At 40.5% G+C, this 243,793-nt stretch overlaps 4 protein-coding genes and 1 non-coding gene across 10 annotated transcripts; 4 read left to right on the forward strand and 1 right to left on the reverse strand.

The window, feature by feature from the left end:
- Nucleotides 1–45,320: 45,320 nt before the first annotated feature.
- On the forward strand, nucleotides 45,321–45,393 carry TRNAT-CGU (transfer RNA threonine (anticodon CGU)). Its single transcript has one exon. It is a non-coding gene; the product is annotated as a tRNA-Thr (tRNA).
- A 4,655-nt stretch (nucleotides 45,394–50,048) lies between these two features.
- PTGR1 (prostaglandin reductase 1) lies at nucleotides 50,049–74,975 on the forward strand. Of its 3 annotated transcripts, none has more exons than XM_015068641.3 (10): nucleotides 50,049–50,204; nucleotides 52,250–52,365; nucleotides 53,782–53,827; nucleotides 55,760–55,816; nucleotides 59,014–59,181; nucleotides 63,253–63,370; nucleotides 64,096–64,251; nucleotides 67,122–67,230; nucleotides 70,830–70,948; nucleotides 74,724–74,975. In XM_015068641.3, exons 2-10 carry the CDS (start codon nucleotides 52,260–52,262, stop codon nucleotides 74,832–74,834), a joined length of 990 nt encoding a protein of 329 aa, XP_014924127.1. In that variant the 5' UTR covers nucleotides 50,049–50,204; nucleotides 52,250–52,259; the 3' UTR covers nucleotides 74,835–74,975. The 3 variants fall into 3 exon arrangements, with proteins under 3 accessions (XP_014924127.1, XP_053060779.1, XP_053060780.1); XM_053204804.1 differs by lacking the exon at nucleotides 50,049–50,204 and adding an exon at nucleotides 50,357–50,625; XM_053204805.1 differs by lacking the exon at nucleotides 50,049–50,204 and adding an exon at nucleotides 50,699–50,844.
- A 6,844-nt stretch (nucleotides 74,976–81,819) lies between these two features.
- Nucleotides 81,820–103,515, reverse strand: ZNF483 (zinc finger protein 483). Its single transcript, XM_015068640.3, has 6 exons — nucleotides 103,396–103,515; nucleotides 101,019–101,560; nucleotides 99,012–99,100; nucleotides 97,958–98,084; nucleotides 97,482–97,577; nucleotides 81,820–93,706 (listed from the first exon to the last, which is right to left on the reverse strand). The coding sequence occupies exons 2-6, from the start codon at nucleotides 101,404–101,406 to the stop codon at nucleotides 92,157–92,159; spliced, it is 2,250 nt and encodes a 749-aa protein (XP_014924126.1). The 5' UTR covers nucleotides 101,407–101,560; nucleotides 103,396–103,515; the 3' UTR covers nucleotides 81,820–92,156.
- A 12,159-nt stretch (nucleotides 103,516–115,674) lies between these two features.
- On the forward strand, nucleotides 115,675–222,155 carry ECPAS (Ecm29 proteasome adaptor and scaffold). Of its 4 annotated transcripts, none has more exons than XM_027034818.2 (50): nucleotides 115,766–116,044; nucleotides 123,772–123,875; nucleotides 140,332–140,462; nucleotides 146,414–146,530; nucleotides 148,242–148,360; nucleotides 149,490–149,639; nucleotides 152,747–152,915; nucleotides 155,802–155,941; nucleotides 159,653–159,734; nucleotides 161,885–162,004; nucleotides 165,001–165,086; nucleotides 165,333–165,411; nucleotides 167,458–167,507; nucleotides 168,500–168,566; nucleotides 168,659–168,781; nucleotides 170,849–170,952; nucleotides 171,348–171,471; nucleotides 172,448–172,528; nucleotides 173,735–173,960; nucleotides 174,355–174,446; nucleotides 177,040–177,174; nucleotides 177,944–178,106; nucleotides 178,561–178,733; nucleotides 180,333–180,434; nucleotides 183,850–183,973; nucleotides 188,929–189,074; nucleotides 189,485–189,539; nucleotides 190,362–190,476; nucleotides 191,180–191,248; nucleotides 194,267–194,384; nucleotides 194,668–194,835; nucleotides 197,583–197,662; nucleotides 198,266–198,371; nucleotides 199,134–199,181; nucleotides 200,241–200,362; nucleotides 202,230–202,380; nucleotides 203,309–203,374; nucleotides 204,773–204,862; nucleotides 205,940–206,006; nucleotides 206,827–206,918; nucleotides 206,999–207,065; nucleotides 207,302–207,493; nucleotides 208,093–208,301; nucleotides 209,109–209,152; nucleotides 209,249–209,441; nucleotides 212,443–212,581; nucleotides 214,542–214,647; nucleotides 215,097–215,185; nucleotides 217,654–217,725; nucleotides 219,041–222,155. In XM_027034818.2, exons 2-50 carry the CDS (start codon nucleotides 123,854–123,856, stop codon nucleotides 219,178–219,180), a joined length of 5,523 nt encoding a protein of 1,840 aa, XP_026890619.1. In that variant the 5' UTR covers nucleotides 115,766–116,044; nucleotides 123,772–123,853; the 3' UTR covers nucleotides 219,181–222,155. The 4 variants fall into 4 exon arrangements, with proteins under 4 accessions (XP_026890620.1, XP_026890619.1, XP_026890618.1 ...); XM_027034817.2 differs by lacking the exon at nucleotides 115,766–116,044 and adding an exon at nucleotides 116,279–116,663; XM_027034819.2 differs by lacking the exon at nucleotides 123,772–123,875 and having other exon boundaries at nucleotides 115,675–116,044.
- Nucleotides 222,156–234,941: 12,786 nt separating this feature from the next.
- On the forward strand, nucleotides 234,942–237,457 carry LOC106971768 (olfactory receptor 2K2). The gene is made up of 2 exons (XM_015068628.3): nucleotides 234,942–235,428; nucleotides 236,332–237,457. Exon 2 carries the CDS (start codon nucleotides 236,337–236,339, stop codon nucleotides 237,294–237,296), a length of 960 nt encoding a protein of 319 aa, XP_014924114.2. The 5' UTR covers nucleotides 234,942–235,428; nucleotides 236,332–236,336; the 3' UTR covers nucleotides 237,297–237,457.
- Nucleotides 237,458–243,793: the final 6,336 nt, after the last annotated feature.

Consider the following 243,793-nt stretch of genomic DNA (forward strand, 5'->3'; position numbering starts at 1 on the left):
TACAGCTTCAAACCCATCTCCACCAGGACACGCTACACTCGTTCCCCGCCGCGCCCCACTCCTCATACATCAACGTATAACATCCATAAGATAAAACGCTCAGATTTGTCATCCTATATACAACGTTTGCATACCTGAATCCTCTAATCGTATCGCACCTACGATGTCACCCCCAACTTAACAAAACAGCATCTTTTTATCAAGTGTGAACACTTGTCCATTGTTTGTCAATCCGTCTCTTATTATGTGTTGTAACTGTACTATTCCCGCTTTCCTATCTCCTCTATTTAATATTATTCCTTAAAATTCATAACATCCACTCTGTCACCAACATGATACCATCCGGCAGTCACCTGTCTCTAACGTATGTCCAAAATTTACTTACATCCGTGCTCTCACAAGGTTAGTTTTTTTTGCGCATATATCTGTCCGTTTCTCTCAGATGACCCTGCTCCCATCTGTCCCGCCTGATTATCTCACTCAGTCTCACTAGTCAGTTCTCTCGCACCAGTGTGGCAATATGTGTGATCTACTCCAGTCGTCAACCTACCCCTCATCCTATCTGTGAATACAATATACTCCCACTATCAACACAATACCGTACACTGAAGTCTAACATTTGTGACACTGATCCTTGTCATCTATCCGCCGTGATCTACTGCCCCTGAGTGATCACGCACACATGATAGTACACCTTCATGTCCAATCCGATCCGTCCTATACAGACATCACTCTCATCTGTCCATGTCTACGAATTTGATCTCTCACTAGTCAGAATACCTCTGTGCTTCGCGCTCTCTGTCACGTGAAATCCATTCCATCGATGTCTCTAAAATACTAGTGCCACTCCTGTCCTATCTAGACCTCCTCACCTTATACACAAGTGTGAGTCATGTGTCCCTCAAATTGCTAGCGTCCTCATTGACCGCTGCCACCTATGTCAAGTGTATCCCCCAACCATATGTGTGTGGCTCATTATGACATTACTGTATTTTCAAGTATTCTTCCTTCTCTACTTGCTAGTACACTTCACACTGAGTCTTATCTAGTCTGTCTGAATTGTATATCCTATCAATGTGCTCACATCGTCCATCCCTCTCAGCATTTCTCATCGCAGATATGACTGTGTGCTCGTGACACCACATGTCTGGCAGTCTCTCTCATATGTCACTGTTAGCTAACTGAACAATACACACTTCCTTATCTGATACTATCCACTATCATGTTTTATCTTGTTGTCTCCTTCCTTTTCACGTCTGTTCCTATCCACTCGTCAATCGCACTAACCTACCGTGTAATAGCATCTATACTATAGAGATCACTACACTCTGAATACACTCTGGAGACACTCATGACTACTCCTGACGACTCTTTATTTAGTCACTCGTATATCTTCTATTGTCTGTGTGATATGTAATCTGTGTAGTACTGAACAACTCCTCATGTTCACCAGACAGATATACAATAACACCCCTCCACACATCACATAGACATATCAACTATACGCAAAAGTACACACTCTACTCATCCAACACTCATACACACACCACCTACGCTGTCATTAATCGATCACTCTCCACCATAACACAATTTCAAAATACACCCTGTGTGAAGACTCTGGTCCAGTGTGCAGTTGCCTATCGTGTGACACACACCGCCTATCTTGTTACTCACTGAAACATTATAGATATAGACTACCCAGCTTATCCTCAACCACACACCAGACTATCTCTCTCTCATAATGATGTATCCAAAGCCAACATGAAGTACTATATTAGACGTACAATGTATCCATGTCACTGATGACTATCCCCCCAGTGCTCACTACGAATGAACCTCTCTTACTCCATCTATACATGCAATACTGCTTTTACATACCACTTGACTATATCGTCCGTGTGATCAGATCTAAACTACATTGATAGATCAACCACACTCTACCCTGCAGCCTGGTTCGTAACAAAGTTCATCGACGAGAGATGAGAGAGAGATATATAGAACTCACTCCCTGTGACGCCATTGTACAGTGTGACCCCCACATGTCCGCCTTAGATGACCATTATCACGACTGTAACATCATATTGTACCCAGTGTAACCCTATCACAGTGTCTGATGATACATTGACCAAGTGCTATTTCATAGTGTGTATACTCTCTACCCTATGACTCTCAATATCCGTACAATGTGTACCTCTCCATCACCTCTCTAAACCAATGCTCATCTCTCTGAGTTGACTCACTTACTACTCTCTATAAAAGATGTATATACACACTCGCACGCATGTGTTCCAGCACACATCCTAGTGCATCACACCGTGATAGCTCTGTGACTCAGAATTGTCATCCAGTGTGATGTCACTGCCCTACCTCTAGTGTCTTGCTATCCTCTATTGATCGAGTCTCTGAACTGACACCCCTGTACATATTCCCTCTAGGCTAGTGTGTACAGTGCCAACACAACCTTCCACTTAATGTCACTATTCATCTATTGTCCTTAATGTCGCACTTAGAGTGTATGTCATCGTCTCCACCTATCGTCACTACACTCACCGTGTCTCAACAACGCAACTAGTCGTCCATAGTTATCGCTATCGTCACTCATGTGAAACGTTCGCAATACCCGAAGTGTGGCTAGGTGCGATAGATTTCACCACCTCTGTGTGTGCCTCTGTATAGATGTGCCCATGATCACACCACATGCTCGCAATACCGTCCCGTCATAGTAACCGTCTTCCATTACGTCTATCACAACACGTGTTGTCATATGTCAGAGTCTCTAGTATAATGCTAAATGTCTCTATTCAAACTGAGTATGCATTTACGCTATATTCTGGCCGAGAAGTTACTGTCTACTTCTTCTCCCATCAATGCTCCTGTCGCCGCCTACTCCCCTATAGTGTCTGTGCACACATCACCTCACTACCACATAGTGACGTCCGCGATGCTCTATGTTGCTGACACACATCCATCTCACTGCGACCCACACATCACATGTGCCATGCACATCCAACATTGACTCCACCTTGCATCTCTCACACACAGTGCTCTTCTCTAACGTCGTCCCCCCACTGTATCATGTCATAACTTCAATCACCACTCTCCACACCTCTAGTGTTGAAGGTTCATCCATGAGTCACCCCAATAATCCGACACTCTATCCGCTATACGCCCCCCTCCGCTCACGTGTCAGCTGATCCTAATGATTGTCTGTCTCGTCAACCAGCTCATTATCCAGTCCCTATGAACACCTATAACTTCCATATCACTCTATACACTCACCACCATACCTCACCTTCCCCGCATTCTCACACTTCCCGCCTCCCACACCCTCCCCTGCGTCGGTCTGTGCACCCCAACAATTCCAGTGAACATGTGTCTCCGCCCTCTGTCATAGTATACTCTAATGTCTCGCACCAATCATGTCCCAATATACCGATTGCCAGTTCTGATCTACACGATTTAGCTATACCCACCTCGCATCCGCATGTCGTGTCCAATGTGCACTGTGCCATATCACCCTGCCGTCACAATTATGTTCTCCATGTGCAATCCTGTGCTTCCTGGCATACACGTACCTGAACATCGTCAACACCAATAGTCTTGAACACCACAAACCTTGATGTGTGTGTGTCCTGAGATCCCACACACCTGTCCATAGCACCCCCCCCCCCCTCTCTCCTCCCCCCCCACTCTCACAACACACCTCTTCCCCATCCTTAATCATTCTTTTCTTATCTATCTTTCATGTGATCATCTACTGTTGTGCTTCCCCCATGTGTGTAGTTTCTACTGTAGGACCAGTCAGATGGCAAACTGCCACATATGTCTCTTACCATGTGTGTGAGATCACCCAGACACATATAATTACATTCTCGTGTCTACTTCCACCCCTCTGTGTGACTCATGTGTAAGAAAGACCTTCTCCTCAGATCTACTAACACTCTCTCTATAGTTTCACTACATCACCTCTTTGAAATCAACCGTGTACCGTCATCCTCAATGTACACACTGAATCGTTTGATCACAGATCTGCGATATTCTTGCATGACCCCCGGACCCATACTTTCGCTCTTACAGACATAGATTCTGCTATTCTGACATTGTCTGTGTGCATGTGCTATCCCCCTATTCACAGTCCGCTCGTATGCATAGAGTGTGCATTGTGTGTGACAACCCCCCCACTCCCACCCCAATATATATATACTACAACAAACTTCAGTGTGTCCAGAATATCCGCTCTCTCTGATCTCTACTCACACGTGTCTAACATCAAGCAGAGAAACACTAGTCTCTCGGTGTCACTTGCATCATTCTCCCCAGTGTCATGTAGTCAACATACACTACCACTAACTTGAAGAATTTTCGATACTCCATTATCCTCTATAGTATATCATTTATTAATCACCCACCCATATACCTATACCTCTATCATATATACAATATACACGAGTACTCGTTGTAATATGCAGTCATCACCTCTACATAGAGATCCAATGTGCCGCTTAGCAATGTACCTTGGTGTGTGCCTGTATGTCCTACTATGTACTATACATCACATGTCTCGTCCTGTGCAAGTACAGGTGTGAGCTCAACTTCACACAGTAAACTTGTGACCACTACCTTCTCTCTCCGTGTCTATTGACGTATATATATATTTGCGCCCACTCACATGAGAATAATATACACCTCTGTTCTCTGTGAGCACACTGACATAGATGTGTCCATCCTTAGATCTTCCACCACAATGAGTCCATGTGTCACCGATAACCCAATCCAGCAATAATTGCCCCCCTCGTCCTGACTTGTGTGTCGTACACTCTGTCAGCCCCTTCCCCCAATAATATTACCCCCACTGATATCTCCAGGTTCCACATTTTGTGTCACACTCTCCCTATACTACTTATATAGTCAACCGTGTCACACATAATGCACTATAACTCCAGCGTAGTATCCATGTGTCCTACCTGTCTCTTGTCCAAGTAGTTGAATCGTTAGTAACTATGTCTGTCTATCCCCTCTACATACAACCCCCAAACCCCTTAAAATACACAAAAACATCCCCCCCCAAACATATCATCAGCTGTAGTCATGATTTCGTGAATGACTCTTTTAAGCCTATTCTGATGTGTGTCTATTGTGTCTACTCACAACCCCTCCCAACGTAGTCAGACACCTCCAATGATGTCTAAGTGTCTCTCAATCTTCTCGCCTATGTCCACATTGTCGCTCACTACCTGTGTGTGGCGAGAGCGGTGAGTGTAGCTTTATGTGTGTGTGTGATGCTATCATGATACCCCAATGAATACTGTGTGACAACTCACTAACATTCACTAGTCCCACCACACCTAACACTCACTACACCATGCTCACTGGTGTCACCAGACAATCCCTCTGCTCCACCTTAGCGTTGCCTCTTTTACTAAAACATCAAGTCTGAGTATATAGTACATGTCCCTTCCATACCCCTGATCCCAACCTTTCCCAATAGCCACTGTACTCCCAGTTCAATTGTCACCTACCGTGGTCACTGTGACCCAGTCTGATCCGCGTTCCTTTACCAACAACATTTCACTCCACCTCCCCCTGCTCTCACTCACTGACACAATATATCTGTCTACACTCAGTCTCGCCCCTTGTCATATGTCCACATTGATGACTACAATATAAACATTGGTCTATCTATGTTCCTAACCGTCTTACCCACATACATCAACTCAGTTATGGCAATCTCTTACAATATACTCCTGCATGTGATGAATATAATCACCTGCTAATGATTACATTACCTCCTATTCTCTCCCAGCAGCACTCCACAACACCAAAGTGATGCTATAATCTAGTATACACCTCTCACCCTACTCTCGTCAATACTCGACACTCTACTTCGACCAGCGTCTGAGACTCTGTTCCTTGCTTTACCATATACCACCTGCGCCCTTACCACCTTCCACTCCAGTGTGCCTTACCCTTAACTACGACTGAACACGGTGACATCTCTACGCAGTCTCGACTTTATAACCTACTCGTGTGCACTCTCATCGGTCATACATCTACTCACTGTTGTATCAAGCCGTAGTCACGTATCCATGCGTCTCACATAATGATTTATATATGATGATATACATAGATATATCATAATATCTCATTATGTGAGTGCCTCACCATTGTGCTACGAGATCATCTCTGATATATGTCATTATCGTTGTCCACCCATAACTCAACCACTATACTCCGATAAATTCACTCACACTCACCATGTAACTCAAACAGATATAATCAGGTATCACCCCCATCATCTCACCCCCCCCACACTCGTGTCTTCAACTTGTCAACTCCCACTATCCGCCACATGCCATACAATTCCTACAGACTATACTCTCTGTTGTGTCAAGAGATATAGATCCACAACCATGTGAGTAGTTACAACCTGTCTACAACATACTATATCATCCTGTGACCCAATATCATGTGTGAGTACCTACTTAAACCTCGACTCTCTTCTCCACTAGATCTGTCCTCTATCAACCTCATGAATTATACATCTACTCTAAAGTTGTCTCCCCTCCTATCCACAGATCATCTCTATACTCTCACCCCTTCTACTATCTCACAATGTACATACCTACACTCCCACTCGCGTCCTGTTCTAACACAAGTACACATCATTGTCAAGCTGTATACTACACATTGCTCAACTCCACACCCATCTGTCTGTAATCAAGTCATATGTCGAACACCTCATATCCACCCCACCCCCTAGTCACCTCCCTGTTATACCATCGTATATGTGAGACAATCACACTCCTCGCACAATATCTTCCTTAACTCCAAATGTGTCATCTCCTCCTGTTACACAACTATACATCTGACACATGTATCCTATCTGTGTGTACCTTAACTGCTCCCATCCCCCTCCCATTATATCGCAGTCTCAACTCTCACTACCCACTCCTGCCCGCTGTATCCCATTACCCCCCTCCCACCCAAGACCCCCCCCCCTGTAACACTGCAGACTCTATACCCCTCATGTGCCTTAGACTAACCTTCGCACCAATGTGTGAGGAAGAGATAAAAGTGCATGAGACGAGAGTCACCCCCACTCATTCTAGTTTGATCTCAGTCTGCTCAGATCCTCTGACCCCCCAGTCTGTCTGTTGACGGCGCCCACTCACTCTTGTAAACTTTAATATTAGTCGAGTGTCTCTACTACGCACGCACCGTTAGTGTTGAGTCATGTGTGTGTTTAACTCAGTAACCATTTTTCACTCTCCCCTGCTTGTCCTTTGCCACTTTCTGTCATCCAATAGTTCTCGCTGTATGAGTCAAGATATGTGTATTAACAACTGTCCTCACCCTCCTCATGGTCACTTACCACCTAATCCTCCCTCCTCATATAAGTATTACAGCTCTATCACCATATGTACACATAGTGTCGTTACACACTCTGTTGTGTATCTGCCCCTCTCTCATCGTCCAGTGTCATCCATCGCTATCTATCGTGGTACCATCATCCCAATCTCCTCAGTCACCACTCATCTGAGAGAGACTATCTGTATCCCATGTCACTAATATTGTCACTCCTGTCACTCACCAACCACACCTCCATCACAGAGTACTATTACTCAAACATCACTCAGTCCAGATCATCATCTATATCCATCCCTTGATGTCTCGCGTTCGCGCAATCTCTCTGAAGAAACTGTAACAAATCCCCCACATCCACCTCCATCGTAAGTCACATGTGCTCATGTCATGTACAGTCTGTCAGATAGTCATATCATCGTCCCGTATTATCTCATCCACCCTACACATCCTCCTTTCTTCCTTCCCCATCATCAACCATACCTTTTCTCTAACATTTACCTCATTCCACCGGCCATCCTCCAACTCAACACTAGGATACTTGAATAAGATAATCCACTAGTATACTGTCACAGCTCTCACGCATACATCCCATTACCATTAACACATTGTAATCTCAAAAGTCATAATCTCTCTTATGATGCCCCCATCCCTACCAAAACTTCCTCACACAACCACTACTCAACCCCACAACAACCCCCCACCCCTCAACCCCCTCCCTCCCACTATATCACACACCATAACCCCCATTACAATACATATACCTCTGTACGTGAACAATCCCTGCAAATAGTACGATCATGTGAAGACACGTCCTACCCATATCACTCAAACCCCCACTGTTACCGTGACTGAGTGACAACATGACGTTACATTGCCATACACATATATCCACCTCCTCTCCTCCCTAACCCGCTGTATCCCGACGTACCCTCTGCACCTCCTTCCCCCACACGTACATCCGCTATTAGTATCACCCATGATAAGTCGTGTGTCATACGTATATATCTGTCTAATCTCATATATGATCCTGTGTGCTCGTGTATGTACACTCCTAGTGCCTAGTATGTACACAGATCAGTAAAATGTGTTGAGTTGTGATACACACACGACTCCTTTTACAATAACCCAAATTCACATCTACTGTACACCATGATTCATGTCACTTAAACCCCCACCCATCCCCCACACTCCATCTCTCTATCCAACCATCCTCTTCTTCCTACCCACACACCTCTATGTCACCCACAAGGTCGTAAATCACAGTGTATCACTTATGTGCCAAGTCTCATCAGCTAGGTATATTCCAGACCTACCCACCCTAAAACAGTCTCACTTATGTCAGTGTGTTCACCACTCATTCGATGATCTAGACTGTATCCTTATCACTTCTACCACAACATTACTCTTATATCTCACAAACAGAACTCTGACAAAACCTAATCTAGCTCGCTAGAGTGCTCCACTCCATACCACACATAACTAGAAGTCCTATCCTACTTCATTGTGCAAAAACTCATCAGCTGTGCCAATATGACTTTATAGAATGTCAATCTTTACACAGCCAGTCTCGCTACATCATCATCTCAACATGGCAGCACAACAATCAATGAAGGTATCTGCGTCACATCACCTCCTCTTAGATCTATCTATGTCTAGTACACTTGTATCTTTGCCCTGCGTATACATCTATTATGTGCCTCTGTTACTGTCGATGCAAGTGCATAACACTAGCCTCAGTCATATACTCGTTAGCTATCGAGATCTGCACTGAGATACTAACATGTTGTAGTGCTATAGCACATAGTACGACAAAGATTGTGAAGTCTTGGTAGCCCGTCGCGTAATCAAGCGCGCGTCTCCCCCCATACTGATACCCCTCTACACGCGCCATGTGTACTCTATTTCCATCTAGCTAGTCACTGTCACATTAGTCAGTTCTTAGACCACTAGCAGTCCTTGTCTCACTATTCTTTTTCGTAACTCACTGTTCCCACGTCTGTATCCCTGTTGCATAACTCTATGACTAACTTGTACCATCGCTCTCCGCGTTTCCAATTCATCCATTCCGTTGCTACTTCTGTGTGTGCCACTAGATGTAATGTCACTAGTACACTGATATTTTCTCTGTGATTTCTGCTCGTGTGTTTTGTGTTTTTCGGCGAGTCACCCCCCCATCATAGATATCTCCCTACTGTCTACCTCCTCAATAGTGTGCACAAACTCTCCATCTCCTGATCATAATAAAGCTCCTAGTACTGATCAGTGCGGTGTCCCACACACCGTCTTACTCGTCTCTTTCAGACCAAATCCTTATACTGTACATTGTGATGTGCTCTCTGGTCTATTCATCCACTTACCACTCACAAATCAACCCCTCCCCATCCAAAATTTCGCTCTCAACTACATCACACCTCACTATTCCAAGTCCGTGTCTCCAGAGTCACCTGTCTATCCTCCCACACTCTTCCAAGTCAACCTCACTCTAAAGAGATATGTAGATCTCTTGTGTATTCTCGCATCTTGACCCACTTGTCCTGCCTACTCTCTCACTCACCTCAGACTTAAATAGATCCTCTCCAAACACCGTAGCAAGTGTGACGCAATACGGTGTCGCATGATATCTGCTACTACTGTGCATACTATCAGTGCACGTGCTGTCCCCATGTGACAATTCTTTTGTTCTGTACCTTCCCACACTCTACGGTGACTCTCACTCTCAGTTGTTGTACAACCCAGTCTAGACATTTATCCCTTGCTCACTTGGTTACCACACTTACGTATCTCACCACGCCTGTCCATGATGATGGTGTAAACTGTGATCTTGCCCTATCGTCCTACTTCCATCACTTCACCCACCCAACTCACACACTGCTCTCACAACCAGAATCCCACAAGGTATACAATATCTCTCTTTTGTGTGAGTCGCGTGTGACAAAAGTGTGCGTGTGACCTCTAGACATCATGTCCAGCTCAGGTATTCACCTATACCCACCGTGAGTATCCATCACACATACTATCCTCTGTCATATCATCACCACCGTGTCTCTACATCCATGTCAAATCGTGTCTGATAATCACTATCCATACTACTCTAGTCATGTTGTCAAGAGTCTAGTTGATATTTCTCACCCTGTTGACTACCTCCTGTATCGTACACAGTCTCCTGTACTATTTCAATATTGTCACTGACCCACCCTACTCTTAGTACTATACAATCACTTGTCCTATATAAGTAAACTCGTTTCACAGACACTGAGATCAACATCATCGTGTAACATAAGTAATACTCGTGTGTGTGTGTCGTAGACTTCCTCTACTCTGTGATCAATTGTGTGTCATCTCCCCACATCTGTATACGAGATCGTCTCCATTAGTGAGTCACACCACACACACCCTACCATCACACACAACCCTTACCCACTTCTCATAGATAGTACTACATAAACTCACTCTTAACTAAAATGTCCTCTCCAGTGTGCACTCTACACACTCCACTCTGCAAATACACCGCTCGGCCACAACATCATCAACCCTAACACTCACATCCTGTTCGTACACACCTCACACTTACTGACAATGTTCCCTCTGTCGCCTAATTGTAGATTTACCACCACACCACGTTGTGTAACATCTCTCACTCCCAAAGAGTCCTACCTTATCTCGTCACCCTAGAGTTCACCTCTAGTACAGTATGTTTGATGTCTCTCACACCCCTACAAACCTGACAATCTGAAAACACTCTCGAGAGTATACTAAGTCATACCACTGAATAGAGAAATACAATTCATCATACATGACTAATTATGTGTTACTGTCACACACATGGCTGTGTCGACACACATAACCCTCACAGAGTCGTAGAGTATGTAGGATCATCACCAATTTTTGCGTATGGTACTCGTACAGTCTCTACCAGTCTACACTACCAATCAAGTCTCCTCATACCCTGTGATAACAGTAACTCAATAAAATTGTTAGAGTCCCCAAAATCTGTCCATCCTGAAATAGCACTGATATCGTGTTTGCCATGATATACGACTTTGATTGTGACTGTACCACACTCCATCTCCACTCCTTCTACTAGTCTGTTCTAGTCCTCTATCCCACTACTATAGTCAACTATAGTTATCTTTGCATTTCACTACGCTCATCATACCACCACACTACTTCGCACCTCTATACGCTCTATCTCTGCCAGTCACGCCACTATGTATCTATCTCCTACGTCGACACAAATATAGTAATATCATGAATCCCATCCACTCTATGTGTCTCATCCCTAGTGAACAGTACACTCTCCAGTTCATCATCCATGTGGTGATATTGAGATGTGAATAGTGTCTAAGTGATAGATATTGTAAGTGTCTAGATAGTGTATGTGAGTCATGCTAACACTCAGTGTGAATCATATACTTCTGTATTTCACGAAGAATAATCATCTCAAAATACACCCAAGCATAAGTGCTCCACACGTCAAATCACCGACTAGGCTAGTGTGTGTGTATACTCTATAGTCACATACATGTTGATGATCTCATCCAATCAACCAAACACATCAGCACACCTCATCTCACTCAACACTCCTCCTCCTACCTATCTTGCATATCCAATGTGTGACCTCCAAGCATAAGATATCGTCACGCATACTCATCTGCCCTTAGATACCACACTACACTCACTCACACACGCTACCTAAGCCACACACATAGATCCAAGTGATCTAGTTATAACTCATATCCCAACATCACAGTGAGACACTCTCTCTGTCGCTTCAGCAGTCATCCCTGTGTCCCCCCCCAACCAACAAATGTGAACTACCTATCACTCTCGTCTGTGCTATGTGTTGATCACCTCTCCCACAACCAGAGTGTACCTCTAATATCTACACTGTGTGTCGTCATACCAATAATATGTTCTTGTCGCAATCGCTATCACATATAATGACATCACCCACAACAGTCAGACTACTCTCCTCAGCGCACTCTACATGATGTGCTCACCCACAACAAGATTTATGAATCAATATTCTGTACTCCAATCCCTCGATCATCTCGTGCCTCTCTCACACCCACTCGACGCCCACACACCCTCTATCTATTGTGTCGCTCACCACATCTCAGATCTTAGTAGACTCAGTCTATCTCTCTCACCTACGCGTGCTTGCTGCTAATCTGCTAGACCCAGTAGTTACTATGCCCATGTTGACTCTAATAAACGTAATAACATCACAATAGTCAAATCCTGTCAATTGTCGATCTATTGCTCTACCATGTAGCTAGAAGATCCGTTCCTATACCTATGTCCTGATGTATGCTTCATTATAGCTCTCAACCATTGATATTTGTTGTCAGAGACACCTATACTATGTGTCACAGTCCCAAGCTGTGATAACCCCCCCCCCCTCCCCACCCATTATCTACCCACAGACTCACATTGCTGTATGTCATACATTTCCCAACCTTCTCATACCAAATGCTATTGACTATCTATCTGTCAATGTCTGACATAATCGTGTGTCTATAAGTACACACCTATCTTCTTGATGTAGTGTTATGCATCATCCTAGTGAAGTCATGAATAAGTGATATAAATCTTGTATGTGTCCCACTAGGCTCGTGACAACAAGATCCTGCCCGTACGTCTGCTTAATCTCACTCATTGCAATCCACGTACTAACTCCCATGTGTAATATATATTATATATATATCCATAATGATCTACTATGATGTCACCCAATTATGTACTACTTATATCTTTCCTCTCGTGCAGAACATGCCAACACCACATATCTGTATCCAACCTCCCTAATCTGCTACAATTCGCTATCTTCATGTCAACAACACATTGTAATCAAAAATCGCTTACCAACTAAAACCCTTAACACTACTTTCAAACTGTCTTGCGTGCTACATTGTGTCAGTCTCCTAGCTCAGAGTTTACCTATAGACACACCGCGTCCCACCCACTGTGCATTGACGACCTCCTGATGTCTCGACAAGTGAGATCAACCACATGTGTGGTACCCTAACTCCATCAACGGTCCGCCCACCATAGAAATCCATCTGACCCTTCCTTGCTATCTCCTCTGCACTTGAATTGACCCCCCTGCGCTCAATCCACCCTACTCCCCTCTCCTTCTCACTTCTACATGTTCATGTACCCTCAGTCGCATGTCTCTACCATCTTGATCTCCCCTTGCTCACTCACAACCTTTTCTAACACATTAGTATCTCCACATATTATCTTCTCTGCACGTGTCCATATACTCTCTTAGAACACTATGTTCTCTGTGTCATGTCTCACTGTCACCTCCCCTTTCTCTCTGTTGCTAACAGTGTGCTCTATGATGCGCATATGTCTAGTGTGTTTACCACTCTACTCCGTAAACGTCATCTAATTGACGCCCTAAAGTGGTGATCGTGCCAGCTATAACACACTTACTACAGTGAGAATCCTCGTCTCTCAGCAATAGTGCTACATTAAAAGTTACTCTCAATCCTTGTCCCTATATGACATACTTCATCTCTGTCAGTCTCATATCACACATCCCCCCGATCACTCAGCGTGTTAGACATTCCAGAGTCTCATACCAATTTAGCCTCACACCACTCACGTCGACTCTCATCTCAATTCTCCCCAAATCTTACTCTATCGCTGAACACCGCCCTCCATGTATTCACTATATCAAACAAACCTCACTTAACACCACCCCTTATATCACCCTCATATAACTCAAAATCTAATTTGACACAAATCCACACTCCCCCTTCCCACTCCACCACATGGTAACTCAGACATAACACTATGCGCCATTGTCATTCCTGGAGTGTGTGCGATCACGGACTCTATGATGACATCACATCTGTTACCACGTTCACGCGTTCACCCCCTGACCTCATTATCCCCCATACTCTAGGCACCGACCACTCTCAGTTGACTAAAAAATAAATCCGTCCATCGCTCTCCACATACCTCACACCAGTGTACTGTCGAGTTGTGTCACTATAACCTCATCGCTCTCATCTACGGTCGTGTGTGTCGTCTACCCTCTATATAATTGTCGCATGATGGACAGACTTATTTGTAGTGACTTGTTGTCCCACTCTCTTCCCAGTGCCACTTCTGCTAACTATACTATCTACTTCCTCCTGTAAATCTTTCCGAGCAGTAGTACTATTTTCATCTACACCTATCTGAGTGTTACCCGCAATCTGTCAAGTCTCTGTCTCTGCAGTACTCTTAACCCGTGCTCCTGCTGTGTGCTGTCGATCTGTAAACCATCGTACTAGTTCACCTGCCTCTCACTCTCACTCCACTATCACCAGTCTACAAAGTGCTATCAGTTATCTAGTAAACTCTCTCGACCCTATAATCTCACATGCCGAGAATCTGACACCATGCGCCAGTAACAATATCATAGCCTCTACCAAACATCAATCTGTGCTGTGATCATAATCCTGCTCGTAAAAGATGTATCCAAAAAAGCAACCAACATCATAGTTACACTCTAAAAGTACCACCTGCACTCAAGAAAGACACTCTCCTGTGAAGTCATATTAAGATGTGTACATCATCCCTTCCCTGTGATACTCTTTTTGCTGACTCATATGCTGTATGTTGTCTTACTTAATCTCACATCCAACTTCACATACCATAACACCTTAATTATTTAACTCTCACACACTACCACATAATATCCCTACTTACTCTAGAGTGTCTCATTACATCCTACTTGATTGTACGCTCCTTATCTTTCAGTTATAAACATATCTCATCTCCTACGCTCCCACGCACTGTCGCAGTGTGTCTGTCATGTGATAAATATCATCTCACTCTCTCTCTGTTGTATCTTATACCTCGTACTAGCGCGAACACAGGCACGACCGCGACCCGCACATAACCCTGAACAGGCCACACTTCCCACCATAGTTCAGTTCTCTGTCATACACTTATTCACTTTCCTGTCTCTCTATTAGTCACAGTGCAACCATATCAATCCCTCATCTGTCTCTACATCTTGGTGTCATGTTGTTCACACTCGCATGAGTCTCTGTGTGAAATCTGTGCTTGTATACACGTTCTTCTTCTACCTAACAGTCCCCGTCAAAAGTCTCTGCCAGTAGCAAAACTACTTCACACTACTTTCAATGTATCAGTCATATCCACTAATACAGCTCTTCACGTGTGTGGACATCTAAATCAGTATGCCTCGTAATATATGTCCACAAAACAAGATGCACATCATCAATTCATACCGACTTTCCACTCGTGTTCCTAACTGTGTCGCCGTTCATGATGCCATTGATCTCTATTTTGATGTATCTACACGTACTTCGATATCTCTGTGTATATACTCTCTGAATCCTCTCTGTACATTTAGTGTGTGCTATGTTCTATATAACATACCCTATGTCTGATGCTTCTCACACCGTAATGCATGAGTACGCATACACGCCACCTTTCGCATCCTAACACCTACACTGTACATCACATCTCTGCACTTCTCTGTTAATAATAAAATGGTCATTAAGTGTGGCTTTCAACGTTACACCTTACCCTAGTGTCTCCTTATTACTCTACACCTCTGTATATTACTTAATTCACGCTCTCAACTCATCCCCCTACTACACGATGTCCAACACACATTACTGTACCCTCACTCCACACACTACTAACTCTACATATCGCTACTCAAAACCCATTATAAAGATTATCACTCCTGTCATCCAGTGATACTTTGTGTGTCACATTAACAACCCTATCATTAACATCTATCCTCATATATCCCTATTAAAAATCCCTCTATACCCTCTCCCTCTCAACAAACTCATCTTTTCTGGTCCATATCACTCTTCATATCTGCAAAAAATGCTATATGTGTCGTCCGCATGATCTCAAGTTGTCTAACACTAGAACCACTGAGTCCCAGAAGTCACATGTCATTAGATATTCAACCCTTAAACACTCAATCCTAAATGTGATCCCATTATTGTTTACCACACTGATAAAGACACTACACTACTCCTCTCCAGCAACCACTTGTCTACTTCACTACGTCACACTACATGACTTGTGTGTTCAATATTAAGACACTTCCTTTGTGACTCCAGTACACCTCCTGCAATCTCCCTGTCCTCACGCTCCCCAACTCTAAAATCAGTACTGATTCAACATAATCACCAAACCTCTCACTACCAAATCCAACCCAATATGTGTCATGTTTGTACCCTCATATCGGCTACCCACTAGTGTTTGATGGCAACTCGCAACACAAAACAATTGTCATCATAAATACTACACCTCTCTCCGCACTCCAACAAAATATGACTAAACCTTCTCTCATGTTGTGACATCTGCACTCAAATGCCATTATACAAGAGTCACCTATTAATCCCATTAATATACACACAGTGGCGTGTCTGCACATTATTGTACCTATAGAGTCCTCTCTTACTATGTTATAAGACCAGTCAAAGATCCAAGAAATGTTACTATCATCTAAGCTAACAACGTGTGTGTTGTGTCCACCACTTCATCTTGTTCAGTATAAGTCATAGAAAGTTGTGTCTTCTCTGACACTTGTCGCGAAACACTATTATACACAATTACTCAGTTATCTTACACCCATATCTCTCAAAACTCGAAGAACTCTGAGACGTGTGAAACTATTACGTAGTATAGAATATTGTGTGTGTTCACGATATCTCTGCCCACAAAGTACCGCTCCGCACACTACCCTCTATAAGTTCCACACCACTCATTGAAATTGAGTACAACCACGCTACATCTACAAGAACGTGTCGCTACTGCATCATACACCACCACACCTCTCTGCACTCTGATACACAACCTGCACCTCTCCACCCCATCTACAATGTTCTACACACTACTGTCTGACCTCTCATCGAGTGTGCCTCGTGCGTGTGTCTCCTCTCAGCTACAACTGATACACATCATGCACACACTCTGCTACCGTATACTACTCCCCCACTAGCACTGGTCTCGACATGAGTCAACGTCTTGTGTCCTCTAGTACACTGCAATATACACTTGTGCTATTTTGACATCTCGTTCATCCTCTCTTCTGTACACTCTTATAGTACAGAGCCATTCTGTGACTCGTCGCCTAATGACCATCTCGACACATGTGTCGATGTGTGAGTGTCACTAGATGATACTCTGTACTGTCTGAATCCACGCATCTAGTATGAAATGTAGATCTCACAATTGGTATGTATGTTGATCTCTTCTATTGTGATGTGGTCTCTCGTTAGCTTCTAACCGTGTAATACTGCAGTTGTGTGCCTCCCATCCACGCAAAATCCTGTCCACCAGCGCCTGTATCCTACTACTCTGAATAGGTGGATTCTCTTAGAGAGCAATAATAATCAATATCTACGCTCGTGATCTCTATCCACAATCAATATATTCATATGTAAATATGTCCAGTGACCGCACTCTATATGAAAAATATATAGAGAATATCGTCTTCATATGTCGTGTCCTGCTCTCTCTTAGTAGCATGATATACCTATGACTAAGTCCGCATGCATGTCTCCTGTGTGTCACCAAATGATACACGAGTTAGACCTCTCGCGCAACTATGGTAGCGTAGTGTAGTCTCTACATCTATACACCATGTCTCCGCTGTGAGTCCCTTCCTACCTTGTCTATTGTCCATGACAGCCTCACTGTATGCACTGGTGTCCTCCACTTCATCACCCCCCCCCAATATGCCTTGACGCTACGTCTCTACAATGCGACTCATCATGCTTCCCATCTCGACCTTTGTGACTGCAATATCTGTCTCCCTGTACCCACTGCTGTCACTCTCATCTAATATTAATATGTGTCAATAATCACCCACGTATACATATGAGAATAGTCGTGTCATAGACAGACTCCAATATATTAAAATGAATATAGAACTGTTTCTGATGCTCCACTGTCGTCTTATATACTCACAGAGTAGAGCCTAGTCTGCGCATTACAACCAGTTACAGTGTAAGTGACTATCCTAGACTATGCCGACACACTCACTCTCTCTGTGTTAACTAACTCTCCACATTCACTCATGTAGTCAGATTGAATCATGTGTGAATCATTCACACTTAGTACGAGTCTACATGATTATGTACACAAATCTTTTATCAATGTTATGTCTCTATCTTAATAATCAGAACTCTATCAATGTTAATTGAACACCCAATCCCATGAAATCCAACCATATTAATCTACATGTGTCTTGTCCATCTATCCAATGATCTAGTCACCATATAAATTAAAGTAGATTGACAGTACTCACCTCATCAGCCCTTAACTAAATGAGTTGCGCATTCACTGATGATGAATAGTGTCACTGAATCATAATTACATAGAAAATCTTCTGCGGTGTGTCAATCTCACTAGTATATATCCTCCTACATCAAATTGTACACTAACAATATTATCAGTGTCCATACTCAATCAACAAACATATCTTCATCAGTCGTTACAAACACGCCTCAGTATCATCAGTAAATATAGTTCGGTACACATACTCACCAAACAATATATCCAACTGACACAAGCTCTTACAAGTATAGAATAATAACACTCATAATGCTACCTGAGTTACAATTACATTTATACTGTCTGTGGATCATCCTGTAATCTCGGTATATACCAATACAGAGATATACCTCTCGTCTAAGTCATCTACACCAACTCTTCACCTCACGAATTCACACTAATACAGCATAGCCTAATTTAAGAACACACTCCCTCTAAATGTGTCTCTCGTGTGTGTCCAAATCACTATGCAGACTGATAATCCTCTATAAGAAGCTAATAATGATCTTTATAGATATGGCCTAATCCTGTCAAATCTACAGATACATGAGATTATCCTACACATATATACAAAATACCCCATTACATACATATCCCAACACCCAACCATCATAACTACAAATAGTATGACTTCTCATCACATGTCACTCCTTGTACTCCTAGTGCATGACCATTGTGCACGCCTATCACTGAATACTGTGTATGTACTGATCTCCAGTGATCCACTATGTAACTTCTTCACTCATGCTACTTGCACTGAATGTATCTATTACACAATCACCAACACACATCCTCCCATCTCGATATTGGTATCTACATTAGTTGAGCTCAGTGCGTGCATATACATACATCTGGACGTCGTTTTCACAGCGTCTGCGTCTGTCCTTGCTCCTTGTGTCAGTACCTGTGCGCTCGACGCACAATCACTGCAGATCACGTCCAATTCCACCCCTAATCAATGATGTCATCACAATCATTATCATAATCACACCAGACATACACACATGATCAATGTGTCCTGCTCTTCATCGTCACCAATTACTTGTGCTACCAAGACACCTCAATACTCCATCCCCTAGTTGCCCTCACACCTTTTGTGTGACCAGAGTGCATCCTATCCATCTCAATATCACATCTGTGCCTAGACATAGCCAGTTCCGTACTCCTCAACTCCCATTCTCGTGTATTATGTGTCACTATATCTCTCTACTGTCCAATCTCTCATCGTCACATAGTGTGTTCTCTCTAAAATAGAATAAATAATCTGATTCTCTCCTAACGTGCAACCCTCAACTGTTCAGTATACTTCTCTTCTGTCACATCGCTCACAACAATCTTCAGGATCCCCTTGCTCTAGATACCAATTTTAATAATCACACTGTTGTATATGAGATATGTGTAAAAATATATCTCTATTGAGGTCCCTCACTGCCATAGAGTAGATTCAAAGTAATAAACCCATCCCACACACCTCTGAGCACATCTCCTTCCTCTAGACCCGATGCGATCGCTCCAACACCTATCCCTTCCTCCACACTATGACACATTTCCCAACCTACATTATCGTGTACCCAACTCTTCTTCATCATCATCTCCACCAATACTTCCACCACCTCACTCTACCTATCCTCATTGACTCTGCCACCGACACGTCGCACTTAGTCGAACCCTGATTCACTAGTACTCCAATATCATACCATCAGAGTTTGTGACATATGAGTAATCTAAGTGAGGAGAGTCGATCCACCCACTCTTAAACATCTATCTGACTAGTGATTACAATCCCTCACGTTGCCCATCGTTATTCTGTATTCTTCTCATAGGTGGCTGCAGTTGATTATATGCATAAACACACATCTCAGTCGTCCGCACCTATTGTTCGTAATCATCTCGATCTCATATATCCCCCAGATATCATAGAACGATTACCATACCCCCCTCCATCAAGTTTGTCATCACTCATCACATACATATATCACTCGTCGACCATGATCACTTGAGATTCCTAAGAAGTGATCCGTCCAAATGTCACAGTAACAGCTCTTCTGATATCCAAGGAATCGAGAGACCAGCTCTCCTCATGCATGCCTCCTCGTTTTCCCACTTGTGCTCGTGGAATAGGACTAATCTTAGTCTGTATATAGTCTCACTTTCACTCTCCTCTATATAGAAATACACCACGCTAGAGAGACGCCTCATGAGACGACTGTCATTTCTCCAGGATGTGGAGCGGGGTGAGCCGCAGCAGAGGCAGGGTGTGGAGCTGCCAGAGAGTACGCACACGCAACGCGCAGGCGTGTGATCCTGGCGTGTCCGCTACACGAGTCACTGCTGTGACTCGCCAACGGCGGACGTCGTGAGAGCTACGCACAAGACGCTCTGAGTACAATATATGACTCCTCGCAGCCTCGAGATGTGACGTGAGCGACCCCCACGCGTGGACCTCACTCTCGACGAGAAGTCATGCAGCTGTCACCTCGAGAGACTCACCTCATTTGAATATCTGAGTCTGCAGCAGTGCGCTTATCTAGTGTGTGAATACTGTGCAGTTGTGTGTTGCCACGCCTCGGCCATTATGCCCTGCTTACGCTCCCGTCCCCTGTAAATGTAACGCGAGATCAAGTTGCATAGGAGAGCATGTCTAGCAAACAAAGATGGCTGAGAGAGAGCCGAAGCTGATCTCTTATGTCTATCTGGGTTCTGTGTGAGTCTGCATACTCGTAGGAGGAGGAGCTGTTGTGACTCCCCAATATAGTGACTCTGTCGCGCTAATTTGTCTTGTTGTTCTGTACTTTTGGTTCTGCAGCAGATGGCTAGTCGACTCTATATCTTTGTTGATAGAATGATCGTTGAGTAGAGTTATAGATCACTGCAATTATATCATCTCATTTCGGATCCAGGCGACATTATGAGATGTGGAAGTAGCGCTGTAATGGGTGTGTGGATCACTATCGCATGCTTTAATGGCTGATAGAAAAGTTTAGGAACTAGATCATGGTGATGGCTGCAGACACAATGGCTAAGATGGTAAAATTTTATTAAAAATGACAATAGTAACTTTAAGCGAGAGAACGCTCTGGGTGAGCCTCAGTCCTCGTTACGCATCTATATTCTCGGGCTATCATGTTCTATTGTCTCAGTGTTCTATGCGAAGAAGAGTCTTGCTCCATGAGTTGTCGTGACGTTTCCCTGTTACCTCGTTCTGAATCATGGATAGCTCTGAATGTGTCGGCCCTTCGCGTTGTGTTCGTGTTTCCTGAGAGTCATGTGTATGTATCAGATTCTGTCTCCCTCAGTTTAGTGGTCATGCTCTCTTGTCTCTATATGCACGCTGTCTCATGTGTCTCGCGGTGTGCGTTGATTGTGTTCGCGATAATGTCTCATACTACTGATATGTGCAGAGATCGAGAGTAGAGAGTAGAGAAAGTTTATTGATAGATTATGGAGTGAGACTGAGAGTGAGAGAAGAGCGGACAGACCGAGGGACAGAGAGAGAGTGTGAGAGTATGAGCTGATATAGTATCACTGAGTGTGTGCTAAGGGATCTGGATCTCACGAGGGAGAAGGCGGCTTCATAATTGCGCTCGCGTGAGAGCGCGAGTGTGAGACCTGCGCCGCGCTCCGCCTCTCAGGGCTTGGGTGTCACATTGTTGTGTGTGTGTGTGTGTGTGTGTGTGTGTGTTTTAATGACGAGCTCTCATCTACCTATCAGGTTGTCTTCTCCCTCGTAGCTCGAGATCACTATGGTTGGGTGTAGAGATACAGGATGTAGGCGTCCGTAGTGCAGGTATGTGCAGCTAAACTCGTTATGTTGTGGCACGCGCTCCGCTCTGTATGTGTGAGTGAGATGTAGGCTGTGGTCATACGAGATTCTTTGATCTCAGGGCCATGAGTTTGAACACCATGTTGAGTGTAGAGATTACTTAAAATGAATTAATTAAATTAAAAAATAAAATTAAAATAGGGCACCTGGGTGGCTCAGTTGGTTAAGCATCCGACTTTGGCTCATGTCATGATCTCACATTCGTGGGTTCAAGCCCAGCATCAGGCTCTGCACTGATAGCACAGAGCCTGCTTTGGATCCTCTGTCTCCATCTCTCTCTCTCTCTGTGCCTCCCCTGCTTGCTTACCTGCTCTCTATTTCAAAAATAAATAAACATTTTAAAATAAATAAATAAATAAAATGTACAATTCAATGGCATTAAGTACCTCAACAGTGGCCTACAGCCATTTCCATGATCTAGTTCCAGAACTTTTCATCACCCCAAAAAGAAATGCTGTATCTGTTAAAGCATGCAATGCATTTACTACTTCTTTTGCTCTGTACCCGTTAGAGCTCTCTTTAGCTCCCTTTAGTCACTATGGCTGGCACCATGAAGGAGTATCCCTAATCCAGGGTTAGAACTCCGAGGGAAGGTAAGGCAAACCAGAGGGCAGCCAAGGAGGGTCACAAAAAGCCAGGCCAGACAAGGGTCAGGGGGCTACATCCTGGTAAGAATTACCCTACTCAGAGAGGTGAAAAATGTGCTCAAAGTGTTGACCCACCTATGTCTCACTTCTTCTCTCTCACTATAGGAAACTCCATGAATCAGAATCTGGAATAAAATATCAGGAAAACTCCTATATGGGTAGTAAATTGGAAAATTTGGATGAGATGCAAAAGTTCCTAGAAATATATAAAACGCCAAGATTGGTGTTTATGTAAATATGAAGGAAACTGTAAAGTCATCAAATTTTGGGGGTTTGAGGCTGTTATTACCTGTGACTCAACTGCTTAGGTAAAAACATGTTCAATAAATCAGAAAAATCATCTGGGTAGGTTTGGTTGACCACTATAACCTATCTGAGTAATAATATCTTAAGCCAAAATATCCTTATTACTTAAACTCTGGCCTTTGGTTCCACTTATTATAGTCCAAAGTTCAATATTAGATGATCACAGATGGAATTTTGAGATGTAGTTTCTACAGACCAATTATCTGTACCTTGAATTTCTTCCTAAGGTATATGAAAGGAGAAATACTAAGCATGGTAAATAGTGATTTCTTCACAGATAACCCTTTGCCAAATGACTTCAATGAGTTAGTAGGTTCATAGGCTAACCAAGTTTGTGATTAGCAACTTGATGACAACTGTATTTAGGATTCTGGTAATTGAGATTGAACTCTACATCATTTCTAGGTTTTGATAAACCATAGTGGAAAGTCATATGGAACACAATTGATTTTATAGCGTCAGCATGGTCTTGAGACTTCCATAAACTTTATTTCACTTGATGTTAACTTGTTACATTTGGAATAAGCACACAAACTTGTTCCAAAATGTAAGTCTCTATTAAAAGTAACATTTGAGGGACGCCTTGGTGGCTCAGTTGGTTAAGCCTCCAACTCTTGATCTCAGCTCAGGTAATGATCTCACGGTTCATGGGTTTGAGCCCCACATTGGGCTCTGCACTTACAGCATGGAGCCTACTTGGAATTCTCTTTCCCTCTCTCTGCCCCTACCCCACTTGTGCTCTCACTCTCACTCTGTCTCTCAAAATAAATAAATTAACTTAAAAAAAAATAAAAGTAACATTTGAAATTTTATAAGTACAAGCATAATTAATTTACACACATAGCAGAAAGTCTCAAAATTTAAATCACTCCCTTCAAAGTGGAGGAAGAAATGCCTTAATTCACATATATTTAAAAGATGAAATTATGGTTTAAAAAGCTAAGTCAACTGGAGTATGGTGGTGACTTAAAAAATACGACACCAAAGATGCGATCCATGAAAGAGATAATTGATAAACTACACTTCATTAAAATTAAAAACTTATGCTCTGTGAAAGGCAAGCTCAAGAGAATGGATGAGCCACAAACTGAGAGAAAATATTTGCAAAAGACACATCTGATGAAGGACTGTTATCCAAAATATACAAAGAACTCTTAAAACTAAACAAAGAGAGGGGTGCCTGGCTGGCTCAGTCAGAGGAGCATGCAACTCTTGATCTCGGGGTTGTGAATTTGAGCCCCACATTGGGTGTAGAGATTGATTAAAAATAAAAATCTTAAAAAAATAAAACACTCAACAATGAGAGAACAGATAACCTGATTAAAAGGTGGGCCAAAGATCTTGACATTTCACCAAAGAAAGTATATCAATGTAAAATTAGTATATGAAAAGATGCTCTGCATCATATGTCCTCAAGGAAATACAAAACAAAACAACAATGAGATATCACTACATACCAATTAGAATGGCCAGAATCTGAAATACTGCCAACACCAAACGCTAGCAAGGATGTGGAGCAACAGGAGCTCTCATTGGATGCTGGTGGAAATGTAAAATGGTACAGATGCTTTGGAAGACAGTTTGATGTTTTCTTATAAAGCTAAACATACTCTGGGACACTGGCTGGTTCAGTTGGTAGGGCATGCCACCCTGGACCTCACGCTCATGAGTTTGAACCCCACATTGGGCATAGAGATTACTTTAAAAAAAAAAAAACAGGCACCTGGGTGGCTCAGTCAGCTAAGTGTCCAACTTGGGCTCAGGTCATGATCTCACTGCCCATGGGTTCAAGCCCCACTTTGGGCTCTGTGCTGACAGCTCAGAGCCTGGAACCTGCTTCAGATTCTGTGTCTCCCTCTCTCTCTGCCCTTCCCCCACTTGCGCTCTGTCTCTCTCTCTCTCTCTCTCTCTCTCTCTCAAAAATAAATAAACATTAAAAAAAAACACTGCACTAAGTATACTCTTACCATATAATCCAGCAATTGCACTCCTTGGTATTTACCCAAAGGAAGTGGAAATTTATGTCCACACAAAAACCTGCACATAGTTGTTTATAGAAGCCTTATTCATACTTGCCCAAACCTGGAAGTACCAAGCTGTCCTTCCGCAGGTGAAATGGATAAACTGAAGTACCTCCAGACAATGGAACATTATTTAGTATTACAAAGAAATGAGCTGTCAAGCCATGAAAAGTCATAGAGGAAGCTTAGATGCCTATCACTAAGTGAAAAAAGCCAATCTTAAAAGGCTACATATTGTATGATTCCAGCTATATGACATTCTGGAAAAGGCAAAACTATATATGGAGACAGTAAAAAGATCAGTGGTTGCCAGGCAAGAGGGAGGGATGAAAAGGCAGAACACAGAAAATTTTTAAGGCAGTGAAAATGTTCTGTATGACACTGTAATGATTATACATTTGTCCAAACAAATAGAATGTACAACACCAATAATGAACACTAGTATAAACTGCATTTGGGGCGATTATGATGTGTCAATGTAGGCTCCTTAATTGTAACCAATGTACCACTCTGGTAGAAGACGTTAATAATAAGGGAGGCTATGCATATGTGGGGGCAAGGGCCATATGGGAAATCTCTGTACCTTCTTCTCAGTCTTGCTGTGAACCTAAAATCGCTCTTTGAAAACGTCTATTAGGGGCGCCTGGGTGGCTCTGTCGGTTAAGAGTCCGACTTCAGCTCGGGTCATGATCTCGCGGTTTGTGAGTTTGAGCCCCGTGTCGGGCTCTGTGCTGACAGCTCAGAGCCTGGAGCCTGCTTCAGATTCTGTGTCTCTCCATCTCTCGGCCCCTCCCCTGCACATGCTCTGTGTCTCTCTGTCTCTCAATAATAAATAAATGTTAAAAAAAATTTTTTTAAGTCTATTAAAGGGGTGCCTGGGTGACTCAGTTGGTTAAGCATCCAACTTTGGCTCAGGTCATGATCTCATGGTTCATGAGTTCTAGCCCCACATCTGACTCTGTGCTGACAGCTCAAAGCCTGAACCCTGCTTCAGATTCTGTGTCACCCTCTCTGCCCCTCACCTGCTCACTCTCTGTCTTTCTCTCTCTCTCAAAAATCAACATTAAAAAAATTTTTTTAAGAACTAAAAAAATTCTATTAAAAAACACTAAGGGGACACACCTGGGTGACTCAGTCACTTAAGCGTCTGACTTTGGCTCAGGTCATGATCTCATGGTTCATGAGATCAGTCAGTGCAGAGCCTGCCTGGGATTCTTTCTCTCTCCCTCTCTCTCTGCCCCTCCCCTCCTCAAAATAAAAATTAACTTTAAAAAGAAGCCACCAAGGCCATGCCTTCTAATTCTTTGTATTCTTTTAGTGTCTTTATGTAATTAGCATTCAATAAATACATTTCAACTGATGCACAAATTGATTCATCTACCAGGTGAATAATCTGGGTAAAATAATTTAGAGTCGATTGGCTTTTTCTGTGTCTCCAATGGTGAAACAGTAAAGATAAGAAACTGCTCTAACCATGGATTTTAGCCTAGTGGATCTACACTGTCCAACTAGAGCAGTGGGGTGTTGTAATTCACACTCCCAGATAGATGACATTTGTACCACTATGCTAGATGACTACTGGTCAGTCTGGCCAAAAGTCACCTGAAGTGAGAGAAAACCTTGTTATAATTTCTGGTATAAGACTTTTAAAAGGTCTTCCCATTCAAATTGAGCATACTTTTTTTCACACTTACATTGAATTGCTTGGCCCAAAAGTTGACTTGAATTAAGTGAACAAAAGTTACACCTACATACCCCCAAATCAATAAATGGTTGAAAAACAACCATTCTATATACAACTTGGGATATTATAGTGTTTTAAAGTTCTCTATACTTCTAAGGCAAGGAATTGGTACTATAAGATCTTTTTAAAAGATTTTTAAGAATGTCCTAAAACTAGGAAGGCAAAAAAAAAAAAAAAAAAAAGGCTAACTCAAAACCAGCATTGCTCTTGAACTTCATTTTGGTCATATCTGTTAGCCCAGAGGTCTGGTCATGTGAGTGAGGTGATTTATGGAGTGAGAACACCACCAATTTCATTGCCAAACCCATTTTTAAATTTTGTCAGACTCGTGTGAATATACCCTCTCTCTTGTTTTCTTTACATATGCCTATCTTTTTAAAAATTAATATCTGTTTCTTCCTTATCTCTTCTACCAGCCACCCACTTGAAGAATGGGAGAGTGGTAGTATCTGACTGTATTAATTCTTGCTTTTTTAAACATCCATTTGCCTTTTAACTATTTAGCCCATTCAGTCACTAATGTGGAGAAACTCATTTTACAATTCTCCCCTCCTCTGTTATTCTTATTGAAGGCAAGGACAAAAATTACACAACACACACACCGCACTCTTACTGGGCTTATATCCTGGACCTGCTAGGTCATCAGGAAGACAGAAGCCAGTTGTGTATTTGCTGACCACCAGGAAACCACAGATAAAATCTCATTGAGCAGAAATTCTGGAGAGAACTCAACCTGGCCCTGTACCTCTAACTGGTTCCAAAGCACCCAACAGAGACTGATGCCAGTTCCAAATTGTCCACTAGAGGATGCTACCCATTCATGCACAGTCTGTTATAAATGTCTGATGGATAAACCCCATAATTTACAATGGTTTCTGTTTTTCTTAGCCTTCCCTCAGAATTCTTGAATGAAGCACTTTTTTAAAACCAAGCATCTAATAAGGGAAACGAAACCTGATTGGTTGCATAGACAAAAGGGGAAAGCTAAACACGGTTCCGGCACCCACTCCCTGGCATGCTTCATAACAGGATGGTGGTTACGAGGATTTTGCACCAAACGTATAATTTAAACACTGGCATTGGCTCTGTTTTTAAAGGGAGGAAAAACATTTCCGATGTACAAACATATATCTATTTACTTTTTGTCGAAATAATGTGTAAACTTAGGTAAACAGTCACTTCAGAAATATTCTCCATGGTAAGGTTTTACATGGGAAGTTTAAGGACATATGAATTTACTAATTAGCATAATACCCACTCAGATATGGATGGCTCCTGAGTGGAAGCAGGGGATATAAATATGAGAGCTTTTAGTCTACAAGGGGTTTTTGCCTTTTTATTTGTTGTCGAAAGTACTCTAGTTGATACAAGAGGTTGATTATGCAGGAGAAAAGAAATAACCTAAGTAGCCTAAGAAGTTAGAAGGGATGCAATCCAAGTTCATGAACCTTCAGTAGGAGGAGATGGCTTCCCCCATCATCAGAGGAAGAAAAGAGAAGATGTGTGCACATGCAGAGAAATTTGTAACTTTGACCATGAAAAGTCAAGGTCTCTGATCTAATGGTTTCTATTTTCTTAATGAAACTTAAGGTAAGATTATCTCTTAAGGGATAAGACTTGAGAATAGAAGTGAAAATATAAAATTGTTATCACACTGTGTGAGAAAGCAAATTTACTGGAGAATGACTGGGATTGTTGGGTGGGGTTGAGCCAAACCACTGGTTGTGTGGTTTTCTCCAGTAATGTTTAGCTGCTCATGAGCAGATGTGAAAAAGGCAATCATTTTTACTCAGGGTTAGTATTATGCCAAGGTGACTGATAAAGGAAGAGAAAAGCAAGGAAGCTGAAGGCATTTGCTAGGCAGTAATTATAGTGAAGAACCTTGGAATTTTACCTGAACTAAGTTGGACTAAAATTCATACCCACTATGATAATGGTAATTAAAAGTCAGAATGTCAAAACCAGGGAAAGAAAAGCACATAAATAAAAGAACCCATAGGTTATTAAATTTGAGCTTTATGCCCTGCCGACTCTGCCAACGCCTCATTCCTTGTTCCTTTCCTGTCAAGAGGCTTTTCACGGAGCCTGACAAGTGTAGTGAAGGCAGTAGCAAACACCAGCATTGCATTTCAGCCTCAGCCAAAACAAACATGCCCAGAAGTGTCTAGCCAGAGCCCTTAGCCTCTGCTATGGGACCCAGCCAAGAGATGTTTCTTCTCCCAAGCCTTCCAGAAAGATCAAAGACCATAGACTGTTTGTTTTTAATTTTAGAGAGTAAACACAAGCAGGAGAGAGGGGTAGAGGGAGGGAAGGAGAGAGAGAGAGAGAGAGAGAGAGAGAGAGAGAGAGAGAGAGAGATATTGAGTCCCAAGTAGGCTTCACACTCTAGCCTAATGTGGGGCTCAATCCCACGATCCTGGAATCATGACCTGAGCCGAAATCAAGAGTCAGATACTCAACTGACTGAGTTGCCAGGTGCTCCTATAGACCACTTTCTTACTGATTCACTTTTTCCTGGCCAAAGGCTTCTAGCTGGGCGTGTAGAACTCTAGCAGGGAGGTGGGTGTGTGTCATTAAACCCCACTCCCACACAAGCAGAATTTGGGAGGGCTAACATGGGGCTTGTGGGATGCAGGCAGGATGAGATTGTCCCATGGCCATGTGGAGGTGAGGATGAAAGGTGGAATTGGGTGAAGCAGACAGCTAAGCATCAGGGAGATGATACCCAGTACAAGATAAGGAGATAGCAATCAGAGACCCCAGAACAGATTACATGGCTTCAGAATTCCAGACAGGATTGGGAGACATTTCCTGGGATGATGGAGCAAAACCCACAATGATGTGTGAAGAGTATTAGGGGCTACAAGGCCATTTAGATTACACACACTCTGTCTCACACCCAGGTCATTATTAACAAAGCAGAACTTGTATTTCTGTGGGTTTCCCACATAGAAAACTTTAACGCAATACTTATCAGTCTGTAAAATATGCATCTGAATCATCCAAGAATCTTGTTGAAAATGTAGTTTCTGAATCAGTAAGTCTGAAGTGGGACCTGAAATTCTGCATTTCTAACAAGCTCACAGCTGGTGCTGATGCTGCTGATCAAGGGATCACATTTGGAGGGGCAAGGCTCTGGTGATCCATCCTCACAGCCATCCTCTGTGACTGGGACTTACCAGGAGTCCAGCCTCTCCAGAACAACATTCTCTTGTTATCTATTCTGTGCCCTCGTTAAACTTGGCGTGACAAAGAATGGTAAAAGACAGAGTAAATACACTGGGATCCAAAGGGCTTTGGTCTGACAACTTTCATCATTTAAAGAAAATGTTTATTCATTTTGAGATACAGAAAGAGAGTGCAAGCAGGGGAGGGGCAGAGAGGGAGGAAGGGAGAGAATCCCAAGCAGGCTCCGCACTGTCAGCACAGAGCCTGCCATGGGGCTGAATTTACCAACTGTGAGATCATGACCTGAGCCACAATCAAGAGTCAGACACTTAACTGACTGAGCCACCCAGGTGCCCCCAACTTCCATCATGTTGAGAGAACTCAAGTAACTGTGCTCCTCCTTCAGGCTTGAAGATATGTAAATCATGATGGAAGAACCAGGCAGTGTCCACCACTTAGGTTTTCTGTCTGGAGCTAGTACCACTAATCATTGTTCTAATAGACAATTAGAACACACACACACACACACACACACACACTCAGGGTTTCCTAGATGTCCTTCTTGGTGAGTTGTATTTCTTTTAGGCCTGGGTCAGCCATCAGGATGTCATTGGTACTGAGTGGACTGAGAAGCAACAGGGACAAAACTATATAGTTGCTCTGAAGTTGGGTGTTTGGGAAGAAGATACTAGGAATTGTGCATCACACACCAGAATCAATGAGGAAGGGGTCAGTCGAGATATTGGAGGGAGTTCAGAAATGCCAGTTCTCTTAAAACACTCTTTACTCTACCCCTTGGCCACCGATCAGTGATTTTGGATAATGGCCAGATAGATTTAGATTCCATGGGTCATTTGGAGTATCCTTCAAATCAGGAGATAAGATGGGGACCATAACTGTATGTGGAAGAAGCTGGATGGTGCCATGGTTGTACAGTAAGGTAATTATGAATTGAATCCTTTAAATATTCATTTAGAGATAGGAGTGAAAAATGAAATTACTTTTTATAATCACTTTTGTTTGCCAAATTGTGCTTCCTTATATATGAGTGCATGCTTTTGTACTTTGTAATTGTCAGGAACCGTGAAGGGGTTGAGATTTTTACCTTCCTTTGCAAGCTAGCAAGTTAGCCTGCCACAGTTTCATAGATGATGGCAGAAGACACAGACTCCTTGGTCAGAGAAAAAGGACTTTATTATTTATAGCCCAGCAAGCAGCATGAAGTTCATGTTCACATTGGCTCCCCACCTGCACCCCACCCTAGCCCACAGGGGCAACATAGGGGAGCCCAGGTGAATACTGCACGTGCAGTGGCTTGATATCACAGCAGAGGAACTCTGAGCTTAGGAAACCCAGCTCCGTGCTGAATGTGGAGACTGCTTGGGATTCTGTCTCCCTCTCTCTCTCTGCCCCTCCCATGCTCACTCTCTTTCTCAAAATAAATACATAAGAACTTTAAAAAGTTTTTTAAAAGACGGGGCACCTGGGTGGCTCAGTCGGCTAAGCTCGGGTCATGATCTTGTGGTTTGTGGGTTTGGGCCCTGCATCGGGCTGTGTGCTGACCACCTGGAGCCTGCTTCTGATTCTGTGTCTCCCTCTCTCTGCCCCTCCTCCACTCATGCTCTGTTTCTATCTCAAAAATAAATAAAACAAAACATTAAAAAAATTTTTTTTAAGTTTTTAAAAAGAAAATTATGCTACGTGAAATAAGCACATCACAAAAAGACAAAAGCTATATGACTTCACTCATAGAAGACATCTAAAGAGGTCAAATATGTAGACATAAAAAATAGACTTGTGGGTACCAAGGGCTAGGGGGAGATGGCAATGGGGTGTTGTCATTTGGAGGGTATGGAGTTTTAGTTTTCCAAAAATAGTTCTAGAGATCTGTTGCACAATAACGTGAATATAGTTAACACTATGGAAATGTACATTTAAAAATGACTTAGATGATAAACTTTATGTTTTGTGGTTCTTTTCCATAATTTTTAAAAATGTTAAAACCATTTTTTGCTTGCCAGCTATATAAAAATTGTAGGCCGGATTTGACCAGAGGGTCATACACAGTTTGCCAGCTCCTGTTCTAACCAATAGTACAATTCAGATCTCACCGGCTGTTTCTATCATGCAGTTAGAGCTGTCTTGCAATCCCCATTCCAACCCAGTTTCCAGTTTCCTGCACTGCATCTAAGTGTCATGTCTCTTAGTCTTCTTTGATCTAGAAAGTCAATCTTTCAGGCTTTCCTTGACTTCCATGACCTGGACACTTTTGAAGATCACAAGCGAATTATTTTGTAGAAGGTCTTCTTTCAATTTGAGTTTTCTGTTTCCTCATAATTAACTCCAGGTATGCATTTCTGTCAGGATACCACAGAACCGATGCAAGGTCCTTCTCAATGGATAATATCAGAAAGAACAAGATAACATCTGTCTCATTATTGTTAATGTTAACTTTGGCCACTTATCTGCCAGGTTTTTATACTGTAAAGTTACCTTTTCCCCTAATAAATAATGTGTGAAGAGAAACTTTTAGGTGTATTCTTTTCTGAAACAAACTTTCACCTATTTGTTTTAGCTTCCATGATTTTTGCCTGAACCAATGATTAATACGATGGTTGCAGAATGGTGACATTCTAATTTTGTCGTTCCAACCACATTTATTTTTAAAAATTTTTAATGTTATTTATTTTTGAGAGAGAGAGAGAGACAGACCATGAGTGGGAGAGGGGCAGAGAGAGAGAGAGGGAGACACAGAATCTGAAGCAGGCAGGCTCCAGGCTCTGAGCTGTGAGCACAGAGTCTGATGCAGGGCTCAAATCTGCAAGCAGTGAGATCATGACCTGAGCCAAAGTGGAACGCTCAACCAACTGAACCACCCAGGTGCCCCCCAACCACATTTACATTCTTACTATAAAGAAGATCTTTCTCTCTCTCTTTTTTTTAAGTTTATTTATTTATTTTGAGAGAGAGAGGGAGAGAAAGAATCCCGAGCAGGCTCCATGCCGTCAGCACAGAGCCCAAGCCAGGTCTCAATTCCACAAACCTCGAGATCATGACCTGAGTAGAAATCAAGAGTCAGATGCTTAACTGACTGAGCCACCCAGGTGCTCCAACGAAGATCTTTCTTTGCTTCTACATTTATAAACTCATGGAAACTTATTTTATGGGCAATAAAATATGTTAATTCCACTAATGTATTAATCGTTATTGTTAATCATATGGGTGCTAATCTGTCAATTTCATTACTTGTTTTGATGCTCAAATTGTCTTAGAATCGGCCAAGGGAAGTTCCTTTAAGATGGTTCTGTATCCTTTTAACATGTTCCATGTCCTTTTTTGTTCCCATCATATTTTATGTGTTTTCTTACTTACTGATACCAAAAGGTATTTCAGGTTCATTTTGTATTTTCTCTGTCCCAGTCCCAGCCACAGCCTTCATGCAACAGAAAGGAGCTCTGCCACGGAATTACATCAGACACCAGCCAAGTGGAGAGGAAGGTGGGAAGAGGGACTAAGAGAGGAAACCAAGATGAGAGAGTAACATTCCAAGACAAGTATATTTGTATGTACAAAATAACATTACTAATAGTTGTTTACAGAGATCCCATAAGTGTGATCTTTCCCACGTTTGTTCTTGCCTACAAGAGGAATCCATCTCACTTATATTGGTAGGTAACATGGAACAGTGAAAAGTGCAGGGCTTTGGAGCATGTTAACTCGGATTCAAATCTCAACCCTCCTACTGACTAGCTCTGTGAGCTTGTCTAACTGATTTCACCTCTTAGAACTTCAGGTTCTTTAGGCTTCTGAGGAAGATAATAATAATATTTGCTTCTCTGGACTGTTATGAGGATTATAAATACTAGATACTGGGGTGCCTCTGTGGCTCAGTCAGTTGAATATCTGACTCTTGATTTCAGCTCAGGTCAAGATCCCAGGGTTGTGGAAAATAAACTCAAAATGGATGAAAGATCTAAATGTGAGACAAGAAACCATCAAAACCCTAGAGGAGAAAACAGGCCATAACCTCTTGGACCTCAGCTGCAGCAACTTCTTACTTGACACATCTCCAAAGGCAAGGAAAATAAAAGCAAAAATGAACTATTGAGATCTCATCAAGATAAAAAGCTTCTGCACAGCAAAGGAAACAATCAACAAAACTAAAAGGCGACCGACAGAATAGGAGAAGATATTTTCAAATGACATATCGGATAAAGGGTTAGTATCCAAAATCTATAAAGAACTTAACAAATAATAAAATAAATAATAAAAACAAATAATTCAGTGAAGAAATGGGCAGAACACATGAATAGACACTTCTCCAAAGAAGACATCTAGATGGCCAACAGATACATGAAAAGATGCTCAACATTGCTCATCATCAGGGAAATACAAATGAAAACCACACTGAGATACCACCTCACTCCAGTCAAAGTGGCTAAAATGAACAACTCAGGAAACAAGAGCTCCTGACGAGGATGTGGAGAAATGGAAACCCTCTTGCACTGTTGGTGGGAATGCAAACTGGTGCAGCCACTCTGGAAAACAGTGTGGAGGTTCCACAAAAAATTAAAAATAGAAGACCAATGGAATAGAATATAGACTCCAGAATTGGACCCAAAGATTTATGGCCAACTAATCTTTGACAAAGCAGGAAAGAATATCCAATGGAAAAAAGATAGTCTCTTTAACAAATGGTGCTGGGAGAACTGGACAGCAACATGCAGAAGAATGAAACTAGACCACTTTCTTACACCATTCACAAAAATTAACTCAAAATGGACAAAGGACCTGAATGTGAAACCATCAAAATCCTAGAGGAGAAAGCAGGAAAAAAACCTCTCTGACCTCAGCCACAGCAATTTCTTACTTGACACATCCCCAAAGGCAAGGGAATTAAAAGCAAAAATGAACTATTGGTATCTCATGAAGATAAAAAGCTTCTGCACTGCAAAGGAAATAATCAACAAAACTAAAAAGCAACTGATGGAATGGGAAAAGATATTTGTAAATGACATATTGGATAAAGGGCTAGTATCCAAAATCTATGAAGAACTCACCAAACTCCACACCCGAAAAACAAATAATCCAGTGAAGAAATGGACAGAAGACATGAAAAGACACTTCTCTAAAGAAGACATCCAGATGGCCAACAGGCACATGAAAAGATGCTCAACATCGCTCCTCATCAGAGAAATACAAATCAAAACCATACAGAGATATCACCTCACGCCAGTCAGAGTGGCTAAAATGAACAAGTCAGGAGACTACAGATGCTGGAGAGGATGTGGAGAAACAGGAACCCTCTTGCACTGTTGGTGGGAATGCAAACTGGTGCAGCTGCTCTGGAAAACAGTGTGGAGGTTCCTCAAAAAATTAAAAATAGATCTACCCTATGACCCAGCAATAGCACTGCTAGGAATTTACCCAAGGGATACAGGAGGGCTGATGCATAGGGGCACTTGTACCCCAATGTTTATAGCAGCACTCTCAAGAATAGCCAAATTATGGAAAGAGCCTAAATGTCCATCAACTGATGAATGGATAAAGAAGTTGTGGTTTATATATACAATGGAATACTACTTGGCAATGAGAAAGAATGAAATATGGCCTTTTGTAGCAACGTGGATGGAACTGGAGAGTGTTATGCTAAGTGAAATAAGTCATACAGAGAAAGACAGCCACCATATGTTTTCACTCTTATGTGGATCCTGAGAAACTTAACAGAAGACCAAGGGGGAGGGGAGGGGGGAAAAAAGTTACAGAGAGGGAAGGAGGCAAACCATAAGAGACTCTTAAAAACTTAGAATAAACTGAGGGTTGATGGGGAGTGGGAGGGAGGGGAAAGTGTGTGATAGGCTTTGAGGAGGGCACCTGTTGAGATGAGCACTGGATGTTGTATGGAAACCAATTGGCCAATAAAGTTCATATTAAAAAATAAATATAAATAAATAAATAAACAAACAAACAAACATTAGGAGATACAGTAAAAAAAAAAAAATTAAAATAGCACTACTAAGAATTTATCCAAAGGATACAGGAGTGCTGATTCATAGGGGCACACATACCCCAATGTTCATAGCAGTGCTATCAACAATAGCCAAATGGGGCACCTGGGTGGCTTGGTCGGTTAAGCGTCTGACTTCACCTCAGGTCATGATCTCATGGCCCATGAGTTCGACCCCCGAGTCGGGGTCTGTGCTGACCGCTCAGAGCCTGCAGCCTGTTTCAGATTCTGTGTCTCCCTCTCTCTCTGACTCTCCCCTGTTTATGCTCTGTCTCTGTCTCAAAAATAAATAAACGTTAAAAAAAAAAAAACAGCCAAATTATGGAAAGAACCCAAATGTCCATCAACTGATGAATGGATAAAGATGATGTGGTTTTCCCGGTGCTGCAGGGCCCCTCCCGAAGTGGATCACCGAAGGATAAGCAAGCTGAGCCTGCCCCTCCTGCCCCTGTGCACCTTGCCGATCCATCCCAGCTAATACACCAGATCCCCAGCACCACAAGCCTGGCAATGTGCAAGTATCCCAGACGGGCCACACCACCCCACAGTGAATCCCGCCCCTAGGAGAGGTGAAGAGAAGGTACACACCAGTCTGACTGTGGCCCCAGCGGTGGGCTGGGGGCAGACATCAGGTCTGACTGCGGCCCCGCCCACCAATGCAAGTTATTCAAGACAGCACAGGGGAAGTGCCCCGCAGTTCCGCACCGCTCCAGGGACTATCCAAAATGACGAAATGTAAGAATTCCCCTCAAAAAAACCTCCAGGAAATAACGACAGCTAATGAACTGATCAAAAACTATTTAAACAATATAACAGAGAGTGAATTTAGAATAATAGTCATAAAATTAATCGCTGGGCTTGAAAACAGTATAAAGGACAGCAGAGAATCTATTGCTACAGAGATCAAGGGACTAAGGAACAGCCAGGAGGAGCTAAAAAATGCTATTAACGAGCTGCAAAATAAAATGGAGATGACCATGGCTCAGATTGAAGAGGCAGAGGACAGAATAGGTGAACTAGAAGATAAGGTTATGGAAAAAGAAGAAGCTGAGAAAAAGAGAGATAAAAAAATCCAGGAGTATGAGGGGAGAATTAGAGAACTAAGTGATGCACTAAAGAGAAATAATCTATGCATAATTGGTATTCCAGAGGAGGAAGAGAGAGGGAAAGGTGCTGAAGGTGTACTTGAAGAAATAAGAGCTGAGAACTTCCCTGATCTGGGGGAAGGAAAAAGGCATTGAAATCCAAGAGGCACAGAGAACTCCCTTCAGACATCACTTGAATCGATCTTCTGCACGACATATCATAGTGAAACTGGCAAAATACAAGGATAAAGAGAAAATTCTGAAAGCAGCTAGGGATAAACGTGCTCTAACATATAAATGGAGACCCATAAGACTCATGACGGATCTCTCTACTGAGACTTGGCAGGCCAGAAAGGAATGACAGGAAATCTTCAATGTGATGAACAGAAAAAATATGCAGCCGAGAATCCTTTATCCAGCAAGTCTGTCATTTAGAATAGAAGGAAAGATAAAGGTCTTCCCAAACAAACAAAAACTGAAGGAATTCGTCACCACTAAACCAGCCCTACAAGAGATCCTAAGGGGGATCCTGTGAGACAAAGTACCAGAGACATCACTATAAGCATGAAACCTGCAGACATCACAATGACTCTAAACCCATATCTGTCTATAATAACACTGAACGTAAATGGACTAAATGCGTCAACCAAAAGACATAGGGTATCAGAATGGATAAAAAAAACAAGACCCATCTATTTGCTGTCTACAAGAGACTCATTTTAGACGTGAGGACACCTTCGGATTGAAAGTGAGGGGATGGAGAACTATTTATCATGCTACTGGAAGTCAAAAGAAAGCTGGAGTAGCCATACTTATATCAGACAAACTAGACTTTAAATTAAAGGCTGTAATTGGGGCGCCTGGGTGGCTCAGTCAGTTGAGCCACTGACTTTGGCTCAGGTCATGATCTCACAGTTTGTGAGTTCAAGCCCCACATCAGGCTCTATGCTGACCGCTCAGAGCCTGGAGCCTGCTTCAGATTCTGTGTCTCCCTCTCTCTCTGCCCCTCCCCCACTCATGCTCTGTCTCTCTCTGTCTCAGAAATAAAACATTAAAAAAATTAATTAATTAATTAGTTAATTAATTAATTAAAGGCTGTAGCAAGAGATGAAGAAGGGCATTATATAATAATTACAGGGTCTATCCATCAAGAAGAAATAACAATTATAAATGTCTATGCACCGAATATGGGAGCCCCCAAATATATAAAACAATTACTCACAAACATAAGCAACCTTATTGATAAGAATGTGGTAATTGCAGGGGACTTGAACACCCCACTCACAGCAATGGATAGATCATCTAGACACATGGTCAATAAAGAAACAAGGTCCCTGAATGATATATTGGATCAGATGGACTTGACAGATATATTTAGAACTCTGCATCCCAAAGCAACAGAATATACTTTCTTCTCGAGTGCACATGGAATATTTTCCAAGATAGATCACATACTGGGTCACAAAACAGCCCTTCATAAGTATACAAGAATTGAGATCATACCATGCATACTTTCAGACCGCAATGCTATGAAACTTGAAATCAACCACAGGAAGAAGTCTGGAAAACCTCCAGAAGCATGGAGGTTAAAGAACACCCTACTAAAGAATGAATGGGTCAACCAGGCAATTAGAGAAGAAATTAAAAAATATATGGAAACAAACAAAAATGAAAATACAACAATCCAAACACTTTGGGATGCAGTGAAGGCAGTCCTGAGAGGAAAATATATTGCAATCCAGGCCTATCTCAAGAAACAAGAAAAATCCCAAATACAAAATCTAACAGCACACCTAAAGGAAATAGAAGCAGAACAGCAAAGACACCCCAAACCCAGCAGAAGAAGAGAAATAATAAAGATCAGAGCAGAAATAAACAATATAGAGTCTAAAAAAAACTGTAGAACAGATCAATGAAACCAAGAGTTGGCTTTTTGAAAAAATAAACAAAATTGATAAACCTTTAGTCATGCTTCTCAAAAAGAAAAGGGAGATGACCCAAATAGATAAAATCATGAATGAAAATGGAATTATTACAACCAATCCCTCAGAAACACAAGCAATTATCAGGGAATACTGTGAAAAATTATATGCCAACAAACTGACAACCTGGAAGAAATGAACAAATTCCTAAACACCCACACACTTCCAAAACTCAAACAGGAGGACATAGAAAGCTTGAACAGACCCATAACCAGCGAAGAAATTGAATCAGTCATCAAAAATCTCCCAACAAATAAGAGTCCAGGACCAGACAGCTTCCCTGGGGTATTCTACCAGACATTTAAAGCAGAGATAATACCTATCCTTCTCAAGCTATTCCAAAAAATAGAAAGGGAAGGAAAACTTCCAGACTCATTCTATGAAGCCAGTATTACTTTGATTCCTAAACCAGACAGAGACCCAGTAAAAAAAGAGAACTACAGGCCAATATCCCTGATTAATATGGATGCAAAAATTCTCAATAAGATACTAGCAAATCGAATTCAACAGCGTATAAAAAGAATTATTCACCATGATCAAGTGGGATTCATTCCTGGGATGCAGGGCTGGTTCAACATTCGCAAATCAATCAATGTGATACATCACATTAATGAAAGAAGAGATAAGAACCATATGATCCTGTCAATCGATGCAGAAAAAGCATTTGACAAAATTCAGCATCCTTTCTTAATAAAAACCCTCGAGAAAGTTGGGGTAGAAGGAACATACTTAAACATCATAAAAGCCATTTATGAAAAGCCCACAACTAATATCATCCTCAATGAGGAAAAACTGAGAGCTTTCCCCCTGAGATCAGGAACACGACAGGGATGTCCACTCTCACCGCTGTTGTTTAACATAGTGTTGGAAGTGCTAGCATCAGCAATGAGACAACAAAAGGAAATCAAAGGCATCAAAATTGGCAAAGATGAAGTCAAGCTTTCGCTTTTTGCAGATGACATGATATTATACATGGAAAATCTGATAGACTCCACCAAAAGTCTGCTAGAACTGATACATGAATTTAGCAAAGTCGCAGGATACAAAATCAATGTACAGAAATCAGTTGCATTCTTATACACTATTAATGAAGCAACAGAAAGACAAATAAAGAAACTGATCCTATTCACAATTGCACCAAGAAGCATAAAATACCTAGGAATAAATCTAACCAAAGATGTAAAAGATCTGTATGCTGAAAACTATAGAAAGCTTATGAGGGAAATTGAAGAAGATATAAAGAAATGGAAAAACATTCCGTGCTCATGGGTTGGAAGAATAAATATTGTTAAAATGTCAATACTACCCAAAGCTATCTACACATTCAATGCAATCCCAATCAAAACTGCACCAGCATTCTTCTTGAAGCTAGAACAAGCAATCCTAAAATTCATATGGAACCACAAAAAGCCCCGAATAGCCAAAGTAATTTTGAAGAAGAAGACCAAAGCAGGAGGCATCACAATCCCAGACTTTAGCCTCTACTACAAAGCTGTAATCATTAAGACAGCATGGTATTGACATAAAAACAGATATATAGACCAATGGAATAGAATAGAAATCCCAGAACTAGACCCACAAAAGTATGGCCAACTAATCTTTGACAAAGCAGGAAAGAATATCCAATGGAAAAAAGATAGTCTCTTTAACAAATGGTGCTGAGAGAACTGGACAGCAACATGCAGAAGAATGAAACTAGACCACTTTCTTACACCATTCACAAAAATTAACTCAAAATGGATAAAGGACTTGAATGTGAGACAGGAAACCATCAAAACACTAGAGGAGAAAGCAGGAAAAGACCTCTCTGACCTCAGCCACAGCAATTTCTTACTTGACACATCCCCAAAGGCAAGGGAATTAAAAGCAAAAATGAACTATTGGGATCTCATGAAGTTGAAAAGCTTCTGCACTGAAAAGGAAACAATCAACAAAACTAAAAGGCAACTGATGGAATGGGAAAAGATATTTGACATTTGGCAAATGACATATCGGACAAAGGGCTAGTATCCAAAATCTATAAAGAGCTCACCAAACTCCACACCCGAAAAACAAATAATCCAGTGAAGAAATGGGCAGAAAATATGAATAGACACTTCTCTAAAGAAGACATCCAGATGGCCAACAGGCACATGAAAAGATGCTCAACGTCGCTCCTCATCAGGAAAATACAAATCAAAACCACACTCAGATATCACCTCATGCCAGTCAGAGTGGCCAAAATGAACAAATCAGGAGACTATAGATGCTGGAGAGGATGTGGAGAAACAAGAACCCTCTTGCATTGTTGGTGGGAACGCAAACTGGTGCAGCCACTCTGGAAAACAGTGTGGAGGTTCCTCAAAAAATTAAAAATAGACCTACCCTATGACCCAGCAGTAGCACTGCTAGGAATTTACCCAAGGGATACAGGAGTACTGATGCATAGGGGCACTTGTACCCCAATGTTTATAGCAGCACTCTCAAGAATAGCCAAATTGTGGAAAAAGCCTAAACGTCCATCAACTGATGAATGGATAAAGAAATTGTGGTTTATATACACAATGGAGTACTATGTGGCAATGAGAAAGAATGAAATATGGCCCTTTGTAGCAAGGTGGATGGAACTGGGGAGTGTTATGCTAAGTGAAATAAGCCATACAGAGAAAGACAGATAGCATATGTTTTCACTCTTATGTGGATCCTGAGAAACTTAACAGAAATCCATGGGGGAGGGGAAGGAAAAAAAAAAGAAAAAAAAGAGGTTAGAGTGGGAGAGAGCCAAAGCATAAGGACTCTTAAAAACTGAGAACAAACTGAGGGTTGATGGGGGGTGGGAGGGAGGGGAGGGTAGGTGATGGGCATTGAAGAGGGCATCTTTTGGGATGAGCACTGGGTGTTGTATGGAAAGTAATTTGACAATAAATTTCATATAATAAAAAATAAAAAATAAAATAAAAAAGAAGATGTGGTTTATATATACAATGGAATACTACTCGGCAATGAGAAAGAATGAACTCTTGCCATTTGCAACAACGTATATGGAACTGGAGGGTATTATTTCTAAATGAAATGTCAGAGAAAAGACAGATATCCTATGTTTTACTCATATGTGGAATTTGAGAAACTTAACAGAAGACCGTGGGGGAAGGAAAGGGGAAGAAATAGTTTCAAACAGAGAGGCAAACTATAAGAGACTCTTAAATACAGAGAACAAGCTGGGGGCTAACTTTGGTTGGGGGGGGTGATAGGCATTGAAGAGGGCACTTGTTGGGATGAGCACTGGGTGTTTATTGTATGTAAGTGATGAATCGTGGAAATCTACTCCTGAAGCCAAGAGCACACTGTTTATGCTGTATGTTAGCTAACTTGAAAATAAGTTATATTAAAAAAAAAAAGATCCCAGGATTGTGTGATTGAACCCCACGTTGGGCTCCCCACTGAGTGTGGAGTCTGCTTAAGATTCTTTGTCTCTCTGCCCCTCTCCTCCTCTTGTGCTCTCAATCTATCTCTTTCTCTAAAATAATTTTTTTTAATTTAAAAAGAAGAAAGAAATACTAGATACCAAAGGCTCTTAGTTGGTGCTGCACCAGCCACATGTCATAGTTCTGTGTGGGAAGAGGCATAATTGTTATCTCTCCAAACATAGTGTCTTATGTTTATTAAGGGATTCTTTCACTTATGAGACTAATATTACTATCCAGTTTTCTAATAATTTCACAAGCCTTATCTCACTGGACCAATGCAATGGAAATTGTAGAAAAGAAAGGGAAGACAGGTCTGTCTGTTTTTAAAGTGCATTGCCATAGAAAGCCATCAAGTAATTTCCACGAAACAGATAACGACTTTGGTTTTTATGCTCTACACATCTGTATTATCTGAATTATTTGCCCAGATACATACTCTTATTATTTGTGTGATTGTATTGTTTTAAGTGGAGTGTTCCCTCAGCTCGCTAGATCAGAGCTCTTTGAAACCTAACATCAGAGCACTGAATTGAGTAAGATTTTGTCCTAAAGCAAAGTAAGGGAAAATCTTCCTTAATCCTTTAAGACATATTCTAACTCTGTGTGATGATGTAACAGCCTTGATTGAGCTTAATCATCATGACACTCACTTCATTCATAAGCCTGAGCCACAATGACTGACTGAGAAAGAGATTCTGGTTGGCCCAGAGTGGTCACATCTTATCCATACCTTCCATTTAATGTCAAGAAAGTAAGTGTTCAAGGCAGACTTTGTTCCTGGCACTTTCTTTCTATAACTCTTATTTGCTTTACAAAGACTTTTCATACCTGTGATTTTATCAGCTTTTCCAATATTCAATATCAGAGAGTGTCTTTCTCATTTTTGAACTCTGATGTACCTTACCTGAAACATGCTTTGTTCACAATAGGTACTCAAGAAGTAATTTTTTTTTTTAAATTTGAGTATACTTGACATACTGTGTTACATTGGTTTCATGTGTACAACTTAGTGATTTGACACACTTATACATTATGCTGTGTTCACTACAGGTATAGCTACCTCTGTCCCATTACATCACTATTACAATATGATTGACTCTATTCCTTATGCTGTGCTTTTTATTCCCATGACTTATTCATTCCATAACTGGAGGCTTATATCTCCCACTCTCCTTCACCCATTTTGCCCAATCCTCGCCTCCCTCCCTTCTAGCAACCATTGATTTGTTCTCTGTATTTATAGTTCTAATTCTGCTTTTTGTTTGTTTATTCAATTTTTTTAGATTCCATTTGTGAGTGGAAGGAATCATATGGTATTTGTCTTTCTCGGTCTGACTTATTTCACTTAGCATAATACCCTCTAGGTCTATCCTTGCTGTCTCAAATGACACAATCACATCCCTTTTTATGGCTGTGTAATATTCTGGTGTGTGTGTGTGTGTGTGTGTGTGCTGTTTTCCTTGTACATTCATCTATTGATGGACACTTAGGTTGCTTTTATGTCTTGGTTATAAATAATGCTGCAGTAATGTAGGGGTGCATCTGTCTTTTCAAGTTTGTGTTTTTATTTTCATTAATGCCCAATAGTGGAATCATTGGATCATATAATATTGCTATTTCTAATTTTTTGAGGAACCTCCATACTGTTTTCCACAGTGGCTGCACCAGTTTACATTCTTACCAACAGTGCATGAGGGTTCCTTTTTCTCCACGTCCTCATCAACACTTGTTGTTTCTTGTTTTTTTTTCCTTGTCTTTTATTTTATCCATTCTAAAAGGTGTCAATAAGTATTTTTTAATGGCTTAAAAAAAAACAAGATACAGAAGAGGGGAGGGAAATAAAGATGTTTTGGAGGCTTGCCACTTGCCGGTACTTTATGTCCCATGTCACAATCTTTTCAACAATCTTGTTTAATAATGTAGTGAGCACTGCAGATATTTCCCCAAAATCTAGTCCATGCATGCCGGGTAAGCTTTGGAAATTCTCACCCCACAGGCAGAAGGGGCTTCTTGACCAATAGTCATGATTGTCCTCTCTTTATCTAGAAGAAAGATAGCCTTGATAAATTCTCACGACAGGAGCATGGTGGTACAGGCTTATCTTGTTCCATTCCCCAGATGTAGGGCTGCATTCAGTGGTTCCAGAGACCAAAATCACAATGGCTTGAAAACCTTTTTATTTATTTATTTTTTTCATATAACAAGGAGTCCAAAGTAGAAAGTCCAGAGCTTCTGCAACTGCTCAGGAAAACAGACACCTTTTCTCTTCTTCTACTGCTGTCTGTAGTGAAAGGCTTTCTTCCATAGTCACAAAATGTTTGTTGTACCACTGGGCAGTATCTCCACATCCCAAGCAGGAAGAAAGACCAAGGACAAAAGATGCATATCTGGGGGCACCTGGCTGGCTCAGCTGGTAGAGCATGTGACTCGTGATCTCAGGGTTGTGAGTTCAAGCCCCACATTGGGCTTAGAGCTTACTTAAAAAAAAATCATGTCTATTAAGTTTGTCCCTTTTCATCTTAATCAGGAAAACAATAACTTTCCTAAAAGCCCTACCCATTAGGTATTAGAGTTCTGTTTCTATCTTACTGACTAGAACTGTGTCAAAACCCCAGCTGCAGGGGAATCTGGAAAGCAGAGTTCTTTAACTGGGCACACTGCTACCCTGAACAAAATTAGTATATGTTTGTAGGAAAAATGAGGGGTAAGTGGATATTGGACAGGCAATACCAAGCATGAAATATTTTTCTAAGTGTTTATATCTGGCTCTTTGCCATTAATTATACATGCTTGCCACTTTGGTTACTTTGCAATGTTTCCGTTGGATAATAGAGAAAACCATAAACTCTCTGCATCCCAAATCAGAAAGGATATGTTGCAATTGGATGTCACCATATGGGCCAAATATTTTAGAGGAAAAAGAGGGACATAGGTTGTCTTGTGTCTGTGGAGCTGGACTGTGGCAAAAGCTTTCTGTCACCCTGCTAAGAAGAGAGGTATCCTAATTTCTTCACTGTTCATATTTGATTTTGGACCTCAGGGCCAGAGGGTTGAGTTCTTCATACTCATCATAATTTACGGTGTATCATCATCACTGGTCTGTCCAAAATTCTCTCTCTCTCATTAATTTACGTACTTAAAAAAAGACCCGTCCTCTACTCTTCTCCTCCTTCTACTATAGACAATTAGAGTGGTGTGTTTAATGTATAGTTGTCTTTTTTTGTAAATGTTTTTGCATAATGCATATCGGAGGTTATACTTGTATTTATTTTTTATTTTTTTAAGATTTTGTTTTTAAGTAATCTCCACACTCAATGTGGGACTCAAATTCATAACCCCAAGATCAAGAGTTGCATGTTCCATAGACTGAGCCAACCAGGCACCCCTCTGGGCATATACTTTTAATTTGTAGAAATGATATTGAGTTATATGCCCCACTGTGTTGGGGCATATGATGTTCTTTTCTTAGGCAGCATTGGGTTTTTAGGATCCATCCAAGTTGCTTTATGTACATCTAACCCAGTGCTTCTGATTGCTGCATTATACCTCACAGTGTGCATCCATCTACTTTTCATACATACATTTTCTTATGAGCTGAACTGTGTTCCCCCAAAATTCATATATTGAAGCCCAACCCCAGTACCTGAGAATAAATCGTATTTGGAGATAGAACCTTTAAAGAGTTAATTACAGTTCAATGAAGTCATAAATGAGTGAGCTTTAATCTACATGATTGTATTTGGAGACAGGACCTTCAAAGAGATGAGTAAATTCAACTGAGACTCTTAGGTGGGGCTCTACTCCAATATGACCTGTGTTCTTAAAGAAGAGAGACACAGCAGGGATGTGTGTACACAGAGAAAAACTATGTGAGGACACAGAAAGAAGGTGGCCATCAGCAAGCCACGAAGCATGGGCTCAGGAGAAACCAAACTTGCCAACACTTTGATCTTGGACTTTCAGCCTCCATAACCATGAAAAACTAAATTTCTGTTGTTTGAGCCACCCAACGTATGGTATTTTGTTATGGCAGTTCTAGAAATCCAACATACTTTCTCAGAGACACCCAGATTTCTTTCAATTCTTCTGTTGAAAGCCTTCGAAGCCAACAAACCAGGTTTCCTACAAAACTGACAATACTGTACTGCTAACGTCTGATTATTACTTAATGCCATTTTATGTTGAAAACTGAGAAGTCTTTCTCTTGGAGTTCTGAATCTTTCAGTGCCTTGTTAATTGAAAGCCTGGCAAAAGGAAAAGAGGAATCCTATCCCTGATGACATATGATAGGTTTAGGTAACCCAGGCCCAAGCTTTTCAGTCTTTAATTGGCCAGAGATTGGTTTAGAGACATTTCAGTCAATGAGAGGTAGAGGACTCTGGCTAGGAATTTTGTGACATGGTATTTTTCTTTCCTTTAGGTTAGTGGAGCTGCTGCAGCCATTCTGTTACCATAAGGGAAGCAAGCTTTAGGATTATGCTGATGCCACATAAAGCTGTAGGTAAGGATGAAATATGCCAGGTCTTGATTCAGACCAACCCTGAAGCCCATTCTACTTCTGCACTTTTTAGTCGCATGAGCCATATTTTTTAAGCCAATGTGAGTCCTCTGTAACTTGGAAGAAAAAATATTCTAAATGATACTACAGGTAGGTACAAGGGTACAAATGTGAATAAAATCAGATCTCAGCCGTTTGTGGGCATAAATTCATTTGCACTGATCAGTTTGGCAAAAAGTGAATACAACAATAACACCAGTCCTGATTATTGGCTTTAGGTAACAGAAGCTCACATACATTGATGGTAGGAATGTAAATTGCTGGGGCATCTCGGTGGCAACTCTTGATTTTGGCTGAGGTCATGATCTCACAGTCATGAGATCAAAGTCTCATGATCTCACAGTCATGCAGATCAGCCCGAGTTGGGCTCTGCACTGAGGGCATGGGGCCTGCTTGGGATTTTCTCTCTCCTCGCTCTCTGCCCCTCCCCCAAGCTCATGCGCACATGCTCTCTCAAAAATAAATAAATAAACATTTTTTTTTAAAGAGAGGAATGTAAATTGCTATTTATTTTTGGAAAACAAGGTTATTAGGCTTAACCTTTTGAAATTGTGATTTCTTTAGGTCACAGTGGTTGAGTATCAATAGTTTCATGTGATTCAACTCAATATATTAAAAACACATATTCTTTGGAGTGCCTGGGTGGCTCAGTTGGTTGAGCTTCTGACTTCACCTCAGGTCATGATCTCATGGTTCATGAGTTCGAGCCCCGCATCTGGCTGTGTGCTGACAGCTCAGAGCCTGGAGCCTGCTTCAGATTCTGTCTCCCTCTCTCTCTGCCCCTCCTCTGCTTGTGCTCTGTCTCTCTCTCAAACATAAATAAAAACATTTTTAAAAAATTTAAAAACACATATTCTTTGACCTAACAATCTCAGTTTTGGGAAACTAGCCTATAAGAATACAATCATTATAATATAAAGCTCTTCCTACATAGGCATTTATTGCAACACTGTTGATAGTGACAAAGCAAAGCAAGATTAGAAACCATCTCAAAAAAAAAAAATCTCAACATTGAGGAATAAAGTATCATACACCCAAAGTATGAAATATTATCTAAGAACTATTTCAGTAATGAGTTATATCTGTATCTCTTTACTTGGAGACAGGTCCCTGATGTTAAATCAGAAAAAAAAAAAAGAAAAAAAGATGCAGAAGGAAAAAAAAGAAAAAGGAAAAAAGATACAGAGTACCATGTTGACAATGATCCCAGTGATGTCAAAACAGGGGAAAAAGTCTTCTCTATGTATATGTCTGCCTGGCTACAGAGAAGGGAGTGAAAGGTAAATACTGCACTGGTAACATGAGTTAGCTTAGTGAGAGGGTAATGGAGGAAATTAAGGGGTAGTTTTAAAATTCCTTAAACATCTTTGCATTGTTTCACTATTTACATGACATGGCTGGCAAGAATTGGGCTAGAAGATGGGGATACATGATTGAATCAGACACAATGTGGGGCTCCTGGGACTGACTTAGGGTCAACGGGGAAGTCCAAAGATTTTGTTACTGGGAGCTAGGTTTATTGCGTTTACCACACACCTGTGTGGTAATCTCTAAGCACTTGAGCTTTATGAACTCATTTTGTTCTTTAAAAAGACACGTAAGGGGTGCGTGGGTGGCTCCATCTGTTGAGCTCTGGACCCTTGATTTCCCCTTAGGTAAGATCCCAGGATCACGTGATCCAGCCCCTGCTCAGCACGGAGCCTGCTTGGGATCCTTTCCCCCACTGGTGAGCTCTCTCTCTAAAAGAAAAAAGAAACGGGGGAGAGAAGATATTTAATGTTCATAAAGCACTATTTTTCTTTTAATGTCTTATTTATTTTTTTAAACACCCAACATGGGCCTGGAACTCAGACCCAAGATCAAGAGTCGAAGGCTTTGCGGGGTGGGCAGCTAGGGGGAGCCCCCATAAAGCACTGTCTTATCCCCATTTTGCAGAGGGGTGAATTTAGGCAGGAAGAGGCTGAGGAACTCCCTCAAAGCTGCACCACTAGGAAAAGGGAGACACACCAGCTTCGAATCAGGGTAGCCCAAACCAGCACTTTGGCTTTGTGTACATTCCCTCCCTTAGACCACCTCTCCTCTCCTCCCCTCCCCGAGTCCCAGAAAGGCCCTGTGAAGGGCTAGATGTTCTGACTCGGAGGTCGCCTCAGTGAAGAGCACTCACTCCTGCCTGGGGGAATCTGACCACAGCTCACAGACGTTGGGACCTTTGTATCGACTTGTGAAAGGTAAACAGGTGTTCATTAGGGAGACTTGGGGACTGGGCACGGGGTGGAGGTGTGGACACCAGGCAAGCTGTGATCTGAGGAGGATCCTGCGGATCGAAAGCAGCACTCGGCCAGACCTGGGCTGCGGCCGCCGGGGGACCCTGCGTTTGGCTCTTTCCTTCCTGAACGGTGGACGCCAAGGCTCGTTCTTCTAAGCGGAGTCTTTCCACCGGATTGCCACTTAGGACGCTAGTGGAAGCACAGTTCCACCTGGGCAGGGCTCCAATAGAGGCCATTATCATTGGAATCACGCCCTACACACACACTTGTGGGTAATCCTGGCTTTCCCTTCCGAAGCCCTCTGCGGGCCCGGGCTCCACCACTTTTGCAGGAGCAGCTCCGCCCCTGCGGGAAGCCCCACCCTCTCCCGGGACCCGCCTGGATTTAAGGTGGAAGGTCCGCTGCACAACCTCAAACACGTTCTGTGTCTAGGTAGTGGAGCCCGCGTATTCTCGTAAGTAAACATCCTCACCGTTTTTTCCTGCTGATTTTCTAGAATTCCCTATTGTGGAGCGTTTGCGCGTTGCTCTCCCTCACCTCTTGCTGCATAACCTCTGAGTCTTGGGCTAGGAGGAAACTAGAAAGCCAGATGTCTGGATCGGTTCCTCCCAGTCCCAGCACGTTCTTGGAGAAATCAGAGACCTACTGGAGGGAAGGGCACGGCCTGTCTGCATTCCGGGTTCTCAGCATAGCTGCCCAACCCCGGCGGCGGCTGGCCAAGTAACTAGTGGAACCGCGGAACTGGGACAAGTGTGGAAGGACAATTAAGATAGGGGTCGGAATTCGGTTAGTGGGCACGGGTGTGTGCAGGCCGACGAGGTGGGAAGCTAGGAGCAAGCGCGCCTGCGGACTCTGCACCTGGACATCTCCCTCTGGTGGGTGGGACTCCGTGAACTCTGCGGCCTCTTCGGCTACGCTCTTTCCGGGGTGGGGGGGCTTCTGGACTGGCAGCGAGTTCAGAATTCGCTCTCAGCTGCCTTTTTGGGAAAAGAAGTAGAAGAGCAGGACTACGGATCCGCCCGCCGGGATCGCTCCCCTGGCAATGCAGAAATGTCCAGGGCCCTGCTGTTACCCTAAACTGGGGTCGCCTCTTGGTGGGTGTTCAGTGAAAAGACACAACCGAGCCAAAGAATAGGAAAAGTAGGGGGTATAGCTCAGGGGTAGAGCATTTGACTGCAAAGAATAGGAAAAGGAAGGATTTTATTTGCGAGTAAAGGAGAACACCAGGGATGTTTCCCAAAGTAGTGTCTCCCCGAACAAGAAAAGTGAGGAGGTTTTAAGCTAATGATACATGCATATTCATGAAGGGGCTCTGCAAAGGCAAATTCATTATGAATTGGGGCAAAGGTCATCCTGAGTCGACGGAGTCCAGGTCCTAGTTGATTGAAGTCTTGAGGGTCAGCAAGGGTGGGCATCGTCAGTTCTCTGGCTCCAATTAGCCCGGAATTTGAGTGCTCAAAGGGTTTCATTCTAGCAAAGAACAGCCCAACCATGTGCATGAGGTCAGTCTTTGCTTTTGAAACAGCGCTGGGAGCTTTGGCATTGATTTATTGTCTCTGATAAGGTTAGGCTATTCTCTGGCTCGGCAAAGACGATTTGTTTCCATAAAATCCTTAACTTCTGAGGTTTTTGCATTCCTTTGTAATTCTAACACCTCCTAGGAAATTCTGAAGGAGGTGCACTTGGGTAAGTAGTGTCAGGAGGGCCTAAAATGACTTCTGTGTCGGCAAAGCTCTATTTCAGCTTTTTATATCCGTCAACCCCTCTTTCTGCTTACATTGCTGGGGGACAGGCCTGTCAGCTGGCAGTACACACGTGAGGAAGGAGAGGCTCCCACATGATGCGGGGTAGATCGGTCCAAGCAAAATGTCCTGATCCCAAAGCTCAGGGCAGCCTGGATCATCTCTCTTGGTTCCCTGTGAAGGCAAGTTTAAACCCTGGATTTCCCTTTTGGTGCCAGAGTAAATTCACCACTGAGCAGAGCAGCAGCGCCACGCCGTGGTGTTCAGCAGGATGAGACTGTTTGCCTTAGAACGTTGCTTTATCCGGCTGAAAGATGTGAGTGTTCCTCCCTTCGGTTCTTTGTGTTTGACACTCTTTCTCAGGATTCGCTCTATGTGAGGTGAGAAACAGAATATTTGCACATGAGGTGGCTGTTGAGTGTCCTGGTGAAACCCTAGCGGTAGCTGAGAAGAATTTCTGTGTTGGTTTACATTTTCCCTTGCCTTGGAGAGTTCTGAGGAAGCCTCAGTTTCCTCATTGGTACTGGCAGTGACAATGCCTATCTAATAGGGAACTTAGGAGGATAAAATGAGGTAATGCATTTGAAGTGTTTTGCACAGCAATAGAAATATAATAAATAATAAATGTGGTTGGTATTAAATGATAATGAAGAGAAGTAGATGATGAGTAGACCCTCCTGTCTTCATTGCAATGGCTAGGAAGTCTTAATAATCCAGTCACTTCGTGGTAGCTGACTACCTCTTTACTGTGTTCCAGGAACTTCAGGATGGTTTATGCTAAGAGCTGGACCCTGAAGAAGCACTTCGAAGGCAGCCCCACTCATGGTAACTTTGAGTTGAAAACAGTTGAACTCCCACCCTTAAACAATGGAGGTAAGTCCTAAGATTTGAGTTGGAAAAGACTGTATCAGTTAGCCTTTGCTTCATAACAAAAGTACCTCAAAGTTTAGTGATGTCAAACAACAATCCTTATTTGCTCACAATTCTGTGAGTTGGCAATTTGGGCTGGGTTAAGTTGGTGGTAACTCTTCACTTCTCATCTGGGCTGACTGTTTAATGTAGGATGGGCCCTCCTCGTATGTCTGGTGGTTAGCAAGCTTTCTGCTGAGGTGTGTGTCTCAGTTCTTCTAGTAGGCTGACTTGAGCTCTTTGTTTTCACAGTGGCCTCATTGATCTAGAACAGTAGGAGTTGGCAGGCTCCAATGTGCAAGTACTTTCATGCCTCAAGTTATATCATGTTTGCTAATATGCAAAGCAAGTCACATTAGCCAAGTCCAGATTCAAGGATTGAGAAATAGACTTCTTGTTGGGAGGAGTGGCAAAGAGGCCCCACACAAAGAGATGGGAGGCATTTGTGACAATTTTGCAATCTGCCACAGAGACTTTTTCAGGGTGTTCTTGTGTGAAGCCTTCATGTCATGTGGGATCCCTCTGATTTCCTGAATAATTGAAACTCACGGTTGGGTACATTGTTCATGACTTTGACCAGACTCTGGGGAGGATTTCCTCTCTGTCCTGGCAAGCCTGATGATGGGGTGAGCAAGTGGGGAAAGCAATACCTAGCAGCTGTGTGCAAAGCTCAGATTATCCTATACACAGACAGGAGGGATAAACCCTCTTCCTTCATTGAAGAGTCTCCCATCCCCTTAGGGAAAGTGAAAGGACAAGGTAAACCTAAAGAAATCTAGGGGAGAGAAATGGCAGCACGTGCCATAACATGTTTGGAGATTAGCTTTGTAGAACAGACAATAAAAGGTGTTTACAGGTAGGTAGGCAGGCTTTGAGAAAAGGACATGCAATCAAATAGCATGGCAAAGTTCAGCCCCATCTAAATTGGGGTAGCCAGGACTCAGATTCAAAATTCCAGAGAATGTGTGCATGAGATCACTGCAACAAAATATAGATTCTTTAATACTGATGGGGGCTGTTAGTGAAACCTTATATGATCATTGTAACATAGTGATTACAAATGTGGCCCTGATCAAGTTCCTTAACCTAGGCCTAAATAAAATGAAAACAGTAATCTTTGAGAATATCATCTAGAATAATCCATGTAAAGCATGGAGTGCTGAGTAAATAACGTGATGATGATGATGATGATGATGATGATGATGATGATGATCTGGGCTGGACCAAATGTGAGAGCCCCTCTTGTCTCTTCCGTAGAAAGTACTGATGGAAGGGCAACCTTGAAGCAGAAAGGTTATCTGTGTTTATTTAGAGTGCCAAAATCAAGGAAGGCATCGAGTGTTGAGTATCTAATTGCCTATGGAATGCTTTATTTTGTAGAGGTCCTGCTGGAAGCTTTGTTCCTCACTGTGGATCCTTACATGAGGTATTATTTTCCTCCTAAAAATTCATGTATTGTGTTTGGGACCTTGTTTTGAAATAGTCCATCTTTTATTTAATTAGTTAATTGATTAATTTTTTTAATTTAAAAATTTATAATGTTTTTTTAATGTTTACTTATTTTTGAGAGAGAGAGAGAGAGAGAGAGAGAGAGAGAGAGTGTGAGCGGGGGAGGGGCAGAGAGAGAGGGAGACACAGAATCTGAAGCAGGCTGCAGGCTCCAAGCTGTCAGCACAGAGCCTGATGCGGGACTCGAACTCACAAATCATGAGATCATAACTTGAGCTGAAGTCAGATGTTCAACTGACTAAGCTACCCAGGCGCCCCTGAAATAGTCCATCTTTTCAAATATCCAACTGATTGTCATTTCCCCCTGTTGTCCCAGTATAATATCAGCGATAAGATTCATGGATGCTCATTCTGCCAGCAAAGGTGTGAGAAGGTTGACGAGGGATTACCCTGCCCCTGTATTTTACCATCATCTCCTATCTTAATGTACACAATTTGCCTCAAATTGCTTATCAGAATTGCTTCCCAAAAAATTAAGACAAATCCAATTTGTCCATTTTACTACTGGCACTTATTTGTGTAGAGGAAGATGGTAAGACTAAAATAAGGTTTTCTTGACTTCCATTTACCTGTATTCCTGTAATCAAATGTGTGTACTCAGGAAACAATTTGAGGGGGGGAGGGAATAAAAGGCCTTTATGGGGCACTAACTTCTCAGTGGTTTTTGCCTAGGTAAATAATGTAGTCATCATTCTTTAAAATGATATTCAGAGCTGATCAATAGAGATTCAAATTTAATGTAAAAAATGTTTCAAAATGTTAACTAGCATCCCTTTATGTGTGGCGAGTACGATTCTGCAATAATAATTCTAATTTGTAGGTTTTCCCCCCACAATACCAACCAATTCTCTGATAACCCCTGGGTGTCCTACAATTCGACTCAATTCTAACAGTATCTAGTTAGATAGTGTCAGATCCCACACGTGAAGGAGTCAGTCCTACAAGACTGCCCCCACACACTTCAGATGCCAGACTCAAGTCCACATTGTTACCTGTACTTTGGAGCTTCCAACGACACCTTCCTTGCTAGAGTGGCTCATAGAACTCATGAAGCTAGTTTACTCACTAGATTACTGGCTTATTATAAAAGGATATATAACTCAGGAAAAGTCCCATGGAAGAGATGCATAGGGCAAAGTATGTGGGGAGGGGTAAGGAGCATCCATGCCCTCTCCAAGGGCACTACTCTCCCCAGATCTCCTTGTGTTCACCAGCCCAGAAGCTCTCTGAACGTATTTTATGAAGGCTCATTACATAGGCACAGTTGATTAAATCATTAACCATTGGCAACTGATTTGACTTCTAGTCCCTCTCCCCTTCCTGAGATCTGGATAAGGGAAATGAAAGTTACAGCCCTCTAATCACACAGTTGGTTCTGGCAACCAGCTCCCATCCTTAGGTGCTTTCCAAAAGTCACTTCATTAACATAACAAAAGATACCTTTATCAGTCTCATTAATTAGGAAATCCCAGGGGTTTAGGTGCTCTGCCAGAAACAGGATATAGACAGAATATAATAATTCTAATTCTAAATCACAATATCACAGCTTGTGATTTGAGTAACAAGTACCCAGTGGTATCTTTGTCATCTTTTAAGTCATTGGTAGAAACTCAACCCCAGTGGAATATGATGGTAAGATTCTCATGTTCATTTCCCAGAAAAATACTATCAGATGCTTCTTTGGGGTCACAGAGCAGAACTACTTACTTCTAGCAGCTCTCCCGCATTTCACCCAGTTATATTACCTTCATGTATCAGCACACACTTTCCCACTGATTTTCCATTTGGCTTGAAACTCAAGATGGTTTTCCCTTGATGCTCTTATGTATTAAGAATTTTTTTTTTCCAGAGTGGCAGCCAAAAGATTGAAGGAGGGTGATACGATGATGGGGCAGCAAGTGGCCAGGTATTTCTATTTATCCCAGCGCTTGAAAAATACATCTCTCTTTTACCTTCTGTTGGGTCCTGAGTCTGTCCATCGCCCCTACAGTTTCTTCAGCCTGTATGGTTCACTCACTGACCTTGGAAGCAACTTGGGACATCTTGCCCCTTTCCTGTGGGGGAGGGACGACTGTGAGATTGTCATCACGGCAATTTCACTTTGCTAGTCTTGCTTTTAATTAGTTCAAAAATTGCATTTGTCCAGTTTATGACTATAGTAAAAATTCCAATGAACCACAATTTTTTATTTTGGAAACTGAAAGTTCCTCCATCATCTGAGCCTTAGAGATGACTATTGTTAATGTATTCTTATTTCAAAAATTGTTCAGTACACAAACCAATGTCTATAATTTTTCTTAACTAGCAGTATTATATGCCCCTCAGAAAATTTATTTTTCTCACTTAATATGGATATCTTTTGTTGATAGTATATAAATATACTACCTACCTTTTAATGGCTGCAAATTATTCCGCTGTTATCTGTCATTTAAGTAATCTATTCCTGATAGCAAATGTTTCCTATTTTTTCTATTACGAATAGTTCTGCAGGGAATATACATACATCTTTATGTGCATGTCTGTGTATTCTTTGCCTACTTGGATAAATATTACCTCACATTAAATTCCCAGAAGCATAAATTCTAGGTCAAAGGAGATGCACATTTTTAATTTGAGGACTTAATGTCAAATTGCTCTTCAAAAATATTGTATGAATATCCACTTCCACCGATAGTATTAAAGAACCTTTCTCATACCAAATAAATGCCCATTGCTTACCATCAATTTTGGCAATCTGAGGTGAATTCACGTTGATACTTCATGCTTAGTTTAATTTCCATTTCTTTCATATTAGTGATGTTGACATTCTTTTTGTAAATTAATTATCAATTTTTTTCTGTGAATTATGTTTATGTCCTTTCCTTTCCTCCTTTAGGTCTTTTTATCTTTTATTAGTGATTTGTACAAGCCTTTTTATATGTTAGGAATAGGAGTGTTGCAAATATCTGTGTCTTTATCTTTATCTTTCCCCTGTGTCCAGTCATAATTTAAAATTTTTATGTGATACAATTATTAATATTTGTAATTGTGGCTTCTGGGTTTCATTTCATCATTAGAAAGGCATCCTCCCCTCCAAAATAACTAAAATATTTATTCATGTTTTCTTCTGGTATTTTATTTTATTTTAAGTGGACTGGCACTGACAGCAAAGAGCCCAATTCCAGGCTCAAACTCATGAACCATGAGATCGTGACCTGAGCCAAAGTTGGATGCTTAACCAACTGGGCCACCCAGGTGCCTCTCTTCTGGCATTTTATATGCTAATTTTTTATAATTAAATCTTCAGATCCTTTAATTTTTATTTTGGAATATGGGTGAAGTATTTACTTTATGTCCAAGTGACAAGCCAGTTATAACACCATTTATTGAAATTATATTTGGATTTTTGGGATTTCAATGACTTTATAGATTCATTTAGAGGAAATGTGTTATCTTTAGTACATTTTTCTCCAGGCACAAAGTATACCTCTCCATTTATCCATCTTTGTCTTATGGCCCATTAACAGTTTTCTTCATATAGGTCGTATATGATGATCAAAGATATGAACAACATACTGTACTGTATATGAACAACAGACAGTACTGAGGGATGGAAATGTTGTTATGATACACTTATACCCTGAAGGTGGAAGCAAAAGTTGGCATAAGCTTCTGGAAAAGAATTTGGCAATATGCATGCAACAAGAGTTAACAAATGTTTTAATAGTCTCTGACCTAGTAATTCCATTTATAGAAATATTGCCTAGGAAAATTATGAATTCATATTTACGAATATTAATTGAAGTATAATTTAGAAAATACTGGAAATAACCTAAGTGTCTAATACTGGTATAATAAATTCATTTCAGGTTTTTTTTAGATTTTATTATTAAAATTTTTTCTTTTTAACGTTTATTTATTATTGAGAGACAGAGAGACACAGAGCGTGAGCAGGGGAGGGGTAGAGAGAGGGGGAGACACAGAATCCTAAGCAGGCTCCAGGCTCTGAGCTGTCAGCACAGAGCCCAACATGGGGCTGAAACTCACAAACTATGAGATCATGACCTGAGCCAAAGTTGGTCACCTAAGCAACTGAGCCACCCAGGCGCCCCTAGATTTTATTATTAAGTAATCTCTACACCTAGCGTGGCATTCCAACTCCCACCTCCAAGATCAAGAGTTGCTCACTCTGCTGACTGAGCCAGAAGGGCGCCCTGAAATTCATTTCAATTTTTAAAATTTTGAAATTCTATACTGCTGTCCACAGTGGCTGTACCAGTTTGCATTCTTATAATACACATTTTTAAATATATCATTAAGATTGCCATAACACATCCCAAAATATTAGCAGTTATCTTTGTATTATGGGATTAGAACTGATTTTTTATTTTATATATTATAACTTTTCTAAAATAAATGTGTTACATAATTTTATGATCAAGGGAAAGACAGTAAAAAAAAATGGTAACAGTGGGAGAAGATGGGAGAATAAGAATCAGCAAGAGACAGGAAAGGAGCAGCTTAGAGGGAGAGGCAAAAAGCCCAGTGAAGGCAGTATTGTGGAAACCAATGAAGAAGAGTTTGGGTAGCCCAGAGTGCTGAATACAGTTGAAAGGTGAAATCAGATGATGAGTGAAGAGTGTCCACTAGATTTTGCAATCAGAAATTGTGACTTTAGTGGAGTAACAGGGGTGGAGGCCATGTTGCATTGGGTTGTCAAGTGATTGGGCAGTGAAGAAGTTTGAATATAAAAGGGAAAGGGGGCAGTGGAGAGGACAATTTTAAATATTCAGGAGAGAGGAGGGGCTAGGAGATGAAGGGTGGCCCCTGAAGAACAGAACAGAACACCTTGAACCAGAGGATGTACACCTCTTGCTTAAAGAGAAGTGGGTGAGGACAGAGACAGATGTTGAACCAGTTCAGAGAGTTCCTCCCTAATGGCCCATATTTTTTTCTCAAGGAGGAGGAGAAACCAATGGCTAGGAATAAGATGGAGAGATGTGGTGGGGTATTCAATCATGGAATATTAACTTCCATGCCCTTTTAGGAATACTAACCATGCAGTATCCTAACTCCCTTGAAAGAAAAGAGGTTTCCCACATCTTAATGTGCTTTATCTTTCAGAGTTGTGGAAAGTAAAAACTCAGCCTTCCCAACAGGAACTATGGTAGTGGCTTCTTCAGGCTGGACAACTCACTCCATTTCTGATGGGAAAGATCTGGAAAAACTGCCTGCAGAGTGGCCAGACACATTACCAGTGTCTTTGGCTCTGGGAACAGTTGGCATGACAGGGTGAGTTTCATGGGTATGTTTCATTTATTTGAATATCTGACATTCTGGTTTTCCAAAATAGTTTGTCTAGAATGTGGTCAACAAGAAGAGACCCAAGACATTCTAGGCTCAGGGGCTGGTTAGAGTAAATGGTGGGACTGAGAAGGGAATAAGATGGGTTAGAGTTAGCCTTGGACTAAAGGAAAGAAAGGGAAAAATCCAGCCAGAGACCCTCAGAACCAGAGAGCGGCAGTGAGAAGCAGCATGGGGCATGATCCCTCTTTAGCAGCTGGCAAATGGTAACACAAAGGGACCAGCTCCTTTTGTCCCTGGAAGGGTCTTGGCTTCAGGGTCTCTGTCTCCATTTCAGAGTTTGAAAAGGGGAAGAGAATTCAATATACCTTGGCTTTTCTGTGCTGTCTCTCATTCCTCACCTTTCCCTATGCACATCTGAATCTCCTGAGGTATAAAGAGATCTGAAGTTTAAATGAGATGAATCACAAGTATGGTTGCACAGTCACTCAGCTGGCACAGACTTAAACTCCACAAGAGTCCTTTGGCCTTGTCCCTCAGGAAGACTCCTGGTCAGTTCATCCTATCTCAGCTGTACTTTAGGCTCCAAATTTCCTTTTGTGGCCTGGAGAAGCAAGGTCAATTGAATTCCTTTTGGAATCCCCCAAAACTTTTTTAGCCTGAAATTCATGTATTTCCTTTCTTTCTCTAAGTTATTTGATCTCTTCCTCCCTCCCTCCCTCCTTCTTTTTCATACTTTGAAAGACTTCTAAAGAATGAACTGGATATGTATACCTCAAATGATCAGCTTCTAGCAAAAACCAGTCCCATACACCCCAACTTCATATTGCACTCAGATTATGAACTCCTTAGTATTGCTGTGACCAAGAGGCAATGTTGAAATTAATGTGAAATTAGAGGGTGCTTAATACCTTTTTGCTTTTTTTTTTTAGTCTTCTTTTAAAGTTTATTTATTTTTTGAGAGAGAGAGAGAGAGCATGAGCAGAGGAGGGGCAGGGAGAGGGAGAGAGAGAATCCCAACACAGGGCTTGATCTCCCGAACCTTGAGATATGACCTGAGCCAAGATCAAGAGTGGGACACTTAACTGAGCCCCCCCAGGCACCCCCTTCTTACTTTCAAATAAGCACTAAATAGAATTATAGCACTTCCAGGTCCTGCCTACCTGCCCCATAACCTCTACGAGGGAGAGCTTCTCATCCCACCTTGTTATCCCACCTGTCGTTCTAAGTTGTGAGCCAGGTGTAGGAATGCAGGGGTGAAGGCAGACATGAGGAAACCTTGGAGCAAGTCTCCCATGACTTAGATGGGGAGAAAGTAATCTGTAAAATATTAGGAGATTTGAATCCTAAAACAGAGGATAACTTACTCATTTGTGTGTACTTCTCATTCACCCTGTTCCAAACCCCCAAGGAGTGCATTTTTACTCCATAAACAATCAACTTCATACCATTGGTTCTCACTGATTGAGGGAGAGGCATTATCCCATGCTTCTAACCTTCTCTAGTGACACACTGCCCATTCTTTGAGCAATTCCTGCCTTCTGGACTACTTACCAGTGGGATGGGTCGGCCCTTCAAGAGTGCTAGAACTTCTGCTATAGACCATAAAAGAAGTTGAACTTTAGGGTGCCTCGGTGGCTTAATGGGTTGAGCGTCCAACTCTTGATTTTGGCTCAGGTCGTGATCTCATAATTTGTGAGACTGTGGGGCTCTCTGCTGACAGTGTGGAGCCTGCTTGGGATTCTCTGCCTCTCTCCCTGTCTCTTCCCCACTCCTCCCCCTCTCGCTCGCTCTCTCAAAACAAATAAATAAACATTATAAAAAAAGAAGTTGTGGGGCGCCTGGGTGGCGCAGTCGGTTAAGCGTCCGACTTCAGCCAGGTCACGATCTCGCGGTCCGTGAGTTCGAGCCCCGCGTCAGGCTCTGGGCTGATGGCTCAGAGCCTGGAGCCTGTTTCCGATTCTGTGTCTCCCTCTCTCTCTGCCCCTCCCCGTTCATGCTCTGTCTCTCTCTGTCCCAAAAATAAATAAACGTTCAAAAAAAAAAAAAAAAGAAAGAAAATTAAAAAAAAAAAAAAAAAGAAGTTGAACTTTGAAACCTAGGGTGCCTTTCAGCTGTCCAGGCTCCAGAGATTTAGCATTCCCTCCAGGTTTGCATTATTTCCTTTAGTGGACCTCTGTTTTCTCAGTTAAGCTGGAGGAGTTCATGTGTTTTGCTCTCCAAACTGTTATATGTTAAGTCCCCCCTTAGTCCCAAGGGTACCTTTAATTTTTCCTCTAAGATTGCTTTACTGTTGGCTTCTCCATTTTACTTCTAAAAGGATATGATGTTTGGGAGAGGCCTTGTATCTTCTAGGGCAGTATGTCTAATTGAGAGGTGATTTTAGGGTTTCTAGAAGGGAGATCGGGGTTGGGGGGTGGTAACGATTGTCATGAGTGGAATGATATAATCAGAAAATGCACCTTCTGCTTCTCTTTTGAGGTTATGCTAGCTCACCCAGTGTGCTTTGGTTTCAGCATTCATTAAGGTGGTGGTTCTCAGTTGCTTAAATTCCTAAGAATCACCTACTCTTATGAAATTCAGATGTTCATGTCCCAGTATTTCTGGACCAGTGGGTCTGAGGTGGGGACTGGGAATCTAAATTTTTAATAAAACTCCAGGTGATTCTGAGGCAGATGGTGCTCCATTCATCTTTTGAAAATTACTGGGAATATTAGCTTTTGGGTCCTCAGAAAATGTGTAGATTTCTATGCCTTTCACTGCCTTGCCTTTAATGTCCAACTCTAATGGGTCCCCGGATATAGGCAAAGGCTAATGTATAGTTTGTTTCTTATAGAAACAACTTTACATGAATTTGTCTGAAATTTTGCAAGTGGCTTAGCAATTGCCACAGTGGATATAGATTTCTTTGACTCAGACTCAGGGGCATGATTATAAAACTCAAAATTTTTCTATTGCTGTACTTCATCTCTATCCCAAGCCTGCATCTTGGCTTGTGTAGTAAAACAGAGCCTCAGTTTAATTTAGTGATTTCTCACATTGTTCAGGTTCAAAACTCAGAATTTTCTTTTTCTTCTCCCCAAGATTGATGCAGAGCTTCCAGGGCTAACAGATTCCATGTCAGCAGGGGGGCGACAGCAACTTCTTGATCTTTTTTTTTTTTTTTAACTTATAAAAAATGTTTATTTTTGAGAGAGAGCAAGTGCAAGCGAGGGGCAGAGAGAGAGGGAGACAGAAGATTTGAAGTGGGCTCTGTGCTGACAGCAAAGAGCCCAACGTGGGGCTCGAACTCATGAGCTGTGAGATCATGACCTGAGCCGAAGTTGGACGCTTAACCAACTGAGCCACCCAGGTGCCCCAATAACTTCTTGGTCTTGATCTATCTTAGTCTTATGCTGTTCTCCTGCTTCAAAGTGTGACTTTTCCCACTGAGTCCTCAGTGACATCCCCTTCCAAGCTGGCCATCCAAGCTGGTGGTTTCTTCACTCAGTTCTTGTCAGTACTCTCTGAGCTGCATCTTTGTAGACCCCATAGTTTTTTCCCTGCAAGCTAACTTCAACATCTCACTTAGGATGAGATGGGGAAATTTCAGAAGCTCTTCCATACCACTTAGGAGCCATGGAAAACTCAAGGTGTTTCTCTTGGATCCTCTCATCTGCTCTATGGTTATGGCACCATGATGACATGGAGGCTTTCCCCATGAAGTTCACCATCTCCCCAGGGCGTATATAGGAATGAGGCACAAGCTGTCTATTCTAGGACCCCCAGAGTCCTAGAATCTTCTTTTGCTCTTGAGACTTGGCCTAGGGATAAACAGGGTGCAGCGCCTTTCCAACCAACTCTCCATTTCTTCTCTGGTTCCCATCATATTTATTCCTATCTAGGAGCGAGGAAGGAGGAGGTGGACCATTAGTGGCTGGTAATATTCAATTCCTATATTTTCTGTCTTTTATTGGACCCATGGCACTGGGCTGTTGAGAAGGCCTTCAGGATATATCTGAACAACTTATAAGAGAAAGCCACAAATCAACCCACATATCTTTAATTTTCTTCCCTCAGGCTAACAGCCTACTTTGGCCTACTTGACATCTGTGGTGTGAAGGGTGGAGAAACAGTGATGGTTAATGCAGCAGCAGGAGCAGTGGGCTCTGCTGTGGGCCAGATAGCTAAGCTCAAGGTAAGTGTCTTCTTCCATTACCCAACATTTACTCAATACCCACAGTGTACACTGAGAATACAACAGTGAACAGAGCAGACCTTCTCTGATCTCAGGGAGTTTTGTTTAGTGGGTCTTGCTTGGAAGTTGAAGATGTATTGAGAATGCAAGAGAGATTTCTGAAGTGCTACTCTTTGTGTACCAATACAATCTCTAGCTCATCCTGAAAGTGCTTTTCAGAATGCTCTCCAGTTCCTCTATGATTCTATGATTAGACAGGTTCTATCTAGTCCAATGCTTGAGCCCAAATCAAATAATAAAGGGGCAGTCACCAGGAGAAGTGACAAGATGGCTGAGAGTTCCAGAGCTGAGCCCAAATTATAGTCTAAAGCACCACTGTTCCAAAAGATAGCATGCAAGTCACTGCAAGAGAAGACCCAAAATAAAGAAATGAGAGTCAGATGAATAGGTTGTCAAGTCAGTAAGTTGAAACGAGCTGTAAACCACATAAACATAGACCAGAATCTGTTGGTTGGTCAGAGACAAGCTAAAGTTAACGTTGGGTTGTAGGCTGATTCAGGGACCAATTTCACCTATGGGTCTGTTGGCCCATTATGGTATCTTCATGTATGTGGTTCAGCACCTAAGAGGGTGTTCTTGGGGAACCTGACCATACTAGGCTAGGAAGGTGAGTTAGTCCATGCTTTTGGCTTATAAATGGTCTCCATTTTTTTCTCCCCATTTAGGGCTGCAAAGTTGTTGGAGCAGCAGGGTCTGATGAAAAAGTTGCCTACCTTAAAAAGCTTGGATATGATGTTGCCTTTAACTACAAAACAGTAGAGTCTTTGGAAGAAACTTTGAAAAAAGCCTCTCCTGATGGTTACGATTGTTATTTTGATAACGTAAGCACGAAATGGACTTAATATCTTATTTACTAACAAAGTACTATACAAGGGAATAGCCTTCTAGAGTTCCATCTAAAATATATAAAGTACATATGCCTTTAATAAACAGCTTTATTGAGATATAATTCACCCATTTTGAAGTGTTGAATTCAGTGGTTTTTAGCATATTCACAGAATTGTACAACCATCACCACAATGAATCACCACCCATTTCCCCCCCAAAGTGCCTTTTGTGACTGGCTTCTTACACTGTACATTAGCATGTTTTCAAGGTTCATCCATGTTGTAGTATGTATCAGTACTTCATTCCTTTTTTATGGCTGAAAAATAATATTCCATTGTATGGATATACCACATTTTATTTATCCATCAATCGATTGATGAGCATCTGAGTAATTTTCACCTTTTGGCTATTACGTATAATGCTGTGAACATTCATGATCTTGGGTATATGCCTATAAGTAGAATTGTTGTGTCATGTGATGACTCCATATTTAACATTTTGAGGAACTGACAAACTATTTTGCAAAATGGCTGCACTATTTTACATTCCCACCAGCAGCGTATGAGGGTTCCAATTTCCCTACATCCTCGCCAGCACTTACTAACTATCATTTTGATTATGGCTATACTAGTTGGTTTGAAGTCGTATTTCACTGTGGTTTTGATTTGCATTTCCCTAATTGCTAATGGTATTGGGCATCTTTTCATGTGCTTATGAGCCATTTATATATCTTCTTTAGAGAAATGTCTACTCAGATATTTTGCCCATTTTTCAATTTGTTGAGTTTTAAGAGTTTTTAAAATTTGTTTTAATGTTTATTTATTCTTAGAGACGGAGCATGAGTGGGGGAGGGGCAGAGAGCAAGGGAGACCTAGAATCCGAAGCAGGCTCCAGATTCTGAGCTGTCAGCACAGAGCCCGATGTGGGGCTTGAACTCATGGACCTTGAGATCATGACCTGAGCCGAAGTCGGTCACTCAACCAACTGAGCCACCCAGGCACCCCAGGAGTTCTTTTTTTTTTTTTTTTTAATATATGAAATTTATTGTCAAATTGGTTTCCATACAACACCCAGTGCTCATCCCAAAAGATGCCCTCTTCAATACCCATTACCCACTCTCCCCTCCCTCCCACCCCCCATCAACCCTCAGTTTGTTCTCAGTTTTTAAGAGTCTCTTATGCTTTGGCTCTCTCCCACCCAAGAGTTCTTTATAAGAGTTATGATAGGTCCCTCATCAGATACAGTCAATTCTCAGTATTCCTGGTAGTTATGTTCTATCAAGTCACCATGAACAACGAGCATTGCTTCTAGGGCAAGTATGTACATACATGTATATATTTTACCTCCATTGCAATCTTAAATCCTAGAAACAACTCTTCCTACAGCTTTTCTTTTCTTCATTTTTTAAAAGAGAAAAGGAGGTTCAGAAGTGTTAAGAAGTTTGCCTACGGCTGCCCCACAAACTGATCCTCCCAGAGTTGGGATTCAGACCCCATCCAACCAACCCCAGAGCTGGAGCTTTTTGAACTACTCTGTACTGTGCCCTTCTGCCTTCCCCCCTTGGTAATCTCTGGGAGAGGTGAAAAAAGGAGAGAGAACCTCAACTTTTTTTTTTACTTTAGCTGGGAACTTTGTGCATCTTTCACTGCTTTAGGCACGTCTGCAAATGAGCAGGAAAGCCCTGTGAGTGTTGATTTGAGGGATATAAATAAATGTTAGCAAGTAGTCTCTTTCTCAACTACGGAATATACCAATAATGAGGATTGACTGAATATGGTTTGCAATAATTTTCTCCTATTCTGTGAGTTGTCTTTCACCTTCTCTTTTCTTTTCTTTCACTTTCTTGATGGTGTCCTTTGAAGCACAAAAGTTTAAATTTTTTAAAAATGTTTATTTATTTTTGAGAGAGAGAGAGACAGACAGACAGCACAAGGAGGGGAGGGGCAGAGAGAGAGGGAGACACAGAGTTCAAAGCAGACTCCAGACGCGGAGCTGTCAGCACAGAGCCTGATGCAGGACTCGAACTCACAGACCACTAGATCATGATCTGAGCCAAAGTTGGGCATTTAACCAACTGAGCCACCCAGGAGCCCTGTAGAAGTTTTAAATTTTGATGAAGGCTGATTTATGTCTCCTTTTGTTGTTTGGGCTTTTGATGTCATGTCTAAGAAGGCTTTACCTTATCCAAGGTCACAAAGATTTACTCCTATGTTTTCTTGTAAGAGTTTTATGACTTTAGCTTATACATTTAGGCCCATGATACATTTTAAGTTAATTTTTATGTATTGTGTAAGGAGGGGTCCAATTTCATTCTTTACCATAGCCAGTAATTGTGCACCAGTTGTTGAAAAGACTGTTTTTTCCCCCTATTTCATTGTGTTGGGACTTTGTCAAAAATCAATTGACCATAAAGTAAGAGTTTATTTCGGGACTCACAACTTAGCTCTGTTGATCTATATTTCTGCTCCCATGCTGTCTTGATTGATACAGTTTTGTAGTAAGTTTTGAAATTGTCAAATATGAGTCTTCCAACTTTGTTCTTGATGTGTCTTCCGACTATTTTTTTCCATGGTTTTAGATAGGGGCAAAGAGATTATTGAACTGGTCAGAAAACCCCAAAATATAATAAAGTAAAATGTATAAGTTATATATGGTACGTTCCTACAGTAAAACAGAAATGTCCAACCTCACATGTCCCTTTCAAGTGCAATTTTCTGCACTGTTGTGCTAATTCAGTCTGATTTTTTTCCTTCTAAAATAAATGTTATGAAATGGTAATTGTGACTTAATGATTCTCCTGAATCTTCTAGTGTTTAGATTAAAGTGGATTGTTTTTTTGTTTTTTTTTTTTCATCCTGTTTAGGTAGGTGGAGAGTTTTCAAACATTGTTATCCCCCAGATGAAGAAGTTTGGAAGGATTGCTATTTGTGGGGCCATCTCTGTGTATAATACTACTCGCCCACTTCCCCCAGGTAATGAGCTCATGCACACGACCACAGATGTAGAAAGACTGGGCAAGGAGAAAATTCACGGATATGGTATATAGGCCAGTGACTATCAAAATATTAAAAAGACTTCCTGATAATAATTTTCTTTTTAAAAAATAATTAAAAAATAATTTTCTCCTTTTTCCTCTTTTTAAAAAATTTGTTTAATGTTTATTTGTTTTTGAGAGAGAAAGAGAGAGAGAGAGAGAGAGAGAGAGCGAGCGAGCAGGGGAGGGGCAGAGAGAAAGAGAAACACAAAATCCAAAGCAGGCTCCAGGCTCTGAGCTGTCAGCATAGAGCCCAACCTGGGGCTTGAACTCACGAACTGCAATATCATAACCTGAGCCAAAGTTGGACACTTAACTGGCTGAGCCACACAGGCTCCCCAGACTTCCTGATATTCTTGATGAAGTAGTGTTTATTAAACTAAAACTATGTATTTTTATATGTTTGTGCTAAATAACTTATGTTAGATTTTGATATAGAGAAAAAACAGAATCTGAAAATAGGGAAGAAATGTTGATAATTGTTAAAAGTTTTAATTGTTTACCTATTGTTTTGGGCAAAGTTGTGAAAAGACAGCCATGCTTTGATTTAGAGACAGAACACCTTGGCCTGGCTGGTGCAATATCAGGGTTCTTTAGGATATTCAGAACATTGCTGGAGGAATGGGGATTGGAGAGGATGACTCAATGTGGGTGAAGCAAATAACAGGCCGCCATTTCCTTCCGACAGTGGAGGGCAGTGCCTCCTAGAGCTTCGGGACACACTGGCTCCCCCAGACTGACAATTTCCATGGAAAGGGAGAGGAGCATGCATTTCCCCTCTGTTCCTGGACTGTCCTTATTTTGTTTCTTTTGTGCATCCATCTCCACTTCTCCACTCTTCCTATGCTGAGACTGCCCTCTGCCCTCTTTATACCCACAAAGGTCTAAAAGCAGTATCAACTAGAGAACTCTATTTGTGAAATCCTAACTCTCTGAGAGATGTTGTGCAGGCCTCTTGTTTTATGAATGGAGAGATGAATGGGCAAGAAGGCCAGAGGCTCTTTAAATCCTATTAGTAAGAGACTCAAAGACAGGCCTTCTGCACTCCTCGTACAGAGTCCTTTCCTACTACAACGATTTTGTGCTGTTGGTGAGATTATAGATTGACCTGTGGTCCAAAAAAAGAAAAAAAAAGAGCAAAAGGAATCTTAGAGATTATCATCAAGATCTGGGATGATAACCATAAATAAATTTGGCTTCTGTGATGGGCTTCACTCATGGGAATGAAACCCTACAGCCCTGCTAGTTAACAATCCCACAACTGCACTGAGACAGGTGAGCGAGAGTGGAAGGGACTGAGAAAGGACAGCTTGCAGACTCCCTCTTGGGCTGGGAAAAATCAAAGATACTACCATCTCCAAAAAGACTCCAGGTGTACGTGGCAGTCTTATTGCTATGGACTTTTCCCCCCTCTATTTTTCTAATTGAAGCTAAGCTAGAATCCTGGGAAATCTTCTGCCTGTCCGTTGAGCAAAGCACCAGGATGCATTTTCTTGACCATAGTCCAATAAGGTACAGCCAAATATTTGGGTCCAGTAACTTGATCTTGTCTTGTTAGCAATTAGATTGGAAGTTGAAGGTCTTTGAGACGTCAGCTGGCCTTGTCCATTCATTTTAGATGAGATCCTGCCCTGCCTCTGAGCTCCAGAAATTCTAACATATATCACTGTTAGGGTAGCTCAGAGGTAATTATTTGCCCCAGCATTAATGCCACGTTCAAATGCCACATTCTTCTTGCTCCCAATAAAGAAACTATATTCCCATCAGGGTGGATAAGCCCAAAAATGGTATTTCATCCTCTCCCAAGATGAGGAAATGAGGATTCCAGTTCTTAACCTAAAGAGAAATATGGTTGGTGTGCATCTCCTAAAGAAGCACCCTCTCTGCAAGGGCAACCTGACATTTGGATGTGCTGCTGTCTTGTGTCACCCTCATATCTCACTCCTCTTGCACTAGTTTCTTTTGGTTCAGGACAAGGCCTCATTTTTCTGACTGCTAATGTGACTTTCTCCAAAGTAGGGAGTAGGAACTTTCAGCTTGAGCGATGCCAGTTATCAAGGATGCCGCAAATAAATTCTGCCAGTCACCTCAGCTCATCTGGTGCTGAGGTTTCAGGGGCATGTTCACCTGACTTACTGAAACTTTTAAGACTATGTTCAGGTGTCATTCCCTCAGTTTCTGGTCACTCAGGATCCTTGGGAAAATAAGCCAGGCAACCAACACAACCTTTTCTCTCTCACACAGAAAAGTACTACCTTTTTTTTTTTTAATGTTTATTTACTTTTGAGAGAGAGAGAGAGAGCGCGCGCGTGTGAGTGGGGGAGGGGCAGAGAGAGAGGGAGACAGAATCCAAAGCAGGCTCCAGGCTCTGAGCTGTCAGCACAGAGCCCGACATGGGGCTCGAACCCATGAACCATGAGATCACGACCGGAGCCGAAGTTGGATGCCCAACTGACTGAGCAACCCAGGGGCCCTGAGTACTACCTTCTTGATAGGCTGCAGAGTAGGTTGGTACTTTTTCTAGGCTGGTGGTTCTCAAAGTGTGGGCCCAGGACTAACAGCATCACCATCTCCTGAGAATTTGTTAGAAATATAGATTCTTGGGACCCATTCCATATCCACAATCAGAAATTGGGGGAGGGGCCAGCAATCTCTTTTCATAAGCCTTCCATGTGATTCTGAAAAAGAACATTCTACATGTCGGGAATATCAGGGTATTTATGGTTGATTAGCACAGGAACATTTTCACGTTATCTTCAGGACCCACTTCTGTTCCATAGAACACTGTTCTATGGACTGCCATTGGGCAGTGTTTGGTGGGCCTTGCTTTTAGCATGTGCAGGCTGAACATTCCCTGGCTTCCTGGCCTGTGCAAGGACTGAGTGTGTATTAGTTTCCTATTGCTGCTGTAACAAATTACCACAAATTTAGTGGCTTAAAACAACACAGATTTATTGCCTTATAGTTCTGGAGGTCAAAAGTCTAACATGGATCAGCAGGGCTGAATTCTTTCTGAAGGCTCAAGAGGAGAGTCTGTTTCCTTGCCTCTTCCAGCTTCTAGAGGCTGCCTGTATTCTGTGGCTCATGGTCCCTACCTCCATCTTCAAAGCCAGCAGCACAGACTCTTCCAAAGTCTCTCTTTCTCTCTCTTTCACTCTAATCTGTACTTCCATCATCACATACTTTTTCCTGACTCTGACTTTTCTGCATCCCTTCCAAGGACCCTTGTGATTATATTGGGCCCACCTGTATAATACAGAATAATCTCTTCATCTAAAGGCCCTTAACTTAATCATGTCTGCCAAGTCCTTTTTGCCATGTAAGGAAGCACATTCATAGGTTCTGGGAGTTAAGATATGGCCACCTGTGGAGACCATTATTCTGTCTACCACAGAGGGCATGTTGATTTTTGGACAACCTCGTGGATCAGAAAAGAGTGGAGAAATCTAGAACAGTGATGTGACTTATCCTGCTTGTGTTTTCACCACGGCCACCTCCCTGGACCCTGTCACCTAAATGTGTCCACCTTTTTCACAGGCCCACCCCCAGAGAATATCATCTATCAGCAACTCCGCATGGAAGGGTTCATTGTCACCCGCTGGCAAGGAGATGTCCGTCAGAAGGCTCTGAAAGACTTGCTGACATGGGTCTTAGAGGTGAGGAGCTCCAGAGCTACTCCCCCAGTTGTACACTGGATCCCATTCTCTTCTGACATGACAGGCTTCATTTCCACTGCAAATACAGGTCCATCTCACTGTTCCCCCTTTTAGAACAAAATACCAGGAAGTGTTTGTTTTTTAATGTGGTTTTTTTTTTTTTTTTTTTTTTTTGAGAGAGAGAGAGAGACAGACAGACAGACAGAGTGTGAACAGGGGAGGGGCAGAGAGAAAGGGAGACACAGAATCTGAAGCAGGCTCCAGGCTCTGAGCTGTCAGCACAGAGCCCCATGCAGGTCTTAAACTCAGGAAGCATGAGATCATGACCTGAGCCCAAGTGGGACACTTAACCAGCTGAGCCCCCCAGATGCCCCAGGAAGTGTTGACACTCAATGTCTGCAGTTCCTCTCTTTCCATTCTCTTGTGAACCCACATATCAGGCTTTTGTACTCTTGCCGCTCCACCATAATTGCTTTGGTCAAGGTTGACGATGTCCTGATTGTGAACTGCAGTGGTCAGTTCTTAGTATCACTTGGCTCTGGGGGGTGTTTGACAGAGGTGATCACATTGTCCTTGGTACACTTTCTTCCCTTGCCTTCCCTTGGCTCTTGGTTTTCCTCACAGATTTGTCCTTCTCAGAGGACCTCCTCCTCTGCTAACTTCTTTTTTCCTCTGCAGATCAATAATAGAGTGTCCCAAGGTATGGTCACTGGACTTCTTTTCTTCTCTGCCCACAGTCTGTCTATCCCTTACTTAGCTCATCCAGGCTCTTGGCTTTAAATATCATTGGTATGCTGACAGCTCCTGAATGTCTGTCTCCAGCCTGGATCTCTCCCCAGGGCTCTGGGCTGCTCAACAGCTGCACTTAGATGTGTAATACACATCTTCGACTCAACACGTCAAAAACTAAATATGTCTTGATCTTTCCTGCCAAATCCATTCCATATATAGACCTCACCATTTCAGTGACGGCAATTCTATCCCCACCCCCACCCCCCCAGTTGCTCAATCCAAAAACCTTGAAATCATCTTTGATTCCTTTCTTTCTCTCAGACCCACATTTAATCTGTTGGGAAATTCTGGTGGCTCAGCCTTCAAAATATACACAGAATCTGTCCAGCTCTCCCACCTCTACTGCCACCACCCTGGTCCAGGCCACCTTCTTATCTAGCCTAGTAGCCTCTGTCTGGCCTCCCAACTTTGTGCCCCAACAGACAATTCCCAACACAGCTGCCAGTGTGATATTTTAAGGCATAAATCAAACCATGTCATTCTTATGCTCAAAACTCTGCAAAGCTCCCCGTTTCACTTACAATAAAACCTACGAGGGGCGCCCGGGTGGCTCAGTCGGTTGAGCGACCGACTTCGGCTCAGGTCTTGATCTCACGGTTTGTGAGTTCGGGCCCGCATTGGGCTCTATGCTGACAGCTCAGAGCCGGAGCCTGCTTCTGATTCTGTGTCTCCCTGTCTCTCTGCCCCTCCCCCACAGGCACTCTGATTCTCTCTGCCTCTCGAAAATAAACTAATAAAAAAAAAAAAACCTACGAGATTGTACATGGTCTGGCCTCCATTACCTAATTTCATTTCTTAGTGTTTACCCCTTGCTTTCTTTGCCCAGTCCCTCCCCACTTCCCTCTGCCCTCTGTAACTGCTTCCTTAATTCACTCATCTCCTTCAAGTCATAACTACATTCTGAATGAGGCAACTTTTAAAATGGCCCTATTTTATTTTATTTTTTTATTATTTTTTAAATATTTGTTTATTAAATATTAATAAGAGAAAGGGACAGAGTGTGAGCAGGTAAGAGGTTAGAGTGAGAGGGAGACACAGAATCTGAAGCTGGCCCCAGGCTCTGAGCTGTCAGCACAAAGCTGGATACAGGGCTCAAACTCATGAACCACCAGATCATGACCTGCGCCAAAGTTGGACGCTTAACTTGACTAAGCCACCCAGGTGCCCCATAATGCCCCTATTTTAAATTGCAGTCCCCCTCCATTCTTGATCCTCCTTATCTTACTTTTACCCATAGCAATTATTATCTTTTAACATGATGTATACTATAATTCATGTATATTTATTGCCCATCGCCCTCCTGTGAGAATGTAACCTCCATGAAGGCAGTAACATTCATGCGTTTTTTTCTGATGTATCCCCACCACCTAGAATAGTGTCTGAATCAATGTAAACTCTAGATGAATATTGTTGGATAAATGTTGGAGAGGCATATATTTGGGGCTGTGGCTCTTCCAGGTCCCAAATTGGCATCTTCCTATAGCCATGGCTTTCAATCCACAGGAAGAAGCCAATCCTGTCCTATGTTGTGATACTTTTCCCATCTTTCACAATTTGCAGTTTTAGTCAACAGAATTCTGAATAACCAAGGGGCGTTATTTTAGTTTTGGAGGGGAAAAGTGATCTCACACTTCTAAACTCTTGGCTTTATCATCCTTTCCCAATTCAAATAGATTGCTCCTCTGGCAGCCACTGGAGCTTGGTGTTTTTCCCAGTCCAACGCTTGGAGTGCTGAGCTGGGCTCTTTCCAGGAAGCTGGGAAGAGCTGAATGATTTTCAAGCTCCCAGTGTGGAGCCTCTTTGTCCCTGTTGGTGAAATCTGATCTAGCCCTCCCATGATGGCAACTGACAACAAGAAACCACTGTGCTGGTCTTCCTAATGCCTCCTTCTAACAGAGTGGACCTAATTACAGTTTTGTTTTCAGTAACTAGTGAATTGGCCTAATTTCTCTCTCAACTACTTATTTTTTTTTTCTCATCTCTTTTTCTTCTTGAAAATATACTTTTCTTTTAGAATAGTTTTAGATTTATAGAAAAATCACAAAGATGGTACAAAGGGTTTCAATATGCCCTGTATTCTGCACCTTAATTTACCATATTATTATCACCTATATATTAGTATTCATCCTCTACTTTTAACTTATAAACTTTTAATTACAGCATTTGCCCCTTTACAGGTTCTTTGCCTCCTTTAAGAACAGAAAAGAGCTGGGGCTTCCTAGTCAAGGCCTCCTCAAATCCCAGCCTCCGTACTTATCAATTAGTTGAGTGACCCCAAGCAAATTGTCCCTCCATAAATTCATAAAGGGTACTAAGCCATCACTGGAATATGTTAAGAAAATAAATGGTATCCGGTAACGCCAGTCTCCACAGAAGACCCTTTATAAAAACCTTGAAAATGTAAATTAGTTCCACTTAGTAGACTGCCTTGTAGCAGAGAAATGAAAAACCCTCACTAAATAAGCCCTTCCCTCCCACATTCCTAAGTGAATGTTCAACACATATTGAAAGAATCTGGGCTTGAAGGGAGGACGAATTATTAGATTGCCATGGTATTTACAATTCCTGAACAGGCTCTGCCGCTTCAGGGGTCAAAGAGAGGTAATGATGCTACATCATGAAGCTACTGGAAGGATTAAAGTGGTTAATACTCTGGAAGGGGGCCCCTTTTTCCATCTTCTTCCACCTCTTCTGAGATCATTACATTATTAAACTTTTCCATGTGATTTACTTATAAATTGCTTAATCACTTTCCTGTAGCATTTCTTCTATTGTTATACTGTGACCTAACACCTGTTACCAAACTTTTATGTGTACTTTGTGGCTCATGCCACTAGATTGACTATTCGCTCATGGTGGATTGGGCCTCCCTCTTAGATGTCCAAGATAATGATGTTCCTGATAAATTTGTTGCTATGATGAGAAAAGTATATCATTCAGAATATGAAATTAATCTGTTATATTTGTTGTCATTTTGATACAGGGTAAAATCCAGTACCGTGAATACATCACTGAAGGGTTTGAAAACATGCCAGCTGCATTTATGGGAATGCTGAAAGGTGAAAATTTGGGGAAAACAATAGTGAAAGCATGAAAAAAAAAAGACACATGGAATCTAGAATTCATTTGGATGATTACCACGTCTTTTTAACCATTTAGTAAAAATACATACTGCCTTCATTATCTAAAAATTGTAATGAGTTTGATCTATCTAATAAAACACATTTAAGTGGTATGTAATTAGCAACAGAGAGTGAAAATTTCATAGTGAACAATGGCCAGTCATGTCACTGCCTACTACAGCTCCTTCTAGGTTAAGGGAGAAAATAATGGCTTAGAGGCCAAAAGTTTACTGCCTCTGTGACTTTGGAGTTTTGGTTTTTTTTTTTTTTTTTTTTTTTTCCGATCTGTAAAGTGAGGATAGTAACATCTGCGTTATGTACATATTATAAATTTATTTAAAATACCAGCATAATGCCTGGCCTATATTAGGTACCCAGTAAGTGTTAGTTATCTCCCTGCAGAAATCAGTGAATTTGAAGTCATAAAATTATCACTCTTATTGCTTATGATTACATGAGCAGAAATAATCATTGCTCATGGGGGTCTCAGGGCAGCCCAAACTGGTTCTCTGCAGCTGAGTCTAATAATATGACAGACCAAGGAAGGGATTTATCATTCCCAACAGCTACAAAAAGATAGCACATGGGGATATAAGCCTCCAAAGTGATTGAGAGTTAAATGAAGACCACTTTCAAGTTCTTTTTTTTTTTTTTTAAATATACTCTCTACACCCAACGTGGGGCTTGAACGCATGACCCTGAGATCAGGAGTCAGAAGCTCTATTGACTGAACCAGCCAGGTGCGCACCCACGAACACTTTAGAGCTTTAAAGCATTACTGAGGAACACAAAGACTTAAAATTTGGAAAGGTACCATGCTTTTGGATAGGAAGATTCAGAATTATGAAGATGTCAATTCTGCCTCCAAATAGGGTAAGGGGTAAATTAGACCACAGTGAAAAATGGAAGGGAAAAAATGGAAGAAGAAAATGTGTGTGTGTGTGTGTGTGTGTGTGTGTGTGTGTGTGTGTGTGTGTGTGTGAGAGAGAGAGAGAGAGAGAGAGAGAGAGAGAAACCTCAAGAAGGATGTAATAAACAATTGATAATATGATTTGTCTCCAGAGAAGAGAACTGGGGAGTGCCTGAAGGCAAGAAACTTTACACTATATAACCTTTTGTACTTTTTGAATTCTAGGTCTTACAAATTATCCACTATTTAAAATACAATTAAAAAATAAAAATCTTCACCTTTCTGGGTCCCCCATACAGGGATGAGATAAAACTCAGGCAAGTGTGGGGGTATCCCCAAGATGGGCACCCCTGCTTTTTTTGTTTGTTTGTTTTTTTAACTCTCAAAGATATCCAGACTGAGCCTCCAATAATTCCTCAATTATAGTTTAAGTTTTCCTGCCATGGGACTACTGGTTCCCATGGAGATTTCTGCTCTTGGGCTTTGACTCCAATCACATGATTCTCTGTGTCTGTCTGACTTTCTAAATTTGGGGGCAGCAGTTTGTGACCTCAGTTCTCTGCTGTATCTAAAGAGAGTTGATTTTTCAGTTTCCTCAACTTCTTTCTTGTTAGGACAGAGTGATGACTTCCAAACCCAACATGGGCTGGCCCAGAAATTGGAAGCCAAGAGCATTTGTTTTTAATTTTGAAAATACTTATCTTTTTTTCCTTTATGGTTACTGATTTTATTTTTTTTATTTTATTTTAAAGATTATTTATTTTGAGAGAGACAGAGACAGGGTGAGTAGGGGAGGGGCGGAGAGAGAGAGGACCCCAACCAGCTCCACACTGCCAGCAGAGCAAAGCAGGGCTCGAACCCATGAACCATGAGATCATGACCTGACCTGAAACCAAGAGTTGGACGCTTAACAGACTGAGCCACCCAGGTGCCCTGATGGTTACTGATTTTAGTTTCTCACCTAAGAAATCTTTGCCTAGCTCAAGGTCATGAAATTTTTCTCCCATGTTTTATTCTGTAAGTTTTACAGTTTTAGCTGTTATGTTAGATCTGTGACAGCAGAGAATAGGGGATTGAGACTGACTGCAAAGAAGCAAGAGAGAATTATCTGGGGGTGATTTCAGTGTCCTGTTGGGGGTGGGTATTACATAAGGGGAGACATTTGTCAAAACTCATGAAGTGGTACATTTAAATGTGCATCTTATTGTATGTAAATTATACCTTACTACAGTTAATTTTTAAAAGGAAGAAAATATGTCCAGTACGAAAGGTAGGCTGCAAGACAGGAGCTTGCTTGCTACCAAACCGCTCCAGACTCCTGACTTATGTGCAGAGAGAAAGAAATATGATAAACAGCCAGCATAAGGCCAAAGTCTGTAAGATCTACAACCACAAGGTATGTACTTTGTGGAAAAGCCTCCTAAATGGGAATTAATATTTTCAACTTGAGACAGGATGAACACAGGTCTTCATGTTTCCCCCACTCCCATCTACTTCTCTGTCTGGAATTTATCTTGGTCCCCACTGTAAGATACATATCCCTCTTTATTTTTTCCAAGTTAGGAGCCAGTTTTTCCTACATCATTTATGGAATACTCCCATCTACCCTTCACTGATTTCAAACACATCTTTTACTGTGTTTTCTATTCATAGGTACTTGGTTCATAGCTAGACTAACCCGCTCAACTGATCTTTGTGTTTCATTATTTTGTCACTACTGGGAATAGGACTTTTTCCTATTACACTTTTTATTAGTTATTCCTATAGCTTGGGAAAGTTTTTCTTTTTTTAATGTTTATTAATTTTGAGAGAGAGTGTGTGCACATGCACAGGCAGTGGAGGGAGAGAGAGGGGGGGAGAGAGAATCCCCAATAATGTGGGGCTCAGTCTCACCGTGAGATCATGACCTGAGCCAAAATCAAGAATCGGACGCTTAATCGACTGAGCCATTCAGATGCCCCAGGGCTTGGGAAAGTTTTTAAATAATCTGTCAATCTATGCACAATTACGCATTTTTGTAATAGGGTATTACAAGAGTGCTCCTTTTTAAAATATTTTTTAAAATTTATTCATTTATTTGAGAGAGACAGAGACATGGTGAGCAGGGAAGGGGCAGAGAGAGAGGGTGAGAGAATCCCAAGCAGACTCCACGCTGCCAGTGCAGAGCCCGATGCAGGGCTCGAACCCACAAAACCATGAGATCATGACTTGAGCTGAAACCAAGAGTCAGATGCTTAACCAACTGAGCCACCAGGTGTCCCGAAAAGAGTGCTCTTTTAAATACAGTATTTCGGATTAACTCATTTAAAATCATCACTGCAGTGTTTTAGCCTGATGCTAACAGCATAATCCAGAACTGCTTCCAGGTAGCTAATTGGACTTGATATGATACAACTGATTGCACCAAAAATGTGCTTTTTTCCAGCATGTAATATGTTCTGTGAACTTGTGCATATCCCAGGAATATAATTTTTTTCAGTGAAATTTCAATAGTAAAGTGACAGACATTTCCAGATGAAGAACCAGGCAGGACATTACCACTGACAGCATATTATTAGCCCAACTGAAAAATTTTAAGATCTATAGGGCTTCTGGTTTTAAGGGAGTAAAGAATTCTGCTTTGTCCTCCGGAAAATCATCCAAAATAACATAAGGCATAACAAAAATACAAACTCCAGTGGCACCCGGGTGGCTCATTTGGTTAAGCATTCAATTCTTGATCTCAGCTCAGGCCTTGATCTCTGAGTTTTGAGTTCAGGCCCCACATTGGGCACTGCACTGGGCATGAAGCCTACTTAAAAAAAAAAAATGCAAACTCCATTTGAGAAAAATAAAGAGGAACCAGTAGGATTTTTGTAACCAATTGTTACAAAAAAGGTTAATAACAAGTGATGGCAAAGAGGTAAAAAATTGATTCTAGCAGTACTCATACATTGCTGGTAGGGATGTAAAATGGGGTGGCTGCTTTGGGAAATAGTTGAGCAGTTCTTCAAAATGCTAAACAGAATTGCCCCATGAACCATCAATGTGACTCCCAGGTATGCACCAAAGAGAACTGAAAACATATGTCAACACAAAAACTTGTACACAAATGTTCATAGCAGCATTATTCATAACAGCCCGAAGAAGAAACAAGCCAATGTCCAATATGCTATAATGTGGCATATTTATAATGGAATATTATTCAGCCATAAAAAGGAATGAAGTACTGATACATGTTACAACAGAAGATCTTGAAAACCTTAGGCTAAAGTGAAAGAAGACAGAAACAAAAGGCCATTCATTGTAGGATTCTGTTTATATGAAATGTCCAGAACAAACGGGCACATTTAGAGACAGAAAGTAGATTTAGTAGTTGTACAGATGGGACCGGGAGGAGTAGAAAGTGATGACTAATAGGTATGGAATTTATTTGGGGGGAAATAAAAATATTCTTGAATTATATAGTGGTGATAGTTGCACATCTTTGTGACTATACTAAAAACCCCTAAATTGTACACTTCAAAGAAATGAATTTTTGCAGCATTATTCACGATAGCCAAGGTATGCAAACAACCTAAGTGTTTGTATCCATATGAACAGATAAACACACACACACGCACACTAATATCCTTCAGCCATAGAAAAGGAAATTCTGTCATTTGCAACAGTATGCATGAACTGGAGGGCATTATACTAAGTGAAATAAGCCAGTCAGAACAAGACAAAATACTGTGTGGCATTACTTATATGTGAGGTCTAAAAAAAAGAAAAAAGTCAAACAATTTTAAGTTTATTTATTTATTTTAATAGAGAAAGCACAAGTCAGGGAGGGGCAAAGAGAGAGGGAGAGAGAATCCCAAGCAGCTTCTACACTGTCAGCACAGAGCCTGATGCGGGGCTTGAAGTCACAAACCATGAGATCATGACCTGAGCCAAAGTCGGACATTTAACTGACTCAGCCCCCCAGGCGCCCCGTAAGTTCTGAGAACCCAGTGTATAACATGATGAATATAGTTAATAACACTGTTATTATATAATTGAAATTTGCTAGGAGAGTACAACCTAAATGTTCCCATCAAAAACTGGTAAATATGTAAAGTGATGGATGTGCTAATTAACTCGGTGGTGGTGGGAGGAATAACTTCACAATGTATATGTACACCAAATCATCACTTTGTATGCTTTAAATATCTTACAATTACAATTTTGCTGATTTTTACTTCTATAAAGCTGAAAAAGTGAAATTTTGATGTGAATTATATCTCATTAGAGCTGTTGTAAAAAATTACACACATGTAACTGCAAACAATATTACATGAAGACACATGTTGTTTACAGGAACTTTTGTTGTCAGCACAGAAAATAAGGCACACCTGCATTTTTTTAAAAATGTTTTTATTAAAAATTTTTTTAATGTTTATTTTTGAGAGATAGTGTGAATGGGTAAGGGGCAGAGAGAGAGGGAGACACAGAATCTGAAGCAGGCTCCAGGCTCTGAGCTGTCAGCACAGAGCCTGATGCAGGGCCCGAACTGATGAACTGTGAGATCATGCTGGGGAGGGGCAGAGAGAGGAAGAGAATCCCAAGCAGGCTCCATGCTGTCAGCACAGAGCCCAATGTGGGGTGGATCTCACCAGCTGTAAATGACCTGAGCTGAAATCAAGAGTCTGATGCTTAACTGACTGAGCCACCCAGGCGCCCCAATGCCTGCATTCTTTCAAAGGGTACTGATGAGACCTATAAAGATTTGGGAAGCGAAGGCATCAGGTTCTCTGGAAGTGAGGAGGCAACTGGGGGCTAAAATGAAAGCTAGTGCTTAAAAATATGTGTAAGGAGCAGTTCAAGCTCACAATGCCACTCCTACCTTACATGGTAAATGATTATCCATCCCTCCATAAACCCCCCAGAAAACCAGTATGATCTCTCACCAAGTGGAACTTGAGAGGCTCTTCAGTTGGATCCCCTGGCCCTGGAGGAAGGTGGAAATGAAATGTCAGGCTGCAAACAGATTAAGTGGAAGTCTATATAAGGGGGGTGAACTCTCAACTCCCATCCCACAATGCAGCATTTCTTCTGCCTATTCCACAATAGCCAGGTGTGTAGCCCCTGGCAGAATAGCTCCTTCTCTGGAAAAACTAGGTCCTTCTGGAGAAATTACACTGCTCCAAGGATGACTAACAGACACTGACATTTGGGCAATTTCCCCGAGGCGAAACCTAAGTGAACACCCAATCATCTTTCTGTGAAGCCCACAAATTGACCTGCTGCTCCCAGGTACTCAGTTTGTAACCCAGAGACCCTGGACTTCAAGGTGTGAACACTCATCAACAGACTTTGGATTATCTCCCTGGGGGAAAGAAGGTATGTACTGGGCGGGGGTGGGGGGGGGAGCAGGAGGGTGGGCGGGGAGAATGAAAGGGTATAGTGATCAGGACAAATAGTGGCAGAAGCAATCTATGTGCTCACAATGAGGGCAAGACAATTTCCCAGCCTCCTTTGCAGTTAGTGTCATGTGACTGATTTCTGGCCAATGGGAGAGCAAGGAAGTGATTTCTAAGCTACATGTGCCCAAAGTTTCTTGGTTAGAGCATTCTTAGCACCACAATCGTCTTTTCACAAGAAAAGAAATACCAAACTGTCCCATGTGCTAAATAAGTTCCAAATAATAAGACAGTAGTATCTGGTACTATGCCCAATAGTTGTATCTGTGTTTCTCTAAAATTTAAAATATCCTGGAATCCCCTAAGAATTCTCTACAGTGACCTGGGACACGGTGGCACCCATTTGGGACCCATGTATATAATGCTCCCCATTCTGGCTTTCTCTGCTTCTGGGACCTCCAGATGGTACAGCTACAAAACACTGGAATGCAACACAATGTAGGATGCCTGCCTGGGAAATGAACGGTTATCAGTTAAGCACTTTGATCTGCTGGGCTCTCTGTGGCTAGTGCTGCTTACTCTGACTCTGTACTGTCCAATATGGTAGCTGCTGAAGGCTTCTTAGGACTCCAAGTACAGACAGTGCCACATTCTGAGGCTTAAAAAACTGAAGCAGAGTCAATGTTTTTCCATTAAACACAACTTTATTGTTTTTGTAGAACTACAATTCACTTTAACTGTTGCATCGCATAGGATGTTGTACTGTAATGCTTGTAGAGGGACGTGCATTATTTCTAGTATTACAGATAAACACTTCAATCTACACAGTTATCAACGGATTGTTTCAGTTCAGATGATTTTCTTCTATGCACTGAAAGAACATCACAATGTGTTTACTTGGGCATGTTATGTAGCTAGCACAAGTTAAAGCATACCTATGCAGACAGCACAGTTACAGTGACATCTATGCAAATCCTAACCACCAACTGAGATACTATTTTAATTATAACTTTTTTCTAGATAAAAAAATAAGGGAAAATATTTAAATTTCAAAATGAAGGCATGTTACTGAGGCAGAATTCAGTGCAATACAGAAGCTAGTACTACAACTAGTACAGGAAAGACAAAAGGGGGAGAGGGTATAGTGCACAATCGATGAATGGCCATTGCAACTTACTGCAGGCACAGCAAAATGAAGAAGCTGTTTGTTGTATACAAATGTGTTAGATACAGTAGACAATATTTAAGACAATAGCTAATATTTGTCACTTTCAGCAACAATCTAGTGAGTTTAAGTATTCTAACAGCAAAAAAAAAAAAAATTCCACAAAATTAGTTATATGAAATGAGCAATTTCCATCAAAAAAATTTAAACAGTTTTTAACAGGATTTTGAACTTGTCAACTTGGCCAGCTATGCAATAGTTGAATTCTTTAACACATACACAAGAAATCTTACATGGAGAGACGATAAAAAGAAATTATGTTAGTTATGGTAATTTAGAAATTATGAAAGACTTAAAAAGACATTTACAAAAATTGAAATTTTCAATTAACTCTCTAAACAAAGTTGTTCATAGAATACAAGAAGTTTCTAATACTATCAAAGATCAATTGATTTAAAATTCAGAAAGTTCCAAGTATTTACTTTTAGCTTTGGATGAGTCATGTACTAAGACAGTGCCCATTGAAAATCTGGTACATTCTGTCTCAAAGAACATCCAAATTTACAAAGAAATGTCAATTCATTGCCTAAAAACTCAAACTCATGACAGGTATTTTTGACATTTTTCCATCTGTCAAAGAAGAATTTCAGCTAGAGACAGAAAAACGAGTTTCTATCATAAGAATGAGACTCCAGCTATGTTAAGTCAAAAGACCAGCTGTATTAGAATTTTAAAGCAAGAGAATGATGTTTCCCTCATTGCTTTGTTCCAGTGTCTGATAACTCTTGAAAATATTTGTGTTCAGTTTTCTCAAGGAGACTCTTAAAGAGAGTCAAGAATACAGATGTTAAAATTCTTCAGTATATAATGTGCAAATGCTACAAAATTATCATTGCCAGGTTATGGAACTGGTGAGGATAATGTTTTTAATGATCTTGTGTTCTCTACCAATGTTCCTTGGTTGAGTTAGAAAAGAATTTTTACAAAGATTTCCTGTACTAGGAATTTCAATTTAAGGTTTTCTTAAAATGAAAGGAATGCTTGCCATATATTCAATAATCATGGACAAAAAGTGGCAGTGTGATTCATATTTCTCCTTAACTGAACGCTGCATGTGAATGAGCTAAATATGAAACTCCTAAGAACAGGAAAAACTTGTACCTATTTAGGTAAAATAATTTAGTTAAAATTGAAACACTTCATAATACAAATAAAAAATGACAATTGTACACATTTTTCTAACATTGGTCAATATGTAAATTTTAAATGTAATCAATAGTATTCTGTGTAAGTTGGATGCCAAAAAAGAAAAAAGCAAATGTGAAGAATGGTTTGTTGATTGGATAAAACTTAGTTTTATTTCCATTTCATGCAATTATTTTGCCAAATTTGATGTTCACAATACTGAGTGGACACAAGAGTTAGTGAATTTACTTAAATAATTTTCAAAATGATTGCTTTTGCTTCAAAATCAAATCAATTCTTCCAATAAAACAATGAGCAGTTTTGTCAATGTGGATGCAAATATCAAAGTAATGTTTTTGATATTTGATCCAGTTATTGGAAAACTTTAAGTACATTTACATTAACATCAAGATATGTTTGGAAGAACTAGGTGAATCTACTTTTCAATGCTAAGTTTTATAAATCTAAATATAGATCAAGTACTTCAAAGGAAAAATTTAGTGTATGAATTAAGATGTGCTGCAACTTTTATACAATATACAACTGGGTTTTGGAGACAATGCAAAAAATATGTCTAGTCAATTTTTACACTGGTTGTATGTTGAAATAATATGTCTCTAAAATATATTGTTCACCTCATCTGCTTTGCTTTTTAAAAGCAGCTACTATAAAATTTGAAATTACATGTGTGGCTCACATTATGCTATCGGACAGTGCTGCATGCACTAAATGAAATACCTTCCATTCAGCTCTTTAGAGCCCTCTTCTTAAATGCGAATAGTCAAAGCTCTCCAGACATTTGAGGAAAGCCTCCAATGTGAAAGAGAGAAAACAGATTAAAAGCAACTCAGAGCAAAGACAGATAATGCAGGGAGCAGAAGAACATGGAATAAAGACACTATATTAGCATCCTCAGAGAAAAGAAATTCACCCATGAAACAAAAAAGGAAAAGAGAATCAGAAAATGCACTTAGAATTATAAATGCGACAACACAAATAAAACATTCAAAACATTTAGTAGTAGAGTTGCAAGATAAAGCTAAAGAAAATTTCCAGAAAGCAAGATAAAGATCAAAGACATGAAGGAAGTGATGACAGGGAAGATGGCGGAGAAGGAAGAGCCAGGAACCCATCTGTCCACGTAGACAACAACTGTACTGGAAAAAGGTAGCTAGTGATAATTCTGGAATAGAGGAAGTCTATTTTAAAACTTACAGCTCCCAGGGGAACTCCTGACTGGTACACTGCAATGATTAGTGGTGGATTCTAGCCTTCAGGACAGTAGGAGCCACTCATTCTCTACTGACCAGCCCAGGGGGAGGCAGCTGTGGAGACGAAACCCACATCTGTAGTTGGGCTTGCTGGTGCCAGAGGAAGTAATAAAAACCTCTGTCTCTAAATGTCGGAGTTCTGGGTTCGGACTGTGGGTGGCCGCTTCTGATCATGAAGGAAGAGCACAGAAGCCAACTACCATTCTTCCAACCCCCACTGGCTCAAGTAGCTTCCAGAGGATTAAGGGACAGGACCTGGGTTTTTTTTAGACATTGAGAAAAAATTTGATATATGGGAGAATTTAGAATACCATGGACTCCTCCCAGGGAAATACAGAGTCAGAAGAGAGCTGAGAAAAGTTTAAGCATTCACAGACTGATCCCCAGCACAGAGACATGCTAAAACAATAAAAAAGACAACTCTGAAAAGAGGGAAAGCCTGATTTCCAGAGCTAACCGTACTGTAAGATTCAAATGCTGAGTTTTCGACAACAACCAAAAAATCACAAGGCATACAAAGAGACAAAAAAGTATGACCCATTCAAAGGAATAAAATAAATCAACAGAAAATGTACCTTGGAAAGCCCAGAGGTCACACTTGCCAGACAAGACCTTTAAAACAATGGTCTTAAAGATGCTTTGAGAGCTAAAGGAAGGTTCTGATGAGGTTGGCAAATCCAGTGAGAAAAATGAAGATTCTTCAAAGAGAAAAAACTAGGGATTATGCATCCATTAATTACTACTTTAGAGGAATGCTCTCCTTGGTCTCATTTTATATGGGACATCTTGACAAACATCTTGAATACCAATGGCAAAAAAACCCCAGAAAAGCTGCAGATATTTAGCAAGGCTTGTAGATTATCAGAACCACTCTGTAGGGGTAGAGACCTGAAGACTCTAACCTGGAAGGACCTCTCAACCTTAGAACCTATGAGAGAAAGAGCCCAGCAGAGAGATCTCACCAATGTTCTCAGGGTAGGAAATATTTTGCTAGTAATTTGCAACTTACTAAGCATCAGATTAACTCAGGAGAGACATTTCACAAGTGCCCTGGTTTGGGGAAAAGATCCCTTACATCAGATCATAGAGACATCCATATTTCCACAGAAAGGAGAGACCCTATGAACGTGCTATCCTGTATAGACAATAATTTGACAGTGTATTTCCAGAATCTTAAAATTTTTGTCTCTCTTTGCATCAAGCTGTTCCACAACGGAAAAACAATTCTGAGGAAAACACAAAACAAAAAAAACAGCAAAAACAGAAGTTCTCTATCAGCAAACACATGCACACATGAAGAACCTCTACTGGTTCCCCACTGCCCTGGTAACAAAACACAAACTCCTCACCAGGGCTGGAAAGAAAGGTCTTTACAATGCAGGGCCTGCACCGTGGCAGCAAGGAACACAATGGACTCCTATCCCCAAGCATCAGAGCCACCTTTCCTGGGTGTTCCCACGTGCTATGTTTACATTTCATTTTTAGCAATGAACACAGTTCATTTTCGCTGTTAAATGCAACCATACTGTGACCTGCATCCTACCTGCCCTCCAACACACATCAGTCTTACACATAAGACTGGATTTCTGCAGGAATATTCTGGGGAATATTCATTCATCTCATCTCTTAAAGTGCACTGTATATATGAAGCCTTAATAAACGTAGCATTTGTGAAAACGAACCTAGGCATATCTCACTTAATTGTGCTTCACAGATTGTGGTGTTTTTTGTTTTCACAGACTGAATGATGATCTGTGGCAACCTGTGTTGAGCACGTCTACCAGCACCATTTTTCAAACAGCATTTGCTCGTTTTAGGTGTCTCATTTTGGGAATTCTCACAAAATTTTAAACCTTCCCATTATTATTATAGCTGTTATGGTAAACTATGATCAGTGATCTTCAATGTTACTCATGTAATTGTCTTGGGGTGCCAAGAACCACACCCACGTAAGACAACGAACACCAACGATAAACGCTGTGCATGTTTCTGACTGCTCCATCGACCCTCTGTCCCCATCTCCCTGTCTTCTGGCCTCATTATTCCCTGAGACATGATACTCAAATTAGGCCAATTAATAACCCTCCAGTGGCCTCGAAGTGCTCAAGTGAAAGAGTCACACATTTCTCACTTTCCATCAAAAGCTAGAAATGATTAAGCTTAATAAGGCAGGCATGTTGAAAGCTGATAGGCCAAAAGCTAGGCCTCTTGCCCCAGTTAGCCAAGTTATGAACGCAAAGGAAACGTTTTTTGAAGGAAATTAAAAGCAGCGCTCCCATAAGTACATGAATAAGAAAGCAAGGCAGCCTTACTGCTGATATGAAGATCAAACCAATAACATTCCTTTAAGCCAAAGCCTAATCCAGAGCAAGACTCTAACTCCCCTCAATTCTCTGAAAGCTGAGAGAAGCGAGGAAGCTGCAGAAAGAAAAGTCTGAAGCTAGCAGGGACTGGTTCATGAGGTTTAAGGAAAGAAGCTGTCTCCTTAACAGCAAGCGAAGCAGCACATGCTGATGGGGAACCTGCAGGAAGTTATCCAGGAGATCTAGCAAGACAATTTAATGAAGGCGGCTACATTAAACAAACGATTTTCAATACAGACCAAACAGTCTTATAAGAAAACGCCACCTAGGATTTTCATAACTAGAGAGAAGTCAGTGCCTGGCTCAAGGGAAAGGCTAACTCTCATTTGGTGACTAATGCAGCTGGTGACTGCAAGTTGAAACCAATGCTCATTTACCATTCCAAAAATCCTAGGGCCCTTAAGAATCACACTAAATCTTCTCTGCCTGTGCTCTATACATGAAACAACAAAACCTGGATTGCAACACAACTGTTTACAAGATGGTTTTGTTTTGTTTTTTTTGTGAGCGAGACAGCATGCGCGTGCAAGCGGGGGCAGGGCCATGGGAGAGGGAGAGAGAATTCCAAACAGGCTCCCTACTGTCTGCACAGAGCCCCATGTGAGGCTCAATCCCATAACCTTGAGATCATGACCTGAGCTGAAATCAAGAGTCGGATGCTTAACCGACTGAGCCACCCAGGCACCCCTACCACATGGTTTTTACTCAATTTTCTAAGTCCACTATTGAGATCTGCTCACAACTTCAAAGTATTACTGCTCAAAGACAATTTACCTGGTCACCCAAGAGCTCTCACGAAGATGTATAAGACTTGTTTTTATCACTGCTAACAGTATTACTCTGCAGCCCCTGGATCAAGGACTAATTTCAACTTCCAGGTCTTATTATTTATTTAACAAACACGTTTTGTAAGGCTATAGCTGCCACAGATAGTGATTCCTCTGATGGACCTTGGCAAAGTAAATGGAAAACCTTCTGGAATGGATCACCATTCTAGATGCCATTAAGAACATCTGCTTAGAACTAGGGACTCTATTTTATACCACTAACAATAGCCAAAATGGTGGAAACAACCCAAATGTCCGTGGATGGATGAATGAACAAAATATGGTACATCCGTACAATGGAACATCATTCAGCCTTGAGAAGTAATGGAATTTTGACACATGCTGTATCATGAACCTTAAAAACATTATGCTAAGTGTAAGAAATCAGACACAAAAAGACAAATATTCAAATTCAGAGAGACAGCAAGTAAAACAGTGGTCACCAGGGGCTGTGGGCAGGACAGAATGAGGAGTAACTATAATAAGTGTCCATTTAGGATGACAGAAAAGTTCTGGAGATAGACAGTCATGAAGATTACACAACAATGCAAATGTACTTCATGCCACCGAATCGTACTCCCAACAAGGGCTAAAAGGCTCAACTTTATGTTCTGTGTATTTTACCACACTAAAAACTAATTCAAAAATAAGTAAATAAAAGTAGACTCACTGACAGGAGAAGCTTTTATCTTGTCCTGTGAGCTGAAAAAAGTTTCTTCAACAGAAACTCCGTAAGAAGAAACATTTTTAAAAGCAAGATCTGCATTTTAAATTAGAATGTGTTAAAGGGCTGATTTTAATACCCATCAATGTATATAAAAAGCATAAAGTCAAATACTGGTTAATAAAAACAAATCTATAAGGAATCAAAAAAAGTTTAAAATCTCTTGATGAGCTGATAGGGCATAAAAATGAATTTAAGAACTTGGATGATGGCCCAGATCAAATATCCTTTAGGCAATTACACAGAAGTAGTTACTGAAAGCAAGCTTTTGATAAATACCATGCAGCAGGGTTTGAGGTTACTCTCTGTGGCTAGTACCTGGTATTTAGAGAGTTCATACTGGAGAGAAGACTTTTACGTAGACTAAAAACCATGACAACTCAATAAGGCAATTTTTTAAATGGAAAAAAAAAACACTTGAATAAATATTTTCCCAAAGATTTATAAATAGTTAAAGAGCGCATGACAAGACTCTCACCATCATTAGCCACCAGGGAAATGCAAATTAAAACCACAAAGAGATACCATTTCAAATACCTAGGAGGGCTCTCATAAAAACAGATAATATAACCAGGGTTAGTGAGGATGTAGAGACACCTGACAGACTCAAGGCTTCAGCTGCCTCATCAGTTAGAAATTATTATTCAGACTCTGTCAATGAAATTCTTAAGAAATAATCCACTAATATCTACACACTCTATTCCTTTGAGGTGTAATTTTACAATGAAAACTTAACTGAAGAGTCACTCTGTATGATTTTTACATTCTTTTCCTGAATTTTTCTGTCAATGGAATCTCTTTAGATTTTAGGATCTGTATTTCCCAGATTGTATGGGACCATACAGTGCTGCTCAGAAAGCAACATGATGTACTCGCTTGAGAAGACAATTTGGCAATTTCTTAAAAAGTTAAACAAAAATTTACCAGATGAGTCAGCCACTCAGGCATCTACCTAAGAAAAATGAAGACATGTCTACACAAAGACTTATACATCAATGTTCAAAGCAGCATTCTTTTTAACAGCCAAAAATTGTAAACAACCCAAATGTCCTTCAACTGGTGAATGGACAAAATAGGGTATACCCATAAAATAGGGTATTATTTAACAATAAAAATAACGGACTGATACACTATAATATGAAATTAGGAACACGTTAATGAAAAACAAAAGACCACATATGACCCCATTTGTATAAAATGTCCAGAAAAGGCAACTCTACGGACAGCGTAAACTGATTAGTGGTTGCCTGGGACTAAGAGTAGGCATAGGGATTAACTGTAAACAGGCACGAGGGATCTGAGGTTATAAAATGTTCTAAAAATGGATTACGGTGATGACTGCACAACTCAGTGAATCTGCCAAAACTCAATTATACCCTTGAAATGACTTTTATATGTAACTTACACCCCAAAAAACTTGTTAAAAAAAACTATGTTCCAGATTCCCAACAATGGTATAAAACATCCTCTTATGAATGTTGGAGAATGTTGGTAAACATCCTGGAACAAGCCTCTTCTCAAGAATTTTAAATACTTCCCTTCACATACTCTATCTTTTCAGAAAAAAAAACCAAACCAGGGTTTATATATGTTCACAAAAAACACTGAGACCAGATTGAATGATTCTCATAAACCATATTCCTTTCATGGCTAGAATGTCTCTGGTTGGTCCACTGAGCAATTAACTATGCAGATCAATTGACCACTCAGCAGTATCTGAACTACAAGCTTTGGGGTGGGGAGAGTTGGGGTACAAGGAAGAAACCAACAGTATAATCCAGAGGTAGCACTGCAAACCCACACCTATTAAATCACAGCAAATATTGCTGAGTCTCCAGTAAGCATGAAAGTTCTTCTTCCATAAGCCAAAAGTTTTCTGGTTTCATTCTCTTTCATATAACAGCTGCCTCAAACTTCAACTTGAGGAACTTTTTAGTACCACTGTTGAATCAGTAGGGCACCTCCAGAACCCTATCACCTGAGACGTAACCCAAATGGACTCAGGGCTCTAGTTCCTTTTTCAGTTAGAAATTGTTATTCACACTCCACCAATGAGATTTCTAAGTAACAATCCACTAGTATCTGCACACTCTATTCCTTTCAGGTCCAGTTTCAACAAGAAAATGTAACTGAAAAGTTTTTTTTTTTTGATTTCTACATTCTTTTCCTGAATATCCGTATCAATAGAGTCTCTTTAGATTTTAGGATCTGCATTCTCCAGATGGCAGAGGATCATAGTATCAAGTTCCTATAGTGGGTAAGTCAGGTCCTATAAACGAGAGAACTTGGCAAGTAGAAGAGTGGATTCCCCATGTAAAGGCAGCAGGCACCACACCAAACCAGCTGACTACTCCACTGAAATATGGGCCAGTGTGGTCACCCCTTGCAATTTTTCAAGGCAAGCCTTTATTTTTTTAAATATGAAATCTAATTTTTAAATGGTGACAACTCCACCAACACACATACACACACCCCTTATCGTGCAGACTAACGAAACCATATCAAATGGCCCATTCTTAGCTTGTGACCTTTGCCATACACAATGTTTGCACTCCAATTACAAGGAGCTATACTTACTATAAGCAAACTTTTAAAAAAATATAATTCTATTTTGCAAAAGACAATCCATCCAGAATAGCTCTGCTTTCAGCACCCATTTCTTCCCCTACCACCCCCCTCCCCAGCCCCCAACCTATTTTCCGAGGACTGGTACTCTCATGGCTGAGATGGCTCCCACGCATGCCCTCTAGATTCCTAAGCCCCTTACTCAAAGTCCAGAGGAAAAAACAGGTTGGGATACTTTGTCCAATTAAAATGCTCCCTGAAAACACACCTGCGTGAGCTTCACTGACTTGTTCCTGCTGACAGTCTAGGGATTTGGCATCAAGTATTCCAAGAGTATACTTCGTTCTCACTATGCTAGAAGCTCAGGCTCTTGAGTAATTTCCTACCACAGAAACTTGAAAATTCCAACGAGCCAAGTGTTTAGCTTATTCCCACAGCTTCAGAGAGGATCAGAGGTAAACTCAGAAATCATGAGCCTCAGCCACTTCATTGTACCAGTAAAGAAACTCAAATTTAGAAAGGGCAAATGACATGCCCCAAGGTGATATAGCGAGGTGGTTGGCAAACTGGAACAGAATTCTACCAGTTCTTGCTAGAAGCTAAGAGAAACCTCTTGAAGAGAAATGGTTAAGTGGGTCTTGTGCACCGCTTCTTGCTTTTTAAATCTGCGTTTGGCCTTTTAGAATCATTGCCCATCTCGCCTGCGTTCTTCACTTTCAATGTGACTTTGCCAACCCAAATTAGGATTTGCCAAAGAAGCGTGCATGGGAGAAAGTGTTTTTCCTAGCTGCCAACCCATCAAAGTTGTGGCTGCAGATCAAGGCTGTGGTAGTTTACACCCCAGGTTTTTAATAAGGGACAATTTGGTGAGATTCCACCACCCCCACCCCCCACCCACACCCCCTTACAGTATTTCAAGAACTACTCTCCAGAGTGAAATCCCCGATGTCTGATGAGGCCTGAGTTACTCTTAAATGTCTTTTCACATTCGTTACATTCATATTCTCTCCTTCCGGTATGAATTTTTAGGTGTTCTACCAGGATTGAGCTGCGGCTGAAGGTTGCTCCACAGTAGTTACATTCATAGGGCTTCTCTCCAGTATGAATTCGATGATGTTCATTGAGAGATGAACTCTGACTGAACGATTTTCCACACTCTTTACATTTATAAGGTTTTACACCAGTATGAATTCTCTGATGACGACTGAGGAGCGAATGGGTAGGGAAGGCTTTCTCACACTGGGTACACTTGTAGGGTTTTTCTCCCGAATGAAGCCTCTGGTGATAAATGACAGATGTAAAATGGCTGAAAGTCATCCCACAGTCATTACACAAATAGGGTTTTTCTCCAGTGTGGATTCTCTGATGTCGAGTAAGGCAAGAATTCTGTCTAAAGGCTTTTCCACATTCACCACATTTATAGGGTTTCTCTCCAGTATGAATCCTCTGATGTTTGGAAAGGGATGAGCTGTGACTGAAGGACTTTCCACAATTGTTACACGTGTAGGGTTTTTCTCCAGTATGAATTCGCTGATGTTGAATAAGAGATGAACTGTCACTGAAGGGTCTCCCACATTCTTTACATTTGTAGGGTTTTTCTCCAGTATGAACTCTCTGATGTTTAATGAGGTGGGCACTCAGGGTGAAAGCTTTTCCACAATCATCACATTTGTAGGGTTTCTCTCCACTATGAGTTCTGTGATGTGGCGTGAGGGATGAACTGTCACTGAAAGCTTTTCCGCATTCATTGCACATATAGGGTTTTTCCCCTGTGTGAATTCTCCTATGTTTGGTCAGGGAGGCACTATAGCCGAAGGCTTTTCCACATTTGCTACATTTGTGGGTCTTCTCTCCCATCTCAGCTCCCTCATCTTTATCTGAGGATGCATCTTGATGTAGATTTTTCCAACATTTTTCACATATAGTGCAGTTTCTTCTCTTAGTAAGGGACAAGCTTCGTGTAAAGGCTATCCCACAGTTACTGCATTTCTGGGCCTTCCTCCCCAAATTCCTCCCCATTTTCTGATGTTTCTGATGTTCAGTAAGAGATGAAGAGTGACCTAGGGCTTTCCTGCCTTCGTTACATTTCCGTGGCTTTTCTCCAGTGTGTTCTTTGCGGTTCATAAGGTCTGAATGAAAACTGAAGGGTTTCTTGCATTCATTATACTTCCGAGATTTCTTCCTTAAGTAGACTCTCAGATGTTTAATTATGTCCGAGGTTTGTTTGAAATTACTTCCAAAGGGGCTCTTATCTGGGTCAAATTCCTCACCCTTACTGCCTCTCCCATGAGTTTTCTTTTGTGTGACTGCGCCTTGTGAATATTCCTTACTACTACGCTTCCGGGATTCTCCCATTAAGCCATGATCCCCACCCATTAGGCATCTTTCTATTATTTTATTTAAAGTTGATTCATCCAGGAGAGCATCTTGATTTCGAAAGGATTCCTTCAATTCACCTCTAGGTTCACACTCTAAAAGACATAATAAATAGGGTATGTCCTGTTGCAGTAAAGGGAGCTATCATATTTGGGACTGAAACAGGAATACAGATAAATAGTAAGGACTATGAACAGTAGGTACGTGGCTTGGACAGTTCTCAGAATCTTACAAAACAGAGAAGAGAAAAGTAATATAGGAAAACTAGGTAAATATAGGGATTAGGAAAAATATTGAGGAAAATGAAGAATTTATGCTTTATAGTTAAAATAAAGATGCATGTTCTCACCCTCATTTCAAATTTCTGTAATATGTTCAAACTCACTCTCTCTACAATCTACCCTTTTTCCAAATAATGACGACAGTGCAAACATTTATTGAATACTTAGTAAATGCCAGGTCCCACATCCGGCACTTGTATTTCACTTAATCTACACAGCAACCCTATAAAGTAGGTCCTGTCATTATCCCTATTTTGTGGATGTGACAGCCTGGGCACATGGACTGTAAGGAGCTTACCCAAAGTCACATGTAAGTGGCAGATTTTAATCTAGTCTGGCACCAAAGCCCATAATTTATTTTTAACCATTTTATTTATTTTTTAATGTTTATCAAAGCCTATATTTTTGATCCCTATACTACACTGCTTCTCAAAGCAGCCAAATAGCACTAAGTTTATAGAAAATGTTAATCACATCACAGACATGTAACATCAACTACACTAGACTTTCACACGTTACCCCAGTCTGGCCCTATCAATCTTATGGATACACTCTACTCAGGCATCCATTCTCTGTCCCTACACACTATGGTGGTGTTCTCAATCCTATTCTCTCAGTCTTTGTACTACCTGAAATGCAATCCCAAGCATTCACTATTCACTATTCAACTATTCACTATTACAAACACATAAATTTGACAGGGCCTAGGGTTCAAGTCCCACAATCTCCACAGCCTTCTCTAATACTATATTCTATTTACACCCTTCTCAGAACTTTGAATTCATTTACTAGCCATCATCATTCAACTTGGCTCTTAATCATAAGATCACACTGTCACTTTCGTAAAACTATTATTATTTTAATGTTTATTTATTTTGAGAGAGAGGGTGAGCACGAGTGGGAGAGGGGCAGAGAGAGCGAGAGAGAGAGAGAGAGAGAGAGAGAGAGAGAGAGAGAGAGGGAGGATTCCCAAGCCGGGCACAGGGCTCAAATTCAAAAACCATGAGATCACGACCTAAGCCAAAACCAAGTCAGACACTTAACCAATGGAGCCACCCACATACCCCTCATGAAACTATTTTTCAAAGCACTAACTATAAAATACAAAAATTCTATTACCCAGAAGCTAACCATTGTTAAAAATTCTGTGTATTTTTTAAAGACACTTTTCTCTATATTTTAGAATAAATCTTTTGTATACATTTAAAAGTAAAACCATGTATAACATGGCGTTACTTTTTTCATTCATAATTCCTTCCCATCTCATGGATAATGCTTCGTAAGAATAATTTGAATCAGTAGTAATTCATCGTTTAGATGCATTATAGTTGAGACATTCCCATACTGAATGTTTATCAAATGATTAATATATATTCAGAAAACAGTCATAAAAGTGGAGTTATGGAACCAAGGGTAGAAAAGTTTTACCACCATATGAAAGATGATGAACACAAGTATTTGAGTCCTCCTCTCTGGTCAAATGATCTTTCTTTAAATCTTTACAAATTTGATGGATAATAAGTAGATCTGCTGCTTTAAATGTATATTTCATTGTTGACCAGTGACTGGGAAAATTTTTTCAAATTTGCAGGTATTTAAATTTTAGTTTTGTCAGTTATTTTTAATTTTGTCAGCTATCTGCTCAAGTTCTTCACCCATTTTTCGAACAAATTCAGCATTAGAAAAATCAGTTCCTTGCTGATTTACTTAAGTATTTTATGAATTATAACTACTGACTCTGCTTTGTCCGTCATCTCCAGTCTGTTGTAAATAACTTTTTAAACAAGGTGTACATCTACATGATGGTTCTGGGGTGGAGAGGTACATATTTATATCATTTATATTAAACATAATATTCTTTATTTGTGTATCTATACTGAAAAGAGCCAACAGGTTGACTTTGGTTAAGATGGAATAGAGATGGGGCGCCTGGGTGATTTAGTTGGTTAAGCGTAGGACTTCGGCTCAGGTCATGATCTCATAGTTCGTGGGTTTGAGCCCCGTGTCAGGCTCTGTGCTAACAGCTTGGAGCCTGGAGCCTCCTTTGGATTCTGTGTCTCCCTCTCTCTCTGTCCCTCCCATGCTCACGCTCTGTCTCTCTCAAAATTAAATAAAAATATTAAAAATAAAATAAAATTTAAGAAGATGGAATAGAGCTAAGGGGCACCTGGGTAGCTCAGTCAGTTAAGCATCCAATTCTTGATTTTGGCTCAGGTCACTATCTCATGGTTTTGTGAGTCCAAGCCTGTCAGGCTCTGTGCTGACCCTGCAGAGCCTCCTTGGAATTCTCTCTCTCTCTGCCCCTCCCCACCTTTCTCTGTCTCTCTCAAAATAAATAAACTTAAATTATATAAAATAAAAGGTGGAACAGAGCTAAGTGAAATTATTTAATATAAAAAAGTATTGTAATAAATTATTTTTAAATGTAAATTTAATACATTTATTGTTAAATATAAAGGAAGGATAAAGAAAAAAAATGTAATCCCTCAAAGATAACCAGGGTGAACATGAAAGCTCTCCACACATTAAAAAAATCTATCTATAGCTATATATTTAATACCTGTACATGTAACATTTTTTTGCTTTTAACAAAGATGAGATTATACTCTACATATTGTCCATTGGATGAATTCCTACTTTTCCTTCTAGATTCAACTTAAACGTGAAAAAAGCTGTCGCTCCTGTATTTCCCACTGTTCCTTACACATGCATTATTATAGTACACATCCCATTACTAACACCTTTTGTTCTGATACCCATATTATAGCATCCACACAGATGCACTTCGCAGATCTCCAACTCTGGGACACTTACTTACCAGTCCCTGCAGCTGCCCTGAATATCCACCACCACATTCATGCCAAGGCCACTTTCCCATAAGCTGCTCCCAGTCCATGGCAAGTACAGCAGGGACACTTGGGCAAGTCCATTTCTTGTGAGACTCAGGAATCTGACGGGCAGGTGATTCCAGTTTTTGGCCTTGCCAGAGCTTTTTTAAGTTTATTTGTTTGTTTATTAATTTATTTATTTTGAGGGAGAGCACAAGTGGGGCAAGAGCAGAGAGAGAGAGGGAAAGAGAGTCCCAAGCAGGCTCCGTGCTGTCAGCACAGAGTCCAATGCGGGACTCGAAATCACAAACAGTGAAATCAGGACCTGCGCCAAAATCAAGAGGTGGACGCTCAACTAAGTGAGCCACCCAGGCGCCCCCTTGCCAAAACTTTCTTAAGCAGCACTGCAGTCTAAGATACTTCCTACCCAACCTTTCTCCCTTCCCTCTCTCACTCACAGACGTTACAGTCACACTATGCTCTTGAAAGCTCCTCTAGCCTCTTCCAATAATCCCCATTTTCCTTCACTGAAATTCTCCCCAGTAAGTCTCTGGCATAGCTGATCGTGTCTTGGCATCCACTTCTCAGAGGACCTACACCAACAGTCTCCTCACTAAAATGAATATTCCAGGAAGGCAAGGGGTATATTCTAATCACCTTTCCATTTTAGCATCCAGCCCACCCAACATTTCAAAAGCTCTTCACAAATGACTTGGCTAAACAACCGTTTTAATTTCTTTATCTGCTTTTCACCAACTCACCTGGTCTGGAGCCTTTTGAGACTTCTTTTTCCAGCAGCCATGGCAGTTCAACCCACTTAAGCTGGGAAATCAAATCTAATTTGGAAACTGCAAAGCCTGCTCATAGAGAAAAGAATACCAAATGACTGTTTTCTGCATAGAACAAAAATGTTCCAACATTCACACACAGCCTCTGGTTCTCTAGGGAAGAGAAGCTTTCACATACAGACATCAACACTGGAATATGAGGAGGAAACCAAGGAAGGTATGCCCCTTGATGACAGCACAGTGATACTCAACATTTCCAGTTCAATAAAGCAGAACTCTTTTTTTTGGAGAAAACATTGCAGAAAAGTACATTTTCAGAACACACTTTTAGGATCAGTCATGGTCAACCCTGCATGCCCAGCCAAAACAGTTAATAGCATTTACCTTTCAATAATAGTGAACAAAAAGATACACAGCTTGTATGTTAGATCATGAAGAGATATCTTTACCCAAAAATTCTAGGTTCCTAAAGTTCTCCAGTAGCACTTCCTTAAAGAGCTCCTTTTGAAAAGGCTCCAGTTTTCTCCACTCTCCTCTGGAAAAGTTCACAGCCACATCCTTGAATGTTATGGACTCCTAATGAACACACAAAACACAGTCTTTTTGCATCGGCTTAACATTCACAGGTCCTAGGGATTAAGAACTGGGTATACTTTTGGGAGCTATTATGAGTCTATTTTAGCGGTATTATTTACTATTGTGAATAAGAATTTTTTTCTAACCAGTAATTATTGGTCTATAGAAAGCTTATCGACTTGTAACCAGCCACTTTTCTCAACTCTTACGAGTTTTAGTACTTATTCAGTTGATACTCAGAGGTTTACAAATAGACCCTGTCATCTGCAAATAACACGTTTGTCTCTTTCACACCAATACTTACCTCATTTCCTTTTTACCTTACTGCATTGGCTAGAATATTCAAGAAATACTCATTAACAGCAGCATGATTAGACAGCCATATCTTTTTACAGGAGAGTTGCTTTTTGTTTTCCAACACTGTTCAGCTAGAGTTTTACTGTGTTAAGAAAATATAACCCTATTTCCACTTGACTAATTTTACCAAGAATAATTGAAGAATTTTAGTAAAAATATTTTGTTGGTTTTTTTTATAATTTTTTTAAATGTTTACTTATTTTTGAGAGAGATAGAGTGCGAGCAGGGATGGGCAGAGAGAGACACACACAGAATCTGAAGCAGGCTCTAGGCTCTGAGCTGTCAGCACAGAGCCCAAGGCGGGGCTCAGACTCATGAACCATGAGATCATGACCTGAGCTGAGGTCCAATGCTTAACCGAATGAGCCACCCAGGAGCTCCACAGAGCTGTTATTTTCATTAGAGTCAGACTTGTGACAAATTCTGGTAACTGAAATAAAATAGCATCTGAAGAATGAGCTCGAAGAATATGAAGAAAAGGGAGACTGTTTTCTTTAATATTTTTATACCACTCTGTAGGAGCTCAGTAAGTATTCACTAAAGAATGAAAACCAGTGAAGGGAAGCTTACCTGGGACTCAGCACTTGGAAGGACAGAAACCATTTTATTTTCTTCAGGGTTCTCCTCTTCAGAAATAACAGACTCTTGAGAGGCTGGATCTAAGAAGGGGAGAGAAGAACACTCTGGTCTTTCAAATGTGTTCCTCAGACTAGAATTTCTTACAGGTCTCTCTGGATAAAAACGTCAGAAGAAACAGTTTTTCCCTACTCTTTAAAACAGATAAAAGCCACAGATACACTCTTAAAATCCAAGCTCTTGGGGCGCCTGGGTGGCGCAGTCGGTTAAGCGTCCGGCTTCAGCCAGGTCATGATCTCGCGGTCCGTGAGTTCGAGCCCCGCGTCAGGCTCTGGGCTGATGGCTCGGAGCCTGGAGCCTGTTTCCGATTCTGTGTCTCCCTCTCTCTCTGCCCCTCCCCCGTTCATGCTCTGTCTCTCTCTGTCCAAAAAATAAATAAAAAAACGTTGAAAAAAAAAAATTAAAAAAAAAATAAATAAAATCCAAGCTCTTTCCCCTACTCCATAAAAAAGCCTTTCGATTCCTAAGCTCACAATAACTGATTTCATTCAATCCATACACCTACAGTTTTATGAATTTAAATGGTATACTAATTATTCTTTTAAAATATTCATAGGATGTTTTAAGGTAAAAAAGCATTTTGTTTTATGTGTTAATTTCTTTTCTTCACAGTCCTAGCACAATGCCTTGTAGAGTCATTTATTGAATGAGAGAACCAAGATGGTCTCAGGAACAGACCCTTCTTCTGGGGTCACCAGCAGATTCCTAAAGACTGAAATCAGGAAGCCAAACTATCAACTAAATATATTACATACCTGGCAATGTCAACAGCTCTTCTAATAAGAGAAAAGTATTTTTTAAATCATGCTTCACTTTCTTATGAAAAGAATTTTAGGCAGCTTATTGATTAGACAATCAACAGAAATTAAGAATCAGAATTATATAATCAAAGAGAAAGAAGGGACCATTTTAGGGAAACTGTTCTTACAGAAGGCTAAAGCAATCAATTCATGAACTTCTTTACTGCAGGGGCTTCCATATAGAGGCCCTAATTTTGGAGAAGCACCACACTGCAATGACAGACAAGTGAGAGGAAAGTCAGGAAACCCAAATGTTGAATATGCCTTTAGCTGTGCAAGCACAATTCAAGTCTGTGGTGGTAAATGCCACTTCTGTGGAACTCTGGGTAGAATACAAACTTGTACATATGTATTGAGAGTCTTATGGTAACTCATATGTTACACATATTTGGAACATTGTAGGATATTAGAGGAATTTTATAAAAGCTGAACCACATGCCTTCAAAGGGCTATTCACCCTAGAAGTCTTTTTATCCATATCTTACAATGATAAGTTATAATTCATAGTTTATACATTTATAAGAATGTAGGCATAAAAGTATAAGTCAGCTGTTCCTCCCTTAAGGCTGTGAACTGCATTATCCAATAGGGTAGCTGCTCACCACGTAAGGCTATTTAAATTTAAGATTCAATTCCTTATTTGCCTTCGCCACATTTCATATGTTCAATTTGAAGAGCAAAACCGTGCAGAACACATTTCCATCATTGCAGCTATCGGGCAGCCCCGTTCTGGAAACGTGCTCCTGCACCCGCTGGAGGCAGAAGTTGAGGCCTGGGCAGGATGATATGCTTGTGACTCCAAACACATTCAGATAATTTCCTTCTCTCCCATGTTCTAAGAGTCCCTCTTACTCAAGGGGAAGAGGAAAGAAATTAGTATTATGCCTTGACCTGTTTAACCCTCACAAAAGACTTAGAACAGACAGGAACCCCTTTTTTACAGATTAAAAAAAAAATGAAAGTTCAGAGAGGTTACATAGCTTGCCCAAGATTCTACAGTAAAAGGTGAGGCTGATCCAAACCGAGTCCCAACCCCAAACCTGGACTCCTATTTTAGCAATCAACTGCTTTCTTTGGAGGAGTTTACTTTCACACCTTGAGGAAATTACTCCCTCTTCCTTCCACCATCTATGATTCTCACCTTCCTTTTCTTCAAGTGTTTGGGTCAAATCCTCTATGAGGGTCACTACTTCCTCACTACTCTCAGGACGTTGTGACTTTACCCATATCCTGATCTCCCCAGGCAAAATGGTCAGGAATTGCTCAAACACCAAAAGCTCTAAAATCTGTTCTTTCGTGTGGATGTCTGGTCTCAGCCACTGAATGCAGAGCTCCCAGAGCTGATTCAGGGCTTTTCTGGGTCCAGCCACTTCTGAGTAACAAAACCACCTGAACCTCTGTCTAAAAGTCTCTGGGTCAGTCGCATCTCCTCTCCGGATAGCTTCTTGATCCCCAGGAGTATCCATTCTTAGGACCTTGTTTGGTTCACTTGAGGCCAGAGTTTGAGGGTCCGGGGAGATGGCTGTCATCTCGTCCAAGGTACTACAGTGTGCAAAACGTATCACCAGCAGGAATACAGTCCCCTTCAGACTCTAGGTGAATTAACAGTACAGTCCACCGACAGGCACTAGGGACAGCAAAATATCAAGGGTTCCAGGCATTCAGCTTATGGTCTTGCAGAAACTGTCAAGAAATAAAAGATATTAAACAGGTAAAACAATTACTTCTAAAAACATTGTTCTTGGTATCGTTCACAGACATAAACATACACAGAGGCCAGCAACAGCCCTGCCCAACTGCTACATTAAAGAGCAATTTTCTTTGTGGGGGAAAGGCTGGGGAGTTAATTTAAGGGTAATTAAAGATACCCACCAAGAAAACGGTTTCTTCAGACTAAAGACTCTTCATAAGCAAAACACATCAGAAAAGGCACACTGCTAGAAGAGAATCCAGTCACAAATTTATTCTATTCCTCCTGTCCTGTTGCAGTGAATGGCCACATATTCCCAACAGGTGTTCAACTCAGAAGCCCGATTTCGTATTTGCCTCTCAAACTTCTCACGTAATCAACAACCAAGTTCTGGCAGTTTTATTTCTTAAAAACCTCCCCATTCTACCTTTTTTTTTTTTTAATGTTTATTTATTGTTGAGACAGAACATGAATGCGGGAAGAGCAGAGAGAGAGAGGGAGACACAGAATCTGAAGCAGGCTCCAGGCTTCAGCTGTCAGCACAGAGCCTGATGTGGGGCTGGAACTCACCAACAGCAAGATCATGACTGGAGCAGAAGTCGGACCCTTAACCGACTGAGCCACCCAGGTGCCCCGATCCTACTTAAACTACAAATGTACAGGTACCTTCAATCCAGTCTCATGCTGCAGCCTAAGGATCCCTTCTAATTTGCAAAATAGGGACCTATCACTCCCCAGCTGTCTCAGGGTGAAATTCAAATGCAGAGGCCATGTATTGATGATCTAGAGACCCTGCCCTGAGAACCTCACCTCTTGAGCTCTAGCTGCCCCTGATGGATGCTGCAGCCACAAAAAAAAACAAAAAACAAAAACTATATCCCCTTTCATCCTTTGCACTAGTGCTGTTCCCTCTCCTTGGAATGCTGTCTTCTTTCTCTCCTACCAAACTTTTACTCATCCTTCAAAACGACTCCTTTCAACTGTCACCTCTTGCACAAAGGTTTCTCTGATGCCCAAGTGCTCTTTTGCACAGAGCCTATCGTGTGTTACACGCATGCTTTCATTCTGCAAATAACTGGAGATCAGGAAACTATGACAAGCGTGGAGAGATCTGGTGGGGTCCTCACCCTCAGAGAGCACCCAGGAGATGAAAATACAGTCTGAGATGTACTACATTGCGGCAAGTGAAAGCCCTCTCCTCCTATTGCAAGTATACCAATAATTCCCCCACCTCTGAGCACAGAGCCCGGCACACACGAATGCATGACGTCATTTATTCCTTCGCCAAATATTAGGCACCTACCACGTACCTGACGCCGCTCTGAGCACCTGGGGCTCTGTGGTGACTAAGACACTCGTCTAGGTCTCCAGGGAGCCTACAATAGAAGCTCCGCGAAAATGTGACGCAGGCAGGCAGAAGTTCTCAAAGGGGGTGGGGGGCGGATGAAGACGTGGTTATCACGACTGGAGGAGGAGTGCTAGTGGTACCTACCTAGCGAGTAGACCTAGGGATGCTGCTAAACATCCTGCAGTCACCGCAATGCTCCCTTCCCCCACGCACACACATAAAGGAATTTTCCCGCCGAAAAAGTCCGCGTACCCAAGTTAAGGGAGAATGGAAGCAGGGAGGGGATGGAGGAAAGCTCCGTCATTCAGGACATTGCCCACCTCTCCCAGAAGCTGCAGCATCGGGAGTGCACTGGGAGATCGCTCGGCTCCCCACCCACCCACCCACCCACCCCACCAAGGATGCACCCAACCCGGGTGCATCCTTGCAGCCGGCGACCTGGCCGCGGCCGCCAAATCAGGGGCCCGGGACAACCACTACCTGCATTAGCACCCGCAGTCAGGACCAACGCCACCGCAATGAGCTTCTAGAAGCTGGTCCTGCAGGAGCTGCGCGCGCAAGCCCGCGAAGAGCCACTGCGCCTGCGCAAGGGCGCAGAACTACGATTCCCGGAATGCGTTTGTCCTGCTTTGCGAAAGTCCTGTGTTTTCCATAGGCTCCCACCTGGCCTGTTGCGCATGGTCATTGGGAAACGGCTGGTGGGCTCGGCCACAGAATTATTGCTGCGCCAGAGGCCTGAAGGCCTAGAACCATCTCAGGTTTTCAGATTTATGATGCTCGGTCTCCTAGGTAACCTCAAACCATCCCTCTTCCTTCCTCTCCCTACCCTTCCCTTAAATCCAGGCTGGAAAAACCCACTGCAGAATGCATATTAGTGATGCATTCTATGTAAGCCATAATTAATGCCGCAACTCGAATTTAACAAATATTAATTTTATGACTTTCACACCTGCCACCATGGTGCAAACCACCATCATGCCTCCCCTGGATTATTGCAATAGCCGATTGAATGCACTTTTCTTCCCTTGTCTATTCTTTACACGGCAGCGGGAGAGATGGTTTAAAAACGTGAAACAGATTATGTCCCTCCTCTGCTTAAAACCCTGAAAAGGTTTCCCATTTCACTCAGAGTAAAAACCCAAATTTTAACACTGGCCTACAAAGCTGGATAGAATCTGATCGATCACCCATAACCTCCCTGACCTCTTCCTGGACTTCCCTGCTCCAGTCACAATGACCTCCTTGCTCTCTCCTTCCAACCTGCCTGGCATTTCTGGCTGCATGCTCTTGCTGTAGGCAGCTATATGGCTCACTCTCCTACCCTTTCGTATCATGTCTTCTTGGTGAAGCTCTCCCACCACCACAATGCTTAAATTGGAACCCATCCATCTCCACTCCTGTTTCCCTTCCTAACATATAACGTTCTAATTTGTTTACTACTTACTGTCTTGTTTTGTTTTTTGTCTGCCTTCTTCACTAGAATACCAATTCCACAAGAGTAAGGATTTTTATCTTTTATCTTGTTCCATGAGAAACAATCTCCAGGCCTTATAAAACAGTACCTGGTGCTTAGTAGGTGGTCAGTAGATTTGTTGAATTTAGAAATGGGCGCTTGCACAGATTACTGGGGACCTTGCAAAAAGGGCTGAGGAACTCAGGAAGGATTGTTTGGAAGGTTCTAATAACTAGATGGCTTTTGGAAGGGTGGAGTGAGTTAGGAGAGAAAAACATTCTAGACTGAGAGAGCAGGGTGAGTCAGGGCCCTGAGACTTTAAAAGGACAGAGCAGGCTCAACTAATTGAACCACTGGGTTCATCTCACAGGCAGCAAGGCAAGCTGAAGAAACTGCCCACAGTCAAAACGAAGCTATCCCAGTCCCAGGTCTGAGTACATACTCTTCTCCTCTACCCACCTCTCCTTGTCAGGCTGAAAATGGGACATCAAGGAGAAGCTTGAGAAAACAGAGGGACATGATATAAAATTGGCTTGCAGGTTTAACTGGGCAAGTCAGAGGAACTTTAATTAGTGGTTCTCAAACAATGTGTACCTTAGACACACATGATATTCTTCATTTGAGTACAAATTTTGGGACCTTCCCCTCCACAACTATTGTAGGTGATCCTTGGACTATACTTTGAGAAACACTACACAAGTTGAAATGTTCTGTAATTAAGTGACATGCTGCATATGAATAAATTACCAGGAAAAAATGATTCCTTGGAACTGGTGACCAAACTAACTTTTGATTAAAAGCAACCATCGCGGTAAAGAGTGATGGGTTGTGCATCAGTAAAGAAAGAGAAAAACCACATATCAATGAGTTTCACTTATAAGCAATCTGGTGGGATCTCTAGTCAGGATAAGCACACAAGGGAACACTTAACCAAATAAGTGGGCTTTTTTGTTTGCCTGTTTTTTAGCTGTTTTAGCTTCAGGATGGAGAAGAGATTGGAAAGAGGTAAAGCTGGAGGCAAAAAGCCTAGTTTTGTCAGGACGTTGTGCAATAATCCAGGTGGGACGATGAAGGTGGTCTAATTTGTGGTGAACTAAAAAAGACCCAGGACATAGTAGTAATAGGATTTGGTGATTTATTGCAAGTGTGGATAGGTAGGAACAAAGAAATGATCAAAATGATGCACTAAATGGTAGATAATATTTTGTAAAGATGGTTGCAATGATATCTAGCCCATCTAGAAATATATTATTACAATGTGATGTTGATGTTGAAAGGAAATACCTGTTTCTGTCCCTTCAGCCTTGAGTGTTGCAACAAGCTGACAAAATAGTTGCCTTCCTTTTGGCAATTCCTTCACATGTATTCACTTTTAATAAACGTCAGAGGATACAAATGAATATGGAATGAGAGCTGAATGCAATTGGATAATAACGGTCAGGACAAAAAATGGATCACAGTGGGTTACTTAATGCTTATCGTCTCATAAAAGACAGCATGGAAGTTTCCCTCAGAGTCAAACATTTTTCTGGTACTAAATTCCAGGAAAAGGTATTCCTTGGGTATAGGAAATTGGAAAACATAATGGTCAATTTCTTCAAATGGATTTTTAGAAATGTGAAAAATGTTACTAATGAAGTAAAATAGCTCTGTTAGCCTGAGTAAAATCTTAAGGGAAAGCATTACCTCTGAAGGCCAGTGGAGCTAGCTGAGCTGAAGGAAACGCATTGTGGAAGGTAGAAAAAAATTGAACAGTACCTTTGAAATTATGAGGAGCGGTTTTTCCAACCTGGAATTCTATTCTAGCCATCCTGAGTATTTAAGTTGGAGATTAGAGACATTTTTAGACATGCAAGTCCCCAACATTCATTTCCTAGTCTCCCTTTCTCAAGAGGCTCCTAAATGAGACATCAGCAAACTACGGTCCCTAATCCAAATCAGCCATTTTTGTAAGTCAAGTTTTGTTGGAACATGGGCAAGCTCTTTTATTTATTTAGTGTTTATGACTGCTCTCATGTTATAATGGCAGAGTTGAGTAGTTGTGAAGGAAACTCTATGGCGCACATAGCCTAAACTATGTATTAGCAAGCGCTTTACAGGAAAAGTTTGCCAATAAGGTGTATTTAAAGGAGTAGGAAGGGGAAATGATGGAAACAAACAAACTTTAGACAGATGGAAGAAAAATGAATCAAGGGTGACAAGAAAGGGTGGAATTGCAAGAAATGTTTAATGTTTGATGTTTGAGAGATGTTAATGAGGCTAAGCTGTCTTGAAAAACCACTAAATATACTATAAGATGGAGGAGTATGCAAAGTGGGTGAATATGGCCAAAAGGTGCAAACTTCCAGTTACAAATTAATAAAGTCCTAGGGATATAATATACAGCATGGTGACTATAGTTAAACTGTAGGGGCGCCTGGGTGGCTCAGTCAGTTAAGCATCCGACTTCGGCTCAGTTCATGATCTCATGGCTCTTGAGTTCCAGCCCTGTGTTGGGCTCTCTGCTAACAGCTCAGAGCCTGGAGCCTGCTTCCGATTCTCTGTCTCCCTCTTTCTCTGACCCTCCCCTGCTCTGTCTCTCTTCCCTTCAAAAATAAATGAACATTTAAAAACCCCAAAACTGTATGGTATGTTTGAAAGTTGCTAAGAGAGTAGATCTTAAATATTCTCATCACAAGAAAACTTTTAAACTATGTGTGGTGATGGATGTTAACTGAACTTATTATGGTGATTATATAGTAATACACATATATTAAATTATGTTGTACACCTAGAAGGAATATGATCTTATATGTCAATTATATCTAAGTTATAAAATATATATGCATTAATAAATTCTTTGTATTTATAATAAAATACATACAATATAAAAATATATGTATAAAGCATATGTGTATATACATATTAAATTTTAAGAATTAAAACATAGAGGGGCGCCTGGGTGGCTCAGTCGGTTAAGCGGCCGACTTCGGCTCAGGTCATGATCTCGCAGTCTGTGGGTTCGAGCCCCGCATCGGGCTCTGTGCTGACGGCTTAGATCCTGGACCCTGTTTCAGATTCTGTGTCTCCCTCTTTCTCTGACCCTCCCCTGTTCATGCTCTCTCTCTCTCTGTCTCAAAAATAAATAAACATTAAAAAAATTAAAAAAAAGAATTAAAACATAGAGAAGGGACGCCTGGGTGGCTCAGTCAGTTAAGCAGCAGACTCTTGGTTTTGGCTCAGATTTTGATCTCATGTTTCATAGGATTGAGCCCCATGTCAGGCTCTGCACTGACAGCACAGAGCCTGCTTGAGATTCTGTCTTTCTTCTCTCACTGCCTCTCCCCCTACTTGAACGTGCACGCATGCACTCTCTCTCAAAATAAGTAAACATTAAAAAAATTAACGGGTGCCTGGGTCGCTCAGTCAGTTAAGCATTTGACTTGGGCTGGGATCATGATATCACAGTGAGTGTGAGCCCCTCCTCGATCCTCTGGCCCGTCTGCCCCTGTCCTGCCCATCACATGCACGTGTGTGCATGTCCACTAGCTCGTGCATGCGCTCTCTCTCTCTCTCAAAAATAAATAAAACATTTTTTAAAAATTAAAAAAAAAACCTTAGAGAAATCATGGTAAACCTCCAGAGTAACAGTGATCTTCATTAGGGTAAAGTGAAGAAGACACAAGCTGGAATGCAAAGGATTAAAGGCTGAAGACTTTTTTACCAAGAGATGCCTTGGAGAAAGTAGACTAAAGCAAGTAATAGAGAGGAAGTGGCAGATTAGAACCATTTTAAGGAGAGTGAATATTTGCTATTTAGATTAGTGGGAGGTGGTTACTATTGTTTGTCTTATTGTTCAACTTTCCCTTTCTCCTATTAATAGTCCCAGGGGCACCTGGGTGGCTCGATCTGTTAAGTGTCCGGTTCAGGTCATGATCTCACGGTTCATGGGCTTGATCCCCTCTTTGGGCTCTGTGCTGACAGCTCAGAGCCTGGACCCTGCTTCGGATTCCATGTCTTCCCCTTTCTCTGCTCCTCCCTGGCTGGCACTCTGTCTCTGTCTCTGTCTCTCTCTCTCAAAAATAAATAAACATTAAAAAAAATTTTTTTTCAATAGTCCCAAGTCTCCATCAGTGGGGACAAGTGATCCAAACTAAATCAATCAACTCTCCCATCCCAGGATTTTAAACTTGACACTGTCAAAGGAATCAGACTTTTTTGTGTTTGGATCAGCTATATCTTACTTTCTCCAGGTATGAGAGAGAGTCATTCGAAATACTCTTGATTTGACAAAAGAACCCACACAATATATATAGTACGCCTAAGATTAGTTAACTCATTTATAGCATGAATGAGATAATTCGATTACATAAGATGGTAGTCTCTTGTTTTTTATGAAATATTAAAGAAGCAATAATCATAAAAACAAGAAACAGAGCAGATCTAGATCTGAAACCTAAACATGACCTCTGCCACTCACGAGTTGGTCTCTTATTTAGTATCTCCTCTAGGCATCAGAATGTGTGTGTGTGTGTGTGTGTGTGTGTGTGTGTGTGTGTGTGTGTGTTAATCATCTCTTTTGTTGTTGAGAAACAACAACAGAATAGACCAACAGAATACTTTGGGTTCCCAAAGAATTTATGTCAATAAAGTTATTTACCTTTCATCTACTATCATTTGCCCCTATGGTTTCTTTTATTTTTAATCAAGGTTGAATCAAAGTTTGGAGCTTATAATTCTTATTCCACAACATCCAGAAATGAAAGGCTGTTCTGTTGCTGAATCATCTGGTTGCAATTCCCTGAGGGATGATCTTCAAGTTCCTGGTCCAGAGATCCTGGTTGCTGCCCAGTTCTTATCCTTTTGGAACATATTTGTTTCATTATTTCTTGTTTCTGTGAACTACTCCAGTACTCTTCTTCAAATATTGTTCTACTTACATGAGTTGGGTTCTGTGCTGGGAACCAGAGAAACCCTAACTGATACTACTCAGTGACAATCTGCAGATAGTGAATAAAAGTGAAGGAGAAAGTAGAATTATGGGTTACTCTCACGTCTCTGTTTTGGTCAACTGAATGCTGGTTTCACACACTTTGAGGGATACAAGAAGTTGGTTTGAGAAGGAAAATATGTTCAGTTGCGGATATATTGAGTTTGAAGTGCATGTAGCACATTTAGGTGGACATGTCCAAGAGAACTTAACTGGAGAGAGAAAGTAGTTATTTAGTAATTGAAGATGAGGGAGTGGGGAATGCAAAGAAAGAGCGGGTAGAATGTCAAATGGTCTGAGATTAAAACTGAAGTGAAGTGCCAACTTCAAAGGGGTGGCAGAGAATGAGAGGACAATGAAGGCAACTGATAAGTGGAAAAGAATCAGGAGGAAATTGTGTAGGGAAAACCTAGCAGAGGGGAGTTTTGAAAGGGAGGATGAGTCCATAGTTCAAACAAGATCAGGATGAAAGTGTCCATCAGAGTTTGCTATTGATTAGTTTCAGGGAGGTCCAGTGGGTTGAGGACAGAATACAGGAGCGGCTTGAATATGAGAATGGATAGAGAAGGGTGGGGTAGGTTATTTTTCTAAGGAGAAACTAGGGACAGAGTAGGATAAGAAGAAAGAACACTCAAGATGAACTATGCTGAAGCTATGGTCCCCTGGGAATAGGGAGGGACATCTTGGAATACAAGGACATGGATAGTGTTAAGAGAATCAATCTGTAGATCATATACATTTTTCATTTAGTTTGTTTTGCCTAAGAATGCTGTAAAGTCAAGGTGTCCATAGGGTGCCTAACTGGCCCAGTCAGGAGAGCATGTGACTTTTGATCTTAGGGTCATGAGTTTGAGTCCCACACTGGACATAGAGATTACTTAAAAATAAAATCTTAAAAAAAAAATAGAGTCAAGGTGTCCTATTTCACAATGGCCCTTCTCTGACTTTCCAAAACAAGCCACACCTCTCAGCTACCTCCAGTCTAAGTATGGTTGATTACCCCCAGGGAAGAGCTTCAAGTGACATCAAAGGGACAATTTGATATACTAAATTAGGTAATGAGGAAGTGAATAACTATACCTAGATATTTTTTTCTTTCCAAAAGCCCCTACCCCTACAACTCTCAGAAGTTGTAACATAAAAATATGCCAATCACTAAGAGTTGAAACCTCTAAAAAATTGTAATATATTTATGTTGTTTTGACAAGTTGTGTACTACTATTAATTATGGTTATTCAATCATCATAATTCTTTAGATGGCCACAGAAAAAATTTAAATACTTTTAAGTTATATATCATTTTTGTTGAAGAAAAGGGTACTTTCAAGGACTTTCAAGGTTAAAACTATATTGCATTAGTATAAATTATCATGGGAGGTGTACCTCAGTGGCTCAGTTGGTAAAGCATCTGACTCTTGATTTTGGTTCAAGTCATGATCTCAGGGTTTGTGAGATGGAGCCCCACATCCGGCTCTGTACTGAGCATGGAGCCTGCTTGGGATTCTCTCTCTGTCTCTCTCACTCTCTCCCTTTCTCTGCCTCTGTTCCTCCCCTGCTCGTGTGCGTGCCTGTGCGCACACACACTCTCTCTCTCTCTCTCTCTCTGAAAATAAATACATAAACTTAAAAAAAATAAATTATTGTGTGGGAAGAAACGTGTTGGTGTAGAAGTTCAAGGAGCAAATGTAATTATGTAAAATTTCTGATTATTAAGAGCTTGTTCATGTATTTTTTAAATGTATGTTTATTTTTGAGAGAGAGCGAGTGCACAAGCAGGGGAAGGGCAAAGAGAGAGGGAGACACAGAATCCGAAGCAGGCTCCAAGCTGTTAGCACAGAGCCTGATTCAGGACTTGAACCCACGAACCTTGAGATCGTGACCTGAAGTCAGAGGTTTAACTGAGCCACCCAGGCACCCTATTCATGTATTTTTAAATAGAGGATAGTAGGCATCAAATCAATATCTTAATTAGATCCTATATATATGTACTTTTAAATAACGGAAGGGTTTTTATTTTAAAATGCTAATATTGGGGTGCCTGGGTGGCTTAGGCAGTTGAGCCTCAGAATCTTGATTTCAGCTCAGGTCATGATCTCAGGGTCATGGGATGGAGCCCCACTCAGCGTGGAGCCTGCTTAAGATTCTATCTCTCACCTTCTGCCCCTCTGCCTCTCTCCCCCTGTTCTTGAGTGTGCTCTCTCTTAAAAAAACAAAACAAAACTAATATTTACAATAGAATTTGTTGTCAAAGTTTCTCCTTTTCAACTATTTATAAGGGAAAATTTGAGATGTCAATCTGAAAATGTGTAAATGGATTACCCAAATTTCAAAAATTTGGGGCAGGAGGAAGAATGTGAACCAAAAGGTTTGAAACCACCATCTAAAGAAAATCAGAGGATCTTCTGGTATAGGGATAAGTTTTATCCGTAGAGAAAATGTTGCCTTATCTTCTAAGATGCAAGGTGTAGTACTGTATTGAACCAGGTCAGGTTTTTGCCTTTTTCCAGAGATATTTGGGAGGGAAAAATAAAGTGAATGATAAGATTTGCCAAAGGTTGGGGATTGATTGGCACTGTATTTTTAAGATAGAAACCAAGGGAAGAAAGACTTGAATTCATTACCATCTTTGGGGTTCGGACTGAGAGTGGAGCACATGATACTTAGAGGAAACACAGACCAGAGAGTAGTGGAAATGTTTGAGGCGATGGGGAGGATCCAAAATGTACTTTAAATCCACAGGAAGTGGGGAGTACAACAGTGGAAGGATTCTACATGGCGGTTAGGACTGATGTTTTGGAGTTTGATTTTTAGAAAACAGAATTTTTTGAGCCATGACATGGTTTTATGTGTAGTGAAACATGTTTTTAATAACTGAAAAGAGCAGAGATGAAGATCATTAGCGTTGTGGATTCTGTTGGCAGACTGGACCCAGTACCCGACTTCTTCGGCAACCAAAATGAATACTGTATGAGACACATCTCTGCAGAACTTTGGCTTCTCTAGAGATCCTTGGGAATGGATCATTGAATCATTTGGGATAACTAGATTTTCTAGATAGTTTAGAATCAATCCTTTTAGGCATCTAAAATTGCTTATTAGAATCATTTTGGATGAACAGCTTTTTAAGATATACTCTGTACTTCCTTGATTTTTGATGCTGATATAGTAGACATCATTTTACTGTTTCTTGATGTCAGGATGATCACCATGAACATCAGTTATTCAGGTGAAATGACGTCAGGGCCTCTTGGGGGTGGTGCTTTTTGTACTTAACAAATAACACCAGCATGTTTTGCTTTTTGAGCTCTTATAGCTTCTATTTATAGTTTTCCTCCTTTTTCTCTTGTTTTTAGGGTGTCTAGTAGCTCTTCTGTCTTCCTAGTACTTGCCCAGAAGAATGCTCTCTAATACTCTGTTTCTAATTTGCTTTGACTACGGAAACAAGACTATTTACTTTGTTAGAACTATGCTTGCATTTAGTGTGATTAGGGCCTAACAGAGGGAGAGGGGACTTCTAAATCTAAAAGATGTAAGTTTTTAGTTCTTGGATTTTGTGATACATTATTTTGGCTTCCCAGTGGCCTCTTCTCTGTCCCCCCCCCCCCCCCCGTTCACCCCCTTCCACAATTCCTTCTTGTCTGTTTTGGAAATTGAAGTAAATTCTAGATAGGAAGTACCTCAAGGCCACTATTCAAAACCAAAGTGTGTAGTAAGAATATGAAGCTATTTAGTGGGGAAAATAAACTACAACTAGTATGAAGGGGGAAAGCAACTATGAAAAAGCTTAGAGACTATTTATTTATTTATTTATTTATTTATTTATTTATGGGAAAAGCTTATAGCTTTAAACTCTAGCGATTAGAAGCAGCATTGTAAATTGCTATAAAGTACTGTATATAATGAGATGTTAAAGGTGTCTTTTTTTGCCTAACCTATCTCTACATATTTCTGTCTCTCTATATAACATGTGACTTCGCTGATATATGTATAAGAATTTTTTATGGTAGTATTTGCTTGCAATAGTAACAAAAATTGTTGACAACCTAAATGCTCGTCAGTAGGGGAATGATTAAATATTGTCATGTACTCATCATGCAGCCATTTAAAAGAATGAAGTAGGGGCACCTGGGTGGCTCAGTCGGTTAAGCATCTGACTTCACTCAGGTCGTGGTCTCACAGTTTGTGAGTTTGAGCCCTGCATCTGGCTCCCACTGCTTGGGATTCTCTCTCTCTCCCTCTCTCTCTCTTCCACTCCCCTACTTGCACTCTTTCTCTCTCAAAATAAATAAATAAACTTAAAAAAATAAAAGAATGAGGTAGTTCTTTTTTAAAAAATTGTTTTAACATTTATTTTCAAGAGACAGGGAAAGACAGAGTGCAAGTGAGGGAGGGGTAGAGAGAGGGGGAGACACAGAGTCCTAAGCAGGCTCCAGGCTCAGAGCCCGATGTGGGGCTCAAACCCACCAACCATGAGATCATGACCTGAGCTGAAGTCAGACGCCCAACCAACTGAGCTATCCAGGCACCCCAAGAAGAAGGTAGTTCTGAACAGACCATAGTGGTGAAGAATGATTCACACTGCCTAGGTTCAAATTCCCACTCTACCCCTTTCTAGTTTGTGGCATTTTAGATTTGTTCCTCCATGATCTGGTGTCATTAAAAATCCCTACTTCATAAGATTGTTGTGAGAACTAAGGGAATTCAACCATGTAACCCCCCCATGTTTATTATTGAGAGAGTGAGGGGGGAAAGCAGGCTCCATACTGACAGCAGTGAGCCCCATGCAGGGCTCAAACTCACAAACCGTGAGATCGTGACCTGAGCTGAAGTTGGTTGCTCAACTGAATGAGCCATCCAGGCACCCCAACCATGTAAAACACTTTAAAACAGTGCCTGGCACAATTAGTATTAGCTATTATTGTCATTACTGGTATGGAAAAATACCTGTGATATCTTGTTTGGTGAAAAGAAAGTTACATAATAGTGTATGTAGTAGGATTCCATTTTTGTTAAAATAAACATAAATCTGTGATTTGCACGTGTGGACTCTAAAAATTTCTACATAGAACTTATGAGATGCTAGTTTTGTCTATAAGTTAAAATTGCCTAGCAAACTTTTTTTTAAAACTTATATTCTATGGTTTTTTTGTTGGTTTTAGAAGAATCTATTTGAAGTTATGAGACGTCAACATTTCTCCAAACCAATCCTTAGTGCAGCTACTTTATATATTCATAGTTGGAAAGTTTGGGTGCATCAAACAGGATTCTTTCCAGGGAGCAGGATGAGGGGATGGTGGACAGTGAGATGGGGGACAGCCTTTATTTTATACACTTCCATATTGTAGTCTTGGCAAATAGTTTGTTATGCAGTGACTTTGTGCCAACATCGAACTAAAGAGCCAAAATGTCCTCAAAAAAGGAATTGGCTAATTTAACGTGCTATGAGGTCATTAATAAAACAAGAGTAGTGATGTAGACCTTTTTGAATTAACATGGAAGATTGTGTGTGGGGGGGGGAAACTGATGCAGAACTTCATTGTTGAGTATGAGCCTATCTCTATCCTAGTCGCTTTTGAGGGTGTAGATATGTGGCCCCAGAGCACTCGCGCCCAACTGTACCTGTTAACCACATTTTTCTCTGGGGAGAAAATGGTGGCAGAGGAAGGGATGTGCAAGAGGAAGGCCCTTCACTTTTAATTTTGTGACATTCTGAATCATTTGAAATGTTCCCAAAGATCATATATAATTTCCTTATTAAAGCAATAAAGGAAATAGATGTCTTTAATGTCGTATAAGTACCTTGTACTTGCCTCAGTACAAGGCAAGTACAAGATGTACTTGCCCACATCTGGAATGACATATAGTCATTTTTCAAGACAGTAACCAGGGCTTTATAGATTTCTTTTAGGAATAGACGCAATTTCAATCTATTTAGGGTCTTGATTTCTTCCTTTTATACAAAAAAAAAAAAAAAGGGATCTGATCTTGTACCTAATTTGTTGTGACAGTGCCACCACTTAAAGTACAGCAATTATGCAACCCCTTAATTTGAATTGCATTTTGCGAGTGTTTTTCACGTACACGACCTCACGGACCAACTTAAGCCGTCAAGTTAAAATCGGCATATTGAAAATAAATCACTCGGGCTACCTAAAAGAACGTAGGTATTACAAATAAAAAAAAAGTTCATGTAAGCATATATACTTGAATTTGAACTTTAAACATATAGGTTCATGTAACTTTTGGTAGGGTTTCGCGGCTTTCCTTCACTCGGCGGTCCTAGTTCTGAGAGGATCGAAAAAGTACACTTTCTCACTGCCTTTTAGTGAGAAGTGGAGCCGGGGGAGCCGGGTCCCGGGCGCTCCACGCGCCGGGGCCGAGAAGTTCGCGGGAGGCGCAGGGCGGGGCTTCCTCCCGCCGACTCGCAGCCCGGCTCTACTTCTCCGAGTCCACGTCTCTTCCTCTGGACAGACGTGTTTCTTCAGGTCGGGACCGGCCAACGTGACAGCCGCAGACCTTTCAAAAGGGAGCTTGGGCCCCGCCTCGAGGATCTCCCCCGGCCCCGGCAGCGCGGGCCAGCCGGTCAGGCCCCTCCCGGACTGCGGCGCGCGGCCCCTCGGGCCCGAGCCCGCCGCCGCCTCGCCTCCGGGCGCCCACCTCGCGGCGCCGCGCGCAGCATCCCCGGCATGGAGACCGGCTCGGATTCAGGTCAGAGGCCCGCGCGTCCGTGCCGAGCCACGGCCGCCGCAGGCTGCTACGGCGCGGCGGGGCGGCTAGGCCGGGCCGCCCGCGCAGGCCGCCGCGTGCCGGGTCCGCGCGGGGAGCGCTCGCGGGGCGGGCGGCGGCAGGTGGGCAGGACGAGCCGCGAGCGAGCGAGCGCGGGCGGGCGGGCGGGCGCGCGAGGGGCCCGGCGGGGGGGCCGCTGGGAGGATGGCTCAGCTCTTTCTAAATATAAAACCGGCGTGAGTTGGGCGAGCGCGGCGCGGAGCCGCAGAGCCGCCGGGCGGGCCGGGCGCACCGGGACTCGGCCGACAGACGGCGGCGGCTCCGCAGAGGCGCGAGGCGGTGGGAGCGCCCGAGTCGCGAGCTCGCGGGGGACCGCGAGATCGACGCGTGCTGCGAGGAGGACGCAGGAGGCGGCGGCAGGCGGGCCTCGTGGGCGCAGCGCGGCCCGCGCCGAGCGACCGGAGGCGGCTCCCGGCCCCTGCAGCACCGCGAGCGGCGAGCCCCCCGCGCCTCGCGTCCGCGCCCTCCCGCTCCGGCCCCTCCCTCCCTCCCTGGCGCAACATGGCTGCGGCCGCCGCCTCCGCCTCCCAGGACGAGCTGAGTAAGTGCCACCGCGAGCCCGCGGCCGCGAGTCGGAGCCGGCGCTGCGCAGGGCCGGGGGCGGCGGCCGGGGCCGGGCGGGCAGGCCGGGGCGCGCTGCCTCCCGCCGGGTGCCGGGTTGGGTGGGCGGGCGGCGGCCGCGGGGGGCTGGGGCGCTCGGGCCTGGCGGGCGGGCGGGGCGCCGGCCGCCGGTGCTTGTAGGCCTCAGGTTTGCACCGTCACGTTGCGAAATTGAAACCGGAGCCCCGGGCGGAGCCACCTCTGCCCGCGATCCGCCCCGGCCCGGGGGTGGGGGCCGCCCAGCCCCCTGCTCGCGACGCTCGGGCGGGCGGACCGGCTGGGGGCCCAGGGTGGCGGGCAGTGTCGGCCCGTCCCGTCTGACCCCACCGTGGCCCCGAGTCCCAACTGTTTGGGGAGTTCTAGAAATGTAGATTTGGCGGGGAGGAAGGGAAGAAGGTGCCTTTCCTGTGACACCACAGAAATCAGCGGAAAGGTCAAGAATAGGCGGTGACCCTCAGGTGGAGCAGGAAGGACGGGAGGGCGGAGAGAGGGTCGCCGTGCTAGACGCAGGAGGAACCGCGGGGTGACAGCGGTTTCAGAAAGGAGAGCCAGCGCACACTCGACCGTAAACGGTGCAATTTTTCAGGGGCCGGCGATCTAGGTTCGGGGAGAGCTGTGGCCACCCTGAATCCCAGGCCGCCCCGCCCGCCGCCCGGGTTCACCTCGATGCTTTGTGGGAAGTGTAGTTCCAAGGCGCCGCAGGCCCACGCTGGGGTCATAAAAATTGAATTTTCCTAGAACATGTAAGATGATTTCTGATTGCGTTTGGAGGTGGTTAGATGAAATGCTTACGTTGAGCGTTTGTTTGTTTCCTCAGCACTACCCTTCAGTTCATGACAAAAACAAGAACGGTGTTACTTAGGGATGATGCGAGTTTTAAATGGAATGTACCATGGGCGAGGTGTCGCAAGCCTTGTGAAGTTTTTGTTACAGTCCCTTCGGAATTTCCATCCGAAAGTAGTTATAAACATAATAATTTCTGTTTCTTTGGTGCTTGGCAGTTTGAAGCTACTTTTATATGTACGTGATCTCACTCTTGCCCTCATAACAACCTTGTGAAGTAGGTAGGTAGGAATTATCCTTGTTTTAAAGAGGAGGCAGGTTTAGAGAGATTAAGTTGCTGCTTTGACATAAAACTGGTGTAGGCGGAGTAATGTTTGTTCATTTTGAAGTTGAAATACACAGTTGGTGTGACCCTGGGCGTGATGGAGAGTCTGAGTGGACAAGGTCTCCTGGTGTGTTCAGAGATAGACGTGGTTTGAGAGCCAGAGTTGATTGTTCCTCTGTCAATTCCAAGCTGGAGCACCCTTCCAGGCCTCCTGGGGAGATCAGGTTCCTGATATTTTTCTTCCATTTTTGTTGTTGTTGTTGTTATTGTGGTAAAATACATATAACATAAAGTTTACCATCATAACCACTTTTAAGTGTGCAGTTCAGTGGTGTTAAATACATTCATATTGTGCAACCATCACCACCATCCATTTCCAGAATTCTTCTCAACTTGCATTACTGAAACTTTGTACCCACGGAACCTTAACTCCCTATCCCACCCCACCTTCCTCCAGCCCCTGGCAACCACCATCCTGCTGACTGTCTCTGTGATTTTGACCTCTCTAGGTATCTCATATAAGTGGAATCATACATGGTTTGTCTTTCTGTGACTGCCTTATTTCACTTGGCATAATGTTCTCAAAGTTCATCCATGTTGTAGTATGTGACAGTATTTTCTTCATTTTTAAGTTGAATGATACTCCATTGTGTACATATATCACATTCTCTCGTCCATTCATCTGTTGTTGGACACTGGGGTTGCTTGTACATCTTATCTGTTGTGAATAATGCTGCTATGAACATGGGTGTACAAGTATTTCTTTGAGATTATGCTTCCAATTCTTTTGGGTATTATATGCAGAGGTGGGATTGTTTGATCCTATGGTAATTCAATTTTTAAGTCTTTGAGGGACCACCATACTGTTTTCCACTGTGGTTGTATCATTTTACGTTCCTACCAACAGTGCGCAAGGGTTCCAGTTCTTCCACATCCTCACCAACGCTTGTTATTTTCTTCTGTATTTTTGAAAGTAGCCATTGCAATGGGTGTGAGGTGGTCTGTTTAAATTGTTATACTGCACGGTATCTGGGTTCCTGATGTACCACTAAACACTTAAAATCTGAATTACCATTTGGAATGGAGGACACAACTAGAAGAAGAATTGGGTATCATTCTGTATGGCTGATGTACATGTGTAGATGCACTGTGCTTCTGTATATTAGGTACCTGTTAAGGTGCTAGTAGTCCTTCTGGTTAAGGAACTTATGGTTTTAGCAGCTACTGGAAAAGTTAGGAGCAAATAATTCCAGTCCTTGCTTTTCCATTTTTTTGTTTGGTCACATCATCAATCATCATCCACAAATGTCTGTTGACTTGGTTTCTGTACTTCAGAAGAGATTAAATGCTTGGCAGCTGGTACCTTAGAATAATTTAACTTGAAATTAAATACATAAGTAAGTGGCTAAGAAGTTTCAAATAAGCCACTTTTAGTTTTAGAATGGCTATAATAAAAGAGATGGCTGATGGACAGATGCTTTATAAGTTTTTTTAAAAAGGAGCCAATATTCTGAATATTTGCTGGTTATTATTTTTCAGTAGTAGATGAAAATAAAAGTGAACTATTGGATGTCTGCATTATTTTTTCCCCTAATATTTTATTGTAAAAATCTTCAAAAATACAGAAAAGTTGAAAATAAGCATTTATATATTCACTACCTGGGTTCTGCATTTGATATTTTATTAGCTTTATCATGTATCTGTCCATCTTTCAATCCACCTTTACAATTTAACTTTATTTTATTTTTTATTAAAAAATTGTGGTAAAATACACATAACAAAACTTAATCATCTTTATACAGTTGAGTTGCATTAAGTACTCAATCCATCCTTTTTAGATGCATTTCAGAGTAAATTGGAGCTATTTGTAAACATCCCATTCAGTATTTCAGGACTAGCATTAAGTGCTTTATGTATATTCTTTTATTTGTCAAAGTAATCCTAAGGGGTAGGCAAAATTATTATTGCTGTTTTATGTAATGGAAAACAGACTTTTTAGGTTCCCCAGGTCCTGCAGCAAATGAGTTGGAATTGAATCCCAGGTGTCTCAGACTCCAGTGTGCACTCAACCAGGCTTTAGGCTGTATTACCTCTGTGCACCATAGAGTGTTCATGTGGACAAAAAGATCTAGTCAGATGGGCTGCTAAAAATCTTAGCTGGATGTTACTATTACAATTATTTGACTACTGTTTAGCGTTGCTGTGGGGTGCAAAAGAAACACCACAGTCCACGAGTGGAATTATAATACTGCTGAGAAGAAGGAAGAATAATTGTAAACAACTATGTTAAGGACCAAAATGTATGCTTACATAATATAGATAATGCTAAAATAATGCTATCTGTGGTTCCTATGTCTGCTATTTAGAGATGTATGGCTGGTAACAGTGGGTTTCTATAGATTTCAAATCAGTATTTTCTATTTTTGTATTTGAGGTGACATGCGTGCCATAAATTTAAATTAAATCTACAGGTGCTTTCAGTTGTATCTGCCACCGCACTTTGCAGGAGCTCCTGAGAAGCAGAACTGTTAGGTTTCTCTTTTATTTCATTTTTATTGATTGATTGGTTGATGAGTATCATTGACACATGAAAGGTAAGCAGGACAGTCTTGGGCTGGGATATCTTAGAATCTGTTATCCTTTCACAAATATCATGTAATTGTCACTATGAGTCAGGTGATTGTAAAGCTTCATGTTTACCAAAAGCTTACCATGTGTTCTAGTCACTTTGTACATATTAAATGAATCCTTGCAGCAACCCTGTGAGTTTAGTCCTATTATTGTCTCAGTGGTGGAACTTCCTTCATGTTACAGTTAGGACTTCAATTCAGATTCTCTGATTCCTGTTTATATGTTAATTCCGACTGACTGCTGTATTACCATCTCTGAAAGGGAGAATATACAGTTTATAACAAGAGCAACATGTTCCCCCCCCCCCCCCATCTTAATAGCCTCTGGAAGAAATCTGCTGTAGTGTATAAAATGTGGTAGTATTCTGATGTTTATTGAATAGAAATAGTAGATTTTTGGGTGAGATGCAACCACGGAGAACAGTTAGTTCTGATTGTTAAAGAGAGTTCTGAAATCTAGATTGTAAATTACTTGAGATCATAGTCTGTAATTTTTTTCTTTATATTCAGGGTGCTATAACTGTTTGGAATGAAATTAAATTCAGTGCAGAGCATGTGGGCTAGTTTTTCTTCTAATATCCTCTGTCAGTTCATGGAAAAGTTGACACTGTAGTTATATTGCAGGAGTGGATAGGGAGACTTCTGATAGAAGGAAGGAAGCATTTGTGACTTTTCACCTGGTCAGCAGTTGAGGGGTTTCATATTCTGGGCTTCATAATTATAGGGCATCCTTAGAATCTGATCTTCATTGGGATAAAGACAACTCAAGGAGTAATGGCCTGTAATCTTAAGGCACACTGACACTATTCAATTTGACCATTTGACATAACCATGGGGCACTTCACTTGCAAAAGTTGGCCAGATAATCAACATGTCAGATACCTTCTGAGAGAGGCTCTGCCAGTGCCAGGAATCCTAGTGGCTTTTAGAGGATGAGATGTGGGAAGCTGTCTGTGTAGGTGAACGTGATTCTGTGGTCATACTGAAATAGCCCTAGAGACAGCCATCCATGCAGCTGAGCTGATCTTTGTAAATCAAACCTGTATGGTTTAAATTTTGGTTACTTAGTCACATATGAAAAGTTAAAGTGAAAATAATGATATTTTTATTTTTTATCAACTTCTAATTCTTAATTTTCACCCCATTCTGTTTTGAATTAAGCTTTCAATAAACTAATATTTAATAAAGGCCAGTGTCAGTGAGAATAGTTGGCCCTGGGACATTCGAACTTGTTCAGAAGATAGATGTTAAAATTGTAGGCACTTCCAGGGTGCTCAGATGGTCTGATCCAAGTTTCTGGTCTCTGGTTTCAGGCCTGGCCAGTCTCTGCCTTGATGCTTGTCATCTTATGTGGCTTGTTTTCCCCACACATTTTCCAGTTAAATAAGACTTTAAAAATTGACCAACTTCTGGTCTTGTCCTCATAGGGCTTATAATTCAGTGTAGAGACAGGTTTATATATGAATATAAATAACTCATATGAGGCATAATATGAAAAATGCCTAACACAGTTCTTTGGAAATTTCAAGTGAGAATAGCATTCCAAGTTAAGAGAAAAATAGATTAAGCTAAGACACAGAGGTTAGAAAATGTTGTGCATTTTCAGAGAAAGTGTGAGTGAGTCTGATGTACTGGAGTAGGTGTGCTATGGCTGTGAGGTGCTGGGAAAGGAGATAAAATTTGTAGTTTGATACTTGGCCCTTTTTACCTTTTATGTTCTTCTTACAATTTGGGATCTTGGACAAATAATTTTACCTTTCTAGGTCTCAGTTTCCTTCTCATAAAGTTGGGATAATAAAAAATACTCATAGTGTTGTTATGATTAACATATGTGAAAATGCACTGTCTAAACAATTAAGCTATATATAAATTATTATTATTATTCAGGGGGGGTTCAGTAGGAGATGGAGCTGGGAAGATAGGTTGGGACCAGCTTGTGTGGGAATGCCAACATAACTAGTTTGGACTTTGTTCTGTAGACAGAAGAGGACCATCAAAGGCTTTTAAGCTGGAGTGTAACATGAGTAGATCTGTTTTATAAGGATAACAGGTGGCAGTGGCGTAACATTGATTGTAAGAATCCAGAGACCAAGAGCGCAAGACTGATTAGGAGGGTATCACCATGGCCAAGTGAAGGAAACATAGGGTCTGAAGTGGGAGAGTGAAAGTGGATTTGGCAAGAAGGTGATATATCCTACAGTCCCTAACGTAGGCAGAAATTATTGGCCAAGTAGATGAGCATTATTTAAGAGAGGGAGGAGTTAGAGATGATTCTAAGAATCTACTGGAGAGATTGCGGTGGAGTGGAGATTGTAGTATTTAGACAGATGTAGGGAGGTGGAAGTGGAGAAAAGAGAACAGGTTTGTGTTCAACAGAGTATTTGTTGAGTGAGTAAGTTGAGTTACTGGGGCGCCCATGTTATGTTGTTTGGGGAGACAGTTTTCAACAGTAACAAAAACATCTGGTGTTGGAGTCAGAGATGGTTTTGAATCCTGGCTCTCCTGCATTCGATTAATGTCCTTGAACAGAGGACCTAAATTCTGGCCTTTGGTTTTCTCATCTGTAAAATGGGTTAATAACAAAATCTATTTCACAGAGTTGTTATAAGAGGGGGAAGAGATAATACATGTTAAGAACTGGGCATAGTGCTAGGCTTGTGGATTCCTGTGTATAGGAACTTAGGTTCTGAAGCTTGGTAGAGTGTGGGGGTGATGGTAGAGTCATGGGAATGGACACATTGTCCTGAGGACAGCTGTCTGGTGCTATATGTAGGGGTGAGAAGAAGACAAAGAAGAACCAGGGAAGGGGATCAGGAGTGCTGAGAGAGGGCAGAGGTTCCCAGGGTTATGAATATTAACCACTTACATCCTCAGTTGTAATGTACTAATAATGTGTACCTACTAATACTCATCTTGTAAAAATGTTATATAATTACACTTTCTTCTAATTTTAATGTAAGGCTTTGTATGCTGATGATTTATATGTATATGTACACATATACATATATGATAAAATAAATGTTGTATTGGTATTCCAGTTTTTTTAGTCTTCTGTGAATAATTACCAGTGTATTTTTTTTTAAGTATTCGCCTATTACTTCTATACAATAAATTTTGTTGGTGGACATATTCCTTACTCCTTCTCCAATTTGATAATCACTGTAATTTTTTTCCTCCTCATTTTGAATTTACAAAGCAGGGCATCAAATTAGATCTTAGCATAGAAATGAAAAGTGCTTTTTTGTTTTCTTAATGGTAGCTGTGAGTATAAATCTTTTAATTGTTTTCTTTCCTGGTGTTCTAAATAATAGATTCTTTATACAATTGCATGTGTACGAGTGGATGAACGTACCACTGGTGATCCAGAGGATTTTTGTCAAGACTGGATAAACCATGTATCACATTGATTGTAGAGGTTAGTAGTTCCTTAGTTCCTTAGGATGTGTGCATTTTTTTGTAGTAGCATTTAAAAATGCATAGGTTATCAAGTAGCATTTTCCTGCCAAGATCTTCATGGGTTTTTCTCCTTTTCTAGCTATCTTAAGAGAGTTGGTGAAGTTCATGTTAGTTTATATATTCCTGAAGCCTCTATTCTCTGTCATTGCACAAACATAAATTTAAAAAATCAGCAAGAGAGAGAAAAAAGATAAAACTTGAAGACATTGCTTAGCTGTGTGCACAAGGAAAAATCTATATGAGTGTTCGTTTACAAGTGGTATTGTCTGCCACAGCCACAAAAGATGATTTTACACGCTGCAGGAATATTATCCTGGAGTTAATTGTTTTGTTTGTAAAAAAAAAAAAAGGCGTTAAAAATGGCATCATGATAGTAATTGGATATTCCTAATTCTGCCTTTTTGACATCTACTGTGATAGAAAAGCCACTTAATTCTACTTCATTCTGAGGCTGAATATGTATGGTGTCAGTGTCCTTCTTGGATGATATTGGATAGTCCTTTGATTGAAACTCTATATGTTCACATTGCAACTCTCTGATCTCATGAGCTCAATATCCAGTGAGTACCTGGGATTTTGTGGCTTCAACTCAAAGTTCATTTTGTTGCTGTCTTCTATTGCATTCCCCTTCCCCCAGTGCATTCTGTTTTTCAGTATGTATATTGCTGATGATGTGTATGATGCCTGAATTCATTTAGGTGGAATTTTGAGGGATAGAATGAATGGAATATTTTATAAATCAAAGTTCAACTTCAGAGTAAACTTTGGTTTATTTTTGCTATCTTGGTTCCATTTTAGAGAAATGGAAAATTGGGAGGTTGGAGGAATTGTAGAAGAGAAATGGGGACATTGTTCATTTGCTTCTAGATTCTTTCTCTGTCAGTGTTTTTGGGCCTGTGACAGATGTGTTAATGAAATTAATGATCTACTGAAGGCAAGCAGTATACCACAAATGCTGGAATTTAAATAGTGACTTAAATAAGGAATATTCTAGTGTTTACACATCCAAATGAGCATTATCCTAAGTAATTAGCTGCTTTGGGTGGATCTTCACTGTCACATATTTGACTTTTATGTAGTTTGACCTCTTGCATAGTATATTGTCTCCTCTAAGCTGGCTTTCATAAGCTGAACTAATCTTTCTGTTCATCAGTTTACTAACACTGATTTCTAAGTGGACACCTGCCAGCTGCTGTTTCTGGGGGAAAGGACTTCCTTGGGAGGTGGGAGTGGTTGTGGAACTTAGTGCATCTAGAATCTGACACTTATTCATTAAATCTAGGTAATAGATGAGGGCTTCTGTCTCATCACTTGGCCCAACCCTGCCAAGCTAACCTAGTCACTTCTTCCTTCCCTCCCTCTGTGTGTGTGTGTGTGTGTGTGTGTGTGTGTGTGTGTGTGGAGGGGGTAGTAGAATGTGTATGTGAGAGCAAGAGGGGGTAGCCTTGCTTTGGGCTATGCTGGGTTAAAGTAGCCTGACGTCATATGCAGGTGGCTAGGACTTCTGAAGTGGCAGGAGAAGGAAGACTCCTTTTCCCTTTCCTGCTCAGAATGTAGTCCATAGTGCATCCTGGTGCAAGGCTTTCAATATTGCACTATCTGCCTGGGCCCTGGGGGGTAAGACTGGTGGGCTAGGGGACAGGAAGATGGTCTGTCTGATTGCCTTAGTTTGGGGGTAAGGGGTACCAGCAGGGACTGTGTCAGCAGGAACCTTTTTCTCTGAACCTTGTTGCTTGCAGAGATGTACATCTGTCACCCCTTGGGGCTGCCCTGGCTGGAAGGAGGCAACTCTTGCAGCAGCCATGATGGAATGGGTCCTCTCCCCACCACCCGACCTTTATTGGTGTTTACTACTGGACTTCCTGACGTTCTCCTTTAAATTTAAAAAATTTTTAAGTTTATTTATTTATTTTGAGGCGGGGAGGGGCAGAGAGAGTTACAGAGAGGAATCCCAAGCAGGCTCCACACTGCCCAACATGGAACTTGGACTCACCAACCATGAGAGCATGACCTGAGCCCAAATCAAGAGTCGGACACTTAACGGACTGAGTCACCCAGGTGCTCCCTGACATTCTCCTTTTAAGTACGTTTGCATTTAATATGTTTTTTTAAAGGTAGAGAATGAGGGCAAACATATTTTTAAAAACCTAGGAGTAGAGATCAAAATTGAAAGCATTACTTCTTGCTGGCCTCATTTGGATTTGGTCAAGTATTAGAGTGGCATTTAGTGAATCAAAATGGCATATAGAAATTAATAGATGATGTGGACTTTATCAGTTAGTATTTGGTTAGATTTATACTTCACAGGATTGATCTACCTGAAAAGATTATTACATATAAAATCTAGATGGCAGTTAGGCTTTCCTTCCTCATCATAGTTTTATTTTTTTATTTTTTATTTTTTTATTTTTTTCAATATATGAAGTTTATTGTCAAATTGGTTTCCATACAACACCCAGTGCTCATCCCAAAAGGTGCCCTCCTCAATACCCATCACCCACCCTCCCCTCCCTCCCACCCCCCATCAACCCTCAGTTTGTTCTCAGTTTTTAAGAGTCTCTTATGCTTTGACTCTCTCCCACTCTAACCTCCTTTTTTTTCTCCCCCTCCCCCATGGGTTTCTGTTAAGTTTCTCAGGATCCACATAAGAGTGAAAACATATGGTATCTGTCTTTCTCTGTATGGCTTATTTCACTTAGCATCACACTTTCCAGTTCCATCCATGTTGCTACAAAGGGCCGTATTTCATTCTTTCTCATTGCCACGTAGTACTCCATTGTGTATATAAACCACAATTTCTTTTTTTTTTTTTTTAATTGTTTTTAACGTTTTATTTATTTTTGAGACAGGGAGAGACAGAGCATGAACAAGGGAGGGTCAGAGAGAGGGAGACACAGAATCTGAAACAGGCTCCAGGCTCTGAGCTGTCAGCACAGAGCCTGATGCGGGGCTCGAACTCACGGACTGTGAGATCATGACCTGAGCTGAAGTCGGCCGCTTAACCCACTGAGCCACCCAGGCGCCCCAAACCACAATTTCTTTATCCATTCATCAGTTGATGGACATTTAGGCTCTTTCCATAATTTGGCTATTGTTGAGAGTGCTGCTATAAACATTGGGGTACAAGTGCCCCTATGCATCAGTACTCCTGTATCCCTTGGGTAAATTCCTAGCAGTGCTATTGCTGGGTCATAGGGTAGGTCTATTTTTAATTTTCTGAGGAACCTCCACACTGCTTTCCAGAGCGGCTGCACCAATTTGCATTCCCACCAACAGGGCAAGAGGGTTCCCGTTTCTCCACATCCTCTCCAGCATCTATAGTCTCCTGATTTGTTCATTTTGGCCACTCTGACTGGCGTGAGGTGATATCTGAGTGTGGCTTTGATTTGTATTTCCCTGTCCTCATCGTAGTTTTAGTCTCAGACTCCTATCTGCAGAAGTCGTCAAAGTCCAGAGGTGGTCATCCTTCCTTCACTACCGCATCCCCCTGCCCCATCACATCCTATTTTTGTACATGTCCTATACTTACGCTTTTCTTAGCTGTTAGGGTCCCATTTCTGAAAATGATTATTTTGGTTCCACTCATGTAAGCTTGGACATGAAAAATACCTGTTTTCATTGGTGTATATACACGCATGTGTGTGCACACGTACACACACACACACACACACACCACACAATCCACTTTCGCAAGCATTTCAGTAATTTAAGTTAACTCTAGAAGATGTGAGTCATGGGGAAAGGCCTTGCTGTAGAGTGCTGGACTTCCTGTTCTTTCACTGGTCATTCCTCCCTCTCCATCTTTTTCTCTTTTCCTCTCCTCTCTGTAGTAACTACTACATCATTCCTGATTTGGAGCAGACCAGTGCTGCCACACAATCAGACCTTCTGGAATTTACCCCACCTTTCTTTTTTTTCTTTTTTCTTTTTTTTGGTAATCTTAAGCACTTGTCGTTGTATTAAAATACATATAGTCCCCTTTTCCGGAAATTCTGATGTCAGATACTATAAATTGCTGCCAATCCCCTCCTTTCTCTTGCTAGACATTAAATGTATAAACTTCTAAATGACTTTTTTAATGCATGAGGAATTAATATTTCATGCATTCAACAGGTATTTGAGCAATTACTCTCTGCAAGGGCCTGAATTAAGTGCCAGTACACCAAGAAAGTTAGGTCACAGTTTCTCAACCTGAGGAGTTCTATAGAAGGACAGAGTGTATGAGTGGGTAGTCAGGTGGAATCAGATTGAAATCACACCTAGAAGAACTGCTTTGGTTTAGGGAAGAGAAGATTGGGCAGTTACATAATGCATAGCAAAAGACAGTGAGTGCCAGGAGAGATGTAGAAGAGGCCTGTGAGAGCTTGTAGGGCCCAAATGGTACGTACAAGTTGTGGAGCATGGACTATTTGAGCTGGACCTTGAATGGGAGGATTTGGCTGTGTGGAGATGGAGAGATAGGAGAGGTTGGGAGCGTATTCCTGATTGGGGGACTTGGTTGACCAAATAATTGGGCAGGAAAACATGGCGCACTTAAACGATTGCAATTTGGGTGGCTGTTGGGGAGTAATGGGGTACATGGTTGAGAAGGTTCTTTTGGGGCTAGATTGGCCCACTCTTAGAAAGGACTCCCTCTCTGATCTAATTATTCACACTAGGCTTGTGCTAGCTGCTTTTTCTTTTAATGTGCTTTTATGAAGGAAGTACTTCTTCCTTGCCCCCCATTGCCCCTTTGACAAAGACCTTCCATTTGTATTTGGACCCAGTTGTAAGCTGGCTTAAGCAAAAACAGGGTTCTTACTATAAGGAATCAGGGAGTTTTATGGAAGTGAGAGGAGCCTTCAAGAACTAGAAATCATCCACTTCTTCCAGCTGCTGTCTGTGCCTCTGTGACCATTCTTTCTTCAGACCAGACTTCTGATTTTGTGTTCCAAAGGATAGGCTAAAGATGCCCATGCCATATCCACTGGCTTATTCTCATAGGTCCAAGCACTCAAGGGTGGCTTGACTTTCTGGTGCCAATTCTGAATTGCTGCGGAAGGTATGAATTGAGCCAGACCCATGTCTAGTAAGCCTTTGTATCATTTCCATCCACTTTCTCTGCTTCATCAGTGCTGCAATTTAACATGCAGGCATGAGCATTGTGTTTGGAGTTGGACTGGCTTGGAGTTTGAGCCCTAGCCCTGCCACTTACTACAGTTCTGATCAACATTCTCTCTCTTTTTTTTTTTTTTTGTAAATATTTTAAAATATTTTTAAAAAAATTTATGTGTTTATTTTGAGAGAGAAAGAGAGCGTGTGCATGCAAGGGGGGGGAGGGGGAGGGAGTGGGCAGAGAGAGAGAGGGAGAACTTGAGAATCCCAGGCAGACTTTGTGCTGAGCGTTGAGCTGGATGTGGGGCTCAAACTCACTGTGAGATCATGACCTGATCCAAAATCAAGAGTTGGACACTTAACTGACTGAGCGACCCAGGTGCTGCGATCGACATTCTTAATAAATATTAGACTGTTTCTTCATTTGTAAGTTGGAACTAATACTCCCTTCACTAAATGGTATTTTAGAGGGAGGTACTGCATTCTAGTGTGTTCTTGGAGGGTAAAGATCTCTTGAGGTTCAGCTTACGATTCTTCGTCTTATTAGATTGATGATGATGACCTTTGGCAAATCAGATCCAGAGCCTGTTTTTTTAATTATAAATGCAGACAACAGTTGTCCACCTCACAGTGTTTTTTGAGGCTCAAAAGGCCATGTGAAACTGCTTTGTGACTGTGCGGATATATATGTATTAATCAGAAGAAAATAAATATTATTAGGAAGGATATTTCCTTGTGATATTATTCCATTATAGTTTAGTATATTTCTGTGGTAACTTGACAGCTCTTTCTCAAAATATCTTGTAGCTGTAGAGTATTAATTGATTTTTGGTGCAGTAGGCAGTGGTCTAGGTATTTTCAGATTTTCATTTCAGTCACAGCTTCCGCTAACCCAATTTATGATTTATAATTTAAAATTTACTTTCACATTCAGAAAAAATAATGTTCTTTATAGAAAACTTAAGCAACTTTAAAAACATTCCTAAACCTGTTACCCTGAAATAACTGTTTTCTCTTTCTGGTTCATACAATTAATTCATGCTCATGAAGTAAGATAGTAATGACATAAAATTAAGCCAAAAAAGAATCCTCTGAAATTCCACCACATGGAGATAACCATTACCTTAAATTTAGTAACTTTTCCTATTCTTTTTGATGGTATATGCTTGCTTTGCATACTTTGTAAGGAATGTTTTGACGTTCAAGTTGTTATGAAAAGATGATACATCTGAGGAAACAGATGTATTGCTGGTTTTTTTTTTTTTTTTTTTTTTTTTTTTACTTTTTTTCTCTAACTGATGATGTAAGTGACAAACCAGTATTTACCTTTTCTAATCCAATGGAAAAGTTGCCTTTCTTCCTTAACCCAGAAGTCAAAGTTGCATTTTTTGGCGTAATCCAGAGAATGAGTGATTTGTGTAGATAGATTTGTCAGGAAAAATTAACACGTTTTCAGAAATATCAGTGGCTACTGGTGGATAGCATTGAAGTGAAGTCCTTGAACCTTTACTGGTTATTTCTGTTTTGGGTGGGGGTAGAAGGAAGGAAGGGCCCTTTTCTTTGTCTTTACATAGAGAAATGAAAGGCAGGTGAATAATATGGATTAAAGAATTATTTAATGAAGAGTAAATCAGTATATTTATTTTTTCCTATGTGAATGGAATAGTAGACATAAACTAAGCTGGAAATTGTTTTTTGTTTTGGGATTGAAGAATTTCAGTGTTTTTGAAATTATTTTTTCAAAATAAGTTTTTTTTAGAAAGACTTTTTTTTATTTTTATTTTTAGCAGATTTAGGTTTAGGTTTCTCCTCCTCTGAGAAGAAAGCACAGAGATTTCCCACATAAGCCCTTGGCTCCCATCCCTCCCCCACAATTACGCAAATTACACGGCCTCCCCCATCACCATCACTCACCAGCATGGTGCATTTTTGAACCAAGGATAAACTACATTGATACATAATCACTTGAAGTCCATGGTTTATATTACAGTTCACTCTTGGTGTCCTATATTCTGTGTGTTTGGACATATAGCCATGATTTTAATACCATTTCTTTTTGGCACTGAAAAATATTGTTTGTATCAGTTTACTTATCCACTCACCTACTGAAGGACATCTTGGTTGGGGCTACTCACCTACTGAAGAGCTTTTAAGTGTTAGCAGTTATGAATAAAGCTGCTGTAAACATCCCTGTCCAGGTCTTTGTATGGACATAAGTTTGCAGCTCCTTTGGGTAAATACCAAGGAGTGCAATTGCTGGATCATATGGTAAGACTATGTTTAGTTTTTGTTGTTTATTTATTTATTTTGAGAGAGAATGCATGCATGCAGGTGGGGGAGGGGCAGAGAGAGAATCGTTAAGTGTGGAGCCTCACACCGGGCTCAATCTCACAACCTCTAGATTATGACCTGAGCTGATATCAAGAGTTAGATGCTTAACTAACTGAGCCACCAGCCACCCGGGACTGTTAGTTAGTTAGTTAGTTAGTTAGTTAGTTAGTTAGTTAGTTAAGTTACTTAAAAAAATTTTTTTTTAAGGTTTATTCATTTTTCAAAGACAGAGACAGAGTGTGAGCAGGGGAGGGGCAGAGAGAGAGGGAGACACAGAATCCGAAGCAAGCTCCAGGCTCTGAGCTGTCAGCACAGAGCTTGATGCAAGTCTTGAACTCATGGACGACGAGATCAGGACTTGAGCTGAAGTCGACCTTTAACTGATTGAGTCACCCAGGCGCCCTGGACTGTTATTTTTATAAGGAGCCTCCAAACTGTCTTCCAAAGTGACTGAACCATTTTGCATTCCCACCAGTAAATGTTCTTATTTTCATTTTTCCATATTCTTTAAGGTGCATTTTAAGCTTTAAAATTCTGGTGTTCCTTGTGCTTATCTTTCCCTCGGAGAGTTTTTCTCCAGGGCGGTGATACACAAAGTATGGTCTGAGGGTGGGAGAATTATTTTTTGCAAATAGGGAACTGTGGAAGAATGTAAAGTAACTATCATTGTTATTTTACTTAACATTTCTTATCCTAGTAAGATAGGATGAAGGAAGAGTGTTCCTTATTTTTTTCTGACTGGTGACAGTTTGCAGCTGGCTTACTTTGAGCAGAACTTCCTTAGGGTTTGTTACCCTGGAGTAGAATTGCTAGAAATTTGTTTTCAGAGATTGTATGGGTGTACACCCCATCAACAGTGAACTCAAGTATCTCTTGGTTTGTTTCCAGGTTTTGCCAACAATTGGTAGTTAGATTGGTAGTTAGATTTGCAAGGTTTTCTGATGTGAAAAATACGATACTGTATCTTACTGTGTTAATTTTGCATACTTCTGACAAGTGTAATTGAACATCTTTATATGTGTTACTTAGTCTATGGGTCTCATCTCTGAATTGCTTGCTTATATCCTTTTTTATTTGAAAATTTTGGATTAATTTGCTTTTTCTTGATTTGCGTGTTTCATTCTGTATTCAAGTCCTTTTCATTTAAAAACATCATTATTTATAATGTATCTTTTTATTTTATGGTGTGTTTTCTGATATTTTAAAATCTTAACCGATTAGTCTTTTATGTTTTGTGTGTGAGTTTTAATTTTCCCTTCTCAGTTTTATTTTAAAATCTTTAAAATCCTGGGGCACCTGGGTGGCCCGGTCGGTTAAGTATCCGACGTTGGTTCAGGTCATGAGCTCATGGTTCAGGAGTTTGAGCCTCGAGTAGGGCTCTGTGCTGACAGCTCAGAGCCTGGAGCTTGCTTCGGATTCTGTGTCTCCCTGTCTCTCTGCCTCTCCCCCACTCATGCTCTGTCTGTCACTCTCTCACAAAAATAAACAAACATTAAAAAAAATTAAAAATCTTTAAGATCTTACTTTGTACATATGTCATTAATCTACCTGCAAGGGATTTTTAGGTTATTTCTTTTCTGTATGGGTAGACAATTTTTTTCCAGTTTTCATTGACTAGTTTGCTTTTTCTTTCCCTAGTTCTTTAGATGCAATACTCAGTTTTCTCCTTATTTTTATATACTGCCTATCATTTCCTTTTTTGGATTCTCTTTCCTTTATCCTTAAATGCTATTGTTTTTTAAAAAATCTTTTTGTTTAAGGTTTATTTATTTTGAGAGAGTGTGAGCGAGAGGGACATGGGCAGAGGGAGAGGGAGACAGAGAATCCCAAGCAGGCTCCATAAGCGGGCTCCACACTGTAGGTGCAGAGCCTGATGTGGGGCTTGAACTTGTGAACCGTGAGATCATGACCTGAACCAAAGTTGGACATTTAACAGACTGAGCCACTCAGGTGCCCCTAAATGCTGTTTTCTTGAGCAATCTGTCTCTGACCTTCTATTATGTTCTTTCAGCATGCAACTAGCATATCCAAGTGTGGTAATCCTGTGCTACATCCTTGCCTTTTCCTTCTTAACTCTGTTTTTCCATGGCCACTAAGCTCTGACACAGACTGAGGTTTCAGTAAATATTTGAAAGGGTGCATGACTGATCTAGCCAGAGTAGTTAGTGCTTCACAGTGGAAATAGGAGGGTACTGGGCCTTGAAAGAGGAGAGAATTTAGATGAGCTGGGAGAAAGAGGAAGGGTGAATTGCACCTTGACACATTTGGTATTAGCTTTTGATTTATAGTGTTGAGCTTTCTCTAGTGTTTTTTTTCTTTCTTTTTTTTTTTTTTAGAGAGAAACAGGGCTCGTGTGTGAGTGGGGGAGGGAAAGAGGGAGAGAGAATCTTAAGTAGGCTCCACACTTCCTGAGCATGGAGCCTGACGTGGAGCTTGACCCCATGACCTCAGGATTATGACCTGAGTTGAAATCAAGAGTTGGTTGCTCAACCAACTGAACCACTCAGGCGCCCCTTTCTCGTGTTGCTTTTTGACCTTTGAATTTGTACATTGTTCCATATTGTCTTGACTACCACTTGAATGAGACAAAGTCTCATGATCTTTTGGTGATGCTCTTAAACAGGGCTCCCTGTGTATGATGTAGTATATGTAGCATAGGTCCTTTTAGAAAATGGGACTATTGTTGCAGACAGTTGCACAGTGTAGGCAAGGTTTTTTCGACTGAAGGTCAGAAGACCTCATTCTAGTTCTTGTGCTGCTGCTAATTACCTCTGTGAACTTGGGTGAGTCCCTAAAACCTACTGTTTTTTATGCTAGTCTTTCAGTCCTCTCCAGCTGTGAATTCAGTAGAAATCTTTCTTTGTAGTACAGGTTTCAGGGTGATAGTTTCATGGGTGTTTATAATAATTCATTAAAGTGTACACTTACATTTTGTGCATTTTTGTAAGTGTTTAATTTACATTGAAAAAGATTTTAAAAACCCACAGAAAGGGGGCACCTGGGTGGCTCCGTTGGTTGAGCGTCCAACTTCGGCTCAGGTCATGATCTCACGGTTCCTGAGTCTGAGCTCCGCATCAGGCTTGCTGCTGTCAGCACAGAACCCACTTGGGATCCTCTGTCCCCTGCTCTCTCTGCCCCTCCTCTGACTGTTCTCTTTCTCTCTCTCAAACATAAAACTAAAACCTTAAAAAACACACACACAAAAAGACTAGGTTTCAAAAAAAAGAAAGACTAGATTTCTTACATCCATGTGCTGCCCCCCGCCCCCCAAAAATTCAAGCTCGATTAAAGACTTGAATGAAAAAAGCAAAATCATAAGGCCAGGAAGAAAACATAGATAAATATATGTGTCAGAGGTCTCCAAGGCCACCCCAGCTTCAGTGATTTGTTAGGAGAATTCACAGGACTCAGCATATATTTGTATTCATGTTTAAGATTTATTACAGTGAAAGGACACAAAGCAAAATCAGCAAAGGGAAAAGGCGCATGGAGCAAAGTCCAGAGGAAACCAGGTACAGGCTTCCAACAGCCTTTTCTGGGGAGCCCCAAAGGATGTGCTTAAATCCCTCTAGCAATGAGTTGTGACAACATGTGTGACATGTCCACCAGGGATGCTCTTTAGAGACTCTGTGCTGAGGGTTTGTATTTATTGTTTATGTATATATGTGTGTATGTAATGTATTTATGTATTTTTGTTTTATATAAACTCCTTGCTACACATGGGGCTCGAACTCACAACCCCGAGATCCAGAGTTGTATGTTCTACTGACAGGCATCTAGGCACCCCTCAGTGCCGAGAGCTTTTAATCAGTGCTGGGTCATGTTGGCATCTTCTGCCTAACACGTACCAAAATTCCAGATTTCAAGAAAGAAAGCAGGTGTTTGGTATAAACCATATTGTTTGTGTGAAGGGTTTAGGCACAGTGAGCCACTCTTATCCGTTCTAGGAATGGAGGGAACTGTCCTGAAACCCATTTCCAAATGCTCAGTCAAGGGCCAGCCTGGCAGGCAGGCATTTCTAAGGATAGCAGTCTCAGGCCTGCTAACACTTTTCTGCAGAATATACTATTTTTTATAATCTTGGAGTAAAAAAGGCATTTCTAAGTATGACTAGAAGCTCCAAAGCCATAAAAGAAAGGAAAGGTAAATTTATATTTAAGAACCTAGATATGAAAAGCAAGTGCTATAGAGTCACAGGCATACTAGGAGAAAAGTATTTATGATGTGTGGGAGAATGGAGGAGATTTTTTCCCCAATATATAAAAGCTTTTACAAGTCATCAACTCAAAAGAATAATGAGTAATTTGCTGAAGAAGATATTTCAAAAGACCAATAAATATTTGAAAAGATACTTTACCTTAGTGATAAAATAGTTATGAATTAAGACAACAGAGTGATCTTTTTTCATCTACCATATACAGCTAAGATTGACTACTTATAATCTTTGTAAAGTTGATTACTCAGTATAGGAGTGAGCATAGGGAAATTGCAACTTACATATGTTGCTGGTGGTATAAATTAGCACAAAATTTTCTTTTTAAATTGTTTTAAATTTTATTTCAACTATAGTTAATTTACAGTGTTATATTAATTTTAGGTGTACAATATAGCAATTCAACACTTCTTTTTGTTTAAATTTTTTTTAATGTTTATTTATTTTTGAGACAGAGAGAGAGACAGAGTATGAACGGAGGAGGGTCAGAGAGAGAGGGAGACACAGAATCTGAAACAGGCTCCAGTCTCTGAGCTGTCAGCTCAGAGCCCGACGCGGGGCTCGAACTCACTGGCCGCGAGATCATGACCTGAGCCGAAGTCGGACACTCAACCAACTGAGCCACTCAGGCGCCCCGCAATTCAACACTTCTATACATTAGTCAGTAGCACAGGGTATTTTTCCAAAATCTGTTAAACCTGACGACACTCCTACCCTTTGACTTAGCAGTTCTGTTGCTAATGTTTTAGCTTACCGAAACCTGTGCAAGTGCACAGATGTATGGGTAGGAATGTTCTCTGGAGTATTGTTTGTGGTACTATAAGGCTGGTAATCGCACAAATAGTGTTAGTTAATTACATTACTGTATCTATAGACATAGTTGCCATGTAGCCATTATCAATTAGATTTTTATTTAGTGCTACAGAAAGATAAAGTTTTATACATATCCAAACATTTTAGTGTTCTTTGGTATTTAAAACCTGACCTGAATGGATATACGGTTCCTTATAATCTTTGATTATCCCACTGAGTATGAGTGTGTGTTTTATTACAGAATATGAATGTATTTGGTTGTAGGTACTGCTCTAGAACCCACTGGATGGGTAGGGTTATTTGAAATACAGTATATACACTATGTCACTATATTATCATTCTAAAATCTGAAAAGTTCTGAGACATATATTGCTCCAAAGGTTTCTAGTAAAGGATTTGTGTTAATCAAAAGGAAAAAAAAGAGGGCAAACTGTAAAATACTGTATGCCATATTCCAGTTTTTAGGTTAAAGTAACACGAGTGTATGAACAGGAAATACTAGTGCATAAGCTGTTCTCCACATTTAACAGTGATTATCTGAGGTTATGGCAGTTCTTTAATTTCTTCATAAGTGAAAACAATTTGGATGAGTTTGTGTACAATATGTAATGTAACTGGAGAGGATGGAACTTGCTTCTGACTTGGAAGTAGTGTTTGTCTTACCTCAGATACTGTTGCGGTGACCTGAAGGATCTCATTTCCTGCAACTAAAAACTGAGTCTTTGTGAAAGATGAATTTAAGTTTTGGATTCCTTTTGAATTTTCAGAACTTTTGGTTACAATCCTTCTTGTTTCTGAATAGACACTTTTTGGGTCCCAGGCCTAATTTACTTTCTTGAGGTTGTTTCCAGGGTTGAGGGTAAGGGCACAGAGTTCACATTCTTTCTGTGCCTCTAAAAACAGGATTCAGGGACCATACTACTGCTAAACCTTTACTTTTTATTTTGTTAACTTTGACAGGTTGATAAATTTAGTTCTTGATTATATCAGCACTTATTTACATTTCTTTTCATAAAGCTTGAACATGATTAATTCCCTTTTATTTAAAGTGTGGTGTGTAGCTACAGATGACATACAGGTGTTAACACTGATCCCAAAGGCTGTAGGAGGCTGTTACTCTTCCTCGGGTGCACTTGGCCTGTTTTGGTGGGACCCCACATGATGTTTGGGGCTGTTTTTGGCATTCCCACGTTGCCATCACAAATAATTTTATTTCATTTAGGAAGCTCCATTTTCTATTCTAGTGAGGAAGAGAGAGAAGTTTAAGGCACTATACTGGGAATACATAGGAAGAAACCAAATGGTTATGTGAAAAATGAAGGAGACCAGATATCGCTTGGTTTTTTAAGCCTTTGGTCCAGATTCTCCAGGTCAGTTTATTAGGAAGAATTGAACTTTCTGCCTTCTTCCACAGAACAGTTTTTCCGCAGTTTCTGTAGCTAAACTCTGCGGGCAGTTTCTTCTGACCCTGGTCTGTAAGGTGCCAGGCAGAGCCTCCTGTAACTGGCACAAATATGCGGAGTGAGCTCCCTGTTCCTACGAACTCCTTTATAGAATCATCTGGTCTGCTTATATTTCACAGTCATCCTGCCTGCTTTTCCTTGCTTCCTTCTTCCTTATTCTTTTCTTCCTTTGTTAGTCATTTTAAAAGCTAAACTTGAGACTTATTTGGATTTCACCACTTTTCCCCATTAATGTCCTCTTTCTGTTCCAGGATCGTACCCAGGGACCACACTGTTTAGTTGTCCTGTCTCCCCAGTCTCCTCTGGTCTGTGACAGTTTCTTAGGCTTTCCTTGTTTTTCATGATCTTGAAAGTCTTGTGCAGTACTGGCCGGGTGTCCTATAGAAGGTTTTCCAACCTGGGTTTTTCTGTTGTTTTACTGATAATTAGATGGAGAGTTTGGGTTTTTGAAAGAACATCACAGAGGTGAAATGCCTTTCATGTCACATCATATCAGGGATTGTGATATCCATGTGACATCACTCATGTTGTTAACTTTCATCACTCAGTTAAGGTAATATTTATCAAGTGTTTCCACTGTAATTTTCCTCTTTCCTTATTCTGTTCTTTGGAAGCAAGTCACTAAATCTAGTCTACCTCTCAAAGAGGGTGGAGGCAGAAATTAAGCTGTACCTCCGGCAGGGGGAAGTATCTACACATAAATTGTTTGGAATTATTTTATAAGAAATTCATGTTTCTTTTCCTCAGTGAATTTAATCATTTAATCATTTGTATCATATGGATTCACGTACATTTAATTTATGCTTTGGGTTTAATACAATACTGTGTTATTTATTTTGTTCCTCAAATTATTCAGCCTTGGCCATATTGGAACTCTTTTGGGGTGGTTCCTATAGACCTTTGATATGTTCCAGGCCTCGTTTTCTTCCTAATGTTGCAAGATACTTCAGGTTCATCATGCTTTTTTTCACTGCTCCAGCCCTGGAATTAGCCATTTTTTCAAAGAGCCTGGTTCCTTTTTTTGAAGAATGGTGTTTAAAAACCCAAGATTTGGGTGCAAGGTGTGCTTGCTGCTGCCAGGGTGTCATTGCCTCTAGGTTCTCTTTGTGTGTGTGTGTGTGTGTGTGTGTGTGTGTGTGTGTGTGTGTTTAAAAAAATTATTATGGAAAATTTCAAACATATGCAAAAATATAAATTCTTAGTATCTATCATTCAGCTTGTACAGTTATCAGTTAGTGGCCGATCTTGGACAATCTTGGTTTCATTTATATGGCTTCTCCTCATTTTCCTCACCCCTCGGCCCCCAATTATTATTTTTTATGAGTACTAAAATGAGGCTGTTACTTTATTTATTTATTTTTGTATTAAGGTATACAACATGATTTGATATACATGTACATGTGAAATGATTATTGGAATTAACATATCTTCTCATGTAGTTACGTGTGTGTGTGTGTGTGTGTGTGTGTGTGGTGAGAACATCTGAAATTTCTTTCTTAGCCAATTTCCAGTATGTCCCTGGTTATTTCAAGTAAATCCTGTCAACTATGTTATTTTATCTGGATGTTTCAGTCTTGATCTCTGAAAAAATAAGGACTCTCTTAAATAAAAATTTTAAATTGAGGTATAATACAGTAGAAAGTATGAAATTGTAGAGCTTGGTGAATTTTTATCAATGTATATATTTCTGTAACCATCACCCGGAATGAGATGCAGGACATTTCTAGCCCCCTAGAAGTCCCCTTAATCACCACTGGTAATTTTTAGAAGAACCTTTAAAAACAAACATAAACCACATTCCCATTATTATACCTAAAAAATTAACAGTTAATTCCTTAAAATCAGATATCCAGTCGTTTGCAGTTGGTAGGTTTCCCTGTCACTATTCCTCCTCCACCTTGTACTGTACTGGTTACTTGTTCAGTACTTTGTCACAGCCTGGGTTTTTCTGAGAGCGTCCCCTTGGTATTTTTTTTTTTTTAACGTGTTTCTCTCACAGTGACTTTCATGGTTGCAAATGGTCTCTCACATTCTGGTTAGGTAATGCCAACACAATAATGGGCAGTGGTGCTGTCTTTGGAGAAACTGCATCATCAGTAAGATGGTTTCACCAAATATATATTATCCCTGGTATCTGATTAAAGTTCTCCTGTTTCCCTCTGCTGGCTAAATCTAGAACATTTCTTCAAAAATTTTATATTCTTTTCAGTATACAAATCCTTTAGAAAGAAGGAGTAACTTTGTATATAGGAGAGACTTTTGTTATTCTTGGCTTTGTTTTTCCTCCTTCTAGAGGTTAAATGACCGGGGACAGTTGTAAGAAAGTATAATTAGCTGGTAAACCTTTTTAGTGTTTCCCAGCTGGGTCAGAGTCATCTACCTACTAGTTGTGATTAATTATGACTGAAGGATCCTCCAGTACAGAAAAAGGATTAAGCTATGAAAATACTTAGTTTTGGTTGTGTTTGTTTTGTTAAGTTCTTCTTTTTTTCTTCTTATAGATCAGCTTGAACGGGTCTTTTTACGACTTGGCCATGCTGAAACAGATGAACAGTTACAGAATATTATATCTAAATTCCTTCCTCCTGTTTTGCTCAAGCTGTCCAGCACCCAAGAAGGAGTACGTAAAAAGGTATGCATGTTGGGACAGTGGTGGGAATTACATGATGGGTAAATGGTACATATAGGAAGTGAGTTTTCTGTTCCCATTATTGAAATCTAGGTTCATGATCCAAATCTGGCCTTTCAAGATGGAAAGTAAGTCTGGGACCAGCTTACGTGATTTAAAATAGCTTTTGTATGCTAAGCACAGCTGCATTTAGTTTCACCTGTACACTGGCATCAGTGCAGTGAAATAATTGAGATAATTATTCTAAAATATATGGGGGCTTGATCTAAAATCCATGCTCTTGATTCCAGTATGAAAGGGGGGAATGGGCCAAAATTGTTCTTTAATCAGTGGCTAACTGTGAATAAAACCTTCATTAAAACTAAGCAAAATAGTTGTTTTAAACACCAAGATATTGTTGTGTAGCTCCTGTTTTAGGATTCTGTAAAGTATTGTTACCAAAAGTTGGGTAGCCATCATAGCAAGATTTATTTTCTTTCTTTCTTTCTTTCTTTCTTTCTTTCTTTCTTTCTTTCTTTCTTTCTTTCTTTCTTTTTTTTAAATTTTAATTTTTAAGTAATCTGCGCACCCAGTGTGGGGCTTGAACTTACAATCCTGAGATCAAGAGTCATATGCTGTACTGACTGAGCCAGCCAGGCACCCCTCAAGATTTTTTTAACCTAAATGTTCTACAGGGAACATTTGCCCCCTTCATTTTTAAAATAGTTCAGTCTTCTGGTGTATGTATGCTAGACCTTCAGGTCTTTGAGCTGTCATCGGGTTTCATCCCTTGGGCCACTCTGATTGATTGGCAATGGGTTCTTGGAGGTCTGCCCTAAGAGGGATTCTGAGACCCAATTTGGGTTCATTGGAGAAAGAGTATCTTTAAGAATGTCTGTTATGTTTGCAGGAAGGAATAGGGCATTCTTGTCATGTATTTGACATGCCTGTTGTTAACACTGCCTTGCTGAGATAAATATGTATTTGGTCCTGTCACTGTCCTATTTAAAACTCTTCTGTGGCCTTCTGTTACCCTCAGCATAGCAAGGTATGATAAAAGGCACTTCATGAGTTGGTTTCTGCTTTCTTATTTAGCTCCATCAGTCTCGTTATTCATTTGGCAAATCCTTACCAGGTGCCTTCTACCGTATATACCAAGTATTAGGGACATAGTGAATGAAAGAAACACGTAGTTGGGAAGACCAGTTTTAAACAGGCAAGGGACGCCTGGGTGATGCATCTGAATTTGGCTCAGGTCATGATCTCACTGTTCATGGGTTTGAGTCCCATATCGGACTCTGTTGACAGCCTGGAGCCTGCTTCAGATTCTGTGTCTCCCTCTCTCTCTGCCCCTCCCTGCTCATGCTCTCTCTCTCTCTCTCTCTCTCTCTCTCGCTTTCAAAAATAAACATCAAAAAAAAAAAAAGTCAAAACAAAACAAAAACAGGCAAGTAGTAACTAGTTATAAATTGCAATAAATGCCAAGATAGAAAAGGGTTCTGGGGTGCCAGAGTAGCTTGGTTGAGCATCTGACTTCGGCTCAGGTCATTATCTCACGGTTCGTGGGTTTGAGCCCCACCTCAGGCTCTGTACTGACAGCTCAGAGCCTGAAGCCTGCTGTGTCTCCCTCTCTCTCTGCCCCTCCCCAACTCACGCTCTGTCTCTTTGTCTCTGTCTCTCTCTCTTAACATTAAAAAAATACTAAAAAAAAAAAGAAAAGCATTCTATGAAAGAATATGTTTGAGGACTTGATTTAAACAGAATATGGGGCATTAGGAAGGGCTGTGTGGTGTGTAGCCAGACAGAGAGATGGGGAGACCGTTGAAGACATGAAGGCCCTGTGCAGGCATTCTGAGTGGGAACAGAGTATGACGCCTTCAGGGAGCTGAGGACCACCCGCTGCATCTAATGTTAGGAGTGATAGGAGGTCAGGCACTGGGGAGAGGAAACAGTGATTCCAGTGGGCAGCGATTTGAAAGTTCATGTATAAATAATTTTAATATGTGAAATTTTGTGATTGATGAAAACTTGTATTGACTTTCAGTTGTGTAATTTTGGGATTCCTTTCTATGTTTTGTGATGCACATTCGATTCAACCAGGATATCCTGCAAGGTAGCTGGTAATTTGTGGATAAACTGAATGAAAGAGAAATTAAAGTTTTAGATTTCTAGTGACATGTCCTTAGAGTACATTTGCTATTTTAAGGAAAATGAGTTTTGTTATGTAGGTTCTACTTTATAGCCAAATTTATGTTTAAACTCATTGGAATAGCTAAAGATTAAAGACTGACCATACCAAGTCCTGACAAGGTTGTACTGGAACTCTGACAGATTGCTGGTAGGAGTGTAAATGAGTATAACCACTTTGGGAAACTGTTTGGAAATATTCTGAAGCCGATCATATGCATACTCCATGACCAAGCATGGTCATAACAAGCAAGTTATATATAAACTCAGTCCTAAGTTTATATATAACAGCACTATGTATATATGTGCACTAAAAGCATATCTAAGAATGTTCATAGCAGCATTATTCATACTAGGCCAAATTGGAAATTGTCTAATGTCTATCAGTAGGAGAGTAGATAAATTATGGTGTTTTCTTTCTTTTTAAAAAACATTTTTTTAAATGTTTATTTATTTTTGAGACAGAGACAGATCATGAGTGGGGGGAGGGGCAGGCAGAGAGGGAGAAACAGAATCCAAAGCAGGCTCCAGGCTCTGAGCTGTCGGCATAGAGCCCGACTCGGGGCTCAAACTCCCAGACCGTGAGATCATGACCTGAGCTGAAGTTGGATGCTCAACCCACTGAGCCACCCAGGCGCCGCTCTTTTTTTTTTTTTTTTTTTTTAAATTTTTTTTAATGTTTCTTTTTGAGAGAGACTGAGTGCGAGTGGGGGAGGGGTAGAGAAAGAGGGAGACACAGAATTCGAAGCTGGCTCCAGGCTCTGAGCTGTCAGCACTGAGCCCGATGTGGGGCTTGAACTCATGAACTGTGCAATCATGACCCGAGCTGAAGTCAGATGCTTAACTGACTGAGCTACCCGCGCACCCCTACTTGTGGTATTTTCTTACCAGAGCATTGAAGGTGAACTGCAGCTCTGAGCGACAACATGAGTGAATCTCATATATGGTATAGAATAAAGCATATTCAGACACATGGGTTCACCCTATGTGTTCCATTTACATAAATTTAAACATGGTGTTTGAAGTCAGGACAGTGGTTACTTTTGGGAAAGAGGGGTTGGTGAGTGGAGGGGCATGGGATACAGGGTTTTTATGCTTCTGGTGTGTTTAGTCTATGAAGTTGGGCCATGCCTACTCTTTGGGCCATGCCCTTTCAATTGTGCACTTTAGCCATATGTTATACTTCAGTTAAAAGTTATTAATGAATAAATGAATATAAATGAATGAGTAATAAGAATTGGTATGCACAGGACACTATATACCCAAGGCTAGTGATTCTGTAGGTTTACTGATAGGTTAACTGTTACCTAGTTGGCCTCGGGGAAGGACTGGCTCAGTTGGTTTTTTTTATTTTTATGGGTTTATAGACGATTTCAGATAGTGGATAACTAAACAGGAAATTAACCAATATTTAAGATGATATTGTTAGAAGAAAATTAGTCATTAATTCATTTAAAGTAAAAAGAAAAGATAAAAAAAGAAAGTGCAGGGTGCCTGGGTGGCTCAGTCAGTTAAGCGTCTGACGTTGGCTCGGGTCATGACCTCATGGTTGGTGGGTTTAAGCCCCACATCGGGCTCTCTGCTGTCAACTTGGAGCCTACCTCAGATTCTCTGTTTCCCTTTCTCTCTGTTGCTCCCTCTCTGTCTCTTTCTCTCAAAAATAAACATTAAAATTTTTTTGTAAAGAGTGCGTGATTGTGGACATGATTGTCTGTCACTAATAATGATTTCCCAAGAGTCCTTCTAGGAAACAGCCTAGATTAGATCGCCAGAAGAGGGCTATTGCTTTTAGGCTGCTTCCTCCTGTTTCTTTTCTTTGTTGGTTAGCTGTATCACAGGTCTGGACAGCTAGGAAGTTTGGATGAAATATGTGTGGTAATGCATGTTTCTAGGTCTCTGTAAGGTATCATTGGTCCCAAGGATGTCTCATGGAGACAGGCACTTTAGATGAATTGAGCTCAACTGGCAGTGTTGGGAGGGGTTAAACAGATGGGCTCTGGAGTCACATCCTGACTGTGCCACTTAGTGGCTCAGTATCTCCTTGGACAGGTTACTTCAGTTCCCTGCGCCTCGGCTTCCTCACCTGTGAAATGGGAATGACAATACCACTTCTCTGGTTGTTGTGAGAATCAGATGGGAAATGCAGAGTGCTGTGCACAAGTGTGTTCTGTGTAGAAACTGCTTGATGAATGTCTCGTATTTCATTATTGTCATTCATTAAACGGACATAGATTATAGATTTGTTGTCATTTTTTAAATATAATTTTTAAAAAATGTTTATTTTTGAGAGGAAGAGACAGACTGCGAGCAGGGGAGGGGCAGAGAGAGAGGGAGACAGAATTTGAAGCAGGCTCCAGGCTCAGAGCTGTCAGCACAGAGCCTGATGTGGGACTTCGACCCATGAACTGTGAGATCATGACCTGAGCCGAAACCAGATGCTTAACCAACTGAGTCACCCAGGTGCCCTGATTTGTTGTTTTTCTTAAAATTCATATTTCATTATTGCTCTAGATTCATTGGAACTTTTGTTGCTGCTGGGAGAAGTCCTACAACTCCCTTTAATACTTGCCTTGAGGCTGGAGCACAAATTTCAGAAATGATGGAGAGTAGTGTGGGCCTGGTCCTCCAGAATAGATACCTTAACTCTTTGAGTCTTTCTTAGGTGAGACTTTCTAAAAATGTTATTTTTCAGTGCTTAGTTTCTTACTTCTCTCTTAGCAAGATAATTTCGTTGTTAGAGTAAGATCGGGACCATTTGACACAAGCCTCTTTTTTTTTTTTTTTTTGCTTTCCACCCACAGGGACTCTTGACTTGCAGACTTCTCTTTCTGCTCTTTCCCCACTTGAAGGACAGAAAGCTTGTTATTACTTAAAGCTCTTTAGTAGAATCAGATGATCTTCAGAATAAAGTAAAAGTTCTCTATCTAGCATTTTACCTGAGTCGTTTTATAATCTAGGCCCTACTTTTATCCTCATCAATCTGCATGTCAGATTGTGTTACATTCTTTTGGACCTCTGTTCTTCTTGTAACTGATTCTCTTCTTGGAAATTCATCTGGTTGTCAGCATTTAATGTTCCTGTGACTTCCTCTCTAAGTCCTCCTTGATTTGGCAGAGTTTTTCTTTTCAGGAAACTCACAGTATCTTGTCTGTTTCTCTTTTTGTCATGTTCACAGTGTATGTCAGTCCATTTGACTGCTGTAACAGAATACCACAGACTGGGTGACTTAAACAGCACTTTATTTCTCCCAGTTCTGGAGGCTGTGAGTCTGAGGTCAGGGTGCCAGCAGGTCCGTCTCCTTGTGGAGGGACCTTCCTGGTTGACAGAGGCAGCCTCCTTGCTGCATGCTCAAGAGGGGAAGAAAGAGAGAGGACTCTAATCCCTTCATCCCCTTGTTAGGACACCAATCTCATTGGGGGGGACCCCACTCCCATGATGTTAGCTAACTCTAAGTACCTCCTAAAACCAGAAAACTGGGGATTAGGGCTTCAACAGATGAGTTTTGGGGAGACACAAATGTTCAGTCCGTGGTGTAGGGTGTTACAGTCATTTATTTGCAGGTCTTTTGGGGAATAGTGCCTCAGTATAGGCTCAGCTGGGATCCCAGCGTTGGGGGGCACAGCATTTTGGAACAGGACCTTGATATTGTAAATTCTCTTTCTGGAATGTTACATTTATGTCTTTTAAAAGAACAAAGTAGCTGCTATTCATCAAATTAAGTAATGTTGGAAAAATGAATTTGTTTCAAAGGTATCAATAATTTCAATTCATATCTTTCTGTATCTTAGGTAATGGAACTGTTGGTCCATCTGAATAAGCGTATAAAAAGCCGCCCCAAAATACAGCTCCCGGTAGAGACACTATTGGTTCAATACCAGGACCCGGCTGCAGTTTCCTTTGTCACAGTGAGTGTTCTTTTGGAATGTTGTCTGATGTAAGTTTTCTCTCCTAACACTTACTAGATGCCATCACTATATTGGCAAGTTTAGAACCTCACCTTAGACTAATTCTAAATGGAATATGCGATGTTTTCCTTTAGATGACACACTGTTTTTCCACTGAAATGGTAGGAATAGGATAAGGCATGGTCATTTCCATGGGGCAAAGGAAGGTTGGTGAAATGACTTGTCAGGTATGCTGGTATATAAAGGAATGATTGGATTCTTTTTTTTTTTTTTTTTTTTTTAACGTTTCTATTTATTTTTGAGACAGAGAGAGACAGAGCATGAACGGGGGAGGGTCACAGAGAGAGGGAGACACAGAATCTGAAACAGGCTCCGGGCTCTGAGCTGTCAGCACAGAGCCCGACGCGGGACTCGAACTCACGTACTGTGAGATCATGACCTGAGCTGAAGTCGGACACTCAACCGACCAAGCCACCCAGGCGCCCCAGGAATGATTGGATTCTTAGCAGAAGCTTGTGTGAGACCAGTCTGAATAGAGAGAAGAAAGGGTTATGTAGCATAGGCATGAATAAATGATAATAGAAGAAGGAAACGAAAGGGTAAATGGCAAGGATAGGAAGCTGAATTTTTAAAAATTCTGTTTCTGATGTGTTCAGAAAGGTATCCTTTTTAAAAGTGAAGTAAACTGAGCCTGGTAAGAAATACTCCTATTAAATTGTTGTCTTCATGAAAAGTAAATGTATAAGAGTGTGGATGCCATGTGATGTCAGATGATCTCTTCCTGGTCTTGTTGTTTCTAGCTTTGAGGCAGAATCTATTGGGTCTTATCTAACATCTGGATTCCAAACCTTGGGAGCCATGTACTGGTCCAGACATATTTCTGTGCCTGCTCTGTACATACTGCTTCATTACAGATGTCCCTTTCTTTAAGTAGATAGGAACATTAGGTACCAATAAAAGTGCCAAAGAGAATGTCTTCAAAGGAATAACCTTATGAAGCCTCCTTCATAAAGTGAAGACTCCTTCAGAAAAGCAAATCTTTAATTATGCGTGGATCCAGATATGCATTTATAAGTTTGCTTACAGTGAGGCATTCATACAGATTATAGCAATACAGACATACCCACAGCACTCAGTTTGCCTTGGTTCATCATTCATTGGTCAGTTGTCCGGATGAGGAACCAGAGCACTGCCGTGTACTGAGGAGGCTGTAGTAACTGACCAGTTGGGAAACAACAGCCTAGGATTTCACAGTTGGTCTCCTCTTAGCTTCAAAGGATTAATGCTAATGTGTAGCCTGTAGGTTCAGATTGGCCAAACGCTTACTTTTCCTTTTCAGCGAACATTGCATATTTGAGTGCTGTATTCCCCCCACCCCGCCAACTTTATTGAGGCATAATTGACAAATAAAATTTTATGTATTTAAGGTGAAAAAATGGAATGTTTGATAGATGTATGCTTGAGTACTTTTGATTAGGTCATGCTCCCTCACGTGAAGCCCATCTTAAAGCAAGCATTTTGACTAAATAGGGCTGGAATTCTTCCTGAAATGTACTAGTTGATCAAGCTGTAATAAACACGTGGTAAATGTATGGAGAGAGAATGTAATTTCTCTGTTACGACAGAACTCCCTAAGTTATCAACCGTGTGTTTTCTTTGAAATCCCAGAGTATTTCCTTCACACTCACCTGCTTTTCTCTCATTGCATTAGAATTTTACTATAATTTATGTTAAGATGGGCTATCCTCGCCTGCCAGTGGAAAAACAATGTGAACTGGCCCCCACGCTTCTTACTGCCATGGAAGGGAAGCCTCAGCCACAGCAGGATAGGTACGGTCTCCTCAGTTATCTTACCTCTCACCTGCATGAGTCTACAGCTACCTTTCAAAAAAATAAAGTCGCATGTTTTGTTTTACTTGGGCTAATGTGAAGGCTTGAGCTCTTTCAGGTGACAAATAATTGAATTTCCTGTGTTATTTAATTGTTACTGTTCTGGTAATTATAAAATTTCTTGATGTGAGCATATTGAAAATGTGCAGAACTAACAATTGTTTCTCAATCTAAATGCATTTATTTTGTTAATTATTTTGAAGAAGCTAATTTCATGTGATTGCACAAATTAGTTATAAAGTGCTTTTCATCAAAACATTTTGGAGGGTATGAAGTCTTAGAGCAGTTTTCTTAAGGAACAGATCACTTGTTTATATTAATATGGGAATTGGAGGGGTGAAAAGGTTTAGATAACACACTTAGTGTCCAGGTTTGGCTCAGAGTTCTGTAGGGTAGCCTGGTTGTAGTGAGCATCGTCAGGAAGAGCACAGAACTGTGGAGGAAAGATGGAGTTAAGTGGTGGTTTTACTTTACTTTTTAGAGTGTGTATATTTTTAAAAGAGAAACTGTAGTCCATGTATTTATAAATACAACTGATAAACAGTGCAAGCACTCTTTGAAGTTTTCATGTGTTTTTAAGAATAGCAAAAGGTGTAATGAAAGAATTACGGAAGGCGTGTTACATAAATTCATACAGTGGATGTTTATTCAAAATATTAAACCATTGCTTTTTATTTTTTTAGCTTTAAGATAACTTTAATTAACTATGGAAAAGAAAAAAAAATACTGAGGGAACATGTTGTAAGTTGAACTACCTAAAGTTTAATAGAAAACTCTTTTGGTAACTTCAGATACTAACACTGAGGTCATATTTTGTACATTTGTTTCTGGTGTTTTTGGTGATGAGCCAGGTTGGCTAAATGGCAGTCTTTGCTCAGTATACTGAGGTTTCAGTAGCAGAGCAAGCTAGGCTAGCCCCTGGGTTTAGGACTTTGTAAATTGGTGGTGTTGAAAATGCATGGCCCTTGCTACACTTGCCACTTTATATGATTTTTGTTTTGTCTGTTATTTGCATGTTATAAAAACCTTATTTTTAAAGTAGTTGCAATAAATGTAATTGTTTTTTCAGCTTAATGCATCTTTTAATACCAACCCTTTTTCACATGAAATACCCTGTTGAATCATCAAAATCAGCTTCTCCGTTTAATCTTGCTGAGAAACCAAAGACTGTGCAGCTGCTTTTGGACTTCATGCTAGATGTCCTTCTGATGCCTTACGGGTAGGTTAAGAAATCAAAACAAAGCAGCCTTATTAGTAACTGCTTTTACTGTGTGGAGTGAAGTACTCTTTTAAATGATTCAGCTTTTGCTTGAAATTGGATATGTCTCAGATTTTCATGTTTGCTGCAGCCCTGACCTCTGCTAAACCCCAGCTCCGCTGCTCATTGACCTCACAGGTGTGGACCTGCTGTAACCATTTCGGGCTCAACCTGTCCAAGCTGAAGTCAGTTTTTCCCCATAAAAATAGATCCTTTTCTTTAATTGCCATCAGTGCTGTGATGGTTCTCATAGCTGAGTCGGTATAGTTATAAATTGCCTCCAGCTTTCCTTTTCCTTTTAGCTAATACCAGTCCCATAATTCCCCCTCTGTGCTCCCTGATGCATCCTGGAACCGCTCTCACCGCTGCCCGCTGCCATCTACTTTCGTCTCTGTTCAGCTCTTGTCACGACTTTCTCACCAGCTGCTCTTCTTCAAAACTCTCTACACTGCCAGAAAGGTCCCTGATTTTTATGCGCGCCTCTTACCAGTCACACCTTAAAGTCCTTGGGCTATCGTTTTCCAGTCGTTACTACTCATGCATTTGATGCGCTCTTATGTGTCCTTGCCTTTCGTGTTTTAAGACAGTGCAGTTCTCTCTGCTTAGAATGCTTGCCCATCAAAAAAGCAGGGAAGAAAGAAAGAAAGAAAAAGAAAACAACAGCCAAAAAAACTGCTTTGAAAAAGCACCTCAAACTAGCTTAGACGTCAGCAGTGTGTGTCTCTGGCATGAATTTCTTTCCCTGGGCAGAGGATGCCATTTTCCGTGTCCTTAATGACACTCACATCCATCTGTATCACCACTTTGTGTATTTATCACACTGCTGACATGTCTGTCTTCCCTAATGGATTGGGACTTGTTAAAGCCAAGAGCTGTTTTACCTAGCTCTGGTCCCTGGCACAGTGGCCCAGGTTGTGATCAGCTTCTGGCCTAATTATTTTCTTGCTTCCAGAGATATTGATCTAAAATGCTGCTTTTCTTGTCTCTTCCCTGGTCCAGAGTAGAACATATACTATAAGCTTACCGTGCGGAGCCCCATATCAGCTGTCCCTCCATCCAGACACAAGGGGGTTCGTGCTGTACGATTTCCTTCCTTTCCAGTTTGCTTCCTTCCCACCCCTCTTGTTTGGTGGCTTTATTTTTCAGACCTTGAAACACTTCCACTACCTCTATCTAGTACCTGTCATACCATTTCTTATTTTTCGGTGGTTTCTTTGCCCTGTGATATCATGTCAAACGCTGTTATATGTGTTATTATCTCAGCTTGCTCCAGATGGCAGGGACTCAACCTCACACCTCTTGGTATGCTTCTGACTTGTGCTTAGGATGATGTTTTGCGTAATGTTAGCTGTTTGGTAATTATTGATTAATTTACTGACCACCACCAGTCTTGCTTATAACTTAGAAATAAATGAAAACCTCCTTTTTATAATTGTTAAACCAGGAGGCAGCCAGAATTGGCAGGTGATGATGGCTTTGGTAAATAAACTCTGAAATCCAAATTTAACTTAGGCACATGATGTACTCAATCCAGTTTTTCTTACCAAATCCAAATTTAACTTTGGCACATAATGTACTCAATCCAGTTTTTCTTACCAGTGAGAATTTGCCTTATTTTTATAAAAATATTAAAGTGGTTCCTTAACAGGTTTTTTTTGTTTTGTTTTGTTTTGTTTTTTATTTAAAAAAAAATTTTTTTTAACATTTATTTGTTTTTGAGACAGAGAGAGATAGAGCATGAACGGGGGAGGGTCAGAGAGAGGGAGACACAGAATCTGAAACAGGCTCCAGGCTCTGAGCTGTCAGCACAGAGCCCAACGCGGGGCTCGAACTCACAGACCGTGAGATCATGACCTGAGCCAAAGTCGGCCGCTCAACCGACTAAGCCACCCAGGCGCCCCTGTTTTTTTTTAGTAGATGGATTTAGGAATTGAATGGATATAGCAAGTAAATAATATAGAATAATTTACTATACCATCAGGATCCAAGTGTTTAATTTCTATTACAGCGAGTATTTCATTAAAAAAAATTTTTTTTTAAGTTTATTTATTTACTTTGAGAGAGACAGAGATAACACAAGTCAGGGAAGGGCAGCTAGAGAGGGAGAGAGAGAATCCCAAGCAGGCTTCGTGCTGCCAGCACAGAGCATGATGTGAGGCTCGAATCCACAAAGCCATGAGGCCATGTCCTGAGCCAAAACCAAGAGTTGGACATGCAACCTACTGAAGCCATCCAGGTGCCCCAACAGCGAGTATTTCATTTTAATGTTCAGTCATAATAAGTCAGCATAGAACTTTAGAGTTTGGAAGGGACTTGAATTAAATTTTTTTTTTCAAAATTTTCATTTCCTAGATGAGGACTACCAGTTTAACTGAATCAAAAATAATTTACCAGAAATCTTATGTTTAATCTATAGAAGCCAAAAATGGAAATAGGATGGTAAATTAATAAGTAGCTACAAAGGGCTTTGAACATACAATGGGAAAAGCTAATTGTTATGACTTTTCCTCTTTGGGTTCTTTTGAATTTTTTTTTTCCTTTTTGGGGTGTTATGTGTTTGGAGTGTATGTGTTGGAGGTTTCAGTGGGTTTTCTAATGCAGGGATATAAGGAGAATTGGAGGTGGATGGCAACTTAACAAAAATGGGACTGACTAAAAATGTTCTGTGCTTTGGATATAGAATAATAATTTTTTTTTTTTTTTTAGGCCCTTCTTGCAGTCAGCTAACCTTTCTCTGTTATTGTTCAACCAGAAACTCAAAATGCAGTGGGCCCATAGTGGCTCTTGAATAGTTGTATTTATAGATTGAGAGCAAAATATTTATACTCATTGTTGGTAACTGTAATAGTTCATTTGTAACAAAGTTGAACAGATGGACTCTTAACAGTTAATTTGTTAAAGATGTAAATAGGTTTTTTAGACACCTTTAGAATTTTTCTTTATGATGAAATTGTAATTTCAAGTATTCTAGAAAAATTCTCTGGGAGAAAAGTATATAACTGATTGTATTAAATATGCATGTGTGTGTATGTGTTTTAAGAAGGAGGTTAAATTTGTTTCCTTTTCAGATATGTGTTAAATGAATCCCAGAGTCGCCAAAATTCATCTTCAGGACAGAGTTCTTCTTCAAATAGTGGGGGAGGTTCTGGAATACCACAGCCTCCTCCAGGAATGAGTTTTTATGCAGCTAAGCGAGTTATTGGTGATAACCCGTGGACACCTGAACAGTTGGAACAGGTATCGTACACTGCTTGTTCATAATGGAACCTCCCCCTGTGTACCAGCCCCTATGAAGTCCATGGAAGCATGTGTAACATAATTCCCACGTATTCAGGCTCTCTAATGAAATATGTTTGCAAGGACCGATTGATGTAATGTGCTCTCTTCATGGTGTCAGTTATTTGTTAAAGCCCCAAGGGAAGGGAGGAGTGGGAAGCGCTCTTCAGTTTTTCTAACATTGTGTACATAGTTCAGGGGTAAAATACAGCCCCCTTAGAGACTATGTCTCACTTCTTTCATTTTAGCTTTTAATTATAGGTTTAATAATCATCTAGCTATTTTGGTGAAGTTAAAATACAATTTATCTCAGGTTATTCAGCTTTTTAGGGCTGTACCTTTTGTGTAAACTGAAGAACTCCTATACTCATATGTGACAATATGGGGGAAAAGCATGACTCCCTTTTATATTTCTTCCTGGGAATTTAAAAATTGGCATTAAGAATTTTATTCTGGATTTAAACAGGACACAGATGTTCTCTGAGCAGCTTTTAAAAAAGACTGGTGCTCTCCAGACAAGTTGCCTCACTGTGTCTGTGCCCTCAGGCACCTCAGGGAAGAACAGATGAGATCAGTATGTAATTATTTTGGAATTCAAGCAACATGGGTTAGTCTTCCAATCCTTCCTTTATCTCTCCATGGCAGTCTAAATGATTTGATCTTTTTCTTTGTGGGAATGTAACTGACCACTGATCAAAACAGTGTTCCCCAGGAGAGGGAAAAAGGCAAGCAGGGCATTCCTGCCACTCACAGATTTATAGAATGATTTGTTCAGTGAGGGTTATGTTTGAGTAGATTTACTTCTTCATGTGTTATAGATCTTTTTTTCCCTCCTCAAACCAGGGTGTAAGTAAGAAAGAAAGGTAAATAGTAGTAGAGGCTACTCTTTTTTGAGTGTGATCTATGTGACAGGCACTGTGCTGAGCACTTTGAATACATTGTCTCATTTAATCCTTACGGCGACCCAGAGAGGTAAAGAAATTGTTCCATTCTGTAAAAGGAACTGAGGTTTTGAGATGTACCATGGTCTCACTTCTAGCTCTAGGCTTTGACTCTAGGTCTTTCTGAGGGCTAAAGCTCTAAGTGCTGGCGAGTAGTTGTTACCATTAAATTGTAATATCGTCTCAGTAATTATTTGCTAATTTCTAAGTGCCTATGTTTTTTGTCAGTTTTATAGTTTGGTGTTGAAGTGAATCATTTCATTTCAAAGATGAAATAAAATTTTGTTTTTATTTCAATAAAAATGGTTTTTATTTTTTCTAATGATGAAGTCATGATAATGTAAAGATTCAAACAGTACAGAACATTATAAAGACAAATTACAAATTACCTGGAATCCTGCCACCCTAGTTTGTCATTTTTTTTTTTTAAACATTTATTCATGAGAGAGAGAGAAAGAGAGAGAGAGAGAGACAGAGCATGAGTTGGGGAGGGGCAGAGAGAGGAGGAGACACAGAATTCAAAGCAGGTTCCAGGCTCTCAGCTGTCAGCACAGAGCCCAATGCGGGGCTCGAACCCATGAACCGTGAGATCATGACCTGGTCTCAAGTCAGAAACTTAATCAACTGAGCCGCCCGGGCGTTCCCCCTAGTTTGTCATTCTTACAACCTACTGTGTGTGTGTGTGTTTGTGTGTGTGTGTATACACTATTACAGTTTTACACAATACATTTTTATATTACATTGTACATTTATATATAATATATGGTTTGTAGTTTACTTTTTTCATTTAACAGCATATCAGGTTTTTTAAAAAAGTCATCTTTTTAAATGTTTATGTAAAGTTTAGTTATGTGTAAACCACATAAGGTTTTAACTATAGTCTCCTATTGATGGGCATTAGTATTGTTTTCAGTTTTCTTTGCACATTTTTTTGTTTATATCTTTGTGTAGTTAATTTCCATAATTATTTTTCTATGGCTTAAGTGTTTGAGTGCTTTCTGTTGTAGCTCTTATTACAAGTAGGTTGTGTTGAACAAGGGGAAGGAAGGCAAGCGTTTTATGATCTGTTTATATATCTTTTTAAATTGAACCCATTGTCATTTAATAATTATAAACTCTATCAATCTTGATTCATATACATAATAACTATTATGTAACTGGCTTTTAGGTAAAGACAGTTTTACTCTTCAGGCACATGTGTCCTAAATAGAATTTTTATGAAATTCGTAGCTCCTTCACATTGCATGAAATTCAAATTAGAATCCCTCTTCAGTCTGTGTTTCATTTGAGCCATTCAATTACATTGAATAGTGTTTGGTTAGAATTTCACTTGCCTTCATTAGAGTGTGTTTGAAATCCTGTTGTTTTCAGTATGTAAGAATATTGAGGACAGAATGAATATGTTAACAATAGAGTGGAACTCTGTGGAATGTGGTTTAGTTCTTTTTGAAATGTCAAAACAATCCATGGAGCACTTTATTCATAATGTTCCACTCTCTTACCTGCAGGCTCCAAATTTGGACTTCAGTTCAAGGCTTTATCATTCTAGAGAGACTGTAACCTAAGTAGGAAGGCTGTGTATCATAATGGTCTTCGAGTTGGAGAGACTTGGGTTTGAATCTTGTTTTCATCACTTACTATGTGTCTAAATTCTTAAGCCTTGCCTCAGTTCCCTCATCAGAAAAATGGGTATAATATTGCTTATCTCATAGATTGTGAGGGTTAAATGAAATCGTGAATATATATCATATACAGTCCCTGACACGATGTAAGCCTAAACAGGAGCTGCTCCTGTTGTTACTGTTGATCCTTGGTATATGACCATACTGATCTGTTAAACAGTATTTTTGGTTGGGGGTCTTTGTTTCTTTGATCACTGTTTCTCCTTCCCTTCATTTATCTGCAGTGCAAATTGGGTATAGTGAAATTCATAGAAGCTGAGCAGGTGCCTGAACTTGAAGCTGTTCTCCACCTGGTGATTGCTTCTAGTGACACACGCCACAGTGTAGCGACAGCAGCGGACCTAGAATTGAAAAGCAAGCAAAGGTAAACTACATCTCTTTTCACCTTTAAAAGATGAAAAGAGGCTATATTTCTAAAAGCTCACTGAGCACAGATTTCTTCTTTCAGGATTCTGTAATGAGACCTTTGATTTAGGAGATTATGAAATGTACTTAATTTTTAATAAAGACAGTTTGCCCAAGAGCAGGATTCTGTATAAGACAAAGAAGAGAAGCTGTTTGGAGATGCAGTTTAAAACTGGAATGGATTAAAAATATTACCATAAGAAATGAGACCTTTGGCGGCTAGGTAAATTGACTTAAAATAATTAATGTTAAGAAAAATGCCCAAACCCAGAAATTACTCATTTTTGACTCTTCCTTTGTGTGAAACCAATTGAGATTGCTTTTAATAAAGGATATGTACATAGTAGGATTAATATGGTAAAAATCAGGTCCTGTGAAAAGTGGTGCTGAATAGATCTTAATTCACATGTGAAGAAATACAAATACTAAAAGGCTCATAGAAAATTAAAAAAAAATTTTTTTTAATGTTTATTTTTGAGAGAGAGAGATAGAGACAGAGTGTGAATGGCGGAGGGGCAGAGAGAGAGGGAGACACAGAATCTGAAGCAGGCTTCAGGCTTTGCGCTGCCAGCACAGAGCCCATTGTGGGGCTCGAACAGACTGTGAGATCATGACCCTAGCTGAAGTTGGACGCCCAACTGACTGAGCCACTCAGGTGCCCCTCATAGGAAATATTTTGTATGAGAAATCAAATCTGCAAAATAAAACACTGGTGCACCAATTTGTACCCATTGGTAAATAAAATTGTGTAATAGTTGAAACTCCATTTAGTTTCTGTTGAAACTGCTATTTTTATATTCTGTTGATTGGCATTATAAGCTAAAATAATTTTTGGAAAGCAGTTTGAAGTATGCAGTGAATCATAAAAATATTTATAATCTTTTATGTAAATCTTCTGGGAGTTTATCCTAAGAGAGTCATTCAAAAGAAGAAAAATATATTTAGAAAAATGTTATAGATTTGCTCATTATACCATTTCCTACAATTGTAAGAAAAATGGAAACAAATTATTTTCGCTATAGGGAAATAGTTAAGTAAATTAACTCTGTGTATCTGTATGGAATATTATATATCTGCCGAAATAATTATAAAAGTAATAAAGCAACATGGAAATTGCTCCCAAGGAATGGCAAATGAATAAAGCAGAATACAAAATAATGTGTGTACTGATTTAAAAAATGAGATGTGTGAAGACTGAAAAATGACATGAAAAATTGAAGTTACTTGGTTGAAAAAACCAAATTGTGGAATAATTATTAAATTTGTTTCAATGCTTAATGTAATAACATGCTAAAAGGCAGTGGAATGCATATTGTAGTTTTCCCTTTTTAAAGAAACCAATACAAATAGGTATTACAGAATCAGGAAGTTAACTTCTTTGTGTCTTTGATAATATGGTTCCATTTCAGTAAGTAAGCTGCATGTATGGTGATGGTTGGGAACAGCTCACTGCTACAGGGCAGGGGAGGTGGCATATAGGAGGAGCGGATTCTTATGCAGTTAGTTACTTCTGGTCATGCCTCTCACTGATTGAGTATGGAGGACTCTCATAACCTCGCCAGATCTTGGGCTCTGTAAATAAGAAAGTTGGACAGAACTGTACTTTGATATTCCCTCCCCAGGTCTGAAATTCCTTCATGCTGCTTGTAACTGCCTTTTCCTTTCAAAGACTTTTGGTTTTGAAGTATCAGAAAATCTTTCTTTAAAACTTCTCATTGTTTTTGAACTGGCCCCAATCTTTACACCATGTAGTGGATTGGATTGTTGGAAATAAAAATGTGGTCTAGAAGTATCCTAATTAGTTTTGGCTTTGTCTATTAAAACAAGTGTCCATTTTTTCAGAAAGAATAGTATGAGATTTTTAAGAGATAAAAAGTAAGTTGAGAACAATATATAGATATTTTCCCATTTTGTTAAAGAAAAATCCTGAAGTATCTCTCCATGTGATCCATCTATCTATTGATCTGTTTATTTCCCTACCTGCCTGCTGTACCCACCCACCCATTTTACATGCATAGAAAAGAAGTCTAGGAAAAGATACACCAAAATTAGTGGCTACTGAAAGGGAATAGAGAGGGATATGGTACCGATTATACATTTCTATACATTTTTGAATTTTCACATCAAACATGTGTTTATACATTTCTAAAACTATAAAGATGGCAAAAGGAAAATATAAGATACAGTAAAAATTATCCTTATTAAAGTGTTTAGTTTGTTTTACTGTTAAGTTTTACTTCATTTTACTAATGTGTGTGTTTTGTCAAAATATACCTGACGTATTTATAGAAGGGAAACAGGTAGAGCTTGAGGATTAGTTAGTAGCAATCGGCTGAGGAAAGATGGAGGTGAATAATAACTAAAATAGAATCATGGACCGTCTTCAAGGATAGTGGAAGAGGCAGATTGATAAACTATGAAAGAAGAGGCGGATAAGAAAAACCATCAAAGCAGCATCGTAAACTGTGTTTACACAGATACAGTATAGCTTGAAGCAGAACCAGTGTCAAAAGACAGAAGACAGTATTGTTAAATCTCACTGATACGTGAAATGCAGGATTGCAGTGTTGCTAGGTTTGTAAAATGACAGGGAGGGGCTGCTGCAGAGGGCAGGTGCCCACCACCAATCAACGCTATATTCTAATTCACCTGCTGGTGAAGCTCACTAAGGAACAAGTCTCAGTGACTAATGGCAGCATGACTGCTGTATAGAATTAGATGATAAAGCTGCAAATATGTGCTGATAGATAAGGAAGAGAGGGAGGCTAGGAATCACAGTGACACAATTTAAGAGAAATGGGAGGGGCTTCTTAGGGTGTGGGTTTAATGGATAAATTTTTTTGTCGCTTTCCTTGTCACTTTTGAATTTCCAAATGGTTAAACAGATGCTTGGCTCAGGGCTCTTTGAACAAGTGTAGTCTAGCTCTGCTCTGTTAGAACTGCTCCATGGCATTGGCCTTGAGAGTGAAATGCAATCCATTTTTTCTTGTGTGGTGTCAAATTGGACTGTGGATATAATGATTTTTTGAGTCAGGGTGGGATAAGTGACTTACTGTATTTTTTTAAAGTTTATTTATTTAATGTTTATTTTTGAGAGAGAGAGACAGTGCATGAGCAGGGGAGGGGCAGAGAGACAGGGAGACACAGAATCTGTAGCAGGCTCCAGGCTCTGAGCCATCAGCACAGAGCCTGACACAGGGCTCAAACTCATGAACTGCGAGATCATGACCTGAGCCAAAGTTGGATACTTAACTGACTGAGCCATCCAGGCGCCTCAGTTTATTTATTTATTTTTGAGAGGGGCGGGGGGGGCGGGGAGGCGCAGAGAGAAAGGGAGAAACAGAATCTCAAGCAGGTTCCACGCTCTCCGCACAAAGCCTGATGTGGAGCTCGATCCCACGAACTGTGGGATCTTGACCTGAGCTGGAATACAGAGCTGGACACTCAAGCGACTGAACCACCCAGGTGCCCATACTTAATGTATTTCTGTTTAAAAACTAATTTTGATCTAAATTAATCCCTTTCCTTTTCTTCTACAATGTCAGTTGCCCAGTTCATTTGTGTATTTCTAACATTTCCTTTGGTAACAAATATTGGGGCTGTGTGTTTTTTGAGATAATTGAAGTGGGAGAAAAATAATTTTAACAAGCTGTGTTGAAACCTTCTGTAGCTTGATTGACTGGAATAATCCTGCCATCGTTAATAAGATGTACAAGGTATACCTTGGAGATATACCACTGAAGACGAAAGAGGTAGGTTGTTTTGATTTATTCTCACATCATAATAAAAAACATTTGGTTGATAGGAGCTCCATATTTTTGAATTTTTTCTCCCTAGTTATTTTGATTTAAGCCGAACCTGTACTGTAGGAAATATAGGAGGAAATTTTAAGCCATGCTAGTCTGGGTGGATTAAAATTTTCTGGTAACTTAGTTTATTTGATCTGGTAGTTTCAATTCCTGTGCTTAAATAATGATGATACACTGTGTAGATTAGGGATCCACACCTGTTTTCTGTAAATTATTTAGGCTTTGCTGGCCATGTGGTTCTGAGGCAGCAACTATTTAACTTTGCCCTAACATGGAAGCAGCCATAGGCAGCACATAACAGAAGGAGCATGGCTGTGTGCCAGTATATCTTTATGGGTACTGAAGTTTAAATTTCATATAATATTCGTATATTATAAAATATTATTCTTTTGATTTTTAAAGAATCATTTGAAAACATAAACATATTCTTCACTCATATCAAGACAGATGGTGGGCCAGATTTGGCCATAGGCTCTAGTTTGTTGACCTCTGGTCTAGAATCTAGAACAATAGGTGGGTTCTTCTGAAGCCTCAAATTAAGGCGTTTGCTTAATGACCTAAGTTCTGTTTGGTTCACTGTGTTTAAAAGTGTTCTCAAGTCCATATTCAGACATACAAGGTTTATTGTTTGTTTGCTTGTCTGCTTTTTAAGCCATAAATAGTTATTTTAAAAGTCATACCATTTCCAGTTAGGTTAAATTGAGTGTCATGTAGCAGAAGGAACAATGAATTGGGAACTGGGAGCCTCCCTGTCACTCTGGGTTCTGGTCCTGAGTGGCTGCACATAAATGTTGTACTGGGGAGTAGGAATTTGGCTAATTACAGAGCTTTTCTTGGCTCATATTCTTCATGTGGAACATGAAAGGGTTGGATTAAATCTGTGGTGTTTAGAATGTGGTCCATGCACCCTTGTTGGGTCATAGGGAGACTTTTTTTTTTTTTAAACCATGTTGATATTTATACTGATGGTGCTAAAACAATGATGGGTGTCACTGCTGGGGTCTTAGCACAGACCAGAACTGTGTCACTAAATAGCGCTAGTAGTTATTCTGCTCTTTATCGTCAGCACTCATGGTTAAAAAAAAAGAATAAAACTCAGCTTTACTTAAGAATATCTTTGATGAAGCAGTAAAACTTATTTTACCTGTAGACAGGGCAACTATGGTTATTGAGATGGTATTTGGCAGATATGTTCTCCAAAATGAAGAAATGAGGCTTCAAGAACAGTTAATATAGTTTATTGCCAGTGGTAAAGTTGAACTTTCAAGCAAAAGTTAGAATTTAGGGAAACGAATCCCATCACAATGAGCCTGACTGCTTGTTAGTACCTACAGATTTTTCTGATGAGACTGGTGGTGATATTAACGTGTGATTTTTAAAAATGCTTTATAATGAGATGTTTGCTTAACTCAGTGAGCCACTATTTTCCAAATGACCGGTGATGTTATAGAAGTGTTAAAAGGTTATAGCTCAGTGGAATTTAGTATGACACAATATGCACAAGTTCAGTGATAATGGTTTCAAATCCAGATTTTAACCTTTAAGGTGCTGTTGTTTATTAAGTTTTGGCATAGTATCAAAGAATATCTACAATTACCTGAAAAGGCTAAAATCATCCCAAGTTTTCCAACCATGTATCTTTTTTGAAACTGGGGTTTTTTTTTTTAAATGTAATTTAACCAAAATAACATAACCACAATAGATTGAATGTAGAAGATAAAAGAATCCAACTCTCTTCTATTAAGGTGGACAGTCAAGATATTTATAGAAAAACATGAAACTATGTCAGTACAGTTTTTTGTCTGGGAAAATATAGTTAATTTTCTAAAAAATATGTTATTAAAATATATGATAGGTTTATTAATATAATTTTAAGTGAATATGTAAAAATTCTCAGTTTAGTTTTTAATGTAGCATATGGTGATAGGTGTTCCAATATAAGCAAAAACTCTTTGTGTTCAGTAGTTTGTAAGAGTGTAAAGTGATCTTGAAACAAAAGTTTGAGAGACTACTGATTTAGATGATCTCTCATGACTTTTTCAGCACACAGTAATTTTGAAATGCTGAGTTATAATTAAACATCTTTTGAACAGGGAGCAGTTCTGAAGCCAGAGCTGAAGAGGGACCCAGTCAGTACAAGGGTCAAGTTGAAGATTGTCCCCCATCTCCTTCGTTCTAGACAAGCTGCAGAAACGTTCCCTGCTAACATTCAGGTAATTTGTTCTTTCCAGAGAAAAATGGCCTGTTTACAACTTTTATGTCTGTTTAATTAGAGAAAGAAATGCATTAATGGATATTTAGGAGATGCATTGACGTATTAACAAGATTAATGAGAATCCATCTTTTTTTTCTATCTCAAGTGTAACTGCAGAAATGATTTAAAAAATTTTTGTTGTCGAGTGTGTACTATATATAGTTAACATCCAACTTAAATGTATGGTGACTGTCCTTTCAAACTAATGTTTTTCTGAGTTGCTCTTCTCCAAAAATGTGGGTTTTTTTTGTCTTCTTTTTCTGTCTTCTTTTCCCTTCCCTTCCCTTCCCTTCCCTTCCCTTCCCTTCCCTTCCCTTCCCTTCCCTTCCCTTCCCTTCCCTCTCCTTTTCTCCTTTTCTCCTTTTCTCCTTTTCTCCTTTTCTCCTTTTCTCCTTTTCTCTTTTCTTAAGCTTACCTATTTATTTTGAGAGAAAGAGAGAATCCCAAGCAGGCCGTGCGTTGTCAGCACAGAACCTGACATAGGGCTTGAACCCATGAACCGTGAGATCATGACCTGAGCCGAAATCAAGATTGAACACTTAACTGACTAAGCCACTCATGTGCTCCAAAAATGTTTTTAAGTGAACAAGTTTCTACCAGTCAGTTAAGTGGAAAAGAAGCCCATGTGATGACAATGGCCAAATCCTCTTGATTCTGCCTTCTTAATGTCTTTATCTCCCTATATTTAATGCTGGTATTAATTGAGACTCTCCTTTCTTATTTTGGTTATTCCAGTAATCTCCTATCTTGTCTCCCTTCCTCATGCCCACAGCCATTCTGTTTTCTCTGTTGCCACCAGGGCTTTTGCTGCATTGGAAATCCTTATACTCTCTTTTGATGTGGGATGAGTCCCTCTGCAAAAGCTCTTACCTTTTATCCAAATGGTGACCAGCAGAGCTCAGGAATAGAGAGATTTGGGTATAATTTTGTCATTAGTTATTTGCTTTTGAGCTTAAATCAGTGTCAGAGCTTTTCCTGTTTTTCTAAAAAAATTCTTTTTCCACCCTAATTCCACCCTAAATTTCCACCCGAAATTTTTTTCCCACTAGCAGTGACTAGTTCTCATTCAATTATCAGGTTCCTAGTAACCGCTGAAAAGTTAGCAGTTATTTATCTTCCGGTCTCCTCTCTTGCCCCCCACCCCCACCTTACCCTGTACCTTAAGCTCCAAAAAAATTGTTCCTCTTGAAATATACTGTTTTCATGGCTCTGTCTCTGCTCAGAATGTTCCCTTTACCTGGCAGAGCTCCTCTTCCCCCTTTAGCTTGGTAAACATCTACTCATGTTTCAGGATGCACTCCAGTGTGCTACCTCCCGTCTGAAAAATGTTCCCATTTCCTGCCACCCTTCTCTTTCAGTCCCAGAATGAGAACACTCTCCTTCGTGTTCACTGTATGGTGGACATAGACTTCTTAGCATCTCTCCCTCTTAAAGCCTATTTTGTATCAGTGGCTGCTTCCTCCTCTTAGATGATAAAACTTGTATTCTCCATATCTGGCACTCTAAGATTTGAGTAACTTTAAAGTATTGTTTTGTGTCTCCTTAAACATAAAATTATCATGGAGCTTCTTACATTTCTTTTTCATGATTGGTGTTTTATAATTGGTATTCCCAAGCACTGTTTCCCAGACAGTGTCTTGATAATTTTGGTTCAGAATATTTGGTTGTAGTAACACTATGTTACATAATAAGCAGCTAGAATTTTGTGACAGAGTATTCATAGATATCCTGTAGGCGTATAATTTATTTGTAGTTATTTAGTGTTTTCAAAATAAATCTAGCCGAAACTTTGTGTATTCAAAGACAAACTCCTTGTTCATCGCACACATTCTTTGTTATATTCCTGTTTTTAATGATTGCATATTACTGTTCTACATAATTGGCCCTGCCCACCCCCTCCACCTTTCAGTCATAGAATCCTTCAAGGTATCATTTAGATGAGCCTCTTCTTTCCTGATACCAGTGCCTTTAATTAGTCATCTTACCTCATCTTGATTTTGAACGTAGCATAATTCTTTGCATATAATGTAAGCACCATGAATTTTATTTTTCTGACAAAACATTAGTGTTGATTATTCCTTTTGCTTCTTTCATTTTACCATATTACTCTATATAATATAGCATTATCAGATAAATTTTCTAAAAGTCTTTTCCAAAAAAGTAGCATGTGATTATATATTGTCCTATATCATTTTTAATGTATGTACATTTTGACCCCTCAACACGATCGAGTGCCTCGGGAGCGATGCTGCCCTCTTTGTATCTCGCAACACCTTACATAGTGTCGGTTACCCATTAGAGGCTCAGTCCTGTTCTGTGTTCAGTCACATGTCGTTGTTAAGTAAGATCAGAATACTACTAGTAGTTTTAGGAACCAGTGTAAGGAGATTTTTTTTTTAAGTGTAAGACTATCCCATAAAAAGTAGAAATTTGGGAAATTTAGATTTCTTTGAGCCTTCTGGATGCTGCACAAAACTCATGTACTGTGTGCTCTTTTGCCACCTAGACATGACTACACAATACATGGAGCACCTATGTCCCGACTGTCCGCTTGTAGAATGCTTTAATCTTGGTGTTTTCTGTGAAGTTTTTATATAATCTGTTCAGAATGACTGCATGTAATTGAGGAACTTAATACACCCAAAGTGGTTTTATCTGATAGTGTCCCCTGTGTGGTACAGAGTGGCAGAGAGGGGGCCTGCTGTGAGTTGTTGCTTTCTGGTGGTAGAGCCACAAGTTTTGCAGACTTGTAAGGTCAACCTTTGTGTTTGTACTTCATGGACTACTGACTGGAGCCACTGATTGGCTGGCTTCCTACGGTGGTCAGCTAAAATGATTATAATCATTAATTTTGAAGAATGAGGGGTGGTGCACAAGATCTGCTGTTGAAGCCTAATATTTGAAAATAGTAAATTGCTGCTATTAATTGGTATTGTCATTGTCCCTTTCTTGTAGGTGGTGTATGACGGACTTTTTGGTACAAATACAAATTCAAAATTGAGAACGTTATCCTTGCAGTTTGTGCATCACATTTGTATAACGTAAGTTTTTTCAACTATTTGTAAGATTTCAAGCTTTGGAATGATCAGATGTTTCAAGTATTTCTTTCCTATCCAGAAAGAAATCCATGTTTGCTCATCTTAAAAAAAAAAAAAAAAATTGTAGGTTTCAATAGATTATTTTAATTTATTTCAGTTGTGTCTCATTATTTGAAGTAATCATCTGAAAAGATAAATAATAACGAGATTTTTATCTTGCTTTGTGTATGTGTGCTATTTTTTTTAAAGTTGTCCAGAAATCAAGATTAAGCCCCTAGGTCCAATGCTTTTGAATGGCCTGACCAAGCTAATCAATGAATATAAAGAAGTAAGTGACTTGTCTTTTACATATTGTTAACAGCTTCTATTTTAGAATGTTATCCACCTTTCTGGTCTACATGTTGGTTTAGTTAGTTACAGTTTGCTGTTCCATCATTTCTAGCATTTTTACTTGAAGTGGTACAAATTTCAGAAATTGCTGCCACCTTTTGCTTTTTTTTTTTTTTTTTTTTTTTTGGAACTAAGTGTTAAAAAAATTGATACGAATTTTGAGAGGTCTTATCTTTTTTAAAGCATTTGCACTTTATTCTGCTTTTAGGCACTATGCAAAAATGGAATGGAAAGAATTAAATTTTATTTTATGATTTGTTTTCATGTGAATGTTTATTTGGATTTGCTTAGATTCAGAAATAGTGTTAATTCTTAAGTGCTGAGCTTTTACCTATTCACAATTCTGTAACAACATGCATTCAGTAAGTTTTTGATTCCTTAACCTCAGTGAGATGAGGCTTCCTTGAAACCAAGTGTTTTGAATCCTGTTTGTCCTGGCTGTGTCCCTCGTGCCATGCCGTCTTCATTAGTTCGGGTGAATTTGCTAAATAAAGTAAGATTTAAGAACTCCAGTTAGCGTTATTTTCCTAAGTCTGAGCTACACACAAATGCATGTTTGCAGTGGTATAGTCACTAAGATCCTGGCATTTGGAGTTAGAATTGAGTTTGAATCCTAGTTTTGTCCTTTGATGAGTGGCTGAAAATCTTTGGAGCTCTGCTCTTGATTGGAAAAATAATACCTCTTCATTGGATTATTGTGAAGATTAAAGGAGATCACACACCATTATCGGCGCACTGAATGCACATTAACAGGTATTATTAGTGAAAAGCCATTCTTTGGTGTGCAGTTGTGTTTTGGGGGCTTGGCTCTCCTGTCTTTTATTGAATAGTATTTGTGTGGTTTTTGAGGCCTAAGGAACCTTCCAGGTTATTTTTATGGCATGGATAGTCAGATGCTTGGGATGGTCGGTAGAAATAAAAGTGCTTTTGGGTTTTTAGGGGAGAATTTGTATATTTAAAAGTAGATTAGAGGGGCGCCTAAGTGGCTCAGTCGGTTAAGCGTCCGACTTCAGCTCAGGTCACGATCTCGCGGTCTGTGAGTTCGAGCCCCGCGTCGGGCTCTGGGCTGATGGCTCAGAGCCTGGAGCCTGCTTCCGATTCTGTGTCTCCCTCTCTCTCTGCCCCTCCCCCGTTCACGCTCTGTCTCTCTCTGTCTCAAAAATAAATAAAACGTTAAAAAAAAAAAATGTAAAAAAAAAAAAAAAAAGTAGATTAGAGAGGCCAGGTAAAACCACAGGGCCCCGATCCCTGTACTTGGAGATGACACCTGCCTGTCTTCCCAACAGATGACTCCTTAAGAGTGTCCATTTAGGTGCAGAAGAGTGAGCCCTATGCTAATTGTATAAACTTCAGCTCACAGAGGGGTTACTTTGTTTTGAGGCATCAGACTATTGGCTTTCATAAAACGATGTAAAATTCTGTCTGTCTGAGGAGGGAACCTCACTCTCTTGATGACTGTGATCCCTTTAATTTTTTATAATGGAAGATATGAGAGGAAGCTGTTTGTTATCATGCCGACTTGTAGGTAATTGTTCTTCGCTTAGCTTATCACAGTTTTGGGTTAGAGATGGAGGACCCTAGTGTGTGACCAGTGGTGAATTTTCTGCTAAGTTCAGCTGTTTTCCCAGTGTGTTGAAGGTGAATTTTGGTGTTTGCAGGTTACATAGTGTTGCAAATACCCTGAACTTAGCACAACTAAGAGAACCCTTTCATTTATGACATCTGCATTTCCTTTTGGAGAGAGTTGGGGATGCAAAGTTTCATTTTTGTTTTCCCTTTTCCTTTTAGTAGTGTGATGATTCTGGGTTCGGATTTTTTTGTTGGTTTGTTTTGTTCAGATGTTAATATCTTGTAGTTAGGCAGAGTAAGACCAGGTTTAACAAGGAGTAAAATAATGCATGTAATTGCAGCAAAAATGTTTTGCTGTTTACTGTATTTTTTGTTTTGTCTGTTTTTTGTTCTTTTTTTTTTTCTTAATTTCAAGGACCCTAAGCTACTGTCAATGGCATATTCAGCTGTTGGAAAACTCTCCAGGTGAGTAAACTCTTCTTCAGTGAGAGATATCCTGTTGGTAAACTAAGAGAAATTATGTGGCATTTAATAATAGATGGAGAATAATTTTTTTTCTGATTTTGAAAGGAAATGTATTTAAGCCATAGGTTGTTTAGAAATGTTTTCCTTGTAGTAGGAAAATGATGTGAGATGTTTCAATTTACATTTGAAGGTATGTTTCCATATTAAATGGTAGTCTTGAAATGATATTTTGAACTGGATTGTGTCATGATGGGTTACTTTTTCTTGCACCCTGGAGACATTTGTTTGATCTTAAGTGTTCTTGTGGCTTCTTTATTACCAGTCTTTATAATCCCAGTCATCAAGGTTTATCTCTTTGACTCTCTTTTCTGATAGTGCTATATTAATGATTCTGGGTGGCCCTGTTTCCAAAGGTGGATTTTTTTTTTTTTTCCTGCTTAGTATGATTTCCTTTTTCTACTTCCTCCTGGTTTCCTCTTCCTTCACTATATTTCAAAGCAGGGAGATAGAGGTACAGCACCCTCAGTAGCACCATATGGTGCTTCTGTCCATGGTACAGGTTTTGTACTGGCCCGTGTAGATTGGGTCTTGCTCTTCTGTACTGTGCAGGGAAAGGATCTTTGGGGCTCAGAAAAAAGCCACCCTAGATCCCCCGATACCGCACTTGTCCAATAGCCTTTAGTTTAAATAGCAGTTTAGTCTTAATTGTGTTTTTTTCCTATTAAAATCAGAAATGCTAACTGAATGCGTGGAATATTGTAAAGGGAATATCTGGACAGTATGTATTTAAATCATGGTTACTTGGATTAGACAGCTGAAGAATTAAATATTCGCTTTAAAAAGTATTTGGCTCTTTGGGGGAGGTAATCTAATGATGCTGACATTGTGTTCAGAGATGAAAATGCAATTCAAGAAAATTTTCATTTAGTTGCATTTTCTTTCAACCTTGTGGAAATGTATGATCATAACAATGGTCTTATATTCTCTTACAGTCGAATGCCCCATTTATTCACTAAGGATATAGCTCTTGTGCAGCAGCTTTTTGAAGCCCTGTGTAAGGTAGGGAAACACCTGGCAAGTTTATGCTTTCCATTTGGATGCTGACCTGGACACCTGACAGGAGGGAAATGCTATTTTTATCATACTTATAGGAAGAGCCTGAGACTCGGCTTGCTATTCAAGAAGCGTTATCTATGATGGTTGGAGCTTATAGTACTTTGGAGGGAGCACAGCGAACTCTCATGGAGGCACTTGTGGCTTCATACTTAATAAAGGTAGGTCCAGCTATGTGAACTGGAGAGGTTGGCAATATAGACATTTTACATTTTTAAGAACAAAATTTGAATTGCTTTTCTCCTTAACTATCTTGACTAGTAAGAAGAATATTTGCTTTCATTTGGGCTGTGCTTTATGATTGATTTTTTTTATTAAAAAAATTTTTTTTAATGTCTATTTTATTTTTGAGAGAGAGAGAGAGAGAGAGACAGAGCGTGAGTGGGGTAGGGGTAGAGAGAGGAGACATAGGATGGGGAGCAGGCTCCAGGCTTTGAGCTGTCAGCACAGAGCCTGACATGGGGCTTAAACTCATGAACTGTGAGATCACAACCTGAGCCTAAGTTGGCGCTTGATTGACTGAGCTACCCAGGCGCCCCTATGGTTGATTTTTGATACTTTGTGATGGGAATATGATTTTAGGGAAGAGGGAGTGGTGATATTCACAGAGGCTTTATGTTTAAAGCCTTTCATGTTGGGAAACTGTTCTTAATGTTGTGTTTTCCCAAGTTGGAAGTCTTTTGTCTTACCTGGTAGTTGAACCCTACAGTCCACTGGCTAAGCAGGAGAGAAAGACAAATTTTATACATTATAATGAGTGTGTAGGAAGTAAGCCAGTACCATCACACATACTCTTCTTCCTTCTAGACTTTATTTGGCTGTCATGGTTGTTTGTAGAGAATTTTGAGTTATCTATATGTACTCAATATGTACATGCAATATGTATATGCAATATATATTATACAATAAAAAATAATATGTATTTGCTGTGGTCAGTTCTTTGTCCTCCATTTCTAGGAGTAGAAAGGGAGATTAGAAGAGGGAATGATGTCAAAAAGTCTTAGTGTGATTAATATGTTGTGTCCTAGTGAAATGTGGCTGGCATATTTAATATATTCATATCGAGGGAATTACTGAAGGTTCAGAAAGGTATCTGGTTTCTATTGAAATATGACAGGATTATTATATACACTTAAGAAAATTACTGTATTTATGTAGAGTTCCATTGTCAGATGCTCTTGTACATGGTTCATAGTCATATATTGTGGACAAAGAAGTGCAGGCTTTTTGGAAACTCATTAGAATACTTAAGACTTTCCCTAGGTAACCTTACAAGGATGCATGATGCTTGTATAATGCATGTGGGTGCTGGTTGTACCTACACGGATAAAATCATGTAACAGTATTACTACAGCAAAGCTAATTTATATTCTTAGACTACACTGAAAGCAACCAGACTGTAGGCTAAATCATACGAACTAGTCCTTAATATCATTGCTGTTTATTGTAGCTCAAGGAATGATAAAGAGCAAGATAGACCTGAATGTAGGACCGTATCTGTTTCTTACTATCGCTCTCCTCTCACGATGTTAGGTTTGTGACTAAGAGAAGGACCCGGGGGGGGGGGGGGGGGGGGGGGGGGAAGTGCATGAGAATAAGGCTTTTCAGAATAAAGATTCTTCAACTGCTTCTCCGGTTGAACTTTGCATTCATAGATACTTAATCTGTTTAAGTTCATTGAATATGTTTACGTAGTTGAAACTGCTTTGGAGTCTGTTTTAACTAGAGCTAATCTGAAAAATTTGGACATTTTTTGCTCCAAATTTGTAGAGATTCCAAGTAACCTCTGTTTGTGTTCGCTGCAGAATGTCTTAATTTCATTCATGTGACTAACAGTTTGAGAATTGGGGAAGCAGGGGTGATGGCCAGAAACTGCAGTGACCTTGGTCCCAAAGTTGGGCTGAGGATGTGCACGTACAGAGAGATTCTCTGGCTATGTATGGTCTTGGTGGGTCTTCCTGCTTTACTTGGAGGGTCCTTTTAGATCATAAAAGTACTTTTTAAGTGATGTCACTTTCCAAAGCTTCTAAACAACTTGATTAAAGATTTTCAACACATGATTTGTCTTTATTTATTTAGACATACTTCCTAAAATAGCAGTTTTAATTTTGATTGTTTACAATTAAGATGACTTATCTTGACTGGAATGAATTGTTGCTAATTGAGTTCTTCTTCTTTTTTTAAAATCCGTATGTGTTTGTGTGTACATGAATTCATGTGTCAAATAGCCTGAAGTTCAAGTTCGACAGGTGGCTGTGAAATTTGCTAGCACGGTGTTTCCCTCAGATCATATACCGTCCAGATATTTGCTCTTACTAGCTGCAGGAGATCCGTAAGTTTCAAAAGGTGTTAATTTGAATTTGGGTTCATTTAAAATTATTTGAAAATTACTAAAATTTATATTGTTTTTAATGTTGGTCTATGGAATTTAGAAGCAATTTATTAAAGAGTTAAAAATATGGCCCTTGATATGATAGAGACCTGTAGTTATACCCTATCTTGTTTATTTCTGGGCAAGCCACATAACTGTTCAAATCTCAAGATATTTCCAAAGAGAAGTAATTTCTTGCAGTGTATTTTATGACTTTTTTCTTAGATAGCCAAGAACGTATTTAAGACATTTTCTCAGAATCCCAGCTGTCAAATAAAATTGCTGTTCTTAATCATCAAACGATCATTTTGCCATTATTGCAATTAATTTTTTATTTTTATTTGTCTTTCTGAAAGACGAGAAGAAGTTCATGGAGAGGCACAGCGAGTATTAAGATGCCTTCCTGGTAGAAACAGAAAAGAAAATGCTTCTAAGCAGATGCCTTCTTTCCCAGAAATGGTGTATTATATTCAAGAAAAGGTATGGCATTTAACTTCAGAAAATTAGTGTGGGTCATATAATGAATGATAAAAATAAACGCATTTTTAGGTGACACATTTGAAATGTCATTGCTAAATGTTGAATAGTAGTAAGGTTTTTAACAATGTTAATATTTACAGTAGAGGTAGAGAATACAAAATGAAGAAAATGTAATTCTCAAAATTGATTTGTTTTGCCCCATTCTGAATTACTTATAATTCCTTATATGCTCTTTAACATTCTGGCTAGGTTTAAAAATTTTCCCCTTGGTATGACATTCTTAAACATAGGTCTCCTTTTTTATTTTTTGAGAGAATTATTTAGGAACCATAAGTTTAAGAATACTTCAGGAAATAGGTCAGATTTTTTCCACTCTGATCATAGGAGGGCATCACATCTGCTTTTGCAAACCTCCCACATGTGCGCAGTTCTCTCTGCTGGTGGATCAGACAGAGTGTTGGCTATCGTGACCCCCCAGTCCTGATCCTGTCCCTCTTTTTACATCAGTGTTTCTTTGAGTATGCTGGTAGTCCTAGCTTTCTGCTCAGACAGATATCTTAAGGGAGTTGGAGGTCAGGACTAGGTAGCCATAATTCTCTATAGCACAGTCACATTTGTGGTCAGAAGATGCTTTTGTGCACATATTTTCCTCTTGCTCCATTAGTAATGAAAATAACGGGCCTGCAGTGGCCCGAGGTGACTGTTAATAGATGCCTGGAGCAGTTTATTCTTTTTAAACAAGCAGTAAACACGCCAGGAGAAAAGGAGAGAAAAGCCAGGAAAAAAAGCACCACACCTGTCATTTAGGGTTTGAGGGACATGTGCAGTCAGCATGATTGATGGAAAAATGCTGTGACTAGAAAAAAACTGTAGCAAACAATAATGTAGTTAGAAATACAATTGTGTTTGAATTGAGGAGGGGCACATGTACTCCATTTTTTAGTAATAGTGTTTGTTTTTGGCTTATTTTTATCAGGCTTCCCATCGAATGAAAACTCCAGCCAAGTACATGACTGGGACCACTGTCCTTCCGTTTAACCCAGCGGCCTTTGGAGAGGTGGGACTGGGATAGGTTTCCATTTCTCTCTCTCTACACATTCTGAAAGATCATGTCACACCCAAAGAGATGTCTGAACTTTTTTGTGTTCTACATAAACCCATATTGTGATGTCATTGTTTTTCACCAGGTTGTTTATTAGAAAAAAAGCGTTTGGTAATTGGTATTATTTTATTATTTATTTATTTATTTAAGTTTTTAAAAAGTTTATTTATTTTGAGAGAGAGAGTGAGAACGGGGGAGGGGCAGAGAGAGGGGGAGAGAAAGAATCCCAGGCAGGCTCCGTGCTATCGGTACATAGAGCCTGATGTGGGGCTTGATCTCATAAACCGTGAGATCATGACCTGAACCAGAATCAAAAGAGTTACGATGCTTAACTGACTGAGCCACCCAGGTGCCCCTTGGTAATTGGTATTATTTTAATTCATGGTGGAGTCTTTAAGTATATTTAGCTCAGTGAGATTCTCTTTGTGGAGGAACTGGGTGCTCTGCATTGATTATTGTTATTTTCAGCAAATTATTACAGCAAATTAGATTTGAATTTAAAGCCAACAATATGCCGAGGTTGTTTGGGTTATCTATTTAGGTCATTGACTTGCACTAATTAAACAACAGGAGGTAATCTTGTTCAGAGTGAGTAAGAATACCCACCGTGGGATTGTCACCTGTCCTATTTTAGCTCTCAAGGGAAGAACTTCCAGAGGACTCCTTGTTACCCAGTTTGTATCACAAGTTTTTATGGTGTTGTCTCTACTCTTTGGTAGATGGTACGAACCCATATTCTCAAATTCTTACGTTGGTAGAGGTTAAATACAACTGGAGTTCTACAGGAATAGATGATTTGCCCCAGGTTTCTGCTCTCTCTCTCTCTCTCTCTCTCTCTCTCTCTCCCCCCCCACCTCTTTTAAAAAATAACGATTTTGTTGTAATTGTTTAGACTTTAAAAAAGTTGAGTTTGCATTTTAACTCCATTAAACTCCACTAAAAACACTCTTTGGATTTATAAAAGCTTGTTATGTAAACTGTGCTGCATTACTGTAATTTCAGTTAACTTACTGAGTCATGTTTTCCAGCTTTTGTGAGGATTGTCGAATAGCTTTATGAGGGAGGGTGGGGAAATGAAGCTAGGAAAGTGTCCTTTTGCAGCACACCCTCCCACACTGACTTCTTGAGGAGCTTGACTGCTTTTCCTCCTTCTGCTTTCAGATCGTCCTGTACTTGCGCACGTGCCTAGCGCACAGTGCGGGAGTGGTGCCCACCTCCCAGAGTTTGGCCGATATGCAAGATCACGCCCCGGCCATTGGACGCTACATACGGACTCTGATGTCAGGTAGCCAGGTGACATCCTCATCATCTTCTTCCAAGAGTGGAGAGACCAACCCTGTTCAGATCTACATTGGCCTGCTTCAGCAGCTGCTGGCAGGTGTTGGAGGTAGGTGGTTGTGTGGCTGAGGACAGATGGTAAAGCACTTAGGCAAAAATCTAATCTTAACTCTCTTCACTCCTGTACCTGAACATTAGTCTTTGTTTCTTTTCTAAACTTACTTGATTCATCCTGGATGCACTGTTACCCCTTCAGAAAGAAATGCTAACAATAGATAATGTTTTTTACTTTGGAAGTGGGTATGAAGAATGGTATATCTTTTTATAGGTATTTAGTCTGTAAACTTGCTGTATTGAATCACATACTGGATTTAAGTTGATTTTTGTTTTGTAGAACTGGGAGATGCCTTCCAAAGCAGGGGCCTTATACTTAAAAGGAATTTAGTGAACCCTGTGTGTTTACTACTTTTCTTGAAGCTAAAACGGAATTCTGTCTCAATTAGGTTTGCCAGTCATGTACTGTCTACTGGAAGCTGTCTCTGTGTATCCAGAAAAACTGGCTGCCAAATTTGTAGACAAAACAGAATGGATAAAGGTACATCCTATGCATGTACATTTCTCTTTGATTCTGTATATTTTTCACTGTAGTCTTAGGATTTCGTCTTCCTGCTAGTGTTGCTATGACCATTCCTACCTTTGGGCCATTTTGAAAACTCTCCTACCAAACACTTCCTGGGAAGCATGTTAGGTTAGTGTATCTCAATGATCCATCTAGATGAGAGTGAGAGATGAATTGAGAATCATATAGATAAAAAAAAATTATGTTTTTCTGTTTTAAAAGTTAAAAAAAATAGATTTGTAGTTTAAATAAAAAATATGTGGGGCACCTGGGTGGGTCAGTCGATTAAGTGTCTGACTCTTGATTTCAGCTTAGGTCATGATCTCAAGGTTCATGGGTTCAAGCCCTGCGTCAGGCTTCACGCTGACAGCACAGAGACTTCTTGGGATTCTCTCTCTTCCTCTCTCCCCCCACCCTCCCCTCTCTCTTTCGTTCTCACTCTCTCAAAATAAACTTAAAAAAAAAAAAAAACTGGTTGCCTTATGATAGTGGAATAATAGATCATTTAAAAAAATATGTAAACTGTCTCCTTTCTGTAACTGTCTCCTACTTACCCAAATCTCCCTACTTCCTGCCCCTTCCCCTCTCACCTGATATACATAGGTCATCACTTATTTATATATGGTGTACTTTCTCGAGTATACTTACACACATACACACAGATAAAAGTAAGCATTTTTAAGTTATTTCCTTCTTTTACACAAAAGGTGCATAGTTTTCACACTGTTTTATTGTTGTTTCACGTTTTTTTAAAATTTCACACCATGTTGTATCTTACTTCTTTTGCTTAAAGTTAAAATGTGTAGGTACTCCTGTAGAACTACAGAGAGGATATCGTCTTTAATGGCTTCATTTTTTCCATTATATAAATGTGCCATAATTTATTCTAGAGCCCCACTGATGGTCAGTTAGGGTGCTTCCAGTTTGCTGCAGTGAACAGTCTATCATTTTGAATATAAGGCAGTATATTTTTTAGATGGATTCCCTAGAAGTGGAATTGAGGACATAGGCTTAGCATTTTTGAGGGATACAAGCATCCTGCATATGAGCAGTACCAGTTTACACTCCCACCAGCCATGTAGGAGAGTGTTCTTGTCCCATGCTCACACCAAAAGCGTTGCCAGGTTTAACAAAGAAAAATTCAAGATGCTCAGTTAAATTTGAATTGCACTGCAAAGTGAAACATTGTTTTTAGTACAGGTATGGCTCATACAGTTTCATATACCTCTAGTGCCACCTAATGCAGTTCTTTTTGGAAAATGGAACTTGAGTTATGGTAAAATGTACAGATTATCTCTTAGTGTGAAAGCATGAATGTAATATACCAAGAGGTGTGAGTTTTGCACTTTTCTGGAAAATCTGGTCTCATGAAATCACTTCTGGCTTAAAAGGTTTTTTTTATTCCTTGTGAATATTTGCTGATTGTAAAATGATGTCAGAGTTTCTGACTTTTGATCATGTAGATCAGGGGTCATTAAGCTGTGGTTCATGTACCAGATCTGGCCTGCCTCCTGTTCTTGTATGGCCTGCAAGCTTAGAATGGTTTTCATATGTCAGTTTAAAAAAATTTTTTTTAAATTTTTAACGTTTATTTATCTTTGAGACAGCGAGAGACAGAGCATGAACAGGGGAGGGTCAGAGAGAGAGGGAGACACAGAATTTGAAACAGGCTCCAGGCTCTGAGCTGTCAGCACAGAGCCTGACGTGGGGCCCGAACCCATGGACCGTGAGATCATGACCTGAGTCGAAGTCGGACGCTCAACTGACTGAGCCACCCAGGCGTCCCTTCGTATTTTAATTTTTTAAAAATTATATTTTTAGAGAGAGAGAACGTGTATGAGCAAGCAGGGGAGGGGCAGAGAGAGATAATTTTAAGCAGGCTCTACACTCAGCATGGAGCCCAACACCGGGGCTCTATCTCATGACCCTGGGATCATGACCTGAGTCAAAATCAAGAGTGAGAGGCTCAACCGACTCAGCCACCCAGGCACCTCAGTTTTTAATTTTTAAATAGTTGAAAAAAAAAAGGTGAATAACATTTTCTGATACATGAGAATTATAGAGTCCATAAAGTTTTACTGGAACACATATATACCCTTTCATTTATCTGTTGCCTGTGGCTGCTTTTGTGCTACAGTGGCAGAATGGAGTTGTTGTAACACAGATCATATGTCCCACAAAGCCTAGTTGGTCCTTTACAGAAAACATTTGTTGATCTCTGCTTTAATTTTTTTTATTTAAGTAATCTCTACACTCATGACGTTTGAACTCATGACCTGGAGATCAAGAGTCGGATGCTCCTCTGGCTGAGCCAGCCAGGCACCCTGACCTCTGTTTTAGATCATCTGTGTATTAATTCTTTGTGTTTTATGTTTTATATTTTTGATGAAAAGGCATAGGACATTTTGATATATAATTCAGCTTTTACTTTTAAATAATAGCCTATTGTGTTATTTTCTTGCAGATACCAATAGATTGAATATATCGTGTTATTAATTTTAAATGTCAGATGTTGTCAGTAGGAAGATGATTGCATATGATGTATATATTTGTTTCTTACACCACTCAGAGTCTGATGAATAGCAGTAAAGAAGAGATGCGTGAACTGGCAGCATTGTTTTATTCTGTGGTGGTGTCTACAGTGTCTGGAAATGAGTTGAAGTCAATGATAGAACAGCTTATAAAGACTACAAAAGACAATCATGTATGTTACCAGTTTTGTCTTTATTCTTTTTTGGGGGAGATGGCAGAGCTTTCCAAAAGCATCTGTTTTTAGGTTTTGTCTTCTCATTTCTAAAAGGAACTTTTATGATTGTGAAGAGTAAGTGAGATAGATGATAGATAATACATTGATTAATTCATTCTGTGCAACAACTTTGAGTGCCTTGTGTCTGATTTAGGTGCTGAATTTTAGGTGCTGGGAATTCAGTAAATACATGAGGATCCCTAGTACTACAGGTGCTCAGAAATGTTAGTTCCTTTTTCTTTCCCCATCTACTGGTGCCTCTCATTGTGCCTTTTCTATCAGAAAGCTTGTGCTTGCAAACATTCAGACCTCAACTTTGTGTTTAGAGGTTTTAGCAGTTAGAAATAGTATCTGCTCATTGTATTTTGTTGGCGGTAGGGAGAAGTTAGGCTTAAAGATTGTGGTAATGTAGTTATGTAAGTGCTCTAAGCTAGAAGAATGTATGGGTGCTACAGGGGGCCTGCAGGAGAGCCCCTTCACACCGACATGGAGTGGGTGTAGGATTAGGGAATTACTTGAAGTGAGTCAAGACCCAGCTTGCCTTCTTAGAATTCTTGAGTGTTAGAAACCCCAGATTCATTAGTATTCGGTCGAATCTCAAATGATCACTTTGTTGTCTGGCCTTATGTTTTATTGGAGATGACTGTAAGAAACATAGTTATTTCGGTGCATTCTTGCATGTGTGAGAGAGTGACAGACACGTATGCTGTTGTGTGGTTAAATTCAGAGCCCAGAGATACAACACGGATCCTTGCTTGCATTGGGGTTCACAGTAGGAAGATATTTGGCTAAGAAGAAAATGAGAATGGCCGAACAACAAGACCTGGAGACAAATGCTGATTTCCTGCCTGACCAGGAGGAGCTCATTCAGAGCGCCACCGAAACGATAGGTAATGAATACGCTCATGCTGACTTGGATGTTGCAGTGTCTGAATTAGGTTAAAATTTAATACAGCATTTTAGTTTCTTTTTGCAGCATTGCACTTTAAAGGCACAAGCCTTTTCACAATACCTTACTTAGTGTTGGATAAATTCTGTGTTTTTAATAGCAATGAAAGTACTCTAGTTTTTCTGTATATTTTTTCCTATACATAGGTTTCAGTATGACGGAGGTGATATTTCCTCATGGGAAAAACCTTAAACATTTACCAGAGTACAGTGCTGTCTACCTAATTTCTATGTTGTTTTGTTACTGAGTAAATGCTAACAAATTATCAACTAGAGGGAAATGTAGACTTTGATTTGTTGTGCTCTCTTTAAAACAATCTCAAGTACCTTGCTGCTTGCCCTGGATCCCAAGAGCAAAAGTGTATTCTTCTCAGTTTTGTCTCAATGTGCTTTCAGGCTCGTTTTTGGACAGTACGTCGCCCCTCCTGGCAATTGCTGCCTGTACAGCTCTGGGTGAAATTGGCAGAAACGGTCCCCTCCCAATCCCCAGTGAGGGATCTGGCTTCACCAAGTTGCATCTTGTAGAAAGCTTATTGAATAGAATACCCTCCAGTAAAGAAACAAATAAGGCAAGTTTCTTTTTTTTCCCTTCCTTGCTGAAATTCTTTCTATTTGTAGATACATAAATGAGCAAAAACACAGTTGTAATGAGGATAGAGGGCCATGCAGCTGGAGGAAGGATTTAATATAAAAGAGAATGATACAGGAAGTCTAGGTGACTGTTTAATTTTGAGTTAAGGGTGATTTTGTTCAGCCTTTCTGCATGCACCATTTGGCCAAGCTGCTCCAGTGTAGGCCCATACCTGTTAGGATTTGGGTAAAGAATTAAGTGCATCAGGTAGTTCTTTTGTCCTGCAAACAATGGATAATAAAGTGTTAAATAGTTTGTAAAGTGTTAAATAGTTTTATCACGTTTGTAATTTTAGAACAACTCTAAATCTTAATCTCTGACAGCCGATTTGGTTTTAAGAAATCTGGGCATTAGTAAGAGGGGTGAGTAATATCTGAGGAGAGGGACTTTTATCATTTTTAAGTTTCAGATAAACATTTTCATAAAGTTAAAAACATTATATTTGTGATCAGAGTACCTCAGTGTTGAAGTATAATATGATTTAATGAGCAGGTAAATCAACTTGCTACAAATTTAATAGACACATAAGCTTATTCTTTTTAAGTTTATTTATTTTGAGAGAGAGAGAGAGAGAGAGAGAGAGAGAATGAGTCGGGGAGGGGCAGTGAGGGAAGGAGAGAGAGAATCCCAAGCAGGTTCTGCACTGTCAGCACAGAGCCTAATTCGGGGCTCGATCTCCCCAATTGTGAGATCAAGACCTGAGCTGAAATCAAGAGTCAGATGCTTAACTGACTGAGCCACCCAGGCACCCTTTTTATTCTTTTTTTTTAGAGAGAGTAAGCACAAACAGGAGAGAGAGAGAGAGAATGAATCTTAAGCAGGCGCCATGTTCAGCACAGAGCCTGATGCGGGGCTCAATCCTGTGGTCCTGGGATCATGACCTGAGCTGAAATCAAGAGTCAGATGCTCAACTGACTGAGCTACCCAGGCACTCCCATAATCTGATTCTTGATCTGGACACCGTTTAAAACTTCCTGAGAATGTCACAGTGTAGTTTTTGTTAGCTGTTATTAACTAATTAGTGATTATCAACCCTTGGTGAGCACTTACAATGTGCCAGGTGTGTGCTTGAGTGATTTGCATACATTAATTAATTGAATTCTCTGAAAGGTCTAGTGAAGTAGGTACAGTTGTCATCTCTGTTTTCCCAGATGAGGAAATAGAATCACAGAGAGGTGGAGTATCTTGCCTAAGGTTACATACCTGTAAAGGCTGCTAAAATGGTCAAGCTGTGAGTTGATCTTAGGTCACCCAGGCCCAGAAACCTACATTTATAGACAGTTTGAAGGATAATAAACCTACTTAAAGGCTTTCTTCTTTCTTCTTTTGCAGCCATGGACCCTTAACTCAGTTTTATGTCTTTCTACCTCGAGTGTCTTATAAACATAATTATGTAAAATTGGATACTTTTAAGAAGAAACTTCCATGTATAAGTGCTTTAGCCAGCCTACTCCTCCCTGTCCTCTCATTTTGGAAACACTGTTCTCTGATAAAGCTGTTACGTACTTTGTTTAAAAAAATTTTTCTGTTCTTTTAGATGAAAGAACGAGCAATCCAAACACTGGGATATTTTCCAGTTGGGGATGGAGATTTTCCTCACCAGAAGCTCCTCTTGCAAGGTCTGATGGACTCTGTGGAGGTATTTATATTGCTATCTGATTGTTATTCAGAAAAAGGCATTTTTTTTTTTTTTTTTTTTTTTTTTTTTTTTTTTTTAGCTGGAGTTTTGTATGCTATGAGATTTTAAATTAAACTTTTATTCATTTATTCACCAAGTACTTATTGAGTACAAACCAGCCTTGGGCTTACCACTTCGGTAGGCATAGCATTGACTAAATCACCTATGTGGGAAAATCCTCTCCTCATAATTATTGAGTAAAGCCCAGGGCATTGTGGGTAGAAGAGGACACTTAACCCAGTGAACTAGATGTGGGAATTGGATGCTGGTATTCCAGTTGCTCTTGAGTTGGATGGCCTAGCTTCTGTCTTCTGGATAAATTTCTAGGGTAGTTGGGAAGACCAACAAATGGGCAGCTGCTAGGCCTGTGTCATGAATCTTAACAAGACCTGATATGGACCCTCATCTAGGCTTGATTCTTGTCACTTACTCACATTTTTGTACACCAGACTCTTTGTCCTTCTTTGCTCTGAGCTTTTGAAAGACTAATACTTCCTTTCTTGGGTTACACTGAGCCCCTTGAAAGCCATCAAACTAGAGTAGATCCTTCAGTTATTGGGCTCTCATGATTCTCCAAACTTTGTCTTCACAGCATTTATCACAGTTTCTAATTGCCCACTAGACTGAGGCAAAGTCTATTTTGATCCCCATTATGAAACAAATGCCTGGCAGTGTGATTGGTAGTAGTAGGACCTCAATAAATGAACGAAGAGACATTTGCATAGAAGCCAGTAGACTCACAAAGGAGGGTGTGAGTACTTCTGTTTGGGAGACTTATGTTAGGGTTTTGGAGGTGAGGTTCCTTTTGGGCCTGGAAGGATGGCAGGTAGACAGGAAGCTGATTGGGGTGAGGACTAAGGCCACTGAGTGACAGAGCCAGTGTTAGGATCCAGGTCTCTGGAATCATAATCCGGTATTTTTTTTGAATTTTTTTAACGTTTATTTATTTCTGAGAGAGACAGAGCATGAGCGGGAATGGGGCAGAGAGAGAGGGAGACACAGAATCTGAAGTAGGCTCCAGGCTCTGAGCTATCAGCACAGAGCCCACTGCAGGGCTCAAACTCTGGAATGGCGAGATCATGACCTGAGCTGAATTTGGAGGCTTAGCTGCCTGAGCTACCCGGGTGCCCCAATAATTCAGTATTTTTAATGTGAATTTTTTTGAGTATGAATTATACCCACATTAGGTTCTCCCTGGTGTCATTGACATTGTAACCTCTTGGGGAAAAGCTTACAGTGTCTGCTTTCTTACCTTTTTTTCTTTTTAAAAAATTCATGGGAGAGATGGATTTCCTCTAGTTTGATTTTTGAGAGAAAGGGAGCATAAGTGTGGGAGAGGAGCAGAGAGAGAGGGAGAGAGAATCTTAAGCAGACTCCACGCTGTCATGGAGCCTGATGCAGGGTTTGATCTCATGATAGTGAGATCATGCATGACCTAAGCCGAAATCAAGAGTCGGATACTCAACTGACTGAGCCACCCAGGCGCCTCTCTTCTAGTTTTATTTAGATAAATGAAGGTTTGTTTGGATTATTAACTTGTTACTGAAGTTATTTTTTAAGAGTGTAGAAGGACAGAGATAATACGAAACGCTAGAAACATGATGGAGAGATTAAAGTTTAAGAATAGTGAGAAAGGGGTCGCTGTATGGCTCAGTGGGTTAAGCGTCCAACTCTTAATTTTGGCTCAGATAGTGATCTCATGGGTTGTGAAACTGAGCCCTGCATCAGGCTCTACACTGACGATGCAAAGCCTGCTTGGGATTCTCTCTCCCTCTTTCTGCCTCTCCCCAACTCACGCTCTGTCTGTCTCAAATATAAATAAACATTGAAAAATACATTTAAATATCCCAGAAATAAAGGATCATGAGATGAGATAAAAACAGGTACATGGGGATTCATTATATTAGTATTATCTTTACTTCTGTGAGAGACGGAGACAGAATCTGAAGCAGGCTCCAGGCTCTGTGCTGTCACCATAGAGTCCATAGTGGGGCTCAAACTCATAAACTGTGAGATCATGACCTGAGCCGAAGTTGGACACTTAACTGACTGAGCCAGCCAGGCACCCCTATTTCTGGAATATTTAAAGTAAAGTCTGGGTATCCTATCATTCATAAATGGAGTTAAGGAATTTTGTTTTTGTTTGTAATGCCAGTTATGTTGTTAGTAACAATGGGAAAAACGTGTGATAAAGGGTACATAAAATGAATCCTTACTATGGGATCCTCTGTGTTGAGATACCTTTTCTCTGCTTAGAATTGCCAAAGCAGCTTTTGACCAGGAAAGCTGTAGAACTGAAGTCCTGAAATTCTTTTTCCTCAGAGTCGGAAGCTCTCAGCACTTGACACCCCACAGAGACCAGAGCATTTAGTTGATTGAGCTTAGGAATGGCTACACTGGTCTGTGTGCCAAGTTCTCCCAAAGGTCGCTATTTCCATGCTCCTCACGGGGACCCTCTGTTCTTCATTCTCTTCTTAGTCCCCACATTCTTAGCTCTTTTCCAGTTTACAGTAAACAGAAAAATGCTGAAGGGAGCTAAGACAGGCCCAATTCCATGTTGTCAGTGCAGTGATTCATGCTTGTGAAATGTGTCAAAATTTCTAAACCAAATTAAAAAAATATGAGTATATACTGTATAGAATTTTTTTAATGTTTGATTTTTGAAACAATTTCAAACTTACAGTGCAGTGTAAGAATGATATAAAGAACTCCCATATACCCTTCATCTAGATGCACCAAAATTTCACATTTTATCGCATTTGCTTTATCATTCTTTTTTTTTTTCTGAACCACTGGAGAGTAACTTTTAGACACCATGTAATTCAGGAGTGCAAAGAGGGAGGTGCTAATGAATTAATACATTGTAATGGCTGCTGTTTGTAGTGCAGTTACCGCACATGAGGATCCTCTGGAAACCTTAAACATATTACCGTCATTCCCTCCTCGCAGCCTGATGAGGCAGGTGATGGTCTTATGCCCGCATTACACACAAAGTTGAGACTCAGAGTTTAAATATGCCTGTGTGGCTAGTGAGAGACAGATTAGAATTTGCCCCGAGATCTGTGTGGCTTCACAGTCCGTGCCCTTTTCCCCAAAGTTACTGGTATCACTCTTCCAGCAGTTAAAAATCCCTGCTTAGTGGTTCTCTGCTGAGGGTGAAGAGTGCAGTGTGGTGTTGAGGTCATTGTCTACATTCTCCGTTCCCTCCCCTCCCCACCCCTCCCCTGTGAGCCACCAGGTTAGGTGAGAGCAATCCAGTAAAAAGCGTAAAAACAAAGCACGTTGACAGGGTTGATACCAAACAGCCTTTGTGTGGAGATAGACGTCTTTGGGAAATGTTCTCGCCGATTTGCGGCTTTTGTTTCCTTCCATGCAGGCCAAGCAGATAGAGCTGCAGTTCACGATCGGGGAGGCCATCACCAGTGCTGCCGTAGGAACGAGCTCTGTGGCTGCCCGCGATGCCTGGCTGGTGACTGAAGAGGAGTATACTCCCCCTGCTGGTACGGTACCTGCAGTTCATCCCTTCAGAATCCAGTAACCCTTTCTGTTCTTGTTTGCACATTTGAAGCAAAAGAAAAAATGTATGCGTTCCATTTTAACTTTTTATAAAAATATTTATATCATTTTGGTTCAGTCAAGAAAAATAGTTGGTTAAAGGAGAGTGAACACAAAATGAACAAGAACTTCTTTGTTTAGTCCTTTGGCAAGCAAAGGAATTCGCTATGTTGTACCTTCAAGCTTAGGCTCTTTTCTGGAGGGTTGGGGTATTTAGCCAGTTTCAGAAGTCGCAACACAGTTACATTGCCAAGCTGTGTGTCCCTTAATCCTTTATCACATAATGAAACCTCAGGGTCTTCTGTTGGTGTTCCATGTACCTCTCTGCTCGGAAGGTCACTGGCTTTCAGTGACTATGCAGGAGAGGGAGGGTGTGGTTTCCGACTACGTGTCATAGATACTATGGTTTCATACGTCTTGTGGTTCGATTTCAGTTTGGAATTGAAAATGAATTCTGTTTCAGATACTGAAATATATTTTTAGTCATAAAAACAAAAGAAAAGTCACCTGATGTTTTATATGTTATCTTCTCGGTTAAGGAAATGGTAGTGTTTTCATGGTAATTGTTGCATTATGAATTGTATTTTATCATGAATACACTAGTTTTGCATTTTGCATTTTTGCATACTTCCGTGTTCACCTGTTTGTTAACCACCATAAAGAAATGTAAAGGGAATGGAAAGATATACTTTCACTTGCTATCTAATTAGGAGAGCTATAACTTGACAGAAGCTGATAGGGCTAATTCTCTGAGGCTTCTCTCAGTGGGTATGAGGCCAGGTAAGGAGGATTGTCTATAAAGGGGAGAAGATACTAAAGGAAGGGAAGTGACGGTTGTTAACAGGCAACCAGACTGGAAGTAGAAACTCGGAGTTTGCACATGAGGGGTGATGTTGGAGGCTTGATAGTAGTGAGGGCTCATGACGCGGAAGAGCAGATCTGCTGTAAAAGCCATGTTTCTGAGTCCGTGGATTTCTCTGTAGTGACTTAAGCAAATGAAGATTAATAGAGCGGTACCTATGCCCGTCTTCAGACTTACAAACTTCCTATGTCTCATGCTCTTCTTGGAAGAATTTGTTCTTTGGTTGGCTTGGCTCTTTGCTCATCCAAGAGTCTCAGTTAAATTGTCCATCAAGTGTTAAGGTTTGCTCCATCTTTGTGTGTTTAGGGAAAGGAGAGCATAAAATCCTGTGAAGTGGGTAATGATGACTTTTCGACCTGAATTTTGATCATGCATGTTTGTCATTCTCCTCTGAGTGCTACTCAGCTTTTTTGATGTCTTTTGTTATAGTGTACTGATCTTGCTTTGAATAGAAGATACAGTACTGGAGAAGCCACTTAGGGCCTAGGTCTTAGCCATCTTAGCATCTCAAGCATGTAACACAGTACCTGGCGCAGTGTGGGAATCTAATCAGAGCTTGTTTACTTGGTGATTGCAGCTGCTTAGGTGGCAGACCTACAGATAGCTGGAATTGTGGTTTTGGGAAGGTAAAGGAGAGATTGTATTTGCCTCTGAGACCTAGATTTATTTATTGAATGAGAGAGAGAATGCATGGGGAGGGGCAGAAGGAAGGGGAGAGAGTGGATTCCAAGCAGGCTCGACGTGCAGCACAGATCCCAATGCACAGTGGAGAGCCCGATGCAGGGCTCGATCTCATGACTGTGAGGTCATGGATGAGCTGAGCTGAAATTGCGAGTCAGACACTTAACCAACTGAGCCGCCATGCAGGCATCCCTGAGAACTAGATTTATGTGACCAGTGAGGAATTAATAGCACCTGCCTCTGTCTTTTTTTTTTTTTTATGTTTATTTATTTTTGAGAGAGAGAGAGACAGAGAGAGAGACAGAGTGCAAGGAGGGGAGGAGCAGAGAGAGGGGGAAACACAGAATCGGAAGCAGGCTCCAAGCTCTGAGCTGTCAGCACGGAGCCCAATGCAGGGCTCGAACCCATGAACCATGAGATCATGACCTAAACCTAAGTCGGACGCTCAACCGCCCGAGCCACTCAGGCGCCCCTGCACCTGCTTCTTTCTGTATCCGAATTCCTATGAAGAGGGGAATGTCCCCTAATAGAGCTCTACCTTTTTCAGGCCTTTTGTTGGCTTTGTGGGAGTCCTATTCTGGCTTTTTTTTTTTTTCCCCCTTAGGAATGTTATCATTCTAGGGTCTTCTTCTAACCATTTCCTTCTTTCTGAAATCTTGTCTTACCTGTATTCTCCTTTCTTTTTGGTCCGGTTGGTTTGCATTTTCACCCAGGCCTTTACCATATCCCCAGCACTTTCTTAGAACATTTTTCACCTAGGTTTTGCAAGACTGTGTTTGCCTGTGTTTCTTCCTTACCTCTGACCTCTTCTCGTTGTCCTTCACTGGTCTTGTTCCTGCATACTCCTCACTGTGCTGGGATGTCCAAGTTCACTCACTCCAGTATATGTTGATGGCCCCCAAATGGATATCTCATCCTAGAACCATTGTGTTGTACTCCAGAACTATATTTCCATTAGGTGTGTCCATACACAGGTCCCCTAGGCTCCACTGTAGCTAGATGCCTGACTCTGAAATCACCTCTTCCTCCTGTTGGTTTCCCAAACCGTTTGCCCTCTTTATTTCCCAAAACTATTCTCTCTTTAGTCTCTATCTCAATTAAAAGTAACACTGTTTCTATCCAGTTTCCTGGGTAGCTGAAAATCCTGCTCTTACAGAGCTTTATATTAAGTGGGGGAGTTAGCAAAAAGCAAATAAGAGAAACACACAACATGCTAAATGGTGACAAGTGCTATGGAGGGAAGTATAGCAGAGAAAGTGATAGATAAAATTTGGGTAGGAATTGAGAGTGCACGGGGCACCTGCTCTCAGGGAGGTGTCATTAAACTGAAGACCTGAAACAGAAGAGCATTGGAGGTAGAAGGAGTAGCAATTGCAAGCAAGGCCCTGAAGCATGAGTATGTTTGAGGTCAGTGGGACTGGAGTAGAGTGTATGAGGGAACGGGGAGTAAGAACATAGAGGGGCTTTGTAGGCTACCGTGGGGGTCTTAATAGGAAGTGGTTATAGGAGGGCCATGGTCTGACTACATTTTAAAAGGGTCATTTTGGGGCACCTGGGTGGCTCAAGTCGGTTAAGCATCCAAGTTCAGCTCAGGTCATAAAACTGCAGTTTGTGAGTTCAAGCCCCATGTCAGGCTCTGTGCTGGCAGCGCAGAGCCTGGATTCTGCTTTGGATTCTGTCTCCCGTCTCTCTCTCTCACTTTCTCCTCCCCTCCTCACACTCAGGCTCTCTCTCTCAAAAACAAACAAACATTAAAAGTAAATAAATAAATAAGTCAGTCAGTCACTCACGCACTCACTCAGTCACTCAGTCATTTGTATTTTGTTGAAAGTAGTCTGGAGCAGGGCCAGGGCAGAGCAAGGAGAATAGTTAGGAGGCTCTGGCAGTATTCCAGGTGAGAGAGGATGGGGACTTTACTGGGATGGATGTGAAGAGTGAGAGGAGTCAGGGATGGCCTCGGAGGTTTTGATGCGAGTAGCTGAAAGAATGGAATTGCCGTTTAACTAAGATGGGGGGCTGTGGGAGATACAGACGTGGTGGGTGCAGGGAGAAATCTGCTTTTCTGACTCTTCTTCTCACTCCTCCCTCTCAGTGTTGGAATGCCCCAACGCCCCCATAGGTGAGTTGTAACCAGTATCTTCATGGACATATCTGGAAGTCAGTTGGATATATGAGTATGGCATTTTGAGGAGTCACAGTTTGGAAAATATTTGGGAGTATCATGTAAAGATAGTTTTTAAAGCCATGTGTTATGTGTAATCGCTGAGGGGTAAGTAGAAAGGAGAAGAGATCCAACAGCCAAGCCCTGGGGTCCCCAGAGTTCCGAGTTTCAGTAGATGAGGAGAATTCAGGGAAGGACACTGAGAAGTGGCCTGAAGTAGGGGGCCCTGGAAGGGAAGTGAAGAAAATCTATGTAGAGGGGAGGGAAAGGACTGGGATGGGGATCAGCCAGGTCTCACACTGCTGAGAGATCAATTAAGATGAACACTGACAAGTGATCATTGAACTTAGCAACAGGATGGTAATTGGTGACTTTTATAAGTAATTTCTGTGGAGTGGAGAAGGTAAAAGCCTGATTTGGAGTGGGTTCAAAAAAAGAGGAGAGAAAAACTTAGACTATTGAGTATAGACAACTACTTGAAAGGTTTTAATGAAAAGCAGTGATTCTTGACTGTAAGAGGGAGATTTTACCCCGTGGGGGACATTTGGTAATGTCTGGACACTGGACAGGGCGGGTGCGGCTGGTCTCTAGAGAGGGGAGGCCAGCAAGCTGCTGAACATGCTGCAGTGCACAGAATGGGCCTGCAACACACTTGCTGGCCAGAAATGTCCAAGGACTCTGAAGTAATAAAGGAGAAGAAAAAAAGGCACGAGTAGCTAGAGGAAGAAAGTCAAGTCTGAAGAGTTTTGTTTGTGTGTCAGTTTTTAGATGGGAGATGGAAAAGATGTGGTAGAGAAGGAAAAATTGCTAAGACCAGAGAGAGTAGGGATAATTTTTGTTTAAATTGGCTTAATTTTTTAAGAGAAGGTTTAGATTCACAGCAAAATTAAGAGGAAGATACAGAAATTTTCCATATGCCCCCTGCCCCCTACACCTACATAGCCTCCCCCGTAGTAGGAATAAGTTTTCGTTCTAGGGAGCTAAAGTTACGAGAGTACCTTTGAAGGTTTATTTAGCTTATGTTGGGTTCTGAAGTAGATGATTACCAAAATTCTTTCAACAACTTAAACACCTTAGTCATTCAGATATTTATATGTTATAAGCTTCTTGTGTTGAATAAATATTAAAATTTAATTTTTCAGGAAACTCTACTTAATTATTTTAATTACTTCTATCATTCCTTTTTTTCCCCTCAGGAGCCAAAGTGAATGATGTGGTCCCCTGGGTGTTGGATGTGATCTTAAATAAACATATTGTCAGCCCCAACCCACACGTGAGGCAAGCGGCCTGCATCTGGCTCCTTTCCCTTGTGAGGAAGCTAAGTACCCATAAAGAAGTGAAGGTAAGCCATTCTATACATGTGCTCAGCACCTTTGGAAATTGTTTATGAAATATTTATAATTGAAAGGTGGTAGGAAGAAAAGTGTATGAAGGGGAGGGCCACAAACTGATAACAGATATTTTGAAATAAGCTGTACATGAAAGATGACAGCCTGATCTATATCAGCTAGAAGATGATTCTAAACTTGAAGGTATAAAGTCAAATGATAAGGATAGGGAGGCTGAGAAGTGGTCCAGCCTTCAGGTAATTTGGCTGCCTTCGGAGACCAGAGCATAACATAATAGGTAATGTGGCTGCCTGGGGTTGGAAGACTCTAACAAGGTGTTGTGTACGCTGAGAAAAGATTCTTACCCTCCCTTATCTACCAAGAGGTAGAGTTTGTGTTCTAAACTCCTTTCTTCTTCTTTCAGTCTCACCTGAAGGAAATTCAGAGTGCATTTGTTTCTGTTTTGTCAGAAAACGATGGTAGGTTATTGGTAAATATTTGATTGCCAAACTTCAGTAACCTTGTATTTTAAATTTTGAAAAAAATCTAGATTAACGAGCATAAAAGAGGGACAAAGGAAAGTCGATTCTTATTGACTGATTTGATTAATTAGATCATGTTCTTCAGTTTTGCATTTAAAAATGGAGCTGAGGCCTTGGGGCACCTGGCAGGCTCAGTCAGTAGAGCATGCAACTCTGGGTCTTGGGGTTGTGAGTTGATACCCTATGTGTGGCATAGAGTTTATTTAAAATAAAAAAAAATTAAAATAAAAATGGAGCTGAGGCCTCAATGATAGTACTTATAAACAATCACTTTCTTTTACTTCTGATTCCTTTCCACTTTGTGATGTAAGCCAGGGGAGGGTGAACGTGTTAGACATTGAAATAAGTAGCTCTGTTTTAGAAATTGTTTCAATATAATAGGGTCTCGTATTGACTTTTCATTTAAAAAACATTGGACGTGGATGTGTTGAAATCCCATGAGGCTGTTGTACTTCGCATGAGTATGCCTTGTAGCGCCCTGATCCTCTCTCACGGTGCCTGCATGCCCAGGCCCAGCAGTGTGGACTTGGCTTGTGAATTGAACTACCTGAATGTAGTTCTCCTTTACAGGGACTTTTTTGGGGCCATGTCCCCTGAGATGATTTAATATGTTTTAACAAAATAAGCAGATTGATGATGTTTTCATATCTTTACTTTGATATTATTTTGGATTTCTGTTACAGCTTTTTAAAAAATCTAGTGATGGCCAGAAGACAAATTTCTCTTAAAGTAATACTATTCTGTCTGACTTGTGTGCAGAACTTAGCCAAGATGTTGCCTCAAAAGGTCTTGGGTTGGTGTATGAACTGGGCAATGAACAAGATCAACAGGAATTGGTTTCAACACTTGTAGAGACACTCATGACTGGCAAAAGGTACAGTGAACTTGAACATTTCACATTTAAACATGTACAGCAAATTTTGCACATACTGAGAATATGCAGTGGAAGAAGGAAACGTCAGCTTTTGGTGTTCCTGTTTATTAAGCTCTTGTAGATTGCACGTCAGCGATTGTTCTGCAGTGGAGAGTAGTTTAATTACTCAGTGTATCCTGTTTAGACAGTAAAGTGAAAGAAACCAAACTACTGTTCAGAAACATGCCAGTAGGTTGGGCTTTGAAAGTTGAATGCTCTCGAACAATCAAAGCATTGGATTACAAAAATACCATAATTGCTGTTGACTAAATGAACATGAAGATGTGGAGAGGAAGCTTGCATGTCTTTCGTAGCTTGATCTGTGAAGAGGATGAGAGGGGCGATCATTCTTGTAATTGGTCACTGCTTTATGTCGCCTTCCTTACAGGGAGGATAGTTTTTAATGGGTGACCACATTTAATGCAGTTTAACTTGATGTGGGATGTCTTTTATGTCTCTTTGTTCATCCTAGAGTTCATTTTACAAAATTCTTAGGCTTATTGGAAAGGATTTAGGTGACTTTTACATCTTGCACATGGTAGATTCTTGCTGTGGAATTTGATGTTATCAGTTTATAAAGGAAATGAATCAGTTAGTTGAATGAAAAAATTTCATTGGTATGAAAAAATTGAGGCTAATTTCAAGTCTTATTGTTCTGCTTTAGAGCGAAACATGAAGTTTCTGGAGAGACAGTGGTATTTCAAGGGGGAAGCCTTGGCAAAACACCCGATGGGTAAGTGTGCCAAATGCATTGATTGCTCATCATAAACACCTTTAGTCTTGTCAATAGAGCGCTCACAACGCTGATTCCCACCTTCCTAGGAAATGTTGTATGTTAATGGAAGAAGAAAACGTCTGTGGAGAAAGTGTAGTGTCTCAGCTTGAGGTTCTTGGGAAACAGACTGTGAGGTGGAGGTTTGTCTGCTGGAACCTGAAATGAAGAGTGCCCCAGCCTTATCACCTGGGGGAGCAACGAGGCAGGAGAGAGGGTTGGTGGCCCAAGGAGGAGCTGACCTGCTGCTAATACTTAAGCAGATCCTGAGCTCTGGAGATGGGCGGGGCTGGCCCTTCAGAGCTGTCCTGCTTTGAGGGGCCAGGCCTTTACATCCTCTCATTAGACTTTAAATCCCCTCGGTGACTAGGCATCAGTGGTGGGCCTCTCTGGAGAAGGACCTGACCTTGTACTGAGGGCAGTTCTGTTAGCTCCCGGGCGGCTGAGTCCTGAGGAGGGGTCTGGCAGCACAGCTTGGCATCCACTGCATTTCGTTTTTTGGGGGGAGCAACTCTACTTGGTATTGTGGGGTCTACCAAGTTAGCATTTCAGATTAGTTCCTAGAGCTTTACCCTCTTTTTGTCTTATCATTATTTCATTGTGGTTACGCTGCTTGTTGCTTTTCCTCAGAAAACCCTCAGGTCAGACTGCTCAGCTGGCTGGGCCTTGCTGTGACATCACACAGAGCCCTGTTTCAGTGTTGTCTACAACACCAGAAACCAGTTGTTTGTTCTGTCCTTGACTTTCTCCCATAGCTCACTGTTTCCACATTGAAAGTAATTTGTTTTTTTTAAGTTTATTTATCTTGAGAGAGTGAGTGAGCACTATCAGGGGAGGGGCAGAGAGGGAGAGAGAGAATCCCAAGCAGGCTCTGCACTGTCAGCACAGAGCCTGACTTGGGACTCAGTCTCACAACCAGTGAGATCATGACCTGAGCCGAGATCAAGAGTCGGAAGCTAACCAAGGCACCCAGACACCCCTTGAAAGTTATTTTTGTTCCACTTACCCTCCCTGTAGACTTTTTCCTGAAAAAGTGCTCTTTTCACAGAGTAACACAAATAATCGGGTCTTTGAGTAAATATTACTTGTTCAGAGGAAAGTTAACAAGACTCAAAAGAAGTTATCAAGATTGGTGTGCTGCAGTACTACAATTTGTATGGAATCTCAGAAGACCCTGCATAGCCAAAGCAGTCTTGAAAAAGAAAAGCAAAGCTGGAGGCATCACAATTCTAGACTTCAAGTTATAGTATAAAGTTGTAGTCATCAAAACAGTACGGTACTGGCACGAAAATAGACACATAGATCAATGAAACAGAATAGAAAGTCCAGAAACCCATAATTATGTAGTCAGTTAATCTTTGACAAAGCAGGAAAACATATCCAGTGGAAAAAGACAATCTCTTCAACAAATGGTGTTAAGAAAACTGGACCACTTTCTTACACCAGACAAAAAAATAAAGTCAAAATGGGTTAAAGTCATAAATGTGAGACCTGAAACAATAAAAATCCTGGAAGAAAACACAGGCAGTGACCTTTTTGACATCAGCTGTAGCAATTTCTTTCTAGATATGTCTCCTGAGGCAAGAGAATCAAAAGCAAAAATAAACTATTGGGACTATATTGAAATAAACAATTTCTACACAGCAGAGGAAGCAATCAACAAAACTAAAAGGAACCCGTAGAATGGGAGAAGATACTTGGTAAATGACATATTTAATAAAGGGTTAGTATCCAACATGTATAAAGAACTGATAACACCCAAAAACCAAATAATCCAATTAAAAGATGTGAATAGACATTTCTCTGAAGAAGACATACACAGATGGTCAACAGACATGTGGAAGAGATGCTCAAACGCCTCTAATCATCAGGGAAATGCAAATCAGAACTAAAATGAGATACCATCTCATACCTGTCAAAATGGCTAAAATCAACAACACAAGAAACAGCAGTGCTGGCAAGGATGTGGAGAATAAGAAACCCTCGTGCACCATTGGTGGGAATGCAAAATAGTGCAGCCACTGGAGAACAGTATGGAGGTTCCTCAAAAAGTTAAAAATAGAATTATGGTCCAGCAATTACATTCCTAGGTATTTACCAAAGAATACAAAAATACTAATGCAAAGGGATGCATGCATTCCTATGTTTATAGCAGCACTATATACAATAGCCAAGATAGGGAAGCAGCCCAAGTGTCCGCTGAGGTAGATGAATGGATAAAGAAGATGTGGCATATATATACAATGGAATATTATTCAGCTGTAAAAAAGAATGAAATCTTGCCATTTGTAGTGAAATGGATGGAGCTAAAGAGTATAATGCTAAATGAAATAAGTTAGAGAAAGATACCATGTGATTTCATTTATATGTGGAATTTAAGAAACAAAGCAAAGATCATAGGGGGAAAAAGAGAGGAAAACCAAAAAACAGACTCTTAACTCTAGAGAGCAGACTGATGTTTACCAGAGGGGAGTTGGGTGGGGTGACGGGTGAAATAGGTGATGGGCTCAAGGGGCGCACTGGCTGTGATGAGTACAGGGTGTTGTATGGAACTGTTGACTCACTATATTATTGCACATAACACTCACTGTGTGTTAACTAACGGGAATTAAAAAAAAACTTTAAAAAAAGATGGGCTGCTGTAGCTTAGAAAAGGCTTAGGGATGATAGAAGTTGTCTTTAAGTGACTTTCATGATTCTGAGAGATTGGTGCACAATGTAACGAAGCGTTACCCGCCTCCTGAGGTGGTGAGGGCTCCGCCCCCATGGGAGTCACAGGGGTCTTCAGGTCATTTATCTGGCATTGTCGATAATTGAACCAGATGACTTGTATATTCCTCTCACCCTGGTTCTCTGCCTCAGTGGTGATGAGATTGAAAACAATTTTAAAATGTCCTACTGATATTGGTGAAGTAACTTTTACTGGGCTGAAGGCAGAGAAATACATTATCGTATGCTTTGTGTTTGTTTGTTTCCAAGCCAGGGCCTTTCTACTTACAAGGAGCTTTGTTCTCTGGCAAGTGATCTTAGTCAGCCAGATCTGGTGTATAAATTTATGAATTTAGCCAACCATCACGCAATGTGGAACTCTAGGAAGGTAAGTTCCTATCACTGGATGGTTTTTACTTTTTACTTCCAAAACCAAACCTGCTATGTTGGCAGGAAGTGGCAATTGATATGCAGTGTATTTTGTAAGAATCTGGGATGAGAGAGAGCCAGGCCACCACCCAGGCTCATTGGTAAAGCTGGGACACCAATAAATCAGGCTGTATTCAGGGACAAGTTTGGGAGGGGTAATTTTGTGATCTTTATATGTTTAATGTGTTAATATTTTACCACAGTAGATGTATCTGAGTCACTTCATCTTTTTATTTTTCTAGGGTGCTGCTTTTGGTTTTAATGTGATTGCCACCAGAGCTGGAGAGCAGCTGGCTCCTTTTCTGCCTCAGCTAGTTCCTCGTCTTTATCGTTATCAGTTTGATCCCAACCTGGGCATTCGACAGGCCATGACAAGTATTTGGAATGCATTGGTCACTGACAAATCAACGGCAAGTATCTGTGAACCCTTGTCTAAGATTGCCCAGCGTCATCTTTCTTTCTACTTCGTATGCTTGTTTATTTTTTTTATTTTTATTTTCTTTCAATATATGAAGTTTATTGTCAAATTGGTTTCCATACAACACCCAGTGCTCATCCCAAAAGATGCCCTCCTCAATACCCATCACCCACCCTCCCCTCCCTCCCACCCCCCATCAACCCTCAGTTTATTCTCAGTTTTTAAGAGTCTCTTATGCTTTGACTCTCTCCCACTCTAACCTCCTTTTGTTTTTTTTCCTTCCCCTCCCCCATGGGTTTCTGTTAAGTTTCTCAGGATCCACATAAGAGTGAACACATATGGTATCTGTCTTTCTCTGTATGGCTTATTTCACTTAGCATCACACTCTCCAGTTCCATCCATGTTGCTACAAAGGGCCATATTTCATTCTTTCTCATTGCCACGTAGTACTCCATTGTGTATATAAACCACAATTTCTTTATCCATTCATCAGTTGATGGATATTTGGGCTCTTTCCATAGTTTGGCTATTGTTGAGAGTGTTGCTATAAACATTGGGGTACAAGTGTCCCTATGTTTGTATGCTTGTTTAAACAAATGAGCTTTCTTTCATCTTTCAATGTATCAAAGATGCTTGTGGCAACATTTATTACAGTCTTAAAAATGGAAACAATCTAAATGTCCATGGGGTGGCTGGCGAAGGAAATGGCAGTGTATTCACACAAATAGAACAGTGTGTAGGTACTGGTGATGCAGTAGAGAACAGGTCATAATAGTTCCTGCCTTCAAGGAGTTCACTTCATTGAGAAGATAGACAAGGAAACAGGCAAATGCCAAGTATGGTTTTCTCTCTTGTATTTCTGTTATCTGGCTGCTTCTCATACTCAGTTTCACTTTTAATTTTTTTTTTAACGTTTATTTATTTTTGAGACAGAGAGAGACAGAGCATGAACGGGGGAGGGTCAGAGAAAGAGGGAAACACAGAATCTGAAACAGGTTCCAGGCTCTGAGCTGTCAGCACAGAGCCCGACGCGGGGCTCGAACTCACGGACCGCGAGATCATGACCTGAGCCGAAGTCGGACGCTTACTGACCAAACCACCCAGGCGCCCCACAATTTCACTTTTAGATATTAGGATTTATCAGGGCTTGCCTCTGAGTACCTTTTACTCTCAACTTTATCTTCCTAAATGAGCTCATCAGTTCCAGTGGATACAAATGTCATCTTTCTTGTGATGGTTCCCAATCTTATAATTTTGGCCCAGACACGACTTGCGTTTCTGACATGCACATCCAAATGCTTTCTTGACGTCATCACTTGGATATTGTTTCAAGATACCTTAGACTTAAGAAGTCCAGAACAAGACTTAAAAAAACAAACTTTCCCCTCTCTTGTCAGCATTTATCCATTTACCCATGCCAAGAAACTTGGTATCATCTTGGTTTTTTGTCTGTCTTGCCCCTACACACAGTTGAATCCAGTAGCAAATTCTGCTGATTCTGCATCCAAAGTATCCCTTGAATCCATTCTCTTCTTTCCCTAATTCTATCCTGATTAACAGGGTATCATCTTTCTCTTTTCTTTGCCTTCCTTCCTTTAATAAGCAACCAATTAAAAAAAAATTGGATTGTGCCATTTTGGGTTAAATCCTTTATTTAAAGTTAACTAAAGGAGTTAGTCCCTGCACATGTTGTGGCCTTTTCCTCTTCCTCAGTTTGGTATCAGGTTGAGTGTGCTCCTGTTCATGGTGATAGGCACTTGAGGATTCAGCTTTGAAGGCTCTAGGAGAGTATTTGGCATCCCTGGGTCAGTCAAGATCTAATAGGCCAGTTGGCTTTACAGATCTGAGTCCAAGGCACAGGCTGAGGCTCTTGAGATGTATCATCTCCTTATAAGCAAAAGGTGATATAGAATGTTTAGAGGTGGACATTGGAAGATGTCAGCTTGTTAAATCACAGGTGAGTTATTCACGTCTGTCTTGGATTTTTTATGGGTAAAGGAGGGTAACAAAACCTCTTCTACCTACAAGAGTAAAAGTGGAAAAGCCATAGTTTTGAGATTCTTTGGATCAGTATAAAAACTGAGTCTATCATCGGTTGGTTATTACCAAATATATCAAACAAAACAGGCATAAAAGATTGAACTCACCTTTCATTCTGAGCAGTCATAATCTGTCTTTATGTGCCAGACACTGTGCAAGTTACCAGGGAAGCGAAGACAAGTGAGACCCTGTCCCTGTCTTTGAGGTCTCAGTGTGATGAAGCAGCGTAGTTGTTTACAGTCTGATATGCCGTGCCTAACAAGGTGCTGTGGGAAGTCAGAGGAGAGTAGCCGGTCTTCTCTGCAAAGGTGATGCCTGATTTGAATCTTGAATGACAAGTAGGAATTAGCCAGGCAAGCAAGACATGGAAGGGGATTGTAGCGAGAGGTAGTATGTACTAAGGAATAAGGGCGAGATGGCACACGATACCTTTGGAGCTAGATCGGTCACAGAGGGCTTTGTATCCATGTCCCAGTGGCTGGACTTTATTCACGTACTAAGGAAAGCAAGAGAATCAAGTTTGCATTTTTGAATGATCGTTCTGGTAGCTGGCAACAAGCAGAGTGGGGAGAGACTTGTAGACTGAGAAGCCTAGAGACACTTAGGCTGTGACCTTCAGGGATGTGGTCAGTATGGTTGAGAGGTTAATAATCTGTGGATGAATTTCACATTTTAAATCTTACCTTTTTCTTTCATTAGGTGGATAAATATTTGAAGGAAATTCTTCAAGATCTGGTTAAGAACCTTACCAGCAATATGTGGCGAGTTCGAGAATCTAGGTACCATTTTTTGGAAATACAAGACTAGTCAAATAGAAGTGACTTTTTTTTTTTTCTTCAGGTTTCCAAGCTTTATACTTTTGCAAAAGGAATAAATTCATGTTACTAAAAAGCATATTTTTGGTTGGGTTAGACAATCTATGTTTAACTATTTAAAACTCAAAAAAAAACCTCTAGTTAGTGGTGTTTCTAACTTGTCTTAGTTTACAGAAGTATGACATTAAAGAAGATCACTTGTTAAATTGGCACTGTCAAGGCTTTGTAGGGCATCATTTATTTATGTATTTATATGATTTATTCAGTGCCTGCTGTGTCCTTTCACTTTGCTACCCACGTAGGGATACACTGGTAACTAAAAAGTGATGTATCCTCTCAAAGAGGCTGTATTAATAGTTGCGGGACACAGACATTTGATGAGTGCAAATGTCACATGCCTGTGGTGTGTGCGGAACTAGGGAGAGAATAGGTATTGCTGTCCAGCAGTGAGGGGGTAGGAACTGGAAATACAGGCACAATCCCTATTCTTGTTTGGTAGGACTGTTTCATAGTAGAAGATTGAACTACCTTGATCTTATATTTTAAAACCAAATTGTTTCTTTTCAGCTGTTTAGCTCTGAATGATTTATTGAGAGGAAGACCCCTAGATGACATCATTGATAAACTTCCAGAAATTTGGGAAACTCTTTTCCGGGTACAAGATGATATCAAGGTATTATAGAAATAGTCTGCATTTATTCATGGAATAGGTGTAAATGGATTGTTAAAGTACATATGTTAGGTGTTTCACAACTCACTCCAGACAGTTTTAAGAGACTACAATTTCTTCCCGAAGTTTCAGTCTTGATGTGTCTGTGAAGTTACGAGGGTGGATATCCTTAGATCTAAATTGAATTGACTTTAAAAAAAAAAAAAAAGTGGCTACAGTCTGACTTTCTTTCAATAGAGATTTAATGATGCTGTTGATTAGGATAAATAACAGTTTGGAAATAATCCAGACTACCTCTACTTGATCAGTTTTATAAATTGGATCAGTCACTCCCAAATAATGGGACTAATTCTGTTGAATTTTTCCTAAGTGATTCAAATTTTAAATACTTGGGATCTCACCATTAGAATTAGGTACTTCAGTTTTACCTTTCTTTTTGCTTTATTCATTACAGACTTTTAAAAGTCTTCCAGAATCCTCACATAGATATCTACATGTTTGTGTTAATAATACATTTAGCTTCTAAACTGTTATACTTATAATAGCCAGGTTTTTGCAAGGCACAATAGGTCCTTCCTAATTCAAGGAATATATGCTGTTATGTTCCTTGATGGACAGGGAGCCTAGTGAAACACTATTTTTACCTGGTATCGAAAGTAGGATTTTTCACTAATCTGTATAGAGTCGGGGGCAGTTAAGTACACATTGTGGGGTAGATGAGAATGAAACGAATCTGTATCATGCCATACTTTTCCTCATTTTTAGGAATCTGTACGGAAAGCTGCAGAACTAGCCCTGAAAACCCTAAGCAAGGTGAAAACTCCTATCTTATCTCGGGGATGAGGTGGGGCAGGGTTTTCTGAGACCAGGACAACAGTGACTTCTTTTTTGTCATATAAGTTGACATTGAGTTGCAGTGACATGAAGTAATTGGCTTCATGTTCTAGTTCACAGTTCTTAGAGTGAATGAGAAACTGGGTGCCATTATACTAGAATACTAGTAGTTGTGACAAAGTCTATGTCTGATCTCTTTCTGTGGTCAGCTTCTCTGGGCCTTTACACAAGATGTGACTTTCACTGGACCCTTGTAGATCAAGCAGCATCTATCTCGTCTCTTACTATTGCTATGGTTATGTGTTAATCTTCCTTGCATATTTACGAGGTTGCCAGGCTTTTGAAATAAGTTTCTTACTTGAACTTGATTTTGTGGTATTTCAGGGACTTCTACATTCTAGCTATGTAAACCTTGCCATAGGTTACATGTAAGTAGTAAGTAGTAAAACCAGGTTTTAAATCCAGATGTTTCTATTTATTTATTTAATTTAGAGAGCATATGTGTGACTGAGCGGGGGAGGGTTAGAGAGAAAGGGAGAGAGAGAGAATCCCAAGCAGTCTCTGTGCTGTGTGCTGAGAGCCCGGTGCGAGGCTCAATCTCACAAACCCATGAGCTCATGACCTGAGCCGAGATCAAGAGTCGGACACTTAACCAACTGAGCCACCCAGGCGCCCCTAAAACAGGTATTTCTTATTTCTCATTTGTGTTCCTGACCACTGTGTTATGCTGCCACCCAAAGTTATTGATGATGATGATAATACCTTAAGCCTTCTGCAAAGTGCTTTCTTACACATTTTCTCATTTTATTTTCGACTGTTTCCTGTTGGCCTGAGAAAGCCAAAGCTTAGAGAGTGGAAGCATTACCCAATTCCTTTTAGTTACTGGCAGACAGAGGACTCTTTCCTGTTTCTCCCCAAAGTATCATGGAAAGTTGATTAACTTACTCTTTTCTGTGGCTATGGGAAATATTTTGTTAGAGGAATGCTTTACTGGGTAAGAGGTCATTGTCACTAATTTCCACACTCTGTGTATGTGAGGTTTGTGTGAAAATGTGTGACCCTGCCAAAGGAGCGGCTGGCCAGAGAACCATCGCTGTCCTTCTGCCTTGCCTTCTGGACAAAGGAATGATGAGCCCTGTGACAGAAGTTCGAGCCCTCAGGTGTGAATCCGCTGATTAAATGAATATATTGGATTTACTTAGTTCCTAGCCATTCAGCAGAAATAGTGTGTCTCTGAATGTTAGATTCTTAGAGTATGGAGAAATGAGTTGAGGATAGCCTATTGAGGTGACCGAAGAGCATTTGTGAAAAGTTGTGAGGTAGACCATTTTTGCAGAAACAGACATTCTCATGGGGACCTTGCTTTGGACCGGCATTCTGCCGTTCTGCCTTGACCTTGAGTTAGGTATCTTACTGTGTTGCCATCAGCCTCAGCCCCCAGCAGGCACACATTTCTGTTATGTCACAGGTCCTTGGGAGTTATTGGTTATATCATTTAGTTAATATTTCGCAGATTACTAGCTTTAAAATAAACTGTACCACCTGCAACAATGAATTACTAAAAAAATGCACTCACATGTTTAGACATATATGGCTATTTTGTAAAATTCAATGGTGAACGATTCTAGTTTGTATTGTTTTTTTGTTTTTAAACTAGACTCCTATCTAGGAATTTTATCTGTCATTTTAGTTCAGTCTTAAAATTAGATCAAATTAATACTACTAGCATAGTACCATACTTATAATAACTGTTTCATACTACTAATAATAAAATAGCTGAAGGGAGTTTTTTTTTTTTTTAAAGATTTTGCATGACAAAGGCAAGGGAATTATAAAATTAAGATATTACCATTTTGCTATTCTCTGTAAGATAATCTGCGGTAATGATCATTAGTAGCTTCTAACTCCACTGGTGAAAGGCTGATGGGAAACTAACTGAATGGTTAGGTCAACCAAACTTGAATCCACTGATAACTCTTCACAAAAAAAGACAAGCAATGAGGAGGGCACTGGTTGGGATGAGCACTGGGTGTTGTATATAAACCAATTTGACAATAAATTATATTAAAAAAAAAGACAAGCAGACATTACATGCATCCTGATGTGATGGAATAGGACATGTACACCACCACCTGTGAAAGATTCGTATTAAAAAAAAAATTGAACCTGATGTAGCCTGCAGATCTGTACAGGGGACAGAGGAGCATGTTAAATGACACCATTGGAATACAATTGATGAGAACAGATTATAAAAAAAAGGGTAGGGACGATACTGTTAAAAAGGATTTGGGAAATGCAGTAAATTGCAATGGGTGGGTGGGCTCTGGATCCAATTCCAACAAACCAACTTTTTTTTTTTTTTTTAAGTTTAATTATTTTGAGAGAGCAAGGGAGAGGCAGAGAGAGGGAGAGAGAATCCTAAGCAGGCTTTGCGTTATTAATGCAGAGCCAGATGTGGGGCTTGATCTCACAAACAATGATATCATGACCTGAGCCAAGATCAAGAATTGGAACACTTAACTGACTGAGCCATTCAGGTACCCCAGCAACAAACCAACTCTTAAAGACACTTGTGAAACAGGGAAATTTGGATATCAGATTATGTGAAAAATATTATTAATATTTTCTAAGCTTGAAAATGGTATTTTGGTTGTGGTAAAGGATCCTTGTCTTTTAGGGACACATACTGAAGTTTAGTTAGGAGATACTTGAAAGTAATATGATGTCGGAGAGGGGAAGTGTGCTTGTGTGTATGGAGGAGGTATAAATGAAACAAAATTGGTCAAAAGTTGCTGGTTGTTGAACCAGGTAGAGAATATGTAGGATTTCATTTACGATTCTTTTCTTCTTTCACATATGCTCAAAAATTTCTATAATAAAAAGGAAAAAGGTAGTGTTAGGACCAGACTCTAACCAGGTGAATGTATTCCTGAATGCAATAAACTACAGAATGTCCCCATGATTAGATTTGTAGAGCTTCCTGCTTTTGTTAAAAGGACTTAGGAGTTGTGTTCTGTGTGTCTGCAGCATTAACACCCTTGTGAAGATTAGCAAAAGTGCAGGAGCCATGTTGAAACCACATGCACCAAAACTCATCCCAGCTCTGTTGGAATCCTTAAGTGTGTTGGAACCCCAAGTTCTCAATTATTTGAGCCTCCGGGCTACAGACCAAGAAAAGGTGAGTTGACAACAAGACATGTTGGTCATGGTCAAGGAGGAAAAGCCTTGTTAAGGTCCTGAGTTCTGTCTGAACAGTCTTTCTGGTGTTCCTAGACAACTCCATGACTCAAATGATACCTTCATCACTCTTGAAATAACTCCTGTGGCTACATGCAGTGTGTTTTTTGGAGGGGTGGGAGGGTGTATGAGGAGTGCTCATGTACTATTTTGTGAATTGGATGAAAGCTAGCACTTCCATTAAAAAATGGATTTATGTTTATATAACATAGTTTTTTGTACGTTTCGTTTTTTTTTTTAAGGGGTGGGTTCCACACCTTCAGAGTCCTTCTGTGGACCACTCCTGCCCTTATAAGAACAGAGGATTTGTATCTAGACTTGGGCATAGTCCAGAATTATTCTGCTCTTCAGATATACTGTAGGTGCCTAGACTGATCAAAGTTTTTTAAAAATTGTAGGTGAAACATTTGCTGTGAAAAAATAATGCAGAAGGGTAGACAGTAATCCCCTAGGAGCCCCCTCTCCCTTGCTGGTATAGTATCACTTCCTGAGGGTACCCACTCTCAGTGGTTTCCTGGGTCTGTTTTGAAATTCCTTTGTAGTCATAGCCTACAAACACAAACAAGCACACGAATTTGAAAATAGACGATGAATGTTTAGTTCTACAACTTTCTTTTTGTTATTGACAATACATCATATCTGTAGATAGAGCTACTTCGTTCTTTTTAATGTGTGTGTCATATTTTATAGTGAGGTGATTGCAGATTTTTGTCAAATTATGCAGCATCAAAGGTTGTGCCTGTTCCTTTATCTATATATTATTTTTTTGAAAATTTCCTCTAGAAACAAAGCCCTTTTATGGGTGTGTGTGTGTAGGGGTTCTTCTTAATTAATTGTATGTGCTGAGTGACTTGAATTTGTGTTCTCAGGCTGCGATGGATAGTGCTCGACTTAGTGCTGCCAAATCCTCTCCCATGATGGAAACAATCAACATGGTCAGTGCCTAATGTAATAGCAATGTTTGGCTACCTTAGAGTGTAATTTTTCAGTCTTCAGGGTCCATCAAGTGATGTAGAGATTTAAGGGGTGAGTCAAGCACCTATTGTGACTCTAGTTTTTTCTTAGTATAGTTTTTTCTTCTTCTTCTAGATTGCTAAGTGGAATAAATCATTTTCTAAATACCAACATCCATTAGTTCAGATTTGTGTTATATTAAAAGATCCCTCAAATGTGTATTTCTTTTGGCCTGCCTGTTTAGAAAGATTCAGATAGTTGTCTCTGCCTGAGCATTGTCCTTGGGAAGACCTAGGAAGGTGTAAGCTGGAGGTTCAATAAAGGTAGGCGGCATGAAAGAGAGGGAAAGAGAACTGAAGCAGTGCTGAAATGTTTTGGTCGTGGAAAGGGATTAGCAGAAAAGAGCTGCTTGGCACTGAGGTTCTAAATTCTAAAGATCCTAGAGTCTGGGATTAGGGGTCACTAAAGTCTAGAGCCAGCTCTGCTATGCAAACACTGGAGTGCTTAACTGACAAATTGTGAGCTACTGGAAGTTGTTTCGCTAAGCAGAGCGCAAGGCTGGACAAGAGAAGAAGATATTCTTTAGTGCTTATGGGGGGACTATCACCAAATTTTGGTCTAAGGATATTATGTCTTAATTGGATTATTGAGGGGAAAAGAAATCTTAAATAAATAGAAACGGTTAGCAAATACCTTACAGATACGCTCATTTATAATAGAATGTGTGTCATTGCATTTTTAAAACATAGTATTCACCTAAGAAGTTGACTTTAATAAGATGGTTTGGTTGGGCAGGCCCCCTGAAGCCAATTCATGTGTTTTATACTGAACATGAATTGGGAAAGAGGAAGATAGGCCCAGAGAAATCCTTTCTTTTTGGGTAATCATAATTCATTTTCTCCTGTAGTAAGTAAATGTTTTTTTTGTTATTTTTGTTTTGCTTTTATTTTTTTAAACATTTATTATTTTTTTTAAAGTTTATTTATTTTGAGAGAGCACCTGAGCCGGGGGAGGGGCAGAGAGAGGGAGAGAGAAAATCTCAAGCAGGCTCTGCCCTGTCAGTGCAGAGCCTGATGTGGGGGTCGATCTCACCAACAGCAAGATCATGACCTGAGCCGAGATCAAGAGCTGAACGCTCAACCGATGTAGCCACCTAGGTGCCTCTTGTTTTGTTTTTATTGTTGACCCACTGGTAAATGGTTTTTCTGCTTGTAGTACAGTGGTGGTTTTTACGTTGAAATCAGTGCAAAATCAAACCAGCAATTTTCAACTTCATGTCAAATCCAGCGGGTAACATATTTGACATGGCAGTTTTAATTGATGTGGTATTTACTTCATCATTTTCTGAGGTTAACTTTGTGTTTATTCTTTTCCCAAAGTGCCTGCAGTATCTTGATGTGTCGGTGCTGGGTGAGCTAGTTCCTAGATTATGTGAATTGATCAGAAGTGGTGTGGGTCTCGGAACTAAGGTAAGTAAGTGTATTTTTTCACAAGAGGAATTTTCATCTTCATTAGTTTGGGCCACAAAAATGTAACAGCTATCATACTGAAATTTATAGTTCTCTGTAACACTTAATAATATCTTATATTAACTATTTTGTTTCTATGGTTGCACTAATAAGTTAAAACCTGTAACTCAGAATATAAAACATGTGCCTTATCCAATAAATTGTATCTTGCTTTTTTTAGTGGAATCATTTCTGTTCCCTGATTGCCATGTACATGCTCTCTGGGTCCTCATCATGATCAGTTATTAATGGAAATGCTTCTAGATATCGAGGCACGGCGGTTTTAGGTGGTGATTAGTATTTTCACAGGGGCCAGCAGGTGTCTGGTTAGAAGAATGTCTTCCTGTTTAAGATCTTTCAAGGATCAGACCCAGTCCCCACACTTTCAAAACAAACAACTCAGATTTTTTTTTCTCCTGGCAAAAGTAATACTGCTTGCATTTAAAAATTTTACCATTTATAGATCAGGAGGAAGTTAAAGATTGTCCACTAAGTTTACATGCAGAGGTGATTGCTGTTAATGTTTCACAGTGTTTTCTTCCACTCTCTTTTCCGGGCCTGTGTCTTCTATAGCATCCTCTTTAATGACCATAGGGTACTCTGTTGTGTGGCTGTAGCATCATCTACTTCAGTCCCTCAAGGAACATCTGATTTCAGCCTTTTTGATATTAAACAAAGCACTGTGATGAATGTCTTTGGACACATCTGAAGCTATTTCCTTTGGTTAAATTCTTAGAACTGAAAATGTTAGAACCAGGGTGGCCAAGAGGACATGTTACCCTCCTGAAAGACTGTACCAGTTTTCTTTCTTTCTTGCAATGTATGTGAGAACACACATCTTCCTACTGAAAGCCTTGAAAAAGATCTTTGCATTGCTAATTTAAAATAAGGACCTTCCTCTTTCCAGATTGAATCCTGCAGGGGCTGTTAGGCTTCATATATTTCTCATCTTTAAATCATTGACAGCTAAGACAAAGGGTTTGAAAGAAAGAACATTGTGACCATCAAATTTAGACCTTTGCCTTTGTAACCCTGTAGGGAGGCTGTGCCAGTGTCATTGTGTCATTAACTACTCAGTGTCCCCAGGACCTAACACCTTACTCAGGTGAGTTTGTCAGAACCTTGTGTGGTGACATTTTGGTATGGCCATGTCTTGTGTGACAAGGTTTTTAAAAAAAATTATTCAGACACGCTTGTGATCTTCTGTATGGTTTTTCTCCCTTTGACCCCCCCCCTTTCTGCCTTTGTTTCTTTGTTTGCAACAAGGTGCAAGGATGATCAAGTTTAGTTAGTGTTCACTGTTTTATAAGTATTGGATCAATTCTTACTGGTATAAGGAGGTGAAAGTATCTGCCATTTTGTAGGATTTGTTTACCATTTATGTCTATTTTTTTTTTAAAGTTTGTTTATTTTGAGAGAAAGAGAGAGAGGGAGAGAACAGCAGGAGAGGAGCAGAGATAGAGGGAGAGAGAGAGACTCCTAAGCAGGCTCCACGTTGTCAGCATGGAGCCTGATGTGGGGCTGGAACTTATGAACCATGAGATCATGACCTGAGCTGAAATCAAGAGTCAGACGCTTAACTGACTAACCAAGGTGCCCCTTTTTATGCCTAATTTTATGTTAGCTTTTTTTCTCTTCTTAGATTGCCTTCTACATGGGGCAAATGAACTTTATAGTACCTAGCTCTCATTTTTGCAACGTTTCCTACAGTATTCTAGACACAGATTGTTTAATTTTGTATCAGGCAAAGCAAACAAGTGGATAGTACAAATGTAACATACTTGGGTTCCAAACTAGTGTGGAATAAATCAGATACTAATTACAGGATTAAGTTTGTTTTTGTCCTGGGAACAGAGCAGAACGTTTTTCCTTGTTGTTTCTGATAGGTAAATAAGTGTCATGTGTTTCTCCGTTACTTCTGATAGGTAAACTTATGAGTGCTTTGCTTAGTGGCCTGACGGATCGGAACAGTGTAATTCAGAAATCCTGTGCATTTGCCATGGGCCATTTAGTTCGGGTGAGTTGAATTTTGTATTTAATTAAGTAATTATACTTTGGTAATTATAAAGGAATAAATAGGGTTGCTTTCTCTCTCAGACTTCACGGGATAGCAGCACTGAGAAACTCCTACAGAAACTCAATGGCTGGTACATGGAGAAAGAAGGTACCTTTCTTTTCCTCTTCTCTACTATTTTTAACTTAGATGTTAGCAATCTAGGAACACAGTACAAATCAGGTCTTGCCCTCTGATATTATGCGCTTTGCTTAGGAACATTTCTGACTGGTTTTACGGATTTGTTTTGCCACGGTGCAAGCTGAGCTAGTAGTCTGTTGAGATCAGTCACCTTGACTGACAGCAGCAAGCATGATGAAGATTATGGTGTTTCTGCTCCTGTTTAGAACCCATCTACAAGACCTCTTGTGCTTTGACTGTTCATGCTATTGGACGATACAGCCCGGATGTATTGAAGAACCATGCCAAAGAAGTTCTGCCTTTGGCATTTTTGGGCATGCATGAAATTACTGATGAGGAGAAAGCAGAGAAGGAAGAGTGTAACTTATGGACTGAAGTGTGGCAGGAAAATGTACCTGGTTAGTAAACAGTGCCTGTGAATTAAACCTGTTTCTTAAAAACCACAGCTGGGGTTTTTACTCTTACTTTTCATCTATAAACTCTTGTAGTTACTTTCCCAGGACTTTAACATCATGTGTCCCATTTGGTTTTAAACCTGTCCAAATTGCTACGTTCTCAAGGTTGGCCCTCAGACCTCTTTGCTCTCTGCCCTCATTGCTGCCCACGTAACAGAACAGAACTCTGCCCAAGCAAAGTAGAGCTGTACCTATTTGAGTTGGGAGTGAATGGTGATTTTATGTTGCCTTAGTGTATTATTTCAGAGTAATGCTTCTTCATTCTGTACTTCACCTTCACGTGTGCAAATGAATGGTGACCATTTGCATGACACCCTCCTGTGGGCATATTCAGGTTTATAAAGTCTTACTGTTATAAAGGTGTATCACAACACTCCAACACTCCCCTCTTTCTCTCTCTTTCAGAGAGTGGTATGATGTAACTGTTGAGAACATTTATTGCTGATGGTCACTGCCTTTTTCTTTTTCAGACTTAGAAAAAAGTTGATTTTTTTTTTTTTTGTCATTTAAAAGTTGCTCTAATTTTGCTTTTCATAACCTAGGTTCCTTTGGTGGCATTCGGTTATACCTGCAGGAGTTGATTACCATTACCCAGAAGGCTTTGCAGTCCCAGTCCTGGAAAATGAAAGCCCAGGGTGCAATTGCCATGGCATCAATTGCAAAACAGACCAGCTCCCTAGTACCTCCATATCTGGGAATGATACTGGCCGCATTACTGCAAGGCCTGGCTGGAAGAACATGGGCAGGAAAGGTAAAGGAACCATTCATGCCCAGTTAAATTGAAGGTATCCTTAAAGGATTATGATTTCATCTTTCATTTTCCATAAAAATTAGAATCTGCTTTTGTGGGATGTCAGGTGGATTGTTTTATCTGAACCAGCTTTTCTAGCCAGTGGGAAGCTCTGTGTAAACTTGGCCTGATTAAATATGATGTTTCATGAAAGTGTAACCCACATGTTTTTGAATACTGCATAGTAATGCTGGAGATTGATTTTTATCTATCACGTTTAGCTTTCCAAGAGAAGTCTTAAATCACCTGGTTGGCTGTTTCATACCTGGTGACCTCGTGAACAGATCAGGATTTGGCACACGTGAAATTGAGTAGAAAGCAAGCTGTGCCTAAACCTGGAGCTGAGGGTGCCCATCGCCGAGGCCTGTGAATTAGTCACTTCATACACACGGGTGATAGTAGATTACTTAGAGTGAACACTCAGCGGGGAACATGACATGTGGCAGCATGTAACAATCTACTTGCTGTGGTCACAGTCAGTGGCGGCCAACACAGTACTGTAGAAGAAGTGCTGGACTGGGACTTCTGTGATTGACCTTGGACAAGTCAGGTCTCTAGGCTTTCTAAAGTGGAGATGAAGACACTTGTCCTCCCTCTGTGGTTTGTAGTAAAACTCTGTGGATGTGCTTGTTAAATAGTAAAGTGTGTTAAAGATACTATGACTCTGGCTAAGTTATTAAATACTCCTCAGGTAATGCAGTCATCGTATATAGAATGTCAGTAACACACATGTGCTTGACAGTATTCCCTCATCTTTCAACCCTTTAGGAAGAGCTGTTGAAAGCCATTGCCTGTGTGGTGACAGCATGCAGGTAAATGTTCTTCCAGTGACGATGCCATTTCTTAAATAGAACCCGAGAGCTGCATTCCTTACTAACTGTCCTGATTCTTTTGTGTGGATCCTCTAGTGCACAGCTGGAAAAGCCTGTGCCCAATCAGCCCAGCACAAATGAAATTCTCCAGGCTGTTCTGAAGGAGTGTTGCAAAGAGAATCTTAAATATAAGATCGTAGCAATCAACTGTGCGGCGGATGTCTTAAAGGCCACCAAAGAAGACAGATTCCAGGAGTTTTCGGACATTGTCATACCTCTCATCAAGAAGGTAACCACCACCTGTAAACCCTTCTGGTTTATTTTATTTTATTTTATTTTATTTTATTTTATTTTATTTATTATTTATTTATTATTTATTTTTAAATTTATTTTTTAACATTTATTTATTATTGAGATTAAGAATGTGACTAGCAGAGGGGCAGAGACAGAGAGAGAGACACAGAATCCAGAGCAGGCTCCAGGCTCTGAGCTGTCATCACAGAGCCTGATGTGGGGCTCAAACCCACGAACTACGAGATCATGACCTGAGCTGAAGTTGGATGCTTAACTGACTGGGCTACCCAGGTGCCCCCATTCTGGTCTAGTTTATAAAAACTAAATTTAAAAAGATTAAAAAGAAAACTTTTTAAAATTTTGAAACTTAAAAACTTAAAAAATTTAAAAAGAAGGGAAAGAAAGGAAGATTTTCCACGTACCCTGTTTACATATTTTATTAGGATTAGTGTAACTGCAAATAGCGGAAAACCCCGCAATAGCATGGCCTCAAACAAGATAGATGCTTTTCTGTCACCTAGGAGGCTAGGCATTCTGGCTGATTATGCTGTGAGCTCTGCCTTCCCTACAGTGTGCAGGTGTAACTGCCTTCCAGGCGGGTGGTGGCAGAGGAGATGAGGAAATGATGCAGGATCCAAGTAGGCATGGCCATTCTCTCTCAAGGAGAGTTCTTGGACACTCTGTGGCACTTTGACTTGTATTTCCTGGTACTTAGCTAGGTGGCCACACCTGGCTGCAACAGAGGCTAGGAAAGGTAGTCTTCTAGGCATCCATTTGCCCTTCATGGGAGAAGGGGAGAGTGTGTGTTTTGTTTTGTTTTTTAAACAGAGCAGAAAGAGCAGTTTATTGCAGGGATTTCAACCCGCAAGCTGAGAAACTCATGGCTATGGGAACAGTGAGTTGCAGGAGTGAATGTTGGAGCAAATGGACAGTCTCTAACATAGTGGTGATGTGCTTTTGCCTTTTAAGTGTGTGCAGAAGCCATCCTAGTCATCCTAGAATGAAGACAGGGAGGTCAGTGTGTCACTGTTTTGTTGTTTTAATTTTTTAATGTTTTTAAAAAAATTTTTTTAACGTTTATTCATTTTTGACAGAGACAAAGTGTGAACGGGAGAGGGGCAGAGAGAGTGGGGGGCACAGGATCTGAAGCAGGCTCCAGGCTCCGAGCTGTCAGCTCAGAGCCCAATGCAGGGCTCGAACTCACAAACCCCGAGATCATGACCTGAGCTGAAGTTGGACACTTACCTGACTGAGCCACCCAGGCGCCCCAGTGTTTGTTTATTTCTGAGAGAGAGACAGAGTGAGAATGGGGGAGGGGTGGAGAGAGAGGGAAACACAGGATCTGAAGCAGGCTGCAGGCTCCAAGCCGTCAGCACACAGCCTGACACAGGGCTGGAACCCACAAGCCGTGAGATCATGTCCTGAGCTGAAGTCAGACACTTAATTGACTGAGCCACCCAGGCGCCCCCTCAGGGTGTCTCTGTTATTTGTCTCTACTGTATATTGAGGGGACTTTGATGAAAAAGACTTAGGTGTCATTTGGAAAATGAAGTACTCATTTTTGGAGATTGGACACTGGTTCAGAGAGAAAAAACTTACGGCTTATCATTTTTTTAAGAAACATGAAATGTTTTAAATAGGATTTGTATTTCTTGTGTTGCTGCTCGTTGGTTTTCTTTTAACAAAAAGTAGTTTAGATAATTTCTGTTATATACTGATATATGGATATACACGGATTTAGGAGACTGTGTTTTAAATACATTATTTCACCAGCTAGCTGCATGAGTCACCTCTCAGCTTGTTTCCCTTTCTTATTAAGAAAGAGTTTGGATTTAGATGATTACCAGGTTCTTCCATTTTTAATCCCATGACTCAAATGCAAATCTTTTTGTATTATGCTTAAAATACTACATATACAGGGGTGCCTAGGTGGCTCAGTCAGTTAAGCATCTGAGTCTTTTTCTTTTTTCTTTTTTGTTTTTGAGAGAGAGAGGGTGCAAGTGAGCGAGAGGCAGAAAAAGAGAGAATCCTATGAGGGACAGAGAGAAGTGGGGTTCACCCGAAGTAAGGCTTGAGCTTACCTGAAGGTGGGGATCATGCTCACCCGAAGTGGGGCTTGAACTCACGAACCGTGACATCATGACCTGAGCCAGAGTCAGATGCTTAACTGACTGAGCCACCCAGGTGCCCTTTTTTGTTTGTTTGTTTGTTGTTTTTTTTTTTTTTTTTTTTTTTTTTTTTACAGTTTATTTGAGAGAGAGTATGTGAGCATGCGCACGCACGCAGGGGAGGGGCAGAGGGAGGGAGAGAGAGAATCCCAAGCAGGCTCCTTGCTGTCAGTGCAGAGCCCAGATAGGGAGCTTGATCTCATGACCGTGAGATCATGGCCTAACTGGAAATCAAGCGTTGGATGTTTAACTGACTGAGCCACCCAGGTGCCCCATGTGTCTCTCTCCTTTTTTTTTTAATCTTTTTTGTTTTTATGTTTCATATTATTTATTTTTGAGAGAGAGGGAGAGGGAGAGAGGGACAATGTGCGAGCAGGGGAGGGACAGAGAGAGAGGGAGACACAGAATCTGAGGCAGGCTCCAGGCTCTAAGCTGTCAGCACAGAGCCTGATGCAGGGCTTGAACTCATGAACCGTGAGATCATGAGCCAAAGTTGGAAGTCTGACTCTTGATCTCAGCTCAGGTCTTGATCTCAGGGTCGTGAGTTCAAGCCTGCATGCCCAGCATGAAGCCTACATAAAAACAAACAAAGCTACATATATAGCATATTTTTCACCTTTTGTTACAGATTGCTTTAAAGGATTTTCCAAATTTATTAGAGAGGTGTAGTATTTCTGTAACATTCTTTTTTCAAAAAGGAAGACTCATGATAGAGAATTTAGCATTTAATTCTCAGTTAACATTTCCTACTCTGGTACCCTGGTTGTTTTTGTAGTACACCTGTAACTCAGAAGGAAAAAAATTAAAATTTGCTTTCTTATATCCTAGAACTCACCCGAGAGCACTGGCATTCGGACAACCAAAAACGAAGATGAGAATGAGAAGGAGAAGGAGCTCCAGCTGGAATGTCTGCTGGGAGCCTTTGAGAGCCTGGGCAAAGCCTGGCCCCGGAACGTGGAGACCCAGCGTAAGCACTGGAATCTGCGTGTGAAGTGCTGTAACCAGAGGTTACTTGGTGGGAACGAGGATGTTCTGTGTGGCAGTTGGTAGTTGTTGTTGCTTGCGGAGCCTGATTCATAGTAGGGATTCACTGTAAACTGTCCTCCTACCTCCGCAAACAGTCTCGTGGACACCCGTGTAGGGTCTGCGAGGGCTCCCGCCACGACACAGTAAGACACACTGGGCGTACTAAACAACGGAAATTACTTTTTCCCAGTCCTGGAGGCTGGAAGGCTGAGCTCGAGGTGTTGGCAGTGTGGGCTCTTCTGTACCCTCTCTCCTTGGCTTGTAAATGACCATCCGTGTCTGTGTCCTAACCTCTTCTTATAAGGACACCAGTCAGACTGGATTGAGGCCCACCCTAATGGCCCCTTTGAAGATCCTGTCTTTCAATACAGTCACATTCTGAGGTACTTGGGGTTAGAACTTGAACTGATGAATTTGGGGGACACAATTCAGCCCATAACAATCATGATAAATTTTATGTATTTTGACCATAAAAAGAATTGTTACTCTTTATGGTGCTCTTTTCTGGGGAATCCATAGAATTTATTAGTGAGCTCTTTTCTTCAAAACTAACGGCCTTGTTACCAAATCTTCAATAAACAGGTGAAATCTGTATTTCACTGAGAAACTTGGAACTTTTTGAGAGATTTTTTAAATTGAATATATATTTCCAAAGGTTTAAGTAAAGAACTACTAAACCTTTGCTCTTGATTTAAGTTGCAGTTAGTTCAGAGGGCCTCTTGGGATGACACTGTGCTCCTGAGTTTGCCTTATGCTGGTTCCTGCAGAGCACCCTGCTGAACATGTTAATAATCTTGGATACTGTATAGAATATTGTTGATTATTCATGATTGCATATGTCTAAAATCAGACTTAAGATTGTCTTTGAGCCTTGGCTGTTCTTTGTGTGACCTTCATACAGCATATTTGCTATGTATTGGAAGAATTTTCCATAAGACAGAGATTTGTTAAGTAGTCTTATTTCTTCATCTTATGTTACGGGCTGCAGTGAAAATCCACTTCATTTGACACCATTTGGACTCCTAACTTTTGCTTGATAGATAGGAAAAATTAAAGTAGGGAATTCTATAAAAAAGATCCCACACAAAGCAGTACATTATAGTGTAGGGCAATGGAATGTACATTCATTTGCTAGTTATTGAGGAGACGGCCAAGGTCTGAGAATTTAATTGTTCCACATTGGCTTCTTATGTACATCTTACTCATAATGTAGCATCTACAATTTCTGGTTTATGTTTGTTTATGGTGGAGAAAGAAATTATAGTCTATTAGAAAACAAGTCAGGTGCAGAATTCTTTTAGATTTTTATCCCCATGCATCTTTACATTGGTGAATCGTACTAAATTCAACAGCATTTAAAAAATAACTACTTTGTTGAGTTTTATCCTCCTTTTCATCATTGAGTGTATTATTAATGATGTAATTATAACAAGTGCAGTTGGCATAACATGTTGGAATAAAGCATTGTTGTCTCTTGATAAGCCTATAATATGCAGGAGCTTGTGAGTGTCCAGAGAGGAGTTCCCTGCCTTCAGAGTTCTGCTTTCTTTGGCTGTGACTCAGGGTATTTTACAGGAAAAGGGAGTGTGGTTAAGATTCTCTGTTAGTTCCTTGGAGAAGGATATTGCCTTGAAAACGAACATTTATGAGCAGTTACATAGGACCCTGGATGGGGGGATGTCTCTGGTCTGGGAAATTTGGGAATTGGGCACAAAGTTACGCTGAAGTTTCTTGAGATTTCATGGCTTTAATTTAAAGGCATATGTTTTATTTTTTCCTCTTTCCTACCCTCCCTATCCTTCTGTGCTCCGGTTTCTGTCTGTCCCTCGTGTGTCCCTCTCTCACTGTGTGTCTTGTTCCTGCACTCTCTGTCTCGCTTTGTCTTGTTCTGTTTGCCCCAGGTTGTTACCGTCAGGAGCTGTGCAAGTTGATGTGTGAGCGGCTGAAACTCAGCACGTGGAAGGTGCAGCTTGGAGTCCTACAGTCGATGAATGCCTTTTTTCAGGGGTAATTCTGCTTCACACACAGTTTAGTCATTTATTTTGCCTCCCGCATCCACTCAGCGTTTTAGATCTAATCAAGGAATTCTTTCAAATTTCATTTTTTAAAATTTTTTTAACGTTTATTCATTTTTTGATAGAGACAGACAGAGTGTGAGTGGGGGAGGGGGCAGACAGAGAGGGAGACACAGAATCCGAAGCAGCCTCCAGGCTCTGAATTGACAGCACAGAGCCTGATGTGGGGCTCGAACTCACAGACCGTGAGATCATGACCTGAGCTGAAGTCGGACGCCTAACCGACTGAGCCATCCAGGGGCCCCTGAATTCTTTCAAATTTTAAAACCAAATAGCTGAAGTGACATTGTAAAGTGATAACATGCAGATAGAAATTGTGCCAGAGAAGTTTGGGGATGTTTCTTTAATAACTGGCACTTGTATCTTGCTTTTATTGTACAGATTAATGCTTTTGGAAGAAGAACATGCAGATCCTGAGGCTTTGGCTGAAATTCTTCTCGAAACTTGTAAATCAATCACATATTCTTTAGGTGAGTGTGGTGAGCTGATGTGGATATAAGGAGTCCTAACCTTAGAGCTCAGAGAGTGGAGCTTCAGATACTCCCTCCCTTGTGCAAGGAGCCTCATTCACAGAACAGCTGCTGTAATACTTCATGTACTCGACACGTGTCCCCAAACTGTGGCATGTTACTCCTGGAACTAACCCCTAGGTTAAGAGAACCTTTGTGATAAGTATTTTTATTTAACTTTTATTTGGAAAGAATTTCAAACTTATAGAAAAGTTGCAGAAATAGTGCATATAATACGTGTGTATCCTTTACGCAAGGTCACCTGTTAATATTTTGTCCTATTTACTTCATCATTTGTACTTCTGTGTACATATGTTTTTTCTTGAACCATTGATGGTATGTTGCTGACATCGTGCCCTTTTACTCCTTAGTTTGCCACGTGTGCTCTTTGATGTAACACGTGCAGTTACCAGCTGTAGGGAGTGTAACACTGATGCAGTAAGTTTAGTCAGATTTTTACCATTCATATTCAGGGTTTTCAGTTGACTTAACTATGCTCTTTTTTTTGTCTTAATGTTCTTATTTATTTATTTTGAGAGCGAGAGAGAGAGAGAGCATGCGTGCATGTGCGCAAATGGGGCAGGGGCAGAAGGAGAGGGAGAGAGAATCCCAAGCAGGCTCCATGCTGTTAGTGCAGAGATTGATCCCACGAACTGTGAGATCATGACCTGAGCCAAAACCGAGTCTGATGCTTAACTGACTGAGCCGCCCAGGTGCCCTCAACAAAGTTCTTTCTCCCCTCCCATTAGTAAGGAGTCCAGTCCAAGATCATTTACTGAACTTGGCTGTCATGTCTTTTTAGTTTCCTTGAATCTGGAACACTTCCTCAGCCTTTCTTTATCTTACATGACATTGATAATTTTGAAGAAAAGTCTTCCCCGTTCCCCACTCCACCCCCCCCCCCCCCGTTTTTAAAACTAGAATGTTTCTCACTTGGTGTTTCATGTTTACCGGTGACTAGATGCAGGTTATGAATTCCTGGCTGGGACACTCTGTGAGTGATGTATCCTCGCACTTCCAGAGGCACACAGTGTTCATCTGCCCTGATTGGTGATGTTAGTTTTGATCACCTCCTCAGGGTACTACTCACTTTTCTTTATTCTTTATTGTGTCATTACTCTTTTTCTCCCTTGTGTCTGATAAGCCCGTGGGAACACACTTTAAGACCATTCAAACAACCTGCTCCTCTTAACTATGTTTAACCAGCAGTCCCAGAGAAGGTACTTTAAGACCATGCAGATAAACCACCCCTCTTCAAAATATCCTCTTTGGACTTAGCATGCATCAAGGGTTTTTCCCTGAACCAGTGTTTACGAGGGTGATTTTCTACCTCGGGGCACTTCCTTCACGTTTACCATGTGGCCATCGGCATCCTCTTATAAACAAGATGCCACCTCTCCCTCTCTTTATTTATCTCATCAGTACGGATTTGTGGATTTCCTTTTCCCCCCATTGGTTTATAATTAATTATTTTCCTTAAGTAATTTTTTACTCAGATGGTTCCGCATTTGGCTGGTGGAGGCTTCTTTAAGCTGACTCCTGGGTCTTACTGACAGGTCGCTAGCATCCTTTCAGGTACCTCTGTACTTTGTAGCAAAAAAAGGATGTTATAAGCTCATCTTGTGCTTTCCTTGCCTCAGGCTTGGTTGTCTGTTAATTTTTTTGGTAGACGGTATCACCCTGAACTAGATGCTGTGTCTAAAATAGACACCAGGGAAGCGTGTTTCAGTTGCAGTTCATGGAGGTAGAATGCTTTTGAATAAGAACTGGCAGCCAAGGGGCGCCGGGATGGCACAGTCAGTTAAACGTCTGACTCTGGATACTGGCTGAGGTCATGATCTCATGGTTTGTTAGTTCAAGCCCTGAGTTGGGCTCTGCACTGATAGCATGGAGCCTGCTTAGGATTCTCTCTCCCTCTCTTTCTGCCCCTCCCCCGCTTGCACGCACACATGCTGTCTCTCTCTCTAAAATAAATAAATAAACATTAAAAAATGAAGGAAAAAAAAAAGGAACTGGCAGTGAAGACGCAGGTGTCCTTGATTGTCCTTAACCCTCTGGGTTACTAATGTTCTCTGATAAAATGAGGAACTCATCATGTAAACCTAAATACCTTTCTTAGGTGTCATGTGAAGACAACTCTGAGATAGTGTCGTTTGATTTCTCACTTCTAAAACGGGTCCTTCAAATACTGGCATTGGTATATTTGGCTGACATTTGCTTTTTTTTTTAAGTAAGAAATACGGACATGTAGCATATTTTAAGTATTTGATGATAATAAGCAAAAGGAAGCTTACTTAAGAACAGGTATATCTTTCTCTGAATTTATAATTTCTGAATATCTTTCTTCCAGTAACACTAATTTACTCTTGAAGGTTCTGTTTGTAAGGCATATAAAACAAATAACGTGAACTATCTGATTTTCTTCTTAGAAAATAAGACCTACTCATCTGTGAGAACGGAAGCTTTATCTGTGATAGAATTACTGCTTAAAAAACTTGAAGGTGAGCTCTTGATGGTTCTGATCAGAGGATCAGAAAGGCAGGATACTTTATGGCATATAGTTTAGGAATTTTTTTCTGTTTTTGTTTTTAATAAGTGTATAATCTAAAATACAAATTAATACATGTGCGTGTAAGTCAAATATACAAGCTAAAACCTTTAAATTTTATTAAGTGTTTAAATTTGGTACTCTTTTATTTTATATACTTTTAATATATTATGAAGCCATAGCTATCTTGAGGGCTCTCTGTACATACACAAAGAAACAGTGACGCACTAGGGAGTGGAGTTGGGAAAACACTTTAACAGTTGAGTCATCAAATTTGATAGCAGTTTTCTTAATCCTGTTTTTTCCCGTTTTTCTTTTTTTTTTCTTTTTTTTTAAACCTTTTATCAAGAAGCAGATGTCTTCTAAAGGTCTGTTGTATCAGTGGTAAAAGAAAACCACTAGCATTTTCTCCAGTGGGGTTTTTCAAAAGGAGGCCTCTTTTCTTTTTTCTCTTTTTTTTTTCATTTTTCTAACCCTGTAGGTTAAGAATGGAGAAGATGGAACAGTTTTCTCGAGAGTCTTAAATATTTTCTATTTCTCCTCTCTCTCTGCCTAGCAATTAAAGCACCCCTCCTAGGATTCCATGAAGCAGGCCTTTTAGACTCAGTAATGCTACACATCTCATAATCTTGTTTTTCCTTGTTGAAATAAAAGAGCTAGGAACTTAGTTACATTACTGAATTTTCACAGTCAGATGTGTAGAAATAAATTCTAGATGAGGAAAACGAGGCTAAACAGTGAAACAGCTTGTTTGAAACCACGTCACTAGAAAGTGGCAGAACCTGATAGACAAGATTGAGGATCTGGTATACTTTCTGAGTTTCTAAAATTTCCAGTATGTGTATAGGTCTCTGGTGCCTTCAAGAAAGTCAGTCTGTTCAGACTGACTTTGCAATTGTGAAGTTTATTCAAGATTTTTTTACGAGTGTGTTTTATAAAGAGGGCTTTTGTGTTAAGTGGCTTGTTACTGTGTGCTTTGCCTTGATTCTTCCTACTTCCCGCTTTCCTCCAGCATTCTTAGATCCTCTTTGTTCCACTAGTGTGGGGGAGGGGGGGGCAGGGGATGAAGTGCTCTGACATATTCTCGGGTTATTGTCAATAATTAGGTTTTGAGACTACTATTGAACCTGTTATCATATGTCAAACTGTCATCAGGGGGTTGCTTTGCATTTATTTGGGGGATACGCTCTGTGGAGGAAAAGCAGAAAGAACAGTTTGAGGGTTTTTTTGCTTGCTTGTTCTATAAAGATTCTTCTTTTTCCATTCAGAATCTAAACAGTGGGAAAGTTTGACATCAGAATGCAGAGTGCTCCTAATCGAGTCTTTAGCTACTATGGAGACGGACAGCAGACCTGAGCTGCAGGAGAAAGCATCATTACTGAAGAAAACACTTGAAAACCTGGAATAAATTAGAAGGGGAAGAAAGCAACAAGTGCCATGCTCATTGGGGGTTGAAATGGTGGTATTCTTTGAAAAACCAAGTGGGTAAAAGTAAAGATTAATCTGTAGCATGCATCATTCCTTGGCTGAAATAAAAAAAAAATGCCTTAAATTTTGTTCCTTATTAGCTTTATTTTACTTGATTTTTAAAAGTGTCTGGGCTGAGTGAGCTTAATGGGACCTTGGATGTTTGAGAGGTGGTCAGAGGTGAAACTGATGGAAATAGTTATGAAAAGAATTAAGGCTGTAATTAAAGGAATAGGCAGAGTTGCAGAGCAACCTGGATAAGAATCTTGGAACTGCATCCAAATTAAATAAGGTTATTTCAGGAAGGGACTCTGTAATTCACTTATTTTAGCCCTCTTGCTTTACACCTGAAGAAATAAGCTAGCAGATGACTTAGCTTCTGATCTGAAGCCTGTGCCAAGGCTGGGACCCAGGTGTTTGAAGACCTGCCCAGTATACTTCTTTTATAAGCTGCTGCCAATCAGTGCTACCCCTGGCCTGCCTAAGAAACTCCCAAGATGAGGTGTATACTATAGTCCTTGAACCAGAACTGAACCGACCCGTTATCTAAGTACTATTGGATTCTTGAATTCAGAGGCTGAACGTTGTCTTGTCACTTGTTTAGATGATCGGTTTTTAGAAAATGATTGGTTACCATCTTTACGGGCTGAGAGACTTTGCTCTCCATGTGATAATTCTGATCGCCCTTTTACAGGCATGTGAAAGGAGATTAGGACAGGATTGCTTGTTCTGTCTGTATCTGTAGTTTGCGTATTTTGCAAAAGCCAAAAACCAACAACCAACAACAATCGTGACTGCTCTGTTTTAGACCATTTATAATCTCAAAACTGTGAAGACAACTTAATAAATTGCCACCCATTCTTATACTAACAGTATGACTCTAGAAATAGAAGGCAAGCGTCTTCATTAACCATTTGGGAATAACCTATCACTGAAAGTAAGCAATTGCAGCTAGGGTTTCTTTTTTTGTTGTTGTTCTGCTCATACCCCTGCCATAGGGTATAGGGTAAGGGGAAGAACCAAGTCTAACACAAGTGTTTATGGTAAACTGAGAACTCTAGCTCACCTTGGATTCCAAGCACAAAATTGGTGTTACAGTCAATACTAACTGCTTACTGACATTAACACCAGGGTGGAAACTCCATGGTTGTTATTTTTGGTGGTCTCTATAGGCCATTGTATTGACTGTGACCCATAATAAAAGTAACTTCTTACATCTTGACCCAGAATTGTGTATGTGTGTATGAATCAATATAAAATCTTTAACTCAAATCAATGTTTTGTGAAGTAATACACATACTCTTAACTATGTGTGATCTACTTTGATCCCTCCTCCCCCCCCCCCACCATTTTAGATTCTTTTCAGACCCACTAAATTCATTTCCTATCTTACAAATGGGTTGCAATTCACAGTTTGAAAAACATAGCTGAAAATAGTACTTAGGCTTGGCTGGATGTACTGTTTCGGAGTTGCTTCCTATTTGGAAAGGGAGTCTACAAATGAAAATGTAGGTGTTTATTATTAAAACGTCCTCTTAGCTGATACTAAATATAATTGTGGGTTTTAGTAGCATTATGGATTGTAAGGAGCTTCTCATGGACTTCAACTTAAGAATGGCTTTTACTTGGCGGAAAATCAACTTTGGATATTTTTCAGAAGGCATATGGCCTCAGAATTTGGTGTTTTTCCAGACCAGTATTTCCCCCTCTGCTAAGTGCCCTCTTTCATTTACAGGACCTGGGACATGCCTCTAAGGCAAGAATGCAGTACAGGTCGGCTGTTTTCAGAGAGTGTAAGGGCAAGAATTGTGCTCTCGGCCCATGTGGAGTGTTATACCTCATCAAATTGTATGCTTTTTAAACCTTTTGTTATTTACCGTTGGGAATTTCCCATGGTGCTGAGAGAGTGGTGCTGACACTTGAGCCTTTGCGCTCAGCGCTGTTTAGTTCATTTATTGTCGCTTTCTATAAGCACAGTTCCAATTTACACTCTTAATGCCTTCATCTCAACCAGCCAAGTCATTTGCACAACTAGTAATGTGAAATCATGGTCTCCCAGTGCAGCTCGTGTTGGGTGTGCACGGGTGCACATATCTCCTAAAAGGGTTACTAACTTAGTCTGTAATTGTGGGATGGTTCTGGTGAACAAATGGCAAAAGGACCCATGCATGGTTATGTCTTTGGCCCTCATTTTCCAAAGCTGTCTGGAACTGATTTTTTATTATTTTTTTTTCCCTGAGAACACTCAGTGCTACCGATCATACAAGTGGCTGTTTTAGAGTCTAATTACTGAATTCCTTATTCCTGGAATTAGGGCACTAGCTAGAGTTTCACAACTCTGTTGATAACGTGAGAAGGAGGGACCTGAAGTTTGACCATTGGAAATCAAAACAATGAAAGTAGTATAAAATCGTGTTTTTGGTGATAAAGAGCGGCAGTTTCTTTAATGTTTGTGTCCAATTTGCAACTGCTGGCGTGTCTGCCTGTGGCAGTGTACCTGCCAGTAAAACTGCCACCAAATCCCCATTGCTTTCCCCTTCCACCTTTTCCTTGTGTATGCACTAACAAGAAAAAAGAAAAAAGATGTGACCTTGTTGATCTGTGCTCTCGTAGCGGTTGCACTGTGTGAATACTGTTTGCCCTTTGCGGGGCGTCTCCACCGGCTGCCGCCACAATATATTCATGCTGCTTGTTAAGTACAGGGAGTTCTTTTGACATTGGCACTCATTGTAATGTACAAATGTTGTTAAATGGATGTATATGTAATAGATTTTTGTATTTTATATGCAAAGTCTTCATAGAATCCTTTGCAATTTGTGCTGAACTAGTTAAGCATGTGATAGTCTTATTTGAAAGGAAAACTCTACCCATGCCCAAGAAGATAATACGTGGTAAATAAAAGCTGCATGATCAGTTCTTTTGAAGTAGTGCATTAATTTTTACTGGTTCTCGTGGAAAATAGTTCAACTTCCAGGGAATTGGCTAGTTACGTTTTAAAAACTGAAAAGGCTCCATTGCCTGCCATATCCTGAGGAACTTCTAAGCAGACATTTTTGGCTTAACTGGAAGTTCCAAGGCAAAGCAGAAACGCAGGCAGGATACCTGAAAAACTGCAGTCAAATACTTGGAGAAACATAATCACTGAAATAATTATTTTTTTGAGCAAGGTAATCTCAGATGAACACATAGAAGCAATAGACCGATCTTTTGACTAAGATTTTTTTTTTTAATTTTTTAATGTTTATTTTGAGAGAGAGAGAGAGAGAGGGAGGGAGACACAGAATCCAAAGCAGGCTGCAGGCTCTGAGCTGTCAGCACAGAGCCTGATGCAGGGCTTGAACTCATGAACCGCGAGATCATGAACTGAGCTGAGGTTGGACGCTTAAGCAACTGAGCTACCCAGGCGATCTTTGACCAAGATTAATGTACATAGTTGTGGACATAAAATGTCCAAAGTACAGGCACAGTCTACCCTAAACTGCCAAATAAATTTTTATGCTGTGGCAGACAGGCTTAAAAGGTGAGAGACCCTTATTTTATCTGTAGTAGCAGCCAACAAGCCTAAGTCATTCCCCTCTGTTTCCTTTTCCCCTAAGTGCAAGTCCCAGATTGACTGATTGTATTAACAATTTGTTTTTAAAAAGAGGAATTTAAATCATAATGTTACAAAAAACCTGGAAATAAGCAAACTTCCCAACAAGGCTTTTTTAAAGAAATGACATTTCTTTTATATTTAAGAACTGTTGATAAAGCTGCCTTAAAAAGTTTAAAGGACAGGGGGCTCCTTGGTAGCTCAGTCGGTTAAACATCCCACTCTTGATTTTAGCCCAGGTCATGATCTCATAGTTTGTGGGTCTGAGCCTTGTATTGGGCTCTGTGCTGACCATGTGGAACCTACTTGGGATTCTCACTCTCCCTCTCTCTCTGCCCTTCCCCTGTTTATACTCTAAGTCTCCTTCTCTCTCTCTCTAAATAAACATTAAAAAAAAAAAAGTGTAAAGGACAGGGAGAAAACAGGTAATGGTTGAAGGACACCTAGTTTTTGTTTGGATATTCCTGAAAAGAATATTTTAAAACCGATTTTGGGTGTTAGCAGTTAGATACGTTATTATGCTGCTTTTGACTTCAGAACTATCTTCAAACACAAAATCTTTTCTAAATAATCATTTGAAGCAAATGTTTTTTGAGTACTTATTTCAGAACTATAAAGATTTCTACTGTTTCTAGCCCCCAAGATCCCCAGTGTGATAACTGGTCATTCAAGCTGTTGTTTCCTTAGGTGCATCATTTTTTTTCTGGCTTCTTTCATGATTTTCTTTTTGGATTTCAGCACTTTGACTACGATGTGCCAAGGTGTACTCTTCTATGTATCCTGTTTAAGATTTGCTTAGATTTTTGAATTTCTAAGTTTTGTGCTTCACCAAATTTGGGATATTTTGGTCAGTTTACTCAAAAGTTCTGTTTTTGTTTTGTGCCATATGCTCACTCCTCTCCTCCTGGGACTCCAATGACAGCTATGTTAACTCATTTGATACTGATGTACAGACCTCTGAGGCATTTAAAAAAAATCTGTCCTGGGGCACCTGTGTGGCTCAGTTGATTGAGCTTGATTTCAGCTCAGGTCATGATCCCAGGGTCGTGGGATCGAGCCCCGCCTTGGGCTCTGCACTAAACGTGGAGCCTGTCTAGGATTCTCACTCTCCCCCTGCCCTTCTCCCCCACCCCCCTGCTCACGCTTTCTCTCTCTCAAGCAAACAGAAAACCCCACAAAAACCCTCAAACACTTCTGTCTTTAATTCACTCACTTTTTGTTTACTATATCCATTCTGATATTAAAGACCATCCTGTGAAGTTTTATTTCAGCTCTTGTTTTCACTTTTAAATTTTGACTTCTTTTTCTAATATTTCCAATCTTTTCATTCATGAAGAATTTTTTTAAAGTTCACAAAGCATACCTATAATAGCTGATTTTAAGTTCTTGTCTCATAGTGTCATATCTGGGTCACCTCAGGTTTAGTTTCTGTTCATTGTCCCCTTCCCACCCCTGCCACCCCACCTTTTCCTGGTTCTTCATATGCCCAATGTTCTGGGATTATAGCCTGGACGTTGTGAATGTGGTAGAAATTCTGGACTCTATTACATGTATTCCTCCCAACGAGATGCTTTTCTTTTAGCAGGCACTTAGCGGGCTTAGACTTAAAACTGCAAACTATCTTACCTTTGGTGGTGGCAGCCCAGATCTCAGTTCAGTTATTATTTATTGTTATGTTTCCTTCACAGCTGTCTGCAACCTGCCATGCAATGTGCGTGCTTTCAGAGGTCAGCCACAACTCGGGCAGAGCTTACACGTAGAATGGGGAACTTCCCCTGCTGCCTTGTTTTTTTCTTTTTCCGGAATTTCCCCTTCACTTTCTGTCTTGGGCTCTGCCTCCCTTAGGCCAGAAAGCAGTGTTTTTTAATGAGAACATCAGCCCTTCTTTGCTCTGTTTTGGCTGTGTTTCACTTTAGACAAAAGCCCAAAATCCAGGGAACTTACCCTGTGTTGATCCCTTCCATGTTTTAGCTCTTTTCTAAAGTCTGCCTTTGTTGACTCCAGAACCGGTTTTGTGTTTTGTCCAGAGTTTAGTTGTTATATTATGTGGAAAGGTCAGTCTTCTGGAAAGTTTATAAATTACATTAAACTAAATACACCCCGGGCGCCTGGGTGGCTCAGTTGGTTGAGCATCCGACTTTGGCTCAGGTCATGATCTCCTAGTTTGGTCTGTGAGTTCGAGCCCTGCTTCGGGCTCTGTGCTGACAGCTCAGAGCCTGGAGCCTGCTTCAGATTCTGTGTCTCCCTCTCTCTTTCTGTTCCTCCTCCGCTCACGGTCTGTCTCTCGCAAAAAATGAATAAATGTTAAAACAAAAATTAAAAAAAACAACAACAAAAAGTAAATATACCCCCACCATGTGATCCAGCAGTCAAACTCCTTGGTATTTACCCACATGAATTGAAAATTTAGGTCCACACAAAAACCTGCATGTGGATGTTTATATCAGCTTTATTCATAAAAAATTTCCAAGAAAGACTTGGAAGTAACGAAGATATCCTTCAGTAGGTGAATGGAAAATTAACTGGAATATCCAGACAATGGAATATTTATTATCTGGCACTAAAAAGAAATGAGATATCAAGCCATGAAGAGACTTGGAGGAACTTAAATGAGTATTACCAAGTTAAAGAGATCCGAAAAGGCTACATACTCTTATGATTCCAACTACATGACATCCTGGAAAAGGCAAAACTATGCAGACAGGAAAAAAGATCAGTGGTCGCCAGGGAGGAGTGTGGAAGAAAGGATGAATAAGACAGGATTTTTAGGGCGGTGAAACTATTCTGTATGATACTATGATGCTGGTGTAGGACGCCAGAGTGAATCCTAATGTACACCTGGAGTTTGGGTGATAACAATGTAGCTGAGGTTCATCGATTATAACAGATTATAACAAACGCGTTGGTGCCAAATGTTGACAGTGGGGGAGGTTGTGCGCGCTTGAGGGCAGACGACATACTGCGGCGAATCTTTGTACTTTCTGCTCAACTTTGCAGTGTGAACCTAACTAACATTGCTGTAAAAAATAAAGTTAAGAAATAAATTATTTTTTAGGTAAATCTAAAAAGATAGGATTTTATAGATTTGTTTTGGATTACAAAGGTAACAAATGCTTTTTGCACATATAACAAAACTAAAGATGAAAATAAAGATCACCTATCTGCAACTATTCAAAGATAGTATCTGTTAATATTTTAATGGCTACTCTTCTAGGAATAATAACAATGACATAATTATTAATAAACATAATAAAATGTTACTAATTTTTAACTTAATTTGTTTAATGTTCGGCTACTATTGACCTTCTGATGCTGCATTAGAAGGACGGTCCTCCGCTTCTGGACCTCGGTTGACTGTGGCCAACTGAAACAGTAAAAAAAAAAAAAAAACGTGGTATGGGGCGCCTGGGTGGCTCAGTCAGTTGAGTTGACCCCCTTCACTCAGGTCTTGATCTCACAGTTCTTGAGTACGGGCCCCGCATTGGGCTCTGTGCTGACAGCTCAGAGCCTGGAGCCTACTTCTGATTTTGTGTCTCCCTCTCTCTCTGTCTCTCCCCCACATGCGCTCTGTCTCTCTCTGCCTCTCAAAAATAAAACTAATAAAAAAAATTTTTTTTAAATAAAAAAAAAAAAGAAACATGGCTCAGGGGAGGTAGGGGGAACACAGCCTGTCACAAACTTTACCCTTAAATAGTCTGAATTCCTGACCCAGACATCCACGAGATAAAAGAAAATGGCTAAAGGCACTGTTTTTGTTACTTTGTTATGCAGTAAAAGGACTGATAGTTAAATTTTTATACCATGTTGGAAAATCATTTCACACCATCTACTAAAGGTGACTTAAAGCATGTTCTGTCACTCCTAAGTATATATCTATCCTAAGTGTGCATATCATGTACCAAAATACATACACATGCAGGGTTATAACAACATTAGTTGAAACAGCCAAAAAGTGGGGCCAATTCAAATATTTCACAATAGAACAAATAAAGTGTGTTGTGATTGTAAAATAGACTATTGAATACAGCAATGAAAATGGGCAAACTGTAGCCACACACATCAACATGGATCTTGTAAGCATATTGTGGAGGGAAGCCAATCATGCCATCTGGCACACTATATGATGGCACAAAATCAGCAGGTAATGTTCTGCGTGCACTTGAGAAGAATGTGTGCATGTGCGTGCGTGTGTGTGTGTGTGTGTGTGTGTGTGTGTGTGGTTGGGTAGGGAGTTCTATAAATGGTATTAAGTGTAATTGGCTCGTAGTGTTGTTCCAGTCTTCTCTCTCTTCTTGATAGGCTATCTAGTTGTTCTATCAATTGTTGAGAGCTGAGTGTATTAAAGTCTTCAACTATTATAGTTGAGTTGTCTACTTCTCCCTCTAATTCTGTCAGTTTCTGTTTCAAGTGTTTTGGGGGCTCTGTTTTTTAAGCGCATGTATCTGTATTTACTACTGTTAAGTCTTCTTGATGGATTGACCCCTCTATCATTATTAAATATAGGCTATCCTTTCCTGTTCCTTTGCATGTCTCATATCGATTCCCCTCATGCCAGACTTGTTGCTGTTTTCTTTCTTTCTTTTTTCTTTTTTTTAACGTTTATTTATTTTTGAGAGAGAGAATGAGACAGAGTGTGAGCGGGGGAGGGGTAGAGAGAAAGAGGGAAACCCAGAATCTGAAGCAGGCTCCAGGCTCTGAGCTGCCAGCACAGAGCCCGACATGGGGCTCGAACCCACAAACTGTGAGATCATGACCTGAGCTGAAGTCGGATGCTTAACCCAACTGAACCACCCAGGCGCCCCTCTGTTTTCTTTTTTAGTGACTTCCTGAACGATTCTGTAAAGCGTCAATTCTTTATTGTATGTGACCACGGAATGCTCTGCTCAGTTAGCTTAGCAATCAGCTATTAATTGGACAGAGATCTCTTCAGATGCCTTTCACCCAAAAGTTCTCTGTTCTGGTAGCTATTCCTGTTCCTCTGTTCCCCAAAGCTCCATTACTCAAGACTGTTGTGTTTATATGACTATAACTGAAATTTTGGGAGTCATAGAGGGAGTAGAGCATACCTAAGACCAGCCAACAATCTAAAGTTCAAAATGAAGGATCAGTATTTTAATAGATCCCTAGCCTTCCCTGCTACTAGATATTTTTCATTGGTTATTACTCTGCATTCCTTTTAGTCTTCAGGGTTTCCAGGCTTTCTTCCTAATACTCTCTCCACTCTCCTGTCTTCCAGTTTTCCAAACCCTTCTCAGGAGCCAGGACTGAACTGTGCAATCCCATAACTTCATTTTTAAATAGAATAATTCAGTTATCTTTATCATAGCCTTTTCCCATTGGCATGAGCCAGGGCCCTGCTTTCTCAACAAAACAGCCCCATGGAGGTGGTTTTCTAAATAAAAGAACCACATAACCAGGAGATGAGATAATGCCACTCTTCTGAAAGGTAAAGTGGCTGGAGTCAGTTTTGCTATTAAACAGCACTTTTTCTTTTGTTTGGTTTTGTGAGAAATGATTATGAAAGCCTCTTTCATGTCTACCATCTTTTGTAGAAACTCCTCCTGCTTCAATTTTGAAGGTATCACTCTGACACAGTGATTTTGTAGTTGCCAGCAAAGAATTATTTTTTGTTCACTGATCAAAATAACACAGGTGAACTCTAGATTTTGTATCAGGATTCATTTAGTTTACTGGTTATGGAACTACTGTTATAAACTTTTACTGTTTCCTTCATGTAAGTTCTGCACTGTTCTTGTTAGAGTCATCCTAAGATTTCTCACAATTTTAATATGATTGATAACGGCATCTTTTTCTGGTCAGTATATCTGCCAACTGGCCACAAGGAAATTACTGATTTTTCTTTATTTATCTGTTATTATGGCAGTTAAACTCTTTATTGATGGGGAACGGTTTTAATGGGTCCTCGTCTTTTTTCTTGCACTATATGCTAACTTGGATGTAAAATTTAAAAAACAAAAATTAATGTAATTTTTATAATTATATAATTTAATTATAAAAACATAATTTTAATAGAAATTAATAAAAATAAAAATTAAAAAATAAAAATTAATTAATAAAATTAAAATAAAAAATCACATAGTTTGGAAGTGATAATTTTATCTCCTTTCCTCCAATACCAGTGCCTGTTTTTTCTACTTAGTATCTAATTGTCAGTCTTCTAGCAAAATTATTGTTCCCTTGTTGCCTGCTGATGGAGAGACTTATTGTGAGCACTGACTTTTAGGAAAGTAAAGTTTCAAGCTGAATATTAAAACTGTGAAGTCACTAACTCTATGTTGTTTGCTGTTTTACAATCAAACAAGCCCATTGGGTGCAGAAGGTTTAACTATTGCAAGCTTATCATGAATGGGTCACTCCAGCCCATCATCCCCAAAATGTTATTCTACAACTTAATTAGCTCTATTGTTAATTCTTACATTAGTCTATTTGTTACTTCTTTTCCTAAGAAGGAAGAAAAAATCTGCTTATTCATGTGGTATGACCAAGTTTTCCTGATCATCCTTTATCTGGAGAGTCCATTCGCCCTTGGTGATCCAGAGTATGGGAACTGTCATAAGGACACAGGAAACTGTGTGGGAACTGCGTATCTTGCAAAAAGAATGTGGTAATACATGTACCTGCTCTCCACACACAACTAAAGTAAACTACTCCCCTCCCCCCAACAAGATCTGGTTTATTGTGCCTTGGGAAGGTGGTTCTGAGGGTGACAGGTGCCACCCTGTCCCAGGGGGAGGCCCCAAGGACCAGTTAAGGCTACTGGTGGGAGAAGTAGGGCAGGGAGGCAGCCCCTGGAATGTGGCGAGGCTAGGCTGAGGCCTGGCATTGGCCAGGACAAGGAAGGGCCCTTGCTGCCCAAGGTGGAAAGCACGGGGCTGGGCCCGGCTATGCCTACAGGAGGATGGGGCACCCCAGGAAGTGGAACACAGGGTCACATGACACACAACATGAAATACAGGCACATGACTCATGAGTAGGCATGGAGACAGCGTGCACAGACTCACAGGCCTGAGAGACGCCCAACCTTGCTGGACACATCGCACTATGGTGATACCATCCAGACTGCAGGGACACATGGAACACGCGGACTTGGTGGCCACAGGGGTAGTCCCAGGTCACAGAGTGTACTGGAGGAGAGGGGCGTCCGGGCCGGTCTGGAGGTGCCCGGGGGCAGGGCCCATGCAGCCTCACGGGGCTCGGTCTGCCGGCCATACCTTGTTGAGCAGCTTCCCCGTCTCCGCATAAATGATGAACGCGATGTCCACGTCCAGGCTGACCCGGCGCACGGGGTGGAGGTGGGGGCAGTTCCCTTGCAGAATGCCTCGAGCCCCTCATTCCTCAGGCTCTGCGAGCCACACCTCCACGGTTCCGGTGTCCCTGTGCCTCCAGGCCCTGCCCTGGGGCTTGCTCACACGCGCAGGTGTGGTCTGAAGCCATTACTTGCACCTGTGCGAGCGTGCGGGCTCAGCGGGTTCACGCCCCTCGGTACCAGCTGCGCTGGGAGGTCGTGAGGAAGAAGCCCGTGGCCTGATGGGGGTCCTGTTTTGGCATGGTGGCCGCGAAGCCCGCTGTGGCCCCTGCAGCCCTTGTTCCCCGCCCCCAGTCTCCCTGTCCCCGCGGCAGGCTCCTCTGTACTTGGCTTGGGAGAGGGCTTGATGGTGGACGCACTGCACTCTGATGGCCCCGCTGCGCCCGCACGTGGCTGCTGAGCCTCGGGGTGACGCCGCAGGTGGGGCCGGGGCCTGGAGACCGGACAGGCCCCGACGCCCAGGCTGCGCACTCCTGCCTCTCGCCGCCCAGGGCCCGGCTTGCCACCCCGCCCCCCCCCCACCCCGGCGCCTTCAGCCGCCACTGCGTCGCCGCCTCCTGGGTGGGGACTGTCACGCACCGCGGGATACCAGCCCGGCGGCCTGTGGGGCCAGTCCAGGTTCCCCAGACCCCGCCGGCCGCTGCCGCCCAGGACTTTGCTCTAGGAGCCGAGGGGCCACATGCAGCGCGAGACCCTCCAGAGCGAACTTTTGAAAAACGGATTTTTAATGGACTCTTTGAGGGTAAGTTTAAGATATTTTGCTCCTTGGACACTAACTACTAAAGTATTTTGGAACAAGGACGTTCTCTTACATAGCCACTATGCAGTTATGAAGATCAGGAAATTTAACTCTGATACAATACTGTTATCTAATCTACAGCCCATAATAAAATTTCGTCTACTGACCTAGTAATATCCCTTAGAGCTATTTTTTTCCTGGTCTAATACTTGGTGCTGGGTCATGCATTGCATTCAGTTGTCACGTTTCTTTAATCTCCCTGAACATTTCTTAGCGCTTTTCCTTTGTTTGTTTCCTGACCTTGACAGTTCTGATAAGTATAGACTGGTTATTTTCAGAATGTGCCTTAATTTAAATTTGTCTGGTGTTCCCTCATGGTTTGATTTAGGTTATGTATTTTTTAATGTTTATTTATTTTTGAGGGTGAGGGGAGGGCCAAGAGAGGCAGGGTGGAGGTGGGGAGAGAATCCCAAACAGGCTGCCAGCTATCAAACCAAGAGATCATGACCCGAGCCCAGATCAAAGAGTCTGTTGCTTAACTGAATGAGCCACGCAGGTGCCCCTGGGTTATGTATTTTTGAGAGCAAGCCCAGAAGTGATGCTATGTCCGTCCTATCAGAAGGCGTGTGGAGTCAGTTTGTCCGGTGGTTGGTGATGTTAAGGTGGCCATCCTCCAGGTCTCCCTGCTGTAAAGCTATTATTATCTTGTTTTTGAAATTAATAAGTGGGATACTTTGACACCATGTAAATATCCTGTTTCTCATCGAACTTTTACCTCTGATAACTATGATGCTTCCATTTATCTGCGATCAATTTAACCTGCTCTAATCTATTACTACAACAACCTTTAATGTCTTTCTAATGACATCATTTTTTTATATTCATTTTTTTGGCATCCTCCTGTAAGAAAGAGTTTTTCTTCCTTTCAGAAGAACTCATGCATTCTTATTTTATTCTATGGATTATAATGTATTTTAACCATTATTTATTTTGATGCTTGAAATAATCTGTCCCAGATTTGGCCAATGAAAGTCTTATCAAGTGGGATTCTATGGTCTTTTGAAATACTCCTGTAATTCTTTGCATACTTCCTTATATTCTAGTGCAGTACACTACTCCAGGCCAATTTTGTCCTTTTCTGGCTCCAGCCTTGGAAAGAGGAACTACATTTCCTTTTAGATGAGAACTGTATTTAGAAACCAAGATCTGAAAACTGGAGGCATCACAATTCCTGACTTCAAGCTGTATTACAAAGCTGTAATCATCAGGATAGTATGTTACTGGCACAAAAACATGTATGCAGATCAATGGAATAGAATAGAGAGCCCAGAAATGGACCCACAAATATATGGCCAACTGATCTTCAATAAAGCAGGAAAGAATATCCAAAAAAGACAGTCTCTTCATCAAATGGTGTTGGAAAAACTGGACAGCACCATGAAGAAGAATGAAACTGAACCACTTTCTTACTCCCTACAGAAAAATAAAATGGATGAAAGGCCTAAATATAAGGCAGGAAACCATCAAAATCCTAGAGGAGAAAACAGGCAAACTCTTTGTGGCAGCAGCAACTTCTTACTAGTCGTGTCTCTGGAGGCAAAGGAAATGAAAGCAAAAATGAATTATTGGAACCTCATCAAGATAAAAAGGAAGGAAACAATCAGCAAAACTAAAAGGCAACTGACAGAATGGGTGAAGATATTTGCAAATGACATATCAGATAAAGGGTTAGTATCTAAAATCTGTAAAGAACTTATCAAACTCAACACCCTAAAAACAAATAATCCATTGAAGAAATGGGTGAAAGACATGACCAGACACTTTTCCAAAGAAATCATCCAGATGGCTAACAGATAAATGAAAAGATGCTCAACACCACTCATCATCAGGGTAATACAAATCAAAACCACAATGCGATACCACCTCACACCTCTCAGAATGGCTAAAATTAACAACTCAGGAAATAACAGTTGTTGGTGAGGATGCAGAGAAAGGGGAACACTTTTGCACCACTGGTGGGAATGCAAACTCGTGCAGCCACTCTGGAGAACAGTATGGAGTTTCCTCAAAAAACTTAAAAATAGAATTGCCCTGTGACCCAGCAATTGCACTACTAGGTATATATCCAAAGCATACAAAAATGCTGATTTGAAAGAGCACATGCACCCTAATGTTTATAGTGGTGCTATCAACAATAGCCAAAGTATGGAAAGACCCAAAATGTCCATCAACAGATGAATGGGTAAAGAAGATTATATATATATATATATATATATATATATATATATATATATATATATGGAATGGAATATTACTTGGTGATCAAAAAGAATGAAATCTTTCCATTCACAACAATGTGGATGGAACGATAGTATATTATGCTAAGTGAAATAAGTCAGTCAGAGAAAGACAAGTATTTCATTCATTCATATGTGGAATTTAAGAAACACAACAGATGAACATAGGGGAAGGGAAGAAAAAATAAGATAAAAACAGAGAGGGAGGCAAACCGTAAGAGACTCTTAAATACAGAGAACCAACAGGATTGCTGGAGGGGTGTGGGGTGGGGGTATGGGCTAAATGGGTGACGGGCATTAAGTAGGGCACTTGCTGGGATGAGCACTGGGTGTTATATGGACATGATGAATCACTAAATTCTATTCCTGAAACCATTATTATGCTATATGTTAACTAATTTGGATTAATTAAAATAAAAAAATAAAATTCGCTGGATGTAGAAATAAAATAGATTTATAAAAAATAATAAGATTTATTAAAAAAAATAAAAAGAAACTAAGATCTGGGTGCTAGGTGTGTCCATTGCTGCTGAGAGTTCATTGCTTGAAGGCCCTCTTCAATATGTATGCATTGAATAAAATTTGAAATTTCTGATCCCTTGTTGGGACAACTGTCTTAAAAGAGTAAACTTTGAAAACTAGGAGTAATTCCACAAATGAAAAAATGTGTATCTTAGAATTCTAGAGAGAACTTTTCTCTGTAGACTGTTAAATATTCTACACTGTAATCATTCAAGAAAAAAAAGATGTAGCAAGGATAGACAGAGAGGAATAGAAGACTTTGTTTTTATGAGAGTTCTTTGAAATTATTTTGGGAGAACTGTGGGTTACTCTTGGTTTTTCAAAGTTTGATATAATTGGATCATTGGGACATTATCCCTCAAGGACCTGAAGTTTTAAATCTCTGTATATTATGGCTGCTGAACTTTAAATTGTTCAGGGACAACAGGTATTCCCCCAAAACAACAGATGATTTAAATTTATGTAGTATGTCACTTGCTATCCTTTGGCACTTTTAGCTATGGAGGTGACAGTCAATACTTTTGAAAGAAATGAACTGCAGTGTTGATTTTCATATAATATGTTTAACATTTTTAACATGGATACATTCATTCTTTTCTTGCACATAGCTAACCTCACATAGTACATCATAAAACAATATTTGGAGTTGGTGACAGGGAATTCAGATGCGAGGACCAATTTTTCCTGGCTACTATTTTCTAAAATTTTTTTTAATTTTTATTTTTAAGTGATTTCTGCAGTCAGTGTGGGGTTCAGACTCACAAGCCCAAGATCAAGAGTCACATGCTCCACTGACTGAGCCAGCTAGGCACCCCCCCTGACTACAATTTTTAAACGGTAGAAAAATATCAAGTTCCAGGCAACCGGGCTGATTTTTCATTCTAAAAAATAATTGTCTTTTTTGCCAGTCTTAAGAGTAATACACACTCACACACAAAATTAAGTTTCTTTAAAATAATCTCTTACAATAATAAGATAAAATGTTTGTACCGAATTTGTTAAATATAAAACCTGGCAGAGAAGTTCCTAAGAAATAATCTGTTAACTAACAAACGGATAAGAACTATCTCTTGTGATGTAGGAAAAATGAAGCTCTTAAAAGGAAAAGCAAAAACTCTGCACGCTCAACAAGTCTCCGCAGAGGAAAGCCATACTGGTAGGCTTTCCCTAGAATGCTAACAGCATATTGAGCGTTAACTGATAATGTTTGAACCTACAATGCAACTACTTTGGGGACAGATGAGGAAAACAGAAAACAACGGCAGGCTTGATAATAGGCTAAGAATGAGATACAGTGAAGCAGAAGTCACAGAGAATAATGTAATATAATGAAAACTATTTGAAAAACATTGCGCTCCTGTTCTAGGGGCATGGTATAAGCTGTTGTCCCCAACATGATTATTTCCACCATCCCCCTGCATGCCAGTTTTTGAAACGTGGAGAACTGGGGGGCAAATGATAACATTGACGGAAACTGGGAAACCGAGAAGGAACACCAGTGATAAGAAAGGGAACAGTGAAACATTGTAAAGTGAGCCACATCATTGAGGAATTTGCCTATGAAAGAAAGAGCAAAGCCTATGGCAGTGCAAGGGAAACAGGACAAGGGAGGGAAGTTTTCAGAACAAGGATATCTGAAAATAGAAAGGAAAAAACTAGTGGGAAAAGGAACACAATTAAAGGTGAAAAAGAGCAATCCGTGCAGAAGGAAGGTAAGTTTTTGTCTTTTCTTTTTGTTAACGTGAAATGTGAAAAAACCCCCAAAACATTCAGCATCTCGTTTATAATTAGATGATCTATAATATTCTTTTCCAAGAGATTTTAAGGTAGCTTAAAAAGGGAGTTCAGTTTCTGCATCTTCTAGATCTTCATGGGTTGTAATGTGTAAGAAGAGTATTGCCTGCGTATAATTTTTTAGCACTATTTACATGCTCACAAAAGGTATGGGTCCCAGTAATGAATGACACTGTCCCGTGGATGTGTCAGTGTTTAAAGAAGGTGGGCTATTTTGTGTGACTTGTAAACTGGTTCTTAAGTATAATCAGAATGGGTACCTACAATGCTTTAAACAATGTCATCATTTGTGAAGTGTATTGACCTCCAAGCTATTTGCTGGAAAGGAAAGAGTTCATTTAGACTCAGAACTTCATAGGTGTTAGTTTAAAATTCATTTATTTGCTTCTTTCAATATCCCTCCTCTTCTTTCAGTGAAGATCACTGCTAGTTTTTATTGTACAAGTGTGGTTTCTTTATCTCACTTATCTGGCTTACTTTTCTAATCCGTGCTCAGTTTATTCAGTGTTTTTTCATATTTTTTGGTCACACGGTACTTTCAAATCTACTGAAAAACTACTGCGTGCCGAGCAAGATAATAGGCTGAGATTCAGGTATTAAATATGTTTATCCTTCTTTTCAAATTTACTCTTTTCTAAATTTTGTTGTGGAAGAACCAACTTTTTATGTAGATCAAACCTGTCCCTCCCCCTTAGATCAAACGATGTCTTGTGATTTCTTGTGGTCAAATAGAATTGTGTTTATACTAGTGAATATAAGTTTGAGAAGTGTTCTCCTAACTAAATGAACATTATTCTTGATCCGTCTCTTTATGTCCTCAGATGAAATGAAGATTAATATTAGAATCACTACAGGTGCAAAAAAGGAGATGCAAGGAGAAAACCTCACCATTTGGAGCTTTTTTTTCCTGGAGGGTTTTTCTAGATACCCAAAGTTAGAGATTGTTCTCTTCGCCTTCAGTCTTGTGATGTATCTGATAACCCTCTTGGGCAACAGCACTCTTATTTTAGTCACTGTCCTAGAGTCACGCCTTCAAACCCCCATGTACTTATTCCTCGGAAATCTCTCTTTCATGGATATTTGTTACACGTCTGCTTCTATTCCCACGTTGCTGGTGAACTTGCTGTCATCCCAGAAAACCATTGTCTTTTCTGGGTGTGCTGTACAGATGTATCTGTCCCTTGCCATGGGCTCCACAGAGTGTGTGCTTCTGGCTGTGATGGCGTATGACCGCTACGTGGCCATTTGCAACTCACTGAGATACCCCGTCATCATGAACAGGCAGGTCTGTGTGCAGATGGCCGCTGTCTCCTGGGTGACGGGTTGTCTGACTGCCCTGCTGGAAACCACTTGCGCCCTGCAGATACCCCTCTGTGGGAATCTCATAGACCATTTCACGTGTGAAATTCTGGCTGTGCTGAAGTTAGCTTGTGCACATTCCTTGCTCATGGACGTGATCATGCTGGTGGTCAGCGTGCTCCTCCTGCCCATCCCAATGCTCTTAATTTGTATCTCTTATTTCTTCATCCTTTCCACTATCCTGAGAATCAGCTCAGCAGAAGGAAGAAACAAAGCTTTTTCTACCTGTGGTGCCCACTTGACGGTGGTGATCTTGTACTATGGGGCTGCCCTCTCCATGTACCTAAAGCCTTCTTCCTCAAGCTCCCAAGAAGTAGATAAAATCATTTCACTGCTTTATGGAGTGCTCACCCCTATGTTGAACCCCATAATTTACAGTTTAAGAAACAAAGAAGTCAAAGATGCCATGAAAAAACTATTTTATTGAACACATGAAAATCTATGACTGGATGCCCGCAGTTTTATCAGGGGGGTGTGCTCCTGGCAGAGTTCCCCATAGAAATTCTAGACCGTACACTCACCCACAGAACACTGATTTGACCTTGAGCCCTATACTTTTACAGCTGTGAGGGATGTGGATCTCACAGTGACTGCAGAAGTGACTGCCCGTGGACAATAGCAGGTTCCCGTTTGCATTTGGCAACATTTGCTGTCTCTTGTGTTTCACGGTTGGAGAAGTTTTAGGCTGCAGAGTCCTGACACATTGGTTCCTGAAAGAAATTTGGATAAATTTACTCAGTGAATGTTGGTGCCAGAAAAATTTTGGATATGTTCTCTGCCTTAAATCCTTTCTAGAAGGAGGTGGGACCATAGGGAAACAAATGAATAATAGAGATTGGCCTTGATTATGCAAGCGAGAAAATTAAAGAAAAATTAAAAGGCTCGCTCACCATCACACAGTTGCAGAACTGGAACTACAACTCCATTATCCCTTCATCTTTGGAAACATGTTGGACCACAGCGTGGTGGCTCCCTAACTACCGTTCCTCGTTCAGAACTCCTGATCAGAGCTTCTGACTTTCTGAGTAGGGCATCCAGTACTCATCTGCCAACCTTGATTTGCTCACCTGCCAACCTTGCCTTTCTAACCACATTGATATTTGTGTAAATTTTATCTGTTTCTTTGCCAGTATACCACCCATATGCTAAGTCTTTTTGTGTGTTTGTCTTCTTTCTTCTTTTTGGGTGATTGACTTCGGAAGGGCAGGGAAATCTATTCTATTGTACCTTTCATGTTTACAGCAGTCATTCGGTAAACTAATAAATTTACCAGCTTTAAAGTAATCTGTTTGAGAAGTAAGTCCCCCTTGAGAAAATTAGGAAGAAACAATATAGGGCAATGAGGTATATTGCTTTATAAATAGCCAAAGATGACAGAGACAACATTTATATCCACGTTTGAGCTTTTATTTGTCTAAAAATATTGCTTGTTGAAAATGTGGACTCTAGGCCTCTACTCCCAGAATCTGATTCAGTAGCTCTGACGTGGGGTCCTGGTATTCTGCATTTATGATAGATCCCTGAGAAATTTTGATACAGATTTTGAGATGACCAGACTTTGGGAGACATTATTTCCAGCAAAAACTGATCATTCCAAAACAAATGTGGGATTAGTTCTCATTTCTTCCCTTTTTCCTTTTATTAAAGAATTAAAAAAATTTTTTTATTGTGTTTATTATTTTTTTTGAGAGAGAGAGATAGAGTGTGAGTGGGAGAGGGGCAGAGAGAGAGGGAAACACAGAATCTGAAGCAGGCTCCAGGCTGTGAGCTGTCAGCACAGAGTCCAATGTGGGACTTGAACTCACAAGCTGTGAAATCATGACCTGAGCTGAAGTCGACGCTCAATCAACTGAGCCACCCAGGTGCCCCTAAAAAAAATTTTTTTTAATGTTTATTTTTGATATAGAGAGAGAAACAAACCATGAGCCAGGAGGGGAGGGGCAGAGAGAAAGGGAGACACAGAATCTGAAGCAGGCTCTAGGCTGTCAGCACAGAGACCGATGCGGGACTAAAACCATGGACTGCAGATCATGACCTGATCTGAAATGGGATGCTTAACTGACTGAGCCACCCAGGGGCCCCTACCTTTTTACCTTTTAATTTTGTTTTCCCTTTCATTGTTTGTGCCTCCATTGTACCTCCTCATTTGCCTACCTCCACTTCTAGAGTAGGGAAGGGGGAGGGTTTTGAGTGGAGGAAGGTTAGCCCACTTGGTAAATTTTACCATATGAAAGACCCAAGAAGTTCTAGTAGTGGATGTTGAGTTTGGATTATTTAACTCATACACCTTTAGATCTAAGGCTTTCATGACGTGTTTCTGGATGTGTAACCCCCATATAAAGACACTTGAAATAATCACCCAGCAAAATTCTAGTGGTGCAGCAAGGGGACCAGTTTGATGCCAAAATTGCTAAGAGATGTTTGATAATGGAGGATGAAGACAAGCCCTGAGTAAATGGCTTTGGGGTAGTAGAGGAGAGCTGACCAGGAGGCTTTCATCCCTGACGTGATTATTCTTCTCTTTGGATACCTCAACCTTCACAACCAGATACCACATTCATTTCCTGGTAATTTCAGAGTCATTTTGAAGTGCCCTTCTGTGGGAGACTTTTATTAGAGTGGAGCTGGATTTCATGTTAGAGTAGAAGTAATGGCCTCCCAGAATTAGCTGTAGTCTGTGTAGTACCAAGTATAAACAGGAATAACCAAAGTTCTAGAAACAGCTGAAATCTTTTCTTCAAAGAGTGAATTATGAGAACTTAAAGACACAGCAACTGAGTAACCTCTGTAATTAGTGATCAACTTTGATGCAAGGAACTGAGCAAATTGACACGGAGACCAGAGTTTCAGAATGGGATATGGATCAGGATGGGATGCTGAAACAGATTAGAGATGATCCAGATGTCAGAAAAGGACCCACAAAGGGACCCAGGCAAATATCTCTGTAACAGCTCTTGGCTCAGATATAAGAGATTAGGAGTTATGGTAGTCACAGCCATATGTAATGCAAAGTTGCTGTGAAAAACAAGTGAATATAAATATAAATGTGGTTTATATAATATAGGCATATATAGCATATATCTATATGTCATATCTATATATCATCTATATATCATATATATATCACATATATATCATATATCATATATATTCCTATATATATCACATATATATCATATATATTCCTATATATATCATATATATATGTCATATGATCATATTTATATATATGCCTATATATGCCTATATTATAGGCAATCCTGAAGTTAATTATTGGTAACTTCAATAGGAGTGGTGCATTCCTTCATTTGGATTAGATTCCATCTCAACCAGTACTAACTACAATCATTACTTTTAGAGAGTCTCAGGTAAGGGATCCTTTTCAGGTATTGTTAAAAAGAGGAGTAAGGTAAAAGTATGCCTGGCATATCATTTCCTGGATGATTGCATAACCAGATTTATGCTGGAGAAAAATTTGATCATGTCACTTCCCTGCTTAAATCCTTTAGTGGCTTTTAATTACCCTAAAAAAACTTGAAATCCTTAAGATGACATTCAAGGGTTTTCTTAATATGATTGCCCACTATTTACATCCTTGGCTCTGGGAACACACAACTCCTTTTGGTTTCATGGAAGTGGTATCCTGTGTCTTGCTTCTTCTCTTATTAGGAATGCTTATCACAATTTGTAACTTGATCATCATTTGTGGGTTTGCTTGTTTAATATCTATTTCACTGCTCTGTAGGTTCATTGAGGCAAAGCCTGTATCAGTTTCATCGGCTGTTGAATACCTAGGGCTTAGCACAAGGTCTGGCACAGAGAAGACATTTTGTGCATACTTTTTGTGAAGGACCAGCTGTTCAGTGAACATATGTTGAATAAAAATATGCATGTAATAAACCTTTGATGGCTATTGAATTTGGTGCTTGATCATCCCTGAAGGTGTCCCTGGTGACCTCTAGGTGTCAAAGAAGGCTGATAGTGGGGTTGGAGGGTAAATCATGAGTTGTATTTTAGACATGTTGAATTTGTCATTATTTTGAGATCTAGAAGTAGAAATATCAAGGAGTCAGTTGGGTATGCAGGTTGTAACTAATGAGAAAGATCAGCCTGGAGATACAAACTTGTGACATATTTGCACATATGTAATTAAGTGATGAACATGGTTGACGTGAACTTAGGGAGAGGGTATAGAGTGAGAAAATAGCCTAAGATGAAATTAGAGAAACACTAATATTTAAAGCCGATCAAATAGGAAAAGCCAACAAAGGGGGATTGAAAAGGAGCTAACTCTAAGTAGGAAGAGGAGCCAACAAAGGGGGATTGAAAAGGAGCTAACTCTAAGTAGGAAGAGGGCAAAAACCAGGACACAGATTCCAGTTTTGATCAAGATGAAGTAAACGCACGCCATCTTGTTTCTCCCACTGAATGAAATTAAAAACTCTAAGCAGCCCAAATGTCCACTGACTGATGAATGGATAAAGAAGATGTGGTGTGCGTATATGTACATGCACACACACTGGAATACTACTCAGCCAAAAAAAAAGAATGAAATCTTGCCATTTGCAATGACATGGCTGGAGCTAAAGAGTATAAATGCTAAGTGAAAGAAGTAGTCAGGGAAAGACAAATAGTATATGATTTCACTCAGATGAAATAAAAAAAAAACCAAAGCATATGAGCAAAGGAAAAAGAGACACAAACCAAGAAACAGACTCTTAACTATAGAGAACAAACTAATGATTACCAGAGGGGAGGTTGGTGGGGGGATGGGTGAAATAGGTGAGGGGGATTAAAGAGTGCACTTGTGATGAGCACTGGGTGATGTATGGAAGTGTTGAATCACTATATTGTGCACCTGAAAAGAATATTGCACTGCATGTTTACTGGAATTAGAATAAATACATACACACACATGCTCTAGACAGAATGTGTGGAGCAACTTTCTGAGGACCCTGGAAAATAAATGCTAACAGGCAGACCTGGGAAGGGAACTACCTTGCAAGCTACCAACAAACTCATGGTGAATTTTTTGCCTCTCCTCTCCCTGCCCCGATATCTCTTGGCTTTGACTGCAGGGAAGGCTGAAACCCAAACCTGTGCCCTGGGATCAGATAGAAAGATAGACAGAAAGAGCTCCAGGTGACATTCCCTTTTCTTTTTTAGTCTGGAAGAGAGAAATGGGGCTCCTGTCCATCAGAAAGAGTGAAGTACATTCCCTGATGTTTTTCTGTTATCTCTTGCCCACATCCCCAGGCAGTCCTGTGGGGACAGTGGCAATACCAGCACTGGTGAATGGGCAGGCAGCTGAAATCCTTAGGAAACAGCACTTCTTGACTGGAGGGACTGTGGTCCTAAGAGCATGGGAGGACCTTATAGTTTCTCCTTTCTCTCTATCTTCTCACTGTTTGGTACCTGAAGCAGGGACTTTTAGCTTCCAGAACTGTAAGAAAGTAAATTTTTTCTGTTTAAGTTACCCAGTCTGTGGTCTTCTGTTGTGGCAGCTTGCATAGACTAATAGGTGGCCCCTTCCTCCATCTCCAAAGCCAGCAAATGAATCAAGTCTTTCTCATATTGCATCCCTCTGACCCTGCTTCTGTCATCATATCTCTTTCTTCAATTCTGTTCTGTCTCCTCCTCCCACTTTTAAAGGCTCTTGTGATTATACTGGGCTGAGGCAGATAAGCTCTCTGTTTGTTGTAAGGTCAGCTGATTAGCAAACTTAATTCCATCTGCAACCTTATCTCCTTCGCCAGTTTGTATACAACACATTTTCTTTATCCATTCATCCATCAATGGACAGGACATTTGGGTTTCTTCCACCTCTTGGCTATTGTGAATAATGCCTTTGTGAACATGGGTGTACAGATATCTCTTTGAGATCCTGCTTTCAATTCTTTTGGATATGTAACCATGAGTGAGATTGCTGGATCATATGATAATTCCATTTAAAATTTTTTTTTGAGGAAAACACCATACATTTTTTTCCCAATTTCTCCACATCTTTGTCATCACATGTAATTTTCTGTTTTTCTTTTTTTTAATACATGAACCGTCCTAATTGGTATAAGGCGATATTTCATTGTGGTTTTGACCTGCATTTCTTTAATGATTAGTGATGCTGAGCATCTTTTCATATAATTTTTGGACATTTGTATACTTTACAGAAATATTTACTCAAATGTTTTGCTTATTTTATTTTACTGTCTCTATTATGTCCTTGATTAAATGGTAAGTTCTTTAACATGGTACCTTGGCTCTCTTAAAATTCTTTTTTTCATTAGGCTTTAATTTTTTAGAGTAGTTTTAGGTTCCCAGTAGAGTTGAAGGGAAGGTACAGAGATTTCCCATACACTCCCTGCTCCTGTGCCCACAGCTTCCGCCATTATCAACACACCTCCACAGGAGGGGTACATTTGTTATTCAGTTGATGAACCTACGTTGACACATCACAATCACCCACAATTCATCATTTACAGTATGGTTTACTCATGGTGTTGTATATTCTGTGGGTGTGAACAAATATATAATGACCTGTAGCCATCATTATGGCTTCATACGGAGTATGAGACTTCATGGTATTTGCAATATATAAAATAGAGTGAATTTCTTAAGCTTGAGAGTAATACTACTCTTGGACCCTTTCATGAATACTTTAAACTGTCTCTACCTCTCAATATTTCACTCTTTCTCTTAAGTAGAGATTACTTTTCTTTGAAGGTACTTCAAATTTCCCTTAGGAGAAACTTTCTAAGAAGAAAACTTCTCTTACTAATAAGTCTCAGTTGGATTTTCCCATGTTTGCTCTCAACCCCCTGCCTACCTAGGGGGCTGGGTCTCACGGTGTCTCATTTAACCTGTGTGCACTTCCAGAGCACCAGCGCCACTTGGGTTCTAAACTATAATGAGTCTCGACAAAGCACA

Source organism: Acinonyx jubatus, chromosome D4, assembly GCF_027475565.1.
Source record: "Acinonyx jubatus isolate Ajub_Pintada_27869175 chromosome D4, VMU_Ajub_asm_v1.0, whole genome shotgun sequence".
Taxonomy (NCBI): Eukaryota; Metazoa; Chordata; class Mammalia; order Carnivora; family Felidae; genus Acinonyx; species Acinonyx jubatus.

What these genes read in the sequence shown, in the direction of transcription:
- PTGR1 (XM_015068641.3), top strand. Translation starts at nt 52,260, where the DNA reads ATGGTTTATGCTAAGAGCTGGACCCTGAAGAAGCACTTCGAAGGCAGC. An exon ending in ACTGTGGATCCTTACATGAG is followed by an intron (nt 53,828 to 55,759) that starts GTATTATTTTCC and finishes TTTTTTTTCCAG; the next exon opens with AGTGGCAGCCAAAAGATTGA. An exon ending in GGAACAGTTGGCATGACAGG is followed by an intron (nt 59,182 to 63,252) that starts GTGAGTTTCATG and finishes TTCTTCCCTCAG; the next exon opens with GCTAACAGCCTACTTTGGCC.
- ZNF483 (XM_015068640.3), bottom strand. Translation starts at nt 101,406, where the DNA reads ATGACAGCCATCTCCCCGGACCCTCAAACTCTGGCCTCAAGTGAACCA. An exon ending in TAGGAACCTAGAATTTTTGG is followed by an intron (nt 97,578 to 97,957) that starts GTAAAGATATCT and finishes CTCTATGAGCAG; the next exon opens with GCTTTGCAGTTTCCAAATTA. An exon ending in CTCAAAAGGCTCCAGACCAG is followed by an intron (nt 93,707 to 97,481) that starts GTGAGTTGGTGA and finishes TATGTCTTTTAG; the next exon opens with AGTGTGAACCTAGAGGTGAA.
- ECPAS (XM_027034816.2), top strand. Translation starts at nt 116,624, where the DNA reads ATGGCTGCGGCCGCCGCCTCCGCCTCCCAGGACGAGCTGA. An exon ending in GAAGAACATGGGCAGGAAAG is followed by an intron (nt 208,302 to 209,108) that starts GTAAAGGAACCA and finishes TCAACCCTTTAG; the next exon opens with GAAGAGCTGTTGAAAGCCAT. An exon ending in TGTGTGGTGACAGCATGCAG is followed by an intron (nt 209,153 to 209,248) that starts GTAAATGTTCTT and finishes TGGATCCTCTAG; the next exon opens with TGCACAGCTGGAAAAGCCTG.
- LOC106971768 (XM_015068628.3), top strand. Translation starts at nt 236,337, where the DNA reads ATGAAGATTAATATTAGAATCACTACAGGTGCAAAAAAGGAGATGCAA.